The sequence below is a fragment of the Triturus cristatus genome, chromosome 3_2 (assembly GCF_964204655.1).
Source record: "Triturus cristatus chromosome 3_2, aTriCri1.1, whole genome shotgun sequence".
Lineage (NCBI taxonomy): Eukaryota > Metazoa > Chordata > Amphibia > Caudata > Salamandridae > Triturus > Triturus cristatus.
In genome coordinates, this window is record NC_140584.1 from 1163066037 (window position 1) to 1163354394 (window position 288358).

The 288358-nt window shown below is 46.8% G+C and overlaps 2 protein-coding genes and 1 long non-coding RNA gene across 4 annotated transcripts; 2 read left to right on the forward strand and 1 right to left on the reverse strand.

The window, feature by feature from the left end:
- Positions 1-24637: 24637 nt before the first annotated feature.
- LOC146859338 (keratin, type I cytoskeletal 18-like) lies at positions 24638-90322 on the reverse strand. Of its 2 annotated transcripts, XM_085650016.1 has the most exons (8): positions 89835-90247; positions 60069-60151; positions 57213-57369; positions 36837-36998; positions 33613-33738; positions 30187-30407; positions 28908-28936; positions 24638-24939 (listed from the first exon to the last, which is right to left on the reverse strand). In XM_085650016.1, exons 1-8 carry the CDS (start codon positions 90189-90191, stop codon positions 24842-24844), a joined length of 1233 nt encoding a protein of 410 aa, XP_085506142.1. In that variant the 5' UTR covers positions 90192-90247; the 3' UTR covers positions 24638-24841. The 2 variants fall into 2 exon arrangements, with proteins under 2 accessions (XP_085506142.1, XP_085506143.1); XM_085650017.1 differs by lacking the exon at positions 28908-28936 and having other exon boundaries at positions 89835-90322.
- A 1473-nt stretch (positions 90323-91795) lies between these two features.
- Positions 91796-161501, forward strand: LOC146859339 (keratin, type II cytoskeletal 8-like). The gene is made up of 9 exons (XM_085650015.1): positions 91796-92422; positions 119879-120087; positions 122764-122824; positions 130617-130712; positions 131663-131827; positions 134802-134927; positions 150031-150251; positions 151631-151686; positions 160834-161501. The coding sequence occupies exons 1-9, from the start codon at positions 92117-92119 to the stop codon at positions 161025-161027; spliced, it is 1434 nt and encodes a 477-aa protein (XP_085506141.1). The 5' UTR covers positions 91796-92116; the 3' UTR covers positions 161028-161501.
- Positions 161502-280476: 118975 nt separating this feature from the next.
- On the forward strand, positions 280477-281748 carry LOC146859340 (uncharacterized). Its single transcript, XR_014979762.1, has 3 exons — positions 280477-280563; positions 281398-281502; positions 281640-281748. It is a non-coding gene; the product is annotated as an uncharacterized LOC146859340 (long non-coding RNA).
- Positions 281749-288358: the final 6610 nt, after the last annotated feature.

Consider the following 288358-nt stretch of genomic DNA (forward strand, 5'->3'; position numbering starts at 1 on the left):
TAATTTGGGGAAATACCTCCGAAATGATCACCAATCTTTACTTGACAGTCCAAACATCGCTACTGTTTTTCAAGTTAATTTTATTCATGCTCAGCTATTAAAAGCCATTGCAAGTTTATAATAAAATCTGTTACAAAAATTCATAAAACATAAAACTGTGAAGGGGAGAGACCCACTTAGGTATGGTGCCCGGGCGGTTATAAAACATTCAGTAGAATGATAAATGCAGATTTCTAAATCATCTCGCAAAACAGAAATTGATAAATAAACCAGGTAGTAACATCAGCGCCCACCTTAGGTCCAGCAGTAAACTTGACGCTCCATTAGGAACTGACCAGGACATTTCCAGAACCAACTTTGTAAAATGCATATCCAGTGCCCTAACTGTTCACATACTGTACTTATTGAGCACACTGGGTGCTCTTAATGCAAATTGTAAAGTATTTCTCGCTGGCGCCCCCAGAGGTCAAAGCAAGGATTGTGAGAAGTTCCACTGTCAGAGCCCTGGTGCCTTCATTCTCAGAACACAACTTCTCCTTCAATCACTTATTGGTTGTTGCCTTGGATACTATAAAGAGCTCCAATGCCTTTAGGCTATGTTTGTAGTATACAAATACTACATACATACATAGTGTTAACTTTTCCAAGACCACAAAGTGTGTCATAATGGCCATCCCCATGGTGACAAACCTGGGCACAGGTGCCTCCAGATTGACCTAGCAAGCTGCAAATAGAGCTCAATGCAAGGCAGTTTGTCACTTTAACCAAGAGCATTAAAAAAAAAAAAAAAAAGCTTTTAAACAAGTTGACGACAGAGGAAAGCAAGCCAACAAACTCATCCAGAGCCGGAACAGGGTCTGGCTTGGTTCTAAAAGCCAAAGCACCTGCCAAGCTATTGAAAGACCTGGCATGTGTAATGAAACACTGAATGTCGTGTAAAAATGTGACGGAGACTCAAAGTAGACAAAAGTTTATTTCTTAAACACTTGTCTTCACTTTTAGAACATTATATCACTGCGTTAACATCTATTAAAAATACCTCTGATGCCCCGACAAAGCTGCCATAAGTGAACAAAGGGTTGTACCTTTATGTGCACTGCATAAGGTACTCTCAGAGTAGAAACGCAAATCAACATCAGGCACAGTAAAGTATAGTTATATGCCTGGGATCACATAATTTGTTCATGTGGAGAAGAAGCTGGGATTTGGGTCCCGGTTTTTCGCTTACGCATTGGGCAAGTCATCCACTGGATGCATTTCTTTTTCCCATTTAACATCAATTGACAAAAAAAAATGTGTTCAGTTACTTCATGAACACTATTCAATGAATATGTGTATTACATCATCATGTTGAATAAATCTGACACAATATACGTACAGGGGTGTAACTAGGATGCCGAGCACCCTAGGACAAGCAACGAAAATGGGCCAGTTTGCTGCCCAGGTAATGAAATACAGAGATACTAGGGTTCGGTTGGGCCCATCAGACTTTTGGGTCTCACCAGGCCCAGAAGCAAGAAGGCCCCCTGGTTCACCGACGAACTTAAGGACTCCAAGAAGGCCTGCCGCACCCTCGAGAAGGCCTGGCTCCTCAACAAGACCGCCGACAACATAACAGCACTCAAACTCGCCACTCGCAGACATCACCAGCTCATCCGCACCACCAAGAAGAAATCTCTGAGGGAACGACTGGACAAGAACGCCCATGACAGCAAGGAGCTCTTCAACATCGTCAAGGAGTTCTCCAACCCCAGCACCGGCAACAACGACATCACTCCCTCACAGGACCTCTGCGACTCCCTCGCCTCGTACTTCCACCGCAAGATCGCCGACATCCACAACAGCTTCGAAATTTCACCCCCGCAACCATCGGTCGAACCTTCACACCCCGCCGCCACCCTCCAGACATGGACCGAGGTGACCCCCGAAGACACGTCACGCATGATGAACACCATCCACTCCGGATCTCCGACCGACCCGTGCCCCCATCATGTCTTCAACAAGGCAGCCTCTACCATCGCACCCCACCTCCGAGACATCATCAACACCTCCTTCAACACAGCAACCTTCCCGGAGAGCTGGAAGCACGCCGAACTCAGAGCTCTGCTGAAGAAACCAACAGCGGACCCGACCGACCTCAAGAACTTCCGCCCCATCTCGCTCCTTCCTTTCCCTGCCAAAGTCATCGAGAAGGTCGTCAACAAGCAACTGGCAGCCTTCCTCGAGGCGAACGGATCCCTCGACCCATCGCAGTCCAGATTCAGAGCCAACCACAGCACCGAGACCGCCCTCATCACAGCCACCGACGACATCCGAGCCCTGCTCGACAACGGCGAAACAGCTGCACTCATCCTCCTAGACCTCTCCGCAGCATTTGACACTGTCTGCCACCGCACACTAGTCCAACGCCTCAACGACACCGGCATCCAAGGGAAGGCTCTGGAATGGATCATCTCATACCTCTCCGGCAGAACACAGAGAGTACGCCTCCCTCCGTTCCGCTCCGAGGCCACCGAAGTCATCTGCGGCGTCCCGCAAGGATCGTCGCTCAGCCCCACTCTCTTCAACATCTACATGAAACCCCTCGCTGCCATCGCACGCCAACACAACCTCAACATCATTTCCTACGCCGATGACACCCAGCTGATTCTCTCCCTCTCCAGAGACCCCGACACCGCCAAAGCCAGCCTGCACGAAGGGATGACAGACGTCGCTGAATGGATGAACATCAGCCGCCTGAAATTGAACACGGACAAGACAGAAGTCCTCATCCTGGGACCATCACCCTCCGCATGGGACGACTCCTGGTGGCCTCCGGCACTAGGCACCGCACCTGAACCGACGGACCACGCACGCAACTTGGGCGTCATACTGGACTCCTCCCTATCGATGACCAGACAAGTCAACGCCGTCTCCTCAGCTTGCTTCCACAACCTCCGCATGCTCCGGAAGATCTTCCGATGGATCCCGACCGAGACCAGGAAGACGGTCACCCAGGCTCTCGTCACCAGCAGACTAGACTACGGAAACACCCTCTACGCCGGTACTACATCCAAGCTTCAGAAAAGACTTCAGCGTATCCAGAACGCCTCCGCCCGACTCATCCTGGACGTCCCCTGACGCAGCCACATCTCGTGCCACCTGAGAGACCTGCACTGGCTCCCTGTCAACAAGAGGATCACGTTCAGACTCCTCACCCACGCACACAAATCCCTCCACGACCTAGGCCCAGGGTACCTCAACAACCGCCTCACCTTCTACACGCCCACCCGCCAGCTACGTTCTGCTAACCTCGCCCTCGCCGTCGTCCCTCGCATCCAGAGAGCCACCGCCCGCCGGAGGAAGATCATTCTCCTACCTGGCAGCTAAGACTTGGAACTCCCTACCCGTCCACCTGCGGATGACCCAGGACCACCTGGCCTTCAGGAAACAGCTCAAGACCTGGCTGTTCGAGCAGTAGCAGACCCCCTTCCCCAAGTGTCTTGAGACCCTTCCGGGTGAGTAGTGCGCGATATAAGTTCCATGATTGATTGATTGATTGATTGGTGTAAGCGCACCTGCTGCACACCTGATTGCTAGGCCCCTGCATACATACATATGAAACGTTGTTCTGTGAGAAGGTATGACGTTAAGCATAAGGAAAGCCAGGAGAATATGTATACGTTAACATCCATACCAATCCAATCCCAGACTTTACAACCTGTACCATTTCAAGAGTGGGCCAACTGTGAATGACGACATCTACATAACTAGCAAAACAGAAGGGGGTTCAGGCAACTCACAGAGGCTGCTCTCCAATAAATAACCTATTGTCAATGAAATGTGGATTGCAGCGCGGGTTCAGAGATTCACACAGAGCATTGAAGCAAACGTTCAAACTTCATGCCCTCAATTCACCCCACCTTTGGGAGTTTGTGTCTTTAAAAGTACATTAAGAATGAGATGCCAGGGTGAACGCCCAGAGCCTTCCTCACCGTATTTCCTGAGGTACCTTCGGTGTATTCCCGCGGAGCTCATGCCGACCTGCACCGTCCATCAGAGAGGAGGATGTAGTAACTGCTGCCAGAGCTGCAGGCGCGGGGGTCACCAGCAGCAGGAATTAATCCCTCGCAGGGAGGAATCACTCTGACGTCGACCAGTGAGAGTGGAGTCCACCAGCTGGACCCGCACGGAGACAGCGGATAATCCGTCTTCAGTCTTTAACTCTCCGTCCCTCTGATGCTCCCAAGCATGGCTTATGGTTTTTAAAGGCTGGCGTAAGGCTCACGAAAATAGAAAGCATAACTGTGTGAGCCCACAAGCATGCCCCTGCGTGCACGTCCCAGGCAAACTTAGAGCTGTACCTGGCAGCACTATTTGAAGCAGTGTTCTATGCGCTACATACGTTCAGTACATTTAATGACAATTGAAAGAGTGCGGTTTCACTTATTGGTATTGGACGGTCGTCTGTCCGATCAGGTCACACTTGCCAATCTAAAAAGGCCAGTGAAAGGGGCACCACACATACTTTAATCCAGTGCATTTAAAACAAGCGTTGAAAGACAAACGCAAGACAATGAGTAAGTGGCTGAGCCAGGAAGGTTTGGAGGGCGGGGCCAGCGGCAATGTGGAAATGAAGCACTGCACTCGTGCTTGTGGTGGCATCCACCTTACGGGAGCGAGCAGTGGCCATATGTTTGTAATTAACGCGGCTGCGCGGCTGCTCGCTCCCGCAAGGTGACATACCGCCACAAGCATGAGTGCAGTGCTTCAAAAGTGAAGACTGATTATTAAAGGCCTTCTCCTAGAGTAGCGCATGCGCGCTGCCTAGGCGATACCTAAAAAAGGTTCTAAATCTATGCCTACCAGTTTGCATGCAGCACTTTGATGCCAGTTCGTACATCAGACGCGCCTCCTCGCTGAACACCATCAGAAAGGCTTTCAAGACATGGCTGTTCGACTGAACAGAACTGCTACCCCCTTCCCCCAGCGCCATGAAATCCTCGCGGGTGAGTAGTGCGCTTATAATTCCCTGATTTATTGTTTGATTTTTCATAGCTGCCAGTGCTGTAGTAGATGGATGGTAATTTAAGAAGTACAAGTAAGAGGAAGCAGGAACCCACTGAGCTATCTAAAAAAAACAAAAAACCTGTGCTATGCATGCTACATGTTGTGCTTTGCATCAGGAACATTAACCCTCTATGCCACTTTAGCATGAGTCAAAACTATCACTAGACAATCACTGATCTCTCCATCAAGTGCATTAATCACCAGAGTTAGCGTGCTATTGTTATTATCCTATGCAAATACAGCGCACACAAAGAGCCCTGCAGGCTGCTCTTATCTCTACTCAGTCTATCATTCAAATAGCACCCCACGACATTGGTGCCCTAAAACTGGCACTTTATTCTGTAACAGACCATACCATACTATACAGTAACAGCCAATACCATAATATGCAATACCAAGCCTTATCATTCCATACAATGACAAGCCATGCCATAGTATACTATACAATACAAAGCCATACCAGCCTATTCCATACTATAAATTGACATGCAATACCATACAATGGCAGCCCATTACATACCTTAACATACTAAAATATACAGTGACAGGCCCACCATACCATACTACATAACTAAAATGCATGAAAAACGCCACTAGCTATCGCATCGGTGAGACCTAGTGGCTTTGCCAATGCTTGTTACGTCTGTAGATCACTGGTGCTGAAAAAACTAGAGGTAGATTAAATACCTGTCGAAAAAGTCCTTCCTCTTCCCTGAGCACCTGAGTGGCCTACATGGCTCTTGCTCCGGATCTCAGTGTAGATCTGTAGCTTCTATTCTATATAGGATGTGAGACGGTCATGCCTGCGGGACCTGGGCGGGTCATACTGCAGTTAGAATAGATGGGTCTTTAGGAGTTTCCTGAAGGAGATTTCCGGCTGCGTTTGTCCTAGTTTGGTAGGGAGTGCATCCCACAACTTAGCAGTCAGAAAGGCAAAGGAGCGGCCGCCACACCTGGCTCTCTCGACTTTGGGGATGGCCAGTAGAGAAGAGCTCTCAGAGCTCTCTGATTTCCTTGACAAGGATGGGCAAAGCAATCTACGGATCAAAGGGGGACCTCTTCCCTGGATAGATCTGTGGGCATGCACAAGATCTTAAAATGGATCTTTGTTTTGTATTGGGAGCCAATGAAGCGCAGCCAACGCTAGGGCTTTGACGGCGTTTGGGGGTCTTGAAGAACGAGAGGGCTGCTGCATTTTATATGACCCGTAAGCGACTTAAGACATCGAGGGCTTCCAGGAGACAAGGAGTTCCGTAATCAAGACGGGAATTGATCAGTCCCTGTATGACTATCCTCTTGGATAAGGAAAGTAGCCGCTGAATGGTTTTTCTCCGCGTGCGTAGTAGTCCGATGCAAGTTGTGGACAGTTTTTTGGCTTGAGTTTCCAGAGTGAGTTTGCTGTCCAGCAGAAGCCAAGGCTTGTTACTGTCGTAGAGGGTACTGACCGCTTTCCGAGGCACCGGGGCCAGAGCAGCTCTTTCCAACAGGATGTATTGGTGCCAACAACCAGCACTTCTGTCTTTCCACCGTTCAGTTGGAGGTTGCTGGCTGACATTGATTAAGGTACCTCCTTGCACCTCTTTGGGGGCTTCAGGCACCTTGTTTTCTTTTTCCTTCCCAGACCTGTCATGCCTTGCTCATACATGCTTGGGACTGGTGGGACTGGTAGGATTGGAGCCCCTAATTACAAAACGGTTAAATACCGGAGGGTCAAAGGGAACAAGTTTAAAGACCGCACAGGATTGGATCCCCAAACAAAGTACTAAAGACACTGAAAATCCTGAGGTCTAAAATGGCAAGGAGAAATAAGAGCTTTTGTTTTGCTGTTTGTGTTGTGCACCTAAAGGTGGAGTAAATCCACATATAAACTGGGTATGAGTGGGGGGTGCAGTGCTGATGAAATAGTAGTGCAATAGGAGTGTGTTTAAAACTAGTTACGGGACGGCCAGGAGGACTCTCTTGGACACTGCCGTGCCGATGCTAGCTCTTATCTCTCGTTGAGGGGCTTGCTGCCCCCTGAGAGTTCGAGATTTTTCTTTGGGATGAGAATCCCATGTGATGGGGTTCGTTACCCTGGGTGAGTGAACCACCACGTTTCCAAGGTTTTGGCATTACACCACGTACATTAGACTTTTGTTCCTCATTTCACACACCACCTTTTCTCCTTGCCATTTTAGACCTCAGGATTTTCAGTGTCTTTAGGATTGGAGCCCCGCCAGGTCCATGTCCCTAAATCACTTCATCAAATGCCCTCCTTCATCAAGTGTTTTTTCGGAGATTCAAGTGGCTGTGTATGTGGCTCTACAAGCACCTAAATATTTAAAGACTTTTAAATCGCCGAGCTGTATTTATTGTCCATAAGTGACAGTGACCTGATATTCTTTCTCCCAAGGGAGACATCTTGGATCAAGAATTACCTCACCCATGACCTGATCCGGCGGAAGTGATTCTCTGTGCAGACATGCAAGCGGTGGAAACACTCATCCTAGTTTGATCCGGAAATAATGTTTTCTGTGTTTAGTGCTCGGTGCAGACATGATAGGGCTGTTGTTGCTGGAGTGTAAACATTCTGATGCCTATGGGAGGGACAGACATCCATAGGTTGACATTTGAGGCCGTGTAACATGAAGCTGTGAGAGCATCCCATTGTTATCATACAGTGGTTTTCTTTTCCAAACTCCATTTTATGAGGTGTATAATTTACAGCTCTTTGTAAGTTTAGTTCACAGCATTGCCTGACAGGCCAGGGGGGGGCTGGCCTTCCGAGCATTGCTTCAGGGCCCTGGCGGGGTGGGGGGAGGGGGGCATTGAAGTGACTTCTCGTGCTTGACATGTTAGAGCAGAGACCCCCTGAGGCAGCCCCAGTCTGTGAACATGCTGACAAATGGCGAGTTTGCTCTGTGCAAATACTCATTGTGGAACATTTAAACCCTTCATGTCACCGAGGCTATTGTACGGTTCCCTCACGTGGACTCTTGTTGGGTTTATAGCGCTCCTGCGCCTGAAATACACCTCCAGGAGCTATTGTCAGCTGTGAAGAAGAGGTAATCGAGCCGGGGCCTTCCCGCCCATTCTGACTTCTCACATTAACGCAAGTGCAGGGAGTGTGCAGTTCACACAGAGCCGGCCATTAAGTGAAATCACATCCGCCTTGTAATCCCTGGTTTAAGCATATTGTGATCATCTGTTATTTTTTTGCCTCACACAGACATTTAACCTCGTTTTCCATGCTGTTAATTTGCCAGGCCATGGGGTTGAAGTTGCAGCCAGCTCGACAGGTCAACCCTGTAGGGGCAGTGGGCCCGCGGGCTCCTATTGGCAGGGAGCGACCGGATGGCAACTTTTATCAAACAATCTATTTCGAAGATATTCTTGATGATACATGGACCATAATCAATCAAAAAAAAGTTCCAAATTGCTCGAGGGGAGGTCCATGGACCATCTCCAAAGGGGCGCTGCAAAACGCCAATTTAAAAACCATAGGCCATCTCAAGGAAACGTGCATTTCGCCGTCGCATCGTCGCCAATAGGAGCCCACGGGCCCACTACCATCGTTTAACCACCCCAGTCCCAGGTGGACCACGGTGACCCCGCCCACTCCACACCTACCCCTTTTTCAGTCCCGAGGAAGACCCCCCTGCCTTTTCGGGGCACTACTATGCGTAAATGCTTCCAGATGTTTTCTGAATTCTGAACATTCCTTGGGAATAAACAATCTTGAGTAGAACCGTTTAGTGTAAGCAATTGAATACGTTTGCATTAGTAATTGCTTTCCCCACCCAATTCAGACACTGCTCTCATGAGAGCAGAGCTGGAATTGGTCTACCGCCCAGACAGTGCGTGGGAGCCTGCAGCTTTTCTCCAACACCGCTGTGCAGCACAGCTGGGTTGGAGAAATAGAAATGCGCATGTCTGTTTGGCCGGTCTAAGATGGCTGGTCAAACTGACATGCGCACTTCTAAGTGCCCACCACTCCTCCCTGTCACGGCCCGGCCCGGCCCCGCATCGCACGCACACCTCAGCCACAGAAAAATAAAAGTATATTATTGTCTTAATATTTTATTTTTCTGTGACTGACTGACCAGTGGAGCGACGCTCCTCCACGATTACAGCCCCTGCGAGAGTGACTGTCAGAAATACTTGAAGACCATGGTGAGCTGGTTCCCTGTAGTGAGTAACCACATAGATGGGACACTGGACTCTCTAAATGAGAGAGAACTCAGGCTCTGTAGCGCCCAGCTCTCGAGGCGCGTAGTCTGCACCAGGAAGCAGGGGTCCCTCAGACATTGTTGAATCTGTGGCAGACCGTGGGAGAGCCGTGCATGGTGAGCTCAAGCCAGTGTGTGCGGTGAGTGCATCCCATGGGCTATAAAATATCAGTGTGCAGCCCAGGGTTCTGTGCAAACAAGACCTTTAATAATACCATATATTAAATATGTGTACATTATAGCACAGTCATCTCACTCTGAGAATCCCAATGTCAGGTGAGATTACTTGACAAAAGTTGCAGCAGACGTAAACAGTCGTGAAGCAAAGGCCACAGCTAAACACTGTGCAATGCTTATGAACAGAGTTAACCATCACCAACTTCTATTGTCTTCAAAGCCTCGACTTTCTCAGAATAGTGAATGCACAGACCCAGAGCTGCGGTGAGGACATGGGGTTATAATGCTCCTGATAAGCGCATGTTTAGGAGAATTATGGACAGGCACCATGGGATTCAAGATGGCGGCTCATGAATTTTCATAAGCAGTATTCTTTCTATCCCTTTACTTATATTAACATTGAACAGCAGAAAGCGAACACAACTATGTCAGATGTACGGACAGAGCAATGGGACAGGGCCTTAGAGTTCGGGGTGCACAGTTGGGGTACAGTCGAGTTACGCCGGGTTCCATAGACACACTGGGACAACATGGGCCGAGTTGGAGCATTCCAAGTCCATAGTTCCAGCCAGCAGGCTCGTCAACCCTGTCCTTGCCCTCTGCCCACAGAAGGTCTAAGGAACCAACAAAGGAGAAGGATAAAAACAGAACAGGCAGTGCAACGAGGGGTGTTGTCGCGAGGCTGAGTCACCGATATCTGAAATACCCGTACAGTTGGTATCCTCTCAAGTGGCCCATCTCAAACACAGGTGCAGAGTATGAGGCGCTCAGCAGATGTTTGCCAATATTTATGTCCAATGAGGTTGAATCTTTGGCTACAAGCCTCCACCTACTGGGCAGCGGTATGGGGGGATGGGGGAAGCTGACTATGAAATGTGGCTCATGAGTCCTCGGCCTGGCTCTGGGGTAGGCAAGCAGAGGTTCAGGAGCGCCTTGGATTGGTTCTAAGCAGGAGTTAGCGGGCAGTGCACCAGATCTATACTTTGGATACAGCTCAGCAACGAGAGGTCATAGTTCAGCAGGGGTCACTGAACTTTTATACAACTTCAGGTTATATTCACGATGGTGGGCAGTCGCAAGTTACCTTAGTCCTATCAATGTCCAATGCATTGCACACATTCTGTTGTCCAGCTAGTCACACTGGGGACTAGTTTAGCCTCTGAGAGAGAAGTCTTGTACAGCAGCAGCCTCTGCCTAGCTACAAGGCCTCCAGGTGGACCCTTCAGTGGTTTCTCTGTGAACATTTTTTACATGTGGGTCACAGAATAGACCTAGTAATGTGCGGCCACCTGCTTGAGAATGCGTGAAAACCCCTGGTGGCTAGGAATCAACATGGATGACCATAATCCAATCGTATTTTGTAGTAGAACAGTCAGAAGAGTTTGTAACGAAAGTCATACGAGTTTGAAAATATGTTTTGTACCATTAACCTTTACCGTGTGCAGCTTATGAAAGGTGTTTGAATTTGGACATCACAAATCCTTGATACACAATGCCAAGCAAAAGCAAGCAGAGGTTGGTTTTGATGAACTTTCTACTTAACAGCTGTCAGAAAAGGATAGAGCTAAGAAAGGAGAGGCTATTTTTTTACTCGAATGGGCCTTTGCCAGGGAAGGGACCCTTAAAACATTATTACTGATAAATGAAATGGAAAGCCTGAGGAGAGAGTGCTTTCATCTTCTCGCTATCACACACAAGCGAATTGCCAGCTTGAAAGATTCAATTGTGTCATTACGGAGGGGGCGCGTCTTCCCAATTGTGTTTCCATGCAATAGAGGAAAGACATTGAGAGATGCTTTTGGTGTGTCATTGTGTACCTTATGACACAATGCCTCATGACTCAACAGGAGCGTCTACTTGTGAACTGTTAAGAGGAAGAAAGGTGAGGAAAGAAGTGGAGGAAGATTCTTTCAACTGTGAATGTATCTGCAGTTATGATTAGAATAGATGAAGTGTAGCTCACAAGTAAAGAAAGTAATGTTCTAAGTTTGAAGCATGAAGGGTATTTTCAAAACTGGTGAAATAATCTTGAAGATATCCTCTTACAAGGAAGGATGACTATTGTTGGAATGTGATGCTTGTGGCTAAATATTGTTTTGAAGGAGTAGACTTACATGTCAGAAACCTGACTTTGCTCCACAAGGTTCAGATGATCAGTTTGCTCTTGAAAGGTCAAGTTCATTTACATGGTGACGGGGATATTCAGTAAGAGAAGACAAATGTCAGTGGTGGATTTGGAGCCAATGTCAACATAACGTTTCTAGTGTTTCTGCAAGAATACCTTAAGTTGCCTCCACTGTAAACTTTTTGAAACTAATGCAACCTGTGTTTCTTCTGATAGTCCATTCCCGTCACAGTTCTTTTTTAGGTCTCGGCCTGGCGAAAGCAGCGCATGCGCTGCTCTGCCACGAGAGGCATTTTGAAATCGATACGATTCCAGCGTGCACGTGGGGAGACAAACGAGACAGAAGATGTGCATGCGGGGATTGGATGCTTTACTGGCGGCATGATACACTGGGGACTTTTTTTTTTCGCCGCCAGTAAAGGCAGTCCCCGCATGCACATCTTCTGTCCTTCCCATGACGGGCCGCGCGTGTTATTTTTCGTCTCCTTTCAAGTTGGAACTTCTTATTTCAAGTGGCATTACCTCATACTGCAGCATGCATGACTCACCTCGTTGCAAAATGATAAGGTCTGATATTTTTAGAAGTGCTCGTGAATGTGCGCGTCTTCGTACCAGAGCTTATGTGCGTGTCAGCGCGCGCCGCATGTAACATGTCACTCGTGTGCTCACCTTCCCTAGGATTTGTGTATTGCCCTCTTATCTCGCGAAAGTGCAGGATGCCTCGAGCTCAGCACTTGTTCATCCAGCACCTTTCGTTGCCTGTTTGCTTCGCCCACCGGCTCGAGCGCGCGCTAAGTAAAACCACAAACATGTTCATTGTGCTCTGTATGGCGTATTAGCAGTGGTCGAAGTGGGGAAAAAAAAGTAGGGGAACTGTGGGCGGAGACTCAGGGTGCGGGACTCACCCAAGGTTTGGATTAGTGGGCGGAGTCGGAGGTGTGGCTAGAAATAGCAAAACATACCAATTTTTGAACGTTTGGCATTTCACTGACCAGTTACAGCTTACAACGTTATTTAATTCAAAGAATCAATAAACATGTTTTTTTGAGGTTTAATATATATGTTGTTTATATTTAATTCATTTACAATGTGGGACATGTTTCCAATCACAGAATATTCCAAATACGCTTATAAGTGGAATCATAAGCCATTTGTCTCCGAGCCATGCAGTTTCTTTCATCTGTACTTCTCCTCCCTTTTTCTAACCATTTCTGAACATAAAATTCAGGTTTAAATTCTATGACAGGTGGCCCCACGATATTTATGAACATTGTAGAAGACAGACGATTGATTGATATTCTGTTCCGCAGTGGTGTGAGCACATCATTCATTACACTAAAGCCCCGTTCACATTCAGCAGTTGAGATACAAAAGGTGTTTATAATGTGCATTAATGGTTTCAGGCTTTCAGAGATGCAATTTTTAATTTGTTTGTACTCTCTGAAACCAAGGATGTACTGCCTGGTCTCAAATACATGCAACCTGCTACAAAGGTTTTGTAATTCTCCCTCACCGTATAAGATGTCTACTGGATCTGCCCAATAAACTGGTTGTAGGAGTTTCATTCTATGTACTAACTCTTTGTATTCTATTTCATCATTGTTTGTGGTTGTGCATCTAGAAACATTTGATGCATTAGACATTGTCATCCTTTTTCGCAGGTTATTTGCTAAGCTCCTAAAGAACTGTGCCCTATTGAAGCTAACACAGCCTTTGTTCTGTTGCAGTCCTACACCAGCAAACTGCATCCGTTCAGCAGCATCTAATGCAGTTGTAGCAAACAAAGGGCCCAGGTGCATCAGCCATTGATTCAAATACTAAAATCTGCATCTGTATTGAACGATCGGCCTCATATATGGTCATATCACGCCGCTGCAGCCTTCTGGATAGGTCACCCAATTCTGTGAGAGCATCATATAAAATGCCCATATTTTCAACAAACACCAGGGACGTTAATAAACGGTTTAAACCAGCATATTTCCTCTGCTCAATGTCACTCCTCGTTGAGTCTTCGGAAGATTCCATGAAATGTTTAATAAGTCCTTTGTAGTTATTCCAAACAGCTCTCACCGATCTTTCACTTGAGGACACCCAACGTACATCTAGCACCTTTCCAATTGCCAGAAGTCTTACTTCTACTACCAGAGCACATTCCCCAAGCTCTCTCTGATTTTTCGGAGAGGCATGGTAGGTGGTATATAGTTTATCAAAAAAAAATTTGAGCTGATTAATGCCTGCGACTTCTTTACAAACATCACCCACAGCAAGCTCCAGCTTGTGGTTAGCACAGTGCCATACACTCAACTGTGGATATTTCAGTTTCAGAAGAGTTGCCACACCGGATTTCCTACCTATCATATTGGAAGCACCATCTGTTACAAGTAGAAGCAAATGACTTTTTAAATACTCATCAGTAAAACCGTGTCTCTCTAAGCATGCAAGTAAAGCATCTAAGATTAGATCTGCTGCTGTGCTTGGCAACTCAACAAGGTCCAAGAAAAAGGTCAGTGGCTCATTGTGTTTATCAATACATGCTCTTACACAGATAATTAGTGTGGTCAATTTACTATTTGTGAGCTTAGGGACATATTTATGGGAATGGTGGCGCAGGGCAGCACAGCAAGTTACTTTGCTGCGCTGCCCTGCGTCACAGGGAAAGGGCGGGAATGTGCCGTATTTATCCAATATGGTGCATTCCGGTCTTTTCCCCCTGCACTGGCGCCATTTCGACAGCCTAGCTTCAACGCAGGCACACTTGCCCCATGGTGCAAGGGTGCCTCCTTTGCATGCAGGATTGTTTTTGTGCAGGAAGGGGCCCCTTCCTGTACAAAAACAATCTTGAGAGGCTTTTTCATCTTTCTATGTGGGCTGCTGAATAAAGCACAGTTTGAAAGAGGAAAAAGCAAGGAGAAATAAAGATATTTCTCCTAGTTATGCCTCCTCTGGGGCAGCGCAAGATTTTGCCGCATTCCCAGGATTACAAGTCCTTGTCAATCTATGAATGCGTCAAAAACCGTGGGGGTTGTGTGGGAGACTTTTATTATTGCAGGAAAACTACTGCGAGACAAAGCCACTGCTGCTCTAGGGTGTGCTGCTTTGTAGACCTGCCCGCAAGACTGGTGGTGAACCTGGGTATGAATTGTGGTGGACAGGGCTTCAAGTTTACCCAACTGGCCACCGGTAGGGTTCACCTGCTGGTGCTAAGAGACCAGGGCTTCTAAGGTCTAGTGGGGCCTTCTAAAGTCTATCATGGGTGCTCCCTCAGGAGTGGTCCGATGGACAAGGCATGAAGGCTGAACCAGGTTCCCCAGTTCCAAATTTGGTAGCTCTGGCCATAATGCCACATCCTATCCCCACCGAACACCCTTCTGCCCCACTGAGTGAAACTCGCACTGTCTTCACCTACAACCCAATTCTGCCCCATTATAAGCACCTGGATGTGACTCATTTCAAATTATGCAGTGCCTGAAAAAAAGTAACAACATTCTGGGAAAAGCAAATACTCATAGGGAATGCAGGATTATGTAAAGCATGCAAAATATAAGCAGGAACGACATGTTACCTTAACGCTTTTACTCTCGTTCAGAAATCAGAGTATTTTTTGTCTCAAACATTGAGGACATGAATATAGGGCTCCTCCTGTACACATGTGTTAAGCAGGGCTCAGAGACAAAGGAACTCTTCAAGAGAATCTGATCTGACTCACGGAAAACCACAAGGGCTCCTTCTTATCCACAAATTGTGCACTCTTGATTGTCAGCGCCAGGATGCCTGTTAGGTGAGAGTGCGCTTTACAAGTGAGATAAATAAATAATTCTTATTCATGTCAGCCAGCTAGCTGCTCAAACATAGTATAGCACATATGTATTAAAGTGTCCTGCAAAGAAGAGTAAGTAAATGTGGGTGTGAATGATTGAGTGCCTGAATGTAACTGAGCATGAGTGAAAGAGTGTATGTCGATGAAAGTGAGAGAAAGTGAGTGAGAAGGAGTCACGTAGATTAAGTGAAACTGAAAGTTAGAATGAGGTAATCAGAGTAGGAAAAAGTGGTGAGACTGAGTGAGTGAGAATGTGATACCGAATGTTGAAGAGTGAGTGCAGGTGAGCAATTTTGAGTAAAAGGGAAAGTGAATGAGAATGAATAATGGGGGTAGTGAGCCTGAGTGAGATAACATGTGAGCAAGCAGGACAAAACACAGGCCTTGGCAAAGTGGAGGTAAATATTTACTTATGGGAGGAACATATTGTGCATCTAGAACAAAAATGTGGTCAACTCCTGGGGATGTTGTCTTGGCACAGTAATGGCTTTGGAGAGAATTTGTGTAAAAATGGGGTGTTGAAAATAAAATGCAGTATTTGACCCTATAGTTTTTTTTTCAAAATTATCTTGGGAGTAGCAACACCCAGACTGCAAATCCTCCGGGCCCTCCTTTATCTCTTCTTAGTCTTACAAGGCCCAGTAAATCGCACTCTTTTCCAAATCTCTTTCTAAATATTATCACTCTCAAAAACTGTTTTTTCTATGTAATTTTCCTTTGATGGGAAGAGGAGGTTTCTGAGGTGGTAGTATCAGGCAAGTGACACTACTTGGGCTCCCTCTGTTTGAGCCTTCATGGAGGATCCCTCTTCATTGCTACCTCCACCTGACCCCAGACTCCGCAACGCACTCCCTTACAGGCTTGATTATCCACTACTCCTCTCCAGTGCACCTTATCTCACAGCTGACCTTGGGCCCCAGCCCCATATCAGGCTCCATCGGGCTCCACTTTCATTTTTCCCGGTAAAAACATTAGTAAAATCACCTTCAAACTTAAAACATTGAATATAGCAGTAAATATAATTAGCACACACTTTAAAGTATGTTCCACAGTAGCCCTTATGACCCGACTGCTAATTAAATAAACAAAAACAGAAAGGCCATGACAAGGCCGGCTTTAGCGCTGATGCGAAAGTCTTTTTTGGCGCCACACCAATAATCACTGCCATACGCCACAAGTGCTCCTCATCTCCCCATAGCCCCTCCCCCTCATGACCTCCTCCTCGGATTCCCTCACTGCCACCCTCCACCAGTGCCCCTCATTTCGCTGTAGCCCCTCCCCCTCATGACCTTCTCCTCAGAATCCCTCACTACCATCCTACAGCAGTGCCCCTCATCTCTCCCTAGCTCCCCCCTCCCCCCCATGACCTCTTCCTCGGATTCCCTCACTGCCACCCTCCAACAGTGCCCCTCATCGCTCCATAGCCACTCCCACTACCTCCTCCTCGGATTCCCTCACTGCCACCCTCCAACAGTGCCCCTCATCTTTATGTAGCCCCTCTCTCATATGCATTTCATTTGTTGTGTAGCGCTACTCATATCAGTGTAGTGTGTGTCAGTACTTTACACCACGCACACATTATACAGAGACAACGAATCATACAAGTATGTAAATCAGCCTACAGGGAATGTCACATAAGCCAATGAGGATTACAAGGTGTATGAATCACATGTCATCCATACTGGTGGGCAGTTATTTTAAGAGGGTTTGGTCTGGAGAAGCACAAACTCAGGATTTAAAGAGTACTCCAGTGGTTAGGGGTTGGCTTTACTGATAAAAATGTATATCTGCCCAAAGATACTCATTTTAGCAACATTAGAATAATGAAAGACTGGGGAAGTTCTAACTATATCACAAAACAAAAAACGCGAAGTTCTAACTATATCATTCAGGTTTGCATACAGCTCTTTGATGACAGTTCATTGGTCACTGTCCTATGTTAGGATTGTAACTTCTGAACTGCAAGCACCACAAGGATCTCTGTCACAATGACAGTAACCCACTGAGCTACCCACATAAAATACAGTTCATCTGCACTTAACTACTAACAGAGAAATGATTGCTCTCCAGCAGGATCATTAATCCCCAGCGTTATCTGGGCATCTTTTTATTGTCCTATTGTTGTCCTGCATCAGCCATGAAAATGATAAAAACGGATTAAATGAAGCACACACGAAGTACATGTCCTGCTGCGCCTGTGCAGAATTTAAAAAGAAAAACAAATAGTGACACATTCTCCTACCTACTCCATTAGTCAATCTTAGTGTCGCAGCCTGAAGTGATAAGCAGCAGCAAGGGTTGGGAAAGGTGAATCAAAATAAACAAACTTCTTTTCTCCTGCGCTGCATAGAAAAAGAATATCCCCGCAGCAGGACAGTAGGCAAAGGTTACCGCGGCCAAAGAAAGGATTTGTCGCCTTTCGCCATGCCCCTGTTGGAGATGAAGGGGTGAAAAAATAAACAAAGCCTCGTTAACATGTAAATGGTCTTTTTAAAGACCTGTGAAGTACTCAGGTACGGCTGCGATAATCTCTGAAACTGTCTGTGTGCGCTCACACACGACGGGGGAGGGGGGGGGGGGGGCTTTGAAGCACTTTGAGCCCCATGGCGTTTCGCGCCTGCCTTCAAGCCCTTACTAGAACCGGGCCTGAATTAGGGCTGTCCCGGGACGCTTTTTTTAAATCAAGAAGTAGGGGAACGGACTAGCATAATTTTTGAAAGTAGGGGCACGCCGTGCCCTTCCGTTCCCCCCCACTTCTAACACTGCGTATTAGGCCTCCTACATGCACTCAGTGGTTTTCAAACTATGTTTCGCTGCTGGCATAACTGCTCTGACAATCATGAGCATGTGGTAAACAGTGTGTGGGCACATAGGTAAAGTTTTGCATTGGTGAATAGGTGAAACATCCATTGTGCGTCATTCCTGCTGCTTTTCTAATACGCAACGTTAAACAACATATATGTTCAACTTATTTGCACTGTAGCAGAACTTAATATGAACATATTTGACCTCGTTTTGATCATTATCTAACAACAAATTCAGGAATCTGCCACCGGTGCAAATTTACAGCTATAGCATTTGAGAATTGGTGTAAAACTTTAAGAAAGCAGCGAAAACAGACATAAAAGCTTCTCATTCTTTTGGCCTGCGAAAAAGTTACATGTAGCATGATCCAAATTTGGAGCAAACTTTCTTTTTTATTTTCTCTTCCTTACTACTCACACAGCAGCAGTTGTGCACAATGCATCGACTCTATTCGATGCACTGGTGCAAATCTGAGTGGCACATAGCCGATTGGTATCTTACATCTAGTCAGTATAATGATTAAATTGCCTATGTATAGTAAGTTATACAGGACTAACAATCAATTGGTGACTTTTTACACATTTTTTATTCATTGCTGCCAATGATGTTGCTATGTTCATAATTTCTTTTGGTTTGTATTAAACGGGGAAACCAGTAGAATATCGCAAACTGATCCCTCCCCCTCCTGCAGAATGTAATAAGGGGCCCCTGAGTCACTCATATTTCGTGGCTATTCGTTGGCTTTGGGATGATTGGGGGCCCCCTAAAATGGCTCGCCCCGCCCCCCCAGAATTAATTTACCACAATAAACAGAACACCCGTCCACTTAATACCTAACCCTAGTTGCTCACATTACTTCGGTCTGGTTTGAGTTGAGAACCAACCAATATATAAACTAAAATATATAAAAGATTCAAATTATGTTTTACTTCAATTTACAACACACGAAAAGCAAGCTGAAACAATTCAATGTGTGTAAAAAATGGTGTACTTTCAAAATCAAAATCACCAAAATCAAATGCAATTTTGAAACTCCTCTGTATGCAGAGGGGAGCCACATCATATTCCTATGTTTGAAGGTAAATTAAGGCACTTAAGGTAATTTTAATGATTCAACTACAATATGTAGCAATATATACGAGCATCTTTGACATTGGTCCTTAGGTTCACATTTCTTGTGGTTAGTTCTGCTGATGGTTGATTGCTTTTTCTGTGTTTTTTTGTAATGGTTTATGTACAATGTATGATGTCTTCTCACTTAATGTTCTGTAAAACTGTCTTTATGGTTCTTTCTTTGTAGATTTTGATCCCTTCATGTTTTCTTCATCCTCCACTTTGTAATTACGCGTTGTGCTGGGTTAGGATGTATTGTATTTTACCTTTTGTCACCTATTTTGTATTATATTTTTTTTTAAAAGAAAAAGATAAAAATTGAACCCTATGAAAATGAGACTATTTGAAAGAAATCAATCTAGTTTTTAGTATACTCTTGGTCTGTGGTTTGAGTAATATTTTGGACTTATTGCCTAATATTGAATTATACATGTGAAGGAAGTCTTGTTGTTTCTTGATAGTTATCATTTCCCTGGCTACTTCCTCACTGAATTAATTTCATCAGGGTCCCTCTTCTGTATATTTTTGATTGCTGATTGTATGCATACTATAACCCATAATTTGCAGCTACATTCATATCTAAAGTTTGAAATAACATTTTAGGGTGTGTTAGACAACTTTTCGACTCTGGCAGTGCTTCATGCTCCCATTTCTATAAGAAGCACTTTGCAAGAACACATTTCATGCTGTAAGGATGAAAGCACATTTCCAATTCCTCTTTTGCTCAGCCTGAAGCTATGCAAAAGTATTACTGAATGCTTAAAATAAGTATAGTTCTGGGGTGCCTAGCAATGGAATATGATACATTTAAACTGGGAAAATAATGTTGCAGAAGAACCGGGCTAAATGTAACAAAAAACAAAGTTAATTTGGATGTTCTTCAAACAAATATTTTAGGCATATATAAAAATGGACAAGTATAGATGGATTTACTTATTGCATATTTGTATTTTGAACATACACTCGAGAGTTCTGTCATCTACCATACATGGTCAAATTACTTGGGACAAAGTAGTTCGAAAATATTATTTAATGATTCTTAAGCAGTAAAACATACTACAACACTGCAGACAGAGGAAGTGAATGCAGAATCTTCTGTTTTAGGTAGGACAATGTAACAGGAAATGCAGGGATACAGAAACGGTACACAAAGAAATATGAAGTAGGTCTTGACTTTTATTAAGTTAAAGCCATTTGCTTTGCTAATGGTATTGGATAGCAAAGCAAATGGCTTTAACTTAATAAAAGTCAAGACCTATTGCATTTTCAATGCTTGTTTTCCTAGAGCTCGAGTTACTTGAGAGAGAAAAGGACTGTTGCATCCATTTGTACTTTGTCACTTGTAAATACTTTGGTATTGTCTGATACGGAATGTTCTGAGTCCACCGGTTCTCTGACTGCATGGTCAGTTGCACCTGATCCAAGTCCACTGAAGCATAGTCTGATGCGATGAAATAAAGCTTCTTACATATATACTATGCGTAATATTTTTGCTACAATTTTTATTTTCTAAATATAGGCAGACATTTTTTCAACATGAAGCGTGCAGGTGAGAGCGCTTTGATGCTTTATGGAACCACCATGAAAAAACTGTTGCGGCTGTCACCGGAAGGAACCGTGGCATCACAGTTTGCGATTTGCTCTGGCGATCGTCCCGCAATGGCACAGAACAGATGTTTTCTCTATTCTCATGAGTGTGACACCGGAATAATGGCGACTAAATACAGCTTGACAAAAATTGTGTCCTAAATGTCATTTATCCCCCCTTTGGAGTTGATATTAGACATTTTTCACCCAATGGGATAATATTTTTGTGCATGATATTTAGGACACAATATTTATGTCCGATGATGTATCTGTCGATGATATTCTGACATACAATGCTCTCTGGGTCAGATAAAAGTAAAAACATGCAAAGAGGTAGCTTTAAAAGCAAACTCTGGGCTTCCAAAAAAACAAGCTTTTCATTAGCAACAAAGATCTTGCCATGCGAGTAGACAGTGTGGTGGATAGATCAACCCAGTGCCTAACTTGTGCCAGGAGATGCAGGTGGTGGGCTCTATTTTTCATTATCAGAATTGAAAGCAGGACAAGAGACACTGGCAGAAATAGGAAAAAGCTGGAGAAGAGGAAAGATAGTATCAGAGTGATGATGAGAGAAATGAGGTGTGAACAAGAGACACAGAGACAAAAGGTATAGTGTGGTGGTAGAAAGAAGTTAGAGGTGGAATTAAGACTAGGTACACTTGGTATTCACAGCACCTGTAACCGTCGTCTTTAGAAAACCTTTTGCCCTTGAACTTATTTTGTTACTAGTTAAGCACTGAGGGGCATATTAACAACGGCCAGCGATAATCATCGCTGGCCGTGCTTAGCGATAATTATATTATCGCAGGCTATCTCTGGTATTTATCGCCCTGGTAGCACGTTATTAACAACGCGTTACTCCAGGGCGATAAAAATTCCAGAGATAGAGAGGTTATTGCCCTTTTGCAGGGAACATCGCTGGTTTTCCAGCGATGTTCCCTGCAAAAGGGCGATAACCTTGCTGATACGACCCACAGGGTCGTATCTGCATAATCCACCCCCTATGTTAGGGATGGCTAAGTCAGGATTTTAGCAAACGTTAGGTTTTCGCCAAAATCGAATGTGTGCTAAAATCATGTGGGCTACCTTGTAAATATCGCGATGTAAACATCAGCGATATTTGCAAGGGAGTCCATCTTGGGTACGCCCAGTAACGCCCACTTTGCATCTCATTGGAGATTCAAAGTGAGGCGTTGGGAAAAAGGGTGCTAACATGCGATTATGCATGTTAGCACCTCCTTGTAAGTAGGGCGCTGGTTTTATCACCGCTTTTTTGGCTTTGGCAGCCAAAAAAGCAGAGAGGAAGCCCTTGTAAATATGCCCCTGAGTTTTTTGTCATCAGACCTTGACCCAGGCTAGAGAAACAATGGCAGAAAAGTTAAAAAGAAGGACGAGAAAGAAAGGAAATCCACCGCCGGGGAAGGAAGCAGGGATCAGAAAGCCTGAAAGGATGAAATAAAGGAACATGAAGTGTAGGGTGGTGGAGGGAGAGATATGAGGTGACACAGGACTAGGCAGCCTTCGTATGCGGTGACATCATCATTCGAAGCCTGGAAGGATGAGATAAAGGAGCAGGAAGTGTAGGGTGGTGGAGGAAGAGATATGAGGTGACTCTAGACTAGGCGGCCCTGGCATTCGGTGACATCATCATTAGAAGCCTGGAAGGATGAGATAAAGGAGCAGGAAGTGTAGGGTGGTGGAGGAAGTGATATGAGGTGACCCCAGCCTAGGCAGCCTTTGTATGTTGTGACATCATCATTCGAAGGCTGGAAGGATTAGATAAAGGGGCAGGAAGTGTAGGGTGGTGGAGGAAGAGATACGAGGTGACTCAAGCCTAGGCAGCCTACGTATTCAGTGACATCATCATTCGAAGCCTGGAAGGATGAGATAAAGGGGCAGGAAGTGTAGGGTGGTGGAGGAAGAGATACGAGGTGACTCAAGCCTAGGCAGCCTACGTATTCGGTGACATCATCATTCGAAGCCTGGAAGGATGAGATAAAGGGACAGGAAGTGTAGGGTGGTGGAGGAAGAGGTACGAGGTGACGCAAGCCTAGGCAGCCTTCGTATTCGGTGACATCATCATTCGAAGCCAGGAAGGATGAGATAAAGGGGCAGGAGGTGTAGGGTGGTGGAGGAAGAGATATGAGGTGACTCAGGACTAGGCAGCCTTCGCATTCTGTGACATCATCATTCGAAGCCTGGAAGGATGAGATAAAGGAGCAGGAAGTGTAGGGTGGTGGAGGAAGAGATATGAGGTGACTCAAGACTAGGCGGCCCTGGCATTCGGTGACATCATCATTAGAAGCCTGGAAGGATGAGATAAAGGAGCAGGAAGTGTAGGGTGGTGGAGGAAGTGATATGAGGTGACCCCAGCCTAGGCAGCCTTTGTATGTTGTGACATCATCATTCGAAGGCTGGAAGGATTAGATAAAGGGGCAGGAAGTGTAGGGTGGTGGAGGAAGAGATACGAGGTGACTCAAGCCTAGGCAGCCTACGTATTCAGTGACTTCATCATTCGAAGCCTGGAAGGATGAGATAAAGGGGCAGGAAGTGTAGGGTGGTGGAGGAAGAGATACGAGGTGACTCAAGCCTAGGCAGCCTACGTATTCGGTGACATCATCATTCGAAGCCTGGAAGGATGAGATAAAGGGACAGGAAGTGTAGGGTGGTGGAGGAAGAGGTACGAGGTGACGCAAGCCTAGGCAGCCTTCGTATTCGGTGACATCATCATTCGAAGCCAGGAAGGATGAGATAAAGGGGCAGGAGGTGTAGGGTGGTGGCGGAAGAGATATGAGGTGACTCAGGACTAGGCAGCCTTTGTATGCGGTGACATAATCATTCGAAGCCTGGAAGCATGAGATAAAGGGGCAGGAAGTGTAGGGTGGTGGAGGAAGAGATACGAGGTGACTCAAGCCTAGGCAGCCTACGTATTCGATGACATCATCATTCGAAGCCAGGAAGGATGAGATAAAGGGGCAGGAGGTGTAGGGTGGTGGAGGAAGAGATACGAGGTGACTCAAGCCTAGGCGGCCTTTCTTATTCGGTGACATCATCATACGAACCCAGGAAGGATGAGATAAAGGGACAGGAAGTGTAGGGTGGTGGAGGAAGAGATACGAGGTGACTCAGGCCTAGGCAGCCTACGTATTCGGTGACATCATCGTTTGAAGCCTGGAAGGATGAGATAAAGGGACAGGAAGTGTAGGGTGGTGGAGGAAGAGATATGAGGTGACTCAGTCCTAGGCAGCCTTCGCATTTTGTGACATCATCATTCGAAGCCTGGAAGGATGAGATAAAGGGACAGGAAGTGTAGGGCGGTGGAGGAAGAGATACGAGGTGACTCAGGCCTAGGCAGCCTTCATATGCGGTGACATCATCATTCGAAGCCTGGAAGGATGAGATAAAGGGGCAGGAAGTGTAGGGCGGTGCAGGAAGAGCTACGAGGTGACTCAAGACTAGGCAGCCTTCGAATTCAGTGACATCATCATTCGAAGCCTAGAAGGATGAGATAAAGGGGCAGGAGGTGTAGGGTGGTGGAGTAAGAGATACGAGGTGACTCAGGACTAGGCAGCCATTCGTATTCGGTATTCGTATTCGGTGACATCATTATTCGGCTGCGCTTATGATAGACTTCTAGGAAAAGCTTTGGGATCCTATGGTTACTTTTTTACAATTTAAGCACTGGATTAACCAACATGGATTCTTTTTTACAGGAAGTCTGAAATGTTTTCTTCAATGAACAACTCAGAAGACATGTTATCAAATTTCAGCTTTATTGCGCAACAAAAGCAAAAGTTTAAGCAAAACACAGCAGTGTATTAAAGTTACAGTGCAAAAACAATCTTTTGATGCAACAGGACTAGGCAATAGGGTAATGTATAGGATGATGAACGCTCAACAGACGCAGCAGGTCTGGCCATCAGGTCACATCTGTAAGATGCAACGTGGACTGTAGTATCTTCAGTTGATATACTCCTCCGACCTGGTTGACACTACTTGGCCATTCACAATCTCCTGGACAGTCACCACCTTCTTTCTAATGGTCTTTCTCGTCGGGGCTGGAAAACACGAGAAGGTTTACTAAGACATGGGATGTAGCTGGTGACCTTCCTGTTTGCCAATGCCCCAATGTTCAACCCTCTTTCTACAGGGATTACAGTGCCCTTAGCCCCTTAGAAGTCTTTACTCTTTCCTCCCACTCCACTGCACAATCCAGGGGGTTCTCAAATCAGTTTTTACAACTTTGTTCCACACAACAGACCCCTGTTAACAAATACTTATAGTGAACTCTCTACAGTGGGAGTCAACAGGTCAATGGATGGAGTCTGCTCAAGTGGAGGTTTGCTGAATGTCTTCCATCTTGGATGAAGAAGAACCTCTCGCCCTGTCCTTGCTAGAGCTGCCGACAGCCTTTAAACCAGTTGAACATAAGATTCTCTTTTTTTGGGTCATTCACGAGAGGGATATTCATGTCTCGGTTTAGCGAGCAGGGGCAAATGAGGGTTTAATTAGAGAGTAGAAAAGCATGTGGAGATCAAGGGGGTCTGCACCAAAGAGACTATTTAGCTAGTTCAAGGGGCCACGTGTCCTTCGATAATAGAACGCACATTTCAAAATGTATCTGAAGCAGTGAAAAGACGGCAAATACCAGGGCAATTTTATCAAACCAACTTCTGGTCACAGGAGAATTGCAACCGTGCAAAAAAGTAACATTCTGATATTGCATTCTGTTACATCTGAACTATGTCTCTTTAAGTGCATGCACCTCTCAATCTTGTTATGGTAGCATGCGCTGTGTTATGATTCACAATACATTCTATATTCTGTAATGGAGCGTGGTATGTTGGTTCCAGTGAAAGCTCAGTTGTACTGGAGGCTTTCATCTGGAAGCAACATACTGCGGTGCTGTGTTAAAATAAACACATTGAAGATTTCTTGGATTTACTGCGTTTTAATACACTCTTTTTGATCTCTTTGCAAGATAAGGATCTATTTTTAAGATGTATGCTGGAAAATAGTGCAAAATTAGTTTACCTTCTTTAAATTAGGAATACATATGTTCTAGGTTTTCTTTGCTAATAAATAGACTCCTTTTATGTAAATTCTTTCTGTAACATGGACTGGAGCAAAGTCGGTTTTCTCCACGCTTTAAGAGCGTAGAGCAAATCTTACAGAAGGTGTCCCAAAACAATGTTGTTACTTATCACCCGCACAATGAAGAATCGTTTTGGGGGGTTGTAGTTCAAGCATTTACCATTGGGCACTACTACCCCAAAGGGGGGGCAATGTACATTTTAAAAAAAAATGTATGGATACTTTTATATATTTCTTTTTAACATTTCCCTCTGTCTCCTTTTGTGTTAGTACAAACCCAGAGCAGAAAACATCCAGACAGCCCTTACATCATGGAACTACTTTGACATGTTGAGGACATCAGCTAAGTCACCTATAAGTAGTGCCTTGAAGCCCACAAGACCGGGTGCATAATGTACAAAAGGGAGACGTTACATAATTTATCATTGCACCATTGTAATAGCAAACATCTAAATTAGTGGCAGACATGGAATTTTAATAATTAATGCTGCAACTATAACTTTATTAAAATGTGCTTTCCTCTTAAAAACCTGGACAGGAATCAATTAAGTTTTGCTCGACTCATTTTAGTCCACGGTCATTAATTAACCCCTTAACCTCTTCAGTGCCCCGCCCTTTCCACGCCCTGTGCCGGGCGTTTCATTAGCGGGCGGGGTTCATGACGAGATAGTCTCGTCATGGGCACAGCGCAACCGCGCTCCATGACGAGACTATCTCGTCATGGGCACTGAAGGGGTTAATTAGGTATGAAATACCTCCCCGGGGAGATAACATCAGGGTTGTCCTGCTGACAGGAGGTGATCTACTGCCAATTATCTTGGAATGTAGGTGGGTAGAGGAGTGGACAGGAACAGCAGAAGGTTTATAAAAAATATGCAAGAGTCTGAACATATGTAATATTGATAGTAAAAAAATTCTTAATGAGAGGAAACCTTTCACAGTGGTCTGTTCCCAGATAAGAATTCTCCACTCCTCCACTGGAGGCGACCTGGCTTAGGATCACCCAGCAATGGTTTTCTAAGGGCATGCTCTTATTTTAATGAGAAAAACCCTGAATGGAAATTTTAAGTCACTCATAAAGGAAATATTATATTCAACAAGTCTGCTGAAAACAAATCTGAAATAATAAATTATTTCCAGTTCAAGTATCATAGGCTGCATGCGCGCTGGAAGAACATGACGTTACTACGCCTAGTGAGGGTGGTTAGCTGAACAGTAATCATCGCCATCTATCGATTGCTGGTATTTAGGAAAAGGAATGTAGACTTAGCCTTAGAGGTGGGCAGTGTTCACTGCCAACCTATAAGGCAGTGGTGGAATATCAAATGTTAATGAATTTACAACATATGTTTGAAATAAAAGAAATAATATATTTGAGTTGAAGAAGACAGAAAAAAGCCTCTGCTCGGCTGATGGGGAGTATGCACCATGGAAGCGGGGCCTGCCACAAACCAGTGTACTAGTTTCCAGAGAGCCTTGTTTGGAAAATAAAATAAAAATAAGATGTTGTATATAATTGCAATACTATGGAATCATCAACACTATGGAGCAAATAGTTAATTGTTCCTTACCAATGTTCTACATGTTGCATGCTAAAATAACTTTTACTAGACCAACAATCAGACATAGCAGGTCGGTTACGTTTCTTAGCTTCTGAAACCACTGCTGTGTAGAAGTTGTCAGATGTAATGTATGCAGTCAGTTGTCTTGAAGGTGAAAGTTCCATACATTCCTTGTCCTGTTCTAGTTTTACAAACAAGGCACACAAGGTACAACATGCTTACTCTTTCTTGGAATGCACCAGCTTTCACTGCCTAGTCACTTGGCTTGGCCGTGGACATCAGCCGCACCTTCAAGGAACACATTGCCAGAAAACAAAGACAGCCTGACACCAGCTCCCGCGGCTGAAGAAAGTGACACCATTTCTTCCAGAAAGTGCTTTCCGAGCTGCTGTGAAGCCCTTGTGCCCTTCCATTGGATGGTGGTAATGCCCTGCTCCATGACCTCACAGACTCCATACTGGTCCTTCCTCAAGAACAACCTACACACCGCACCATGTCTTATCCAAAGCCTGAAGAAATATGATCACATCACCCCGATTCTGATGGACCTACATAGGTTCCACTCTTTAAAACCAGCGATATCAATAACAAAGCCGCCACGACCAGCAACCCTGCTTTTCTCGCAGACATTCTCACTATTTCTGGTGGTTCTTGGCACAACCTGCAGAAAGGACACCACCAGACTGCAGACTAAGAAGCCTAAAAGTCCTAGGCTTTTTCCATATCTATGCACCCAAGATCTAGAACAACATCCCGGTACCCATCAGGACCGCAGCGACGCTGCGACAATTTACTAAAGAGTTGAAGATGCGCCTCTTTAAAGAACACTAAATCCCAGTCCACAAACAAGCTACTTTTAATATCACGCGTTGATATTACACTTGACTCTAACCCTCTAGAGTGCTCTCCTGCCTTTTGGCTAGGTTTACATGACTGACATACCATATACATATATAGGTCCAGAAGAAAATACATTTTTTTTATTCTAATGTTGTTGAACGGTTAAAAGGTTTGGACATTTAGTGTTTAGGACCTACCTGTAATGGTGGTAGCTATCTAAAGCATGTGAATCTAAACAACATCCCGTACCAGAGGAAAGAGATCTGTGCTGCTTCCAGCATTGCGAGTCGTTTACATACTCACCAGTGGAACAACATAGCAATAACAGTGGCGCTGGCTGATCACCGTCGGTAACATGTGGGCGATACACAAGGAGGTAAAAGCGGAGCACAGGCGGCGGCCATCTTGGGCCAGAAGAAGAATTAGGTTATGATTGGTTACAGCATAATCACGTGATTGAAGACAGACCATACAGCACACCACGCTAAGCTACAGCCTACACTAGTCTACAATAACACACTTATACTTACCCGTGTGTACCACAGCCTTTGATTCCTCCCTGAAACACAAAATATGGCAATGCATTTGTGCTTTTTTTAACCCCTGCTCCTGTACATCATGAGCCGCTGGCTTGGATTGGATTTGGGTACGTAAACTTGCAATGGCCTGGTATCAGCTGAATGTGCATGAAAGGGATGTGCATGAAGACTTATCCCACAAAATCGACCCTGCTTCATCCACATTTCAAAATAACACACTTGTGTGTGCCCTTCTGTTTGGTCAGGGTTGAAGTGTCCTGCGATGGTACCTAAGAATGGTGTTGGGTGGCCAGACAGATGGACCCCAATCACCGCGCACCTCTGAGTTCTGCGTCCCATAGGTGCCTGTCATAGGGGATGCCAAGAGTCGTGTTCAAAGCCCCGCGCAGTACAGAGCCCTGCACCGAGCCACCACGAGTTATATACATACATCATACATCCATTGCCCTTCACGCAGACTCTGTAGTCCACCACTCAACTTGGGGCCTCAGCTTCTTAGAGCGCACTGCTAAGGCCACTGTTTACCAATCAACTTGAGCTGGCCTCTCCCCGGAAGTAGGGGGTCAGAATTGATTTAAGGTGCATGCAATTACTAGACCAATATTAAGGGCAGATGACGAGAAAAGCCATGCGCTTCACTCTTTGAGTACCCCGCACTCAGAACTGTCTAAGTGGCATATTGGAAACTCAAAGCTGTGTTTCAAAGCCAGTGGAACTGCCACATGGTGGACAAGGTCCTAACTCGGTAATGGCACATTCACTTCTGAAAATAGATATCATTAAGGGTAATTAATTTAGGACAAGTTGCATTGTTAGAGCCGGGGAGAACCTCCTTGACTACTCTGTCTAGTCCACACCATGTACAATTTATTAAAATGTCAAACGTGTCACATCGTCTCCTATGTGATGCACCCAGGTAAACTCTCACAAAACAGAAACACCACAAACGCAACACAAACCACAAAACAAAAATATAACAAACAAAGTAAACAAACATAAAATGCATGCAGAAGCAATATTAAAAAATATATGAGCATGCAGGAGTGATTTTTGATCAATTAAGCAATCAGGTGAGCAATAGGCAATTGATAGCTGTACTGTTCGTCGATACATTCAACTAACCCAGAGGTGATAGTATTCCAATATAAGCAAAGAGGACAGTGGTCTGCATTGGTCGAATGTTAAGACTGAGGTTTGGAGCAGGACACGTGATGATGGAGCCAGGAGCCAGAAAGCTTGGAAGAGTCCAGGGCTCATTCTAGGCGCTTACCTGTCGATAGCCCCCTCCAGAAGTTGCCGGTAGTTGTTGATCTCATTCTCCAGCTTGGTTTTCAGGTCGAGCAAGATCTCGTATTCCCGCACCTGGCGCGCAATGTCCGCCCGGCACGCCCCCAGCTCATCTTGAAGCCGGTGGAGCACCTGGTTGAGCTGAGCCATGTTGCGACCGTACTGGTCCTCGGTGTCCCTCAAGCTGTGCTCCAGGGAATCGACCTAGGGTAGTCGGAGTGAAGTGCAAACATTAATCAAATAGCACAGGACGTGTTCTCATATGGTTGAATACTGGGTTTAGTTCACTGCAAACATTCTAGGGGGTCACTCAATTTGTTTAAGTGGGAAATCTGACATTACAATGGCCAGCAAGATAAGGGCACATTTAGATGCTGCTGGGAGGCCTGTCAGTCCCATGAGTCTTTAGCCTCTGCTCCCCTGGCAGAGGGCCAAGGGAGCCGCTAGCTCTAAGGCCCCATTGAAAGCATCGGTCCTTTTCCGAGCAGGCACCATGTTGATCACTCCACCAGAAAAGATTTTATTTCCTGTAAGCAAGTTCCCAAATCTGAAGTTTGTTTTTAAAAAAACAAAAAATAATGGCCCTCATAAGCATGGAAGTTTTCATACTGCCCATGGTGACATATTTTTACCACCGGGGACTGTTATGCAATGCGTGGTGGTCCCACGTGGGGAAAATGAGTGATGGTCTAAATAGGTTGGGCAGGTCGTCACATGACCTGGTGTCCTAAGGACAGACTTCCTGCCAGATCATCAGTTTATGCTAGCCGAGCCAGTGTGACCCCAGTGCTTCTCCCTACTCTAAATCGAGCGTGTGAACCTCTAGGAGCGGCACCCGGCCAATTTAGGGAGGCTGCCCCCCCCCCTCTAGCAAATTCTAAATGATCCTCTTAGTTAATAGACCTCTTGTCCTTCCATAATGGTATAACTTGGTTTGACGGGGTGATGACAATGATAGGGTTTCATCACAGATGTGTCTGTTAATGCGGTGTGGTGCTATGTTCGTAGTTCCATGTTGTGGAGGTACCTTGTTTTAAAGGTGTGCAAAATTGTACCAGGTAGGTCGCTCCCCCTCTGCACAGCACCGCCTGTGTGTCCCTGACCCAGCTGCCGCTGCTGCTGAGGGAGTTCGAGGCCCTCCACCACCCGCAGGCTATCACCTGCGCCTCATCCCTGGCGGGTTCATCTTCCGCTCTATTGTTTTATTGTATTGCCTGTATTTCATTGTTGTGTCTGTGACTGCTGTTGTTCTGTCTTCCCCAACTGCCTGTTCGTGGTCCGTGCCCGTTTTCCTCCCTCTGTTCCCCTCGCTATCCCCGTGTCTCTGCCCGGTTTTTCCTTCTGTACCCCTCGCTGCCCCCGTGTCTCTGTCCGGTTTTTCCTTCTGTACCCCTCCCTTCCCCCCGTGTCTCTTCCCAGTTTTTCCTTCTGTACCCCTCGATGCCCCCGTGCCGCTCTGCCCATTTTTGCCTTCAGTTTCTCAGCTGCCCCTGTATTTCTGTCCCCTCTTGCCTTCTGTGCAACTTGTTTTTCCTGTATTTCTCTGCCCTTTTTGCCTTCTGTGCCACTCGTTATTCCTGTATTTCTGTGCCCTCTTGCCCTCTGTGACACTCGTTTTCCCTAGTTTCTTGTGCCCTTTTGCCTTCTGTTCACTTCATCGTCCCTCACCGCCCCCGCCGCTGCGTCCCCTGCAGCCCGCCCCCCTGGCTGCCCACTGCCCATTCACTCCTCCCTCCCACCTCCCCATATATGCCGGCCGCTGCGCGGACACGTGCAGTGGGCGCGCCGCTGGCTCGCCGAAGGGCCGCCTAAGGCAAGCCCATGTGCACCCGTCCGCGCCTGGACTGCACCCAGCGCCAGAACCCCTGGCCCCCGCACCCGCCACGACGACCACCGCCACTACGACGCCAGTACTCTGCACGCTCTCAACCCCAGACGGACCCACACCTGCTTCAAGGCCGCCCCGAAATGCACACACGGTCCCTTCACCTGCCGGAACTGCAGCTACACCAGCCTCAGAGCCGACGAACCACCCGCCAAGAAAGACCCCAACCACCTCCGATGCATACTACTGAACACCCGCTCCGCACGCAAACACGCCATCGAGCTCTGGGACCTGCTCAACACGACATCCCCGGATGTCGCCTTCCTGACAGAGACCTGGCTGAACGACTCTTCCGCACTTGACATCGCCATAGCCATCCCAGACAGCTACAAGATCACCCACAAAGACCACACCAACGTAGTCGGAGGAGGAATCGCCATCGTCCACAAGGACAGCATCAGGGTCTCGACTAGGACCGACGACGCGCTCAGCACCGCCTAACACATGCACTTCCAGATCAACACAGACCCTAACCCACCCTCAGAGGCACCCTCGTCTACCGACCACCCGGACCCCGTCCCCAGTTCAGCGACTCCATCGCCGACTTCATCAGCACGCACATCCTGACCTCCACCGACTACATCCTCCTCGGAGACCTGAACTTTCACCTTGAGAACAACAACGACAACAACTCCACAACCCTGATCGATAACCTTGCCAACCTTGGACTGAAGCAACTCGTCACAACGCCCACCCACTCCACCAGCCACACGCTCGACCCTGTCTTCTCCTCAAGCCCACACGTCTCCGTCAGCCACACCACCAAACTCTCCTGGACCGACCATCGCTGCATCCACTTCACCTTCCAGAAACCCACCACACACCACCGCACCCAACAGATCCCCCGCCGCTGCTGGAGCAAAATCACAGAAGACCAACTACATGCAAACCTCGCTCTCAGCCCACCCACCGAACGCTCCAACGCCGACGACGCTGCCCGCAGCCTCAGACGCTGGATCGAGGACTGCGCCAACAACCTCGCCCTGCTGAAGAAACCCCCCAACAGAGACACCAGCAAGAGGGCCAGCTGGTTCACCCCAGAAGTCCTTGCCTCCAAGCAAGCCTGCCGGAAACTAGAGAAGGAATGGCACAGTGAACAAACTCCGGACAGCCACGCAGCACACAAGGACGCCATCCGTAACCACCACCACCTCATCAGGGCGGCCAAGAGGACCTCCTTCAAAGACCGCCTCGCCCTCGAGCATCTCTTAATGCCTTCTACCTCATGTGTACATGTCGCCTCTGGCCCTTGGGTGTCTCTTGCCACCTTCTACCTTCTCTGCATGTGTCGCCTGTGGCCCTCAGGAGTCTATTACCACCTTCTACCTCCTGTGTACATGTTGCCTCTGGCCCTCGAGAGTCTTTTCCCACCTTCTACCTTCTGTATACATGTCACTTATGACCCGTGAACATCTCTTACAGTCTTCTACCTCATGTGTACATGTCGCCTCTGGCCCTCGGGTGTATCTTACCTCCTTCTACCTCCTGTGTACATGCTACCTGTGGCCCTCGAGCACATCTTACCGTCTTCTGGAGGGTCTGGCGATCCACCTGCAGACCCTGGAGCTGCCGGCGGAGTTCGGTCACCTCGCTCTTGGCCTGCTCTAGCGCCTGCGTGTTCCTGTTCACATCCTGCGACATGCTGTCGAACTGAGAAGAGAAAGAAAACAGCTTTTTTACTTCATTTTATTTTTTACTTTTTTTTTTGTTTGTCAACAGAGCCAAATGCTCGCATCCATTATTGTGGTATAAAAAACACACAATGTGATCTAGAAGAATGTCAGTGCAAGACACCACACAGCACTGCCCGAGGGGAGCAGTGCAAAGTTCATAAAGTGAACAGCTTCAGTCTGTTGTCAGTTTCCAGCCAAATAGTAAGATAACGTTCTTAAAGTTCTTGGGGAATCCGGATAAGTGTCTAAATACCATTTGCCCCCTCCTTGCTTGGATGAACATCCTCTCTGGTGTGCACAAAGATCTCGGGGTCTTGACAGGACCCCCACCAGTGAGGTTTCATGCCTCTGAGACTCAGAGTGGAGAAGTGTGGCTCACTGGTTAGAGTTGCAGACCTGGAAGCAGAGTTCAGCCCGGGACCAGGGTTCAATTCCCGGCTCGGCTGGGTCTTGAGTCCATAAATTGTCCATGGACTCGATAATTCTCGCTCTAGTGCATACTTGATTCATGGGTTCACACTCTGCGACTCTGGGCAATAGCTTGCTTAATCTCCACAATGGCCCCTCGCGGCGGGATGCCTGGCTTTCACCTTGTGGATGCCCTGCTGGGTTATCTCACAGGGGACTACCAGGACGGGTTCCCTAAGCAAGCGCTTAGAGACCGGTTGGTGATTTGCGCTATATAAATATCTGCACATTTACATTTACATGTATGATCCAGGGCCGCCCCTGCTGTGTGCTCTAGGAGTCTGGAAGGGGCGGGCTGAGCAGAGACAGATGGGGGAATGTCTTACTCTCTCCAGTGTGCACAGAGATCTCGGGGTTTTGGCAGGACCCATCAGTGAGGTTTCATGCCTCTGAGACTCAGGGCCGCCCCTGCTGTGTGCTCCTAGGAGTCTGGAAGGGGCGGGCTGAGCAGTGACAGATGGGGGAATGTCTTACTCTCTCCAGGATAAGAGCGAGTAAGGAACTCATTTAGGGGCATATTATCAAGCAGGGCGTTAAAATTATCGTCGGTTTAGAGGCAGAAAACTGCAGCTAAAGCGGTGATAATGGGCTTGATAATATGCCCTTGAGAATTCCCATAGAAGCCCATGTGCTGGTGTGAACATGGGCTTCTATTGGAATTCTCTGCGGCATATTATCAAGCCCATTATCGCCGCTTTAGAGGCAGTTTTCTGTCTCTAAAGCGGCGATAGTTTTACCGTCCTGCTTGATAATATGCCCCTTAGTCTTTGGGAGAAGGGCCATCAACCAGCCGAGGCGTACGAGGCCCTGCCTCGACCAGCCCAGCTGCGGTGGCCCACCGTACTTAAATCCTACCACACTTTCACTGAGGGAAAACAACTGCCCTGGGGCGTAGCTTATATTTGGGCAGAAGGTGCACTTGCACCAGGGCCCGAGGCCTGAGCAGCCCACTGAGCCTGGTTATTGTACTATTTCATAGTTCAAACAATGGCCAGGGACCCCATATCCTTCCTTGCATTAGGGCCCATGACTCAATGACTATGCCACTGAAACTGTGACTGCATCTCGGCTATGGACATGGCCTGCTGCAGCGGCAATCTGTCAACACTTGTTTTCAGAAGAAAAAAAAACAAAGTGGGAGTTTTCTTCAGCAAATATCAGACTTAATAGGGAGGATCTTTCACCAGCTTCCCCACAGAAAGGGTTTTTTACAGACATACTTCACCACTAAATGAGTCAAGACGGCCAAGCATCCCATCTGCTAACCAGTTGTTTCAAACACAATTGTCTAACCAGACTACTCGAGTAGCCACTATTAGCTCCCCACCGACCGGAAGTAGATCATTTCTGTGCAGCCCAGCCATCTAAATTAGAAGCTTAGTTTGGTTGCATTAATATATGTATTCCAAAATCAAAAAGCATGCATTCGAGACACAAATGTGTGTATTTTCAGATTTCAAGAGAAAACAGATTTCCAAAATATATTTAAACCTGATTTGAGTGAAAAAACATGCAAAATGAGTAGAATTATTACCTTTGTGCCGGGGCATTTCAGCTATGACTGTCTATTACCCGTGTAGAGGCATTTCAAATTGGAAAAGCCTATTTACATTACTGCTAGAAACCTACCTGATGCACTGAGGCCATCTTGAATGCAGTGAGCACTAATGTAATCTTATCTGATGTGGACACTATTAGAACACTGATATCATCAGTAGCATGGGACCACCTTCGTTGATCATAAGTTGCTCTTATTACAGAAAAGTTGGAGACCTTTGATCTAACAAAACCCAGATCAAGCTGGTAGGTGCCCTAAGACCAGGACCATTATCGTTTCTTTTGATCTTGATTATAATGTACCAGTATCGCTGACAAGACATCACCTCTTAACAACTTGATCGCGGCGCGAATTCCGCCAAGGTGCTGGTGATTTATTGAGCGGGCAGGGTTCGGACGGCCCCCCGGACATCCTCCACACACGCCCACTGTGACGTCGGACAGCCTGGGGCCGTCCGACGCATGGAAGGGGTTAAAGATGTTTTACACTTCCTGGAGAAGGCTCATCAGAAGCAGCTACCTCAATGGGCCAACACAATCATTGGCACTATTTTAAACTAAAGTTGTGTTTCAATGACAAAGCTGCTAAATAACTCTGTTGTACAATACTGTACCAAGAGACTCATGTAGAGGGTGGCTGGTGCGTAGTTCTGTATCTGCAGTTCATCGACCAGTGAGGCAGATACATTGCAGGCATGGCTGAATGCCAGGTCGGTGTCAGAGTTTTTTTGCCTGGTCAATTCTCATTTTTTAGGTTGCATTATCGAGACCTTTAGTGTATCCTTTGTATACATTTCTTTATGGGCTTACAGCCCGCCCACTGCTTTTTATTTGTTTGTTTCAGTATCCTTTAAGAATCCTTGCTTCTTAGTGACCAATCCTTCCTCTTTGTCCCTCTTTTTTCTCTTTTGTTTCCTCCTACAGAGCAGAGACCAAGTACTGTATCTTTATGCTTTGGTTATTAATCTTTTCATTTGGGGGACTATTTTTCATATCTTTTCCCCACCCACCCTCACAAATGCACAATACACAACTGTGCACTTTCCTCACCTTGTCTTTGTAAATGTTCTCTGCCTTTGCCTTGTTCTCCTCGGCCAGCTTCTCATATTGTATGCGGACCTCCGCGATGGCCGTGTTCAGGTCTGCTTTCTTGGGAGCATCCACCACGGTTACGTTGCTCTTTGAAATCAATTCCCTGAGGGCCTCCACTTCCTGCAGTAAGAAATGGGAGAAAATGGACACACTATATATGTTAATCGTATGAGCTAAGCTCTAACCCACAAACATCTACTGGTGCAAAACTGGCTCCTTATAGGCTCAAGCACCCAGTTACGCTCATTCCCCAACTCTGGAATGAGTAACCTCAGAAGAGAATCAAATGTCAATTTAATCTCATCTACCAACTCTACAATAAGTAACTTCTGAACAACCCAACCCTCCGGTTGTTTACGTGTACCTCCTCGAAAATGAGTAACCTCAGAACTGCTCAAACGTCCAGTTGTGCTCATCTACCAACTCAGCAATGAGTATCCTCTGACCAACTGAGTTCCCTGTGTGCTCATGCGCCTACTCTGCAATACTTAACTTCAGAACAACTCATATTTCCGCTTCCGGTCATTTACCAGCTCTGAACTGAGTAATCCTCGAATAGCTCAAAGGTCCAGTTGCGCTCTGCTACCAATTCAGAAATGAGCACTCGTGGGCTTCTGGACTATGGGAGATTTCTAGTCAGACTAGTAACTCTCAAAAGTGGTGGGGCTGGGATAGAGGTAGTCTCGCATCAGGGAATGCTAATATGAAAGCCCATGGCTCGAAACAATCAGAATCATCAACCTGTCAAGTTATAGCCTTCATTTGAATATATAATACACACCTAACTCAGCACACTCTTGGGTATCTTCACCTGGGTATGCCCATCTTGCTTTCTTAATATCAATACTGTATGTGTTTCATATTGTGCGAACATGCCATCTATCACCACTTGGTAGTGCCATGCATTCACTCGAGAGGTGGTTGTAGATGCATATTGGGTGGATGCACACATAATGTGCGATGGTACTTCTTTGGGGTAAAGATCAGCGATCAACAATACGCTTGATAACAAATTTTCCAATTTTGAAGACTGAAGGTTGTAAGTTGTGCCAGTTTAGCCCATGATATTTTGAGAATGGTTAACTAATCTGTTCACTGTGGTCTTGTCCAAAGGCAGCCTACACCACATGTGGTTGCACACTTGCTATTTTATGTTTACATTATGGGACTTTTTCAGGTCCATCCTTAGAGGTTGAAATGGCTTCTCCGATCGATAATTACTGAAAGACAGTGATTTGAGGGGAACATTGTCACATAGGGTTGCACCCCCTAGGAAGCAGGGGCATGGAATAGCTTCGATGTTGGGCATCAGGACAGACTACCAGCGCAAATGGTCTTTGATGAGGAGATGGCTTTTGACACTGTGGACCAGGGGATCTACTGGACCACCTGAGCCAGCTTCGGTGAAATGTTTTTGATCTGCACAGCATCATTTGGGAGTGGAGAGGCCCACAGTTCAAATATAGAATGTGCCTTTCTCTTCACAACCCTCTGTAACCATTTATTGGGTGGGGTTCAGCAAGGGTCAGCTCTCTGTCCAGCCCTTCTCAGTACTTTCTTCATCCCACCGTCTGCCTCAAAGTGCCCAGGAGAACGTGACCAGGGGTGTCTTGCTGAAGGTTGGAAGGGAGACTTTGAATAGGGTCAGGAGGAGGTTCCATCTATGAGGCCCTTTCAGCTGTTCTCTCAGTGTGCGCACTGGTGTAATCGATAAGAGGTTTAGGAAGATAAGATCCCCGCTGCCGCACTGGAGGCCGCTGCTTTTACTGATCAAATCACAAGTGACGTATCCACACTCCACTGACATGTTCACATTGTAAGGAACTGGGTGTGTTGTACTCTGCGTCACAACCTCCTATGTGTTTGTCTGAATTTGAGGAACTATTTGTGCCAGGATATCAATCGTGTGAAACACACGCAAAGGCCATGGGAAGCGAACCATTTACATATTTTGATAAACAAGTGGTACTCCTGCACAATATGGTGGTGGAGTGACTGAGGATTCAAGACTGGCAGAATGAAGAGAACCTAGATGACAGGAAGTGGGGGGGAGGATATGTACATAATGTCTCTCTACATGCATCAAGATCATTATGTGACGTTATGGAGTCATCAGGTTATTTTTTTCACATATATGACTGCATAGATCACTATTCAGGTTTGTGCATTAAATTGAGTGTCAAGCAAGTGCAGGTCCTGGATGTTCAAAAACTGCTCTTTCAAATGCAAGGTAAAAATGTGGGGCTGCTGCCCCGTGGAGTGTTTTAGATGGTTATGGTGTTGAGTTTTTAGTTGACTCAAGTTCTCTATACTCCCGCAAGGGTGCAGACAGGTTTGAAGCAAATGTCAACGGTTGTGTATTAACTTTAGGAAGAGCCTCACATCCACTAGGGAGTGTGTAACAAAATTCACCTACTGATCTGTTTGATATGATCCTAATAATAATCAGGTATTAAAGTTCTTCTACAATTGGAAGGGGTATATAGCCAAGACAAAATGCAAACTCGTTGGGTTAGAAATACCATATGAAGTGGGATGGTGCTCGACAAATTTTGATCAGGAAATTGTTTAATGTGGATGATGCATATGAAAAGATTTCTGAAGTTGTTATACCGCAGTTGGGAAGGACAGTGAAAAAATTGTACTAAAGGATTGGTCGATCTGGTTACATCCAAAGAGACACCGGAGACACACTTGAAGGAGACACTGAAATAGGATTGCATAGGCTGGTTAAAGGTGAAGTGATAGACTATACACAGTCCTCTCAATGGTTTACACCAGTTGAATTGGTGGCCAAGTGGGAGTAGAACTTTGTATGTGTGTGAACCTAAGGGAAATTAAACAGGATACGTGGGTGATGGGTATCTCAGTCAAAATATTAAAGAAAGGTTGGCGAGCTTGGGAGACACCATTGTCTATGACGCCTTTTCATGTAATGCCAGGTGAGCCTCATCTGGAGTTTAGGCCACTTACATCTTTTATAACATCTATGTCATGCTACTCCTGTCATAGGGTGTTCGAGATAGCCCCTGTGAATGCTGAGGTTCAGTTGTTGATGCACAAACATTTTGAAGGGATAACATGTGTATTGTATTTTGATGTTGACATTTTGGTACATGCAGGGAGTACTGAAGATGCTCAGCAGAGATTGAGGAGAGTGTAGTGGGGTGGCAGCATGCAGAGAGCAGTGCCATCTTATGGCTTCTGCATTGTCATGATATCATCAGTCCCACCATGGATGTCCCCCAAAAGGATTGGTGCAACCTCAGAGCAGGGAGATGACGGAGAAGAAAGAGCAGTATCTTTTGCTTCATGGGATTTGAATGGAGCTGATATTAATTAATCTGTAGTGAAAGATGAGGCATTGTCTATTGCTGGGCCCTTCAGCATTTCATATTCCAGAGGTTAGTTGTCTGGGATGTGCACCGACTCCAGAACTGTGGTGTTTATGTGTATGTGCTAGTGATAAGATAGGGTCACTTGCTTAATAATTGTGTGGACTTTAAGATATACTATATTTGTGTGTAATATTTACTTGACATCACATAGGTCGACAGTGAAATTCCTGTTCTCTTGTCAATGTCATAAACATCTGTTATTCAGCTCCCAGATCACCTCTGGGTGAACATGCGCTTTACAAAGACATGTTATGGTATGTCATGTTACTGCTATTATTCGCTGGCGGTAGTTTTCCTTGTTTAATGATTCTTAGGGTTTGGGATGGCCTCTTCACTGACCTCATTGCAGTTCGGACACATTCTGACTTGCCCAACAGAGGGGCATATTATCAAGACAAGCGATACAATTATTGCCGCTTTAACGGCGATAATGGGCTTGATAATATGCTCTATGGAATTCCAATGAAGCTCAGGTTAGATGTCCTTCACATAATAATAATTGTATCGCCTGTCTTGATAATATGCCCCAGAAGGCTTTTTCTGGATCCTTATTGGCTGCTCAATTAGGATGGACATAATAATGAGGTCTGATATATTTGCTGGAAATGTGGTGTTATTTTGTACCACGTGAATGCTCTGGTTGTGTGTGTCCCTTGCAGATCAACAGAGATGGGGATTGTGTTGTATAATGAGTAGAGAGCGGTCAAGATGTGTTCTAAAGAGGATTAGGCACACAGGTCTCCGTGGTATTGGGCCGACAGTTATGTGGTGCACAGGGCAGCGCTGGGTTCGGAGGAAAGCTGCGCTGATATTTCCTTTCCAATCAATATCCGTGGACGTCCCTTTAAATCTGAATGGCCATAACGTGAAAATCCATACAGCAGGGTTCGACCTTTTTGACTGGGATATGCGGATATGATTTGTGGCAACACTGAAGTGTTGTTAAGTTCCAGGTGCATTCAGTATACTGCCATGGTGTTTAACATCTACTTTTATGAGGTGCAAGGAGTGGAGGACAAAGGGCCTGGCCAGATTAACTAAACCATGGGGCATATTTACAAGTCACTATCACCACCAGAACGTCACTTTTAGTGACGTTGTGGTGGTGGTGGTGATACAGGGTTCGCCTTATTTACAAGGCAGCGTTAAGCCACTTTATGTGGCTTCACGCTGCCTTGTAAATAAGGACCCTTTTCACGCTATATTTAGCATGAAAGGGGACGGCAATGGGTGTTGCGGTGGGCGTTCCACCACAACATTCATTGATTTTGACACTGCCCTATATTTTCAAGGATGGCATAAATATGAGACAGCGCCAATATTAAGACCAAAAAAACTGGTCTTACTCTGGCGAAATGAGGAGAAATGCTTTATTTTTCCTCGTTTTTGCTGTTTCTTATGTGTGTTGCACACACAGAAACAGAAAAACGCCATTGATTGTTTATTTGCAGAAAGGTGTCCCTCCCTGCACATAAACAATATATATTTTTTTAATGACCCGTTGCCATTTCTATGTGTGCTGCATTTTTTTCTGAAGTGGCAGAGCACAGCGTTAAGCCAACAAGGCTAACGCTGCGCTCCGACACTTCATTGTGAATATGCCCCAATGTGTAGAGCCGCTATTAGGGCAGTGGGCTAATGACCAGGTGGTTGCTGAACAGGAATGTCCTACCAGTTTACTGAAATCACCTTTGGATATCCAGTCTGCAGAATGACTACACTGCCCACAAAGCCAACACTCAAGCACCCATTTTGACAAACAAATACACTGCTGGTATCTTCTATAGATAATACATACCACATTCAATTTACAAATGTTCCATGATCTTGCAGCATACAATTCATGTATACATAAAAGAAAAGTTAAAAACCTTGGAGTTGGTCATGACTCCCATCAAACTTTAGATGCCAAAATTAAATCATTAATCTCTCTAGGCAAATTCCCATTTTGATAAATCTGAGAGAAGCTGCATCCTTGCTGATGCAACCTCAGGACCATCACCGTAACCCCGACAATACAAAACTGGGCTGCCGCTATCACAATAACCAATAAATAAATGGAGGCCTAAAGTACAGCACTCAAATTCAGCAGCAAGATGGATTCAAAATGCAGTCAAGCACCACATGAAATCAAGCCCTGCCACTGGCTCAAGGTTAAAGAGTAAGGACTTATGGAAGCGCTAAGATCCCTAAATCGACTGAGCTCTTCTCATTGCAGCGGGACTTCCCAGCGCCTCCCATGTGATGTAGTTGAACTTCTGCGTACAGCGTCCACAGTCAGCAGCCAGAGATTGCGATCCACAGAACATTATGGTGACCATGTGGCCAAGCCGCACATCGTGGAACTTGGAGAAGTATGTTCTAATCCCAGCATTGGCGCCTGACAATTATATAGATCTCAGGAAATCTGTTTATTCCTGTGTCTCTAATTGGAAATATACGTAATCTGATAAATAACTGCGTAGTACAATAATGTCCCAATTACATGGTTTCCTGAACTGTACATTCAGTACACTACTCGGTGTAATGGTCAATATACAATACCCCATGTTCGAGATGTCGCTCCTGCTCTAATGCATCGTCCTCATTGAAACAATGCATGAGCTATATCATATTCCTAAATAGGATAAGGCGTCTCTGGTGTATTGCCTTTTATGCAAATGTTCCAAATCTGCCTCCTTGAAAACGTTTTTACTTAACTCAACTTGTCCAGTTTTTTTGCAGTTTTTAAGATGCCTCGAGGAGTACCTAATAATTACGGTTCAACATTAGGCAGATGATTCAAACGTCCTGTTATGTTTATTGTTTTACTCATTTACACATACACACATTTATCTGCACGCCCTTGGCCCCAAGGATCCACTTCTGTGTCTCTCTGCACTTTCTCTGAATCTGCTTTTGTGACCTCCTATCACATGAGCAGGGTGCTGTCCCTTTAAATTTTAAACAAGGATGTCCTGAAGCTGAAGAAGGCGGGGCCTCTTTGGCATACACCGCAGTGGTTCCCAAACAACAAAAATGCCACCTTCTCTGGCTGTTCCTCAAGTCACACTTTGAGCAAACAGCAGGATGGGGTGGGTTCTCACTGTAAAACATGGCCAAACTGGTCCAGTGAGGTTCTTCCAGCTCACACGGAACTCAACTTTCTGCCCTCTGTAACCACTGCGCTGAGATCCCACGCCTCCTAGGCAAACATTGGGCAAACTTGAATGGGAACATAATCTCTGTGGCATGTGGATTTCTAAATCACGTCTTTTCAAGAGGCAAACAGTACATTTCCTCTTTGGAATGTAGGATCCAGGCGCTTGGATGTGAAAGATGTTGTGTGGAATGTGCTGGAAGCACAGTCCCTCTCGCGACAAGAAGTTCGGCATCAAAGCAAGCTTCACCCACGGTACCCATCATGCCTTCGCCTGCTTTGGGGAGTCTTAAAGTAGTTGTTTTTTAAAGAGGAAGAGACCTCAATCCTACGCATCCTGTGTGAGTCACACACATCAAAGCAGGGTTCAGCTCTTACACCCAGTAGACTGCACCATGTGCGGTGTGGGGCTGACCCTCACATGGGTCTCTGATCACAGCTGCACTCTGCACAGAACTTCACTTGACAGGTGAGGAGAGGCTGTGGGCAGCCCTACAACCACTGTGGAGCCATGGGCAACCAAAACAGGTGGCCAATCTGAAGATGGGGGGATTGTAGTATCCGGCTGGATACATTCTAGTGTTCCACTGCTGATGTAAGACACTCTACACCAGACTTCTTCAATCTGTGGGGCGCGTCCCCCTGGGGGGGTGCGACACCATCCTAGGGGGGGCGCGCACTCCACACTAATTTTGCCTTTGTTCCCTGAGCCGCAAGTCTTTTTAGAGAACTCCGGGGAGGGAGGAGTAATCGACGGGGCACGAAGTGCCCATGCTTTTATTATGTTCACCATCCCAGGAGGGGGTTAATTCATTCAGCTTCAGCTGCAGTGAGAAGGCAGGAAGTCTCCTCTGCTAAAACCGAAGGTAAACGGACAGACAGCCTTCACATTCCATATTATAGTAGATGAGACCCCTAGCCTCCCACTGCAGCTGAAATGCCTGTCTGTTCCTTTGCTTTCAGTTTAAGCAGTGGAGACATCCTGCCTCCCACTGCAGCTGAGGCGTTTCAGCTCTTTGAATTAACCCCCTCCTGGGAGGGTTAGCACTTCCCAGAAAAGAGACAAAGTTTATTTTAAAACTACACAGGCAGGCGCGCAAAATGCCAGCCAGCCATGTGTTCTTTTAAACAGACTGCAAATTGCTTGTCTGTAAATAAAGAAGCATGTTCCCTTTTATTGTCAGCCATAGATTATTCAGGCAGCCCTAGAACACAAGTAAAAGTTATTTCTATTTATATTTGCTGTTCAAAGTATGCATGGAAAAGTACTGACAAAACAGCTTTATGTGACTGCTTATTTTTGTACCACCTGGGACATCAAAATAATGAGCTGACAACCCTAATCACAAGACTGGGAGTTTGTTGCAGTATCACCACATTATTTATTTTCTCCACCCTGATCCCTGGTTACTGCCATATTAGCAATAGTTTAACACTTTTGAAACCCTACGCTGCCGTCAATAACATTCTGAGTTACTTCAAATGTCGGGGAATGCACCATGCATTCAGACAACTCACTCCTCCTTCTCGCCCTTCACTTTCACGCTCACCATGCACTCACACTGATCCCCATGCACTCGCACTATTCACCCACTTACCCTGCACTCACAGTGATCACTCTGCACTCACAATTCACTTGCACTGTTCACCCTGTACCTCACCCTGCAATCACACGAGCACACTACTCAACCTGCACTCATGTGACACTTCACTCACCTGTCCCCGTCACTGCTCAATCTGCAATCTCACTCAAATAAGCCCACCCCTAACCATACATTCATTCGTCCCGCTCTACACTTGTATCTGCACCCAAATTCATATGGTCACCTCGCTCACCCTGCAGTCACTCCTCTTACTCTACTCGCAAACTGTCGCATGGCTCCATGTGCACTCACTTGAGCACTCCTGCCACCCACACAGCTCAGAGGGTTAATGTGCCTGCTCCATAGAATGTGTACCATGCAGATCACAGAACTGAGTGTGAGTAAACAATGAGTAGCGCTATAACAAAATGAAGAGAGATGAGGTGCATCGTTGGTGAGTGGTAGTGAGGAAATTCATGGAGAAGGAGGAAATGTGGGAGGGGGCACCAAAAAAAGTCTGTTGCTCTGTGTGCAACAAGTGCTTGGGCAGCCCTGGCTGGGAGTGTTAGCCCCCACCTGAAGTTCTGGTCTAGTTGCGCCCCAGTACACGAGTATGGGCATGTCGTGCCCCATCAAGATTTTCGTCCTAAAGTACAAAAGGACACATTTACATGCACTGCAATCCAGCTTTCCAGGGGGCCCCTTGATAGATAGCTCTGTTTTTTCCCTGATGGCCTGGAATAATTGCTAAACAGATTTTTGTAAATACCGTTTTGTGTTATTTCTTTTTAATGTGATTGATGTAAGGAGTCTATTACTATTTGCAGAGAAATGTTTATTTCAAGCAACAACCATAAAAAAGTTTATTTTAGATCCAAGCGGTTCCTCACATATGAGAAATTGAAGGATGTCACAGATATTATTGCTGTAAAATTAGTGGGTTGCTGCTTTGTTACAACAGTGAAAACACACATCACTATCTATGAACATTAGATGTAAACGCTTTTAGAATTTCAACCATAGTGCCTGTGCATTGTTAGTAGTGTGGCTAAAGAGGGTAAGGCAGAGCTGAAAGTAAATCATTTAGTCTCAAAGCTGTACTAAACAGGGGCCTCCAAAATAGTTTTGGCCCAGGGCACCCAAAATCCTTAACATCTCCCTGTCACCACAAAGTTTGTCAGACAACATTGCTATGCAGTAAAATAGACATCATTCATTTATTATTAGTTCTATTTTTTTTAAACATAAGCCAGACGTGTCCTTAACCCCAACTGCTTCAGGCAAGCAACTTTTCGTACTACTTAGGAATTCTCAATTAGGTGTTCGTTCAACGCCCTCTCTGTGGACTTTCAACTTTGTCTTCGGGTCCATAACAGGTTGGTGGGCAATTATCCCATTATAATGCTGCCTAAAACGTTTGTTAATGATTTCTAGAGAAGATTTGTTTCTCGTGTACCAGCTTTGAGCTAGGGAGTGCTAAAAAAATCTGACAACACTGTCTCCCTTACAGTCCCTGTCTTGGCTGAAAATGTCTGCAGAATATTCAGCTTTGAGAGAAAATGCTTTAAAAACTCTCTTGCATTTCAACTCGTCCTATTTATGTGAGATTGGGTTCTCAGCACTTGCGGTATTAAAGACTAGGGGGCAGATTTACAAGCGCCCTGCGCCACCAGTACTTCACTTTTCGTGACGTACTGGTGGCGCAGGGGTCTCCTCCATATTTACAAGGACGGGAAAAGCCACCCTGAGTGACGTTTCCTCTCCTTGTAAATACGGCCCCTTCACACGCAGCACTTTGTGTTGAAGGGTTGTTCCATGGGTATTGCTGTGGGTGTTCCCACGCAACACCCATGGAACAAGACATCTCCAGATTTACGAGGAATCGTAAATCTGGAAATGCGTCTGAATGCTACGCCACCCTAAATGTGGCTTAGTGAGGCGTAACGAGGAGAAATGTTTTCATTTCCCCTCGTTTTTCCCTCTTTCAATGCGTGCTGCATTCTACAGCATGCATTGAAAGAGGGAAATGCCTGTAGTGATTGTTTATGTGCAGGAAGGTGCCCCTTCCTGCACAAAAACAATCTCCCCACGACGTAGGCATCCTTGCACCATGGTGCAAGGATGCCTACGCTAGCGCATGGTTGCAGTTTGTGCACCAGCGCAAGGGGAAGCACAGAGGTGCGTCATATTCTTGTAAATATGTCGCATCCCCGTGCTTCGGAAATGCCTTGTAGATCTGCCCCTAGATGTGGAGCACAACCTGAGGATGGCAGTAGCAAAAATCCATCCGCAGATTGACCGTCTGTGGCGAAAAACAGGCACACCCGTCACATCTATGTTGGTGGTGTTATCAATCAATGTCATGTGTAAAACAAAGCATCCTAGTAAAAACAATTTGCACATATTTTATCTAGGAAATGGTGGTTTGAGCTGTGTAATAATCTGTCATTTCAGCACACCCACTCACAAACCTGCACTTTACTAAACACTCTTATTGTGTTGAACATTATTTGCTGGATATGGCCCAGGATATGCGCGCGGCGGTCGATTATGTAATGTACCAGATTCCAGAAATTTCTGTCAGGTGTTGGGGGGGGGGGGGCCCCAACAGCTAAAAAAATTGAGCTGGGGGGGGCTCAACCTACAAAAGTTTGAAGACCTCTGCTCTACACCCACCCACCACAGGCGTCACCAGTCAGGTGACCCTGTTAAAAAAAGGGGCCGGGCGCACGTGCCCTGGGCCAGTTACTGCACCATAGTAGCCTGTGTCTCTATGTTCACAGAATGTGAGCCTGAGGCCCAACACTACATTGGCGACGAGCGGGACTGACCCGCGTGCTCCTCAGGAAGAAGGAGGAGGAAGACACATAATAGGTGGCATCCGACTACAGGCTGCCGGCGTGACAGAGTCTGAAGCTGCACGAGGCAAGGAGCAGTCACCCCAGGTGCTCACCTGCGCTGACCGGTAGGGCCATGCTGCTGCCCTCATGCCACGGCAACCCCGCCTGCTGTGACAAGCTGCCAGGCACAGGACGAGCCGCCTGGCACATGAAGTAGTAGTGAGTGGCGAAAACAAACAGGGGGTGAAGCACCGCCGCCATCATAAAGTGCCCGCACGGCTTGAAGAGCGATATTACAGCTCCGGCACATTAGAGTTTTATGTCGATCCTACCGCCATAAGTCTCTGGGGTGATGTGCGCCCGCTCAATTAAGAGAGAGCCACGCAGGCATACCCGCCAGTGAGGCCCGCGAACATGAGCGGCTACCTCTCGCTGTGGTGATCGGCTCTGGGAAGGAGAGCGCAGTGAAGGGTGTAGCCCACAAGAAACAGTCCCCCGGCCACGCAAAAGCACCCCCTGCAGCAGAAGAAAGCAAGACCACAAGCCCGTGGGTCAAGGCCCTCGCAACTGCAGCGAGCAACCTGCATTCCCTTGTGCTGCCGGCCCTACGGCCATAACATCCCCAGTGGCGACTGCAGTGGGTGTTCGCAGTACCACCCAGCTGCGGCTGGGTATTTGGCACCCAGACTCTCCAGATATGAGTGCAGAAAAGGGGGGAAAGCACTTCTGCAAATAAAGTCTGCCTCCAATGTCCGGCACGCAGACACAGTTTAAATATGCCCACAAGCGCAAGAAAAGCAAAAGACAGCCGCACCCAGCGTTTTCCCCGCAAGAGCTCCCAGCTTCAGGGCAGGAAGGGAAGTCTGCCTTAACTTGCCTCGTATTCCTCACACTGCAAGCTGTGTCCCGACCAGAGGCGCAACTAGAGCCAAATTTCGGGGGGGGCTGAGCAAACATTTCGGGGGGGGGCTGAACTTTAAGCAATAGGCAGAGTGGAGCTGCAGGGGCTCTTAGAAGGGGTGAAACAACAGCAAGACCTCATTAACATGCAAATGGTATTTTAAAGACCTGTGAAGTGCTCGGAGGCGGCTGCTTTTTTGCCCGGGAAGGTGTCTCATCCCGGGCTGCCACACACGACAGGGGGGACTGAAGCCCTTTGAGTCCAATGGGTGTTGCGCGCCTGGTCCCGACACATGCCTCCGCGATGCCCCGGGGAAAGCACCGCCAGCTAGCGAGTCTCCAGTCAGAGTAGAAGCCTGCAATCTCCAGGAAAGTCTGCCGGCACCGAAGCGCTACACTGCCACCCAGCGGCCACAAGTGGTACTGCAGCCACTGAACCAAGCACACGAGGAATAATAAACAGCCTGCACTGCGAAAGTCAGCACACTGGTAAAATCATCATGGCAGGAAGATCTAGGCCCATACATCCATAGAGGCACCAAAACCAATGGACCCCAGGCCCAGAAACAAGGCTGAGTCGCGAGGACTGCATAAGACCCCACTCGAGCATAGGGTGCAGCCCATTTCACCCTATCCCAAAGTAAACCACGCAGAGTTCCCAGCTTCCACAGGGTGGCCAATGACAGACAGTAACTGCAAGCACTCCGCTCCACCCGCTACCAGCCAACTAAACTGACACTACCTCAGTGAAGAGGAAAACAGGCATCCAGGTGGCAGTCCCAATCACTAAAAGGAAGAGCCAGACAGTGGAGATCATCCTGCAAGGACTGGGGCCCACCAACACTGCACACGGCCCCACACCAGCATCATCACCCCAGCATGGGTTCGCAATGGCAGCAAACCGACCCAGCACCTGAACAGTAGCCAGAGTGCCCCTAGGGGTAGTGCCCAACACAGCGCCTCCACGCAACGTGCACGACGCTTGCAGCAAGAGGAAAACCTACCAGGGATCAGCGGAATGCCCTGCACAGCCACAGGAACCACAGCGACACTGGAGAAGAGACCAGAGAGTCAGCCCTCCCACATAAGCTACAGGTAAAGCTCTTAGGTGTCAGAGGGGCACGCACTGGAAGGAAAGGAGCCAGCAGTGCCCTACACATGGAGGATCGACAACCACCAAGAAGCATGGATTGCAGCCTGTGACACGGCACTAAAGCAAGGTGCAGCTACCGAGAGTCCAGTGGAGAGGACGCGACGCAGCCCCCTGAGACTGCAACCCAGAAGCTGCTGGCCATCAGAAGTGTGCACAGCACGCACCCTGTTGACTGTCTAACAGGCTGAAGTGGAGAAACTGAACCCCTGCCAAGAACCAAGACACCCCAAACCTACCTCCGCTTTGAGAACTGCCCAGAGCCCTCAGAAGATGCAGTACAGAGAGCAACCACATCTCTACTGCACCGAGATTGAAGAGGAGCACACAGCATCAAGTGAGTGCACAGCAGCACAGGGACAGCTACCACCGTTCCTGGAAGTGACAGACCAAAGAGGATGCGCAGCCAGCGCGTCCAGTGAAGCAAATGAAGGGTGCAGTCGGATGCGTGCCAAAAGTGAAGCCGACCGGCCAAACAGTCGCAACGAAGATGCCGACCCACATACGGCCACAAAGAAGAAACACTGCTGAACACAGGAACGAGAACATCCACATCTCCATCACTTCCGAGAAGCCCCGCAGTGGGCCGAAGGCAACACAGTGTCCTCCCTCACACTGCCTCAAGACAGAGTCGGCAGAGATACAAGACAGGCAAGAGAGGAGCTGCACACTCCATGTGGCAGGCTGCCACAGCGACAGGTGATCCGACAGCATAGCGACACGTGACCGGACGTCACAGCGCATGGCAACAAAGGAGCTTGTAACGCAGAGTGGTCAGTCCAGACGAGTGCACCGGGAGAAAGGAAGAAGCCGGCACCACGATGGCGCAGTCTCGGGGCACAAGCAAGACGCCCTCGAGCAAAGAGAAGTGGGACACCGCGAGATCCCTGAGGAGGGGATGGTGCCAATGGAAGTCCCCAAGAAGCACATGCAAGTCCGACGGACAGGACAGGCCTGCAACAGGCCTGCAACAGGCCCGCAAAAGGAAGGGAAAGACCGTCCCAGGTGCGACGTGACCAGTGAGATGTCCATGTGGCGCCAACATAAAACAGGTGGCAGGACGCCACATCCAAAGAAAAACTTGGTCAGAAGAAGGAGAAGAGCGTGGCACGACGCCACTCCGCAAAGGAGGGAGGAACAGTGGCGTGACGCCACAGGGCAGACAACCACAACTGGCGTGCAAGATGGAACAGAGAAGAGCGACAGGACCAAGGACTCGCACCAGCACTGAGGAAGGTGTTCATCCCCACGAGCCAGCCACCGGGGTGCAGAGACGTCACTGGAAACAGCTCCGCAGGAGGACCTACCGTAAGCCGCTAGCAGTGCAATCTGCGTCCTGGCCCCATGCTTTGCAGTTCGACCGTCCTCTCACCTGTCACCGGCTGCTTGGTATCGATAACACCATACCTTGCAGTGCACCTGCCTGCAGACAATGGAGCAGTGCCACAGAGTCCCTCAAGTCCTCCTCACTCCCTAAGGTCACCCTGACAGAAGATCACCGCCTGTCTGCCCACTGAAGAAAACTAACATCCTGATACCACCTCCCAGGTGCATCATCACCAAGGAGCATCGCACCACCCGAGTGAATCCACACACCCCGAACAACCGGAGCTCAAGGAGGCGAATCACCCAGGAACAGTCTGTGCACCCCAGTCAATCTACAGCCTGCCGAAATCAAGCACACCCGGCCATAGGAGGATCCGCCCTTGGGGACTACACAAGACTTGGCCTTGGCCCTGTTGGGAGTTCTGCAGCGACCCCTAAGCGTGGCCTACGAGATGGCCCGCACAGCCCACGCGGTCACATGGCAGTCCAGGGGACAAGGGCCTCGACGGAGTTCCTGTGCGAAGGAAGTCCGAGTAGGAGAGCTCTGTCGGCCGCAGCTCCATGCCAGGCGCAGGAAACACGAAGGTCACGGCGGAAGACTGGTCACCCACAAGATCGCCAGAGGAAGACGCAGAACCTGAGTCCAGACAGCGACGACGCCCAGACGTTGACACCACCCTCAGAGGCTACATGAGCGACTTGGCTGTGAATCCGTTGGCAGTTCCTCAGCGACGCCTTTGCGCGGCTCACGCGAAGTCCCGTACGGTCCACACTGTCCCATGACAGCCAGCAAAGAAAGCCATCCAAGAGGCTCCAGTGGCACAGGAGTCCATGCGAGAGAGGCTAGTCGAACGTCGCTCAGCAGTCAGGAGTAAGGAAGGTCACCGAGCACGTCACCCCCACAGGAAGGCCTCCCTCACAGAGATCGTCTCCGAATCCAACGTGGATTTCACCACAGCTCCGGATGCATCGACACTGAACTTTAATACATAGACTTTCTACACCGAGAGACCAGGCCGGTCTAAAGAATATCTATTCAAAAAAGAGAAGTTTAAGAGGGAAACTATACCAGGCCACCCTCCACTCAGTCAATAATGCAAAACAAAAGACCTGGTAGTAATAAAGCACTTGTATGAATACATGGGATAAATAGGAGGGCAATGTAAGCAACTATTACACCATCCAAGGTAGTTCTAATCATCAACTATCAATAACTCCCTTGTGCCATGATACTTAGTATTTTAAAATTCCAAAGAGTGAAAAAACCACCAACCATGTGAAAAATTATTCCACCAACTTCTGTGAAAAACCAGAACAGAAAAAAAGGTGTGAAAAATGAGAAAGCACCTCACGTGCGTAACACCAGGGGAGCTGCTGGCAGGTTCTCACCAGTTTGCTCACGAGTTTCTCATCATCGGTGTCTTTCTCATGTGAAAAACAGGGAGGTTTTATTAGGCAGCCCAAAACCCAAAAAGAGGGGAGAACAAAAATATTGTTGAAAAAGAAAAGACCCGTGAAGTCTTAAAAGTAAAATTAGGTCTGGCTCACGTGTATAATTCCAATTATTTTATTCCATTCTGTGAGTCATCCCAAGGTTAAAAGCACGGTCATGTTATGTAACTACATTTAAAAATGGCCAACATGTTTCATTGCCTACTTATCTTTGTGGCAAATTCATCAGGGCGTCAAGGAACTGCAGTCACTTCCCTGGATTTTATCTATTCAAAAAATAAATAAACTAATGAGAGCCAAGGGCCCGCATACCAGCTCTCAAATGGTTTTAGAATGACAGTGCGATTCGCACTCCTTGTTCCAGTACAAAGCACATCCGTTGCTTACACCTTCATCGTAAGGTTCCTTGGACCGCGTCTTCACTCATTACAGGATCTAAAGAATATCGCCAAAGCGACTGAAGGCATCCCGACCATGCGGTCCGAGGCTCCAGCGCTGCCTGGCTGATGGCCTGTATAGACTCATTTGGTGCTTTGTGTCATTTATGTGTTTTTATTACAGGTTGGACTCTCGTTTGTGTTTCATTAAAATTTGGGAGGGATGTAGTATCCGGCTGGATACATTCTAGTGTTCCACTGCTGATGTAAGACACTCTACACCCACCCACCACAGGCGTCACCAGTCAGGTGACCCTGTTAATAAAAGGGGCCGGGCGCACGTGCCCTGGGCCAGTTACTGCACCATAGTAGCTTGTGTCTCTATGTTCAAGGAATGTGGGCCTGAGGCACCAACACCACAGGGATGTCAGCGGCTTCTGCTGCAGCCCTGACTGACTCTGTCCTCTTCTGGGAGCGAACATGAGTCAGTGTTTGGTGGATCTATTCCTTACCAAGACCCAGTGCCTGACTTCTAGCTCCAGTGTTGTCCAGTTACACCGGAGGCAGTGAAGAGACCACCCTCTGATCTGTGATACCTCCCCGTCCACTGAGCACCGGGAGATCAACAGCATGGCTGTTGAGCTGCCTGTCTCCCAGTGACCACTCTTCCAGGCAGTGTAGGTGGATATGATGAAAGGGAGGCGGTGTGGACAACCTCTGAGCAGCAGTGTCTGGCTGCAATGTTTGGGTGAGCCCCACCCTCTAACCTCTCACGGTCCAGGGTGCCCTGTTTCACGCATGCTGGGCAGCCAGAAGACAGGCTCATGGTGGGTCACTGGATCCTCAGATAAGATCTGTTTGGAACATGAGGTTTACATTTTCTGGATGACTCTTAAATGTATTACCTGATATAGTCATTGTGTTTTTTTAAAAGTATGAGCAATATTTAATATGCTACCTACTTCGCGACAGACATTACCCAATCAGTGAGATACTACTTAGTGATGTTTTGTAATATTTTGTTCAAACTTTTTCTATTTGCTATGGACTTTCATTGCACAAATATCTTACGCCATCTTCTGAGACATCATATCCTCTGATGTCACTTCCTGTGATGTAATTGGTGATGAAGGGGGTTAGAATAGTTCTGGTTCCCCTTCTGCATCAGAATGCCGCTGTGATGTGCATTTGCGCTGGTCCAGCTGTAGTGTAGGCATGTTTCCAAACCCAGAGCCACAGCCAGTGATGAACACATACCTCTCCAGGAGGTCCACCCTGTCTGCGTCTCCCAGTACCACCGGAACAGAGTACAGGTCTGCAGGACAATCAGAGCCTTGTGTGATACTGGAAAAGTCGGACCAGCCTTCTCCAGATGTGCTAGGCAATTTAGAAATTGAAGGAATCCGCGGATTTTTCTCTTCCTCTGATTGAATTTATGGCACTAGATTGGAAGGATGCAGCTGTTTGCTTTTGTTCCCTATTTTTGTATTTAAATTTTAACTGGTCCTACAGAGAAAACAAGCCCCTTCGGTATTCAAGAATGTATGCATTGTCTAACCATGTCAAGATATCCCTTTGAAGGTTGACACCGGGTTAATAAATACGTACTTTGGCACTTGCAAGATCTGTGTCAGACTCTCAAGCAATCCTACTGATTATATATGCTTTTATATAATTCAGTAAAAAAAAAATCATGAAATTGAAATGATACATCTGATGATGTCCTAACACTTGCTAGTAAGTGCTCGCAGCTTGGAACTTTAAAATCCTGAGAGTTCGAGAAGTGGCTTGAACTCTCATGGGCTAGAAATATCAGCTATGGAAACTCCCTGCTACTAAACTATTATGGCCCCAAAAAAATGTAAGGACCCAAAATATGAAGAAGGTAATGTCTACAAGTCAGTATAGGTTTACTGTTCGTAGTTCCACATGCACGTACCTTGAAGATATATTGTCTCGGCACATCTATGTGGTGTTAATTAAAGTACACTTATACTTTCAGATGTACACTCAGCTTGTCGGTATGTTGTCCATGGTATTCCGAAACTGAGGTGGAATACTGGAGAACAGCTGGGGGAGGGACATCATTTAGGGATGTAGTTGGGAAAAGACCAATTATCATCCCATTCTAATCTCCAGCCAGCTTCCCTCCATGATCTTGTTTACACTTCCAAAGATCCCATTAAGCGTGCCTTCATCACACTACTTTGTTAAACGCACACTCTTGTCTTTGACCAATAGCTTTACAAGGGTGTCCTGTGCCATAATGCAAGCAAGGAAAATGGAGGTTCCTTGCCTCTTCCAGAGAGAGTGCGAGCTGCTGATTCCCGTCTCATGCAAAGTCCTTTCTTCTCTGTACACCTCTAGGACCAATGAAGTGCACCATCCAGGTCTCGGGACATAGGGAGACTTCTGGTATGTCCATGTGTGAACTTCATGGAGGTCAGACCTCGACTTAACAATGAAGGATTGTTTCTGATGCGACCAGAAGAGGTCAGTGACGATTCAGAAATCTCCTCTTTCCATCATTGTGTTTGGATCTGGCTGGAGTCTGCTATAACTGTCTAGCAAAAGGGTAAATGCTCTATTCAGAAAAAGAAAGTATTCAAAGGTCACCCCCACTCAGGCAGTCTTTGTTTTAAGTGTAATATACATAATGACCAGTCTATATTTGTCAACCATTGGGTGATTGCACCTGCCATTTACGCCCTTTGGGGTTTGGCTTAATCACCGTATGGTCTTGTCACTGGTGCAATTGATGCTTGAGTCTGCCCTTTTTTGCACTCACGGTGCAGGTACAGCTGAAGGTTGTGATGGCTCTGGTCCCTCTCTCTGCTTCTTGCCCGTTTCCTATTTTACTCCCTATATCCGCCCTCCCTCCCTCGGGGTCCTTCGCAGAGGCGGGTCCTGGACTGTGGTTGAACTGCACGTGCACCGGTCCATGAGGTTACACATGTAACTCAGTGAGTTGTGATATTTCAGTTGAAAGGTGGGTGGTCGTGGTGGGGCACTGGGAATAGATGGCGCGTTACTGATTTCATTGACTTGGTTTCATTGTGTTTTCTGCCTCAGAGGTCGATAGTAGTGTTTTCATGCAGATAAAGTGTTAAAGCCAGTCAGCCCTGCGGACTGCCAGTGATGCTGACTGAGCCGGGTGATTTTCAGCTTCTATAGACTAAGAGGAGCCCCCCACCTCTTAGTGAAATGGGGGTCCCGAGAGCTGGGCCGACTGGAAACCCACTGTTTGTAGCAGATACTGCCTCAGGTGATCTTAATAGCAGTGTTTTGCTGACACAGCACTTCCGAGTCACCGTCGGTTTGTCGCCCCATCTGTCTAGTTTTAGTGCTCTGTCCCATATGTCCTACAAGGCCATCTTGGCCGACCGTCTGGTCAATGCCATCTTGTCGGGATGTTAGGAGAAGCTCACAGCATGCCAGCACCCCCAAAACTGGGCCGGTTTATGACTAACATTTCTGGGCCGTACTTCCAGAGCCACAGATGTGGCCAGATGTGACCACCCAATGCCAGACCTTACGGGTCTCAACCTAACCTCTTCATCACACAATATCTGTGAGGGAGCCACAAGGGCTATGAAGACAACATGCACACTGTGCCCCACTGACAACGTCTGCGGCACAACACGCATCCTTCTTTCCGCATACTCCGGTGAGTTGGTAGGAGACCAGGCGCGCTCACAGCAAGACTTTGTGATGATAACACACAACTTCAAGCTTGCAGTCAAGAGATGAAGGAGCCCCAGAGCCTGTGAGAAAGAACTCACGAACAACGATAAGTCACCAAACAATGGGAGCAAGTAAAACACACCAAACAAACATGGGTTATGCACTTTAGATCAAACAGCACAATGAAATATGGCACACAAACTCAACTGCAGGTGAAGGCTGATGGTCAAGGGACCTAACCATCAGCAGAAATACTCGTTTTTGGCCAACTCGTCAGCAACACAATAAACTCCAAATAGCACCAAGGGGCAGTTGTAAATGGGGGGCCTTGTGTCAAACATAAACCACTGAGTCACCACCATTGAGGAAGAGCGCTGGAGGCCATGTTTATCATGTGGTGTGTGGGAGGAGCGACCCAACATAAAAGAGGCAGACGTCGTCTGCACTGGTCACTCCTTCCCTCACCATGGCTCGGCTTCCCTTACCTCCTTGTGGGATTTGCGCAGGTGCGCCAGTTCCTCCTTCAGCAACTCCAGCTCCGACTCCAGCTTCATCCGCAGGTGGTTGGTGTCGTCGATCATCTTGCGCAGACCCTGGGTGTCCTTCTGCACCCCATCGCAGATCGCCTGCTCCGTCTCCAGCCTAGAGGGGCAAAGCATGAGGTCCCCATCAACAAATGCACAACGGTATCCTCCTACCTAGTGTCAGCGAATCAGAAGTCAGCAACTGTAGGAGTCACACACCAGCACTGCACATGGCTTCCAGGCAGTACTGCTCAACCAATCAACATCTACAGAGTCGGATGGCCAAGTTGTCTATTGTGGAATCAACCAATCTCGGCTTCTCAAATTGACCACACAGTGGGGCATATCAACAATAACCGGCGATAATTATCGCTAAGCGCACTTAGCGCTAGGATAATTATCGCCGGCTAGCGTTGATTTTTATCACTGAGATAGCGTGCTATTAGCAACGCTTATCTCAATAGCGATAAAAATCCTCACGCTAAGTGGCTAACGTGAGATTATCGCTGGAAACCCAGTGATAATCTCACGTTAGCTTGTTGATAGGGACAGACAAACTTAGCCATGATATCCTCCTTTCATAGGATATCATGGCTAAGTCAGAAAAATACCAGACGTAAAAAAGCAGCGTTAACCGCGGTTAGCGCTGTTTTTTTGTCTCTAACAGGGTAAGCGACATTCTTGATAATAGGAGAAATGTCGCTTAGCGACATTTCTCCTATTATTTTACTCTGGAACGCCCCCTTTGCATCTCATTAGAGATGCAAGGGGAAGCGTAGAGTAAAAGGGTGCTAACATGCGAATTTGCATGTTAGCACCCTGTTGTTGATAGGGTGCTAGTTTTATCTCTGCTTTTTTGGCTTTTAAAGCCAAAAAAGCAGAGATAACGCCCTTGTTGATATGCCCCTCTGTGATCCTGGGAAAGTGACTTTAGCTCCCTGTGCCCAAGTTCCCTTGTCTCCCTATGGCCTAATAGGCCCTGAACCCTAAATGGATGTTTGAAAACTGGACAATTACTTCTGCATTTGTAGAGACTGCAACACACCTCGAATATTGGCCCTACTTTAGATATAGCTTAACCCTTTCTTAACGAGTTCTATCGCTCTGTTCGCATTTTAAAGCCAATTTTGAATCATTTATTGTGTTTAAGTGCCTGTACTTTTGTCATCACTTTCACAGAAACATATGTTTTATTGTTGCTGCTGATTGCCTGTCTGCCCGGTCTTATAATGTGACTTCTGATTCTAGGCGTTCCCTGATGCTGACAATGCAGCCTCAGCACCGCCTTTCCTGCCATTGGAAATGTCGCATTTATCCTATCATTGGCCCCTCACACTGACACTGAGCCGTCACAGCCTGGCTTTGTCCGTCCATGGTGCAGCTTCCTATGCTGGGCAATGGCTCATAGGAGTCCAGGACTGGCCCCGGAAGAAGTAAAAGTACCTTGCATTACACCCCCAGAATTCAGCACGGTAGTGTGCGTAAAACTCCTGACGTGGCCTCCTGAGCTAGTCCAATTACCCCGATGAGTCCTTCTGGAATGGACTCAGGAGTCCAGGTGCTATTCAGGACTGGACACAGAGCCGCATGTGTGCCTTCCAGAAGCAGCAGCAATACATCAAATGGGACTTTGAGAACTGAGCACAGAAGCCTCCAACAATGACCTCTGTAACCTACTCTAAATGTGCCCCCATCACCCCAGAAATGCACACAGTGCACCAGATGTGGCCTCCAGGACTAGATACGCACCTTCAAAGGTGGCCTCCATAAACACTTCAGATACCCCTCCGCCTTCAGAAATGGGCGCAGCTTTCTAGGTGAGTCCTTCATATATGCCTATAATGTTCCAAATAACGCCTCACGACTAGAGGCAGCTCTCCAGGTGGGACTTCCAGATAGCCTCGAGATATTCATGTGGCAGTCAGAACTGAACATGGTTCTCTCAATGTGTCCTTCAGAATTGTACTCAACACTTCAGGTGTGGCCTCCAGGGCCAGATAAATGATTCAAGAAGAAACCTCTAAATCTGGACACGTTACTCCAGAAGAGGCCTCCAAATCTAATCAAAATGCTAATGTGGGGGCCCCTGGAATTGGAAACAGTCCTACAGCTGTAGGCTTCAGAACTGCACAGAATATTCGCGACGCGACCTTCAGAGGTGGATACAACGCTCCCTGATAAATTAACAACCCAACACTCCCTGTATCCTAGGAAAGGCTTCCGCCGTCTTTCACATCCTGATAAAATGTGGAGACTAGGAGTAGAGATATAAAAATATATATTTGCTTCTATGCCCTTCTTTTTGCATGTAACAGGAGCAAAGGTGTCTGGTTTGGGTTTTTAAAAAAAACATCATGCCTCTTCAAATTCAGTGACAGATTTTTAAACGAAAACCTGACGGTTTCTTTGTTAAATACTGCGGAGTATTGTGGTGAACACGTGTGACCTTACGCTAGAAAGAAATGGATGCCCATTTTCTGCAGATAAATATACTTTCTGATTTTTGTTCCACCTTTGCTTTTTCAAGAACCTTGCTTATTGTTCTCTGTTTACGGCGCCATTTTGAATTAGACAGGTCTGCATGAATTTCCATTGAGAAAGAAGGCAATGACCCTGGGGAGGCACACACAAAATGTCCAGTAGAGCATACCCTCTCTCCTAAAATTGTCTGGAAAAGAATTCCTGTTAGTGACTGTCCTGCCCTTTCACGCCCCCCCTTGCTCCATTCATGATTATCCATTATAAGTGGGGCCCACACAAGCATTCGATGCCCATCTGTGGGTGCTCATCGCTTCTACCAACATTTCAAGCACCTACTTGACTTTGATGTCGTCAGCGGCCAGGCGGGCGTTATCGATGTGCAGCAGGAGCTTAGCGTTGTCCATGTTCAGGCCCTCGACCTGTGAGACCGAAAAGAAGAGTTAGAAAGCGCCCAATGATGCTTATAAGCACTTTACAACACAATGCCCTATGAGCGGCACCAGACAGCCCTTTAGGTGGGATATTCTGCCCAAAGAGGGGATCTGGTTCTATAAATTAGAACATAACTGCAATGTTTGGTTTGTTAAATGTGTTCAGAGCTGCCACTTGTCTGGAATAATTGTGAGAAATGTGTTTGCCATGGCAGCTGAATTTCTTTTTCACTGGGGATGTGCGGCATTGAAAAGTCTGAAAACCACTGCGTTAAAACATATATCAGAAACATAACGCATGTGCTCATCCCCTTCTATAGTGTGTTTCTGACCACAGCCCCACTACGAGTATACATTTTACAGTGTGCGTGTGTGTGCACTCATGCGAGTTCAAAGCAAAAAAGCTCTTGTCCTGTATGTTTTTTATAGAACATAGTCTAGTGTGTCTTCCAGTATTTCATCCTCTTTGTACTCTTTAGGTCTCGCCTGGCGTTGCAGCGCAAAGCGCTGCTCGCTATGCGAGGGCTTCTTGTAATCGATACAATTTCAGAAGTGGACTTGAAGCCCCACACCTCTTTTCCATTGGCTGGCGTCATCATTTAGGGTAAACGCTGGTATGTGATTGGGAATTGGGCTTCTTTGTAACCTCCCTGTCCATTTTTCGGATGGCCCATTTGGACAGGCCGACGCCATCTTGGTTTTCTGTGACGAGGTTGTAAACTGTACCAATAGCATCTAGGCGTGGTGAGCTATCTCTTCACTACACAGATAGTCCACATTCCCAGTTCTCCACTCCATTATTTCAGTTTAAGGAGCTGCATACGGTGCATCGCTCCTATCCAGCTTGTTCCTTTGTTTTCAGCACGGTGCTGCTTCACTTCACAGGTGAGCTGAGATGCTTAGACGAGCTTTGTTTCAAGCACGGTGCCACTTCATTGCCGCCATGCTTCATGTTTATTACTTCCTACATGAAATGCATCCCGGACACCGTCTCGGTGAGATTAAAAACTGGCACCGTTTGAGAGATACAAACTGCTAAAAGGAGATGGTAGCGTACCTGCTCGCTCGTGCATGCGAGCTTCTAACTGGTCACCGACAGGCGGGTGCACGGCAGCTGCACAAATGCCACTTCACAGGTGAGCGGAGACGCTTAGACGAGCTAACTTCTGTTCAGGCAGGAACACCAGGTACACGGTTAGTAAAGCGAATTCTAGGATTGAGCAGTGCTTTAAATGGGCAGGCACTCTCCGGTACTGAGAACAAGCTCTTCTCAGCATTACTGTAATACATTTAATTGGAGAGCACAGGCACTTCTAAGGAGCAAACAGGTACTCTAAAGAGAGAGTACCTGCACTTCTATATTTTCATTTAAAGCACTGGGGTTGAGACTCACCAGAGACACCCCGAAGAGCTGAGGCCGTGAAGGTGGCCTCAAGAGCATCTCTCAAAGTAGGCAGTCTGTGACGTAATTGAAAAGTGGCAGGCACATCCCAGTTTCCACTGTGGCATGGGATACCACTTGCCTACACGTCAGGCAAGGTGGTAATGCTCTGGCTTGCAAGGGCTTTCAGGTACTGTGGGTGGACAAGGCCAAACAGACTCTAAATGATGCCCAAAGGCAGAGTTCTCCAACATATATCCATAAAAGCTGGACCCATAGCAGATTTTAAGGATAACCACTTAGTAAATTAGCTTAACTCAGACATATTCCATGTAAATTCATCTTCTATGTTATCCAGAAATTCTGGCATCAGCCTGGCCCTGCTAAATGTGGAGCTGAAATCAGAAGTGAATGCCACGTTGTTAGAATTAAATGTCAAAAATACTGATTTTACATACCTAAAGTCAAACTTGTGTGACCTAAAAGTTATGTTCCGGAATTATTTTGTGATAAATGTCTTGTAGGTACATCTAATTCAATGCAGTTTCCCTCAAGATATATGCCTGTATCACAGTATCTACTCAAAGTCATGGCATTTGTGTCTTTAAAAAACAAGCATTGAAAATGCAATAGGTCTCGCCTTTGATTAAGTTAAAACCATTTGCTTTGCTAATGGTATTGTATTCTAGCTTTGCATTATTTAGTGTATATTTGTGATATGTGCATATATTTGCATAAATTTGCTCTCCCCTCGCCCCTTTCGTCTGCCTCATGCTATTGTAGTACTCACTATACAAAATTAACACACATACTATTCTTCTATATATTCACCTCCGAAATCTGAAACACTGCTCTTTTCCTACTAATGCTATACTTTAAAATACTACACAGCTAACAAAACATATCACAAATATACACTAAATAATGCAAAGCTAGAATACAATACCATTAGCAAAGCAAATGGCTTTAACTTAATCGAAGGCGAGACCTATTGCATTTTCAATGCTTGTTTTGAGGTTGTGTTGGATGGGTTGTGTCCTTTGCTCATCTCTGAGGAGCGGACAAAGCTAAGAAGAATGTTTACTGCTGATGCAAATTACCAGGTGCGCTGCAGCACGCAGGGAAATGAGGCGCCGACACTATGGAAAGCGTTTTGGCAGTCAATGAATTTCGAAAATGGAAAATAGGGAAAAACATGCCAGGTATACGTCATCCATGTTAAAAAGTGCCCGAAACCAGAGAATTATGGAATGGTACTAATGGGCCCTTTACAATCATGCTTAGAAGACCCTAGTCATACGTTTAAGCACCTTTCATACATGAAAAGTAGATCCCAGATCCATTCTGACAGAAAGGAAGCAGTTTGGGATCAGAGTAGATTGAAAATATCAGAAGATGGGCTGAAATCCAAATGTGCATTATACTCCAGCTTTTATGGTATTTATTTATTTTTGCATTTCCATCTGTATTTATCCATATTTATTTTTTCGCTCATTTTATCTGCATTTATCCATATTTATTGTGCGCTTAGTGTAAAAAATATAGCTGCATTGGGTATATTTCCACATTTATTTAACCGACAAATGTTAACTCTTGTTTGAATGTCCAATGAGTGTTAGCCTGTTACGGTATAATACAGTCAGTCGAAATCATGTGCATCGCACGGCAGCTTAAACCGCTGCACTGCTGCAGTTGTTTAAGCTTCACTAAGAAATCTTTTTAATGTTTTAACTCCCCTGCCAGTCAATCTGCACAGCTATTACCCTAGCACCCATGATTGACAGTAGCAATTATTATCCAAAATAAAACCTATTCTCCTTATTTATCCATATTTAAAAGTAAATACAGACAGAAAAATAGAAGCTTTTCTGTCTGTATGTATCTGTAAAAATCAGTAAAAATTGAAAACTGGGAGCCTTAATTATACTTACCATCTTGAGTGGACAGGGGAAAATGACATGTAAGCCTGAATCTACGTAACCTAGTCAATCAGTTGACTAGTATGCTTCTAATTTACCCCACCCCGTCTGCCCCACTCCCTGTTTCATTGTTTCACTCCCACAAATTAGCATCTTCCTGCAACATGGCCATTGTACCCACACACTGCCTTTAATCCCTTGTACTCATTAATGCAGTCAATCTGCAGTGTTTCCCCTTCTTTCTGCTCTGTTCAACAGCCCTTGCACCAGCCTGTCTGAGTCTGTCCTTTTCCCCCAGCCTCCTGCAGTCTTACCCTGCATTTCTCGCCTGGTGCCCAGTCTGTCTACCATCTTACTCATCTGTACTGCCTTAAGCCACAATGTAAATCATTTGTCGGTGGTGGAATAGTAATTTTATAAACTGTGGTGAATTCTAAGGTGATTTCACCATGGTAAAAATCCTGAACCTCTACTAAAATTAGATGAACCATGTTTGAGAGATCATGTTTTTTTCGCATGACTTTTTCATGGTAATTATGGTAACTGCTCCAGGAGCTAACATAAGGGTACATTTTCTATAAATTCACAAATATCTTCCAAAGGAATGTGAGGGAAAAGTCAGATACGCTGACTAAAACGTACTTCCCACAGAAGCAGTGGACTATCAGCTAATTCCTTAGTATTCTAGTGCAGTTTCACCACAAAGTAAGCAACTAGAGCGCTAACATTATATATATTCATGACAGAAGTGGGACGCATCTGAACGCCATTTTGGTGGAATAGGAATTGTGAAACTGAATATTTTTCCTACAGAGGAGATTACAGTAAATGAACAAAATAAAGGGTTTAATTTTGCCAAAGAAATTATAGTAAATGCACTAGAACGCTAGAATAATGACATATTTCTCAAATGTCTTCATCATCCATGTCAGAAATAAGTCTGGAAGGCTGAGGGACATCCCCTTTTTCTACCAGTTAACTCCCCTGATGGCCACTTAAGCTTCACCACAAATTTCAAATGAACAATGAGAAAAAATGTACTTCAGTGTTCACAAATCGGATAGACTGTGTATATTTAGTTGCTATATAAGGCCGTGCTCATGCACAGAAGTCTTAGAGTACTAATAGGGAATATGACCCGTCGCTGTACCAAGTGTTACTCATTTATGCACCATGGAAGAAGGATGAAAGGCCAAGTTGGCTGCATCTTTCGAGCTTGTGTCCAGCAGATTGTACAGGAAGCTCATTAGCATTAAGGGGCTGAGGGGATAAGTGTCTGTTGTAAGGGTCTCTACAGCTACGGCGAGATCGAGTCCTGGGAGGGCCACCTGAACCATTCATGTATCCAAGGTAGATGAAAAGTGTGCCAATATTACTGCTGGGTACATCTAATATTGTATAATATAAAAGATCAAAATACTTTTTATTACTTAGGTTGCTAACTATGTCAGGTTTACTTCTTAACCAGTAGTGGGTTTTGACCTAAAGACTAACCCAAGGGCCACGCCACCACCCTACTCCCAAAAAGTACCAATATAATTTACGCAGAATACAAAAGTATCCCAAAAACATATAAAAAATGTTTTAAAATATGTATTTTGGGTAGAATAGCTGTATGTTCTGAACCAGATATACTCCGCACTGTAAGATAGTTTTGTATATATATATACACACATTTCCTAAAGCCTTGTGTTCAAGCTACTGGTCATAAGCACCTGGATACCCTCACAGGAGATTACCACGCTCTACAAATCAACATAACATAAGTTCTGATCACAACAGGCAGAATGCGAGGACAGTAAAATCTACCTTTGAGAAAGTTATCTTCTCTAACGTTAGCTGTATTTGGTGGTTTCTTGGTATGTCATTTATGAGTTAAATTAAGATGATGCATTTTTCTGCAATAACAGTGGCGTGACTGTTTTCTTCTTTTTTCTCCCCTTCTCCTAGTATGTATGTACATTTTTATAGTGTCATATAGTGCTTAGTCTGCGCCAGTTCTTGCTAGTGGAGGGCTTGTTGGAAGGTGCACAATTAGTTGGGTTAAGTATGCACCTACCACTAGCTATAAGGCCACTCCAACAACATATGGTCCAGACAAGATCTCAATAAATTATTCCCTTGCTCAACCCTTGGTAGCTGGCAACAAGCAGGCAGGCTTGATTTAGCAGACAGGTGTGTGACGCATTTAAAAACACCAGCACACTAAATAAGTAAGACACAACACACAGTAAAAATCCAATTTATAAAAGTAGGAAATAGTTGTATCGTTAAAATGATACAAAAATGACAAAAATCCAATGTAGGGAACCGTGGATATGATTTTTTAAAGAATAAACACTTTCCAGGGCTTAAAAAACAATCCTGCCAAATTGGGACATCTGGTTGCCCTTGACCGGAACAAAGTCACAGTTTGAGTGTGGTCAAAATTTTCCCTTTGCACTTAGAAATTATTCTGGAGGATTTTCTCTCAATGTCGAGTAGGCCTCTCCAACTAGCTGGATTCACAGAAGCTTTGTCGGCTTCGTTCAGTGGGAGCCCCTGGTCAACTCCTGGAAGTCTTGAGCTCGAGAGATTCCAGCGGGACGAACCTGAAATCCAGGTCGGGTCGCGGTTGAACGTAGTTGACTTGATTCTCAAAATCGGGTCTGTCACCTTATAGAGCTTTTTCACAAAAGTTCTCCAAACTTCAGTAGTTTTCTTCCTGAAGTTCCTTTTGGGGGTACAAAGAGTCAACAAACAAAATCCAAAGTTCCAGGGTGTCTGAATTACCACAATGCACCTGGCCAAATCCTTAAAAGTAGAGCTGAAGGTGGTCAGCTGGGTTATTCTCACTGGAGATAATGCAGGTGGAGCTCTTGTTACCTGTTGCTTTCAGGGAGTCCCCTCCTTCTCTTATTGAAGCAAGGCAAAGTCCATAGGGTTGTATTTCCTTAGTGTGCAGCAGGTGCAGTCATTTATAGTGCAGTCCTCTTGGTGCAAGCCAGGGTTCCAGCAGAGCAGGCCTTCTTCTTCTTGTAGTTTCAGGCAGCAGATCTGAGTTGCTATGCAGTTCTCACATATTTATCCAGAGTTCTGGGGAGACAAGTGGAGGGCATCCCTGAACAATGGGATACAGGGCACCTCCCAAAAGTATGACAGCGTCATGCAAAGTATGGAATATCCTTGTCCCACAAAAGCACTGTACTTCAAAATTCAAGACAAAGACACATTCGCCTTGGGATTAAGATCTGGCTCAGCCAACCTACTGGTGTGGCTCATTTCCCTTAACACTCCCCTTCCAGACCTCTTATAAATTCTATTCCTGGGAATCCCATCTGGCTGGGGGTACAGGAAGAGGCGGCATGCCTGGCTTGCAGTATTACTGTCCTTTCCTCTTTGAATATCAGTTTGTTTACGCAGCCCCCTTCCTGGCCTGTTCTCTGCAGCTGCAGACCTCCCCCCACCAGAAAACCTCCATCTCTCTGCAGGCCACGTATCACGTAATCAAAGCAGTTTGTCTCGGCCTGGCAAGACCGGCCAATCAGGAGAGGCTGCTAGTAGGCTGGATTTTGGCTCACAGAAAATAAATTTCTATCACTTCTTTTCTATACTATTTATGATAAATTCAACTGTGGCAAGTTGTTGGAGTTATTATCACCTAACGTTTGAGTCCTTGAAATATTATTTTTGCTCACTCCTGTCAATAGCTCTACTTTATTAAAGTATTCCCATGTTGCCTTCCCAGGGCATATAAAACATATTTTAAAATGTCCCTGCTTATTTTTACATGGCACCCTTCCCTGGGAATACTTAGAGTAGACATTAGGAGTGACGTATATTTGAAAAAAGGTAGTTTCATACTTTGGGAGTACCTTTAAATCCATAGTTGTATTTGCAAATAATTTCAATTTAAAAGCAGCGTGCAAAGCAGGACTGACTTTTAAAATGACAATAGGCAACACAGCAGTGCACACTGAAGGGCATTAAATCTGCTAGGCTTCTAAACCTACCTACACTACCATATACAAGAGACTTACAGGTAGGTTGTTAGTATCAATTGTTATCACATATGATTTCCCTTTACCATTTAATCAGAGTGCTGGCCTCGGGCCTGGTTAGCAGGGCCAGGGCACATTATGGGTCTGTTACCACCAGTATCAGTCAAAAAATGGGGGTGATCGGGGCAAATAGGATGGCTTTCTCACAGGGCTTATTTTTTATCTCAGACTTTGCTCCAGAGCATAACATGTGTATTTGTAAAGTGCATGTTCCCCCAAGGGTATCTTGGTACTGAATAACAAATGTTTATTGTTACCCAACGGTACTCGTTTCATCGATCTCAGAAGGATGAAAGGCTGACTGCATCCCCCAAGATTTGAGCCAGTGACTATGAGGTCAGACACAGCTCCTACAGTGGACACATTAGTCCACTAAGCCATCAGGCCCAGCCGGAGTGTAAAGGGAAGAAAGGAAAGACAAAAGAAAAAGATTGGTAACCTGTGACATGGGGGTAAGAATCGATGAAGAAGAACTTGTAAAAGTGGAATAATAAAATCAGGTATTGTCGGGTGGAGGAAGAAAGAGGCAAGGGCTGGATTGAAGACCAGGTAGTCTTGATATTTGGAAACTCTGGCGTTTGGTGGAGACACTGGAAGACTCCTGAAACAAAGGTTGGACCACTGCAACGAGCTTTCAGCTCTGGCAGGACAGCACAGCCACTGACTGCATAGGCGATTGTATCCAATGCTTTAAAATATACACAGGGTTTGCAAGGAGTGTTTCCCTCTCACCTCATGCTATTAAAGGTTGGTGTATCATTCCTCCTCCTATGGGGTGCTTGCATTGAATGAGAGACTGGATTCATCACAGAGATGCATTCTATACAGACAGCGAGGCTTTGAATGTTCAATCCAGTCTCAAAATCTGAGCCAGCCTTTCTGTCTCCTTTCAGTGATTGCAAAACTCACGTCAGTGAAAAGCCCATAGCCCCCATGTAAGGCCCACGCAGTGAATAAAGAAATAGAAGCCACATCGGCTCTTGGTGATGGGCAACCTATGTCACAGATCAGTTCCTGCTCCGGACTTTAGATATCAGATAATACAAGATGTGCTGGTCGTCCTGACACTGAAGGCCTCTCTTCCAGACTCCCCGGCTGCACAGCAGCCTTCCCCCAGTTACACGTCAGTTACACGTCATGCTCGAGTTGAGCACAAGTAAGGCAAAGTTCCAGTAAAGTTCCAGCTGATCACGGAACCCCCTCCAGGTACCCACCCACCTATGACACTCACCTATGACTCATCAAGTGGACGCCCACATGGACGCCCACCTTCACGCCTACTTACACGCCCACATGCTCTTATCTCATTCTCTTTTGCTCTGCCTGAAGCGCTCCTGCTTTCTTACATGGTCCAACATTTGATTACGTTGTATGAGAGTCAATATTCTGATCCCGGTCCATTGTATAAGTTGCTGGACGACATAGTACTAGACAGGTGGACGAACATGGGTACTGAATTGATTAATGTCATCCTAGATCAGCGACACAAATATATAGAATTCGTGACTAGGTCCCTGCTTCCCGCTCCACCCCAAGATAGGCGACAGTTATACGACAAGCTGAACCCCCTACGAGAGGTTCATCCTGTAAAGGATACAAACAATGTGCTACAACGGGTGTATGTCTACACCCCCTTGTCAAAATTAGAGATACTGGAAATGAAAAAGATGTTGCCCTCCCATGATAAAGACCCGGGGGGTTTTCACCGAGAACTAAAAGACATTCTCCGCTTAGGAGAGTATACATATGCTGACATTCTAAAATTATTGAAAGTACTATTGCCTGCTGGTATTTACAAAAAGCTTAAAGAAAAGGACTGGGAGGTGGGAGAGAAAAAGATTAGCTGGGATGTGTTGGAAGCAGAGGATGCAGCCAGAGCCCCGGGGGTTGGTCTGGGTCCCCGAGCTAAAGAATTACCTGAACTCCTTGTACAAGTTTTGCCTAGATTATTAGTTACTAAAAAGGAAGACTGGGATGCTATTTCAGCCTGTAAGCAGAAACCAGACGAGGACACAAGCGATTTTTACTCTAGGTATGAGAAATGTTTTACTATCAATAGTGGCCTTAAGCCCGGTAGCGAATCATATCCCCATCTTTTCGTGAGCAAACTAGTAGAAAATTCCCTACCCGAGATTAAGTATAAGGTACTGAAGGTTGAGAGTACTTGGCAAGCAAACAGCCCTTCACAAATGTTACAAATGTTACAATATCACCAGAACAGAATTAGAGAAGAACACGAGCAGGAAAAGAGACGCATGAAAGACACAAAGATGAAGATGCTGGTGGCCCAATCGGCACCGGCAAACACAAACACGAACAAAAGTAGCGCGACACCAGTTAAAGGGAACTGTAATTATTGCAAGAAGCCAGGCCACTACGTAAATGAATGTGCAGTCCTGAAACACAATATAGCTACAGGTAAAACAAAGCCACGTCCATCTCCTCCCAAGGGAAATAACACGCATCAGACATCAGATACGTTTCCACCGCCGCCACCGCCAGTCCATGCACTTGCACCCACTCACGCTACAGCACAAATGTATCAGCACGCTCAACATAACTATCCAGAATACCAAGCATATTCATGAAGCAGCCTAGAGAGGGAATTCGACTTGCCCCTTATTCCAGTTCCTGTGGACCAAGAGGGTCCCTATGTACATGCACGTTTACTGGGACAGGATAAAAAGTTTTTGATTGACACTGGGGCGAGTAGAACTACCATCAGTCATTCCGAGGTTCCAGGGGCACCCCTCTCGGGCTCAAAGAGCATATCCCTGGGTTTTTCAGGAAAGCCAATTATTAATGAGGTTTCGGAACCAGTCTCTTTAGGAGTTGGTCCACTGATACATACAACAGACTTACTGCTTACTAAATCATGTCCAGAAAACTTACTTAGTATAAAGACATTAAAGGAACTGGGAGCAATTATCTGTTGCTCGCCAGAAGGAGTGCGACTGTATTTACGTGATTTCAAGGGACATTTTGTAATAAAAGATTTTGACATCAGGCTCCAAAATGTACCACAGCACCTATGTGCACAAGGTCCGACTGACGTAGGTTTCATGAACATTACACCACACCAGGTCACCCTCAAAGCAGGAGTAGTGCTGCCACGGATACGGCAATAAAAGATCCCACCTGAGGCTGAAGTAGGGTTACTGAAATTAATATACAAACTCATTGCACAAGGGGTGGTGGTGGAGACTGATTCAAACGTATGCAACTCACCTGTTCTTCCTATTCTTAAGCGAACTGATCCCAAAGCACCACCTGTCTATAGATTAGTTGTGGACCTGCGAGAATTAAACAAATGTGTAGTCCCACAGTACCCGGTGGTCCCGGACATTTCTTCATTATTGACTGCTATTGATGCAGAGGCTACGTTCTTTACAGTTATCGATCTGAAGAACGCATTTTTCAGTATCCCAATACATCCAGACAGCCAATATCTTTTTGGTTTCAGTTTAAAAGGCCGCAGCTTCAGATTCACAAGAGCACCACAGGGCTTCACAGAGAGTCCTAGCATCTACAGTCAGGCACTCAAACGACAACTAGACAGTATTCATATGCCTACCACTACAGCACTGATACAGTACGTAGATGACATCCTCATCACAGCAAGATCAGAAACTGACTGCGAAGATGCATCACTCACGGTTTTACACTTTCTGGCTGACAAGGGGCACAAAGTCTCCCCTTCGAAGTTACAATTCTGTGAACAGCAAGTGGCGTACCTTGGGCACTTGCTATCCAAGGAGGGTAGGCGACTGACACCGGAACGTATTCAATTGATTTCTGGCCTTTCACAGCCCAAGACACAAAAGGAGGTACGTGCATTCATTGGCCTCACTTCATATTGCAGGCAGTGGATTCCCCAGTATGCTTACATAGCCAAGCCCCTAATATAGTTGACGACACAGGAGGCAGCTTCTACTAATGTCCTCCCTTGGACACAAGAACACACTGTGGCATTTGAAGAATTAAAAAGAGCTTTATGTCAAGCACCAGTTTTAGCGACCCCTGATTACAACAAATCTTTTATGCTTTTTGTGACAGAGCGGGATGGAACAGCACTATCTGTCCTCACACAAGATCATGCAGGAAAACACAAGCCCTGCGCTTATTTTTCTAGTACATTGGACCCAGTAGCCCAGGCTTTGCCTGCGTGCCTAAAATCTGTTGCAGCAACGGCCTTAGCCATAAGACAAAGTGACTCGATAGTGCTGGGCCACCCCCTGACAGTACAAGTACCGCACGCAGTGGAGGTTCTTTTGAACCGGACACAAACCCAACACCTGACTATAGCAAGACTGACAGGTTATGAGCTGACGTTATTTCAACAACACATAGAGATCAGACGATGCAACATACTGAACCCTGCTACTCTTTTGCACTCTAGTATAGAAAACGTTCCACCACATGACTGTGTTGAAGTGATACATACCGTGACTAAACCAAGACAAGACTTGACAGATGTTGCACTCCCAGACCCTGACCTAACACTCTATGTTGATGGCTCATGCATGAGGACGGGGGCGGGAGAATTAGTGGCAGCGTATGCAGTGACCACTGCTACTGAAATCATAGAGACTAAAAGAATAGACATACTGTCAGCACAAGCAGCAGAGCTCATCGCTCTGACACAAGCATGCATAAGAGCTAAGCACTTGAGAGTAAACATTTACACCGATTCACAATACGCATTCGGGGTAGTTCACGATTTTGGAGTACTATGGAAAGAAAGAGGTTTCTTGACCTCTCACGGGGCCAAGATACAGCATGGCCCCCTTATACAAGCCCTTCTGGAAGCGATACATTTACCGACAGCCATAGCTATCCTGAAATGCAAAGCACATACTAAAGCCACAGATACCATTTCTCAAGGCAATGATCTGGCAGACCGAACAGCTAAACAGACAGCTCAGACCCCACTAGACATGACGAACTCACAGGTACCATCAATGACCAAAGCCATGACAGTCAGGGATCCTTCCAGGGATATACAAGACATACAGACACATGCTACTCTGGACGAATTTAAGAAATGGTCGGAACAAGGAGGGGTACTGACTGATCAGGGTTGGATGACTAAGGGCAAGGCAACATGGTTTCTTCCTGATTCGATGGTACAAGTGATCATAAATACCGCACATAGTCCTGCACTCTTAGGAGAGAAAGCAATGCTAGACAGCTTACAGAATATATGGTTCAACAAGCACCTGCGTGCAGCAGCGAAACAAAAAGTCAGAACATGTATGATCTGTTGCCAATTCAATCCAGGTAAAGGCATACCGATGGAACAAGGTGGATTCTCTCCACCTGACCATCCTTTTGAAGTCCTCCAAATGGATTATATCCAAATGAACAGATGTAGAGGTTACAAATATGTCCTGGTAGTTGTATGTGCACTCACAAGATGGACAGAAGCTTATCCGGTCCCTGATTATACTGCTGTAACTACCGCCAGACAATTGGTGCGAGAGTTTTTCCCACGCTATGGATTACCGCGTGTCGTATATTCCGACAACGGTCAGCCTTTCTCCTCTGAACTCATGAAGCAGGTGTCCCTTCTGTTAGGGTATACCTGGAAGTTTCATTGTGTGCGACATCCTGAAGCAGCAGGCCTTGTAGAAAGGCACAATCAGACCCTAAAGACAAAACTAGCAAAGATTTGTGCAGAAAAAGGTGTAGATTTGACGGTAGCCCTGCCGGTTGCCCTCTTTTACATGCGAATGGTAGCCCATTCTAGAACTGGCTTATCCCCCTACGAAGTGGTCTTTGGTAGACCACCGAATATGTGGGGCACTCCGATGCCTAAAAAGAATACTGATGTTGATAGTAACATGCTGACAGATTACCTGGCTTCCTTGATGTCTGCACTACTCTCTTGTCGTTCGCAGGTTGCCGCCGCCTTCCCTGACAACACCAAGGTCAAGGAACACTCCATCGCTGCTGGGGATTATATTTTAATAAGGAACTTTGACAGGACGAGTCCTCTTGAGCCGAGGTGGAAGGCGCCGAAGTTAGTGCTATTGACCACAAGGACAGCCGTTAAAGTCGAAGGACGGAAAGGATGGCTGCATATACATCACTGCAAGCGCTACTTCGGGAATAACGACTCTTTTAAAAAGGAAACGAACTTTTGAGACTTTGAGCCCCCTTTACTAGAGGAGACTCCTCAGCAGGAGTACAAAGCTAAACTGAGATCTAGAAAGCCAGACCCCGTTTGATCAATTAAGTCCACTAGGTGGTGAATCGGTTGAACATGTATTCTGACTTGCATAAGATCTCGGACAATGATAATCATAAAAAGAGCAAGATGAAAAGCAAATACTGTAAAATATTACGTGGTAGATGTATAGTGACTTTGATTTTTCTATCTCTTCTGTGCATCACGATAATATGTATCAGCTTAATACTGCATGCTATTTTTCCTCCTATTGCCTCACTCTTACACTCCTCCACTAATGATACCATAAAGCACACATTTAGTGATCTGCCATCCTATGAGCTATCCTATCGACTTGCCCTGCGCAACAATACCTTTATTCAGATGCTGCACCATTCACATCAGACTAGCAATGCTACAGACTGCTGGGTCTGTGGCCGACTTCCCCCGTATCAGAAGGTGAAGGGGGTGTTGCCTCTTTTCCCTTTTCCGTTCTCCCATAATGGTTCTTGCGGAGCATGGTTTGCCTTAATGACATCCATCAACGGAGATGCCAAAGAATGTCAAGACAAGGAGTGTAGGGGTGACTGGGTATGGGGTAACTTGAATAAAGTCATGAATGAAGCATGTTTCCCAGACGAAGAAGGTCTTCCCCAAAGAAAAGGTACAGATCTAGAAAATGAAGAGTATCTGCAAGGAAATGCGACCCTCGACTTTATAATGTTGAATGTCAAGCCCATACACAATGTAGGTCCATCCTCAATCACAGTCCTGCCAGTGAGAGGGGACTTGTGTGTCAGAAAAGAAGGCTCAGTACATTTGGGGCACAGCGAGTGTAATACTATAATAGAGTTTACAGACAAAGGAAAGTCCTATTTCAGAGCATCACGACACACCTACTTTATTTGTGGCCAGACAGCCTATGTACAGCTGCCCTTAGACTGGGGTGGGACGTGCTACATATCATTTCTTTTACCACCCGTTTTCTTGGCCCCATCGAACTATCATCAATATCCCCAACTAGCACTTATCAGACACAGACGAGGGCTCGATGCCTCCGGCATTGACCAGACCGAGACAGCTTGGGAGCAATATACAGATTTCAACAAAGGATTCTTTTTCTTCATAGGTCCCGTCCAGAATAGTAAACTTATCCGCAGGCTAACAAGGATTCTAGAAACAGTTGTAAAAGAGACTGCATCAGCCCTGGGGAACTTGACCCAGGAACAGTCTGCTATGAGAATGGTCGTTCTTCAGAACCGCCTTGTTCATGACGTCATCCTGGCGGATAGGGGCGGGGCTTGTAGAATCATCGGCTCCAGCTGTTGCGTTTTTATTCCTAATAACGCACCATCTGTATACAAAGTAATAACAAGGCTCCACAAGATTGCCCAAAGGATACATCAAGACCCAGGCACGTGGACTTGGTCCAGTTGGCTCTGGGGAGTAATATCGGCATGGGGATGGAAAGTGTTGACCGTCTGTGGGTTAATACTACTAATGGTATTCAGTTGTTGTCTATGTCTGCAGTGTGGCCCGGCCATTTGCGGCCTGTGTGCTACTGCATGTGTTCCACGTCCCCATATACAAAGCATTGAAAATGGAAAAATAATGCTGCAAGAACAGATCGACTGTCTCATGAGAATAGATGTGACATGAAGGGTCCACTAGGGGACAAGGAGGGAATGAGAAAAATAGAGATTATGACAAAGCCTATGTGTCCCCTATGTGTTCCCCAACGTTTTTGTGCACATGCATGTACGCCATGCATTTTCCCTCCATGGCCTGTCAACCATGATGCCTATGCTATAACGTGGCCTGCCATCAAGTCTCCCATGAGAGAAACGACAAATCTGCACTGAGGCCTACACGTTTTGCATCATGTTTTCCTGCACTCGTGCCATTTTCATGAAAGCCCATCTTGTGGCTCAGCCGGAGCCCGAAAAGAGGTTTCAGGCCTCAGACGCTCTGAGAGCTGCAGCTGCGTATCCTTGGCCTCGCACACTTGGGCCTCAGCCAAAGGGGCCCAGTCCGGAGTGCCGAGATAGTATTGAGCATGGTTATCTGCTTACTCCTACTGAATCACATTCCTGCCTGGAAAAGGAGGAATAAACAAAACCCGCCTGCAAAGGATAGAGCCTAACCTTTCTGTCTCCTTTCAGTGATTGCAAAGCTCACGTCAGTGAAAAGCCCATAGCCCCCATGTAAGGCCCACGAAGTGAATAAAGAAATAGAAGCCACATCGGCTCTTGGTGATGGGCAACCTATGTCACAGATCAGTTCCTGCTCCGGACTTTAGATATCAGATAATACAAGATGTGCTGGTCGTCCTGACACTGAAGGCCTCTCTTCCAGACTCCCCGGCTGCACAGCAGCCTTCCCCCAGTTACACGTCAGTTACACGTCATGCTCGAGTTGAGCACAAGTAAGGCAAAGTTCCAGTAAAGTTCCAGCTGATCACGCAACCCCCTCCAGGTACCCACCCACCTATGACACTCACCTATGACTCATCAAGTGGACGCCCACATGGACGCCCACCTTCACGCCTACTTACACGCCCACATGCTCTTATCTCATTCTCTTTTGCTCTGCCTGAAGCGCTCCTGCTTACGTATAATAGTGAATGTATATATACTGTACTCTGTGAATAAAGTTGCAGAAGACCCTTCCTGATCCCTTGTGGTGATGGAACCATTCTCCCTATAACTCGAGTTATTGGAATAAAGCCCTTTTGAACCTGATACCACGGACTCAGCCTCTTGCTTTATGCATGATCCTATTGATACCTATAGAAATTATGAGTGCGTAATACTTTATTTACGACAGTAGACATTAGGAGTGACGTATATTTGAAAAAAGGTAGTTTCATACTTTGGGAGTACCTTTAAATCCATAGTTGTATTTGCAAATAATTTCAATTTAAAAACAGCGTGCAAAGCAGGACTGACTTTTAAAATGACAATAGGCAACACAGCAGTGCACACTGAAGGGCATTAAATCTGCTAGGCTTCTAAACCTACCTACACTACCATATACAAGAGACTTACAGGTAGGTTGTTAGTATCAATTGTTATCACATATGATTTCCCTTTACCATTTAATCAGAGTGCTGGCCTCGGGCCTGGATAGCAGGGCCAGGGCACATTAAGGGTCTGTTACCACCAGTATCAGTCAAAAAATGGGGGTGATCGGGGCAAATAGGATGGCTTTCTCACAGGGCTTATTTTTTATCTCAGACTTTGCACCAGAGCATAACATGTGTATTTGTAAAGTGCATGTTCCCCCAAGGGTATCTTGGTACTGAATAACAAATGTTTATTGTTACCCAACGGTACTCGTTTCATCGATCTCAGAAGGATGAAAGGCTGACTGCATCCCCCAAGATTTGAGCCAGTGACTATGAGGTCAGACACAGGCTCCTACAGTGGACACATTAGTCCACTAAGCCATCAGGCCCAGCCGGAGTGTAAAGGGAAGAAAGGAAAGACAAAAGAAAAAGATTGGTAACCTGTGACATGGGGGTAAGAATCGATGAAGAAGAACTTGTAAAAGTGTAATAATAAAATCAGGTATTGTCGGGTGGAGGAAGAAAGAGGCAAGGGCTGGATTGAAGACCAGGTAGTCGTGATATTTGGTAACTCTGGCGTTTGGTGGAGACACTGGAAGACTCCTGAAACAAACGCTGGACCTCTGCAACGAGCTTTCAGCTCTGGCAGGACAGCACAGCCACTCCATAGGCGATTGTATCCAATGCTTTAAAATATACACAGGGTTTGCAAGGAGTGTTTCCCTTTCACCTCATGCTATTAAAGGTTGGTGTATCATTCCTCCTCCTATGGGGTGCTTGCATTGAATGAGAGACTGGATTCATCACAGAGATGCATTCTATACAGACAGCGAGGCTTTGAATGTTCAATCCAGTCTCAAAATCTGAGCCAGACTTCTGGCTTTCACAATCATTATTTTACAAGTTAGGCACTGGAGTCATAAATAGGATTAAAATCCGTTATGATTGATAAAGTTTAAATAATTTAATAGAATTTCAGATTATTTACGACTTTACATATTTTGATGCTCTACGTGCATATACATTAATACAAACCGTGCATCATAATTCCTTAGCTTTTGTTATGTAAATCCTATTATTTCTAATGTGTCAAGAAATGGTTATACAATTTTTTTTTATTACTACTGGGAATTTTCTAGAGCTGCACTAGAAAATATATAATAAACCCCTTCATAGGATGCGCATCCGTCCTCTCTATGGCGTGGGAGAGGAGCGCCCATGGGCTCAACCCTTAAGTTTCCCTCGGTGTTTACCTGCAACAGACATTCACAATGAACCTACAGTGCAGCACCGACACCTGCTGGCTGGTGTAGGAACAGCAGGATCAAGTTTCCTATCCCGGCATCTACGCTAAAGCTAGCACTTGGAACAAATGACGCGGGGAATAAAAGCGAATAAATAAATAAAAACCATCATGGGGAGGCATGGTGAGCAAAAGAATGATGGATTTAACCCAGATCTCTTCACTGGGGGTGACTGTTTTGATTTGTTCAGCATTCCGTCGATCAATTGTGTGTCTTTTGCTGGGAATTTTCTTTATTAATAAGAATCGATTTCTACACAAATGAACCCTTTGTGTAACATTAATCTATGCTCTAATCTATACTTTGCAGTTTGCATGCAGGTGTTTGCCGACAGTTAATAATTCACTGTTCAATATAAGGAGTTTAACTTATAAACTGCAAGTAACAAAACAATGTCTCTTAGAAAAGCAGTACCACACTGACCTATTTACATTATATGTACATTGTGATCTGCATGGGGCATGTGATTTGCAGCAGGCATATTAACCCTCTGTGCTATTTTATGATCAGTCAAAACATCAACTAGACAAACCTCTAATCTCTCTCCAGGAAGAACATTATTATCTTGACATTTTTATTGTTGCCTGGAAATTGCTGGAGGCAAGGAACGCAACAGCAGGTGCTTTCAAAAACCATCATAAACTTGAAAACACAGTGCCCCTGAAGTAATTACCCTGTGCAGTGGCACCAGTCGCTCCGCCCTAGAGCCGGCCCTGAGTGAACTGTATTCAATGAGGCCTTTGCTTCAATCAGGCAGGGGCGGTCTAGCCTCAAGGCGATCAGGCATTGCCTGAATAATGGGCTGATCTGACAGGTCAGAGTGTGGGCTAGTTTTTAGCTGTTTGTGTGCTGGTTTATACTGTTGATTTCCCTGATACCACCACAAACATTGCCTGAAGCAAGATCAAATGCAGGCGGTGTCTAGTACTTTGCAAAATGCCCAAACCGCGTGTCTTTACAAGTTCAAAACTGGCCTGATTTACAAATGTGGGCCACACTTTTAGCTCGCTCGTTTTTTAATGAGAATCACTTTTTTGGGGGAGCCCGGGCCTATTTTTTGTCCCTGCCCGCCCCTGCTACCAGGGTTAATATCTAGGAGCTATATTTACATACAATTTATCGAAATGAGGATTATTTGCATATTGATGGGGTGTATTTAAAACTTGTACTGATTCAGCCCTGCAGGTCTGCCAGTGAGCACCAGTCAGCTGGGGGATGTAAAGCAGGCTGTGACGTCATTATTTACACACTGGAAATAGTCCAAGCAAGCAGCGCTATTAACACTAACCTGTGACCTGGTGGTTCCATACTTGTTTCTGCATTAACCTACTGAGCTATCATATTACCTCGCTGAGCATACTTGTGGATGGTATTGTTGGCCAAGAATATTACACATTTGTAATATTCACTTTCACACGTGAGCAGGTGGATAGTTGTACATTGAAGGTAGTTACAGTTTATCCAAAAAAGCTGCGGCTGATGTTGTGAGTCAAGGGTCCCCTGTGTTGTCGGGGGCACCCTGGCTGCGTCCGCAGGCTGAGGTATCCCAGACTTCCTGCAGTGCGGACGGGGTTACTCCTCAGTGGTGAGTAACAGAGTCCACTCTCCTCCTTCAAGGGACATGAGTGCCACTGACATTAAGGGTTTCATTTAGAGGCGGACACCAGTGGAAACTCAGATGGGGAGAAAAATGTGTATACTTTTGTGCTTTAGCAGCAGCGCCTGACAGGCCTATGTGGCAATCTGGCAGGTGGTATGACAGGTTGTTGTGGAGCTGTTTTTTGGGGCTGTTTGTGGGCCTGTTGTATGGTCTGGTGTGCTGGTTAGGTAAACCCTACTCTACAGCACATGTACTGTCGCACTTTTGCAAATCATATTGTGGCTTACCAAGAACATAGAGGAGCTCAGAGCCTACCCATTGCTTACCATTGGTTGTTTTTCCTTGTCACTCTCGTTTGCCTGCTTCTTATTCATGTCACAGCTTGTCAATCCTGTGTTTATCCCTCCCATGGAGCTCTGCCTCTTTACAATCTCCTTCTGGCTGCATCACTGCTTCCACTAATGCTTTCCAAGCACTACTTTTTTCTTTTGTATGACGAACTCCATTCGAGTGCATGTGTTTTTGATCCAGCGTCCTTGTGTACATTTTTCCCACCTGTGCTCCATGTTGCTCTCTGTTGCGTGACTGCTTCTCCCTGCCCCCTCCCTCTTACGTCAGCGCACGTGCTTCTCCCCATTGCTCCCCCCACCTGCACCATCCATGTTACTTTCACCATCCCGTGTTGTTTTCACTCCCGTTGCATTCACATCCCTTCCAGACTCAGCTCACCCCGTTGCTTGTGCTTCCTTTCCTGTGTTGCTTCGGCATTCCTTGGCACCCTACTCGTGTCGCTTCCCTGTTCACCCCCCACTGTCCCGTTTGTTGCTTCGCCATTCCACCCACCATCTCTCCCTGTGTTGTTTCCACAGCTCAACCCGCTCACATTAAAACGCTTTCCTGTGCAACTAAATAAAAAAGTGCCCATGTCATTTTGTAGGTGCACACATGTGTAGCGTATGCATCTACAGAATGCTGCAGGCAACCACGTAAAAGTTTTTTTTTTACTTAAGCCAAGCTGTGAAGCATCGCAGACGCTGTGCTGTGTGTCTAAAAACTATTGGCACAGGCAACAGGTCACAAAGGTGAGACCTATTCGCTTTGCCACTGCTTGTTTTGTGTGCTTGTAGATGGGGAAGACCCTGTTTTACATTGGATGCTGTATTCAAGGCCGCACTGGCTGGTATGGGCACCCACTTCCTTGTATCTTAATTCGTTTTCAGGAAACAATAAAAGTATCAAGATAACTCTGGTGAATAATGTACCTGCTGGAGAGAGATGAGAGTTTTGTTCAGTGGCAGTTTTGACTCATCTAAGGTAGCGCAGAGGGTTAATATACTTGCTGCAAAGGACATGTCCCATGAAGATCACAGAACAGTATTTTATGTGCTTTCACTTAATGGGTTACTACTTTTGTCATAGAGACCCTTTTGTTACTGCGCAGTTCCTAAGTTATAATCAGAATCTAGCACAGTGAGCTATGACGTGTCATCAAAGATCTGCATGCAAACTACATGGTACAGGTTAGAAAGTTATGTTTTGATGTCCGAGTCTTTCATTATCCTAATATTGCTAAAAAAAGGGTTTGTTTGGGTAGAAATAAATTCTTAATAGTATAGCCAACACTAACCACTGTGTTAGGTTCTGAATCTTGAGTTTGTGCATCTCCAGACCAAGCACTCTTAAAAATGCCTACCAGTATGGATGACGTGTGAATCCTGCACCTTGTACTCCCCTGTGTTTTATGTAATATTTTCTATACACTGATTTACGCATGTATGATTCATTGTCTCTGCATTATGCGTGATGTAAAGTGCTCCAACACCCTACACTGGTATGAGAGGTGCTATAAAGGAAATGACTACATGTGAAAGGGAAGCTATGGAGAGATGAGGGGCTCTGTTGGAGGGTGATAGTGAGGGAATCCTTGGAGAGCCAAAGCAAAGATTTTTGTATCCCAGTGCACCCTAAGGTCATCATTTACTATGCTTTAAAAGCTAATACATTTAAATATATAATGAAAACTGTGTTGTAGAAAGTGCAATTTTTGCCAAACTTTTCTTCCGGGGAAAAACTTCCAAACCCGTTTTTGTAGTAGTCAGGTACGCTCGCTGCGCTCACTATGCACAGTACGGGGGTTGGTCTAACAAAATTTGCCAGGGCTGCTTTAGGTTCCCAATCCGGTCCTGGCTGTTTTCATATTTAATGGGGTATTTTTCATGTGTGGTATACTTAGGGTGACCAGGTGTCCCGGATTTGCCCGTACGGTCCCGGTTTTCACCAGCTGTCCCGGCAGATTTCGGTCTAAGTGTCTCATGTCCCGGTTTTTTTAGCGAGTAGACTGAAAACAGTGAGGCTCTTTTTTAGGTGTTCCAAAGCAGGGCTAGTAAGCAGCTGTTATGAGCAAGCAATTAAATTAACAGGTATGATGCTGGTTTTAAAAATGACATTTTATTTAGTTTCTTAGTGTCTTTTCTGTGTTTCTGTGGGGATGAGGGTTGTCATTCTGTGCCACTTTATTGTTGTACATTTGTAGTCCTTTCTCTATTTTTGCGAATCATCCTAGTTTTTGGGTCGCACGATCTGGTCACCCTAGGTATACTAGCCGTGCCCGCAGATTAAAGTTATATTTTCTTTTGATGTGAAAGCATTGGCTCGTCATTGACTTACGAAGTATTATTGTGTGCTCCAGTTATCTCTGAATTTCTAGCCCACACCACTTGAAGTTTCCTAAATAAATGAAATTTCCAGGATGTTAAATCCATCCTACTGAATGTCTTTCCAGTTGAAAAAATCCCCATTGCCCTTTTTTCAGCATTACATGGATCGATTGCTTCCATTGTAGCAGGAGAAACCCCAATAACGCCTTACTTCCGGTAGTAGATCTACTCCTGCCCTCACATGAGTATCTTCCGCTATCTGTACCCTAGTACTGCTACTGCTGGCTATTCCCTACCACCACTACTGCAAGCAGTGGCGGCCGCCACATACAAACGGTAGTGGGGCGGGGGCTCACGAGAGCGCAGGGGGTATGGGGGAAGTATAATAAAAAAAGATAAAACTTACCTTAAGTTGCCAGCTGCATCCGCATGGGATGTTTCCCCCTCTGTGTCCCAGAAGGCACTGGGGCTGGATCAGACTCCCTCTCCAATCCCTGCTCTGCATAGCAGCGTGGGGATCTGCCTGAGCGGGCTGAAAAGACGCTCTGCTTGAGTCTGTGGGGTTTCTCCAGTCCGGCTGCGCAATGCAGGTGGGTTGAAGAAAATCTAAGTGCGCAATTGTGTTTTGGTCGGCCTGAGACGGCCGGCCAAACACATATGCACACTTAGAGAGTGCGCCTACCCCTTCACCTCCCTGGCCCCGCCCCTCACTGCCCACGCTGGTTGAGCCAGCTGCTTAAGAATAAAAAGATAATGAAATTTCGTTTTATTTTTTGCTGCTGGCTCTGCCAGTGGGGCGACGCCCCTCCGCCATTGCGGAGGAGCCATGCTTGACTGCTAGTGTCTCTAACCCAATCAAGATATGAGTACAGCATCCCTTCCTAGACCCTGGCCCATCTACTCCTTCTTATGACCTGGTACCTCTGGCGCCAGCATGAGATTGTCTCGACCACAGTACTTCTACCCCTAGCTGAACCCAGTGCTTAATTTGAGCCGGTGCTGTCCGGTGCTCAGCACCGGCACTTATTTGACAGGGCCGGTGCTATACATTTCTTTCACGTGACAGCGATGATGAACGTACTTTTTCAAAAAGGCACCACAGGTCTAGGCAACTGTACTTTTTCCACGTTGTGTGTGCTGCTCTCTCACGCTCACCGATTCATCAAGGCATGCACCCCTATCTGGCACACTGGTAACTGGATTTCAACCATTACTAAAAATAAAAGAGCCAGTGGGGTCTCCAAGAAGCGTCTTTATTTCTGCAGTTAACACGCCTTCCCCCTGCCTCGGGCCTTTAAGGGAATAAGAAACGGACGAAGGATGGCGTGGACACGTCTGTTACATGGCACGTAGGCCTTCAGCAGCTCCCTATTGGTTACGCAAAACCGAAGGGACTGACGGGGAGGAAGTTTATATTTGCTCCATTTGTACTCCATCGGTTGCAGAAGGAGGACAATTATACAAATGACACAATGCTTCACATCTAAAGCCCCAAGCGTGTCATTTTTAAGTGGGAACCAGATTTGCAGCGAGTCGGCATTGAAACCATGCATCTATCGGTAAGTACTACAGTAAAAGATGAGTTGATATTACTCAAGGGTCGTCACCATGGCGAAGGAGCTGGGGTTAAAGGCCTGGGGCTGTGCATTAGACAAAATGCAGAAAAAATTTAAAACGCTAATTTTTTTTATAAAAAGGAGCCTCTTTGGGCTCCAAATAATCCTGGCGCTCCAAGGTAAATGAATCGTCATCACGTGGCTTGTGAATATACTACGTTTTTGCTGTACAGTGTACTGGGCCCTGTAGAATGGAGGGCGAGGAGAATTCTTTCAGTATTCTCCAGATTTTCGGCACACGAAATGATGCGAGACCCAGATATTTTACTTGGTAACGCACACCGCAAGGTAGTATAAACGGGAAACCATGGGTCATATGTGTATTCTTGGGAGACAAAACTCACGGGTGCTGTGAGTTCTGCTCGAAAAGGCTCCCTACAACTCACTTCTGAATATTCCACAGGTACAGGGCCTAGCCTGCACAGTGTCTGTGGAACAATGTTGCTTATGCTGGTGGACTGATACGTTTAATTTTGTCTTACCCAATTACATTTCAAAAGAACATGCAAGCAGAGTAATCATTTATATTTGCTTATTATGCATCTATGTGAGTTTTCATCTTCCAGCTACACAGATTAGCAACTGCATCATGGGAAAAAAGCGTACATGCTTTTTTGTAATCCGAGAATTACTGAAAATATAAATTTGAAGCACTTTACTGCTATTATTTATACACTTATGGGTTGAAAGCAGAAACTTGTGGGATGAACTATCTTATACTCCGGGTGGACAGCGAGCCAGTCCTGTTCAGAAGCCTTGGTGTTGTTCCCTGTTTGTGTGTTGAGGGAAGCCTTCATTGCGGCTGCTCTTGCGATGCTCTGTTTGGGATCCGAAAGGTGTGCAATGAGACCGGCTATATTATTACTAATGTGTGCCTGAGGGACTCTTTCAATTGTATTTGGGCTGGGGCATGTGGCTGGCATTTGAAGCTGTTGTTAGGCTTAGCATGACTGCCACATGGTTGGTTGCCCCTTGGATCTATTATGTTATGTTATGTTATTATAACTTATAGAGCGCACGATTATCTTACGGTATCCTGGCGCTAAGCACTGATAACCTAACGATAACAAGGAACTAGAACTGAGAAAAGAACCATGTTTTAAGATTCTTCCTAAAAAAATTGATATCCGAGGAGTTTCTTAACATAAAAGGGAGTTTGTTCCAGATTTTAGACGCACTGTTTACAAAACTTCTGCCTCCCCAATTTACTTTTTTAAAGCAAGGTGTTTTCACTAGCTTAGCCTCAGTAGATCTAAGAGTTCTACAAGGAATGTACCAGAAAAACTTATTTTTTAGGAACTCAGGACCTGTCCCATTCAAGGCTCTAAACACTATACACAAGGCCTTAAATTGTGCTCTCAAATGAATAAGGAGCCAATGCAGCTCTTTAGTTCTCCTTTGAGTGACACAGTCCTGGGGGTCCGCGTCAACAGTCTGGCAGCAGCATTTTGAATAACCTGCAGCCTATTTTGATGTTGTAAATGCATATTAACATAAAGACTGTTGCAGTAGTCAGTCTGTGACTGATGTATCGCTGACATATCATGGCAGCGACCTAATTAGTGCACGCTTGGTGTTTGTAATAGGCATATTTAGTTTAGCAATCTTTTTAGTACGGGTATCACATTTAATTTTGCACTTTTTGCATTTTAGTTTTTTTTGCTTCAGTAGTGTTACTTTCTGGGTATCATCAAAATAAAGGGGTGTATAACATCAGTTCCTGTAGTGCACCGGGCCTGATGTTCTGTAATGTCATTTCTTCTAATATCATTGTGGGCGGGTCATAGCTCATAGAGCACGTGATGTCACTTCTGCTGCTCCTAACATTTTGGGGAATTGACGTCTATGGATTGTAGATGCTGAATCAGAAGTCTATGCATTGGGGTTGTTAATCTGAGCATTGCAGGGTGAGGCCTACTACATAACTCAACGTTGTGTAAAAACACCAGAAAAGGCAGCCTTGTTGTACAAGTTCTGTACCCTGAATCGCTGTCTCCAAATTCTCGCAGCTCTTACTCTGTTTCTTACCCTGCAGGCTCCCTCCTTCCAGACGACCTATAACCAAAAACATCACCCAGTCATGATTTAAACAGCACTGTCTTTCTCTAAGTAATGTCCAGTTTAGCTCTAGTAACAAATTAACAATACGTGGGCGCTTTCATTGCATAAATGGTGATTGTGGTTATACCGAGGGCGGCTTCCTTTTGAAAAAGCAGCAAAGCAGGAAGAGACAGAGTAAAGGCCCACACTGTCCTCTGGACTCTCATTTCCCCGAGCTTAATTTGAGACGGTTGTTGCAGGTGGTCGCCACCAGCATTCATTTTTGGGGACTGGGACAGAATGATAGAGACAGGCTTAAAAGGTGTAAAGAAGGGGATAGAGAAAGACTGGTAAACAGGGACGAATGAAGAAAGCAGGGGTGAAACTGATCCTGCAAGAGTAAAATAAAGTGACAGGGAACCTTTGCTGACATAAATGTCAGCCCCACGTTCGACAGCGCTGGTAACGCGATTTTGCCCCGGCACATACTATTTTACAAATTAAGCACTGGCTGAACCCTACTTATTCTTGCTTACACTCCAGTGTCACTAGTCCTACCTCTACCCCAGGACCTCTAAGCTTACCTAAACCTTAGAACTTCCGCCCCTGCCTATTACCCCAGCCCCTACATATGCCTACGGGCCTCTTCGTTCATGTATACCCAGCTACCCCAGTAAAGGGCGATAAGCCTGAAGCAGGGAGACTGCGGGCCCCGGGGGCCCCGGGCGCTGGCAGCTGCAGGGCTAGGCGGCCCTGGTGACGGGGGGGGGGGGGGGGAGCTGTTACATGTGTAACTGGATGGATGAACAGTGGAGGTAGCCGTTCTAACTAAAATAAATAACTTCCACATTCAGCTGCCAGGGTCATGGCTACCGAGGGCGTCACGAGGCACAGTCCTCCTGTGTACAGAGGGGGGTGTCCCTTCCTTCTCAGAGGCGCCCCCTCTCGGCAGCTTCCAATGGGCACACAGATTTGTCATTTACTGTGCCCCTGCTTCGCATCATGGGCCTACGCCCCCCTTTCATGGGGGCTTTACCTCTATATCCCTTCCACGACCGAGAGATGGCGCCCTAGTTCCTGTTTCCTTCTAACTCCTTTGTATTTAAATGGCTCCTGCGCTGCCGCGTCGATCTCAAGGAAGCCACTGTCTGGAAGCCGGGATGAACCTGAACAAAAACCGCGCCAAGCAAACATCATCAACAGCTGCCACGCCAAGCACGAGCCTGGAACCAGACAGCAGCAGGCGCATGCCCCGCTGGGCTGCAGCCAGAGAGACGTCAGGTGCAAGGCTGCCTGTGAAACCCCTGCAAAGACACCAACCCGCCCAGGGCAGAAATCACGCGAAACCTCGGCCTTTCTTTCAGCTCGGCTGTGTGCACAAGGTGGGGCGGGCACGGCGCTGGCTGTGCAGGTGCCTGTGACATGAGGCCTGGATTCACAGAAAACAGACGTGGGCGTGGTGGGGAGGTGTAAAATAGGAGTTTCCACCGGTATCGGAAATTAACAAGGTGTTGCGTACTTGATATTGACACGTTGTTTGATCTTGCTATCAACGCAGCTGATGGCAGCTGCGTTTGTTTATTGCACTGTACCCAGGGCTTTAAGTGGGCCGGGATTCACCGGTGCTGAGCACCGGTAGTTTGTTTTTTAAGGGGGCCTCGAAACGGGCCTCTATCGGGCTCTGTTTTGTGCCCTGCCACAGGCGGTCCGTTTTTTTTTCCAGGCTGTAGTGACAGCAGGCACCTCGATGTGCGCGTGGTGAGCGTTGTAGGGGAAGGGAAATCCTTTAGAGAGTAATTTTCTCTCTGTATTTCCATTCTCTTTTTGAAACTCAGGAGCAGCAACATTGTCGTTGTGTCACCAGGGCCTTAAGTGGAAGCTTTTTCAATAGTATATACAAGCCATAGTTGCTGCTTATTTATCTTATACAACTAACAACCATTGACAAAGCCAATAATCCTGACTTGTATGTATGATGTGACTTGTTGTATCATATTTCTGGACGCAATGACAGGAACTGCAAAATCCAAGTCGGGCGACACACTGTGCTAAACACAGATTTTTAGCTTTCGTGTTTTTAAGCCACGGCCTTAATTACATTGACCACACCCCTTTGAGAGACCCCACAGTTTTGTCATCCCACTTAAAGCCCTGACTGTACCCATGAGTCCTGGAAGTCGGGGTGCAAGTAAGTGTGCTGCGACACCCCCAAAATAACCTTGCAGGACGAGACTGAGCAATACATGTGCCCTTACATTTCGATTGTTACGTGTTGCGTGTACTTTTGTAATCTGAACCAAGTGAAAATCTTGGTGGGGTGCAGGGGGTGAAAGGGGAAAGACTGCGGGTGGGAAATGTTTTCTACCATGCAACAACATTTGTAAATTTAAAATGAAATCTATACAGGTTTCAAAATATAGCAGCAGCAATGAAAGTACAAATAAGGGATTTTTGTAATTCTGGGTTGATGGAAACAAAGCGTGTAATAAGATCAAACAATCCAGGCTCTTTGGTTGTGCGAGGAGCAAAGGAAAAATATGTGCTGAGCCCCGATCTCCAGACGTTATCGTTTGCTCGCCTTTGTAGATGGCAGCGCCCCTCCCGCGCCACGCGGCACTTGTATATTCGGGATAGAATGCTCCACATCGGGCCCCCCACGGGGCACGCGCCGCTCCCACCACGCTGAACTGCTTCACTCGCTCTTTGTCCATCACACGTTTCACAATCGCTAACCTTAACGGCAGCACCCCCTCCCCCCTCGCCCCCTCACCCTCTCTGGAGGTTGTCGCAGCACAATTGACTGTGGATGACCCTATGCGTGATCTTGGTGTCTGTGGCTCTGACACTGTGTGATCTTCGTCTGACAGTGTATGATCTTGGATGAACACGGGACCTCTCCCCAGCCCAGTCCAGCGCTAAGCGCTGCGTGGGTCTCCTCCAGCAATGACCCAGGGTGAGCCTAGTTTTACTCAGTGGTGTAACAGATACTATATGAGACTCTGACACCATGTGTGATCCTGGTCTGGTGTCTGTGAATCCGCCACCATGTCTAATCTTTAACAGTGTGCTCAGTCCCTGTGTGATCTTGGTGTAAATTGTTTCTGTTTGTTTGTGGTATGCATGCGCGTTATACGTGCCTGATCTTGAATTCTGTGCAGCTGACGCTATGAGCCTATGCTGATGACAGTATGTGTGATCTTGGTATCTGTACGTGGTCTTCGTCTGGCAGTGGGTGATCTAGGCGTTTGTGACCCTCAGTCTGAGTGCCCTTGTGTTTTCTATGTAGCTGACGCCAAGTGTGATATTCGTCAGTTTTGCTCCAACACTCTGTGATGTTGGTGTTTGTACCTCTGTTTCTTGGAATATGTACAGCTGGGACTCTGATATGAGCTCTCTGCAGCAGCAGCTTATAGATAGTATCAGTGAAGCTGACAAAGCTGTGACCTTAGTGTCTGTGCAGCTAACACACTACATTTGATCTTGGTCTGGCAGTGTGCGACCTTGAGTGTCTGTGACTCCCACCGTGTAGACTCATTTCTATCTTAACTGCACTCCGTGTGATCTTGGGCTGAGATCTGCCTCTAGCAGCCTGTGATCTTGGATGAACCCAACACATCTCCCCGCCTGGTACCGCAGCGCTATGACAGCACACAGATCTGAACTGCTTGTGGCATCGCGGCGCTATGACAGCACACAGATCTGACCTGCTTGCTGCACCGAGGCGCTATGACAGCACCACAGGTGTGACCTGCTTGCGGCACCGAGGCGCTATGACAGCACCACAGGTCTGACCTGCTTGCGGCACCGAGGCGCTATGACAGCACACAGGTCTGACCTGCTTGCGGCACCGAGGCGCTATGACAGCACACAGATCTGACCTGTTTGCGTAGCTCCCCCAGCGGGCTCTCGTACGGCTCCCAGTCCCGCTGGGCGGGGCTGCTCCGGTTGGCTGAGATGTCCTGGATCTCTTCCTCCAGACGGCGGTTGGCCGCCTCCAAGCCCCTCACCCTCTCCACATATCCGGCCAGCCGCTCGTTCAGACCCTGCATGGCCTCCTGGTGATTATTGGCAGACAGCAGCGAGTCCATCCCCACCCGGAGCCCGGGCAGGGCGGCGTCCATGTTGGCCCGGAGAGAACTTAAGCGGGAGGTGGAGATGCGTAGCTCCCCGGGAGCGCCATACAGACTCGAGGAGCTGGAGCGCGGCTTCTGCCGCACGGACACCTGGTAAGACATCTCCGGGGCGTCTGTAAGACTCTGAGCAGATCTGTCTCCTCTGGTACCTCCAGCGCTATATGAGGGGAGGCGGCACCCAGGTGAGCTACCATCGCCATGAGTGAGAGCCACCGCCCAATCAGGAGCCGGGCATTTCTGTCTCCACCCTCATGCACCTGTACGGCTTCACCCATGCCACTGAATAATGCATATTGGTTGGGCTTGACCACCCCATGCACGTCACATACCGAGCACCGGTACAGACTGCCCAGAGACTTCGAGGCGCTACCCTGAGCTAAAAACGCTCCCATGCACATGCACTGCATCTCACGAGCCTTCGACCCGCTCCTTTACATCCCGCACAACCTCCCCTAGCGTTCAAGCCGCTAACCTGAGCCACGATCCCTCCCGTGCATCCGTCCAGCCTAGCACAAGCCCCTGTGTGAGTAGAACACGTGAAGTGCATGTTATACATGGATCACCCCAGCAGGCGCATTAGCCAGCAGCATGTTCACCGACAAAGAGCCTCTTGTTGGGAAAGCGGATACATGTGAGGTGTTGGCGCTAGCCGTGGGCGCTAGCCTAGTAAAAGGCACTTTCCGGGGCTCTGGTTTCCGGGAGGGGACGTCCAGGCATTGTCCGTGGAACACAATACCTTTGTTTTCCAGGAGAGGGAACCTCCTGTCGGGCGGGTTCTTGCTGTGCACTTGAGCTGAGGCGAGTGTGTGTGTTGGTGTGGGGTAGGGGGGTGGGTGGAGGGCTCCGGGGCAACGGTAACCACTGGCATGGCTCTCAGGGAGGCGCTGACCCTTGTCGCTTCCTTCGCCCTTTCTGATTTTTTCTCGATCGCTTTTCACTTTCTATATTGTGTCCCTATCTCTCTGGCGTCTTGACTCTCTTTCGCTAATACTTTTCTCTTCTCTGCCCAGCAGTCCTTCTCTCTTCCCCCACTTCTCGTTTTCATCATTCTCTCCTTAGCTACCTCCTTTCTTCATTCCCCCACGTTTCATCTTCTGCCCCGCTTCTTCCATTTCCTTCCTCTGTCCCTTTTCCTTCCGTTCCTTCGTGTCCCCCTCTTCCTTCCCTTTCCCCTTCTTTCTCTCCCTTCCTTCTACTATATTGTATTTCTCTTCCTTCCTCCCTCTCTTTGAATACTTCTGTTCTTTCTGTTAGCTTCACCAGACATCCCTCCACTCACCCTCTTTCTTTTGCTCCATTTCTCCTTCCTCCACTCCTCTCCTCCCCCACCTCCAGTGCCTCTTTCCTTCCTCGTTCGCCCTTCCACACCCTCCCTTCCCGTCACCTCTCGTTCCTGTCTTCCGCCCCTCACAAATCCCCTCCAATCCATCATGGTATCCTTGTTCATGCCTGAGGTGAGGACCCCTTCAGAGGTGCGCGAGCACGGGCCTGACTCACAGAGGGGGGGGGGGGGGGGGGGGCGGGTGCCACAAGATGAGTATTCCATACACTCCTCCAGGGGCGCGGCCTATGCAGATCTGCCCAGGTGAGCCTGTCCTGGTACTACCTGACTGGACGGGTGCTGGCTGCAGGTGTACCCTGGCACGCCCCGAGGATCCAGGGCTGGCCCCCCTCTCTTATTACGCCCCCACCTGCAGCAGTCCAGCAGTTGGAGCTGCTCTGCCATCTCTACTCCTGAGAGACGTCTTGTCTGAGGAGCTTCACCCGCACCTGGCAGGTTCCCCCACCCCGCAGCCCTGCTACCACCCTTGGCAGAGGCCCCCACTCTGAGGACGTTCTACCACACCTGGCAGGTGCCCCCCACTGAGGAGCTTTTAGCTGGTACCCGCACCCCCAGGTGGTACTCCGAGCAGTTCGCCCCACAGCGCCCAGTGCTCCACTTCTAGGAGCCCCACGACTCCCTGTGCCCCTCACTTTGAAGAGCTCCCAGCCCGCCTGACAGGGCCCCGGCCCACCCCGCGCCTGCGATGAGTCTGTACGGCAGCCGCTATGGGGACGGGCGCGGCTTCAGCAGCAGCTCCCAGGGGTCGCTGTCCCTGTCCAGCCGCCCCTGGTCCAGCGGCGGGGGGATGGGCTACCAGCCCGGGCTCCAGAGGTCCACCAGCGCCTTGACCCTGGCCAGGAACGGGCCGGGGCTCACCCGGGCCACCCCCGGCTTCCTGCTCTCCTCCATGCCCACCCTGGAGATCGACCCCCAGCTGCACCAGATCCGCTCCATGGAGAAGGAGCAGATTAAAGGCCTCAACAACCAGTTCGTCTCCTTCATCAACAAGGTAAACCCTGGCTGCGGGCCTGTGGGGTTGGGGTAGAGTCAGTCATATGTAATTCCAGCGCCTCGTTAAGGCCAGTGGGACTGGGGTCGATCAGGCCACATTTAAATCTGGGGACACAGAAAGGCCGGTAAGGCTGGGGTTGGGTCTGTCACGTATGAACTTCCTGCATCAGGAGGGACAGTAGGGCTGGGTAGTCAGTAACGTGTACGTCTGGCGTCTCTACAAGGCAAGCAGGGCTGCGCATTATTAGTCACTTATAACCAGGGCCACTGGCAATATGTGGTAGGGGAGAGGCAAAAATTATGCAGCAGATGTTCGTAAATTATGCGGCTGAATGCGGCAGATTTTGTGAAAGTATTACTTCATTATTTTGTCATTTTTACACTGCCTTGGTATTGTTTGCACCTCATTAGTACCAGTTTGACATGACACTCCGATGCAGCAAGAACCAACAGAAAGGTGACAGTCAACCTTTGCATCGGGCCTTCCATTTTGCGGCAACAGTGTGACGTGTCGCTGCATTTACAGTAACTTTTGGATTGTTTGTGATAGATTTTGTTGTTGTTGAAATCTGCAGATTATGCAGCAGCCGATGGATTGTGTGGCAAATGCAGCAAATCTACAAACACGCCACAGCCGCACAATCCCATATTTTCAGTGGCCCTGCTTACTAACTGGGGCATATGACATCCGAGACCTTGGCACAGCGGGGGCACAAGCAGTCCTGTGCCTTGCTGGATTCAGCCATTCATCCTTCTGAGGCCAATCGAATCAGCACACTGGGCTGGTTGCCAGAGTGGCACATTGCCCACCCAGCGTTCCTTGTCAGGGTACTCACGAAGTGCAGTATGGGGGGTGGGGGGGAATCGGATAGTGAAGCATTTCTAGGCAGACGTCTGCTGCTGGCGCCACCCCTGGGGTGGCCGGCTCAGCCGTTCATCCTGCTGAATACTATAAAACGAGCACTACTGGCGTGGGTGATAACACAGATGTGACACTTCTGCGGGCCAGTGTGCCCGGACGGCCCGCAGTGCTGGGAGAGAGCTGCGCCATGGCAGGCCAGTGCGCCCGAAAGGTGTCTGGGCTACAGATGTGTCAGCGCCATTTCAGGCCGGTGCCTCTGAAAGGGGTTCGGTGTGGGGTACAGTCAGTCTCGTATCAGTCTGGCGGAGGGCTGGTAAAGCTCGCGAAGATCCGTTCATTCCGAAAGGTCGGGAGAACTGGGTTGGAGTCAGTCTCATGTTAGGCCGGGGACTCCCAAAGGTTCCGATCGACGCACAGTGCTCTGCCAGTCCCATGCCAGGCAGGCGGCTCGGAAAGGATATGTAGCGCTGAGAAGTCGGCGCCACGTCGGGCTGCTGCCCTGAAAGGTCTGTGGCAGGTAGCGCCACGTCAGGCTGGGCCCCCTGAAAGGCCCGCAGAGCCAGGGCAGGTAGCGCCCCGTCAGGCTGGGGCTCCTGAAAGGTCCGTAGAGCCGGGGCAGGTAGCGCCACGTCAGGCTGGGGCCTCTGAAAGGCCCGCAGAGCCGGGGCAGGTAGCGCCACGTCAGGCTGGCGCCTCTGAAAGGCCCGCAGAGCCGGGGCAGCCAGCGCCACGCCAGGCTGGGGCCCCTGAAAGGTCCGTAGAGCCGGGGCAGGTAGCCCCACGTCAGGCTGGGGCCCCTGAAAGGTCCGTAGAGCCGGGGCAGGTAGCGCCACGTCAGGCTGGGGCCCCTGAAAGGTCCGTAGAGCCGCGGCAGCCAGCGCCACGTCAGGCTGGGGCCCCTGAAAGGTCCGTAGAGCCGGGGCAGGTAGTGCAATGTCAGGATGTCCAATGAAATGCCAGGTCAGGCTGTAGCGTCTTGGTGAAACATCTGCATGCCAGGCTGATGCCTCCGAAAGAACTTTTCTTGCTGCAGAATTTGTCTTTTCTAGCCTCATAATCTCGTCCTCTCTTGCCGCACATCCCCAGTGGTCCTACTGCAGCAAAGGCCATTACACATCCGGTGGACAGCAAACTAACTGTAGAAACGTGTCTGCACCCGCAGGTCAGAGGGTTAAGAGTTTACTCAGCCCTTCATCCGCCTGAGGTCGATAAAAGAAGTGACACTGAGTCACTCAATCAATCAATTAATCTTCATTCGGTTTCTTGCACGAAAACCATAAAAGCACACATTGAATACAAATGAGAAATTGCTCGATTAAAACACGCCTCTTAAAATAGTAACCTAGGCTATGTGTGAAGTGAGTCGTTACCAGTGTTTAGTGCTACATTCCCCCCTTCATCTTTACTGCCTGACGTATCATGTTATGATATTTTCTTGACGCTTTTCTGGGGATCTGTTTTGAGAAACCCGTGTTTGTGCTTTTTCCCATGTTGCCGTTTTGGGGTTCCTGATTGATCTCCCCACCCTAAATCTATAGCTGGACGGCTTCATGCCCGGTTCGTTTTAGGGTCACAGCGGGGGGTGCTTGGAAATGAAGCCTGTATAGTAATGGGGGAGGGGGAGGGGCGGAGAGAGAGAGAGGAGGGAGGGAGAGGGGATGGGTAAATGTGTGCGTGAGAGAGGGGATGGGAGGAGTGAAGAGAAAAGCAAGAGAGAGAGAGAGAGAGAGAGAGGACGGCAGAGGCGGGGGGGGGGAGAGTGAGATGGAAGGGAGGGGGGGGGAGAGAGTGAGATGGAAGGGAGGGGGGGGGGCTGCTAGGACGGATGTCCCGAATATGAGGAGGGAAGGTTAATCATGAGACGTCAAAAAGACATAATAAAACATGCATATTAATAAAAACGTGTTACTGTTGACTAACTAAATTACGTTTTGGTAAATTAAATGCACTATAATACATATTTTGATATATAATCGCACAAACATGTTTCACAGAAAACAGGGAAATATTTCACGATTTCCTGTGAAAGATGGGTTTCTTCATCATAATGATCGCCCCAAACCTGTCGCAGAGCTTGACCACTGTCAGGGCCAATAGGATTATGGAGCAAGGTTATCTAAATGATGTAAAAAAATAAATAAAAAAAAAGGCACATTATGGGCCATATATTTTAGTGGCATAATTTTAATACATTTGAGTTACAAACACATTTTTTTCGTGCCAAATGATGTCGCAAATGTGATAAATACATAGTTCTGCGGTAAATGCTACAGAATCACATACATTCACTGGCTCTCACCATTGTCCATTGTTTTATCAAGTTATTTTTAAAAGGTAAACCTAACCAGTCATAGTCCAAGCAGTGTCCATTGTTAGTTGCCCTTTTATGAAAACAGCGTTCTCAAGTCAACTACTGCGAAAATGTAAAGTGCAATGTGGTCTTAAATGCCATCTCGGGGTGCTGATGGCACCAATTACAAAGAAATTGGACTTGTGGTTTATGAAGTTACCAGACCCCCATGATGTCAATATTGGACCATATTACACAGTTGCCTTATATATATGTGTGATCAAGAGAGTTCACTCTCGAAACACGTAACGGACTCGGAATAAAGATCGTACATATACCCTAACTGAGAGCGCGCTTTACTTTGAAAACTGGAACCAATATATATATATATATATATATATATATATATATATATATATATATATATATATATATATATATATATATTATATATATATATACACACAGATATTCCCCTCCCCTCTTTCTCTGTCGCTCTCTTCTCAGTCAAAACAAAATACAGTATTTGTGTAAAATACATATGTAATATTTTGGTTAAAAACTGTGCACGGGTCGAATGATCTATCTCAATGACTCTGTGCAGAGCCATGCCACTCAGCATGCTATGAAAAGGTAGCGTGCCAGCCACTCTCTGCAACTCACAGGTCTGACTCCTGCCAGTTCCAACCATCCTTTCACCTCTACGAAGTCAGTAACATTGTAAGCTGCTCTTATTAGATCTGGTTATTTATAGCAACACCATCCATGCCTGTTAAGAAGTGCTACAGACAGAAACAAATTATAGATAGATAGATAGACAGATAGATAGATAGATAGATAGATAGATAGATAGACAGACAGATAGACAGATAGACAGATAGACAGATAGACAGATAGATAGATAGATAGATAGATAGATAGACAGACAGATAGACAGATAGACAGATAGACAGATAGATAGATAGATAGATAGATAGATAGATAGACAGATAGACAGATAGACAGATAGACAGATAGAAAGATAGATAGACAGATAGACAGACAGATAGATGATAGATAGATGATAGATAGACAGATAGACGGATAGACGGATAGACGGATAGACGGATAGACGGATGGACGGATGGACGGATGGATGGATAGATAGATAGACGGATAGACGGATAGACGGATAGACGGATGGACGGATGGACGGATGGCTGGATGGATAGATGGATAGATGGATAGATGGATAGATGGATAGATAGATATGTATTAAGAACTATCTTTGTCTCCAGAAGGGAAGGTATTTTCAGCTGCTCTCTGTAGAGTTCAGCTAATAATCTGCCCTGAGTGCAATGGAAAGTTCGGTTTAGCTCTCACGTCTACCCTGCCAAGAGGTTGGACCCCACAGAAATATTGTAAACCTGTCCCGGTGTAATTTTCAAATACCGAGACACATTCAGCAGGGCCTGCACGTTGTCTGCTTCTGTTCCGAGCAGTGACGTGCAAGCGCGGGGAGGGGCTTACGAGAGTCCAGCTGGGCCATTACAAGGACCCAAGTTGAGGGGCCATCAGGACTCCTTCCATTGGAATATCTTGGCTGGGAGCTATCGGGAGCCCACACTTAAATGCAATGGAAGGAAACAAAGGCTTGTTATGACTTCACAAGTTCTTCAGAGAGGCGTGCTTTAGACGTTGTTCAGTCCCTGTATATGAGAGCTACGCGTGCGCTGTAAGAATGTCACATGCGTTCCACTGTCCCAGTATTTGCACAAAGAACAATTTAAACACCACTATTTTGTTTCATTTTCTTTATAGCGCTATAGTGCTATTCATCCCAATGCAGGGCTTCAGAGCCCTTTACATCACACGTACACATTATACAACAACAATAATTCATAAGTGTGTAAATCAATGTACAAGATGTGTTACATATGACAGTGTGGATTACAAGGTGTAGGAGTCAGATGTCCTTCATAGCTCACTGTGATATCTTAGAAGGATTACAATTTATGGACTGCAAGTAACAAAATAAACTGTGCTAAAAGCAGTAACCCACTCCCCCATTTATATAAAGTAACAATCTCTTAAATGTGTATTACATAATGTGCTTTGCAGGAGACATAGTAACTCTTAATGCTACTTTGCTTCAAAACAGGGACGAGACAAAACCCAGATCTCCCCAGCAAATATGTTAACCTCCAGAGTGATCTTACCATTATTATTTTTCCCTAAGATTTATTTCATACACAAAGATCTCTGCAGCAGGTGCCTTAACCCCAGAAGATATTTCAAAATGCAGACTTTTTAAACGATTAAGCAGAACAGATTGAATGCCACGTTTCTCCCTGTTGCCAATTTCTTTATGGCAGAGTTAAAAAAAAAATAATGTATAAGTTGAGGACCAGATTTTGCGCCACTTTTTTGGCACATCCCCGCCGCAAGATCTCACTTGTTAAATCTCCTAACGCACTCAAATGGGCTCATTATAGACCTACTAAACATATGTGTCAGGTCTTCAGATCTGATGTCATTTCTTGTTATGTCACTTTCTGTGAGGTCATGGGTTGTGATGCCACTGCCTGTGATGCCACGTGCGATGTCACATGCAGTGATGTCACACACTGTGATGTCACGCCCCATGACTTCACTTGCATACTGCCTAACTTGGTTTGTCCCCAAACTTCTCTCTATAGGACTTATGTCCTGCATACCAAGTTGATATCTGTCAATATTGTTAGGAAATCTGGGCGTTTACAGGTTTGTAACATGAGGTTAGGAGTAAATGGTGGCCAATTATGGCCAATGAAATGATGTACCTCCAAGACCGTGTCATGTGAGAGTCTCTTTTTAATATTCATATGTGTTGGGGAAAAAAAACATATCTCTGACCTCTTTCACGCTCACTGCATGGGCAAGCCACTCTGATTGCCGCAAGTACAGAATCATAGTTCATTCCAATGGCGCCCTCGTGTGTCCAAAAGCCTGCACTGCAGTAGCAAATACAAAATTGTGCTTACAAAAGCTTCCAAACATGCTGCAAACTGGAGGTGACCTGAATAGCCGATGGAGTATGCAGACAAAGCTGGATATATTTTTATTACTTTATTATTAAAGTTCCAAAACTAGTAAACACCTTCTACAAAAGAATAGCAAAATGCTCCTTTGTGTTCCGGTGTTTCTGTTTGTTAATTCATGTCATCCGCACAAAGAAGAGTTAGCGTCATCAATCATCATGCCACAGGGGATAAACAGAAGCAAATATGCACTAAAGTAGGAGGCCGCGAGCCCAGGAGTCGCAAACCTTGATCAAAGCCCAGACCGGAAGTCAGCAGAGGAAGAGACACAGAGATGGGTCGAAGGCAGTAGAAGTTCAGCAGATAAGATGGGAGCAGAAGGTGCAGCGCGGGTGTGCATGATAGAGAGGAGAAAGAAAACAAGCAATGGCAAAACCAATAGGTCTGTTTGCTGGGTGCAAACCTTTTAGTTTTGTCAATACTCGTTTTGCTTTGTCGTGTGTCTTCAACATTTTTTTGCCGATGAGATGTTAGACACGTGTAAAAACAACAGGCAAAAGGATGCTTTTTGTCTCAGACGGTGTACATTGACATAGTAGTCCTAGACACTGAAGGGAAGAGTGTGAAAGAGCTGAATGCCATCACTCACAGTGAAAGTAGCACTAGCTGACGTGAGTGGACCCGTTGCCCCATTCTGTATACTGTAGTCGGCAAAAGAAAAACATGTGAATGACACAAAAACAGACAAATGGATAGAGAGTTGTCTGAAAGTCCCCACAAGTATATATTTAATTTATGTTTTTTGATCACATGAGGTGGGTGAGATTTATTTATTTATGTTTATTTATGTTATCCATTTGTAGAGTGCTCTAAAACTAGAAACGTGTCCTGGCGCTGGTTAGACAGGTAAGAAAAGAAATAGGCATTTAGGAGGCCAGCCAGGGTATCAAGAATTTCCGTAAAGTAAGCAGGGAGTCATGCGCGCTGAGATGTAGGTGCAGTGAATGACGCGAGTCTCTGTGGCATACCGAAAATGCAATCTAGGACAGCAGCATGCCAGGAGTGGCAATGAGGCGGCAGCTCGCACAGCACATTAGTCGCCAGGCTGCACACACGGGTACCGGAGCCTCTGAGGAGAAGCAGAACCAGAGGGAGTGGGAGGTCACCAGGGATAGCATGAGCTAGCTATAAACAAACTGCACAACCCTTGCCTTCTGATAACGCCTCTGATAACGCCTTACTCTTTCATTCTGAACTTTACCGCTTTGATACGCACATTACTACTGCCAGTACAACAGTGGAATGACTACTATATGAGGACTTGTGGAGCGCGGTTGCTTCACACGTGAGGGTCTCGAGGCGCTGTCGGATCATACTGCTGCTTCTATTGGTTGCAGCTAGGGCGAGGTATCCGGATCTGAGTTTCCTGGTGGGCTGGTGAAAAGTCACTCGTTGGTTGAGGTATGCAGGTCCTTCGTTGTGTAGTGCCTTGTACATCAGCTGGGTGTATTATCCATGATGGGTTACATCTATTGACGCATCAGAATAAAGGCGCAGGAACAGCACTGGGGCAAAATGTATTGTAAGGGCATCATTGCTAGCTCCCAACAAGGGGTCTAGTCCCGCAGTTAACCACTCTTTTCTCTGGGGGAACAGAATAAATACTAAGCCCGGGCGGAGTTGGCAGAGTGCCACTACGCAGAGTTCCTAGGAGTTGGAAAAAACTCCACTCCCCTCCACCCTCCCTAATATAAAAGCAATAAAAGTCACCTACCAGCTGTGGCGTCTCTGGGCTGCCCTCCACCTCGCCATGGTCTCTCTCTCCTCCTCGTCCTTGCCGCCCTCGTCCTCACAAACCCCTACGTTGTACGTTTTGCGAGAACTGTGCATGCACGCACACGCGCGCATGCGTAGGCCTCCCAAGACGTACATTGCAGGGGTTTGCATCAGCAACGACTAGGAGGAGAGAGACCACGGAGAGGAGGAGGGCAGCCCGGAGACACCACAGCAGGTAAGTGCTTTTCTTTAACTGCTTTGGGCATGGGCAGGGGTCGGCTAACTACGCTCCGCTGCGGAGTCAGAGCTTTTCCTGAACTACGTGTTCGCAACAGAGCACGGAGTTGGCAAAACCCCGCAAACTCGGCTGGCGGATCGGAGTTCTCTGCCTGGGGTTAATAAATACAATCAAAGCTAGCAGGCAAATATTTCTTTACAAATTCACCAAATATGCATAGATAAAGGAATGGCATTTAACATGTTTCATCGAGCCGTGTCCCTGCTGCAAGTTACACCATGAATTCATTAATTCGTTTCTCACTGAGTGCACACTGTAAACTTAATGGCCTACATGCACTCCTAATCTTTAGTAGATTAGGGAACTGTGATGTAGGGCTGGGCGTGGAGTGGTGGGGTCCGCGTGAGTGAGGAGACAGTGGAAGGGTTAAAGCAGGGGTCTTCAAAGTGTGGGGCGCGACCCCCAGGGGGGCCGTGAAGTGATGGAAAGGGGGTCGCGCATTCCCGGTCACACTTCTGCCCAGACACAACAAGGGATTCCGCCCCCCTCATCCCCCGTAGTGTGTCTCAGCTCGAGCTGCTGTGGGCTCCGCTGAGCTGTCTGCAGTCTTATCTCCTGAGTTTTTCACAGGTCGTTAAGGACCATTTGCAGATTTACATACCTTTTGTAAAGTGGTTACTGAGGCTTCGTTTTTTTTTCTAGTTCCAGTACCCCCTAGGCCCCAACTCTGCCTTTTCCTTACATTTGTATTTTACAGTTACTGCAGTAGTGTGAGAATGCATTTCATGAAAATAAATATAAAGTAGGGTTGCAAGAAGAAAAATACCAGCCATTTGATGTTTAAAGAGCCTGCAAAGGCCTCGTCTTGACACTAAATGGGATTGTAAATAAAACCATATGCATTCATTCGTAATGTGACTTTTCTGTCTTTGTTCCCTTTAATTATCAGTCATGGATCATTGAGGCAGCCCTAGAACACAATTAAAAGTGCTTTCTATTTATATTTGCTGTTCCAAGTACGCACAGATGAGTGCTGAAATATACAGCTTTAGGTGACTGCTTATTTTTGTACCGTCTGGGACATCAAAATAATGAGCAGGCAACCCTAACCATTGGACTGGAAGTGTGTTGCAGGATCAGCATATTATTTATTTCCTCCACCCTCGATCCCTGATTAATGTCATAATAGCAATAGTTTAACTTAGATCTTAAACCCTACGCTGCCGTCAATAATATGCTGAGTTACTTCAAGTGTTTGGGAATGCACCCTGCATTCAGAGAACTCACTTCTCATTCTTGCACTTCACTTTCACGCTCACCCTGCACTCACAGTGATCACAATGCACTCACACTGATCACCATGCACTCACATCATTCACCCTCTCACACTGCACTCACAGTGATCACTCTGCAATCACAATGCACTTGCGTTGTTCACCCTGTACCTCAACCTGCAGTCACACCACTCATTTGCACTCATGTGACACCTCATTCACCTGCCCCCTCACTGCTCAATTTGCAACTCACTTACACAAGCCCATAATTAACCATGGATTCATTTGTCCCACTCTGCACTTATATCCGCACCCAAATTCATGGTCACCTCACTCACCCTTCAGTCACTCCTCTTTCCCTACTCTCACACTGTTGCATCGCTCACCGTGCACTCACGTGGGCACTCTTCTTATCCACAGAGTGCAGAGGGTTAATGTGCCTGCTACAAAGAACATGTACTATGCAGATCACAGAACTGTGAGTAAACTGATAGCACTATAAAAAAAAAAATAATTGTCAGAAAGGTGCTACAGAGAGATGAGGTGCTTTGTTGGTGAGTGGTAGTGAGGGAATTTATGGAGAAGGAGGATGGGGCACCAAAAAAGACTGTTGCGCCGTGTGTGGCCAGTGCTATGGCCAGCCCTGCCTGGGAGTGTAGGCCCCCTCGCGAAGTTTGGGTCTAGTCGCTCCCATGCTTCTGCCTACTACTATTATTATTTACATTTGTAGTGTGCTGCTATTACCAAAAGGTGTCCTGGGGCTAATAGCCATCTGCTGCCTGATGAGAAACATACAGAAGGGGAAGGAGAACCAGCCAAATGGGGTGACCTACAGAGCATAGAGACAGGTTTTTATATCTTCCTAAAGGATAATAGAGTCTTGGTGGAGCGAAGCAAAGGAGGGTGGACGTTCCATAACTGTGTGGCCTGCACCAAAACAGCAAGACAGACAATTCGTGACTTCCTGAATTGGGGAACAATAAACAGAGTGGCACAGGCCAAGAGGAGCATACAGGTCCAACCCGTGTGCTTGGTGAGGAGAGATGAGAGGATGAGAAAGGACAGCAAGGGAGTGAGGGAATTTGATTGAAGAGGTCAGGGATGAGGAGAGATGTGAAGTGCCGAAGGGAAGTGCGGACACGCAAGAAGTGAGTGTGAGGGAAAGTTGAGGGCACAGAGGAGGGCTACTGTCAAACTGTGAGAGAAGATAGCTGAGAGATGATCTGTGACCTAAAAAGTAATTTGATGCAACATTGGTGAGGGACAGCAGCGATAGGGGAAGAGAGGGAGTACTGGGGTGGGTGCTGAGCAGTGATTAATTTGTAATTAAACATGTGCCAGGGACCTCACCAGTAGGCCACTGTAACTTTAACCACCCACCCATTGCCTTGCATGTGCGGCCAATGTCGATACCTATGCAACTACCAACCATAACACTGTACAACTGTGACTATTTCAAGCCCCCAAAGCTATAAGAATGGCGTGGATGTCAGGAGTTTATCGTTTTTAATGTGTATTGAATTAATAAACAGCTGTTCTGCTCATCTCTAAATTACACAGACAGAGCCATCAAGTGGCATGTGGCAGACGGTCATATTGCCAGTGTGCACAATTAGGTGCCAGTGCGGAGCAACAGAAACCACCTGCTCAAATTAAGCACTGGTGCTGAAGTAACAGGGTAGAGGGACATTGGTTCAAGAAGGTGTGAAAAAACAAAGGATAGATGTGAAAGATGAATGGGGAACTGGAGAGGTGTAAGATACAAATAGACAACAATTTGAACGGAGAGACTTGAGATGAATGAGAAGTGCAGATGGGCACGGGAGGTGACAGGGCCAGAGAGGCCATGAGATAAATGCGAGAAACTGTTAGAGATGAGGGCAGTGAAAAGGCAGAATGGCAAGAGGTGACTAAGGGTGAAGTGAGAAGTTGAATGGGGAGAGTTTAGAAGTTGTAAGAAGGGGTGAAAGAAAATGGCCTGCAAAGTGAGAGAGGGATCCGGGATTGGGAGAGGAGAGGAGAGAGGGATGGAAGGGAGGGGTGAGAGGAAAGTGGCATGGGTAAATTGCTTAACTCTGCACAAGACCACCAGGGTTTTAAGGGACCCCTGCTGCTCCCGGCCAGGGCCAGGTGAGCTTCTAATGTGGCAGTACGTATTCCTGCGGAGTGGAAGGCCCATCACAAAGGTTGACTAGACATCTTTCTGATGTTAATTGCTGTATTTTGGTTATAAACTGGTACTGATGGGGTGAAATCTTTCCTCAGTGTTACTGTGGTGCAAAATAATGAAGCAATTCTATCCCAAAATAACGCTGCATCACATAACATTATTTAAATGTTCTTCCCACACAATTTAGTCAAGCCTGTCGTGTAATTTGGTCCTCACCTGCCTCGTAATTCCAGAAGCCCTGCCTACAGGTTTAGAAATGTTAATCAGGAGGGGGTCCTTACGACTGAAAATGTTGACTGGGGGGTCTCGGCACCCAAAAGTTTGAAGACCTCTGGGTTAAAGTGACTTCAGTCAGATAATGTAATTTAACAAAATAGGAAAAGTGAGATTAATTTACACTCCTAGCCTGGGGTCTATTTCTGCCACCAGCTCATTACCTTCCACAATTTTTATTTTCTTTTTTTTTACATGAACACTAAATAGACCATCTTTCTAATTTTCACGGTTTTTAAACCCAGAAAGATAGCAAAGTTAATTCATGCTCCTGATATAGCTCTACCTGGAAGCGCCAAGCCACATAACAAATAAGCAAACTCGGGCTTTCGTATTTTTTGAGGCTGATAAAGTGAGTTTGATACTTTAATGAAGTCAGCAGTGTGTAAGACATTGTTCATAAATCATGCCAGGAAGGAATGGTACTGCCAGTCATTTATGCTATGCCAACAAAAATGCATGTTTTAATGTACTGCATAATTTATTGAACAAATACCCAGGTCAACGTGAATTTATTGAAACATACCCAGGTCAACGTGAAGTTCAATATTGTAATCCACAAGACCTGAAATTAAGTTAGATTAATAAACACTTACACTTTTGTAAGGAAATTTGCTACACAATGGTTTGGGTTTCATTTATTTTAAAAATTAAGACTTTTTTTAAGTCAGTGGGGCCATATTGTGAGCCTTGGGTTGATTTTTGTTCTGAGCAATTTAGATAGCAGAGGTGGGAGTTATCTATAAATATTCCAAAAGTTCAAATTCTACAAGAGAAAGAAAGTCGAGGAAACAACCTGAGTGGATCCAAAACTTGAATCTTCGAACATCGGCTGGTGTAATTACAATGATGCAGGCTTCTATCGTGATGCGGCATCACTTATTCATGCCTGTGTCATGTTCTCCTTCTTGTATGGGCAGTGCTGTGACTTCATCATGATCTTATCTCCTTACAAGACACATGTCCACGCCCTGTCCAGTGTCATCAATGCCAGCTACCCCTAATATAGCCGGTTTCTTAGTGCGGACACTTTTCGAGGAGTCACTGGCAGAGTAGTAGTGGCAGAGAAATGACATGGTTAATGAACCACTTAGCCACTGATAACTTTCATTACTATGAGGCTTTTGAAACAAGCTGCATGTTGTAGTACGTACAATAGTACTACGGCAGCATTACTAACATACTACAAAACGCTATTCACAAACCTTCGGCTGAAGACCTCTGCCGAGCCTCCCTTCTCCCGACAGTCTCCACCAAATGTGAGTTCTCCGCGTGCACAGGTATATGTTTTTGTAGTAAATATGGGAGAGGCAAGAGGAAGTAGCTGGGAAATTACTAGTAAATCAGAGGGGTTTAGGGAAATGTGAGGAGGGGTTTGTGAACCGGCCCTAAGTCTTCACCAGCACTGTCCATAATTTCCGAAAACAAGAATCCATCCTCATAGGGTAAGGATTGCGATGTGAAAAATGGACGTGGTGGTAATTTGAGATGCGCAAATTTGCAAAGAGTTCCTTTCACTGTTGTGCAATTCTTACAAAATTAACAAAAACTCAATGGTTTAGGATGTGTAACTTGAGCAAATAGCATGCAAGGTATGCCCTCATGTAGAAAATGCTTGTGGTTGCTGGTCGGACAAGGTTTTACAGTACTTGTGAGACCGTCAGTTTCTGCACCATCGAGCACTCTTTATAGAAAAACTCTGCTTGGTGTAGGTGAAAGAAAGGTGGGTAACTGAGAGCTTTATGGTGGCAATCAAGAACCACACAAAACTTCACACGCTTACCAAACTTTCCACACTCCTAGGGAAAATGAACTCTAGTGAATTGAACTGAGCACCCTAATTCTAAACTATTCACAGGGTGGCTACAAGCTCTCATGTGAACACCTGACTCTCCTTTTGAGTGGCTTCGCTGAACATTTGGTTTAATCCTGCAAGGGTTGTGGGAAGATCAATTAATCAATCAGGGAACTGTGAAGCACGCTACTCACCCATGAGGGTCTCAAGGCGCACGGGGTAAGGAGGCTGCTCTGGTCAGTCAAAGAGCCGGGTCTTGAGGGTCTTCCTGAAGATGTGCAGAGTGGGGGCGGGTCTGATGTCGATCAGGAGATCGTTCCAGGTCTTAGCCACAATGTAGGAGAAGGTTCTTCCACCCGTTCTTGCTCTGCGGATGCACAGGGGTTTGGCGAGGGCAATGTCAGCAGGTAAGAGACTTCTCTTGGGTACCTGGAAGGAGATTCTTTCTTTGAGATATTGCGGTCCGGTGTTGTGGAAGCATTTGTAGGCATGGGTGAGTATCTTGAAAGCTACTCTCTTCTCAACGGGGAGCCAGTGGAGGTTTTGCAGGTGTTGGCTGATGTGTTCGTGTCGGGGGATGCCGAGGACCAGTTAAAGTCCAACGGGTCAAGACAAAGATCATTATGACAATTATAAAAATGTATTAGTTAGGGATCACTGAAAGTTTAGTTATAGAAATAGAAGGGATCTGGCTAAAAACCGTCTTAGGCACTCACCAGGTTTAGAGTATTGGGCATTCATTATGGGGTCTTATGAAAAGTCTATAGAAGGTGTAAAGAAAGTCTATTTTTATGGGACCACGATTTTGAGGTGGACCTGATCCCTCTGCCATTGGAGGTTTGCCCCTGTGGAAACAGTTGGGATTTAGAAGATAGTATTGTTCTAACATCACTCAAGCAGAAGCAGGTTGGATGTGGTACCCAAAGCGTAGTCCTTGGTCTCATACCACATCGAATGGATATTTTGTTGAACATCAAGGCGTGAAATAGCATCTTTAGATGCCAAGTCCGGTTTCATGGCTATCCGATGATCCTTATGTCCGGTTGCCCCCAAGTTGGTTCTTTTTCAACTTTTTGTGAACATATACGGATCAAAATTCTCTGCTGTGGGAGTTCATTATGTTCTGCAGCCAAAGAAGACGCTATATGACTTTATTCACTTGGTAGCAGTCCTTTGAAAACATGAAGGATTTTTTAGTTGAGGAAAAGTCACTTAAAGATCCACATTGCATTCCTAGCCTTTCGCAAGGTCCCTGACCAGGACCCAAAGGGGAGTCTGTGGCGACAATGCTTTTTGTGAATTGCACCCACTTGAGTGAGATGATCATATGATGCATAATTTACACACCTTTTACGCCAAAATATACAATTTAGCAAAATTGTTTAGATTTCAGCATGGAGTTGGTAGCGGAAATTTCCATGACTTTCTGTGAATCTTTATTTATCTTGCCAACCCTCTACCAGTGAGGGCGTAAGACATATTCATAGCATTGCCTTCGGAGCATGAAATCATTTATAATGAAAAGCTCTGTGTCACTAAGAGCCGGATGTACTATTCATTTTTGAGACACTTTAAAAGTCCATCTTTTATTTCCTTGTCTGAAAGGTCTCTGTAAGAGTTCAGACATACACAGTAAGGTTTAGTCAGACATTATTCCGCCTTCGAGCTCTCCTTAACTGAGGAGGAACTATCAACATTCAAAGCGGTCAGAAGTGGGAGGAAACAAGGTTAAGGAAGGGAAGGGGTTAATTACAAGGTATGTGGTAGCATGGAAAGATTGGTATAACCTTATATTACTGTGTCATATCTGCCAACTCATATGGTGCTAACCTCTGACACATGATGTTGGCTCCCATCACACTCGTTCTCCCGGTGAGGAGCCAATATCACACGGTGTCAACGTCTGACACATGATGTTGCTCTCATCACACACAGTCGCTTGATGGCAGGTCTATTGATTATCTCCAAATCACCCTCTGGCCCCATATGTTTTTTAGTACCAAGTTTAAAATCATAAAATGTGTGGGAAATTGGGTTCCTGGTTGAGGGGGGTGAAACCCTACTCAAGCAGCAACCACAATCTCTGTCAGGATGAAGCCACAAGCTAACTCCAAAAGCAGTTAGGTTTAACTTAGAGGCAATGTGTAAAGTACTTATGAAGCACTTCTGGCAGTAATAAAGTGAAAAAACAACACAAGAAAAATCCCACACCAATTTAGAAAAAATAGAGTAACATTTAATAAATTATTCGAGACCAAAACAACAAAAATCTAATCTGTAGAAACAGAGATAAGGAAGTTCAAAGTTTTAAGTAAAAATAGTGGTTATCTGGTCGCGCCGGACCGAGACAAAGTCACAAGTTCAGCCCGACCACGATGGAGCGCGTGCGGGCTGCAGGGACCAAGTTAAGCCACTGAACAGAAGAACCTTAAATCCTGCTTGCGGAGCTATGCAAAGCCCCCTGTTGAGGATGCGTCAATCAACCGAGGCGATGTGAGGTCCTTGCATGGAGATGCATCGAGCAGCAATGATTTCTAGGGAGCTCCACTGGCTAAGCGAGGTCCATGCGTGGAGATACATCATGCAGTGACTGTTCCGAAGAGCTACGGTGGCGATATGAGGACCGTGTGTGGAGATACATTGAACAGTCCTGGTTCTGAGGGGCTGCAGTGGCAATACGATGTCATGCATTGAATATGCATCACGCAGTGGTTCTGATGCGGAGTCTTGCAAGGCGATGCGTTGTGCTGTGTCAGTTCTACTGAGACCACAGATGGGCTGTCAGAGAACCTTCAGACCCACTTCCAAGGGTCCAGGACTGGAGTTGCACCACCTGGGGGGTGGGACTCATAGCTGGCAGAGTCCAGGTGCTGGGTTCAAGGTGTTGGACCTGTTCTGTTCCTGAGGCTCTGATCAAGAGGCCAGTCAAGTAGACCTTAGAGTCCCTCTGGCGGTCCTGGGTTGACGATGCAGGTTCAGTGCTTCTTACTCAGGCAGGAGGGCAGCAGTGGTAGCATTCCCTCTTGCAGAGTATCATTGCAGTCCTTCTGAGTCTTCCACAGGCCCTAAGTGTACTGAAGAGTTGGGTCTGAGGGCCCAGTCTTTATACCTGGTTTACACTCTGAAGTTGGAAAAGGTTCTAGAGGCTTCCAACCCTCACACTCCCCCGAGGTGACAGGCACCTCCTGTTATCTGCCCTGGCCCCAGTTTGTCTGGGGACACAGCTTGTCTGGGGACAGAAAAGACTTGTGACAAACCTTTTGTGAGTGTGTTCATGGAGGGACTTTGTGATCTGTTCAGGGTATGCCCTACACAGTGCAGAGCCTTTGAAGAAGGGCTGCTGTGCTGCTTTGTTGCAAGAAGGACTGCCACGCTGCTGCCCTGCTGTGTTGCCCTCCTGCCTGAGTGAGAAAGACTGGGCCTGCATCTTGGACCCAGGGCCCCCAGAGTGGTGCCACCTCAGTCCTGGACCCTTGGAAGTGGGCCTGAAGGTTCTCTGCCAGCCCAGCTGTGCCCCCAGCAGAACTAATGCAGTGCAAAGCATTGCCTTGCAAGACTCCACATTGGAATCGCTGCACGTCGCATCACCCACCAGCTCCTCGGAAACACCGATGCGTAACACATCACCATACATGGACCTCTCATAACCAACACAGCTTCTTGGAGCCACTGCTGCGCCACGCCTCTCCACGTAAGAACCTCATATTGTCTCTGTTTTGCGACGCCACCTCAACGCGTGACTCCGCATTACTCTGCAACCAAGATTCATGGTACTTTGTTCAGCGGGCCTAACTGGGTCTCTGTAGAGGGCCCCACCCTCTCATCATTAGCCTATACTTGTGACTACATCCCGGTCCGGTGCGACCAGATAACCAAAGTTGGTGCTTTGTGCTTCCAGGCACTGTTTAGAGTTACTAACTTTGAAATTTTAAATCTCCTGTTCTTCTGATTGAATATTTGTCATTTGGTCATAACGTATTCTTTAAATTGTATTCTATTTTTCTAAATTGATGTGGAATTTTCTTGTGTTGTGTTTCACTTTATATTGCTGTTTAAATTGCTTCATAAACACCTTACACATTGCCGTTAAGTGCCCTGTGCCAAGTCAGCAGATGGTTGAGCACAGGTTAATTTGGGGTTTGTTTGTGACTTCACCCTGACAAGGATTCTGGTTGTTGCTTGAGTAGGGTTGCACCGCTCTCATCCAGTAGCCCAACCTCTTACAATCAATGTAAATGCAGATATACCGACTGGAAGATTTTAACGGAGCTCATTCTGTATTATAAGTGTAATGTGCTTTATTACTTGTGGAAACCAGTTTCCAGTCCTTACAAGAATGTGAGGAAATCTGTGTTCTACACTCTGTGTTCTGCTCTTGTCGTGTTTTCCATTAAGTGTCTGGACTTCGGTTACACCAGTTTTGGTGGTCTTATTACTTAATAACGATACATCTACAGTGCATTAATAAGAGTACAGGCGCTTCATCACAAAGCATGTTTGTTCATGGCCAGTCTCTCAAAACTTGCTTTACTAGTTGTTAAACTTCTAAAACCTTTTGATAAATGTGAGTGTTTTCCAAGTGTGCCCTTCTCCTATTTTACTGTGTAAAGTGGCTAATGAGAGTTTGCCAGGCCTACACGTCTATGAGTCATGGCTCTGATGGGTGTTTGGCTTCAGAGTTTCACAAGTTAAGAATGGGCCACCGTGTTAACACATTAATGTTTAATAGCGCTAGCTAAAATTAGATCCTTCATACGAGGGGATTCGTTTACATCTGCTTTCAACAGAATGCTGCAGGGGTGTGACACAGTCGCGGCTGGCAATTCTCGTGGGTGGGGGGGAGATGGGTCAAGCGGGGGTTATCGCGCGGGTGTTACCAGGTGGGGGGGTAAAATCTAAATAAAAATAAAACTGACCTGATCCCGGTCCTGCGCTGCCTCTGCTCCTGGGCCGGTCCTGAACAGGAACAGGCATGCTCCCTCCCCTCCTGTAGCCAATCACAATGCTACAATGGCAACGTTGTGATTAGTGCGGAGTCCCGTACAGCGCCCCAGCCAGGCACCTGTTGGGTGGCCATTTTCTCTATGTAGGCTGCATGCAGCCTACATAGAGAAAATGTAGAGTGTGCATGACTGCTTTGGTCGGCCCCAGGGCCAACCAAGCAGTCAGGGCACTCAGAGTGGTGCAAGCCACTCCTCCCCAACCCGTCCAACCAGGCATATCCTCCCGCCTGCCCCCAACCAGGCATACCTCTGCCTTCTGCTTTCTCGCAGTGCATGAAGCAAAAAATAAAATGGTATTTAAAATACCATTTTAATTTCTGCTTCTCGCACTGCGAGAAAGCAGTGGGGCAGCTCTCCTCCGCCCTAATGGAGGAGCTGCCACTGGTTTCACATACAACCCTGTGACATCACAGAGCTATGACACTCAAGTGTTATTCCTCTGTGTCTCTGATGGGGGTTTGCATTTGTGTCTGTTTCCAAATTTGTGGCTCATGATTCCATTGAGGCCCCTTTGCCTCAATTACGTCTTCAGGTGCAGTCACGCGTACCGAAGAGGGGATTCACCATCAGGGTCCTGCCAGATGACTTCTCTGGCTAGGTGTATGCTGTGTCTTTAATTTCTTCCCTAGGGGATTTCAATGAGGACACCATATGTTTTATACTTTCTTTCCGAGTGAGGTTGGACTGGCTGTACCGGGCATCGGGTGTTTCCCCGGGAGGCTGGAAGGGTGGGGGGTAGGTTTGGTACTGGCGGGTGGTTTTGTCACTGGGGGGCGGTTTTGCAGGAGTGCTGGACTTCGGGCCCCAGTTACAAAATCATCAGGCCAAGATATTCCACTCACTCTCATTACAGCCTCCTGGGCCAGCCAGTGCTCCACATGTGCACTCGGTGTTTACCTCGTGACCACCCCTGGTGCTGTGTTTGCTCACAGCGCCGTCAATCTGTAGTAGTGTGTAAAAGCGCTACTAATGACATCTCTGGTATAATAATTTTGTCCTGCCCCTGCATGCTCTTCCCTCTCATTTCTCCCTCACCTCATCACACACACCAACATCCTCGCACCTCGTGGTGGTGGTGCTCCGCACTCAGCTCTGAGTGAGTGGAGACCGCTAACCAGGCCCAGGCCAGCAACTAAGACGGGGCCCAGCTAGAATCAGCAACCAACAGCTCGTGGTAACTGCTGGCCCTGGCTTAATATTTTGTCGTGGCCGGCGCCCGCCCTCTCAGCCCTCTCTCTCATACCCTAAGACCTCCGGCTCTCAGTAGATCAAGGGCGCTCAGCATCTCTGATTTTACTCATCCTGTCGGCAGCTTTCAATAGGGTAGCAAACAACATTGTGTTATGACGTCTACACCACGCCAGAATTCAAAATAAGAGATTGACCTGGATTACGGACTCTTTTGATGACTGCTGGTTGCCCATCCGTCTAACACTTTTCCACTCTGTTTTTTGGAAACTCTAATACGGTGTCCCTCGAGGCCCATCTCTCAGCTCTAGACTCTTCCATGTTTATGATTCTCCCCTTACCATGCTAATTTATTCTTTTTAGTTCCTCCTTTGTGTCTTATGCTGGCCGCACACAAATCTTGCTGCGGTTGGAGAGTCAAGATTCAAACAATGCTTCAGAACTGTTCTATTTCAGTGGTCTCCTGGACGGGTCAAAACTGTTTTAGAAATAAACAGGAACAACATTTAAACACTTGTCAGCAGTAACACTTCAGAGTTGTCCAAGGACTGGTGTCCTGCCAAGCTAGGAGCTCCTCCTGTCCTCCTATTCCAGTCCCTAATTTATGTTTTTTAATTCGGTCCTCCTCAGATTGGCAAGATTCCTACTTATATCGAGATCACTCCTTTTCTGGCCTTCCATGCCCCGCAAATGGTGTCCAAGTGGTGGTTATAACACACATGAACTACAGAAACACTCTCTACCTCGGTCTCCCTGCATATCCTCCTGCCCAGTATCAGGATCCTGCCCACAACCGCCTCATCTTTCATCTTCCTCAGCGTGGTCACATCGCTCTGCGTTTGCTCACTTTTGCCTGCCCGCTCCCGAATGGAGTATTTTCCAATCTCTTTAGCTTCATCATCATGTTTTCTAAGGCCGGACCCAAGCGTCTTCAGGTCAGATTCATTCACTACCGGCCCCTCAGCTCCCTGTGCCCAGCCTGGTCAGGCCTTCTACGGTGCCCAGGGTTCTCGATGCTCATCTTGAAGTTTTATCATGTTTAGAATTTATAACCGTTGTCCATCAGGCTAACGTAAGAAATTCTTACCTTCTACAAATCTCTAACAAGCCGGGATACTCTTCGGGGGGCGTGGGGGAGGTCAGAGCTGTGACTTCTGGGTCAGCGGTCTAGTTGTTATCAGGAGACCTCTGTAATTCCAAGCTTGTGTAATGGCTCTGTGCTGGGTAGTTTATGTGAAGTCCAGCTGGCTGGTGGATGGAGCCTCATTACGTACACAATAAAGACATTCTGCAGAGCACAGTAGAGCAGAGTAGAGCAGAGTAGAGCAGGGCACAGCACAGCAGAGTAGAGCAGAGCACAGCAGAGTAGAGTAGAGTAGAGTAGAGTAGAGTAGAGTAGAGTAGAGTAGAGTAGAGTAGAGTAGAGTAGAGTAGAGTAGAGTAGAGTAGAGTAGAGTAGAGTAGAGTAGAGTAGAGCAAATGGCCCCTCTTAGTTTGTGTGGACACAGAGATAGACATGGGTACACTGACATATGTATGTTCTATTCTGATTTATATAGCACAATCCAAGCTGCAAAGCGCTGCCCAAGGCAGGTCATAGAAAGCAACGGGCAGTCATCGTTACCTGAAGGGGGATGAGCGTGGCTTATATGGGCGCTCCAGGAGGTTCTGCTGAGGGAAGAGGTGCAATAACTACTTCGCCCTCCTCATAGCGCGCATTGCAGAATCCAGTCCATGGTGCTGTTGGCGACATACTGTTACATCAGAAGTAGGCCCTGTTATGGGCAGTAGGAGGCTACGGGTCAGGCCCCAACAGTCTGTGGGGAAAACATACTTGTATATATTAAGGTACTTTTCTGTAGGGTTTGTGAAACCTGGCAAATAACCCCATGCTTCTCTGCAGCAATGCCAGGTGTAAGTCACACACCACTCACAAAGAAATAAGTATTAGTGTCTGTGTACATGTGTGCGACGGCTGTACATGTAAATGCAAGTTTCGGGTGAAGGGCTAGATGAATTGAGGTATAGGGGTTAGGTGCTTAGGGTTTAAGGCCAATGAGTTATAGGGGACAAGCCTGTAGTATTAGGAGTTAAGAGTAAAGTGTGAAAGACATAGGATTACGAGTAAGCAGAGTTAAGGTTTGCATTAGGATAGTTGTTTGGGGTTTAGGGGTTAGGGTTAAGGTTTTTGGGGTCAAGTATGGTGTTAGTGGTTAAGGATATATGATGAGGGGTTCTGGAAATAGGAGGAAGATTTAAGGATTTGGGGTAGAGGGATGAAAGGTTTAAGTATTGGGGAAATAGCTAAGCCTGTAGGGGCTAATAATCTGGGATTAGTGCTACAGGATAAAAGGTTAGGGGTTGAGGGTTTAAGGTTTGGGGATAGGATTAAGGATTGTAGTTAATATAATCTAATTTATTTTAGAAAGTAATTACCTGGTTCTTACGTTCTTTACCCCTTGCATTGTGCTCAATGTAATTTTTCATTCTCAGCATCTCTTGCGGAATTTAAGGGGATCATTATGATGGCGGTCGAATGAGCATCCGATTGTCATGAATGTAGGCAGGGGACCGTCTGACAAGACATCAGTGGTCCCATCGCCCAATTACAATGTGCCCGCTGGGCTCAATAACACTGCAGCTTGTGATGCGGCCCTGGAAAACAGCTGCAGCCTAAGCCGAAGTGTTATTGAGCACTCTGTGCCATGTGGTGCATGCCATGTGGTGCCTGGCACATGGTGCATGAATGTTCGTGGGGGCACCAGTGCCCCCAGGGGCAAATTTCAATGGCCCACAGGGGACGGGGGCCCTGCTTGGTACCCCCAAAGGCACTTTCCGGCTAACTCTTCATGGTGGCAGGGCCGCCATGAATAGGCATTCGGAAAGGGACATCATGATCCTGACGGCGGTGCCCGAGCAGGCACCGCCTCCATTCAGGATCACACCCCGTCTGGAACAGTAGATCCTGTTGGAGGTGGCAGTCCGTCCCCTGACAGTCAGGGGTCCGACCGCCTGCATCATAATGCAGTGGTAGGCCCAAAGGGCTGTCTGTTGAGGCCCTAAGTCGCGTTTTCAGCAAAGGTACCAAGACGTCAGTCAAGGCATACTTCGTAAAGTCTGTGGCTCACCTTGTATTGTAAATGGCTCTGTTTCGTATTTAGCGTCTGGTTCACTTTGCACCACTGTGGGAATATGTACCTTTGTGTTAACACCCGTATGTCGAGCACGAGTTATTGTTTCGATTACAATATACAACGTATCACAGAAAATCATGAAATTGCCACATGTATTAATTTATTGCTAGAGTTTTATACAGCGCTGGCTAGACCCGGAGGAATCAGAGCGCTTTACATGAGGAGAGTTACATAGGTTACAAGTTACACATTGTTACAGAAAGTACGTCAATTACAAGTTACATCCGTTGGTTCAATGCGTGCAGAGGGTAATGTATGAGTATGGTATTTTGCACCTTACGTTGTGCACGTATATCAGCAGGTCCAAATGTTTCTGAGAGTTCTACTGTGCAGTGTCCAAAAAACAGAATGAAAACCTAGCGTGGTGATGATGTGCACGCGCTTGTGTCGTCATGCAATGATGGCCCATATGGCGGACGCCACTCGGAGCGTGGGTGAAAAGTCAGCAAGGAGAGATGCAGGAGGGAAGACGGAGGGGTTGGGGGATGGAGAGAATGAGAAAAAGAAAAAACAGCAGGGAAAATGGAGGGAATGGACGGGATAAAAGCATCACAGGGCACATGGGGTGGGTATTTAGAGGGGAAACAGAAAACGAGGAAGAAAGCACGAAAATAGATGCACTCTCACGGAGCGTTGAATGATAATGCGGAACTTCTGTGAACGTGAACAGCTGAAGGATAGAAGTCATCCAGCGAACATGATGGTGAAGAAGACTCCCCCAGGGACCGACTGACAATAGAAGAGCAAGGAACGCGACTGAATAACAAACAAGCAAAAGAAAGACAAGAAAGCGAACCGATCCTAAGAAATGGGCCGGCTCTAAGCTCACTGCGAGTGTCTGACACGGTTCACAAGAGGTATTTCGTTAACAGAGACCTAAAAGTTGTCTGAAAGAAAGACCTGACAATGCCCTGTTGAAGAATCTATTTAAGATAGAGGGTTATTGCATTAGAACGGCTCATAATTGTGAGTTTCTATATGCACCTGCCGGGATTCAGCTGTGGGTACAAATTTAGAGGCCGCTAAAAAAAAGACATTATGTCCAGCACTGGCACAGACGGACAATTCTGGTGTGTCACACTTTGTGGGATGTTGGTATACAGAGCAGAGATGGAGCAAGGAATGCAGGTTTTCACACTTTAGGCAAAATGTATTACCGGTTTTGAGGCAAAAAACGTAATTTGATCTGAAAGTGGAGGACATTTTTCACACTTTTCTGTGTTATTACTCGAGTAAATTATTTATAAATGTTAATATTACTTAGAATACTTATTACAGTTATTTCGTTAACTTTACAGAAAAGTTAACTATGTGATCTAAAACTGCCTCCCAGAGGCAATCTGGATACATGGTACGACAATTGAACTGTTTAACCATGACCTATTGTTGGGTAATTGTGTAAAGTTGTCATCCCACCCTTTATAATGTGTCCACATTTTTCCCAAGCGGAGTTAGTTTTAAGGCATGGATTTTTCATGGCTTTGATTTCACTGCTTAATTCACTTGGAAAATACCAATATAATTTATTGTGCTAAGAATCATTATGATGAAGTATTTAATTGTTTACTTTAGATGTAGGGTGTAATGGAAATAGTGCTGTTAATAAGATGTCTTCACTGCAATTGCATTAAGCAGCTGGTGGCTGGTTAAATTAAAGTTAATTAGAGAACAAACTTGTGGAAAGCCAGCATGTGCGAAGGAGCCGAGACACTCAGGGGATTCGGGTGTAAATTGGGCTCCAGACATCTTATGCTCATCAGAACCAGTATCTCGTGGGGTTGGAGGGATTGGAGCTGGGTCAGGCGTCTGGGGAAGGCTTCCCTCGCCCTTTCAGGGCCTCTTTATCTCTTACAGTTCCTCTTTCATCCTTTACTTTTGCTTGTTGAGCATTACATGAAACTTTACCACTCCTGGACATGTTTTTTTTCAAATTCAGCCCCAGCTACGCCCTCGGTGCCCTCACCACAGACAGGTGCACCAATCGCCACTTATAAATGACTGAGTCACATCATTTTGTTTTTTTCGCTATGCTTTGTGGGACCTGTAGTTTTGTATTGCCGTGTGCCACTATTAGTTTACAAACCTCATCATACAGTCTCTTGATGGCCAGGAATGGCTGCTTGTGTCACACATGGCCTGGGGTACTTGCTTGGTAATGCCCTGCCACAAGGCAGCTGCCATAATGACGAAACTGCGCTCTGCATATTGAATGAGTTTACTTAAAATACGTAATTATAGTTACACCACTAGTACGGATCACATATTATGTCAGCTGTAAAGCAAGCCTACATTAGCACGTGCCAACTTCTGTTCATTTTTATTTTGCACCTAACTCAAAACAGGTTTAAAAAATCCTTGAAGCTTACATGTTGGAATTTCACGTGGGCATTAAAATGCTTCCCTTGGTACACACCCATGGCAGATGAGACTCTTTCCTGTGCCAGTGTACCATGGGGGTACCAGAAGCATTTTCTGAATGAAGTACAAAATGATCCGGTATGCGTTTGAGAGTGACTGCCGTCATGGGTGCAAATTGTGCCAGTCTCTTGCTGGAATGGGACTGATGTGTGCACCCTGGACACTCAGAACCCAAGCGCATCCGTCCTTTTGGCACCATACCTGGGGCTGTATTACACGTAGGACGCACTTTCCCTGTTTGAGCCATGGCACACCTTTAAACAGGCATCCCGGATGCAAACAGGGACAGTGCACCCTGTTATGATGAATGTGCTGCCCTCAGGGTATTTTTCCTGTAATGCTCCAAGTGGAAATCCACCAGGCTCCTTCCATCCTGCACTTCAGAAAACAGCTCCAGACCCTTCTTTTCTAGAAATACCACATCACAGTGTAACACTGTTCACCCTTCGCCAACACATTTCACTCATTTTCCCTTCCCTCGTCCACCCAGGAGCCCCTGCCTTCCTTCTCCACTTCCCCATTGCATCCCCTTTCTACCTCTTCCCTCCTGTGCTTCAAACGTCCACAGCTACTTGTATAGTACCAGCATCACAATCCCCTGAATCAGTTTGGCCTACGTTAACCCCTTCGCCGCGGCAGGAATTCCGCCGCGGCGCTGGGGGGGGGGTTTGGGGGCAGCGCGGTGGCGCTGTGCTCGTGACGGAACCGCTCCGTCACGAGCCACGGTTGAGCTGTGCTCATGACGGAGTGGTACCGTCACATCTCCGCCCACTGCGCTAATCGCCCGCACAGGCGGGGAATTAGCGCCGCGTGGGCGGAGCGACCGCCAACGGCCGTAGCATGACGGAACCACTCCGTCATGAGCACAGCGCAACCGTGGCTCATGACGGAGTGGTTCCGTCATGAGCGGGGAAGGGGTTAAGAAGGGATGTTGATGTGAGTGTTGCTAAGGGCATGGGCATGGAAGGGGAGTAAACGCAGCTGCCTGGGTGTCAATGGCATCCAGTGGTCACCTTTTCCACCCTGCATATGTTTGTTCGGCACCGACTTGCGCGGCTGGATCGGATGCTTCACTCATACGTTTCCTTGACAAATACTATAATCAAATCGGGAACCTTATTCAAAGTCTATATATTTTTTTGACTTGGACTACGGACACTACGGCTCATCACGGCTGTCCTACCCCTTACACAGACTATTCACTCGGTTGCCTTGACCTACATGTATTGTCCTTGATAACTGATACAGCGAAGACATTAGATGCCCCAAGCTGCGTCAGACTCAACTACTCACCTTCAATTCGAGTTTTGAATACTATTAGTCCCCAGATAATTGTCCTGAAGAGACCCCTTACCCAGAGTGGGTTGAAACGTCGTCGACACCAACAAAGGGAGAGCAAAAAAGATTTGTTACATCCTTACATGCCCCTCATTGTTTTTTAAGACCTCTTAAACACTATGTTCACCTTGTAGGCTATGATCACCTCACTGGGCTCTATTTTATCTTGTTTCACTTCTTTTCACTATCTTTCTTATGTGCCTGAAAAATATAATATGTTTGTGATACAATTGTGATTTATGCAATAAATTGTTTTGACTTCGGCTGAAGTAAATACGCTCTCCAGGCTAACTAAGTAAGTGTTTTCTTTGGCAAAGTGAAATAATCTTTTGTAAAAATAATATTTTTTTGTTTTTTGATTAAATCAGCTGGGAGTATATTTTTACTCCATATTGTAAATGGATTATTTTGAATAAGTTCCTTGTGAACATTTTTCTTACTTAACAGTAATACCCAGTTCACAGGGACATATGGGTGGCTCTTGTTTGTTATAAATATATGTTCGACACTATATGGCAGTTTCTCTGATAGGTGGCTACTCATCCCATCAAATTCGTTTCATATATGATTGGAGCCAGTATATTGTTATTGATTTATTGATGAGGATAGATTTTGATTTTTTTTTCTATTTTTTAGGTGCGTGATCTGGAGCGTCAGAATAAAATACTGGAAGCTCAGTTGAGCCTGTTGAAGGACAGGGACTCCTACAAGGGGAACATCGACCAGATCATGTACGTGTCCAGCAATAACCTGAAGCAACAGATCGACACGCTGCTGCACGAGAAGGAGAAGCTGGAGACGGAGCTCGCCAACATGGAGGCCCTCCTCAAAGACCTGAAAAACAGGTGTGTGGACCAGCATCTTCTGCCCTCATGCTCCTCCCATCTCTGAATGCACGCTGCATCCCACCGCCAATCATGCAAACAACCGCCACAAACTCGCAATGCAACATGTCGCTTCCGTAAATTTAACCCATCATAACATTAACGGCGCCATCACTACAGCCAGAGATACTGTCCCATAAAAGAATTAAGCTTCAAGACTAGAAACAAGAGTTCTGCAGAACTTCAAGATTTGGCTACAGTGGCTTCTGTGAAATGCTAAGGAAATCTAAGCAAATCTCACAAAACCTCCTGAGTCTTTCCCTGTTTCATTTTTGAAGAGTTATTGTGGGGGATGGTGTCCCGAATCGATCTTTTTTCAACAGACTGAATGAAATACCCAGACAAAACGTTTCCTTCGTTTTACTGAATATAATCTTACAAACTGATTTCTCTGGTAGAAATGGAAGACATTTAGTCCAGGCATAATTACAAAAGAACAATTTCCTAAGTCTAGAAATAACAAAATAGTGCATTTTTTCTTCCAATTAAACTGGTTGAACTATATCTCAAACTCCTACTACACTCTAAGCCACAGACACAGAAATGTTACAATAATACTAGGGGTGGGCGGAACTCACGGAGTTTCACTCGGCAGAATTCCGCGGAGTTACATCAAACCTCTGCGAGTTTCTGCAGAGTTCTGCGAGCGGGCGGAATCAGCAAGCAGATTTTTACCAAGTAGAGCTTGTTCTGCACTGCAACATCTAGCACGAACCGCACCATGCGGCGCACCAGAGAGCGATGCTTCTTTGCTGCTGCTCAAGTACATTTTCTACTCAAGCAGCAGAATTATCACCGCAAACTGTTGCGACCGCCCGCGCTGATACAATCTCTCCAGGTGCCGTCATCAACTCCCGAAAATGGCGCTAAGGGACACCAATTCTCACTCGCTTTCACCAATATACCATAGGCGAGCCGCGCGCGAGACATAACTTCACCAGGCGGCAGTTCGTGGAGCTTTGCAGTAACTCTGCATTACAATGATATCGCGGAGTGGGTAAAACTACGCAAACTCCAATGGGAAGCAGAGCCTATCATCCTCCCGTCAATAATACACTAACCCATCACAAACAGTGCTTATCATTATCATGATATAAAGTGATATTATACTAGGAAGACACAACAGAACGAATGAGGTATAAACAGGAAGTAAAGAAGAGTCAGGGCTTATGCTTAAAGCAAACATTGATTAGATCCAGCGATTCACAAGGTCTCATCGTCTGTGTGAAGTGGTTGCCACAAGGTCTAGACCTGCTGGCTATTGGAAGGCGGAAACCGCTTTATGCATCAAAAATCCTAAAGTACACACAGGGATCAGTGTTCACCTCAGGCAGGAGCCTTTAGTCCTCCACAAAAAATGATATTCTGAATGTGTGTAGTTTTGCCTGAACCACATACATTTGAAGACAGTTTACATATTTCCTCTTTTTACTTTTAGTAATATGTGATGTGTGACATTTTATATTTATAGTTTGCCTGAAAAGGCCCCTGGAAGGTTACATCTGCCAGAAGCTGCTCTCTCAGTGAGGAAGTACATTGTGCGTTTTGGAAGGTGGGAGTAGAGACTGTGGGAACCAGATTTGGGCTCAAAACCCTCTCACTGACCCCGGGACACCGCTGCCTTGATCAACTCCTGCTCAGCAAACTCTCGCAGGGAAGCAAAACATGAAAAGAGGAAGCTGACCCTGTCTGCAGGATGGAGGCAGACGCTCAGCTCATAACAGGAAATAGTGTCACAGAAAGCTCGACTTCCTGTTCCAAGACCTACAATTCAAACTATGTGAGAAAGGACAGGGTGGTCTGTGGTAGCTTAGATCTGTTGATTGCTGCTGTGGATCTTGGTCACTGGAAGCCTTGCTACTTGTGAAAGATCTTGTGCCAGAGAAAGCTGGCAGATGAAAGAGCAATTAATTGGTATTAGAACATTGGGATGTTGAGCACTCCATTGAAAACAATTGAGTGCTCCGGGCGTCTAATGGCTGGTAGAAGCCCAGAGCATCAACATTCCAATGTTTAAAAAAAGCCTTGAAGAGCCCAAGGGGATTTCAACCCCCTCGTGCTTCGTAAGACAAATTAGAACATTCTGCCTTCTAGGGGTGGAATGTTCTAATAACCTTACAACCCTCCGTAGCGGGCTCTACCGGCCATTAAAGGCCCACTCTATTGTTAAAGGCATGAGCTGAAGCGTGCCATTAATCTCTGGTAGAGCCCCTTACAGCAGGCTCTAAGGCTATAGTGGGTTACTGAGAAAACCTAGGAGGCACATACTAGGCTGCGTTGAACTAGCAGCAACTGATAGACAAACAGCCAGACGTGAGCTCTGCCGTCCAATAAAGGGATGTTTGGAAGGCACAGGTCCCGGAGCTTCCATGTTGGGTACAGATCAGCAGTCTAAGGGGTCAGTCCATTCAGGCCATTTCACATCCCCCGTCCCCCCCAACTATGCCCACCCTGCTGCAGCGCTCTGCTCTGTGCCCTGAGGACTTGATGTCCTCTTGCGCTCTCCTATTCTGTAGCCTCAAGTGATGTGCCACGAACAATGGCAATGAGCAGGTAGACTTCAGTGGAAGATTGTATTTCAGGTCCTTTGCATCCATATGACAAAGAGATTCAAGCACCCTCCTCTGTCCCCAACAGGTACGAAGATGAAATCAACCGGCGCAACCAGCTGGAGAATGACTTCGTCCTTACAAAAAAGGTAGGACAAGTTAATAACTCTATTCTCTCTCGTCACGACAGCTTGTGTCTCTGTGCCAATATTCTTCTATTTCCAGAGAGCTGTGGAGAGCAGGTTCAAGTCAGGCCTCCTGCAGCACTTGTCTCTAGAGCTAGGAATCTGTAATGTTACAGGTGAGACCAGACTCTTGTTCTTCTCAACATGGCATCCGACACCAGCCTCTGCACAGTGTGATGAGGAGCCTGGCTTGGAAGATGTCCTGTAGTGCAAAGGACACAATGGTATGGGTTTAATGATAGCACAGGCCTTATAGATGTGAATAACATGAACATCTCTTGATACTATGTGTAGACACTGACATTCCTTCTTTAAATCATGAACGCAAACCTTCCTGCATGCAAGAAACATATGCTTTTCTAGATACCAAGAGAACATTAGCCTTTCTAGGAATCCTCACCATTTTGGCAGACATACCTGGCTCTCACCTGGCTGCACAGGAGACACAAGGGGAGGGATGTGCTCTAGTGCCTAAGATGTTGATATTTGAGCCTGGGGACTTGAGCTCTTATCCAAAATCTGGCATCTGTGATTTTGTGTAAATCATGTTATCTCTCTGTCCTTAAAAAAAATGTAAAATGTAGTAGCAAATACGTGAAATGTAATTGTGTAATTTCAAGATGTGGCACTACACTGCATATATATAGGAATTATTAGAACATTGAATGTTGAGCTCTCCATTGAATACAGTGGAGTGCTCTGGGCTTCTAATGTCCGGCAAAAGCCTGCAGTACAACATTCTAATGTTTTTCATTTACAGCTGTTGCTGTGAACAAGGCCTCTCGGGGCCCAGGGGAATTTAAAGCCCCTCGGGCTCCGAGAAGCATTTGTTTTTTTCCCAATTAAAACATTCTGCCCTCAACGGCAGAATGTCCTAATAGCCTTAGAGCCATCCTAGCGGGCTCTACCGGCCATTAAAGGCCCGCTCCCTTGTTAAAGGTCCTTGCCTTCAGCTCGGGCCTTTAACAAAGCTGGAGCAAACTTTAATTGCCGGAAGAGCCCGCTAGGTCAGGCTCTAAGGCTAAAGTATTGTCCCCTATGGTTAACATTAGGTTTGCTAAATATACATAAAGATAGATACAGTTTCTATATGAGAACCACAAGCCTTTGAAAATGGAGGGAATGTTTGCTGCACAAAACCAGTCCCGCCAATCTGTAAATGCTATCAGTGCCAGGCATATCTTGGCAATGCCCTGCTTTAAACACAGGTGGAAATTAAACTAGCATTTAATTCCTTTTATAACAGTTGTCTCTGTTCATCAACCTTCCACATATCGAACGGGTATTAACGGCAGTGATGTCACAACCTGTGACGTCATCAGAGGAACAGATAATTTGACATAACATCCTAGGAAGGCACGAGGAGGAAACTCAAGACAAGTCTCTTCCCGTATTGGAATCAGTGTCAAAGAATGTGTGTGTTACTTCTGTTACCCCTTACATTAGTGAATCGACGCCACAAGTAATTAGTTCTGCCTGCACCTGTTCTTCAGATGAAAATGTCTGACCTGGGGATCGTGCTTTACGGCCAAAGGGATGAACTTCTGGAACAGTTTACCAGACAACCAAGACAGGGAAATAGATTATGCACAACCTTATCCATATAGCTTATCCATAACCTCACAAATAGATACTCTGTTCTAGAAAGTGCCAGACCGTTAACACCAAATGCTGTCACGGGAAAAAGAACTCTGAGAACAGGCAAAAAATTCAAAAAGTGAGTGAGTGAATACGTTTATTGTATTAGAAGTAATGAAACAAGTTACCACAATAAATAATGCGGGCCTCATTTATGTAAAGTGACGCATCGCAGTGTGAAAACAGCGATGCGTCACTTTTCATTGCGCCCTCCTTGCGACATGATGGATGCGTCATATTTACTGTATGACGCATAATGTCGCAAGGAATGACAGATACGTCAGTTTTACTGACATATCTGTCGGCGCAAAAATGACTCATTGCTGGAGTTGTGTTGGAAGTGAGGTGCAATTCCAGCAATGCAGGGGGGAGGGCTATGGATATGCGTCACCCTTACGCCTGCCATGAGGCAGGCGTAAGGTTTTGACGCAGTTATGTCCTAGAAGTGGCGCAGTGAAATCTCAGATTTCACTGCGTCACTTCTACGAGGCCTACTTGCGTGGGAATGCCCCTCCTGCATACATTATACCTGACGCAGGTATAATGTAGCGCGGGGTTTTCAAAGTGACGCATCTGGTTAGATCCGTCACTTTGTAAATAGGGAGTAACAAGGGGCATGTTTGCCATGTTTTACACCGCTGATGCGTCACAGAAAGTGACGCAACAGCAGCGCAAACCTGACGCAAGACTTCGTAAATAAGGCCCTCCATTTCAACAACATGCAAACAAAGGAGATACAATACCAGTACAGTAAAATAACGCTACTAGACAACATGAAAGATAAAAATTCCAAGGTTTAGCATCGACACTTATTTTTGCAGACATTCTGGCGTGAAAGACAAGAAGTCGAGTCAAAAATGTTGTTACCCTGTGTATCGCTTGACAATTTTGTGTCCCAAAACAGAACATTTTTGCTTCCTTAATTGATCAATTCTTTTTAGCGATAAACAGAGGCTTCAAATACTTTTCTTTAGATCAAGAAACGTAGAGCATATTTATACATTATGGTGCTCAATGGTTTCGACCATGAAGTTACAGAGTTGGCAGACTTTTGTAGCTAGCTAGACAATCAGTGTTCCACATGCCCTCAAATTAAGCAAGAGGTGAACACGGAAATATTTGAGTTTGTAAAAGGATGCCAATGCCAAAGAAAGATACCCCTGAGTTGCAGAAAAGTAAGAATCCATGGTATAATCTGAACGTTTGTATGATTTTACTGGGACCAAATTGGCGACACTGCTATTAGTTTTCAAAGTTTTTTGTTCCAAGTTCTTTCGATGCTGCTGAGGACTTTTTTGCTAGGATCTGTAAAGGCGGTAGATTATTTCTTCTTATGGATTTTAGCTGAGACCAAACTCAAAGTAGGATTGGGATTCTCTGTGTATCTTAGATTGTTGGTAATAAACAGTTTTTATTGACCCCTATGTTGATGCTGAGCAATCACAGATGTAATTTAACCTGGCCATGTGGTGCTGATTTATCTTCGAGGGTAAGGTAAGTTCACGTAGCCTCTGGGTTTGAACAAGGCAAACTTAACAAGAATGTTATATCATTATTTTTGAGGGTGTTCACTCTGGTGTCATTAAAAGTGACAGTGCTGTATTATAAGGTTTCAAATCAATTTCACGTCGGTTATTTTAAGTGTTTGCAAGATTGCTTGTCCACCATAGCTGTTGGAAAGTCTTTTCGCTGACGTGGTGATCATGAGTCTTTCTTCCATGTCTTTTCGATATGTGCGGACCAAGTAGTATTATCGACAGCGGTGACCCCCAAGTACTTGCAGGAGTTTACTTCTTCAATACACGTCGCTAAACCATTTCAGGCCTTTTATGAGCTTTTCAAAACTCATTATTTTTGCTTCATCAAGAATTACCGTTGGTTCATTTATATGGTTAAATTCTTCCAATTTAGTTAGGAGATTGTCTAGGCCGAAGGGTGTTAATGAGAGTAGTATGATGCCATTGGCATAGGCTAAATATGAAATAGGCTGATTTCCCAGTTTTGGGGCAAGACCACTAGAGTGGTCCAGATATGATGTTAAGTTAGATATATATAAGGAAAAAAGAAGCCTTTCTTTAAGCAATTATTCGGAGCCATTCTGGTGGAAAGAGAGTTGCCGTGCTCTCCTCAAGACTTATCACTTCCTTCAGAAATCAGACGACTTTTGTTTATCACTGAATTTGAAATTAGGCCACAGCGTTTATGGCTCTTGGTGGGTTATTTGCTAAGATGTTGTGTGGACACTGCAAAGATGCACATAGCATTGAGTTGATTTTACGTAGCTCATATGTTCCACGGAAAAACCCTATGGACATAGAGCAAATTTGCCCAACACCACCTGAGCACACACTCAGCCCTTAGTAAATGTGGACTTAGGTTAGAGATGCAAGCCATATCTTATCATTAGGCCTGTTTCATTTTAATGAATTAACCCCTTCCATGCGGGGCGGATTCCCCCGCTGTGCTGACCGTTACCTGCGCGGGCGTGGTCATGACGGAACGGTTCCGTCATGAGCACAGCTCAACCGACGCTCATGACGGAACCGTTCCGTCATGAGCGTCGAAGGGGTTAATATTGGCTCGTTACATCCAATTTTCCCACGTTCCATAGATATCTGCGTCTTCTAAAGTAAAAAGGCAGATCTAAAACAATTCTTTCTAATCCATGCAAGCGCAATGATTACTTCTCCTTACTGCCAGGATCTGCTTGATAGATAAATGTACCATGTTCAGAGTAAGGCCTATTCCCACCTGCAGAAGCATTTTTAGGCCATCTCCGTGGAACATATGAGCTACGTAAAATTAAAATCTGCAAAAGGAAATAATGACCACTCCTTCCTGAGTAGAGTTTAGGTGCTTTGTATTCTGAAAAGTACTACAATGATTAAGAATCCTGCAGTACTATGGTCGGGCATCTACTCCGTTTCAGCTTGGTAGGGGTACTCGGCAGGGCTGCCCCCTGTCGCCTCTGTTGTTCGCCCTCGCCCTTGAACCGTTGGCTGCGTGGATACGTTGGCACCCGGATATACGGGGCCTTCGGTGGTCGCCTGATCACGAGGACCGTATTTCGCTTTATGCCGATGATATCCTACTGTATCTTGCCTCACCCAAGAAGTCACTTATAGTGGTCTGCGACGTACTCGCATCGTTCGGTAGGAACTCGGGACTTGTGATTAATTGGGGCAAATCGTACTTGTACGTTCTTAGTGGCGAAGTCCCACCGATCCCTAGAACATGTTCGATACAGGTTGCCCAGCAGGGTTTTGTGTATTTGGGGATTTTTATATCCTTGGATCCTGCTGTGCGCTATGAGAGGAATCTGCTCCCCCCCTTGGCACGCTTGAGGCGAGATGTGGAAGGTTGGCGGAGGCTGCCGCTCTCCCTCGTTGGGCGTGCGGCCCTGTTTAAAATGATGTCTCTTCCCCACTTCCTCTACGCTCTCCAGAACACCCTGGACTGGGTACCGGCCAAATACTTTCGGGAGGTCGAAGGCCTCCAAAGGACGTTGCTTTGGGATGGGCGGCCGCGAATAGCTATTTCAAAGTTGGCGCTCCCGTGGTACGATGGGGGCATTGCGCTCCCAGACATCCGACGGTACTATTGGGCCACGCAGCTGAGCGCGATCAACCATGGGTTTTATGGCCCTGCCCTTAGCCCCGGGTATGCCATGGATAGGTGGCTGCTGCGTGGCGGCAACTACTTCAGGGCGTTGTATTCGCGGTCCTTAGACTCGTCCCTCACGGGGCCCACAGGTGTGGCGGTGCGCGTATGGAAGATGGCGACTGACTCGTTGGGCTGGAAGGATAGGCTAACCCTCGCTACCCCATTGTTTGAATCGGAAAGATTGGGAAGACTCTGGCATACGAAGGGCTTTGATAAGTGGGATCTGATAGGGATATCCAAGGTGGGGGATGTACTGCATAAGGGGAGAGTGAAGTCTTTCGAGGAGTTGCAGACCGAGTTTGAGCTAGGGCCCTCAGAGTACTTCAGGTATATCCAGCTGCGTCACGCCCTCCGATCAGTCCTTGTTGAGGGTGAGAAGGTGCCGGAGTCCTCTCCCCTTGAGGACCGAGTTCTTGATGGTCATATGCCAGAGAGCACGATCTCGCTCATATATAAGAAGTTGATAAACGTCCGGGCAGACTTGCTATTGGGGCTGAGAGAACAGTGGACCAGGGATGGCCTCGAGTTGGATAATGAGGACTGGCAGTCAGCGGTTTCTTCGCCTAAGGAGGTTGCGATCCCGTCGCGTCTGAGGCTGGTGCAGCTTAAAATACTGCACCGGGTGTATGTGACGGGGCCAAGGCTGGTCCACATGGGATTCTCGGAGGACGGCCTGTGCAGAAGGGGATGTGGTATGGTGGGTACTTTCTTGCACATCATCTGGGAATGTGGTGTCATTGTGGAGTTCTGGAGGAGAGTCCATGCAGTTATGGGGGAGGTGACGGGCACTGAGGTGCAGCCGGAGGCGCGGTGTTGCCTCCTGAACGTTTGGGGGCCCACTGACCTAGATGAGGCGCAGACCCAATGGGTGACTCTGGGTAACATGGTAGCAAAAAGGGATATCGCGCGGCTATGGGGCTCCTCGGGACCCCCTACACTGACCGCGTGGAAGGAAAACATGGATTGGAGCATGTTTAGGGAGAAGACGGTCTACTGCTCTAGAGGTCGTCCCCGGAAGTGGCATGCCATCTGGGGGCGGTGGAACCAATACAGGGGGGGAATATGTCTTGCCCCGGACCTGGAACCTCCCGAGGAACAGCTTTCCCCCTGACCTACTTTCCAGCACAGCTTGGTTTTAGGAACTGTTCTGGGCCTCTGCTGTTCCCCTTCTTCCTCCGTACACAGTCTTGTACTTAGTAGACGAGTGGGGTCCGGTCTCCCCTGGGGGCCCCGCCATGGGCTCACAATGTCCTTGCCTTGCTGGGGTTTGTTGTTAGTTTTTTCTGTGTTTATTTAAAATTGAACCTTTTGCATTATTCTTTGAACTGCATTGGGGACACATCACTGTATCTAATTTGCAATGCTGCCGAACCTTCGGGCTGTCGACTGAATAGCTGTGTCCTGAATTTTGAAATAAAGGTTTTCAAAAAAAAAAAGAAAAAAAAAGAATCCTGCAGTACTGCAGATGCACACAATTGCATGACAGACACAGAATCGTAGTCATTCTTTCACACTGCGGAAATCCTGCCCAGACCTTGGACTAGGCTGGTGGATTGGGTTCTCAGATTAATACTAAGATTAAGGTTAACAAGAGGATTAGGTCTATAGTTAAGGTTGCAACCAGAGTTAGGAATATTTTGGGTTTGTGTTAAGCACTTTCATTTTATAATTTTTTTCCCTGAGATTCTTTGATTCCAAGTGTAATGTTTTGGCTTATTATGTAAAAGGCCAAAATGCTCCACATCTATCTGGCCAGCAAATTATTAAAAGATGTGCTATTCAAAGGGAGTGGTCCCACTGCCTTTTACAGGTAGTCCTTTCATGATAATGCAAGCAAAAATAATTAAGGTGTCTCGGCTTGGGTCAGCGAGGTTATGGAAGGACTCCTGAAGAGCCCGCGATGTTCCTTATCAATGGCGGTGAAGATGCCCCTTTGAGGATAAGCAATTTCAGCTCTTTTATAAAGTGGACGAGACAAGTCATGAGTTTGATTTGTGGTGGGATAGTATTCCAGAGCCTAAATCCTCGGTGCATAGGTTTGTCTTCTGCTCCTTTCCCCTTTGCAGCCCGTAATTTCTATTTTGGCGATGTTGAAGGCCCGTTTATTGCGTTGGCCTCTTCAGATGAAATTTGATTGAGCAAGGTAAGATGGTGTGTTGGGTGTCACTGTATTATAGAAGTCACATCACCTCTTGATGGTCAAGCAGGCATGTTGTAGATGCCTGTGTAGTTCTATCATGTGAGTGATACTTACTTCTTTAGAACTTTGAGTCAGACGGTGGTGGCCACAAAGCTCTACAGTGAAGTAATGTGGGAGCCAGGAGTATTGCCTAGCATCGTGGTGACAAGATAGAGGACTGAAAGGAACTGGGCATGTAGTATTGTGTTTTAAAGTCCACCAAAGAAAGGAAAACAGAAATGTACCGCCTTTCTATAATCACGTTTTGTTGTTCAGGATCTTGACGACACTTACCTGCACAAGGTGGACATGGAGTCGAAGCTCGACAGCACAAGTGACGAGATCGAATACCTGAAACAGCTCTTCCAAGAGGTCAGTAGCGAAAGTGATTGGTGTTTCACGTTGCTCATTTGTACAGCGTGGAAACTGTGAATCGGTGAATAACATGATTTCTGAGATTTATGTCAGTGGGAGGACACCAGTGGTTTGGCTCATGCCCTCTGTTTTGCAATCAGCATGTCAAAGGGGATAAGCCTCAAAGGTGTCCTATGGGGTTTCTCCGCTTGGATGTGCATCTAAAGAGGTTTCATTTAGGTGAAACAGAGGTTGAAAGACATGGTCTGTGACATGGGAAGAAATGATGATTTGTAATTTATTTAACTGAATTATGAGTGGATCATAAACATTGTCTCTCTGCACGTGCAGCATATGGTCAGAAGCAGCAGGATCTGCTCACCTTCATTCCAGATCCTGATTCACTAAGTGAAAAAGTGTCGTCAAATTGTAGTTTTCCATTTTCTAAAGTAAGGGGCTTTGAGAATTTGGTAAATCATAGGGATAGACATATACATACATCTGTGAAGATTTCTGACTTTAAGATTCAAAAACAGAGAAAATCCCTTTTAATCCCTCCCCCCTCTGTAATTTACTGAGAGACTGAGTCTGTCTTATCAATGAATGGTGTCTAACAATCATTCTGGGAGCTTAGAGTTCTATCTCATTTTAGAATGAATCTTCTTGATGTCAGAGACTGTAAAATATGTTTTAAGATTGTGTATTTATTTTGAAATGTGCATCTTTTTTTACTTAAATAAACTATTCCACAGGTAAGGGCATATTATAGCACAGCCAGCAGCTGATTTCTGGAAGATCTTCAAAGAATGTCAAAGTTACATGGCTGCTTTTGAGTTGAGTGATAATGAAAAATTGTCTAATGTCCGAAGATTATTCTTAGGAACATATGCATGTCCATTTTAAGATCGCTGATGGTCTACTCTCATCTGATCTCTTGCACTTTGCTCTGTTCTCTTCCTCTTCACTAGGAGATTCAAGAGCTCCAGTCTCAGATTCACAACACCGAGATCACGGTGGAGGTGGACAACAACCGCGAGCTGGAGATGAAGCACATCATGGCGGACGTGAAGATCCAGTACCAGGCCATGGCCGACCGGAGCCAGCAGGAGGCAGAGCATTGGTACAAAAGCAAGGTGTGTGTCACTGGCATGCGACAACTAAAAGTTTGCAAATTAAAAGTTATAATCCTGCAGAAAAAGAATTGGTCATTGTGCAACTGCAGCGCGCTGCAAAGTTTTGAAATTGTTTAACACCTGAACAAAGCCTGCAGCCATGAGTTAGCAAACAATTTGCTGCTTTCCAAAAGGTGCTGAGTCAAATAATGCTGACTCAGCATCTAACAGCTAGAGACTAAGGGGCATATCAGCAAGGCGAGGCGATAGAATTATCGCCGCTTTTGCGGCCGTTTCGGCCGAAAAGCGGCGATAATTGTATCGCCTAATTAGCAAGCTCACGCTAACGCGTGAAAACTTGCGTTAGCGTAGGCTTTTACTTTAAGCCTTCTCCGTAATCATCTTTTCCCAATTTCTCTCTCTCTTTTTTTTCTGTTGCTCACTGTGCTTTTGCTGTTTTGTCCTCTCGTTCTCTGACTTTGGGCCACATTCTCTGCTCCTTCATTATCTCACCCAATCACTCTTTTCCTCTGCGTCTCTTTCCTTAACTCATTTCTCTCCCTAACCTCCTAATCCTTTTTCACCTACTTCTACATTATTTCCTCATGCTCTTCCTTCACTTCATCTTTTCGCCTTTTGAATCTAATTTGCAGTGAGTTACAGTCACTCGATTTTCAATGTTTTCACATACTCATCAAATCTCTTAAATACTCCACGAACACCTACAATAGGTCTAATAGCCGTCTTAAGCAAACACGATCTAAAGCCAACGCGTCCGACACATAAGAACGCATCACTGTTCCTTGAAACCCCACTCACCGAAAAGGAGAACCATGATCTCTGTTCTGGTCAATGTTAGAATTTGGTGACTCTCCCACCCCCCAAAATCAGTCCCACCCATTCTTTCTTGCACTGAAAGCTCCAAACCCTGGATTTCAGGATATATCCAAACACCTCTTATGCCCTGTAGCTCGGGTAACAGCAGCCAACCTCACTCATTCAATAGTGGCCCAGCTCATGTCCTTCCGCCTCTAAGACCCACCCTCTGAACTTAACATTTCTTGTACTGTCATTCCAGTATTTGTAACCAACCTAGGGCCAGTTTGCGATCACGTAGCCTGCGATTCGCAAAACCACTGGGTTTGCAACAGCAAAATGGCTCTTTGCTTTGTACTATATTTTGCAATTCGGTAAGAGTTAACTGAATCACAAAATATGTTAAAAACCCTTGGGGTGTGTTTGGGGCATCCCTTCCAAATAGTGATAGTTTTTGTTATGCATCAATGCTTTGAGGCTGAAATCCGGTCTGACACCAATTGGCAAATGGGAAGGGTTTCTTTAGGGACCCCACCCACTTTGTGAATGTTAAAAGAACAGTTTGTTGGGAATAGGCAGCGGTACAAAAGGGCCACTGCCAACTCTCAAACCCCAAAAAATGTTTAAAATTGCCGCCCAATCATTTAAAGGGAAAACGAGTTGCATTTTTAAAAAAAGGTTAACTGTATTTAAAATGCGATCACAAACAAGGTGGTCTGCTGACCCCAGCAGGCCACCAGCCCTGTGATGGCATCCAATCATAGTGAGTTGCAATTTGTGACCTCATGAATATTGATGTGGTAGGTCAGATTACGAACCACTACAATTCTGGATTTTGTAAACAAACCTAGCAGTACATAGGAAAGTTTGCAAAATTCCAATCTAGTTGCAAAAAAATCGATGCATAATTTGGAACCACGTTTTGAGAATGTAAATTGTGTTTATCAGGTCCCATGTTCCTAAGATTTGCAATGTTTGCCGTTCATTTTCTGACTCATCCAGTCAGACCTGCCTTAGAAGAAATATTTCCCTTGATCTTCTACTTTCACACTGTGCAGTACAGCACTTTAACACAGAGCTTTGCCTAGAGTAGAATCTGTGGACTTGCAGGTGTAGTCTACAGAGCACAAACTGTTTAGCTTCAACAACTCTTAGGAAAGACTCAGCATAAGGTGTAATTTAGAGATGGGGATTAACAGGAAATCCTCAGATTTCAGGAGGAAGTGCTGAATCCTCTGGTGTTCTACCATAGTACCCTTGTGGTGGAGAAAATTCAGATTCAACACTTCCTCCAGAAATCTGGAGACTTCGCGTTACCACCACATCTAAACCAAGCCCATTGAGTCACAGTCCAGAGAGACATCCTGTAAATGTAACTTTGTGGACCAAAGACACCCATCTGTCAAAGATCTTCAAGAGTTCGGAGATTCAAAGACATTTGCCAATGTGATGTCTTTGACCTTCTTTCAGATTTTGAACATTAACGTTGTTTGGAAGCGCAGAGCTGCCAACCAGCCCATGTCATGAGGATCAGTGACTTTCGGACAGTCGTAGGGGATCCTTGGGGTTCACCCCATTTAGGGGTGGAGAAGCTGCAGACTGACAGCTGATGGAGCCCGCTCCTGCTAAGCATTGAGTAATCGTTGGCAGAGGCCCATCTGTCAGTAGATGGAATTTCGTCAGGAATGATATACCAATGTGCCCGAAAACTTTAGCTAGGGTTGACAGTCAGTGGCAGGGTGGGCAAAGACACGCCTCCAACGCCCTGGCAGCTTAAGCGAACCGCCCACCGGAATCTAAACAACCCCATGAGTTTTGAGCTAATTCCACTCTGGATTGTGGAACTTGTAATTCCAGCTTTCCAAATATAAGTGCAAGTCTACACGCTGTTGTCTGGAAAACAAGCACTATGTACATAGCAAACAAAATATTTACCAAAAATGCACCCACTCTCACGAACTCCCAATATTATATAACACCACGTGTAAAAAAGGGACTCTTGAGGGCATTTTTATTGTCTATCTCTTTCTCAAGTATACCATCTTCCCCTACATACAGAGGCCAATTTAGGAAAGTTTGTACCAAAGGCCTCCAGTGGGTCTCTTCCAGATAGACACATTCGGTTCAGTACTATATACGGACACAGTTACAAAATATTCTTGCCTTCTATGTTTTCCAGCTTGATGACTTGGCCAACCAGACCAAAAGGCACAACGATGACCTTAAAAATGTCAAGAATGAGATTTCAGACCTCACCCGTCAGATGCAGAGGGTGAACGGAGACATTGAAGTCTTGAAAAATCAGGTAAGGACAAGAGGTGGTAACAGGAAGTAAAAGAGAGCGGAGGTCTTTTGCTGGTTGGACACAGTGGAGGGCATCTATCTACTGGGGTTCAGTAGGTAGTTAAGGGGTACAGGTGTGTGGATGATGCCACATCCAAGGAGACACATTGTGAGATGACAGGAGCTGATGGGTAGACACTCATTTAGGATGGCAGAAGGGTGGAAGGGCAGAGGCACGCTCAGTATACGAGATAAAATGAGGGCAGAAATGCAATGGCGATGGTGATAGGTGAGGAGATACATGTGGGCTAGTGGAGGAGAAGGGGGGTAGAAATATATTGGCGATAGAGAAACAGACGAAGGGTAGTGATGCATGTATTTAATTTGCTTTTTAATGTGCCAGCATATTGGGTTATTACCGATTTATATTAACAGTACATTGGGTATGAAAGAGCGGAGGTGGGCACAGAGAAGAAGGCAAGTGATTGCTACAGCAACGTGTCATTTCTTTAGCACATCTCTAGTACTGACGTGGCCTTGTGGCGCTGTTGCTCTGTCTGATTAGTTAGAGCTGACGCAAGCATGCCTTAGCCCTGTCTGACTGGGTACAGCTGAAGCGAGCATGTCTTAGCCCTGTCTGATTGGGTGCAGCTGAAGCTAGCATGTCTAAGCCCTGTCTGATTGGGTACAGCTGAAGCGAGCATGCTTTAGCCTTGTCTGTTTAGTTGCAACTCAAGCGAGCCTGCCTTACTTCTGTCTGATTGGGTGCAGCTGTAGCCAGCATGCTTTAGCTCTGTCTGATTAGGTGCAGCTGAAGTGAGCATGACGTAGCCATGCCTGATTAGTTGCAGCTGAAGCACGCATGCCTCAGACCTGCTTGATTGGGTGCAGCTGAAGCTAGCATGCCTTAGCCTAGCTTGATTCTGTGCAGCTGAAGAAAACATGCCTTACCTCATTGAAGCCAGTGGCAGCTACCACAACAGGAAGCTGGGGGCGGTGGATGGGGAGCGGTGGAGGGGGAAGAGAAAATTAAAAAAAATTAAAACGTACCTTTCTCGCAGCCTCCGACGGCCACCTCGGAGCTCTCCCAGCAGTCTCTGCGAAGGCAGAGGCTGCTCAGGCAATCCTGTCGCTGCTCTCCTGCTGGGACAGCAGCACCAGGATTGGTCTGAGCGGCCTGCTCTGCCGCTCAGACACTGCCTCGGAACCTGCAGCTTTTCTCCAACCCAGCTGTGAATACAGCTGGGTTGGAGAAATAGAAGTGCGCATGTATGTTTGGCCAACCTAGGACGGCCGGCCAAACATACATGCGCACTTCTAAGTGCCCACCACCTGCCTGTCATGGCCGGGCCCGCCCTGCACTGATGTAAGAACCAATTACAGAATTTATTTTTAATAATGTTTCATTATCATTTTATTTTTCTGTTACTGACTCTGACGAGTGGGGCGACACTGGTTGGGTGTAGGTTGTATGGGCAAGGTGAAGGAAACAGTAGGTGGCCGGGTTATTGTAGTGGGGGCCACCTTACACATTGGGCCCTGATCTTTCATTACACCGCTGAACACATCATACTTCTGCCCTCATGCAAAGTCATAGACCTGCAGGTGCAGACATATGATTTTTTTTTAATAATGCCCAAAGTGTTTTAAATGTACCCCTTTCGGGCGCTAGACTACTAGATGCAGGGCTAACATGAAGAACGACTTTCACATCTGCCATAACAAACAAGTGATTCTTAATTAAGGGTCCCTGTTTTCCGTTTTCACTGGCTTTTGCAGATAAATACAGACAGAAAACAATGTGTATTCTATCTGCATTTATTTTTAAAAGTGGATAAATACAGAAAATTGTGCTGCTTTTAAGTGACTCTCTGTGCTGTCTTTCCTGAATTATTGCCCAATATCTGAATAAATGGACAGCATGGGTAATTAAAAAACAGGATGAAATTTCTTTAAATAATGGCGTGTGTCAATATACATTTGTGGTATAATGCTGGTGTTCACCAGTGGATGAATTGTTATGTAATATTTGGCATCTTAAATAGCTAAAACACGACAGGCATCAAAGTACGGGTGCGCGTCTATCAGTTAAATAAATATGGAAATGTACAGTGTTACAACTTCATATATACGCAAAACACAAAATAAATATGGATAAATACAGAGAAAATGGCCAGAAAATAAATATGGATAAATACAGACGGAAATGTTAAAAAAAAAAAAATACTATAAAACAGGGTGCCCTATTCTTAATTAGGTTAGATTGCCCCTGTCTTTGCTATCAGACAAGCAACTGAAAAACCAAGCATTGAAAATGCAATAGGTCTTGCCTTTGATTAAGTCAAAGCCATTTGCTTTGCTAATGGTATTGTATAGCAAAGCAAATGGTTTTAACTTAATGAAAGGCGAGACCTGCATTTGTAATATATATATATATTTTTTTTTTGCGAGTTGTGCCGACTGCATGCATGCTACCTGCCAAACCCAGCCGTATTCCTCAGAGAGTTGGTGAAGCGGCTGCCGTCATTCCTTCTCATGAGGACGAAAGTGGCTTGCTGGTGACCACAGTGCACCAACGGGAGTATGGTAGTAAGAAGGGGAAAATAATCTGTCAAATTATGTGCCCTGTTGTGAAAGATTTTTACCCCAGAGATATTATTTTTACAAGAATGCCATTACAGTGCAGCGCCAAGCACTGATGGAACGCACACAGGTACAGCGCCAAGCACTCATGGTAATCACACACTTTCGTGTTAATTGCAAAGTGAAGCAAAGTTTTATATTACCAGTTTTCAGTCAATCCTTATCTTGGATATTTTGCGATAATGAAACGCCGAGCTTAGCAGTTCCTTGGCCTGCATCTGTGTTACTCAAGATAAAACGTATAGAACGCAGGCTTTGAAAACAGTTTATCTCTCCATATGTACTCTCGAGAAAAGCCGCAATCTCTCCAACTTTTATCTCTTCAATACAGAACTAATGCTGTAGTCTGATTGTACCAAGCTTCAATGTGCTCATGCAGGTAAACGCCGTCATGCACAAAGGTGTGCTGGCTATATGTGTAGTGTGAATGTTTAACCTGCTGTATTGCACTGCAAGCATGGGGAATAAATGAGGGCTTATATCTAGGCAATAGAAGAAACCTACAAAGAGAACTTAATTTCCTATCAACAATCTGCACAGAAAGGGACGTCACTGGATTTCCGATCATCCATCGTACAGGAAGTGACATAACTGGTTTCTGTTTCCCGCCCACGGCACCCTGCACTCCTCCTCTTTCCCACAAACTACTTAATGGCAGCTGCAAAACAGATGATGAAAGGATGAGGCCAGCAGGCACAGCTGCGCCTATCTGCACCTGCACTGTGTCCAACACCAGGGACCCTGGTTCTGTCCCAAACCCCACTACCGTGCTTCACTTTTCTGTGCTTTCAGGCCTGGCTGCCGCTCATCGCACTGCTGCCACACTGCACAACACAACGTTGAACGAGATTTCACATGTGTCTCCTGCAAGATCTTATGATCAACCACTCCTACGCCAACAGCATCCAGCAGCCCACTTGCCGATAGCTCAAACTCGCGAAATGCAAGACCTATTGCATTGCAAATTCTTGTTTTTTCAACTGTGGGAATTACAGGAAATTAAAGAGAAGACTTTTTTAATTAAAAAGTTGTTAAGAAAAATACAATTTACTCTTCATCACCAAATTTGTTTGTAGAGTCCCAAGAGATCTGCCACAAAGTACAATAACACAATCATTTGCAATGCAATTGGTCTCCCATTAGTGAAAATGACAACATATTTTGTTTATGGGTTGGATGTATGTAGTGTGGAGTTTAATTATATGGATTGGATTGAACTTGTTAGTTGTGGAGTTGTGTGGGGTGGAATAGTGTGTGTGTGTGTATTTGTGTAGTGGAATTATGTGGATAGTAATTATGTGGTATTAAATTAGCTGGAATTATGTAGAATGGGATTGAGTATTATGGAGTGTAAATATGTGTATTGGTATGTTGTCTTGTGGCGTGGTATGTAGTGGAATTTAATTATGTGTTGAGCTGTTGAATTGTGTGACATGATGTTGAATTTTGAGGTGTGGATTGGATGCATTTGTTGTGTAAGTGTGTTGATTTGAATTATGTGGTTTGTTGTTGAATTATGTGGTGCAGAATGGAAATGTGTGGAGCTGAATTGCGTGGCGTGGCACTGTGTGGTATTTTGAAAGAAATTATGTTGATGGGAATCATGTGGCATGGTGTGGAGTGTATTTGTATGGATGGTTGCTATGTGGAATAGTGGTTTTATGTGGGAGGTATTTATCTGGTATTTAGTAGTGTAATTAGGTGGCAATGATTAATGTGCACGTATGTGCAAAGGCTATATTGAATGTACTTTATTATCCTTTATGAATAACTGTAAAAACAGCTGCAGGAGGACTGTCAATATTATATGTGTTTGCAGGGTCTGTTTTAGCCTTAGTAAGTTGTTAGATGCAAAGTTACCAGACAGAAACCGCCACAACATTTCCCAAAAATAAATAAACACAGATCCTGGAGATGCTGCCAGAAAAAGGACTTAAATGAAGTGTTTCAGGTGATGTTACAATTTGGATGCAGCACTTTAAACCATCCCTTGAGCATGACTCGGAAAAGAAATAACTTTTTAAACATAATTTAGGTGGCGAATGTAGATTTAATTATTAAAGCTTCAGCAGCATTTCAAATGTTTAAAAATGCAAACGCTTGATGAGGGGGGCGTGGCTTGCGCGCCGCTGCGAGATGGCGGATCGCGCTTGAGCTCCGTAAAGAGAGAGGGCCGACGGAGACATTGCGGACGCTGAATATTGCCCCGCTCTGCGCAGAAGATGTTATCTGGCATGGGAAGCTGCCGTGCACGCTACGAAGGAGGTTTCTGGTGGTGAAGAGTGGCCGGAGTCCATTTATCGGCATTTTTAAGTTGCGCCTCAGGCTCTTACGAGCGGCCGCCATTTTGTTTCTTCTGTGAGGGAGTTTTTTTATCGCTTCTACAAGACGACGCTACTGGTCTATCCTGTCAGGAATGGAGGCATTCAGGAGCTGGTGACGTTTTTTCACTTTTATTGAGCTTATTTTGTTTTTTTTTCTATCGCCTATTGCTGAGAGTCCCACTGCGTGAACCTTTTGAGGTTTTTTGTTTTTCCTTGTCATCAAACGCACTGCCACTTCTTTATGTGAGACTTTTTTGTTCTTGGCTTGATCCTGGGGGTTTTCGTAGTCGGTGCTTGACTACTGGCGCCTGTAGCACATGCTTCTTTTCGTGAGGTGTTTTTTCTGACTGGGATCGCCTGCGATATTTTCTGCCCGGCTCTGTCTGATGCAAGTGCATGATTCCTTCCTGCCCATTTTTTCTCTCACACATTGAGGGTTTTACAACCCCTGGCATTCCTTGTTCTCACTCTATCTGAGGAGGTGTATTTCGTTTCCACTGAGGTGGTCTGCCCTATGGCTGAAAATATGGCCCCTTCACCGAATGCCAAAGACGTTAAGGAATCTAAAGCATCTCTTAAGAGGTCCAAACAGGTATCCCCAACACCTGAGTCTGCTCCTAAAGACACTAATTCGACTCTTGAGTCCATTCTGACGCGCCTTAATGAGGTTTATGAGATTGCACAGTCTACTAAGACTAATACAGATTTATTGCAAGTGGAGGTGTTAGCCATCAGGAATGATTTCAAGGCCCTTTCCCTTCGTGTCTCAGGTACAGAAGCACGGATTAGTGGCGCAGAGGACACCATGCAAAAGCACTCTAGATCTCTCACGCAGATAGAGCGTTCTATGGCAGCATTGAGGAAAGACCTCACTGAACAAGAGGATCGTAATCGTAGATCCAACCTGCGTATTTTTGGTCTTCCTGAAGATGCTGAGAAAGAGGCATCTTCCATGATTGAGTTTCTTTATCAATGGATTCCATCTACACTACAAATTTCTTTCCACAAAGATTTTGAACTGGAACGGGCACACCGGGTCCCCTCCTTTCGCCCCAAGTCTGCTACGCAACCAAGAGCGATAATTTTTAAGCCGCTGCGTCACCAACATACAGAGCAGATTTTGGCGCATATGCGAAAGGTTAGAGCTGTCTCTTGGAATGGCCATCGTATCTCAATTTCGCAAGACTTTGCCAGAGACACGGTGTTGAGGAGGAAGGGCTTTCTTAATCTCCGGAAGCGTTTGTCTGAAATGAATATTCCCTTCTCCTTTGCTGGTCCCTCAAAATTCCGCATTACTTTCAAGGGTCGTGTCAGAATTTTTGACGAACCTGCGGATTTGGCCTCGTTTCTGGATAATCAAATGGAGCTACAGATGGATCTTCAAACGGGGGCTTCAAATGCTCCTGGTTCTTCTGGCACCTGAGGCGGCTATACATAATGCATTGTCTTTAGTCTTTGTCAGATCTATTAGGTCTAGCTGCTTTTAGATCTGCGCAGTGGTCTCTATGTCCATTGTTCTTGACGTATTTCTGTCGTCTCTTGGTGCTCCCTTAGTATCGTTATGGTGTTTTGATCTTTAGTGTTGTTAGTTTTAGTGTATAAACCTTTCAATTTTTTGTGGTAACTTCTCTTGTTGGCGTGACTTCACTTTTGTCCGCGTAGCGTCCTGTTATTCATTGCCTCCCCAGTGTGTCTTCCGACATATTAGGCTACGGTCCTTTTCCTTCCAAGGGTGTGTCTTCGGTATGTGCGTCGTTTTTTGTGGTGAAATCTGGTTCATCTGGTTCTGTCGTGGTCGTTTCTTTTGCTTCATGTTTGTTTTTTGTTATTTCGTACTTTATGGAGTAGGTCATTGTTTGTTCCTTTGCTTTCTCATCGTGTTGTTGCTTGGTCTGTCTGGGTGTTTTATTCATATATGTTTATTAAGTGTTTATTTATGCCTATACTTAGAGGCAATATAGGTCGTTCATATAGTTGCTAGTTATACCTACTTTATTGTCTTTTTCATTGAGTGATTTGTTTACATTGTGTTACTATTTGTTTTTTTCGAGTAAGTTAGTTTTTTATAGATGCTTTGTACTTGGCAGACATATGCCCATCTTATCTACATGTTCACTTTCTTAGGCATGCATATTTATCTTGCCAGTTTGTGTGTATATGACTTTATTTATTCATGGATAGTTATCTTTAAGTTTGTATATAGATTTTACATATTTATATATAGTATTAGGTCTCTTATCTAGCTGCCATAAGTGTTTCTCTGACTGTTATATGATAGGATGCTACCTACCGTTTTTTATTATGTTTCACTTATTTTTCCCATATTGTTTCATATAGATACCTATTTTATTGACTTTCTCATTGCGTGATTTGCTTACATTGTGTCATCTGTTTTTTTTTTCGAGTAGGTTAGTTTGTCTTAGAGATGCCTTGTTCTTGATAGATTTATGCCTCTCTTATCTACATGTTTACTTACTTAGCCAAGCATATTTATTCTACCAGTTTTGCGTGTATATGGCCTTATCTATCCATGCCAAGTCATCTATGAGTTTGTATATAGACTTTACATATTTATATATAGTATTAGGCCTCTTATTTAACTGCCATAGGGACTCACTGATTGATATATTGATAAGATGCTATATACCGTTTTTTATTATATTTCACGTATTTTTCCCACATTATATCATACAGTATGCTTTAGAGTGTATTTCTTCTTTTCTCTTCATTATGGTCCTTTTTCTTTTGTTGGAGTCCGCTTTGGTCTGGTTCTACCTATTACTAGTGTTTTTTCTTAGTTCTCTTTCCACCAGCTCTTAATGCCTGATCGTGCTTTCTTTTTCGTTCTTTCTGCTCCTACCGTTCTCTATGATTTATTTTAGTTGGTATATATACATTAATTTAGTCAAACGTGTTGCCTTTACAGTTTCTCATTTCGCTCTGTCTGCTAATAAGTGAGAATTATCCCCGGTTCTTAGCTTTTAGATAGTGCTCTCCTTTTAAATGTATAACCGGTTATGTTCTGCTCTGGGGCTTTTTATGCTGGTGTTGTTATTTCTCCTGTTGGCCCCTCGCTCTTTCTTCCATGTCCCCCCTTGTATGAATTTGGTCTTTTTCAGACCTGCCGGATTGGCTCTTCTTTCTCTCTCTCTCTGTACTCTCCTGCTTTCTTTTTCCTCTTCTTTCCTTTCTTTTCTTCGGATTTCCTCTTTGGTCTCACCCTGTGTTGTGCTGGCTGTTGATGTCTGCTGGTTAGCCCTCCTGGTTGTTGCGCTTCATATGCCACATATGGATTATCTTTTTTTCCTGATATTGGTTCTATGTCTGGACTAAATATACTCTCCCTTAATGTTAAAGGGTTGAATCATCCAGTCAAAAGGTCAAAGATTTTGGATTATTGTAAATCTCTTTCTTCGGATCTCGTCCTTTTTCAGGAGACAAAGCTCTCTGCCAAGGAGGCGTTGTTTCTGAGGAAGGAGTGGGTCTTTGATGTTGCTTGTTCAGATGCTTGTGGTAAAAGGAATGGAGTAATTACCTTAGTTTCTAAACATTCTGGCTTATCTATCGTTTCCTCTGAACAGGATACGGAGGGGCGTTGGTTACTATCTAAGTTGTCCGATGGTAATGCTGACTTATTTGTCATGAATATTTATGCCCCCAATAAGGATGATCCGACCTTTTGGACTGCGATTACCAAAAAGCTCGAGGATACTCCTCACTCTGGTAATCTTATTGTAGGTGGTGACTTTAACTTGCCAATGGACCCTATCTTGGATAGGAATTCTGCCTTTAACTTTCGTCCCCCTAAAGCACACAAATGATTAATATGTGCTCTCTTACCCATCTTCAGGATGTTTGGCGTCTTCATAATCCCACTGGTAGTGACTTTTCCTTTTTTTCTTCCCCTCATTCGTCCTTTTCACGCATTGACTATCTTTTGGTTCATTCTTCTCTGGTTCAATTTTCTTCTTCTCCGCTTATTCACCCTATTTTAGTCTCTGACCACGCCGCAGTCACATTTACTCTTACCTCCTTTGTCCCTAGGGCACGAGCTCGCTCGTGGAGACTCAACACAGAAATTTTACATGATGAGTCCTTGGTGCGAGAGTTTTCCAATGACATTGAGACTTTTTTTATTGAGAATGTTGGGTCAGTCAGTTCCCCTGTTGTTCTCTGGGACTCTTTCAAATGTACTTTTCGTGGTCAGGTCATTAAATGTATGTCTAAGAGAAACGCAGCCATTAAAAAGGAACTCACGGACTTAGCAGATGAGATCAAACGTCAGGAAGCCCTTTTCCGCCACTCTCAGAACAAGTCCTGCCTCCAATCTATTAAAAATCTAAAATATTCATACAATACTATAGTTACTAAGAGAGCTCATATTGGCCTGCAGGCTCAGAAATCTAAGAGACTGCTGTTAAAAAATCGTGCGGGCAAGATTCTTGCTGCCACTTTAAAGTTCCAGGAATCTTCTTGTAACACTTTCCAAATTCCTTCCATTACTGACCAGCTTGGTAGGAAAAAATTTCAAACTACAGAAATCCTTGAGGTGTTCCGCGATTTTTATAACAATTTATATACCCCGTCGGCTCAAGCTTCTTTTGAACAATGTCAGGAGTTCTTGAAGTCGGTTCCTTTGAAAGTTGTTTCGGAGGAAGATAATCAATCATTAAATGGCCCGATTGCTGCTGATGAAATCATTTCCGCGATTAAAGCTACTCGGTCTGGTAAAGCTCCTGGTCCTGATGGATATCCTATTGCGTTTTATAAAACCTTTATTCCCGTGATTGTCCCGAAACTCCAAGCCGTTTTTGATGCGTTTATTAAGGATGGCTCTGTGTCTGGTTCTGCGGCGGATGCTACTATTGTAGTTATCCCCAAAGAAGGAAAGGATCACGCTGATCCCAAAAATTTTCGCCCCATATCCCTCCTTAACATGGAAGCCAAGATCTTTGCTAAAATTTTAGCTAAACGATTAGAGTCCTTTATTCCTCATTTGGTTCATCCCTCCCAAACAGGTTTCGTAAAGGGACGTCTTGCACGGGATAATATACGTACTTTTTGTCATATTCTTGGCGCCGCTAAACGATCTAAGCTTCCAGCGGCAGCCTTGGCCCTTGACGCTGAAAAGGCCTTTGATAAGGTTTCTTGGCCTTTTCTACGAGCGGTCCTATGTGCCCACAATCTTGGTGAGTCCTTTATTCGTATGGTTATGTCTCTTTACTCCCGACCTAGAGCTAACATACGGGTGAATGGTGCTACGTCTTCCTTTTTTAACCTTTGTCAGGGCACTAGACAAGGATGCCCTCTGTCCCCTCTCCTATTTTTATTGTCCATTGATCCTCTCCTCAGAATGATTGACTCGCATCAAGATATTAAAGGTTTCTCTTTTGGGTCTCATCAGATAAAAACTGCGGCATATGCAGATGATGTTCTCATTTTTTCTGATGATATTGCGCTGGCCATCCCTGCGATTTCGGACATGATTGCTCTTTTTTCAAAAGTTTCAGGATACACTCTGAACAAAGATAAGACAGAGATGTTTCCTTTAAATGCTTACTGCTTCTCCTCTCATATGGGCTCGGCGGGCTTTAAATGGCAATCCCAACACTTAAAATATCTGGGTATCTATTTTTGTTCCACCCTATATGATACGGCTTCTTATAATGAATCCCAAACTATTCTTAAGGTGAGACGTCTTTTGGAAAATTGGTCTCCGAAGCATATTTCTTGGTGGGGCCGTATGCAGACTCTAAAAATGATGATCACTCCTATTATTAATTTTGTTTCCTCTATGCTTCCAGTAAGGCTTTCTGATTCCTTCTTCCATGAACTTGATATGCTCACTTCTAAATTTTTATGGAATGATAGAAGGGCTAGGATTGCTTATAAATTTTTACGGAAATCTTATGATATGGGGGGCTGTAATTTTCCTGATTGGGGAAAGTATCAAACTGCTTTTCTGGCGTCCCAGGGTGCCCTTTGGTTTTCTTCCCCATCTATTCATGCTCCAGCTTGGCTGACAATAGAACAGGAACTGGCCTCCCCTCTTCCGACTGCATCTTTTTTGACCACAAACACCCTTTCTATTCCATTTTCTCGTTCTATTATTTTAGACACTATTGCTGCGGTTCGTGAGGTTGATAAGAGGGTAGCAGTTCCAATACATAAAACTAGATGGTCGTCTATTTGGCGCAATTCTAAAATGAAAATTAATATTGACCCTGAGTTGATGTCTTACTGGGTTGGGAAAGGTGTCTCACTTGTTAAACATCTCTATGAGTCCAACAATGATCCTTCCCCTTTCTCATCTCTTGCTCAACATTTTTCTTTATCTAATTTAGATTTTTATACTTTTCTTAAGATTAAGGTTGCACTTGCTAAAGTACACCTTCATCCTTCTTCCCCGCTGATTACGCTCTTTCAGCTTTGGATCAGGACTGGTCATGTTGCGTCTCGGATTTATAAATTTTTATCGTCCTCTACACTCTCTTCCCATACTGTCACACAGCAAAAATGGTTACATCATTTTGATCATACTGTTACTGCCCATATTTCTTCTGATACCTGGCAAGATATTGGCAAATTTTCTCTTCGTAACAAAATTGCCCCCTCTCTAACGCAGTCTAAGTTTTTCTCTATTAATCTTCTTCACTGGACTCCCAGTCGTCTGTATTCACTTAATCTCAAAGATGACAACTTATGTTGGAGTTGTGGGCTTCTACCTGGCGACTTTCAACATATGTTCCTTGATTGTTCCCTTCTCCAACCCTTTTGGGATTTAGTTCACAAACACCTTATGCTCATCTTTAACATCAAATTCCAACTGTCTCTTCCATTAATTCTCTTAGGTCCGTTGGCGGCCCCAGTCCCTCCGCCTTTAGATCCCATGGAGCTCCAGTTGCTGGACCTCTTGTTAACTATTGCAGTCAAGGTAATTCTCATGGAGTGGAAATCCTTTTCGTCTGTCTCTTACCATACCTGGTGGGCTTGGGTTTCCTTTCTACGAAGTGCTCATACGTCAGTGGATCAGGCTCATCTTTCTCCTTCTATTTCCTCTGGTGTATGGGAAGCCCTAGATTCATACATGAAGTTGGCCTCTGACGGGGTGGTGGAACAATATCCCTTTGATTTGTCTGGTTAGTGTTGTCTTGTGTGTTGGGTGATTCCTCTGGAAATCCTCTCCTCTTCCTTTCCTTCTTTCTGTCTCTCTTTTTCTTTTCTCTTCTCTTTCCTACTCTTTCCGTCTTTTCTTTCTTCCTTTCTTCTCTTTCCTCTTCTCCCTAATTTGCCATCTGTAGGTGATACTTTTGATATATATCTTTGCCAGACATCATTTTGGGTCTTCCCTCCTTAAGTATTTATTTATCTGATGTCTGCAGATTAATGAATGACAATGAATTGTTCTTCTACCAATTAATTTTATATTAATGTATTTATTATCTTATTGTCTGATATCAATTGTATCACTTTGGTTTTATATCATATGTGTCATATTTGCGCTTTTAAAATAATAAAATTCTTTTGAAATGAAAAAAATGCAAACGCTAAACATGTTTCTTGAAATAGGATTAGAACTCAGACATACAAAGTGCACAGTGATCTAAATGCAAAGTCTTGATCTGCTAGTGTGCTGGGTTTACGGCACTGCCCTGGTGACATTACATGTGAAGTCTAATGGCTCACTGTAGGAGGGTGGAGTAGCAGATGCAGCCATAAATCTCGGCAGGGAGCTCATTTATGGAAAAGAGCCACCTAGAAGCAAAGAGGCCCAGCTCGGCAGGCGCTCATGTGAGAGAATAAATAGCTGCTGTGTGTGAAAAGTGTGGCAGAGCAGAAAGAATACAGAGGCGCAGGACAGCATGCCAGGTCCGTCATGTGGAGGAAGTGCACGGAGCAGAGAGACACACTGGCGAGAGAGCCATAAAAGCACAGATGAGGGGGAAGAGCAACAGAAGGGAGACCTCTGAAACAGCCCTGCCGCTGCGCATCGGGGTTGAACTAACACCAATTAAGTCATTTTCCACTCATTCCAGCACAAAAATGAGAAACATTGAGCAATAAATCTTACAGGCTATAAATAAAGGAATAGTGCGTTAATCACAAAACATGTACAACAAAAAGCACCCGTAAATGGCACCTGAAAATAAAGTGACCGCTGCGTTTCAAAATCAGAATGTTTTTATTTATGTAGCTAAAAGAAAGCACTGCTATGTAAATTTGCACAAGCACAGTGGCACACAATAATGGGTGCAGACTGCAAATAAACAGCGTGCTGCGTGGTGAAATTTTGAACAATGCTTCACGTTTACAGTTAACCTCGAGGCAAACGCTTTCGAGGAATACAAACCGCTGCAGTGCTGGGGCGAAGGTGCCCTCCGTTAGCCTCGGTCGGGTGCACACATGAGTGCACCATTAAAGACCCCGGCAGTGGGGTAGCAGGGGGGGCAGCATGCAGCTGAAGTGCTCCCTGGAGTCAAAGTGCAGCAGCAGTAACCTTGAAGTTACCTCAAAAGCAGTGACGAGTGGCACTGCTGCAGAGGTAAGATTTTTTTTTTCACCCCAAGGGCAAAAATGGAGAGCCCGATAGAGGCCCGGATTGGCAACTGCTTTATAGAACAGCCAGCGCAGAGCACCGGCAGGACCCGGCCCACTTAAAGCCCTGGCTCTCACCTGTACGAGGATGGAACCGAGCAGGGACCACAGCTCCTGATGCACTTGTGATCACGCATCACACACAACACTGACTGTAAAAGCATGCCCTAGCCGGCTGTGCCCCTGCATCTGTGGGGGACTAGGACAACTAACGGCGACACTGAGTCAGTTTTGGTGCAGGTCAGTTCACACGGAGGCCCAGAGCTCTGTGCACGCTACTACAAAAAAGATTAGCCAGGACGGAAGGCAACCCCAGCAGGCCAACCAACAAGATGAAAACAAATGTAAAACCATGATGGAGTAGCGTTTATTGCAGTTTTATATAGTGCAAACTCCACACAAAGATATTAGATCACTGTGCATGAGCACCGGTTAAATTACACAAGATCACATTCATGTTTTGAGGCACGGGGAGAAGTGATGTGTCCAGAATCACAGGACAGACATGGAGATTAAAATGCACAGTGCCTTTAAACGGAGCCTTGCTGGGGATCGTGTACAACAACTTGTATTTTGCTGCTTCTGTCTTTGCATAGAGATATATAATACTGATAAAGCAAGTAATATTACACTTACAACAAGCCAGGGCTATTGGCTTTGCCAATGGTTGGTGTTTGTGTAAGATAAATCAGCAACAACTACGGCTTCCTTGTATATAACATTGAAAATGCTTCCGTTCTTAAATGATGAGACTGCAAAGAGGTCCGCGTTGCAGCCGTAACATGGGGATCACTTGTCTTTATGGGGCCATGTGTTTCTAACTAGAATCACATGGCCCCATAAAGATAAGAAAGACACAGCTTTTCCATTGACTTTAGTGATAATGCGGTGATTGCACTGATTGTTCAAGTGTCTAAGAGATAAATCCAAACAGTAAAGGATTTTTTTCATATGAAAATAAGATACCAGGGACTTCCTCTGATCTCAAGAAGGATTAAGGAGTTAATGCTCGTGCAGGCGATTAAACAGGGTGACTCTATCAAAGTTTCTGTTCGGATTGGGAGCCGTGAAATTTACCTCTTCAATTGCCACGTTTGGGCTAGTGAAAATAACCTCTTACAATAGTTTTAATATTACTTCTGTTTATTTTTTATTTTGCATGAAAGGGAATGCACTTATTATAAAAGTAATGATCCATTTCTTAGATGAGGAAATCACATTTTGGTAGTTAGAAATAAAGCAAAACAAAATCTAAATTCAGGGGATCTTGGTTATGAGAGGGTGTATTTTTGTATTACGTGTAGTATCTCTTCTTATCCAAATTCCTCAATATTAAGGGCCTGATTTAGAGTTCCGCGGACAGTTTACTCTGTCACAAATGTGATCGATATCCTGTCCACTGTATTACGAGTGCCATTGGATATAATACACTTGTAAAATGGCGACGGTGATATCTGTCACATTTGTGATGGAGTAATCCATTCGCCGAGCTCGAATGCCGGCATTGCCAAGCAAAACAAAGCAAGGTGCATGATTAAAGTATTGTCTTTTATCCATTCCCAGCGAACCAACCTGGAGAACGCCATTGGAACGGCAGAGGAACAAGGGGAGCAGGCGATCCGTAACGCCAAGAATAACATCCAGGAGCTGGAGGAGGCCCTCAAGAGAGCCAAGCAGGACATGGCCGGCAAAGTGCGCGAGTACCAGGACCTGATGAACACCAAGCTGGCCTTGGACATTGAGATTGCCACCTACCGGAAACTGCTGGAAGGGGAGGAGACCCGGTGAGTGGGTTTGCCAAGAAATAACCACCACAATGTTAAACACACCAGGAGGATACCTTTTACCTATGTACGTAGGTGTAATGACGTTGCCCCTCAATGTCTATTCCTATGCATTCCTCTTAGGCAAATACATCTGTGTGCCCACAAACAGTAGGTGTTGTGCATACTCGCCCATTGATGGATTTTTTTAGTATGAAAGACATTCACAACAAACATATTTACGCAGAATGAGGAGTGCTAATTTCAGATATCGCGATATATTTTACCCATGCACAGTCTCAGAACGAAGATATGGAACGCCAATCCTGAGTTATTACGAGGGTTGAGATCAGCTCAGGCATTCGGTCATTTGTTCTTTTTTGTTCAGTGGCATGGCCTGACCCTGCATTGCCTCTCTGCTTTGGTATAGGGTCTGCTTTAGTCCTTTATCTGAACTTACATCTCTTAGGCAGGCAATTTCTGGAAGATCGAATTAACCCCTGAAACACAGCAGGCCAAATCCACTCATGCACACCTAGTTTTATTGTTGGTCCCAGGCAAGGGATTGGCAAGTACCTTGAAGCAGCCTCGTTCAAGGAGCTGAGCTATTCACGTTCCTTACTCAATCAGTAAGGCGGGGGAGCGTCGCACCTCTGCTTATTTGAGCAGTGCAAAAAAGAAAAAGAAATTGTATTTTTCAGTGAGGGATTGGAGCCAGGTCGGGGATGCGTGGGCCTAAGCACAGTGAGGAGTGGTGTTTGCACTCCCAGAGGGCGCAGGATTGTCATGCACACTTAGCATCTTCTCCATGGAGAACATGCCCATGCTCCCAGGTACTGCCTGATAGGCCAAACAGGCCGCTCAGACCAATTACGACGCTGCCTGTGCAAAGTTGTGATTGGCTGGGAGAGGCTGGAATCCTGGGTGCTTCTGTGCTGCAGAGTGAGGACGGAGGAGAGGCGTGCGGCGGTGAAGAAGGTATGTTTAAAAAAAAAAAAAAAATTATCCAGATTTCCTCCCCACCCACAGCTCCTCTCCCCTTGTTCCGAAGCAGCTGCCACTGCCTTCCTGATGTATCTGTTAGCTGTTAAATATTTTGGCATTTGACTCTCAAATCACACTATCAATGCATGCTCTGATCCTCAGCAACACCACAGAACATTACAACCGTTTACCCTTATTTATAAAGCAAAGCCTGGTGTGTTTTCTTGGGGGTGTTCTGTTCTCCTGCTGTAACACCTCATTCATCTGCAGTATTGTGTGATGTTTGGAAAGTGGCCTTCTATCACTGCCACTCGGTTGCAGTCCTGCACATTCAGACTGCATGCCCTCCACTCAGCCTGGCCTCTGACCTATGGAAAAGTCCTCCCTTATTTCTGATCCTCTTATTTCTTTCCTAGTTTGAACGCTCCAAATCCAGTGCAAACCCAGATGTACAGCGCCATCGACAGGCTGGGTGAGTCTCTGTGCTGTGGTGCTGAATGGAAGTGCAGGCTGGACGTCCTTCTGGTTTTGGCCTGCAGGTGGTGCTAGAAATGGTGTGAGACAGAGAGCCTCCATGGGACTGAGTGGATCAAAAATGGCAGCAGCCGCTCTTGTTTGTGCGCGTGTCCGCTTTCAAATATTGTTATGTAGGTCATAGTGCATGAAACCAATTAACATATTATAGCAAGATAATACAAAATGAAGTTAAAAATATAAATAAAAAAATATAAATAAAGATAAAAAAACATCCCTCTCTTCTAGTATATGGGTAGCCCACCCCACAGTTAAGATATATTGTCTTATTAATTGATGTTTCATATTTGTTTCTTGATGTTCAAGTATAATTGCAGCTCAGTGAGCCAACCAGGCTAATTCACAGTACAAATCTGCAGTTTCTCACATAAAAATACAAGTTTACTAGGCCACATGCAAAGGCTGGGCCTCATCCTATCCCTTTAAACAATCATCCGGGTCTCTGAGATGCTAGCACAGGATACCTAAATACAACTAAACTAGATGGATCATTACTGCTCAATACAGCCTCTTTTACTTAAGGTTAATGTACACCATATAAAGTGGCTGTTCATTTACATAAACATATTTTATTAATATCAGCATAACTCTAAATACTTGATTCACAGTTTTCATCCTTTGTTAGAATTAGGTTCTAAATGGGAGCAAATATTATTTTCCTTCACCCAGTCTTCAAATGGTGGGTGGTTTCCTACCCTCCAAAATGTAATTTGACAGCGCGTGAAAATAAGGTCCCCAAAATGTTGTATTTTCTTGAAAGAAGTCAATCAGCGACCCATCCATCACGGGAGCTTTCCCAGGTTTTTAAGATACATGGCTCGAGGCGCTTCTTTTAGGGCAAGTTGCACCAGGCCCTGAATTCAACAGCATCGATCACCAGAATGGAGGGTGAGCGTACAGCCTCCCATGGGTGACAATACAGCGCCCCTAAATGTGAGCGTCCTTGTTCTATGCTGATAAGCATCTCAGGCCTGTATTTGACGTCATGACTCACTTGCACCAGCGCAGTTCATTCTGACGCAAATATTGCCTTATTTGATGATCTCGAAGACGGACTCTTCCCAGTTCCCATGAATGCTTTTTCTCTTGCGCATTTCCGTTATGATTTTTCTTGGCTAATACAATCATCTCTTGGTCATATTCACCTTTACTTTTGAATTTCTTGAGAGGCGAAGATTCAAAGCCTTGCCATTCTTTCTCATATTAGGAAGTCATCTTCTTGCTCACATTAAGATGCTATTTGTGTGATCTTACGATGGACAACGAGGGACTTTAAAGAAGTGTAGGGTGGACTGCACTTGTGGTTCCCACGGGGCGTCGAGAGCTGCGGATTGAGCCCGGTGGAGCCAGCTCAGACTCTGACTTGGGTGAACCAATGGCTGCTGCCCATCTGCCTCAGGGCTGCCATCTCTGCAGCATCAAGAGGCCAGGGCAGGCCACCAAGGACAGATGTTTCCTGCCCATGGCAGGCAAGGCAGGATGGATATTGCGTTGGAAAACCATCAATGATCCCCAAGCACAGGAAGGAAACTTCCTCAGCATCAGGACCAGAACCAAACAAAATACTACTTTGGGTGCCTGTTCCTAAGAAACAACAAAAAAGGGTGACCCGGGTGGTGCTGAAACTGTGGAACCACGTTTGGCAGAACAGTTTGTACCAACATAAAAGGTATCTTTATCTGCAGTGGGTGCAGAATAACACAACAGTGCCTCTACTGACCCCACAAACCAAGGCTTTAACAAAGGACCCAGGTATTTTAAATAGCTTTCAAATAGAATATAGAATATGGCATAACACATAGAGGCAGGAAGCTTTCCTGAGCCAAGCTCTTGATGGAGATATGCACATTGTGGCAAGGGATAAACCTCATGTTTGTTATATAGTTACCTTTGAGAAATTAAATGGGCTTTTTATTTCCAGCGTTGGATCTTGGCCGGTTGCAGAAGTAGCAACCCACTAATGACCAAAATGAACACAGACAACTCATGTGTATCCAGAATTACTAAGTGACAAGTTTTAAAAAGTAGCTGCAAATTTCACACTGACTTTTTGCAACTTCTCTCTGATTTTGCTGCGCGATCTACATACTGAAAGGTTGCTTCACAAAATGCCAAGTCATGATGATAATTAATTAGGTAGATTGCAATTTGTGGGCTCCTGTGACGGGCTACAAACACATGGATGGTGTCCCGGACCAGCCGGCCACCAACCCCAGTGTTCGCATTTTCAAAGAGTAAACTTTTTTATTAAAGCAGCGATAATTTTAACGCCGCGCTTGATCATATGCCCCAAGCTTTTTATTAAAGCAGCGCATGCTCTTTAGCCATCCTGCTTCAAAAACAATATGCTATTTGGGAAAACTTCCCCCGAGGTTACCAGCCAACCTTCACCAAGCGGAACGAGTCCTTCTCCTTTTCAAATCAGTTGCCACCACTGATCAATAGTTTGTGACCGCAATTGCGGTTACAAAGCATTGATACATGCCACACTGAATCGCTATTACAAGGGGACACTCCCAGCGGCGGCTCCTCCGCTAGGGAGGAGGAGCATAGCCCCCCCCCTTCCCCGCCAGCACTTCCAAAAATTTGAAAAATAATACGATAATAAAACGGGTTTAAGGGCCTCCGGCCGGCCAACCCCACACAATGAAGCTCTCACCCACCCAGCTGCATTGCTGGGGTTGGAGAGAGCAGGCACAGACCCCCAGTATCTTCTGGGGCGCAAAACCTTGGTGTTCAAGCCAATCCAGAAGCTTCTCTCGCATGAGAGCAGCTTCAGGATTGGCCACAGGGCAGGCTGGAAGCCTGTGCCTGCCTGCAGTGAAGAGGAGCACAAGAGCGCGACGCGATGCTGGAGGGCAGCAGGGCAGCAGGAATGTTTTGTTTTATTCTTTTTCTGCTTGTCTCAGTCGTCCCCCATCCCCACCCAACCTCCCTGCCTATTTTCCCTGATATGAGCCTCTCCTGGACACTCTGTTTACACCCCTTCCTTATTACGATTTAGTGTGGATCACTTACCCCATTTTGCAAGTCGGAAAGGCTTTTATGTCTTGTAAAATGGGTTTAATACAACTTAAAAAAAAAATTATGTCACAAACTCAATGATTTTTGCAAATCGCAGGGTTTGTGTTTCCAAAATGGCTTTGTACGTCTGGCCCTTCGTTCCAAAAAGAGGGAAGGATGTGTAAAAAATGTACCCCACCTTATCATTTCGCACGATGGATGCCTGGTAAAGTAGCCTTGCTTACAAAACATATGTCCAAGGCCGGACTGACCGTAGAGGCACAGCAAGGACTAGTGTCAATTTTGTACCGATGAGGGCCGTTTTTGTGTCTGGTGGCCAGTTTTCCAGCGGTCCTGCAAAATTGCTCCATTGTAACAAAAGCACAGCAGTGTTCCTGCCAACTCCCCCCCCTCCAAACTCCGGAGGCCGGTCGGACGTAATTGCCAAGGCTGGTTTGCGATCCCAGTCCGGCCCTGCAAATGTCAAACTCATCTGAGAGCTGTTCCTGAGTTTGAATGCTCTCTTCATCACAGAACATCAGTGCGCAGTAATGAGGCTGTTGGCCATGCAGGATTCAGTCACCGGTCACTTCTGTAACTGTGCATCACACAGAGTGAAACATACTGTTGAATCCTCTTTATATGCAAAGTTTACATGAGTTGCTATGCTCGGTGCCAGGATAACATGACAGTCTACCAAATAACACACTAATACTGTGTATCAAAGGATATTGGCAGCTCTAAAGATGAGTGATCTAGTGACCTCCCAGGTGTGCTGGTTACCCTTACAGAGAGTAGGTCTACAGCCTTGAAGTGTGAGTGTGGCCTTGGACATAGAACTTCACTGGCCAATGACAGCTCCAAACCCAAATCTCTTTCCATGGTCTCACCCCCTCAGTGACATCTCCTCTTCATCAGTCGCAGGATCACACAGCGGAAATGATTCCAAGGTTGTCGGGTGTGTAATGGAGAATTCCTCACACTCAGCAAAAGGGATAACAGTCCACCCTGCAGATCATAACATACTTAATGCCCAAGGTTTTTTAAAATTAATTTACTATTCATTTGTACATTAATTTCTGGTGGTTTTAAGGTTTCTAACAGTGAAATTGAGTCAATTAATCATTTTGTAAATGGTGTGTAAAGCTCAGTACATTCCAAAAATAAATAGTAATTTATTTGTCATTTGAATTGCACATATTTATATCTGTGTTATCTTAAAGGAATCCATGAGGAACATGATGAGTGAAAAAGTTTCCAAAGCAAAGCACCAAAGAAGCCTAGAACCGAGAGCATAAATATATCTACAGAAATAGCTGTCTGTTTGCCAACATACAGTAGAAATTGAATCATCAAGATTATCATTACAATGCCTAATCTTTGTGAATATTGGGCCGGCAATCTCACATAGACGTTTCGATCCGCTTAACAGCTTATTACTGGGGCCATCCTCAGGACAGACATGGGAAATGAACTTAATCAAGCTCTTAGTTATCTAAAATCAATAGTGGGCACTGGGATTTCACACCCAAACTTAATATGGGCAGCAAAGCATCAAAACGGGCTTACCCAGTCCACAGAAGCAAGAATCCAGTCCATATATGAGCTTTAAATTGATTGAGGAGCAAAGTGTCCACTCCTCCATTGTGATCTCTACAACTATAAAGTAATGAATACGAAGACAACGGCTCACATAGTGTAAAAAAGAACCTCAATGCGTCGGCACCAATTCTTACCAAACCTTTCATTAACCGTGGAGGAAGCTGGTGCCTGGGTGTCTGAAATATCAAAGATGTTCTCTATAGTCAGTGCTTTAAATGAGCAGGTACTGTCCGGTACTACACTTTTTAATATGAAACAGAGAGTACCTGCACTTTCCTGCACTTCTACAATATGTGTAATCGGAGAGTACCAGCCCTTTTTTAAGAGCAAACCAGTAATCTGGATAGTAAATACCAGGACTTCCTGATTTTCACATTAAAGCGCTGTCTATAGCTGAATAGTATGTTTAGTTATTTATTTAAGAATTTGTAAACTTGTGTCTGTTGCCTGTCATTAACTTCAAAGCACTTGTATCTAGCAGGTAGAGCTGATAAGTTAGCATCCTTCCTCCCAGGTGTACAATCGTGTCCACCATCCACCATAATGTACAGTCATCCACAGCTCACACCCATGATGCCTTTGCCGGATCTGTGCTGGTCATGTACGAGATGGTGCGCTCTTTGTGCGTGTCATGAGCACGTCTCGTTACTGGTTAGTGCTGCTTATGTGTATGGATGTAGTTAGTATTCTAAGTAGTGGCCGGTACTACAAGTGATGGGTAAATACAACATTTGGCGGTAGCTCCCTCCCCACACTGACATTTCACCAGCTCAGAGGTGGTGAAGTCCCTCGTGGGCTGCGAGTGAATAATGAAGAATTACTGTTGAAATAGGGAACGGCAACTCTGATTTTCATGGTAATCTCCCATTTCTTAAGGCACCCATTGGGCACAAGTCAAAATATTGTGGTATTCTTGCATAGCAGAAGTACCGGGGCCTGGGATATTGGTTCTGTCTACATTCACTAAAGAAAGTCCACAACTATAAACTTTGCCAATGCTTGTTTGTGTTGTCCTGTATAGCACTCGTTTGGTATGTTCATGAGCTCTGTGAATGGCCCATGTTTGCCCCATTTCTGATCTACAGGACAATATTATCTTCTTAAAAGGACCGCCACATTGGATGGTTAGTCATGAAACCAAAAGTTGAAAACATGTATTTTTGAATTACATTAAAAACAGAGCTACACTTCATTGCTTCTCTTTTTTCTAAGGACATTAACAACAAAAAGTATATCATAGAATAAAACATGCTCCAGACTCAAAAGAGTATAAACCAAGCAGAATGTACATCTGCCGCCTGGCCCTGAATATTCCCTCTCATGATGATAATTTAAAGATAATGATTTTGTCTTCAATTTTTCAACCAAAAATGACCACCTTTGCCACGGAAATCAACAAATAGATTTGGGATCTGCAAGGACTAGACACAGAAAGACCAGGCATGAAACGATTTCAGACTCCAGCAGGAAAACCCTCTCTGTAGGACCCTGGGCGAATCGAAAGAGCCCCATGACACTGGCAGGAACCTGGCCGCAGGAGTCATTCATGCATTTGATGGTAAAGTGGACTGTCACCATCCGAGTGCTTTTTCGTGTACCTAAGAGGCGGAAATATGTTCCCACATAATAATATAATATCTTCCTTCATTAGAGTTTGAAAAATCAAATAATTCAATTACTCAAGCATGGGCTTTCATTGACCTACTATCAGTTGTAATATAAAACATTAAGGCAATTTGCCATATCTTTAAATTTTCTGTTTTCTGCCCCATAGACAAGTCTACCCTGATTAAATCCACGTGTGGGAATGTGCCCGTCCTCTGCGCTTCCCTACTTTATTTATGTAGCAATAGCAGAGGAAAAATAAGGTGGACACGCTTTGTGGCCTTTCTAAATTATTAAGCAGTCTGGGACATTCTAAGGTCTGCCGTCATGGATACGTAAGCGTGGACTTAGATGCCCACTGGACTCCCATCGAGGAGATGCTGAAATATGGATGAGGTGTTAGCTCTCCGGGTACTATGAAAGCAGACTCCTTGCGAAGTTAAGATTGTTTTTATATTTTGAAGAGCTCTGACATTTGAAACTCTCTGGTAGGGACATCAAACATAAAAGCATCGCTAATTCACCGGAGCATTATCTGTGTCTTGAGGCCACAACAAAAGCAAACTGGAATTGAGACCGAAGTCTCCTCATTTTGAATTTGGGGTCCAGCAGAACCTTGAACCTTTATATCTCTGCAATGCTTGGGGGAAGTTCTCAAAAGTAGTAACTGTGTGGAGCTCGCTGAGTGAACCGACTTTGTCCAGCTTCATTGCAGAACAAGATTTCTACACAAGAAAATATTTTCTGGGAGAATTTCTTATAAATCTGTTAACCTCTTGCTAAAAGTACTGCTGTGGCAGAGTTTTCTCTCTACAAACCTACTTTCAGCTGGTAATTTGTGCTGCTGTGTTTAGCCACTTCGTGCATGGGTAGTGTCTGCAAGTGTAGAGAATAACCGTTCCATAGCTACTAACTCACACTCGCCTCTTTGATCTCCAGCTCCCCATCCACCCCCTTCTGCTCCCTCCCCTGTCTAGGGTATGACTGTGGCCCCTTGTTTCTTGGTTCTCGCCTCGTTACAGTCTCTGTACTACTGTTGCCACTTCCCTGTGTCCGACCAGCTCTTGCAATCTATTTAATTCCCATAGTCACCAGATTTCCCTATTCATCTTGAAGACTTATTGATGGACATTTGCTGAGCCTTTTGCTTTGTGTCTATTTGTGAGTGTAATTGTTGGCATCCCTCATTTGTATGAGCAGACAACACCGTTCAGAGGAGACATCACAAGACTTATTTCCTTATACTCTCCCTTAGAATACAACATATACAAAGGTTTGCCTGTTGGCACAGATCTATTGCTCGGTACTGTACGATGCCACCAACAGGCCTGTAAATGTTGTCGCAGTCGCAATCATCGCCCGCTCTGTCACACATCACTCAGAATTGTAGAGAAAGTTAGAGATCTAACCCTTCCTGGGGCTGGCACTCAGGGAGGTGAGGCTGTGACATGGTGGACACATGGATGGAGTTGTGGGTCTTCTGTGAACTTTCAAGAAGAGAAGGGAGGCATTGGAGGGTTTGTCTCTGAGGGGTTTCAGTAAGAGATTCATTCCAATGTCTACGATGGAGAAGTCAAAAACAGAGAGTAGGGAATGAGAGGTGCCTTTTCCGCATAATAGAGCATAAAAGCCACAGATTCTCTCACAACTGCTATTATGCCAGAAAACAACAGAAGGCCTAGGTTCTTCACCGGCCGGAGCAGATGAGTGGTTGGTGCAATGAGACCTACATAAGAGCCCAAGCAGAATGTGTTGTAACAATGACACGTTCTTCCACCACAGAGACTGCCTGATTCCATTCCTGGGTGGGGTCTTGTGTTTGCCAAGTCGGTCTGTTAATGTAAAGAAACATGGGGGCATATTATCAAGACAGGCGATAAAATTAATTGAAGCCCATGTTATATGTCCTTCACATCTAACCTGAGCTTCTATTGGAATTCCATAGAGCATATTATCAAGCCCATTATCGCCGTTTTAGTGGCAGTTTTCTGCCGCTAAAGCGGCAATAATTTTATCGCATGTCTTGATAATATGCCCCAGGGTCTGGAAGTGGAGTAATGAACGTGCAGGGTTGAGCAGAGCAAGTGTTTGTTGTTGAGTTGTGCAACCGTAGACGTCGCGTCACCAAATTTGCCAGAGGTAGTGGAACTGACATCACATATTTTTTTACCTCAATCACATCATGGGAAGTGACATCATATGACCTTTGACCCTGGGTCCCAAGAAGTGATATCACAAGATCTTAATCATGATAACCTCACACTAATTCATGTCACTGAAGCCTAATGTATACTTCAAAGAGAAAATGTATTGCTAAATTGTAGGGCGATCCATAAACAATATTTTAGAAACACAAGAGCGGTCAGGCTTAGCTGTACTAATTCGTGTGGACCATATATTGCACATGTACCATGTTATTGGCTTGATTTACTACTTATCATTGTTAATACTTTTTGATTTCTGATTACTTTTAATGAACTACCACACTGGCAGAGCTCAGAGCTGACAGTTCATATAGTCACAATAGTGGGATGTGGCAGCAAGTTTTAATAATATGCACTTTTTAAAAATTTGTTAACTTTTATCTTGTATTCTAAAGAGTGTGCTTGGACTTATACATCTATTTATTTTACTTAACTGAGAGTGTCATCCAGTGGGAGCTGGAAAGACAGTGCCTATCAGAACACTCTTTACCTTCTGTTCTTCGCACTGCTTTCACCACTTCTACGGGTATGGGTCACACGGGGCCAGCTCTCCTAAATGGCATTCATGTGTGCAACCCTTTAATGAGTGGTGCCTGTTGTGTTTGCTATATTTGACTTTCTTACACTTTCCTCTAATTGAACGTTGAATATATTTGCCCTTGCTTTCACAGCGGGATCACTGCAGGACGCTCCGCCCATCACCCCGACGGCGAGCACCAAGGTCTCCTCCAGCTATTCAGCCCCATCCAACACCAGTGCCTCTTCGGGCTACTCGGCCCCAACGAAGAAACCCGTCCTGATCAAGACCATTGAGACCATGAATGGCCAGAGACTCTCCGAGTCCAGCCACTACTCCATGGACTAGCCGCACTGAGTAGGAGCAACTCTAAGGAGCCCCACCGAGTAGGAGCAACTCTAAGGGGCCGCGACAAGTAGGAGCAACTCTAAGGGTCACGACGAGTAGGAGCAACTCTAAGGAGTCGCGACGAGTAGGAGCAACTCTAAGGGGTGCTACATCAGACCGGAGGAAGCACCTGGGTGTCCACAGCTTAGGCTTCACCTCCTCCACCACCTACAATTGGATCCCAGCTTTGATTAGATCTATGTGGATGAAGGCTGAGCAGGTTATGTGTAGTATGCAGTACAATAAATCTGTAATTTACTCATTTTAGGCTCTTCAGCATGCAATGTCCTTTTGAGAACTTTTTTTTTTTATAAACAAGGTGTCATCTCTTTTGGCTCCAAGTCAAGTGATGAATTCTGGAAGGTTTTCTGCAGTCTGACAGAGTTTATGTTAGTCTCGTATTTCCATGAAACCAATAAAGACGGCAGTGCATATTCAGTGTTTGTAGCCTCACTCTGGCATTTATCCAAACCCACTGCTGCAACAATCAGAAAAGCAATCAATTCAGAAACAAATCAAAACCTGGCTTTCACTGAATAGTTATATGTTCCTCTCTTGCTGTGGGCCCTGAATATCGAATACGGGATATTGTTATCGCTCTGCTGCTCTTTGCCTAGGTTTACGCTATAGAAATACCATACACATGCATACATTTCTTAACACTGTAGCCAAAATATTGAGAACACATACATGGACAGGCAAGTTTGTAATGATGGTCTATGCTTAAATCCACATTCATGTATCAATCTTTTTGTCCTCAATATTTTGGTTCCCATATTAAGGTTTAATAACAGTCCCTATTTAATATTCCAGGCCAAAAACCCTCTGGTTAAAATTCTCGTGACCCTGGTACTGTGAAGCCTGTTGAACAGCATTGGGACTAAGCCTGGGCAAAGCACTACGCTACGCTCACGTAGTTTGCGAAGTTTGCGCTACTTCGCACTACGCGAATTGCATGTAGCACAGTGCAAACACGCGGAGCGTAGCATTGCTTAGTGCAGCAGTCATTTTTTGCTTGCTCGCGGTCCTCAACGTCAAGTTGGCGACCGCGAGCAAGCAAAATGACATCCCGGCGAGACTTTTTCCTCGTTCGCGATCAGCAACATCAAGTTGGGGATCGTGGAAAATAAACCTCCTGGCGAGATTCTCAACGCGGGGAGGTCAGGTTTCTCTTTGCGAGTGGTCGCATATGCTCGCGACCGCTCGCGATGAGAAACTACCAGTCCGCGTTGAGAAAGCTGCCGCTCGAGTAAAAATGTACTCGAGCAGCAGAAAACCACAGCTTGCACTGTGCAAGATGCCGTTTTCAATGATTGCACAGTGCCGGATGCTTGTCCGCACTGTGCAATCATTGAAAACGACATCTTGCACAGTGTGAACAGGGTACTACGCAGTTCGCGAAGTGCTACGCGTAGCTCGCGTAGTGCGAAGTGCACTTTGCCTAGCTACGCGTAGCGCTACTCCGCGAACTACGCCCAGGGTTAATTGGGACATCTTACAAAAGGACGTAAGATACTAGCTAACATGTCGCTCAAAGTACGCATGCTAAGTTGGTGCCTCCAAATATCTCCATCTTTGGACACCTTCTACCAGTGTCTCTACTGGATATTCCAGATATCATCAATAATGCGCCTACTTCTAGTTACTTTCCTGCTCCACTCATCTCCTTTACCTTCCTTGACATTCTTCCATTTCTCATCCTGCTATCATTTGTTTCCACTACAGCCTTACTATAGTAGTTTAATCCACCATCGTTTTGGTTCTACTGTGTTTTTATTTTGTCCCTCAAGGACTCCACTAATAAGTCACATGCTTGGCTACGGTGTTTCTACATCATTTTGGACATCTTTGTTCTTGAGCCCAAGCAAGCTATAAGGCATGTTATACATAAGGGTTTTGTGTGAGGTTTCAACATATAGATATTTATCTCACTTCATGTTCTACTCCTCTGTTACGGTCAGGTGTAGACCCCTCTAAAATACCTAATACGATTATGCTTTATAGCTCATTAAAGACTATTCAACTATCTTGTGATTTAAAGGTTTTGCTCTATGATTGAAAATACGACATTATGTATGAAGGTAATTGCAACACATTAATTCATGTAAAAATCAATCTACTGTACAAACAAATGAATTTGAAAATATACTTTTATTAATTTGAAGTCCCGGGTGTGTTCTTTAATAGAAGAAAGATTTTGTATTATTTTGGAAGATCCTTGAATAAATGTATGTTTTTAATAAAAATGTGTATGTATCACACAAGAAAGAAGGAAGTTAAGAATTAAAAAATGAGGCAGCAACCACATTTTTATTGGCAGGTGGAAGAAAAAGACCGAAAGTAGGAAAGAAGAATGAAATAATGCAAAGAAGAAAAATAATATATAAAACAGAAGGAAGGGAGGCAGGAAGAAAGAAAGGAAGGGAGGATGATTTTTCCCATCCGGCATCTGCACAGGAAGTGACTCACTGGATTTCCCATCATCCATCTGCAGAGGAAGTGATATCACCAAATTTTACATCATCCAACTGAGCAGGAAGTGACATACCTGGTTTCCCACCAAAACCATCTTTAAAAGTAGACACCAAGCAGGAGTACTTCATTTCCTATTACCCATCTGGAGAGGAAGTGACATCACTGGATTTCCCATCATCCATTTGCACAGGAGTGACATCATTGATTTCCCACACATGGCACCCTGCACTCCTACAACATCCCAGGAAATTTCCACTAGCATCTGCAACTTTGATTCATGACGGGAGCATGCCATAGACAAGCATGTCTGCACACATTCTTCTCAAGTGCCAGGAACCCTGATTCCACCCCTACCCACCCACCACTCCCACACCCAGCCCCCCTTGCTCACACTCACACAAACCAACCACCTGACCATGCTCGCACAAACAAAACACCACCCACACAACACACCACACTCAATACCTGCTCACTCAACAAACATGCCACAGAGCTATTGGACCTACTGCACAGCCCCACTCTGGACCTGCTCTTCATCACGGAAACATGGCTAAACCCAAACTCCGCGCCAGACATCGCTAAAGCTCTCCATGCTGGCGACAAGATCGCCAGGCAAGACCGTCAGCAAAAGCACAGAGGTGGAGTCAACATCATTTTAAAGATACCATCAGCTGCACCACCCATACAGACACTACTACTACATGGAACAAATCACGTTCAAGATATGCATCACAGGCAACTTGTCCGACAGGAAACCTCATCTAGACACCACCAGGACCCTGCACTAATTTCACCAGCGACATCATGGACTTCATCGCACCGCTCATCATGAATGCCAGCACCTTCATCCTCCATGGAGACCTCCACTTACACCCAGAAGACTGCACCAATCCAAACTGTAAGACCCTTCCTGAAAACTTTGCCAATCTTGGCATCACCCAGCACGTTACCGAACCCACCCACACCTCCGAACACCTAATGGACCCGATTTTCTCCTCAATCAGCAACGTCACAGTCGACAAGCCAGCAAACATTACCTAGACAGGCCATGCCTTTGTTTGTTTTAGCATGCCCATCCCACACCACCACAAATCTACCACCACCATAACCAGCCAACGCAGCTACTAAAACATCACAGAAGAGGAGTGGGCTTTCGTCATCTCCGTGCATCAGACTGAGCACACCAGCAACTTGCAGAAAGCCAACAAGAAACTCAACGGTTGGATGACCGCAAACGCCACCATCTTGGCTCTCCTCAATGGCAAGAGCCCAAACACAGGCCAGCTGGTACAGAGAGCAACTCAGGCGGACGAAACGACACTGCAAGCAACTAGATTGCAAATGGAGAACAAGTCAAGACACCACAAAGAAAGATTTCTTCGAATCAGCTATAAGACGCTACCCCCAGCAGATACAGGACACTAAGCTCACAGCTCTTGCAGATCACATTGATGCTGGCACTAATACAAGCAAGGAAATCTTCACCATCATCAAAGGTTTCACTGCACCTCCTGCCGCGTCCAGCAACATCACCCCTACACAAGACTTTTGGAACAAGCTCTCAGAATTCTTTTATAAAAAAATCAGCTCATTATACAACAATTTCGACCATTGCTTCTTGGCCCACCATCACCACTGTTGAAATTGCTGCTACAATGAAGACCATTCACTCAGGGGCCCCATCTGATCCATGCCCCCACCACACCTTCACCAAAGGACTTATACCAATCAGCAAAGCATTAACACCCATTCTCAATGTCTCCATCGACTCAGCCACATTTCCTCACACCTGTAAACATGCCACAATCATACCCTTGCTCAAGAAACCATCCACTGACCCAGCCACGGTTTTCCAATTACAGACCTATCTCCCTCCTACCACACACAGCAAAGGTCTTAGAGAAACTAATCAACCAACACCCCACCAACCACCTCAGCAACCACCAGCTCCTCGACACCACGCAATCTGGATTCAGGTCCAACCATTGTACAGAAACAGCACTCCTCACCGCCACAGATGACATCTGCATGATCATTGACAGAGGAGACAAGCAGCCCTAATTTTACAGTACCTTTCTGCAGCATTTGACATGGTCTTACAACCCCTCCCCATTAGGCACCTGCAGGAGATTGGCATCCGAGGACCCGCTCTCCACTAGATCTGATCCTTCTTAACAGATAGAACACAAGCTGTCAGCCTGGCACCACAACCTCATGTGTGGATTGCCTCAAGCCCCACCCTCTTCCATGCATACATGATCCCCTCTGGCCAATGTCATCCACACACACATCAGCATCGTCTTCTGCGCTTATGATATGCAACTCATGCTCTCCCTCTTAGACAAAACACTAGAACTAAGGGGTCCATTAGGATGGCAGGCGGACATCAGTCTGCCCGCCACCCTAGTGGTGCTGGGACCAGCCACCAGGGGTGCAGGGTCCCATACCGCCAATTAGGATGAAACTGCCACCGTGACGGTCGCATCCCGCATATACAACATTGTGGCAGGCGGTGCTGTGAGCAGCACCCGCCACAATGTTGTAAATGCATGTTGTGCATTGGCATGTACAACGTGACAGGCACTGCGCGGTGCCTGCCACCTTGTGTATGCCAATGTAGGGGGGTACTATGTGCACTCCCCACCTCCCTGGGATCCAACAACGGGATTCCCGCATGCCTTTCCATGGCGGAGTCTCCACCATGGAAAGGCATGAAACCGCCAACATCATAATATGGATGGCGGTGCCTGCACCATATTGTGGGCCTTTTCTGCCCGGTAGGCAATCGTGATGACTGCCTACCCGCGGAAAAGCGGCAGACGGTCTTTCCACCTGCCGCGGGGTGTTTTGGCGGGCTGATCGCCACCCGCCATGGTATTGACCCCCTAAGTTCCCCCTTCTGCAGTCTCTAACTGGATAAAAGCCAACTGTCTCAATTTTAACACTGACAAGACAGAAGTAGTGATTTATGGCAAAACACCTCTACATGGTAGTCCAACTGTTGGCTAGTTGAATCTGGACCTACACCCTGAATCCACGCCAGGAACCTCGGAATATTCATCAACAGCAGACTGAACATGACCGCTCGAGTCAATACTGTCCCTGCATCCCGCTTCTACTCCCTGAAGATGCTGAGGAAGATCATCAAATGGCTAAGATGCAACACAAGACAAGCATTTACAATGCAATGGTCTCGGCATTGGTAAAGTTAGAGCTATTGGCATTGCTCATGACATTATTTTTGTTTAGGTTTTTTGTTTTTAAAACATTTAAAGAAACGGCATTGTCATGAGCAATGCCAATAGCTCTAACTTTAACAATGCCGAGACCGTTGCATTGTAAATGCTTGTTTTTAGACTGTACACAAACTCCCTGAAGGGGTCTAACACACTGAGCTACCCTACGCGTAGTGCAATGTGTAATATGCGAGCGTCTCATGGATTTCCGCAGCAGGCACACGACCCACTGATCTGCCTTACTGAGTAGCCTATGGCGTTCAGCAGCATAGAAGACGGAGATCTGTACAGTAGGCACCTACAACACCCTGCTGGAAGTACTGAAACACGTGGTGTGCATGTGATAGGCTGATCTCATCGGCAGGCTCAGTCCGAGTTTGGAGCGCGAGAGTTACAGCAGATTAGACACAGAAAACGGAAGCAGGCGCCTAACCCGCGGAACTATAGCACCAGCTGATCGTGAACTCGGGTTGCAGTTTGAATAGTTATTTCCTCCTCTCTTTCAAGGGATTACATCGGTGATCCAGTCTGATGGGTCGGACAGCTCTAGTATTAGAAGCCAGAATTGTAAGAGTTCTGAAATGGATATGAAGCTAAATCCCACAACAATGTCAGGGAGTCTCTGACAGGGAGTTAGCCTACATTATTAAAATCGCCCATTGAGACCGTATATGACCCGTGTCACGGCCGTTAAAAGAACATAGGGTTGGTTACAGACAGAGATAAACCTTCTAGAAATGGAGGCTAGAAAATAAAGAGTCCGTCCTTTCGCGCCTACAGTTCTACAGGCTATTTTTGAACCGGTGGCAGATCTGAGGCTTAACTCACCCGCAGCCAGGAAACATGGTATATCCCGCTGATCTATCCACATCCAGAAATAGTGCTAGTTCTCACTGCACATACCTCCCTGTCCCCTCTATCCCGCCTGGAGAGGTGTGAGGATAAACAAACATCACAGGGGAGAGGCCCGCTGCTCCGGCTCCCGGGCCGGGGCCCCCCGCAGCGCTTCTCCTCGCCTCCCATGGCTTTCCCCTACTCATCTTGACTTTATCTCCTGTCGACTGCGGGAGGGGGTGTGGTGGTGGAAGTGGGAGGCCATGAGGCAGCAAGGGGCGTGGCGCATCTGCGTGTGACACAATGACGGGGCACTGGAGCAGGAACCATTTTCGAGGGGGAGGTGTGAGGGGAAGGGCAAGGAAGGGGTGAAGGTACCGAAGATATCGATTTAACCACTGACCGACTTTCTTGTATAAAACGCGCATGCATTGGGAATGTGAAATACAGGTAAATTCTCGTACAGTTAAACAGCTGTGCATATTGAAATCGCCAACGGCTGGAAATCGTGCACTCCTCCTCCAGCTAAATGTTATGTTATGTTATGTTATGTTATGCAGGTTTTTGTATAGCGTACGGCTACTCGAAAGAGTGTCCCGACGCTTTGGATTGCACACTAATCGCAGAAACACAACAGGGAAAATGAACAGAAACATAAAAAGAGGAAACCTGATAGGACCTGAAACTAAGAAGTGAAAAGCCAAGTTTTAAGCCCCTTCCTAAAGGCCAACAAGTTTGGGGTGCTACGCAGGGACACAGGCAATTTATTCCACAGCTGAGGCGCTAAACATTTAAAGGAGCGGCCACCGATGCGAGCTCTCTTCGCGCGGGGCACTACAGCAAAAAACAAGGCTTCAGACCTGAGCGATCTGGCCGGACGGTAAAAGGACAACCTTTCCTGGAGGTATTTTGCTCCAGATCTGTACAAGGCTTTGTGTGCCAGGGTGAGAGATTTAAAAACTATCCGCTTCCGGACAGGAAGCCAATGCAGAGCTTCCAAAAGGCCCGAGGCTCTGGCACGGCGAGGTAGTCCAAAAATAGCACGTGCTGCCGAATTCTGAACGACCTGTAGTCGTTGAAGCAGGTATTCTGGCAGGCCGAGATAGAGAACGTTGGAATAATCTATTCTCGAGCCTATCATCGCCTGCACCGTGATCTTCCTATGTTCCTCCGATAGCAAAGGAAGGAACTTGCGAAGCATCCGGAGTAAGCCGAAGCAGGTCCCTGTGAGACCGATTACCTGCGAACGTAGTGTGAGGCCATTGTCGATCTTAATCCCAAGGTTTTTCGCTACCTGGGACGAACTTGCTGGTGGAAACATGTTCTCAGGCCACCACACTTTCCAGTCCGGGTCCGAGCTGCACCCAAAGAAGAGGACCTCGGATTTATCCGAGTTGCACTTGAGGCTGTTATGATGGAACCACTGAAACACAGCCTCAAGGCAACCCTGGATCCTACCTCCATCGAAGTCCGCACCCCTCTCACAGGTGAAGAGGAGCTGGGTGTCATCGGCGTAAGAAACGATCTGGGCCCCGAAAGACTCCGCCAGGGCCGCCAGAGGGGTCATGAAGATATTAAATAGAGTCGGGCTCAGGACAGAGCCCTGAGGAACTCCGACACCCAATGGCGACATCTCGGCGGAGCAAGCAGAAGCCCAGACCGATTGTCGACGACCTGCCAGGAAAGATCGAAACCACTGGAGCACCGTCCCACAAAGACCAATCTCTGAGAGTCTAGCAAGCAGACCCTCATGGGGGACGGTGTCAAAGGCCGCCGACAGGTCTAACATCACCAGCATCGCTCTCCCACCCGAATCCAGCACCTCCTTTATCGCCTCCGAGACTTCCAAGAGGGCTGTTTCGGTGCTAAGATTGGCGCGAAAACCCGACTGGGTAGGGTGCAGTAGGTCGTGGGCCTCCAAGTAATCGGCAAGCACCCTATGCACGTGCTTTTCAATGACCTTCGCCAAAGCCGGCAGGAGCGAGATAGGTCTATAATTCGCTAACACCTCCACATCCAGACCAGGCTTTTTAAGCAGGGGGATAATCATTGCCTGCTTCCAGGACTGGGGAACCACACCCTGTGCAAGAGAACAGTTCAACAGGGGGTTCACGAGTGGATTAATGACAGCTGCCATTTTAGCCAGGAATTTTGCGGGGCAGGCATCCCGAGGGGAACCTGACTTTAGTCCCCCCATCAGGTCAAATGAAGCTGACAGCGAGAGAGGAGGGAAAACTGCCAAGGCCACACCGGCGCTCAGTCGGGTAGCAGCGACATTCTCCACCCGACCTGGTACCTCAGGATCCAACACAAGGAAGGAATCCTGGATCCGCTGGATCTTAGAGGTGAAAAAGTCCGCAATCAAGATTCAGTGGACTAGCCGTAGCAGAGCTAAAATTAGCAGGAGTACACGCCCATGGGCTCTGCCCGAGGAAACAATGGGAAGGAGCTCTCCTCAGACAGTTATACTGTCTCAGGCGGCAGACACAAGCACTGTATCACACAGACTGTCACCGTCTCTGAAACAGTCACAAAGGCATTAGCCACTTCAGATACGATAAATATGAATTGTGCGTCAGACTTACCAAACATAGTCAGTGCCATGGTAAGGCTTTAGGTTCAGCGCGTGAAGACCAGCTGCCAATGCGCAAAAAGCGGTCTTCGCAGGAAATGCTGCACCAACACAAAGTTAGGGGCAAGTCAGCACACAAAGGCGTGCTCGTGACTGTAAGCACAGCACGCTCAGCTGTGCCACGGGAAGCCGGTTCTCATGACGGCAGCGTCAGGGGCAGACTCGGGATACGGTAAGCGCCTGGAGCGGTGCGGTCACGGTGGCCGGGGTCAGGCAATCACACTCGGGTTGAGGCTTGCACATGCGCTCAGACAGCATCCTCCGGACTCTGGGCAGCCATCTTGCGGAACCATAAGATTCCGGTGCGAACGAAAACATAAAAATCTTTCTGTAGAACTTTTTCGAAACATACAGAGACGCTGCCCATGATGACGCGGGTCCGTCAACTCAGCGGCCAAGCACAGCGCTCCTGCCGTACAGTAGGAGATCAGGTGAGGGAGCAACGCCGGGACACCACCGCCTTTCTCCGAGGCACAGCAGAAAATGCCTCGGAGAAAGGGAGTGTCCTTTTCGGATTGGGGGGCGTGTTTTGCTGTTGTCTCCTCCCTGAGACTTCTTGCAAAAAACACGCCCCCCGATCCGAAAAGGACGGGGCCTAATCGGAGTGACTGGACCTCTTCTCCAGTGGCTGGCCAGCATTTACGAGGCCAGCCAATGGAGAACAGGAGAGAAGAGGGGCGGGTGCAAGCCCCTCTTCTCAAAGTCACTCCAACTCATTAAATCTCGGAGCGAGACTGCGCAAGCGCAGCCTTTCGCAGCCGAGACCTAAAAACTGTCACTCACGCCCCAGTTACCAGCAAGTTGGCCTACGGGAACAACCTCTACGCGTAGACTACCAAGTAACTCACTAGAAGACTACAAACTATCAAGAGCTCATCATCCTGACTCATCTGCAACCTCCCACACAGAACTAACATGACACCACATCTAAGGGAGCTCTACTATCTCCCTATACACAAATGTGTACACAAATGCGCTCATTTTTAACCCCTTGAGTGCCCATGACGAGATAGTCTCGTCATGGGCCGCGGTTGCGCTGTGCCCATGACGAGACTATCTCGTCATGAACCCCGCCCGCTAATTCAACGCCCGGCACAGGGCGGGGAAAGGGTGGGCCACACAAGGGGTTAATGCCTCACACACATTCAAGGGACTACACAATACACAACTTATGCTTCACCTACATGAACAGTCCTATCACCTTCCACCAACACCCAGACACCTCTGTTACGCAGGCCTCCTTCTCACACACATCTCAGGCATGCACAGTACCGGATCAGAAGGATGGGCATTCTATTACATTTCTCCTAATGCATAGAACATCCTCCCACTCCACATCAGAGTCTCCTCCTCTCAAAAATGTTACAAGTAGCTGAAGATCAGGCTTTTCAATTAACCAATTTATCATATGCAGGGCTAGGCTCACACCTGCTAAGCACCAGGAAAGCACTCAGGTGATAGAATGCTTCACATAATAAATGCACATACCAAATGACATAAATACCTGAAAGATAGAAATAACGAAAAAAAATAATAGTAAATTAAAAAAGAATGAAAGGAAGGGTACACAGAAAGACAGGAGCAATATAAGAAGAAAGACAAACGAACAGAAGTAAAATAGGAAGAAGAAAGGAATTGTGGACAGAATTAAACTATTATTAATGAGACTATAAAAGACAGAGAAATAGAAGGAAGAAGAAATTGAATTAGAGAAAAAATAGACAGAATGAAAAAGAAGGAATATAAGTAAAATATAAAGTAAGAAAGAAAGATGAAAAGAAAGAAGGAGAGAATGAATGATGGACAGAAGAAAAGAAAGAAGGAAAGAATGAATGAACAAAAATAAATAAATCTTGAAAAAAGAAAGGAAGGAATTATAGCAAAAGGAAGAAAGTAGGAAAGACTGATAAGCATGATACTTTTGGTCAAATTCTTGTAAAATCATGCTGTAAAATGCCACATTTTTCACCATTTCTTTTCAAACTTTGCTAGGGTGAATGATTTCTGCAGGCCTTAGTACAAAGGGTTGTGATTGCTTATTTTGCTCACTCACGCTCTGTCCAATGGTTTAATGTTAGGGTAGGGTATTTCATTTTTCTGGCTACACACAATGGGGCATATTTACAAGCAGGCGATAAAAAATTATCGCCGCTTTTGCGGCCGTTTTCGGCCGAAAAGCGGCGATAATTTTATCGTCTAATTAGCAAGGTCACGCTAACGCGTGAAACCTTGCATTAGCGTGGGGATTCCTAACGCCCAGCTTTGCATCTCTAATGAGATGCAAAGTGGGCGTTCCTGACCTAACATGACAGGAGAAATGTCGCTAAGCGACATTTCTCCTATCATCAAGCCCCAGGCTATGAAGCATAGCGTCAGGAAAAGTAGTGATAACCCCTGTTATCGCTACTTTCCTTACGCCTGCTTCAGGACTGACTTAGCCATGATATCCTATGGAAGGTGGATATCATGGCTAGGTTTGTGAGTCACTATCAGCAAGCTAACGCTACATTGCGAGAGATTATCGCTGGGTTTCCAGCGATAATCTCACGTTAGGCAGTTAGCGTGAGGATTTTTATCGCTGAGGAGATAAGCGTTGCTAATAGCACGCTATTTCAGCGATAAAAATCCACGTTACCCGGCGATAATTATCCTCACCCTAAGAGCGCTGAGCGATAATTATCGCCGGGTGTTGCTGATATGCCCCTATATTTTCAAACAGTCTTAACCTAGGACAAAACCCTTCATAAGTCATAGCCATCAATCCTCTTTTACTAATAGCCCAAAGAGATTGCTGTGACGTAGTCTTGTATTGATCCTGACTTGTTCCTGGAGTCTAAGGGGTTAAGTAGAAGTGCACCCTGAGTACTCCTGGCTTACTAGTGGAAATGTAGGGCCCAGTTCATAATGATTTAGGTGAATTACATTTGTAGCATTCCTGGCTTACTCATATAATTCAGAAGTAAGTCAGGAGTACTACATGAGTAACTCACACCTACTCATTACAAAATCGTTGTGAACCGCACAATAGAGTGCATATTTGCAAGCCCCATGCCACCACAATGTCACTTTCAGTGACGTTGTGGTGGCGATAGGGACTTCACCTTATTTACAAGGCAGCGTTAAGCCACCTAATGTGGCTTAACGCTGCCTTGTAAAGAAGGCACCCTTTCACGCGTAAAAGGGGGGGCAATGGGTGTTGCGGTGGACATTACACCGCAACACCCATTGATTTTGATGCTATTTACAAGGGTGGCATAAATAGGAGGCAGCACCAAAATTAAGACCAGGGAAAACCTGGTCTTAAACAGGCGCCACGAGGAGAAATGCTTCTTTCCTCCTATTTTTTGCTGTTTCCATGTATACTGCGTTGTGCAGCACACATGGTAACAGCAAAACGCCTTTGTTTGTTTATGTGCAGGAAAGTGTCACTTCCTGCACAGAAACAATCAAAAAGAAAATGGCGTTTTGCAACTTCTATGAATGCTGCATTAGCAGCACACATAGATGTTTAAAAACTCTATGAATGACTGTTTATGTGCAGGAAAGTGTCCCTTCCTGCACATAAACAATCATTTCCCCCAACACAGACACCCATGCACTATGGTTTCAGGGTGCCTGTGTTGCCGCTAGGCAGCTGAACTCAGCGCCAGCGCTAGGGGAAACTCAGTGGTGCGCGACATTCTTGTGAATGTTTGCTTAGTGCCACGCTTCTCCATTCTGTTGTAAATATGCCCTTAAGTCACTTATTTATAAAAAGGTTTTGTTCTGGTTTAAAGCAATATTTGCACAATCCTAAAACTGTCCTTCATAGTTTATGGGACCCTGAAGACTGTCTTACAGAAGGGGAAATCTTTAGTAAAACATTTATGTTTTCACATGTTAGAAACATATCAGATTGAGGTAACTTATTTTACAGAGCTCAAAAGACAAATTGGCTTAGCAAGGATTCTGGGCCTCACTTCACAATGACATCCCATGCAAAAGTGGGATGAGCAGGGAAAAATGACGCTTGGATGGATTAGAAAAGAGTCTGAAATTGACTCCCAGTGTTAAGACTTTCGTCATATACACAACAGATCCCAAGAGTAAATTTACTTTGCACATATGAAATTTGACCAATCCTGAGTCTGTGAATCAAGATTAGACATTTGTATTCACAAAGTACACCTATTGCTCAACTAAATTCAACTCAATTGTGTAAAATACTTTGTGAATCAGGCAAGTGTACACAACTATAAACTATGCAAAATCCTCAATATTGTGAATACTCTTGCTATAAACTGTGCACATAGGTGTGCTGTGTGCGTAAGTATGTAATGAATGCAGCACAAACATTTTGTAAACGTAATATTTGAATGACTATGTAAAAGTATCTGAGGAATGATAATGAGCATATAAAAGTCTACTCACAAAAGTAAGTATACCGTTGAGTAAATCAACACACGTAAATATACTCTTCAACTTACTATTAAATATACATCTCCACAATACTCCTCCTGTAGGCTCGCAAGGCCTGGAACTCCGATTATGACTCTCCTCTATCAGATGGACAACGGGCTTTCTGCTAGTAATGTTATCTCCTAACTGTCGGCTATGTCTCATACACTTTAAAGGCACACATCGCCCATCTCTCATACACTTTAAATGCACACATCGCCCATACCGTACACAAACACAACTATTCAAAATGGGAATATCGCCCAATCCCCACTGTTTAAGATGCCATGCACCACAGGCCACCTTTATCCATCTCGCATGGAATTGCCCTAAAGTTGCGGCTTTTTGGAGTGAGATTTTCAATACATTACATGATATTACCAGTATGTCACTTCCCCTTAATAACGTGATTGGCTTACTTGGAGATGTAAAAGAGATACCTAATATCTATTGCAGACTCACAGCTATGTTACTTTTTTTTAGCTAAACGAAGGCTCGCAATGCACTGGGGCAGGAGGCAGGCCCCGACTGTGCAAGCCAGGCTTGAGGATGAGGTTTTTGTCGTGAACAACTCTCTATAGTTTTGGGAACTCATGCCATTATTTATTTTTTATTTACTAGAGTTTTATATAGCGCTGAGGTATCAGAGCGCTTTACATGAGGAGAGGTACATAGGTTACAAATTACACATTGTTACAGAAAGGTACAACAGTTACAAGTTACATTCTTAGGTTAATGGCGAGTAGAGGGGTAATGGGGTAATGTAAAAGGGAGAGGGGAGGGAGAATTAAGCGGAGCATAGGCATAAGGATAGACGGTAAGATTCATAGCCATCCGGATAAAATTTTAGAGGTATTCCGGCAATTTTACTCTCATCTTTATAAGGATGATGGCTTGATATATTCTTCAGATTTATTCATAAATTTTCTTGGAGAAAATAATTTCTCAAAGTTGTCTGACCAACAAATCTCGTTTTTGGAAGCAGATATTACATGGGAGGAAATAGAAGCAGCACTGCTTTCTTTGGCTATGAGAAAAGCTATGGGACCTGATGGCCTGCTGTTGCAATTAAAGAAAGCCAGGTAGTCCAGGGATGTGGTCCAAGATCTTAGCTTTATTTCTCAAGCAGGATCCACAACAAGCTCAGATTAGGCCTTGATTAATATCCATAAATGCCCCACCAGGAGCAGCCTCCCTGCTGCTCAGCCCATCTCACCAACTGATCTTTGCTTCCACTCAAACCCACTCAACATTCCGATGACATCACACAGACTGAGCAGCAAGGCAAAGACAGCAACAGAGAGTAGATGCATTATATACTTCCTAGATTACAACACATCCCCCCCTCATCAAATTAGTGAAAATATGAACATGCAAAAACAATGTACTTATGTGCAAATTGTGAAGATAGTAAAATGCAAAAACAAAGTACATTATGCAACAAGGCCAAATAAATAAACTGTGCGAAGATAGAAAAACACACATCCCAAAAACCAATGATCTTCAAGTAAAAACTTGAAAAGATTAACATTGCTAACAAACAAATCAAGATGATAAAAAGATAAACAATATCTACGCGTGCGCTCCCATGACGCACAGACCAACCATTCACACCTTGTAACCTATTAAGGGTACAACCAGACATACGTCTGAGAAGGCTCACATTAGGAGTCTTCTAACGTGCATACTGATAACACGCAGACCAACACCTCACACGAGGTACCACTAACCCAAAGGTAAAACCAGACAGTAAAGTCTGAGAAGCCTTAACAAAGGTCTTCTAATGTGCGCATCCACCACACACAGGCCATCACTTCACACAAGTAACCAACACTCATGGGTAAAACCAGACAGGTAAGTCCGAGAAGCCTTAGTAAGGATCTTCTTACGTGCGCACCCATAACACACAGACCGACACCTCACACGAGGCAACCACCAACTCATGGGTAATACCTGACAGGCAAGTCTGAGAAGACTTAAAACAAAGGTCTTCTTACGTGCGCACCCATAACACACAGACCGAGACCTCACTCGAGGTAACCACTAACAAATGGTAAAACCAGACAGGTAAGTCTGAGAAGACTCACATTAAGAATCTTCTGACGTGCGTACTCAAACACACAGACCAACACCACATGGCAAAGTTAACAAAACATACACTAACACAACCAAAGACACTATACTCACTTTCTCCCTCTTATTCAACATACTAAAAACAAGGACAACCCTCATAATCACCAACTCACAGGACTGGAAACACATAACGCTTCCCCTACCTCACCCATTTACGCACTACTGTGCAGTAACATTCGCAGGACTTGGAAGGTAACACAAACACCCTCCTCTTCTGCAAAAAGCACTGGACTTAGGACATGCGTAATGCCTTACCTACACACACCTAACACCATATACTGGAGACAACATATACTAAACAATGTTCACTCATCACCACAAATCCTAAAAAGAGCATGGAAATCAACACAAAAGAATAAGGAAGGTCTTAAACAATATAGCACAGGCTCAGATAACACATTGAAGAAAAATAACAAAACAGTCACGTGACCGGTGAGCGACCTCTCACCCGAGGCTTCAAACAGCAATACCAGAAGAAATTCCTCTTAGCGACGTTTGCGTTCTCGCTGCCACTCAAACAAAAAAAAACTTCCCAATTGGCTGCCTTCTTACTGGACTGGACTTGTAACATTCTTCCTTTAAGTCTAAGTCAGAAATTCAGAACTGATCAGAGTTCAACAACAGAAGTTTACCAAGGAAATCTTCTATACTGCTCTGTGTCTCGCCGCTCCATTTCGTGCGATGCTACGTTACCCCGCTTCACTGAATGCGCCTCTGCTTTGCTCCTAGTAACCACGGAAATCTTTCAAACTGCTCCGTGTCTCGCCGCTCCATTTCGTGCGATGCTACGTTCGAGGCAAGCAGGCGATGATGCATCGGGTGGCTCGCGGCACGTCGTCGCATGCAGACAGACATCGACAGCGCTCATGGAAGAGGAACCATGGCAACCTCGCCGTTAACAGCAAACAGGTACTTCTGCGCGCGCTACAGGACTCGAGCGTCGTTTTTAAGGCTTCATTGTAGAAATGCCTCTCCTCTGTCCAGTCACCAAAAGCAGCGGTAGTGTTCAAACACACGCCGGTTCGTTGTATACATACAACGCTTCTCTAGTCACCAACCCAAACGCTAGTAATTCAATATTCCTCCATTTAAACACAAACCAGATGTTTCTTCAAAGCGCGATGTGACCCAAACACCGGGGTTCTTTCATGTATTACACACAGTATACAGCTGGAACAGTTCATGTCTTCAAGTCCACAAAACCGAGTAGAGCTCTTCAAACTGACACCCTCACGTCGTGGGCGACCGTTGACAAGGTCACTGGTGGGGCATTTCGAGTGTCAGGTTTGTCCACAAGTTGTAGTTTCTTCAGTTTCACCAATTTAAACAGTCCAAGCTTCATTAAAGTTGCACGCAGGTTCGTAAAAAATTGATTCCTTCACTTTTAAAAGTCCAATCAGCACGCAGGTTCTTCTAACTCGTCGCCAGTGTTGCAATTAAAGAAAGCCAGGTAGTCCAGGGATGTGGTCCAAGATCTTAGCTTTATTTCTCAAGCAGGATCCACAACAAGCTCAGATTAGGCCTTGATTAATATCCATAAATGCCCCACCAGGAGCAGCCTCCCTGCTGCTCAGCCCATCTCACCAACTGATCTTTGCTTCCACTCAAACCCACTCAACATTCCGATGACATCACACAGACTGAGCAGCAAGGCAAAGACAGCAACAGAGAGTAGATGCATTATATACTTCCTAGATTACAACACCTGCCTCTCGAGTTTTTTAGGATTTTTAGAAATATCCTACAGGAATATTTGTTGACCACATTTCAGGAAGCTCAGAGGGGGCATCCACCATCTTCCAGGAACCAATCTATTTTGATGGCATTTCTTAAAAAGGATAAACCACCCCTGAACCCAACGTCATTCAGACCAATATCCCTGATAAATGCCGACAGTAAAGTTTTCTCTAAAATATTGGCCACCCGCATGTCAACAGTGATACCATCTATTGTGTCACAATGGCAACATGGGTTTATCCCTAATAGGGATACGGCGGACCATGTCCGAAGAGTCATCGCTATGATGGATTGGGCACAAGCAACTAACACGCCATTGGGAGTCACCCTGTTGGATGCCGAAAAGGCATTCGACAGGGTGGCCTGGCCGTATCTTTGGGATATTTTGGCTTTGAAAGGCTTTGGGCCAAAAATGATAGATGCATTAAAATCTCTATATCAATCACCAACATCATCCGTAAAACTTGGATCTAACATCTCTAGGCCGTTCGGTATTTTTCGGGGCACCCGTCAAGGTTGTCCATCATCTCCATTACTGTTTTCTATATATATTGATATTTATCTCAATAAGTTAAATCAAGAGAGGGCAATAAAACCAGTGGATGTAGCAGGTATTTCATATAGAGCATTGGCTTATGCTGACGATGTAGTGGTCCTTACTACAGATATTACAAGCGCAATGCCCAAAGTTGAAGAGATAGCAGTTGAGTTCGGAACTTTTTCGGGTTATAGGCTAAATTCTTCAAAGACTCAGATCTTATTTGTTGGCCAGAACCCACCTACACATCTCAACATAGTCCCAATTGCAACCTATCTCTGATATTCCTAAACTTAACTTTACCCCTATTCTTAAAAAAGCAACTACAACACTGGAACGCATTGATCATTTACATCTTTCTTTGCATGGCAGAAACAATGTATTAAAAATGTTGATTCTTCCTCGGTTTTTGTATCTTTTTCGAACAATACCTTTGGAGTTTCCTATAGAATTTTTCAAACAAATGGATAGCATGGCTGGGAGATTTTTATGGGGATATAGACGTCATCGAAGAGCCTTTAAAAAACTGATTCTCCCAAAGGCCAGAGGAGGCTGGAATACTCCACATTTTTTATTTTATTATTTAGCTTCTATACTTCAATTTATTAATCCTCTAATTATTGGCTCTAAAGCTCCACTTAATGATGCACACTCCCCTTCTATATATGAATTTTTTTTGGGGGGTCGAAGCTCGTGGCTGTCTTTTGAAGAATATTGAACCTAGTTACTTTAAGAAAATTTAATTTAAGACTATAACTGCTGCATATCGGGCATGGAGAATTATAAAAAGATATGTGGAGATCCCAAAAATTATGATATATACTCCGCTCATATCTAAGCATATTTTTCCATTTATTTTTAGGGATCATGTCATGAAAAAATGGAGTAACTTAGGAATTAACTATTTAGGTGATCTTTGGGATAATCATGATATGATTTCTTTTCAAGATCTTCAAATTAAATTTAATGTTCCAAAATCTGATTATTTTAAATATTTTCAGTTACATAGTTATTTTAAAACTCTATCACCTGATGAGTGCTCAGGGCTAAAGAAAATATCTTTGATTGAATCTCTATATACTAAACGAAGGATTGGCTTCTTCTATAATCAATTAATTGAATTCTGTAAGGATGATATCCCTTTAATACTGGACCGCTGGGCACATAAATTGGGTATGACAAATGTGTTGGTGGAAGATGCTATTCATATGGCCAATGCCATCCTATTGACAGGCAGATCACGCACCCAGCACTATATGGTCATATTTGATCTATATCATACTCCGGAAAAACTTTTTAAATGGGGTGCTACATCTGGGACGGCCTGTAAGAGATGCTCATTTGAAGCAGCTGACGCATGTCATATGTTTTTTCATTGTCCATGTCTTTCGTTAATAATTACTGAAATACAAACATTCATGTCTAAAATCTTTGACAGTAATATTATATTGACTGCAGAATTGGTACTTATAGGGACCTCATCTGACAATATGGATGTTGACAGGAAAAAGCTGATCTTTATTTGCATGTCTGTTTTTCGTGCCTGTATTACTCAGGATTGGATAAACCCAGACCCTCCGTTATTTTATACATGGAGGGCACGTCTTCTGGCAATGTACAATTTGGAACATGCTATTTATGCGGCAAAAAGTTGTAAAAAATGATTGCAGGGTGAAAAAATATGGGCCCCGGTATTGCATTGGATTCAGGCAGAATTGGCTGTCTAAGGGGGAGGGAGAGAGAAGAAAAGGGGGGTGGAAGGAAGGAAGGAAAGGGGAGAAAAGAGAGAATTGTTTTTTTTTGTGGGGTTTTTTTTCCCCCTTTTTTTTGTTTCTTTTTCTTGGTGATTGATATGATCTTTTTTCCATGTTCCTCTGGATAATGCATTACATTGATATATGCCCTGATTATGATTTTATATTCATATTAACTGTATTTTTGTTTCTGATTTGCTTGCAATAAAACTAATAAAATTATAAAAAAAAAAAAAAAAAAAGGATAGACAAAGCAGGCAGGTGGATAGGAATTCAGGGGAGAGAGGAAGGGAATAGGGGATGTAGCCAAAGAATGAAGGAGGGAAGTGGAGGTGGAGGGGGTAGGGAACAACAGCGTGGAGACGGGGAAGTAACTGTGTCTGAAGTCCGGCTGGGTGGGACAGGGATCCTTCTCAGTCCTCAGTTTTGTGTGATTCCCATTTTCACGGTGGACTCTCTCAGCGGGGTTGGTGAGTCTCCATGCAAAAAGATGCTGGATCCCTCCCCAAAAAGGGGAGAGGAGTGTTTTGGTCACAGGCACACTCTAAGGAATGAAGGAGGGAAGAGGTGGGGGAGGGGGGAGGAAACCCAGCAGGAACACAGTGTCCGACATCCGGCAGGGTAGGAGACAGCTCCCAGTGGTAAGGGGATCAGTCTCGGTCCTCCACTATGTTTGACACCCTTGTCACGGTGGACTCTCTCAGAGGGGTCTCTGAGACTCCAGGGCAAAGATGCTAGATCCATCCCCAACAAGGGGATTAGGAGTGCTTTGGACAAGGGCATAGTTATGGGGGCCATTTAAGGGTGTCAAGCTGGTAGAGAAAGGCACTCCCTGTAAAAGGGTCTAATGGCATTGCCACACCTCAACGAGCAAAAGCCTTTAGCCGGGCGCCCCTTCACAAGGCTGCAATGCAGGTGCCTGACCGCCGCCATTTTACGGTCAGGCACTGCTTGATCGGGATTGATTCTGCTGGCTCCACTGCTGTACGAGGTGCCCCCCCTTCTCCGCACCTGGAGCATCTTCACCCTAGCCGATCAAGCAGCGCGCACCAAACACGCTACACAAACTATAGGCAAGGCGGCAATGGCTAGGGCGGACACTCGATGAAGCAGCTGGAGCACGAAAGTCACAGAGCGTGTCCATAACCACAGGTCCAGGCAACATTATGATCTCACCCTAAAGATATGTGGGAATCCTTCATTGCATTTCTTCGGCAGAGACATACAGATTAATCTGGCCCTGAAGACCCCTTGATGAGGATTGGAGCTGCTAACTCTGAACAGTGCCCTTACAACTATGGGGCCGATTACAATATGCCCGTAAAGACTCAAACCACCAGTCAAGGCCTTTAGGGCAGTATCGTAATGGCCTGGTCGGTTTACTTTCCAACCACTTAATTAAGATGGAGGCGGTTAGAAAGGAAACCGGATGGTCATTCTGGCTGGCTTCCGACAGGCTTGGAGAGCCCGTCCGCCAGTTTGAATCTGGTCTGTAATCTCAAGGGTGGGTCATTCTGCCCTTGAGATTACGATCACGGTTTCCGACATGGTTTCCATGCCGGTCTATTTAACATGGAAACCATGTCGGAAAGCGGTGCCTGTCACGGGGTGCAGAGTTGAACTGCACCCCCTATTTAGCTATGGGAGCTTGCATTACGGCTGGTTTAAGGCCATAATGCATGCTCCCATAGTGAAATATAGGAATGCAACCGAACAGTGGAGACAGAGAAGCCATCGTAGCAGGAGAACATGCAGCTCAGCAGGAGAGCTCTAACATTGGAATAGCAAGACATAGGGGCATATTCTCAAGAACGTGTGATAACCATCGGATAAGTAACTTAACACAACCTTCAACAACGCAGTCTATGGCGGGAAATTTCCGTGGTGTTAACCAAGTATTCACAACACGGCGGTACCATGCGATAATCCCCAGATAACGCGTCAACTGACCACGTTAAAATCAACGCCACGCCGCAAAAATGCGAAACACGATCGCAAAAAAGCTGCGATGAGGCCAATCACGATACAAAAATCAGCGAAAACCAGCTACAGGCCTGCAATTCACACACGTCAGGGGGGAACAATCACCATAAAAGTAGAAAAAAAACGGACAAACAAATATCAAACAACAGCAAAGCACAATGGACGTTGCCGGAGCAAGTACGGGGGAGAACCAGAACCCCACAAAGCCCCCCGGAGGATCAGCCTGGGACTTCGGGGTCAGGGAAGGGCAAGAACAAGAAGAGTAGGAAGAAGCAGTTCAGTCCGCAGGAAAAAAGGATCCTGATAACGGAGGTGGTAGAACACCATCAACAACGGTTCATCACCTCCACTGTGTCATTGGTAACCCTGGGCTGACAACTACGCTTCGCCCACGTAGTGTACGTAGCGCTGCCTGCTTCGCAGTTTTCGAAGTAGGCGAAGCAGGCAGCGCCTACGCACACGCCAGGGCGAAGCGTAGCTGCCTTGCGCATTTCTCGCAAGAAATGCGCATGCGCGGGCGTCCGCGCATGCGCATTTGTCAGAAAAGTTGAAAACCAGGAAGAGGGAGCCCCGGAGACGCCGCGCTTCAGGTAAGTGGCTTTTAATTTTCTTTATTATAAATTAATGTTATCTTTTAAAAGGAGGGCGGGCGGGAGGCGGGTGGCGCGTAGTGGGGCTACGCGAAGCGCATAGTGTGCGTAGATTTGGGCACACTAAGTGCTGCTTCACGTAGCCCCACTACGCCCACTACGCCCACCCTTAGTCATTGGCAACAAAAAATGGACTATGGCAGTCTATCGTGGATAAGGTGAATGCAATCGGAGTGTTGAAGTGGTCAATGTACGAGGTCAAGAGGCGCTGGAATGATGTCAAGCACAAAACCAAGCTGAAACTCACCAACAACCGGAAGGCAGCAATGCAGACTGGAGGTGGGAGCCCAGCGCCACAGGAGGAGCTGGACAACATGGAGGAAATGGTGTCCACAGTCATCAGTGGAGAGACGGTAGCAGGAGTTGGGGGCCCAGACACTGCTCAACAGGACCGGACACAAGAGCAACAGGGTGAGTAACGACCAGGGCCTGGGAGATGGGGGAGATGGGCACAATGGCACACATGCACAATTAAGTAGAGCACATCTGCGGACAAACCATGCCCCAGACCACCAACTCCCACCTTGAGACCAATGTACCCAAGTATGCAACATGTCAGCACTGTACAAGCACAGAAGTCAAAGGCACACCCCATGAAAGGGATAAGGGGCAGAAAAATCAGAGCTGCAGGGGCGACTCAAAAAGCAGCACACACACATAAAAAGCACACCAACACAGACAACAATGTTGTACAAACAGCAAAACACCTACAACAGAACATAGGACACAACTGGTGCCACGTGGGTGCAGACACTGGCCAATCACATTTGGCATTGCAGGGAAATGAGAGTTGATAATGTACAAACACACACACGTCTGTTGTTGAAATGTCCACTGTACCGAATCAAATAGGCAGCTCCTCCCAAACAGCCACAATGTACCCAGTCATGCTGCCTGTATGAAAACATGTACAAAGCGACAACATACACGTGGACACATTGTCAAACTGCATCTCCCCTTCACATTGCAGAGGGAGAATCAACACCTCCTGCAGAGCAGCCCGACCCTCTTTTCACTGATGACGAATAGGACCACCACAGCTTCGACTCATGTAGAGCCTCCGCAGCCCACTTCCAGGAGTTAGGCAGGGCAGCTGCTACGAGGAGATCCCACCCCCGGCACAGACCACACAGCAGGCAGCACCCACCACCACGGCTGCCTCCCAGGACCCCCACGAAGAACACATGGCCTTCCAACGCCGTGTCTTGGGGTGCCAGGAGAATCTGGCTGAACAGGTGCGGGTGGGCTTCGACCGCATGGCAGACCAACTAGATGCCAAACGTGGGTGTTTAAGTCCCATCCGGGACCACTCACAGTCCCTAACGGACACCCACAGTCTGCTCCATGCTCTCCAACGGACCAGGGATGACATCGTTGGAGCCCTGACTCAGAGAATAGAACAACTGTCCAGTCAGAGTGGCTCTAGCGATGTCACGCGGCAGTTGGGAAACATGTGGAGGTTAATGGAGACCATGGAGTGGGCGAATGCGGAACGAGCGGCTGCCACGGCTGCACACCAGCGAGAGGTAGCTGGGTTCCACAATGACCTCAGGACCATCCTCATGGCATTGCTGCCACAAGGTCTGGCACAGATGGATGCTGCTGCTACCACTCCATTCACATCCCCGCACCCTGAAGTGTCAGTGCCACACACTGTGGCAGAGCTTCCACCTCCGGTCACTGATATGTCACTGCCACAGTGCTGGAGACAGAAACACCACCACCCACACGTGAGGCACATGAAACAGCAGAGGACGAAGATGCAGATGATTATGCCCTCGTGGTAAGAAGGACGCAGCAGCATGCATCTCAGCCATAGGTCCGGCTTCAGCTTGGTACTGCCCTCTGCATCGTCACCTTCCACTGTCCCCCGATGCACTCTGAGACACTCACCGTGGACCTCAACATGGACTGCCATATGCTGTTTGATCGCCAATGACACAGCAACCAGACTGGACTGAACTCTTCCTCTTCCTTTGGACTTGACATTCCCTGAAGGACCCTGGCTGGCCCTCCACGGGCCAACATCGTCATGTGGGGTTTGCATGGCCCTGTACTGCTCCAGATGCAACACTCCACTGAATGTGCATTAAACATTCATATTCACACAGATGTGTCATGTCTATGGTCTTTCAAGTGTGGAAGTATGGATGAATGTAGGCTCACTGAACTTCTCTTACATCCATGTGTCTCATGTCATAGAACAGGGGTCACAGGGTGACACATGTCCGAATGCGGTCTGGGACAGGGACACACGCATGAGTTACTTCCTTGTCCAGCCCAGTACGGAACCACGCCCAGGACGCCAGGGTCATTCACAAACCCTTACGCTGGACTGGCATACGCCAGGCCAGCCCACTCCGCTTATGCTCACATGGGGGGGCGGCAACGCTACATGTCCCAGGTCTTTCCTGTAGAGATCTGCTGCTCACAGGTCTAGTTGTCAGCATGCCACAGCCACTCCCTCATGGCTGGTTTACACCCACACCAAAGCCATCCAGCACACGAGTCTCAGGACATGTGACCCTATCAATAAAAAGGACCGGCCGCACATGCTCAACACCATTTCCACTCTCTGTCTGGGTGCATCCGTGTGGTGTTAATGTAGGCATGAGGGCCTCGGGCCCTGCAACATCATATTCCCCAGGACCGAAGGTGACATGATGGTGTCCGCAACACAATACCCACTCATACAGGGTCCATGACTGTGGGGCACAGACTTGGTGGCACCGGATACATTGCAGCCAGCACAGGCACACCGCCACGGGACGGTAACTTTGGGTGCACTGAGGTAAGGGCACCTTAAGTGCTGAGTGGGTGTGCAGCCTGCGATGATGCCCCGTCACGGCGGTCCAGACTGCTCAGGATCTGTGTGCCCTGCTGGACCACAGTGTAGGCCAGAGCCAGTGGGCAGCGTGGGCCTACCGCCAAGTGGCGCTGCATCCCAGATCACAGAGTTAGTGGCACTTCAAGGGCTGAGGAGGTGTGCAGCCTGCGATGATGCTGAGTGCACTGGTATGTCCTCTGACATGGGGAAATCAAAACCCAGAATCAAATGTGAGACTTGGTGGCCTGCGGAGCAGGGCTGCATGATGTGGAGGGTGCCATGTCCGCGGGCACCGGGCATGTGGCTTGCAGCAGCACGTGGTGGGCCCTCTTTGCTACACACCGAGGGCGGAAGGTGAGCAGTGAGTCCTGGGTGCGCAAGGGCGGGCATGCACCGCTGGGTGGCGGGAGGGGCTGGGGGAATCTGCCTGGGTGCGCAGGGGTGGGCATGCACCGCTGGGTGGTGGAAGGGGCTGGCGTGCCTCTGCCTGGGTGCACATGGGTGGGCATGCACCGCTGGGTGGTGGGAGGTAGCCTTGGTGCGCAGGGGCGGACAGGTGATGATGTCTTGTGCAATGGTATGTACTTTGCCATTCATGTATCTGGACTCTGTTTCAGATGACATATCTGTTTCAGATGTGTGACCTGGTGAGCTGCACTACATAGCGGCACGTGATTGGAGACACACCGGTGGCAGCAGGTGAGCAGTGTGGCCTGGGTACGCATTGTCGGCACTCTCTCTCCCTGTACATCTCTTCTGTATGCGTCTCGCTCCCCCTCTCTGTCCATCTTTCTTTCGCTCCCCATCTCTGTCCGTCTTTCTTTCGCTTCCCCTCTCTGTCCGTCTTTCTTTCGCTCCTCCTCTCTGTCTGTCTTTCTCTCGCTCCCCCTCTCTGTCCGTCTTTCTTTCGCTCCCCCTCTCTGCCCATCTTTCTTTTGCTCCCCTCTCTGTCCGTCTTTCTTTCGCTCCCCCTCTCTGTCCGTTTTTCTCTCGCTCCCTCTTTTTCTCTCTCTCTCCTTCGCTCGCTCGATGTCCTTTGATGTGCGCATGACACACCTTCTCATCATGATTACTTGCACCCACTGGGGTGAACCACTCAAGAACTTCATGTACCAGCTTCCCTTGGGGCGACCCGGAGGAGGAGCTAGCGGAGTGCGGTCCATTGCGGTTGTTTATAAAAAATGGCTCCCTCGAGCTTTGAGCTGACGAGCTCCTGGACGACGCACCTGCGTGCCTGTGCGGGCACTGAGGCCCTTGACGGTTGCTTGGCGGCCCTCTCTTCCACCCCTAACTATTTTCTCTACTGAGGAGGGAAGTTATCCCGAAACCCGAGCCATGTCTCGGGCGATATTTTAAAACCCGGGACATGTATCGGGTCTAGAGATCATCAGTTCAACAAGTACATACTTGCACCCACTGGGGTGAACTACTCAAGAACTCCATCAGAGATCATCAGTTCAACAAGTACTTACTTGCACCCACTGGGGTGAACCACTCAAGAACTTCATGTACCAGCTTCCCTTGGGGCGACCCGGAGGAGGAGCTAGCGGAGTGCGGTCCATTGCGGTTGTTTATAAAAAATGGCTCCCTCGAGCTTTGAGCTGACGAGCTCCTGGACGACGTACCTGCGTGCCTGTGCGGGCACTGAGGCCCTTGACGGTTGCTTGGCGGCCCTCTCTTCCACCCCTAACTATTTTCTCTACTGAGGAGGGAAGTTATCCCGAAACCCGAGCCATGTCTCGGGCGATATTTTAAAACCCGGGACATGTATCGGGTCTAGAGATCATCAGTTCAACAAGTACATACTTGCACCCACTGGGGTGAACCACTCAAGAACTCCATCAGAGATCATCAGTTCAACAAGTACTTACTTGCACCCACTGGGGTGAACCACTCAAGAACTTCATGTACCAGCTTTCCTTGGGGCGACCCGGAGGAGGAGCTAGCGGAGTGCGGTCCATTGCGGTTGTTTATAAAAAATGGCTCCCTCGAGCTTTGAGCTGACGAGCTCCTGGACGACGCACCTGCGTGCCTGTGCGGGCACTGAGGCCCTTGACGGTTGCTTGGCGGCCCTCTCTTCCACCCCTAACTATTTTCTCTACTGAGGAGGGAAGTTATCCCGAAACCCGAGCCATGTCTCGGGCGATATTTTAAAACCCGGGACATGTATCGGGTCTAGAGATCATCAGTTCAACAAGTACATACTTGCACCCACTGGGGTGAACCACTCAAGAACTCCATCAGAGATCATCAGTTCAACAAGTACTTACTTGCACCCACTGGGGTGAACCACTCAAGAACTTCATGTACCAGCTTCCCTTGGGGCGACCCGGAGGAGGAGCTAGCGGAGTGCGGTCCATTGCGGTTGTTTATAAGCAGAATGCGATTGTGTGAAGAACCGCAGGCTCCAGTGATTCTCTCTGCGCTTAAAAATTCCTTTGACTTGCCGAGACCCTGACTCCAGAGCGTTTCCACACAGAGATGGTATGTGAAGCACGTGAATATCTCCAGACACACTGCTGCTCCTCAGGAGATGGACGCGAGATGCAGCCTTTCAAATAATGCATCACTGGGCACTCGAGACAGCTCTTGGAATGATACTCAAATTACTGAAGCGCTGGCAACAATGCACGTTGAGTGCACAGTCCAATTCAAATAATGCACCTGGCAGGCACTTTCAATGTACAGAATAATCCAAATTTCAGAAGCACAGCCGCAATATGAAAGTATATTCATTCACAAGTGCATCAACAACGATAAGTAAGCCCATACTGCCCTCTACTGCCCACCTTTAAAATGGGTTTTGCCAATAATTCCATCCACTCGCAAACTAGCAAATCGGAAATCTGGATTAATTAATTACTCTGCAGTCTGAGCATTCAGTTAATACTGAATATTCTTCCAGATCGGCTGCAGAGCGCATAGTGAGACACAATTCCTACAGCTGTCACCTTGATTTGATAACTGTCATCCATGCACAGAGTTATTGTTCAAAGTACTTTTAGTTAGTTTCAATAAAGCAAGGCTGATAACAAGGTTGTTAGCAAAGCTGTCTCCTTTTAGCAGGGCTGGTCTTTCTTCACGTTTGCATCCAGCTTAAGCTCTTAGACAAAACATTGGCTACTCACGTGAATGTGAAGTAATCCCTTGTTTATGATCCGGGGGTGAAGGTTCCTCAATGTCTATCCCCTGGACAGATGTCAACTCATCCCCAGTTATGTAAAGATGCACCAAAGATATAGTGGATAAATATACAAGTTTACTCAGTCCATTAGGTCACCTCTAGCTTACAGCTTTCCAATCCACTCCTACTTCAATCCACCAGAGAATCCATTTCCCCCCACAGTATTAATTCCATATTACATGTGCAAAGTTCTACCAACTCTAGAGTTTCACTTCATTAGTACTAGTTTTAAACCCCAATAAAGCTATAAGTAACAAAGGTAACCAGTCCTTTGAGAAGGTCCTTCCACCGTGCGGCAGCATGTGTTGCAGCCTTTTCAGTAACTTTTGATCTGATTGAGTTTTAAACGATTTTTTTGTTAAATTCTGATGATTGTGCAGCAAGTTATGGGTTATGTGTCAAATTCATAATTATGCGGCAAATGCCACAGCCCCAGAATCACATAGTTCTAGTGACCTTGCGTATAGGGAGTGCAGAGAGAAAGACTGTAGGTTGTCCATTTGTTTCTAATACAAAAAAATGGAAATACCTGTAAATTAACTGTGCAATTATTTCAATATATATCAGCAGTTATGAATGCACAAATCAAGCACATTTGGGTCTGTAATTGTGAAGTATGATAGAAACAAAGTTTTTCACAGGATCAAAACAAATCTTAATAATGCACAAAATATATATGTTGATTTATATTGCAGCATCTGTATAGCACTTACTGCCCCTATGTGTGGAACCGAAGTGGGCAGCAAGCTACGACAACATGGGTGGTGTGCGTTTGGAAGGGTGCTGTCTTTCTTTTTATGATCCTATGGGGGAAGTGCTTTCTTGTTGTTTACAGTTTGCTTCAAACTGCTGAGTGTTATGGTGTCAATATTAGTGTGGGTCAGAATGTTATATATGGAATTCTATAACTATTTAATACCCACGCAGGTCTTAGGTCAGCCCTCTTTAACTTACCTGACTATTGAAAGTAGTTTGATGATTGATTGTTTCAATCTGTGGACTTTTAAGCTGAAGATTGAGCTTGAGAGTGTGCCTGTCTGTCCGGGTTGTGTAGCCGGAATGTTTGGTTGTGTAGTTTTCTTGGGAATAGCCATATTTACAACTGTCTTCTGTAGTGTATATGCTCCTGGATGCTTCAAACACTGGCTGGTAGTGAGGTCCAGAGCTTGGTGGTTTGTACTGAGAAAGAAGTACCTCCCACGGATTTCTGAGGGTAATGTGGTATAATGGTAAGTGGTGCAAGCCTGGGACACAGTGTCCTGTTTTGTTTATATTGCTTGAATTTATCTTGTCGGTATAGCGGTCCTCTGCCTTGGAGGCTCTGTGGACCATGCAAAGTTCGTTGAACATTGCCCTTTTTGCTATAGGCAGCCGATGTAGTGATTAAAGGGCAGAAGTCATGTGTTCTCCTGGATGAAAGTGAAGAGGTGTTCCAGCAGCATTTTGGATGGGTTGTATTATGCATAGGATGAATGTGGATAACCAAGGTATAGGCTGTTGGCATACCCAAGCTTGGAGATTACGAGTGTGAGAATGGCTTACAGTTTTGTTGGTATCCAAGGTATGGGTAGATGCAATGTAGTGTTTTCACTGTGTAGAAGTCACTCTTTTTTACGTTGTTAACGGGGGATACCAAATATAGGTCTGAATCCATGGATGCCATTAGGTTTCCAGACGCTCTTGATACTGCTGGGGGGGGGGGGGGGGGGGGGGCTCATGGTCCTTCAGCCATCTCGTGGAAGGCTGGGATTTTTGCCATTGTCCACAGGTCATAATCTCTGTCTTTGCAGTATGTAGCTTTAGATGGTTATTCAGCGTTCAGGTGTTTATGACCAAGGGCAATCATCAAGTTTACAAGGTCATCCAAACCCTCCATTTTTAAATGATTTTTGTGTCATCTGAATAGTGGTAACAGGTGAGTTGAATTATTTAATCAGGTTTGGTAAGGAGGTTATGTAGACTTTAAATAGTAGGAGGGATACTATGGACACCTGCGGCACGCCACAGTGTAGTGTGTGAGGAGCTGATGTTAACGGTGATACCAACACTAGTTCACTGTGATTGCCAAATCTCTTATCATTAAAAAAACATTTTAATGGGTTTACATCCCACCCATTACTTACCATTCATGGACTTTGTGGTCACTCTCATTTTCTTGCTTCCCACTGGTCAGCAAAATCATGGTCACATCATCTGGTTTCACTTCCTCTTTCCTCTTCCTGACGTTCGGCTGTTGCCTGGAGTTTGGACCAAGTACAATTTCTGGTTGGTGGACAGTTTCTTCTACTGGCCACATACTTCTTGAGGTATTTTTTGTTGTTATGTTCTAGCACATGTTTTGTGACAGTCTCCCTCCTCCCTTGCATTCCTTCTGCGTTGTTACTTGCAACCAGAGCTCCTACCCCCACATTGTTGTTTGCACCAGTCCCCACGCACGCTCGCCTTTGTATACTAGACTGACTTCGATTTCAAGGCTGTTTCTGTGTTTTGGAGGGACTGCAAATGTGTATAGAAGAAAACTGTGAAACAGACTATTGGCATCTGCTGTACAAGGAAGGGTTTTCTTCATAACTTAAGGCAGGTGTTGCTCTCTGTTCATTTTTAGGTCCCTGCAAGACATGTTGTATAGACTTTGTGCGCTGCAGCTCACCCATAGACTTCCGTTTTTAGGCTCCATCGTTGCTCTCAGATTCTTTCTCCCCATTTGTCCATGGCATTCATGTGTCATACCTCTTCCTGTATTTAGCCCTTCACTGAGAGCATAGACCAAGTACTACTATCATTCCACTGCTCTCATTTTAGCAAACGTTTGAGGAACTACTTTTTTCTTTGTTGAAGAGCAGTTCACATGAGCGCTTGTGTTTTTACTCGCTCAGGGGCATATCAGCAATGAGGCAATATAAAATTATCGCCGCTTTTGCGTCCATTTTCGGGCGAAAAGCAGCGATAATTTTATCGCCTAATTAGCAAGGTCACGCTATTGTGTGAAACCTTGCATTAGCGCCCAGATTCTTAACGCCCAGCTTTGCATCTCTAATGAGATGAAAAGTGGGCGTTCCTGACCTGACATGACTGGAGAAATGTCGCTAAGCGACATTTCTCCTATCATCAAGTTATCGCTACTTTCCTTACGCCTGCTTCAGGACTGACTTAGCCATGATATCCTATGGAAGGTGGATATCATGGCTAAGTATGTGAGGCCCTATCATCAAGCTAACGCCAAACTTCATGAGATTATCTCTGGGTTTCCAGCGATAATCTCACGTTTGTCAGTTAGCGCTAGGATTTTTATCACTTTTGAGATAAGCGTTGCTAATAGCACCCTATCTCAGCGATAAAAATCCACGTTAGCCGGCGATAATTATCCTAGCGCTAAGTGCTCTTAGCGATAAGTATCGCCGGTTGTTGCTGATATGCCCCTCAGTTTCTGGTGCCAGGCCTGTAAATCTTGATCTTAGCTCGTCACATTGATCCACATTCAAAGACGGAGGTCCAATGTCAGAGGCTGTTTTCTGAGGGCACCTGTTTACTTTTCTTCCTCTGACTCCAAAGTAGGCGGATTTATTTTGACCCTTTATGGCTAATTTTTGAAACAACCTTTTCGGCATGTTGCCCTAAACGTGAAGCAACCTCATGCTTGACAATACAATGCCTGTCATAAAATAAACCATGGGAAGTCAGCAGACATGTCACACACAGAATAGACAGACCCTTATCAGCTGGGAGGGTTGTGTAATGATTCAGACACAACATCTCTCTTTGTAGAATGCCTGCGCATTTTACGTTAGTATCGTGTGTATAGAAAATGCCCTCTTTTTGACACAGGTCCCACTATTCTGGAGACACACGTCTGTATGTTCAGTGTGTGGTCATTTGTTTCAGCCGGTGCATGTCTGTATGGCACTGACGCAGTCTGTGCCAACCTGCATGGCTGCTTACGGCATTCTTTAAAATAAAGCACATCAAAGGACCCACGCAGGCGCCAGCTCTGCAAACAGCAACTTGAAAATAAAAGGGCCTGCTATAAAATAAACCACGGGCAGTTCGCAGACAAATCACAGACACAGCGGACAGCCCCTTATCAGCTTGGAGGACAGCGTGATGATGCAGAAGCAATAGCTCTCTTTGTAAAATGGCTGCCCATTTTACATTCGTATCGTATGTATAGAAAATGCCCTCTTTTTACCACCGGCCCTTCTGTCCCCGAGTCACATGTATGTATGTTCCGTGTGTGGTGATTTTCTTTTCAGCCGGTGCGTGTCTGTAAGGAGCTGACGCAGTCTGTGCCGACCTGCATGGTTTCTTCCCGCATTCTTTAAAGTAAAGCACATGAAAGGACCCACACAGGCGCCAGCTCTGCAAACAGCAGTTTAGGTTTAATGTAACGTTTTCAAGCATTGTAGGCACAGTGTGTTTGTCTGTTGTGGTGCTTTTTTGAAACACAGCAACACCTGAGCAGGAGCAAGTGGATACGTTTGCATTCTCATTTCGATACAGTACTTAACCCGCGTGGTGAACTTTGAAACCTATGACAGGCCAAAATCAAAGTGAAGGCTAACATAGTGCTATCCCTCCGCTACACAACCCCTGCAGTAGTTGCTTTAGACATGTGTGCTTCTGTCCCCTCTACCCCCACCCATACTGCTCTCTCACACCCAGTTGTGTTTCTTTATCCTCCACCTCTCTCCATATTGCTGTGTCTCATCGAGGAGCTACAGGAGCTCAAATTTAATGCGCAAAAACACGCTCTTGCAGCGCTCAGTGGTGGCATAATGGCCCAAAACCAGCTATAGCACTGTTCTTCTGCCAACAAACCACATGTGACTTACCAGTGACATATACAAACGCAGGAGTGATGGCATAACCCAAAGCTAAAACACAATTAAATTGACAACAGCTATAGCTCTCCAATTGCCAAGACCCATTGGCTTGCCAATGCTTGTTGCTATTGGGGCATTGGCATCTCATGCTGTTTAATCAACTTGTTAAGCGTGTTCCATGAAGTAAGGAGTACTTAAAAATGAAACATACAAATACTCTTCAGGCTAATTTCTATGAACTGTACTGTGTGACTAGGTATAATACAAGAAAATAGCTCACGTCTGCCATCTGCTGGTCAGATTTAATTACAGCTACTTTGACAATTTGTTTACCAAATCAATTCTTTCACCCCTTTCTGTGCGGCAGAGGGCCGGGAGCCGTTCGATTCACCAGTGCTCATGTGCGTCGGACGGCTCCTGGCCATCCAATCCCATAGCACTGGAAATCCCTCTGGGGCTGGCCCCAGAGGGATTTCCTTTTCCCCTCAACAGCCTCAGGAGCTGGGGATGGGCATCCCCAGCTCCCGCGGCTATGTGTTTGGTTTCTGTGAAATGAAGATCAGATCGTCGGTCGCGCTAACCCTATCTATAGGCTCATTTCAGTTTCACTTTCTACGTGTTCAGGGGCTATCTCAGCCCCCTGAACACATAGAAAGTCAGGAGAGGTATTGTTGGAAAGGGTAGAATCGTCCCTTTCCACTGGTACCCCTCCCTAGTGGGGTAGCAGGGATTCACCCACTAGACACCAGGGAGGGGGAAGCAGCGCCTTGGGCAAGGGCCTTTGCTCCCCCAATGACTTCTGGCATAATCAATCTTTCTGCCCAGGGATATTTTTAAATTTGATTTAAAGGTGGGGGCTGCCTGAGATGGGCATGCCAATGCCCCCACCGCATCCCAGCAAAATACCAGTCTTTGTGCGCCCACATAGGGGGCAGAAAGCCCTCTAGAAGCCAAGGAATTGTTATTTAAATTTGATTTAAGGGTGACGGTTGCCCAAGGTGGTAATGCCAATGCCCCCCAGCAAAATTCCAGTCTTTCAGCCCCCCTGGTGGGAAGATGGGGGCAATAGCCTCCAATCTGCTCCCCCGGGGGGCAGAAAACCCACTGGAAGCCAGGGATTATTTCTAATTTGATGTAGGGGTGGGGGCTGCACAAGATGGGCATGCCAATGCCCCCTTGCCCCCCCACAAATTTTTTTTTATTGCATTTAGGCGTGAGGGCTGCCCGAAATGGGCATGCCAATGCCCCAACTGCCAACAATATTCCACAGTCTTTCTGCACCCCTTGGAGGCAGATATGGGCAATAGCCCCTGATCTGCCCCCCAGGGGGGCAGAGAGCATATAAGGTACCAGGGATTGTTTTTTATACATAGGGGTGGGGGCTGCCCAAAATGGGAATGCGAATGCCCCCACCCCCCAAAAACAAATTCCACAGCCTGTGATTTTTTGAAGTTTGCAGGGGATTCTGGGTAGGAAAACGTTGGGGGATCAATGCAATCCATACCTCCCTGGACTCCCCAGGGTGTCTAGTTTTCAGAAATATGTGGGTTTGGTAGATTTCCCAAGATGGCCACTGAGCTCGGGGCCAAACACCCAGGTGACCCCCCTTGCAAAACCAGGTCGTTATGTGATAGGTAATTTTTATGTCTCCGCAGTAAGTTTTGGGCTCTTGCCTGCCGCGTGTACTTGGCCCACCCACACAAGTGAGGTACCATTTATATCGGAAGACTCTCGAGAATTCGGAGTGGGTGGAAGTTTGTGGATCCATGCAGATCTCAAACCGTTCCATCTAAGAAATGTGAGGAAAATGTGTTTTGTTTTACAACAACAACAAATTGGCTTTATTTCGATATAAAACATATCTTTAAAAGCAAGACATTACATCATTCTTTAAAAAACTAAAATGCCAATTCATAAGAAAACAGTTATACAGGATCAAGATACGAATGGCAAGAATAAATTACATAAAAATCCAATTTTAAAACCATGATTAAACAACACACAAAAGCCTTTTTGTTCTGATCAACCATGCCCAGTTTAAAAACTTCGCCAAACCACAGACAAATAGAGGGCGAGTGTCAGATTTTAAAATACGATAGGCCTCACTACATTGTCTTGTGCCTAGCTCTTTACAGAGGGATTTCAACCACTTAAGGCGAGGGGCTTTATATGCAGGGCATTCGAATAAAAGGTGAGTCACCGACTCAATCCTGGTCTCGCAGAAAGGGCAAAAAGGAGTAGTCTGAACTGGTACCTTCCATCCAGCGGTCAGCTCACACACGGGCAGTGTACCTATCCTGAATTTAAAATATAAGGCCCTATCTCTAGATTTTGAAATAATATCGAGATAGGGCTCGAGTAGTGCCACCTCCTTTACTAATACGAAATCAGCAGCACATCTACATAGATTAGGATTAGTATTTCTGGAATCCATTACCCATTTCCAGTACAGTTTTTTTAGGACAGACTTGGGCGGTGCGGTCCTGGACTGCCAGGCCTCTCCAAGACCCAACTCGCCCAGCAGTCGTTTAACATCCCTCAACCATCCTATTTTGTACCAGCCAGGCATTGATAAAACCTCATTTAGCCCCTCCGCATAACTAACAAGCTCCGGAACTCTCCATAAGCGACCCCAAAGAAGTAGAGGGCGCAACCTTGCCTGGTCTTTAATAGGGCAACAGCCCATGTCAAGGAATAGGGGAAGGGTGGGGGTACTATAGGGAAGGCCCATTATATCTTTCAAAAATGTATTTTCTGAACGGGTCAACTGATCCACATTCTGCGCCCCCCAAAGCTCTGCTCCATAAAGCGCCGCACTCACCCCTCTTGCCTTATAGATGTCAAGTACTGGGGCAATTGGTTTGAGGGTGGAGGACCGTTGTTCTTTTAGCAGTACCCCCACCATCCTTCTGTGGTTTAACAGCATTTTATGGAGGTGACAATTCCACCTCATGGTGTCAGAGAGGCGAATTCCTAGATAGTCAAACTCCTTGACCCTTTCTAGGGACACTGAGTTCAGTACAGGTGGCCTGCCCTTTTTCTTCGGGGGATTCAGGACCAAATATTTGGTCTTTCCCATGTTAATTTCTAATCCCCTCAGATTGCAAAACATTTGGAACCTATCAAGGAGGCTCTGCAGCCCCACTGGGGTCTTGGAGATCAAGAGAGTGTCGTCTGCAAATAATAGAGTAGGTATTCTCCTGCACGCCAGGGATGGAGCATCAGAAGGATTTTGTAAGAGATGCTCCACCACTCCATTGACGTATAATGAGAACAGAGTGGGGGATAAAACACAGCCCTGGCGGACACCTCTATTTACAGTTATTCGGGCAGTCTTTTGACCCTGGTTACCCCACCGAACCTGGGCAAAATTATCCGCATGAAACTTAATTATCAAAGATAATAGGTACGGTGGCATACCCAGATCTGCCAACACCCTCCATAGGCGGCTGCGGGGCACTAGGTCAAAGGCAGTCCGTAAATCTATGAAAGCAAGGTACAGACTACCTTTGCCCAGCACAACCACCTTCCAATATAACAACAGCAGACGAAATGACTGCTCAATGGTCCCAGTACCTGACCGAAAGCCCGCCTGAAAATCAGAAAGTATCCTATTCTCCTCTGCCCACTGGAGTATCCTCCCTAAGACCACCTTTTCTGACACCTTTTGCGATGAATCCAATAAGCTTATAGGGCGATAGTTAGCTGGATTGTCCCGACTCCCTTTTTTAAAAATCGGGACGACCTCAGCGCCCATCCAGGAATCTGGGAGAGGGGCATCATAGAAGCTTGCGTTGAGCAATGCTGCTATGAGCTTTCCCCATTCTAATGAATTCATACGAATCAAATCCCCGGGTAGGCCATCCGGCCCCGCAGCTTTATTTGGGATAAGGCACGAAATCGCATCCTCTACTTCCTTCCCTGTAAACAGGAGATCCTCACTCAACCCTGAAGAATCAACCAAAACATTTTCAAACTGGATCTATTCCAACCCCCGTTGTCACAGTATAAAGGTTGGAAAAATGGTCAAACCATGACGCCTCAGGGATATTACATGTTATAAGGGAATCCATGGGTTTGTCCCTGGTTCTTATTAAATCCCCAAAACCCTTCGAATCCCTCCCAGCACTTGCCAATTTTAGGTCACTCCAGAACTGGTTCTCCCATTCTTTCTTCGCCTTGCTAATAGCACCCTTGTACAACTTCCTGGCTATACTAATCAATACGGTATCCTTGAGTTTAACTGCGATAATTAAATCCCTTTTCGCACTTCTGCAGGGAGCAGAATACCAGCCAGGGTTACCCTTGGGGCGCTCTGTCTTGTTGGTCCTATGGCCTGGGTTTCGCATAGTGAAGAGATCACCTAGTGCATTGGTAGTATGGTTAAAAAGAGTGGAGATCTCATGGTCATTTGGCATAAAGGAATCTAGTCTGAACAAGGCATTGGTCATGATTGATCTTATTTCCACAATCTTGCCTTCGTCAAGAGCCACATTTTTCCATTTAAGGCGCCTCCCGCAATTCGAGGGGCAAACGTCACTTGTTGACTTCCACACATGATGGGCTTGCAGTTTCTCCACATCTGTCCACATAGGGAACAGTGTCAAAGACAGTGGATTGTGATCGCTGTCAGATGAGGGGAGGACTGCCATATCCAACAGATGACCCCAGAGCTTGAAATTCAACAGGATGTAGTCAATTCGAGATGAATGTCCTACCCTGTTGAAGGTATGGGCCCCACAAGAGTCCGACTTTGACCGTCCATTTACTGCCCTCAAGCCATATTCCAGGGTTAGGGCATTTAAATGGATAGCAGTTTGGGTCCAGCTCTTGATGGGTGGAATTGACAGGGATGGAATCCCTCTCCTAACATCTTCTTCTTGGGTGCCTAGTATGTCATCCTCAGCTAGGGGTTCAAAAGTGCAATTGAAGTCCCCTGCTAACATGACATACGAATCAGTCCTACAAGATCTGAGTGCATCCTCTAAGCCCAGTAGGGTCAATGAGGGCGTGCCCCCTTTCGGGGATCTAACATAAATATTAAAGATCTCTAAAGTCCGCCCCCCGGAAGACCCTCTAACCACTAGTCTCTGCAAGTCTGGGGACTTAATTCCTATGCACCTTATGTGATACCCTAATAAGATGCTTACCCAGATTAATAGACCGCCTGAAGGTCGACCTCTCCCGGCGGACGAAGGAATTGCAGGTACAAAGTAGGTAGTATAGCCAACCTTGTAACGGGGTTTCAGACACCAGGTTTCCTGGAATAAACATATCCCAAATGACTCGATAAAAGAGTTCCATTCCGGTATGTCCAAATTACGAGAAATGCCCGCTATGTTCCAGCTGACAATCTTCAAAACCTCGACATCAACTGCAGCCTGTGCAGGGGGTAGCCTCTGCACAGGTAGACTATCCTGAAATGCAGAGATGGTTGGTACATCGCTCGCCAGTTCCACCTGGTTTGGGGCATCAGAGGCAAACTCATCGGGATTTGTATAACCTGTTAACTCCACGATAAGGGACGGAGCACTACCCTCAAAAAGAAATGGGTTATGACAGGGTGGGTCCAAAACTACCCCTTTACAATCTATAACAACACTCTCTTTTTCAACATATACGGCAGGTGACTTCGTGAGGGGTCGGTCACTCTTTTGTCAACAATTCTGCCAGGGCCAAGTGAGGTATGGGCATGAATTTTGACAAAGCAGGCTGGAGTGGTGGGGATAATAAGAGGTATGCCTGCCATTCCATCCCTCCCAACTAGCCGCTCTAGCACACCGTACAGGGGCTGCATGGTGATTAAAAAAACTAAGGTCACGTGTACCAATTCCTATATTGGAGCCCTCACTATTATTAAAGCTGCAAACATAGGTGGCTACCCTGGGGTCTTCAAAATTGACTATAATGCAGTCCCCCATTATGTCTTTGGGCCGGGTGCCTAACCAGCTAACCCTCCTCACATGGATAACCCGACCACCCAGTGAACTAGGGAGAGGTCTATTTTCTTTCAGCCAAAATAAGATTTTATTCTTGAGTTCGGCATAAGACTCCTGTTTGCCTGGTTTTAGCACAGGGACCCCAGTAAGTACTGCCACAAATGGTTGGCAGTCAGGGGGTAAATTAGGAATGGGGACAGGCACGATGCTTGGGGCATTTCTTGGTTGAGAAGTGTGAATTGAAGTTATTTTGCCAGATTTAGTATTACTAGTATCAGTACAGTTATTATCGCTAAGTTTATTTATCATAGCGGTACCGCTTGTACTTGGGCCCACAAACCCCGCAGTCATCACTGGATGGGCAATGTTACCCAGTGCTGCGTTAGATTTCGCTGAGACCCCCACTGTGGCCGCCCCAACCTTTGGGATAGCCCCAGAGGAGGCCGCAGTTTGTACAACAGGGCTATTTTCCTCAACCACCTCCTTGGCTGCCCCACAGGTATTAGATAGACTTATTGGGGCAGTAGGTAGTTCACGCGGAGCAGGATTCCCAGTTAAGCCATCCTCCCTAATCCTAGAATGAAGTTTAATGAGAGATTTTAGGGAGAAGAAATTGTCAAGGGTGACTTGCTCAAATCTGTCCAGTCGTTCTGTAAGCCCCTTCACTCTCTCTAGTACCGGGATCAACAATGATTTCACGATTTTTTCAAGCTGGGTGATTAATGGAATTTCGGTAGTGGGGCCTTCAGTAAATACAGGGGGGTCAGACGTCAAGTCCACACATGTCTTCTCTACAATAATACCAGTGGCTACTCCCCCTTTTTGCCCCTGGGGATGACCGGGACCCATCCCTGTACCCTTATGAGACCAACCCACCCTACTTCCAACTCTCCTAGGTTTCTTAAAGGGTTTTAGATAACTGCCCTTACGCGGACTAGCTGGACGTTTCCTTTTACTAGCAGCTAGGCCTTTTGCTGCCAGTGGTAAGGGCACAGAAGGGGCGCAAGAATTCACCTGGCTAGCTAAGGTAGCAACAGGAAGCAAGAGTGCAGAAGTCTCAATCAGCCGTGGCTCTAGCGGGACGCTCTCACTTCCCATCGGAGCCGCAGCAGACAAGCTCGCTAGCCGGTCCAGGCTAGCCCTGATCGAGACAACCCGTGGATGGTTAGGGTCTAATAAGTCGTTAACTAAAGGGTCAGGTGCATGAGCAGGTGAGACATTAACTAGAGGGACAGTTGGGCGTACTGGGGAGGGGGCTAGTGCTAGAGAGCCCAACGATGAGCGTTTGCCAATCAAGGATTCCCGAGAAAGACGCCGTTCTGTCATGGCAATTTCTTTTTCAATTACCGTGACAACCCAGGTAATAAATTGGTCCATAGTCCCGGAAACACAACCAGCACCAGCCCCAACTACCTCCCTCGAGCCCCTACCAGATCGTGTACACATTGGCATAAACGCCTCAGCAAATATAATTAATTGAACCTCTAGCTGTGCCTAGTAAAGGAATTCTTCCAGTTGACAGTCACATACAATACAATACTTGCTACCCGTGCACCTCCTAGAACACTTTTCAGAGGGGAGGCCCAGCCCAGCCTTGTCCAGCCCCGGACTGCCACAGACGGCCCGCCCTTTGCCCGGGCTTCGCCCGGCTCGTCCCGCGCGCGTCCCGCGATGCGCGGTTCAGGGTTTGAATTTATCCCACCTGTAGAGGGCGGGACAGGGAGGCGGCTTCAGGCCCAGATGGATTGTGGGTGATGTAGTGAGCCTTCCTCTGGTCCGCGGTCCCCCCAGCTGCGAGCGGTTCCCGCGAAGCGGGAAACGCAAGTGGGAACAGCAACAACAAGATGATTGCAGGACAGCAGCAAAAAGGGAAATGCAGGAGCGTGGTTCTCCTCTCCTCGTGGCCCCCACTGTTCAAACAAACAATCCTCTCAGGAACAGTGGACAGAGTTGCTGCATCCTACTTGTCCCTTCGCCTAAGTTGGTGGTTAAGTAATTAGCCAAGATTTCAAAGTAGGCCTTCTTCAAGTTTTCTTAACAGTCAAGTTTTGAGAGTCGCGGCAACACACGAGGACGAGGAGTCGTTGGAGTGAGTGCTGAGTCGGGTCTGGAGCGGCCGTTTGAGGTTTGCAAGGGATTTTGTGTAACAGAACCTGGTGAGAGCCACACATCACCCTGTAGGAAGGTGGATATCTGACTATGGTTACCCCCAACTTTTTGCCTAGTGTCTAGCTGGTTTTTCGACTTAGTTGGCCTGAGATCCTGCCATTCAGGGTCTCAGGCTGTCTGCTCTCTCTGTAAAATGGACTCCATGTACCCTAGGTACATACCCAATTGGTAAGGATCACCTTATTGGACCCTGTACAGTGTACCCTAGGTACCCAGGGCATAGGTGTACCCTAGGCCTACCAGGGGCTGCAGCATGTATTATGCCACCCCTGGCCTGGCCTTCCATTTTGACACAACTGGCTGATCACTCAGCTGGGGCAAGGTCGTGTAATCACCCCTTGCTTAGGTGTAGTATTCCTATACCTAACTTACATATAGACACATGTGTGCCTATCAGTCACTCCTATGGCAGGCCTTAACAATCCTGGAGGCAGAGTGCTTGGTAACATGTGAGATGGTGCTCTAGCATGAGCTGAGCCTGTCTGCAGCTTTCGGAACCTTGTCCTTATAGCTGTTCTATGATATAGCCTACCATATACTCTTAAAGTGCCTTATAATCTTAAACGGTTATGGTAACTATGGTTTGGCTTTATCGAAACATGTCGTGTAAGGTGTCTAACACTGTGGAATAATACCCCCATGCCATTTCTGGTGATGAGGATATTATTCCTCCCTTCTAGAGGGAGAGACATGTTAAAATCCTACTTTGCTGTTTAACTCTAACCAAAGCCTCAGCATCACAAAATGGATGCTGCTGCCACAGACACAAGTCTGACCTCCTGCTGCTGGGAGTGATCCCAGTCAGGGAGGCCTGGACAATAGGTTTCCTGCTTGGGGAGGTGCTAGCACCTCCCCAGACAGCCTTTAGTGTATTGGGGCAGGGTGGGCTGAAAGGAATGAGACATGCCTGGGGCACACAAGGTGTTCCTTGCATAGTCCAGTTCAAACCGGCGCTGGGGCACTCCAGCCCCAGCTCTGGCGCGAAACTGGACAAAGGGAAGTGGGTGTAACCACCCCCTCCCAGGTCCCACCCATAAGGCGTGACCTAGCAGGTATCCCAGCCCCCCAGATTAGTATAAGAGTGGGAGTTGGGCCTCAAGACTTTAGATTATCCTGAACCTGCAAAACTGAACAGAAACTCTGGACCTTCGACATTCGACGAAAGAAGAAGACTGAAGAATCTCCCTTGTAGCCAAGGAGTGGCTACCCTGTGCAAACAGGCACCATCAAGAGACTACCCTTGTTGTAAATTGAAACAACGATGTGATTAAGCATTTACTAAAGACATTAATTCCCTTACTTTAGATCATGTTTTCTCTGTTATGTTGACCGAAGTTCGGACTCCATTTTGTATTGTCATGCTTCCACGTGTTCCCCACGAGAAGAGTCTAACCTCTGTGTTAGTTGCTCTTGTAATCTGCCTAGTAACAGTCTATAAATAGCTCCTTTGTCCATCTAGCGCATGCCCAGACTTGACCACATCTGTTATCAGTTAGCCTTGCTTGACCATGTTTTCGCGGGCTCAAGGAGTGTGTTAGCTCCGCCCACATATTGATTCAGTATCGAAAATGACCATAAATGGTAATGTTCTTCTGCCTCATGTTGTATCCACCCACTTATGAGCCCCTCTATTGTGTATAAAAGGGGACCATGTACGTAAGTTCTGTGTGCTACTCTATGCAATACTGAAGAGTGTTGTGTGGATTGTAGGACCACCCTTAAGGGTTAATAAATGCTGTCTTTGTACTTTGCAGTTTCCGTGCCAACTTCCTTATAGATTCCATTACAGGAGAGCGAACCCTTGTGTCCTGCGGGCCTAGCTGGGGCCTCTATTCATCAATTGGCGCCCGTCACGTGGGGCTCATCGGCGACTCGGATGCTCGAAGGACTGGTCGCGACGAAGGTGAGGAATTTGGCCAGGGACGTGATCACTGCCGGTGGCGTCTTAGCCCTGGCATCCCGAGGTTTTTTCTTCCTTCCCTTCCGAGCTGAGGCGTCTGGGTGGCGCCGGTCCTCGACTGAGACCTCTTCTGTCGGTCCTGCCGTGAAAGCCGTTTGGGCGATTTTGGAGCTTGGCAGTTGGAATCTGGACTCTTGATTGGTAAGAACCGTTGTACGGTACTTGCTCCGAGTTTTTGAAGCCTGGTCTGGCTATTTGAGTTTGATTTGTGATGACTAGTCATATTTTGTATTTGTCTTTGTGAAAATATATGCGTTGCAACACATATAGGCAGGTAATGTGGAGAGATTTCTCCGGAGCTGTGTAACCTTGAACGGCGCAACGATTAAGTGCCATTTTCTTTATAATATTGCATATTTTGCATTATTTCTGAGCATGCCTGCTTTTAGCGCACTCCGTAAGTGGTGTTGCTGCTTTGGAAACCGGTTGAACCTCGAGGAATCTGCTCCGGCTCCCCCAGAGGGGACTCCTAATAGGGATATGTATGTGAAGCATGGTCTTTCTTCCATAATGTACAGCACAGTATGGAGGAAATATACTAAAAAAGATCCTGAGTTGCGATGGCCTTTGTATGGATCGTTTGATATGCATAAGATTGAGTATGTGGAACAGTGTATGTGTAAACGGCGTGCTCGGCAGGATATGTTTGAGTGTGTGCGGTTGTGGGTGAAGGAAGTGCGTGAGCGAGAGAAGCGTGAGAAAGCGCTGTTTGATAAAGAACAACGGAAGAATGATCATGTGCGAGCACAGGAAGCGAGGCGTCGGGAGGACAAAGAACAAACGGAGAGACAAGAGAAAGAGCGTAGGCTGCAAGTCTCGGGTCAATATGCTGTTCGGCAGCCACTTTATCCTGTCCTTAATAATCCTGATGATGATTTTTATTTACTAGATCGCTCTCCGCCCCCTTATGTGGGCGCATCTGCTCCGAGGCCACAAGATTCTGACCCGGTTCCGGGTAAGGTAGACACGCGGTCCATGCTGTCGGCTGAGCATATGGCTGAGCTTCGGCAAGTTTCCTTCCGTGCATCTAAGGGCAAGGTGTCCCTGGATGAATTGTTCCATACTTGGGGGCCGTGGCAGGAGAGAGAGAAATTGTATTTTTTGGGTCACTTTGCTGATGAAGTGACTGCTGCTTACCGGAAATATTCCAGTGTTTTTGAGCCTGATGATGTGACATTGGATGCTAAAGCATTGCATAATGGTGTTTTCTCTCCCTCTAAGGCTCCTGACACGGCTCGGCGGCTGTTCGCTTTGCGGGACGCGGTGCTGGCCCTTAAAGGAAAAGCGCGCCAACAAGCAGGGGAGGTGAAGCAGTCGGATCCGTGTACAGTAGAAGGCCACTCATCCACCTCCCAGTCAGATAAGGATGGCATAGTGCATGTTAAACCAATGCGAGAGGCGGCGCCTTTGTATGTTCCTCCTAAAGGAGCGGGGACTAGCTCGGACATTACCTCCGCCGATGCTAAGGGATATTTTGTGTATAATTGGGTTTATACTCCTTGGCATAGAGCTGATGTTATGGCCTTAAAGAATGCGTTGCCTGATCCCCGCAAGAATCCAGCGGCCTTCTACGAAGAAGTCGAGGGGGCCTTGAATTCTTGCGTTATGACCTTAGCAGATATAGACCTGTTCTTTGGCCTTATTCTACCGCCGGATATGTGGCGATCTGTCCGAAAGGTAGATGATATAGTTGCCTTTAGGGCTCGGTGGTCTGACCTTGAGGATGAGGATAGGGAACGGAAGCCCGCGCAGAAACCACCCCAGAGTATCTTAGACCTCCCTGCTGCTATTCTGACTAAGTTGAAGACAATTATCCCCCCCAAAAAGATTGACTGGAATATGTTAGCTTCATGTAAACAGAAAGTTGATGAGTCAGTTGCGGACTTCTTTACGCGTTTTGAGGAGACGTTTCATGATTTTAGTGGCCAGTCGCTTACTGATGATACGGGTCGCCACCTCTTTGCGGATAAATATGTGGCTAATCTGCTGCCGGCAGTTGCGGCCCGTTTAAAAGCGAGTGAAAGTTCTTGGTCTTCCGCAACACCGACGGCCCTCCTGACTATCGCCCAGTATTATGAGCGTCAGGAGCAAGAAGCAAAGGGCCAGGAGGAAAAGAAATCGAAAGATTTAAAAACAAAGGTGATGTTGGCACAAGTATATGGCCCGCCCCGACGGGGTAGTAATAGAGGTAGGGGAGGATCTTATGGTCCTCCCTCGGGCCGATCTGATTTGAATAGGAACCAATGTGCGTATTGTAAGCAATCGGGTCATTGGGCTAGGGACTGCCCGGTGTTGCATGCTTCACGTCAGGGGCATACTCAGGGTGGCCCGCGAGGTAGAGGGGGTTTCTCGAACTTTAGAGGGAATTCTAACGAACAGGCTCGTTTTGACTCTGCTGGGCAGCACCGAGATAGATCGAATGTTTTCGATCGCCAGCATCAGTATCAAGTGTCGGGGATTGACCGATCGGGGTACCATGATTCTCAGCATGCATAGGAATGCGTTGGATGGGGGTTAGAATCAGTTGAGGTGCCGGTCGATCAGAAGGGTCCTTATGTATCGGCTGAGGTTTTGGGCTCTACTGATCAGTTCCTAGTGGATACAGGAGCGACACGTAGTGCGCTGTCTAAGCAATTGGTCCCGGGGGCTCCCCCATCCGGCTTAATGGTCACATCGGTAGGGTTTGACGGTACACTCTCCCGAAGCCCTCTTTCGCAGCCCCTCATGTTTAAGGTTGATTCTTTTTCTGCACCCTGTCCGTTTCTGCTTGCCCCGTACACACCGGACAACATTATGGGCCTTGATATGTTAAAGCATTTTAGGGCTACGATCCGCTGCTCCCCTGCTGGTGTGCGGGTAATATTGAATGACAATTACCCCCGGTCTGAACGGATGTGTGCGATGTCAGAGGATGCGCTGTTAGCTACCCTCCCTCGTGCTTTGTGGGCAACGTCGGATACTGATGTGGGACAAATGGTGATTCCACCGGTCCACATTAGTGTCCAGGAGGGGGCGGTGTTACCACGCCTCCCACAGTACCGTATTTCCCAGGAGGGCGAGGAGGCTCTCATACAGATAGTGCAGGATTTGATGGCGGTAGGGATAGTGGAGGAAGTCCCCTACAACATTTGTAACAGTCCGATTCTTCCCATACTGAAAAAGGATACGGATGCCAGAGTTTATCGGTTTATAATTGATTTGAGAGAAGTAAACAAGATCGTGATACCTCAGTACCCAGTGGTTTCCGATATCACGACGTTGCTTACTTTGGTCCCGCCTACGGCGACTATGTTCTCAGTGATCGATTTGAAGAATGCCTTCTTTTCCATTCCCATTCACCCTGATAGCCGATATCTTTTTGGGTTTACATTAAATAATAGATCTTATCGTTTTTGTAGGATCCCCCAGGGCTACACAGAAAGCCCTAGCATTTACAGTCAGGCTTTGAAAAGACAATTGGATTCCTTTGTTCTGCTCGAGGGGGTCGCCCTCATTCAATATGTCGATGACATCTTGCTGGCGGCTGACACCCTGGAGTTGTGTGAAAAAAGTACGTTATCCTTACTTTCTTTTTTAGCATCCCACAATCATAAGGTATCTAGGAAGAAATTGCAATTCTGTAGACCAAAGGTGACTTATTTGGGTCACCTTTTGTCTAAGGAGGGACGTGCACTCACACCGGATCGTATCCAAGTAATTTTGGACACACCGAGACCGTCCACGCAGAAGGATGTGCATGCATTTTTGGGTCTTGTTTCTTTTTGTAGACAGTGGATATTGGGGTTTTCACACATAGCTAAGCCATTGTTAGCCCTCTTGACAAAGGACACGCCTATCCCAATCCCTTGGTCAGATGAGTGGGATACTGCTTTTCAGCAACTACGACAGGCCCTTTGTTCAGCACCAGTGTTAGGGACCCCTGATTATGCAAAACCCTTTTCGTTGTATGTGCATGAGAAAGATGGATGTGCATTGTCAGTTTTAGTGCAGATGCACGGCGACAAGCAGCGCCCTTGTGCATACTTTTCGGCTGTACTTGATCCTGTCGCCCGAGCATTACCAGGGTGTTTTCGCTCGGTTGCGGCGACAGCTGTGTCAATACGCCAAAGTGAGGGAATTGTGTTATCTCATAAGCTGTTGGTATTAGTCCCCCATGCTGTCGATGCCCTGCTTAATCAAACGAAGACGCAGCATTTGACCAGTGCCCGCTTAACGGGATATGAGTTGACGCTTTTGGCTCCTCATATTACGTTGAAAAGGTGCGTAACGTTAAACCCGGCAACATTGTTGCCATACCCCGAAACCCAGCCTGAGGCGCGAAGAACACATGATTGTATTCTCGTGACTGAGGAACAAACAAAGGGTCGTATTGATCTCCAGGATACGCCCTTTCCAGATGTAGATGGAGAACTGTGGGTGGACGGATCATGTCTGAAGCTACCAGATGGTACGACTTCAGCAGCGTATGCAATTACCACGTTGCAAACGATAGTGGAGACTGCACGCATACCACAGAAATCAGCTCAAGCAGCGGAACTGATAGCATTAACACGAGCATGTGAGCTCAGTACAGGATTATGTGTGAATGTTTATACAGATAGCCGCTATGCCTTCGGAGTAGCGCATGACTTCGGCCTACTCTGGAAGGAGAGAGGGTTTTTAACGTCACATGGAGTACAGATAATACATGGAGAGTTAGTTCACAATCTTTTAACTGCATTGACATACCCAAAGAAAATTGCCATCGTTAAGTGTAGCGCCCATAGGAAAGTAGTTGACAAAGTTGGAGAAGGGAATGCGTTAGCAGATCGAGTAGCACGAGAGACTGCGATGCAGCCCGGTGCTACTGCCATGTATGTAGTAAAGTCACAGGTGGAAAGATGGCATGATGCGAAGGAGGAAGTGCGGGAAATGCAAAGGACCGCTTCTGACAAAGAGCGGGAACAATGGGCTAGTGAGGGAGAGCTGGATGATGAGGGCTGCTGGAGAAATAAGCGGATGGATAGATGGAAATTACCCACGGCTTTTGTACAACCTATGGTTCAGATGGCACATGGGCTAGCACATGTTGGAGCTTCCGCAATTGTAAAATTGCTTACCCAAGTCTGGGAGCATCCAGAGATTGCTAGCACGGCAAAGAGGGTGGTGCAGACTTGTATGATCTGCTTGAGGTATAACCCAGGAAAGGGTACTCGAACTCCAGCAGGAGGATTCGTGACATCCACTGCACCCTTCGAGGTTTTGCAGATGGATTACATCCAGCTTGAGCGCTGTAACAATTTGAAGTATGTTCTAGTAGTGGTTTGCGCCTTCAGTAAATGGGTTGAAGCGTACCCTACGAAAGACAATACTGCAATGACTACTGCGAAGCTGCTGCTGAAAGAGTTCTTCCCTCGATATGGCGTCTGTAGACTTCTGTGGAGTGATAATGGGCCTCACTTTGTAGCGGATGTTATAAAGTATGTCTTGAAGGGCCTGGGCATCACCCAGAAGTTTCACGCGGTATTCCACCCTCAGTCTGCGGGACTAGTCGAGAAGTATAATGGTACACTGAAGCTCAAGATCGCTAAAATTCAAGCTTCGACGTCTTTGACTTGGCCAGATGCTCTACCACTGGCGTTATTGTCAATTAGATCGGTACCACCCTCTCGAACTGGCCTTACACCGTACGAAATTGTCTTTGGACGCCCAATGAATATTTGGGGTCCACCGAAACCTAAAGCTGTGTATGATGTACCTTGTGTAATGATGAACGATTATCTGGCACAGTTAACGGATAACTTGGTTTCTATTCATCAACAGGTCCGAGAGGCGCTCCCTGATCGGTCCACCGGTGAAGGACATGGTCTCCGACCTGGTGACCACGTGATGTTAAAAATCTTTGACAGAACAAACAGCTTGGAACCGAGATGGGTGGGTCCTGAGCAGGTCCTCCTCGCAACGAGGACGGCTGTGCGAGTCTCCAACAGAAAGAATTGGATCCATTCCCTGCACTGTAGGAAGGTGCCGGCCGGATTGGTGGAACCTGCCGTGCTGACCGATCAACGAGAAATCTTGGCTGCAGAGACAGGCCGTGCTGCGGAGCCAAACGCTACTGAGGAGCTCTTTCCGGACCACGCGACTCCTGGAGGAAGGCGATATCATCTTCGACCAAGGAAGTGAGTTCTCCAGTACCGGGACATACTGTCAGAACGGCCCTTGGGTTAGTGAAACGGAGAGCCGATGAGGCAAGGGGGGGGGATCAGCCCTGCATTAGTGTAGCGACACCCGTCTTGGCCCGCTGGTGAAGAAATCGACCGCTGCCCAAGGGGAAGAGTTCTGACAGACTTTTAGTTTCAGGAAGATATTGGGTTTTTATTTTTTTTGACATGGAGAAAAAGAAAATCCTTTATGCATTAGGGTTTATGTTGACAGTAGCTATTGTTGGGATAACCACGTGGTTTGTGGAGGATGTAACTCCTGCTCGGAAAATTCTTGTGTTGACAACTCCGGTGCCTGAGGAGCACTACTTTTATACATTACCGTATCAAGAGTTGAAGCATCGACAGTCTTACTTGAACAACACTTTCATCCAGATGCTGCATCATACCCATGTTGCTACGAATGCTACGAACTGTTGGATATGTGGGATGATGCCAGCCCATCAGAAGAAAGGAGGAACGCCATTTATACCACTTCCTTTCTCTCATAATGGCTCTTGTAGAGCATGGTATACTTTGCTTTTTGCCACTCGGAAACCGACAGTGGGACGATTGCTCTGCAGACTCAATAAAGAATGCCACCAAGATAAAAATGGGTATCCGCAAGCGAATGGGACAATTTGGGAGTGGGAAGAGTACCGACCAGACAATGAATCCATTCCCTACATCTTCACGAACACAAGAGACACTGTGGGAAAGGACAAATTTGTGATTCAAGTAGCACAAGCTCAAGCGGACCTGTGTGTCCAGAGTGTGGGTTTTATTCCTGTTGGTGTTAGTGATTGTATTACTGTTCTGAACATTGATGGGTTGAACAATAGTACCTTTTTAGCCTCCCATAATACGTACTTTGTGTGTGGAAATAAAGGTTATTACCGTCTGCCGGCTGGGTGGTCTGGGGTATGCTATGTATCATTTCTATTACCTCCTGTATTCCTAGCACCCGCATCTTATCATAAGGATCTGAAATTATTGAATAATGTGACTGTAAATAGGTATAAACGTACTTTATCAATTGATGATGTAGATCAGACTGATACCAGTCTGCAACAGTATATTGATTTTAACTTAGGACTGTTTTTCTTTGTTGGAGCTGCCCTGAACAGTAGGAAGATCCGAAGATTAACAAGAGTGGTAGAGGCTGTGACAAATCAGACTGCTGCTGCTCTTGGGAATCTTACGGAGGAATTGCAAATTACTAGAATTGTTGCATTGCAGAATCGTATGGTATTAGACGTTATGCTAGCTGACAGAGGAGGAGCATGTAAAATTATTGGAAGTAGCTGTTGTGTGTTTATCCCTGATCATACGCCATCAGTTTATAATGCCATCAACAAACTACATAAAATTGCAGCTGAAATCCATACAGAAAACGGCACTTGGTCCTTTTCTGGATGGTTTTGGGCATTAATTACTGCCTAGGGATGGAAGGTTTTAACTGGTCTCTGTATTATTGTAGCAGTTCTGTTTTCGTGCTGTATCTGTGTTCAATGTGGTCCCTTGCTCTGCTCCTTATGCGTATCATTCTGTATCCCTGATAAGAAAGCTATTGTCGATGTTGCTCACCAGAAACGTCTAGCTAAAGAAGTTGAAAAAATGATGACAATTGACATATATGATGATTATCCTAACAAACCAGATGTCTTCAGTAAATGCTGAAAGGGTCGTCTGTTGTAAATTGAAACAACGATGTGATTAAGCATTTACTAAAGACATTAATTCCCTTACTTTAGATCATGTTTTCTCTGTTATGTTGACCGAAGTTCGGACTCCATTTTGTATTGTCATGCTTCCACGTGTTCCCCACGAGAAGAGTCCAACCTCTGTGTTAGTTGCTCTTGTAATCTGCCTAGTAACAGTCTATAAATAGCTCCTTTGTCCATCTGGCGCATGCCCAGACTTGACCACATCTGTTATCAGTTAGCCTTGCTTGACCATGTTTTCGCGGGCTCAAGGAGTGTGTTAGCTCCGCCCACATATTGATTCAGTATCGAAAATGACCATAAATGGTAATGTTCTTCGGCCTCATGTTGTATCCACCCACTTATGAGCCCCTCTATTGTGTATAAAAGGGGACCATGTACGTAAGTTCTGTGTGCTACTCTATGCAATACTGAAGAGTGTTGTGTGGATTGTAGGACCACCCTTAAGGGTTAATAAATGTTGTCTTTGTACTTTGCAGTTTCCGTGCCAACTTCCTTATAGATTCCATTACAGGAGAGCGAACCCTTGTGTCCTGCGGGCCTAGCTGGGGCCTCTATTCATCACCCTTTGCTTTGCGACCGTTCTACGAGGAACCGACTGCAGAGCCCGACCAGAGCCTTGACTTCCAGACTTCTCCGACCCTCATCCACATCTGCAGCAGAGCTGAGATCCGTGGAGGCGACGAGCAACGTGGGACCGGCTACCTGGGAAAAGTGGCTAGTAACTTACAGCGCAGCTTCTGAGGTACCCTCGAAGTTGTGCACCGGGGATTGAGAAGCCCCAACCCCAAGCACCATCTGCACCGAAGATCAGCCCCCCCACACTCCACGAGTCCTGCGTGGGGCCCTTCAGCATTTTCCTGCTTGCCGCGTCTGTCCGGTTGCTTGCCCGCTGGCTAGTGGCCTCTGTGACGACGCACCCTGAAATCTTCTGCGCTGGTTTGGCTCCTCCAGACTGGCTCCCGCTTCTCTGCAAAGAAGAAGCACCCCAGACCTTCCTGGTCTGCACCAGAAGCAAGTCCTTTGTTCTTCGTGGGTTCCGCTTGCCAAGGCTTGGTGAGTCCTAGTCCAACTTCGACGCCGCCGACAGCAAGAGCCTTCGTGGGACAGCTCGCCTCCTGGTCCTGGTCGCCCTCGACGCTTCCTGGTCCTCCTGGCTGCAGCGACAAGCTTCACCTTCACCTGCAACTCTTCACGACATCGCCTGGTTCCTTCCTGGTTCCACGTGGTCACTGGCTAGTGACCTTGACTCTGTCCCTTCTGCTTGCAGGTTTCTTCCCTTCTTGATCCCAGCCTTGGGATCCACCGGACACTCTCCCCTGACTGCCTGTCAGCATCTTTCTTCAGGCATCCATAGGAGTCGACGACGAAAACGACGCATCTTCACCCCTATGCACCCGCAGCCTGTGGGCTAGGTAACTTGGGTACTCCGGTGCTCATCAGGATAGTGACTATCCTAGTGTCTAGTTTTCAAGTCTCAACTTCCTAGCTACTCCGGAAGTGTCCTAAATCTATCTATTTCTAAACTGTAATATTGCTATTGACTTTTACGCATTACGCGTGAGTGTTTCCACTCTGCACACGAATCCCGTGGGCCTCTCACTTCCTACCTAACGCTAGTGTAGTGTAGCCCCAGCGATTCCCTAGGCCTAGGCCTATTCTATTTCCGTGACAGTGGTTCTTATACCACTTACTTAGTATATGGTTTGCGTGGCCCCTAGGGCCTAACTGTATTACTTACCTGTGTGACTTAATGTATGCATAAATAAGACTGTGTTGTACTTACCTCTAATCTCATAAAGAGTGCTGAGGGTTTGCTTAGAATAAATACACTTTATTTTATATATATCTGTTGTGGTGTCCTTTCATTTGGTATTCAAGGGATTATATATGGTATCACAGCTGGCTTCACATGCCATTCAGAGTTTAGCCTAAGACTGCTCTTGTCCATGCTACCACTAGGATAGCTGGTCTATAAGGTTGACTTTACAACCAATCACCATAAGGGTATTTGGACTGATATAAGGTGTACACTATAACTAGTGACATCATACATCAGGCCAACTTCTCACATTGGTGAGCAGCGGTTGGGATCTGAGCTTGCTGTTGTAATACCATTGTAATCTTGAGATACTAAATTGAAAGATCACACAGATATTGTCTAGGTACATATAACATAGATTATTATACTTAAGTCCTACTGGACTTTGTAGTTGTAGGTTGAAGGGAGTAACACACCCTGACTACAACTACTAGAAAGGTTTAGTAGATACAACTAGTGTAGGTAGGTGCACACACCACACCCTCACTAGATCATGTCTCTGAGAGTAGATCAAGTAGATGCTCTCTCAGGAGGATCAGGTCTGCAAAAGATCCCCTCTAGATATGATACCTTAACATTCCAGGAGATGAGACATTTGTGTACCTCCAGAGGAATAAAACAGGGTTCCAACCCTACCCTTAGACAGCTAGTGGAGCTTCTGGAGGCCTATGATGCTGAAAGAGCTGCCAGGGATGGTGCCATAGCTGTAGATAAGGGTCTACCCACCACAGATGAGTCAGATGGGACTTCAGATGGGGAGGTAGACAGCCAGAGCCAAGTAGGAAGACTTAGCCAGGCTAACCTAAGTTTACATGGGAGTTTGCATGGGGTCCCCCCATACAGACCCACAAGTAGGCTTTCACAGAGAAGCAGGAGGGACAGATCCCCTTCAAGGGAATCCATCCACTCCCATGTTTCTAGCATCTCTAATGCTTCCTCTCACAGGGGAATGACTTCACCTGAGAGAAAGGAGCATAAAGCCAGAATGAGGGAAGCTAATCTGAGGATTCAGAGGGAAGAAATTGCCCTTGCCAAAGAGAAGCTTGCTCTGGCTAGAGAGCAAAAATTGTGTGGGTCAGAACCCACTGGTGGCAGCAACATTCCTAGAGATAGGGATAGGTCTTATGACCATAGAAACCTTAGCAAGATAGTCCCCCCATATCAGAATGGGGATGACATCCACAAGTGGATGACTGCTTTGGAGAGGGCCTGCAAAGTACAGCAGGTTCCCCAGAGTCAGTGGACAGCTATCTTGTGGCTCTCCTTTTCTGACAAAGGTAGAGACAAGCTCCTCACAGTCAGTGATGAGGATGCAAACAATTACAAAGTCCTGAAGAGTGCTCTGATAGGTGGGTTTGGCTTAACCACTGAGCAATATAGGTTGTTGTTCAGAGACACCCAGAAGACACAGACACAGGACTGGTCTGATTTTGTGGATTGTGCCACTAAGGCTTTGGAAGGTTGGTTAAATGGCAGCAAGGTGCAGGACTATACAGGATTGTACAACTTGATTATGAGGGAGCAGATCCTTAATAATTGTCAGAACCAGCTTCTCCATCAACACCTGGTAGACTCAGATTTGACCTCTCCCCAAGAATTGGGAAAGAGGGCAGATAAATGGGTCAGGACCAGGATTAGGCCTAAAAATCAGGGTGGTGACCAAAAGAAAGATACCACCAAGCCTCAAGAGAAGGGTGGGGATAAAGCAAAAGAGAAATCTTCCTCAGGGCCCCAAAACTCCACACAGGGTGGTGGGTCCCAAGCTCCCTCCTCTACCACAGTTAAAAAGCCTTACTGCCATGTGTGTAAAACACCTGGGCATTGGAACACTGACAGCAGTTGTCCACAGGCTAAAAACAAAACTGTTCCTCCAACTACTCCTGTCACACCACCTATTACTGTCAGCAGTAATCCCCCAGGTGGTGGCAGTGCCCCCAAAAATTTGGTTGGGTTTTCTTGGGGAACACAGGGGGATCCTGGCTTAGCCAATTCCCCTGCAGCAGCTACTCTTGTCTGTGATGGTGGCATGGGGTTTGCCAACTTCACTGCCTGTCCCAACACTTTGGGTAGGTACAGACAGGAACCCTACATCAATGGTAGAAAAGCTGAGGCCTACAGAGACACTGGAGCTAGCATCACCATGGTGGCCCATAGGCTAGTTCCCTCTGAGCAGCTTTTGCCTGGTTTCTCATACCAGGTAACTAACATTGATGGCAAACAGAACAGTCATCCCATGGCAGAGGTATGTCTCAGCTGGGGAGGTGTCACTGGCCCTAAAAGGGTGGCAGTGTCTCCAACCTTGCCTGTGGACTGCTTGCTGGGGAATGACTTAGAACTCTCAGCATGGGCTGGAGTTGAACAAGACACCCATTCTAAAATGGTAGGCCTTTCCAAAAAGGGTAGTGGGGTTGTGCCAGTCACAACCCCTGTCCAAGTAGCTTTTCTCCCTGAAAAGGTTGGAAGGGCAGTGGTAGCCACAGCCCAGGCACAGACAGACTTCCCTGTAGAAATTGGCAGAGCTGTGACAGTCACAGCTCAAACACAAACTGAGTGCCTTCCTGAAAAGGTTGGCAAGGCTGTAATGGTCTCAGCCCACACTCAGACTGATATAGGTGTAGTGAAGCCTGAAACTATGGATCACTCCACACAAACAGAGAGTAGTGGGGAGGAAGAAAAGTCTCCCTCTCCCCAGACATTAGGAAAAGTTCAGCCTCCTCAGGGATCTGACCTCACCCCTTGTGAAGGAACTGCCCCAGAGGTAGCCAGGCCTGGCCTGGCAGAGCCTCTGATGTCAGTGGCCCCTTCCAAGGTGGGACCCAGTCTGGTGCAGGTAGCCTGCCTCTCTCTACCCTGCCTCAGTCAGCCCAGGGCTGCAGAGGACAGGGAGGCCAGTGGACCCCAAGAGGGCCCCTGTCCACAAGAACCCCCCCATCAAAAGAATGAGGATTGCCTGGCTAGTAGCCCTAGCCAGGTGATGGGTAAAAACATTCCTGAGGGATCCCCTTTACAGGTAGTTAGGGACCTCCCCCAGAGGGATTCTGTTGGGCACAGGCAAACATGGGACCTTAGGGCCCCAAACCTGACCTGTCCCTCCAGTAAGCCCACAAAAGGGACCCAGCCTCCAGCTTTAGGTAGCCAGAGGCTGACCCTGAGAGCACAGTGCAACTCAGTTAGAGAAAGAAAGGCATCCATGGTGGAGGATGATTGGAGGAAACTGAGGCCTCACTTTGAGGACACTCACTTCAGTACTCCATCTCAACACCAGCCTTTTACTTTGCAAAGACACACCAAAGGTAGAGATTCCCTATGGTGGAGACCCTATGATATCTTTAGGATGAAGGATTGCTTAGTGGACCATGAGACAGGGGGTAACCATGCCAGTGCTGGTTCTTCCTTATATGGCCACTCAGGCAATAGAGGCTTACCTTGTAAAGGCCAGCCTTATCTCCTTTCGTTTGGGGGGGGTTGTGTAGGAAGGTGGATATCTGACTATGGTTACCCCCAACTTTTTGCCTAGTGTCTAGCTGGTTTTTCGACTTAGTTGGCCTGAGATCCTGCCATTCAGGGTCTCAGGCTGTCTGCTCTCTCTGTAAAATGGACTCCATGTACCCTAGGTACATACCCAATTGGTAAGGATCACCTTATTGGACCCTGTACAGTGTACCCTAGGTACCCAGGGCATAGGTGTACCCTAGGCCTACCAGGGGCTGCAGCATGTATTATGCCACCCCTGGCCTGGCCTTCCATTTTGACACAACTGGCTGATCACTCAGCTGGGGCAAGGTCGTGTAATCACCCCTTGCTTAGGTGTAGTATTCCTATACCTAACTTACATATAGACACATGTGTGCCTATCAGTCACTCCTAGGGCAGGCCTTAACAATCCTGGAGGCAGAGTGCTTGGTAACATGTGAGATGGTGCTCTAGCATGAGCTGAGCCTGTCTGCAGCTTTCGGAACCTTGTCCTTATAGCTGTTCTATGATATAGCCTACCATATACTTTTAAAGTGCCTTATAATCTTAAACGGTTATGGTAACTATGGTTTGGCTTTATCGAAACATGTCGTGTAAGGTGTCTAACACTGTGGAATAATACCCCCATGCCATTTCTGGTGATGAGGATATTATTCCTCCCTTCTAGAGGGAGAGACATGTTAAAATCCTACTTTGCTGTTTAACTCTAACCAAAGCCTCAGCATCACAAAATGGATGCTGCTGCCACAGACACAAGTCTGACCTCCTGCTGCTGGGAGTGATCCCAGCCAGGGAGGCCTGGACAATAGGTTTCCTGCTTGGGGAGGTGCTAGCACCTCCCCAGACAGCCTTTAGTGTATTGGGGCAGGGTGGGCTGAAAGGAATGAGACATGCCTGGGGCACACAAGGTGTTCCTTGCATAGTCCAGTTCAAACCGGCGCTGGGGCACTCCAGCCCCAGCTCTGGCGCGAAACTGGACAAAGGGAAGTGGGTGTAACCACCCCCTCCCAGGTCCCACCCATAAGGCGTGACCTAGCAGGTATCCCAGCCCCCCAGATTAGTATAAGAGTGGGAGTTGGGCCTCAAGACTTTAGATTATCCTGAACCTGCAAATCTGAACAGAAACTCTGGACCTTCGACATTCGACGAAAGAAGAAGACTGAAGAATCTCCCTTGTAGCCAAGGAGTGGCTACCCTGTGCAAACAGGCACCATCAAGAGACTACCCTTTGCTTTGCGACCGTTCTACGAGGAACCGACTGCAGAGCCCGACCAGAGCCTTGACTTCCAGACTTCTCCGACCCTCATCCACATCTGCAGCAGAGCTGAGATCCGTGGAGGCGACGAGCGACGTGGGACCGGCTACCTGGGAAAAGTGGCTAGTAACTTACAGCGCAGCTTCTGAGGTACCCTCGAAGTTGTGCACCGGGGATTGAGAAGCCCCAACCCCAAGCACCATCTGCACCGAAGATCAGCCCCCCCACACTCCACGAGTCCTGCGTGGGGCCCTTCAGCATTTTCCTGCTTGCCGCGTCTGTCCGGTTGCTTGCCCGCTGGCTAGTGGCCTCTGTGACGACGCACCCTGAAATCTTCTGCGCTGGTTTGGCTCCTCCAGACTGGCTCCCGCTTCTCTGCAAAGAAGAAGCACCCCAGACCTTCCTGGTCTGCACCAGAAGCAAGTCCTTTGTTCTTCGTGGGTTCCGCTTGCCAAGGCTTGGTGAGTCCTAGTCCAACTTCGACGCCGCCGACAGCAAGAGCCTTCGTGGGACAGCTCGCCTCCTGGTCCTGGTCACCCTCGACGCTTCCTGGTCCTCCTGGCTGCAGCGACAAGCTTCACCTTCACCTGCAACTCTTCACAACATCGCCTGGTTCCTTCCTGGTTCCACGTGGTCACTGGCTAGTGACCTTGACTCTGTCCCTTCTGCTTGCAGGTTTCTTCCCTTCTTGATCCCAGCCTTGGGATCCACCGGACACTCTCCCCTGACTGCCTGTCAGCATCTTTCTTCAGGCATCCATAGGAGTCGACGACGAAAACGACGCACCTTCACCCCTATGCACCCGCAGCCTGTGGGCTAGGTAACTTGGGTACTCCGGTGCTCATCAGGATAGTGACTATCCTAGTGTCTAGTTTTCAAGTCTCAACTTCCTAGCTACTCCGGAAGTGTCCTAAATCTATCTATTTCTAAACTGTAATATTGCTATTGACTTTTACGCATTACGCGTGAGTGTTTCCACTCTGCACATGAATCCCGTGGGCCTCCCACTTCCTACCTAACGCTAGTGTAGTGTAGCCCCAGCGATTCCCTAGGCCTAGGCCTATTCTATTTCCGTGACAGTGGTTCTTATACCACTTACTTAGTATATGGTTTGCGTGGCCCCTAGGGCCTAACTGTATTACTTACCTGTGTGACTTAATGTATGCATAAATAAGACTGTGTTGTACTTACCTCTAATCTCATAAAGAGTGCTGAGGGTTTGCTTAGAATAAATACACTTTATTTTATATATATCTGTTGTGGTGTCCTTTCATTTGGTATTCAAGGGATTATATATGGTATCACAGCTGGCTTCACATGCCATTCAGAGTTTAGCCTAAGACTGCTCTTGTCCATGCTACCACTAGGATAGCTGGTCTATAAGGTTGACTTTACAACCAATCACCATAAGGGTATTTGGACTGATATAAGGTGTACACTATAACTAGTGACATCATACATCAGGCCAACTTCTCACACACCCCATCCTGGATTCCCTTGGGTGTCTACTTTTGAAAAATGTATAGGTTTGCTAGGTTTCCTTAGATGCCGGCAGAGCCTGGGTTCAAAATCTACAGCTAGGCACTGTGCACAAAAGGGTCAGTTTTCACTGTAAAAATGTGGTGTGTCCACATTGCGTTTTGGCCTGTTTCCTGTCACAGGCACAAGGCCTACCCACACAAGTGAGGTTCCATTTGTATTGGGAGACTTTGGGGAATGCGGGGTGGCGGGAATTTTGTGGATCCACGCATATTCCAGAACTTTCTATCACAGAAATGTGAGTGGAATGTGTTTTTTTGGACAAAGTTTGAGGTGTGCAAGGGATTCTTGGTAACAGAACCTGGTGAGAGCCACACAAGTCACCCCATCCTAGATTCCCCTTGGTGTCTACTTTTCAAAAATGTATAGGTGTGCTAGGTTTTCCTAGGTGCCAGCAGAGCTAGGGTCCAAAATCCACAGCTTGGTACTTTGCCAAAAAAGGGTCAGTTTTCACTGTAAAAATGTGGTGTGTCCACGTTGCCTTTTGGCCCGTTTCCTGTTGCGGGCACTAGGCCTACCCACACAAGTGAGGTTCCATTTTTATCGGGAGACTTCAGGGAATGTGGGGTGGGTGGAATGTTGTGGATCCATGCAGATTCCAGAACTTTTTATCACAGAAATATGAGTGAAATGTGTTTTGTTTTACAAAGTTTGAGGTGTGCAAGGGATTCTGGCTAACAGAACCTGGTGAGAGCCACAGATGTCACCTGTTAGACTTGGGGGTCTCTAGTTGGCACAGGTATGCACTTGTGACAAGTAGGGACCTCCTACTCTAGTCAGGGTAAGGGGGTACACTCCTAAAATAACTCCTTCTCACCCCCTTGGTAGCTTGGCACGAGCAGACAGGCTTATCTCAGAGGCAGTGTGTAAAGCATTTGTGAACACATACAGTAACCAAGTGGCAACACTACAGATGGACACCACACAGGTTGTATATCAAAAATAAGTAGTTTTTATATAGATTTACCACAAGACCATTAAACAACAAAAATACACAATACTGTTACTTTAGATGGTAGAATTTTGCTTAGTTCTCTTAAGTTCTTAAATGCGACACTTTAAGTCAATGTACCTTTTAGATGCGACACGCAGGGCAACGAAAGTGTTACAACGATGTTGATGTGATGACGTTTTTCGTGCAAAGAAATAAAGACGTGAAGATCTTCCAGATGCGTTAGGCTTCTCCGATGTTGCGAGAAGACTCGACTCGATGCTTCAGCTGCAGTGGCAACACCCTTTACGCGATGCGACGACTGCGGCCTTGGCAGCGACACTGTTCTCCGACGTTTGTGAGACGCTTCCACTCGATGCGATGTTGCAGCGGTGACACCCCTTTACGCGATGCGATGACAGCAGCTCCGACGGCGGCACGCTTCTCCGTGGATGCGAGGCGCTTTTCTTGATGCGGGGCAAAGTGACAACTATGATGGCTGCGATGGCGACACGCTTCTTCCTCAATGCGAAACTCTTCTCTTGATGCGGGGCAATGCGTCAGCAACGATGGCTGCGATGGCGACACGCTTCTTCGGCGTTGCGAGACACTTCCTGGATGATGCGAGATGCTTCCGCTCGATGCGATGCTGCAGCGGCGACACACTTTACGAGATGCGACGACAACAGCTCGGACGGCGGCACGCTTCTCCTTCTTGAGTCGCGCTTCCAGCTCCTTGCGACACGCAGTCCTTCAGAAGGCCCAAAAAGAGCAGCAGGCACTTCCAAAGAACTCTGGGGAGCTGGGGGTGAAGTCTGTTGTTCCTGAGACTTCAGCAGGAGGCAAGCTCTTTCCAAGCCCTTGGAGATCCTTCACAAGTTGAGCAAAGGTACACACAAAGTTCCTTTCTCCTCTCTTTGGCAGTAAGGCAGCCACTGCAGGCCAATCCCCCAGGTTCAGGGATAGTTTCCTCCTCAGCTTCTTCTGGTTCCTCCCTCAGCAGAGGTTCTTCTTGTTTTCCCAAAGTGATCTAAATTCTTGGGATCAGGGTCCCAATATTTAAACCCAGAAATCCTTTGTCCTCTGAGGGCAGAGGGGCCTTTGCCCAGTCCAAACCAGTTCCTGAGCACTCTGTTTACCAGACTTCTCCTTTCCTTTCACAGTGCAGGGCAGAAACATTAGACACCCCACAGGAGGTGGAGCCAGCATTGTGGAAGGCAAGTACAGCTCTGGAGCACTTTGTTGACTGGATTCCTTCTCTTCATTCACTGTGCAGGGCAGAGACATCAGCCCCTCCCCAGGGGATGGAGCCAGCATTGTGGAAGGCAGGCACAGCCCTATTCAGGTCCCAGTTGCAACTCCTCCCACCCATTTGGATGCAGATCTCTCTATTCACCACTGGGACACCTCACCCGATTCTGGCCTATGGAGAACAGGTAGCCTTGCAATAGTGAAAAACAAAAATGGCTGTAATTCACTATTAGGACATGCCACACACACCAGGGCATGTCCTACCTTATACTTACAATGCACCCTGCCCTTGGGCCTACCATAGGGGTGTCTGATATGAAGAAAAGGGAAGGTTTAGGGACTGGCTAATGGGTGCACTTGCCCAGTCAGCATGACAGTACCAGACTGCATGCAGGCTCTGCAATGGCAGACCTTAGACACATGTTTATAGGCTGCTTCTGTGGGTGGCGCAACCAGTGCTGCAAGCCCACCAGCAGGGCTTGTAATCCAAATACTCTGGGGGTCTAGTTTTAAAAAATGTATAGGTTTGCTAGGTTTCCCTAGGTGCCGGCAGAGCTGGGTTCAAAATCCAGAGCTAGGCACTTTGCAAAAAAAGGGTCAGTTTTCACTGTAAAAATGTGGTGTGTTCACATGGCATTTTGGCCTATTTCCTGTCACAGGGACTAGGCCTACCCACACATCTGAGGTACCATTTTTATCGGGAGACTTTGGGAAATGCGGGGCAGGAGGAAGTTTGTGGTGCCACGCAGATTCCAGAACCTCCCATCACATAAATGTGAGGAAAATGTGTTTTTTTTCTTTACAAAGTTTGATGTTCGAAAGCTATTCAGGATAACAGAACCTGGTGGGAGCCACACAAGTGATCCCATCCTGGATTTCCCTATGTGTCTAGTCTTCAAAATTGTATCTGTGTGTTAGGTTTCCCTAAGTGCCGGCTGAGCTGGAGTTAAAAATCCGTAGCTAGGCACTTTGCAAAAAAAGGTCAGTTTTAACTGGAAAAATGTGGAGTGTCCACATTGCGTTTTGGCCCGGTTCCTGTCATGGGCACAAGGCCTACCCAAACTAGTGAGGTACCATTCTTATCAGGAGACTTTGGGGAATGTGGCGTAGGTGGAAGTTTGTGGATCCACGCAGATTCCAGAACTTTCCATCATAGAAATATGAGGAAAATGAGTTTTATTTTACAACATTTGAGGTTTGCAAGGGATTCTGGGTAACAGAACCTGGTGAGCGCCACACAAGTCACCCCATCCTGGATTTCCCTAGGTGTCTAGTCTTTAAAAATGTATAGGTTTGCTAGGTTTTTCTAGGTGCCGGCAGAGCTAGGGTTAAAAATCCACAGCTTGGCACTTTGCAAAAAAAGGGTCAGTTTTCACTGTAAAATTGTGGTGTGTCCATGTTGCGTTTTGGCCCGTTTCCAGTCGCGGGCACTAAGTCTACCCACACAAGTGAGGTTCCATTTTTATCGGGAGACTTTGGGGAATGCGGGGTAGGTGGAATTTTGTGGATCCATGGAGATTCCAGAACTTTCCATCACAGGAGTGAAATGTGTTTTGTTTTACAAAGTTTGAGGTGTGCGAGGGATTCTGGGCAACAAAACCTGGTGTGAGCCACACAGGTCACCCCATCCAGGATTCCGCCTGGTGTCTGGTTTTCAAAAATGTATAGGTTTGCTAGGTTTCCATAAGTGCCACTAGAGCTAGGGTTCAAAATCCACAGCTAGGCATTTTGCAAGAAAGGGGTCAGTTTTCAATGAAAAATGTGTTGTATCCTACTTGCGTTTTGGCCCGTTTCCTGTCGCGGGCACTAGGCCGACCCAGACAACTGTGTTACCATTTTTATCAGGAGACTTTGGGGAATGCGAGGTGGGTGCAATTTTGTGAATCCATGGAGATTCCAGAACTTTCCATCACAGAAATGTGTGGAAAATGTGTTTTCTTTTACAGTGTTACGTTTGCAAGGGATTCTGGGTAACAGAACCTGGTGAGAGCCACACAAGTCACCAAAGGTTTGCTAGGTTTCTCTAGGTGCCAGCAGAGCTAGGGTTCAAAATCCACAGCTAGGCACTATGCAAAAAAGGGTCAGTTTTCACTGTACAAATGTGGTGTGTCCACATTGTGTTTTGGCCACTTTCCTGTCACAGGCACTAGGCCTACCCACACAACTGAGGTACCATTTTTATCAGGAGACGTTGGGGATTGCGGGCGGGTGGAAGTTTGTGGATCCATGCAGATTCCAGAACTTTCCATCACATAAATGTGAGGAAAATGTATTTTTTTATTTACAAACTTTGAGGTTTGAAAGGTATTCTGGGTAACAGAACCTGGTGGGAGCTACACAGGTGACCCCATTCTGGATTTCCCTGGATGTCTAGTTTTAAAAATTTATAGGTTTGCTACGTTTCCCTAGGTGCCAGCTGAGCTAGAGTTCCAAATATACAGCTAGCCACTTTAAAAAAAGGGTCAGTTTGCACTGTAAAAATGCGGAGTGTCCACCTTGTGTTTTGGCCCGTTTCCTATCACGGGTACTAGGCCTACCCACACAAGACACAAGTGATGTGCCATTGTTATCAGGAGACTTTGGGGAATGCCGGGTGGATGGAAATTCGTGGATTCACACAATTTCCAGAACTTTTCATCACAGAAATATGAGGAAAATGTGTTTTTTTTACACAGTTTGAGGTTCGCAAGAGATTCTGGGTAACAGAACCTAGTGAGAGCCAGTGGCGGCTGGTGACATTTTAAAGTCGTGTGGCGTAAACGTTTGTGATGAATGGCAAGTGGTGAGTGAGCACTGTGAGCCCGACCGTCATAAGGGAGGTCCCCCCCCCTCCGAGAAAAAATTGAAAAAATAGTGTGCAAATGGTGCATTTTCAAGCATCTTTGAGAAAGCAGGAAGGTTAATAAAGCAATTGCGAAAGTGCAGTTACAGAATCAATAAAGAGATTACATGTGCTAATGATGTCGGCAGCTGCTTATTCATTATAACCACTGAACTTCAGAACTGACTTTGAGATAACAATGATGAGTACCTTGCATATTTCTTTATTTGTTGATGTACCTTTAAAAATGAAATCTACTGATGCTTGGTGCTCGCTTGGAATAAAATTGAGTGCAAAGTGGCCAGAATAATGCTAAGTAATTAGAAGTGAAACAATTGGGTTGCAAATTTTTACACCAGCTCACAAAACCCGTTTTGATGTCAGATAGGTGAAGCCTGCTAACTATCTTCCGAAGATAACGTACAGTGTACTAATAGCCACGTTTTAATGTTTGGTATTGCAGTTTGTTTTCCTCTTCATCATCAATCGATTCCTTAAGCAAAAGCATCACATGTGCAATCTAATTAGTCAACAAGTAACCTGCTCCATTCTGAAAAGATATTATCGATTTTTTTAAAGTGCCATGTTTATACATAAAATACAATCAAAACTTTGAATAATCGTAGCTATATTAATAAAATGGGTCACCCTGCATTCCCTCTGCCAAGAGTAAAAGTATGAGGTAAACTGAACTGCATGGAAACTTGAAACATTATAATTGAATGTTCCGGAAATAGTTCCTCTCTGAGCGACCACTTGGGTTTGATTTAAATCCAGGTGCCAACAGCTTTGTGCAGCAGGTACGGAGCCCATTTCGGCTGAATGTGCTCCGCTGCAGTAATCTGTTCACAATCAGATTCAAATAAAAGCAAATTGGTCCCACGGAAAGAACCTATTTCCGTAACAATTAAGTATATTGATCAGAATGACATTCTTTGGGGTGACGAGAGCACGGGTTCTGAAGACCCACTCACGAAGATCAGTATTTTAATTTTAAAATGCCACCACAGGTCGGAGATAAATTCTAGTAGTCAAGCAAGCAGCAAGATGGGGAATTCGAACTCCAGCTTGTGTGACGTATATACTATATTCCTGCAGCGGCGGCCGGCATGCTCGAGGGGGGGGGGTGGGGGGGGATCGCAGCCCGCGGGTGGGGAACGATTAACGAATAAAACTAAATTAATTAAACTCAGTGAAGATAGTTGTCGTTTTATTGGCATTACTTAATCAGCTTCCATTTCAATACACTGAGCATGCAGTTCAAAAGATCTCTTCAATTTCAAAGCAGCCTCTGTCTGACAAATTAAGTTCTGGTACCTGTGGGAACAGAAACGCAAGTCATAGGTACCTGCTCTGCCTATGGCGGAGCTTAAAAGTTAGTGTTGTGTAATAAACGCATCAATGGCGGCCGGCATGCTCGAGGGGAGGATCGCGGCCCGTGGGTGGGGAACGAATAAAACCAGTCGCGGCTCGCGAGGGGAGAAGAGGGGATGTCGTGTCGCGCGGGGGAGGGAGTTTTAAAATAATTAAAACCGTGTCGTGCGGGGGAGGGAGTTTTATTAAAATAATAAAAATCAATCCTACCTGACCAGGTCTGCGCCGCCGGCCTCGGGTCCGTTCTGGCGCCAACAGTCAGTGGAACAGCCGCATCACTGCTGGGAAGTTGGAACTAAGTAGCAAACCCTTCTAAGCCAATCAGAGCAGGCGTAGGGCAATGTTACGCTTTGCCCGCCTGCCCATTAGGAGACCGAGGTTCGCTCTCCTAATGGGCATGCGCCAGCCTGAGCAGGCACCAGTGCGCATGACTGGGCACGGTGCAAAAATTCGTCACCATCCCCACTCATGCGCACTTGTGCTTGTGCTTGCCTGCTGCCTGCCCCTGACAATCATGACTGTCAGTCAACATGACGCCAGACCGGAGACCGCCCACCCCCTTCAGACTCTGAAGGAGGTGGGCGGTCCGACGTCTGACTCATGCTGACTGACAGTCATGATTGTCAATGTCAGTTCTAACTTCTCCCTCGGAGCCGCTGCGGGCTGCGGCTGAACTTCAATAAATCAGTTAAAACTAAGAGTTACGGTGCGGGCGCGGGCGGGGGGGCAACGCCCCAACGCCCACAATGGACGAACCGCCACTGGTGAGAGCCACACAAGTCACCCCATCCTAGATTCCCCTCGGTGTTTAGTTTAAAAAAATTTACAGATTTGCTAGGTTTCCTCGGTTGCCGGCTGAGCTAGGGCCCAAAATCCACAGCTAGGCACATTACGAAAAAGTGTCCGTTTTCACTGGAATAATGTGATATGTCCATGTTGCGTTGTTCTGCTTGGGTTTTCGGATCAGATAGAACCCGCTCATCAGAGCCTCACTAACCCAGCCAGAACGTTACCCCCTCCCTAGAACCTATTTACAATCCTGCAACCACATATATCTATCACCTAAGGACAGGGGATTCCTACTATGCATACCAAGACCTCACAATCGGCGGCCTCGCGATCCCATACGGATCCAGACCTTTCTGCCCATACGACAGTATCACAAGTGGCGGCCTCGCGGTCCCATACGAACCCAGACCTCTCTGCCCATACGACAGTATCAGCACAATTGGCGGCCTCGCGATCCCCTACGAATCCAGACCTCTCTACCTAGACGGCAGTCTCATACGACAGTTCATCCTATGATCACCATAACATACAAAAAGGGAATCAGTCTCACTATTCATCAGATCACACAAGGATTGCCAGTTCGGGCATAGCCTGTTCTCAGGTTCGAGGGGCTCCTCTTTCCTTTATTCAGTTACCACTTACCTGATCAGGGTTAACATCTGTTCATGTAGCCGCAGCTGACTAGAAGAATAGGCTACCCTCTTATACAAGAACACGCATCACATGTTGGTTCACTACAAACTGGATACTTTATTACTCATTACATACACAATCACATAACATTACGATATAACACATAACCTGCAAAGAAAAGTGAAAGATTAAGTTGTACACTCTAATAAGAAAGGGTCGACATCACCTTAGTAGTATGTAGCCTGCACTCAGTGGTCATCTAGGCTCCCTTCTCGTCTGTGCCTCGGCTCGCCTGGAATCACCCTTCTCCGAGTCACTGGGACCTCTTCCTTATCGGCTACTCTCTCCTCTCTGGCTATTCTGTTAGGAAAGCATCTGTCTCTCGGTTCTTCTCCGCCTTCAAGATGGCGTCTGTCTTCCCTGGAATAAGTAGTAGCTTTACTGCTAACGGCTAGATGCAACCTACGGACTGAACATGTAACTGCCTCAGACTTTCACTAATATAGAGGTGCATTTCCTCATGGAAAATTCCGGCCCGTAACCTGCCGCCCACCAAATTCTTGTACCTCCCCGTACCAAGGACACGTTCCCAGCCGGCCGGCCTGATGTAGTGTCTTCGGCATGAAGAAAAATACAATCCTTCGATAAGGGCCGGCCTGAACCGGTTCTCTCCAAGCGAATAACACCTCATAACTAAAACATTACTTTTGACCTAGAAGCATCCCAAGCTGCCGGAGCAGAAAGAAAGATGGAGTCTCTCCCGTTTGAGGCCTACCAGGCCTGAATTCAGCACAGCTCCATGAAATACCCTCACTACAGGACAGGTTATCCCTAATACTAACGAATCTATCCCCTAGGCTATGTGTGCAAGCCCTGATCTATGGGGAAGAGCACAGAATCATGTCGAAGTGCCTAGTAAATAGGCTCCATTCACTACTCTAACCCTTAGGCTTGAATGGTAAGAGACTGAAGTCACATTCAATCACTTGTTAACACAAGAAGGCCGGGAAAATCGAGCAGAACATTTCACCCTTGACTTCAGTCTATTATACATTCATTAAACAGAACTAACATCTGTGGAAGAATAATATGAAACAAGACTAACTGATCTATGTCTAGTACCAGGTGTGCAGAATTGAAGTAGTGAAGGAATACACTGAATAAAGCAACAGATAGAAATCAAAATGCCGATAGCAATCAGAATACCTCCTAATATTTGACGTTACAAATGCAAATCAGGTAACCAATTAAAGAGCCAGTCAAACCAGCCCTGGTCAATGTGTTTTCTAACTTCTTCTGTCAAGTCATGTAATTTATCAATGTGAACCTGAATGGATTTTGTATGATCCGACAAGTTAAAACAACAAAGACCCTCAAAATCAGAACAATCGTGTCCATGTTTAAGCAAAAGATAATCAATGGCCGCTCTATTTTGTAAGATAGCCCTTCGTTCACCCTGGGCGTCTAATAGCATGTCAGACAGGATTGTAGAAGTATGATTGATGGATTTTACCATCCAGCAGGCCATTTTCCCAATAGATTTGGCATTATAAACTGCCAAAGCAGGAACACCAACAATTGAAACAGCCAGGCTAAGGTATTCAGACTTGGAATATAAATGCAAAGATGAGTCACAATCCTCCTGTAACCTCACTGTATCTCGGATCACACGAGAGTTGGCATTTGGATGTGACGAGAACATTAGCAAGCTCAGTCTAGTAATGGCACAAGGGTCTCCAGAAATATTTGCGGGGATATATGGCCAGGAAGTATTACCACATGAGAAAAGCCATCCGGCAGGTAGTAACATCGTGCGATAGTGACTGGGGGTAACTACCATACTCTTGCAAGTCATGTTATTCTGAACAGAAGTACATGTTTTCGGTGTCCTTTGAAAGCACAAAGTTCGTTCATGAACGGTGAATGAAGTGGCACCTTTCAATTTTAAACGCATACATTCAGAAATCGCACTAGGATCACAAGTAAGGAAAAAACATAAATCACCTTGTGTGATATTATAGGTAACTATTTGGGACTGGACAGGCGGTATCGGGTCTGACAGTACAGTACACAAGGGGCAATACTCATGGGCAGCGAAATCGCCCAGAAGAACATTGGGGCGAGCATTTGTTATATTAAAAATATGAGTCAGAGTCTCCAATGAAGCAGGGACAGCAACCAAACAAGTTGCCAGTATATCCGTCACCGATCTCATCGGTGTCAAGCAGAAATGAGGGGTCTTCGTCACTTGCTTGGCCAATGTAACCCAAAAGTTCGGCGACGAATCCCACGCAGCGAAGGAACGCGACACTCGGGTTCTCAACTCAGCCCGGGTTGATGGGATCCCTCCTCTCTCATCGTACCATCCCAAAAGGAGTCCAACGCCGACACATCCTGCAGCAACAGTCCAAAGAATGATCTGAAAAAGAATCAAATACAGGCATTATTCATTCTCGTAAGTAACATTTGTCAGCCGGGACTGCTTCCCAGCTATCTTTCCCTGGTCTCATAACTAAAATGGTGTTGTCTTGACCAGTTGCAATCACTTCTGCTTGTTCAGGGGGATTCTTAGGCGACTGCACCCAAACTCTGGCCCCAGGATTATCTGTGGAGCCAAAACCTTTCTGGCCTCGTACAGTTAGCAACGTTGGGGCAGTGCCTTTTGTCATCTCACCACTGAAGACAGGCATTATTAGCAATTGAGCCACTCGGTCAGTTTTATGTATCAGTAAGTCAACCTCACTGCTATTCAGCAGGAGCACCTTAATCTCTCTCTGATAATCACTATCAATGATTCCTCCAAGCACCTGAATGCCTTTTACAGCCAGCCCCGATCTAGGGGCAATTAATCCGAAATTTCCAGGTGGTATCTGAACACCAACACCTGTTTCAATGATGACTCGATCTTTACTTTTTATAATGGTGTCATCCATGGCATGCAAGTCTAAACCTGCCGACCCTGGGGTCGCTCTGCATGGAGCCAAAGCTCCGGGAGTAATCTCCCAGTACATCACAGTCTCTCTGATCTCATTGGGCTTAGCATCAACATTCGGAGGAAACAAACGCATAAGTGGGGATTCAGCATTTAGAAAAGGACGGTTATTCAAAATCAATAGCGCTTGAGGCAAAAAATCTCGCCAATTCTTATACTTGTCATCTGTTAATTTGCGCAATTGGTCTTTTAGCAGGCCATTCAACCTCTCCACAAGACCCGAGGCCTGTGGATAATATGGTATATGAAACACCCATTCAATATTGTTTTCCACACAGAATTCCTGTACCAATCTTCCACGAAAACGGGATGCATTATCAGATTGAATTTGGAATGGCACACCATAATACATCATAATCAATTCCAATGTTTTAATAGTATTCAATTGGGTAGCTTGCTTACAGGGAAGGGCCACCAACAGGCCACTGTATGTATCAACAATGGTGCAAACATATTGACAATTCCTACTCATAGGAAGTGGACCAATGTAATCAATCTGCCAAATTTGAGCGGGCAATTTCCCGCGATGTAAATGAATCTTGGGTGTCCACCACTGCCTCAGCAATTTTAGATTTCTCATCTGCAATGTTATGAAAGAATTTGTCAAGAGAGTCTATCGGGGTATGAGCATCCACATGGAAGATTGTAACAGTACTCTGTGGGAGCATTTCCCAAATCTCCTGCCATAATTCTTTTCCCCACAATTCTTTGGAATGGATTTTCCAACTATGGGAATGCCAAGTCGGTAACCAAACTGCCAGTCCATTGGCAGTAGACCAAGAATCGGTAAAAATATGACATGTGCCAGGTAACTCTTGTTTCAGAACTTGATAAACAGCATAGAGTTCAGCAAATTGACTGCTCTTACCCTCACCAGTTGTACTCAGCAATTTTTGTGTGATCGGATTATAGGACACTGCCTTCCAATGCCGTTTCGTCCCTATGAACCTTGCTGAACCATCCGTAAACCAGACATGGTTTCTGTCCTCTGCGGACAAATCATCAAAAGGTTTACCCCATTTAACAGGAGATTCCTGTACTAAAGGTACGGAACATTCACTCTCAGTTTCAGTTGATGGCGCCCGTGCCACCTGCTCATGCAAAGATGCAACTCCTTTTTGTCCCACACGTGCCCTGTCTTGTATATACCATTTCCATTTAATCACACTCGCCTCTTGAGCGTGTCCAATTCGGTGAGTTTTCGGCGAACTCATAACCCACTGCATGATAGGAATTTCAGGTCGCAAAACTATATCATGTCCCAAAGTCAATTGCTCGGTATCCACCAGAGCCCAATAACATGCAAGTAACTGTTTCTCAAAAGGTGTATAACGCTCACCAGCATCAGGTAACTTTTTGGTCCAGAAACCTAACGGTACTCTACTCTTGCCTTGTTTCTGCCACAAACTCCAATTCGCATAAAGGCCTTGTACAGACACATTCAAATCCACATCACCATCACATACAGGCCATAAATCCAGAGCATGCTGAATTGCTTCTTTTGCCAGACTGAACGCATCTTGCTGTGGTTTACCCCATTCAAATGCATTCTTTTTACGAGTGACCTGGTACAAAGGGGCCAATATTTGACTCAAATGAGGAATATGCTGACGCCAAAATCCAAACAAACCAATGAAGCTTTGGGCTTCTTTCCTATTTCTCGGAACTGCAAAATCAAGAATTTTCTGTTTAACCTGAGGGATCACTTCTCGGTGCCCTTCATGCCAATTAATACCCAAAAATTTCACAGCCTGGGACGGACCTTGTAATTTATCCGGGTTGATTTCCCAACCTTTCTCACGCAAGCACTCAATGACTCTATCCAATTGGGTCTGAACTTCCTCTTGTGATTCACCTTGGATCAAAATATCATCAATATAGTGACACATCTGAATTTGTGGATGAACTGGTACCTCAGCCAGATGCTCTGCCACCAGCCGGTGACATATCGTAGGACTATGCACATAGCCCTGAGGAAGACTTCTAAACGTCATCTGACGCCCGTTCCACGTAAAACTGAATTGTTCCTGACACTCAGGGGCAATCGGAATCGAAAAGAAAGCATTAGCAATATCAATGGACGCATACCATGTACCTGGATGTTTCTGGATTCTTTCAATTAGGGTAATAACATCCGGTACTGCAACAGTCAAAGAGGGTGTGTGTCTATTCAATTCTCGATAATCAACAGTCATGCGCCAAGAATTATCACTCTTACGTACAGGCCAAACAGGATTATTCCAAGCAGAAGTAACTGGGGTTATAACTCCTGCATCCACCAACTCCTGAATAGTGGTACTAATCTCTTCATGACCACCTGGGATACGATACTGCTTCTGACGAACCACTTTTGTCGCCTGGGGAACTTTTATGGGGGGCATTCTTAAACGACCAACCCGTACAGGCCTGGACGATATATAATGTTTAGTTCCAAATTGGTAACATCCATCATCTAAGTGCAAAGTCATTCCTTTCAAAATATCAATTCCAATTATGAATTCTAAGAGTGGCACCACTAATACAGAGTATTCTTTTCTAGGAATTCTACCTATTCTCATTTCAAGTAAGGTTTGAACTGCGGGAGTTTCCTTTCCACCTAATCCGGTAATTGTAAAAGGCTGACCTTTAAACTTCTTTGATTTTCCATGAATAAGAGTGGCCTCCGCTCCTGTATCTACCAATGCTCGGGCCCTTTGGATATTACGATGTCTCCAATAAATATCAATATCTACATAGGGTCTATTATCTCTGTGAGCCCATCTGTGTACTGGAGCTTGACCTATTTCCTAGTCCTTTTTATTGTGTTCTGTGTACCAGGATAAATCAGGATAAAGACTCTCACGGTTCCTAGGTATCGATACCTCCTGTTCATATCCATCTCCATTACGAAATGGATTACTGTTCCCTGCATTGTACTGCGGGTTTCGATCGGCCAATATGTGTCGATCCTCTCTCCTTCTCAACTCAGGGGATTGATCCCTATCATCTCTACGTCTGCTGGTAACATAATCATCTCTCCCCCTCTCTCTTTCCCCCTCTCTCTCCCTGTCTCTCTCACGACGGGGGGACAAATCACGCGCATAACGTCGATCATCACGACGATCAGAGCGCCCACGGCGGTCGTCATCACCGCTACCGTCAGAAAAACCACGATCACACTCAGTTGTCCGAACACGCCGGGCACCCTCCTTTCGATCCAAGCCACGTTTGCGAAACATTTCCCACAAACGAGAAGTAGTCTCACCATCAATGTCCTCCTTCCGCACACCATCAGCCATAAGAGCAAAAAACATATCACGTCTAGTAAATTTATTGTCACCAGGAGTACGAGTGTCAGGCCGGGACTGCCGTTCAGGTTTAAACCACTCACCCAACTCACCGAGTTGGCGTACCGATTCCAGCACCACAGATAACATGTTACCAGTCTGATTAATCAATAAAGTCATCATGACCTGCTTATAAGCAACAGGGGAAGAACGAATAATACGATTCCGCACAGAAGATGTCAAGAAACCATCAAGCAACCGGTCAGCAGTATTCAGAAAAATTGCCGTTTTCATCACCTCCTCTTTGAGACGTTGCGCAGCATCGCGCAAAGTATACCACGGTTTGTCATTCAGAGGCCAGTCAGACTCAGTAGGATATTTTTGATTACAACCCTCAGTCGCCAATTGAAGCAAAGAAATTTGACCACCACCATTAAAGTTACGAAAATGATCCTGTACAGTAGAATCCGAACTCAAGGAACAAAACTTCAAACAATCGCCAGCATCCAACATAATGCCAGCAGCGCCCAGTTCATAAAGGCGCACCATCCATGTGAGCAAGGGCTCACCAACTCGCTGCCGAAATCGCTGCAAAATATCACTAATTTCTTGTTGAGTAAAATCCTCCAAAGAGTCTAAAGCAATACCATTCGGAGCACCGGGAGCCTGCTGCACCTTCCGTCGAAAAACTGGATGCGCCGAGACCGCGGGATGAGCATCACAAGGAGCTCGACCAGTACACGTAGAGGAACAATCAGTGGAAGAAGCATCGACCCCGCTCGAAGGACGAGCGCAATCACGGGGTGCACCATCAGAGGCGCAAGAAGCAGATTTACAAGCACGGCCGGAGCGAGAGGACTAGCGCTTGGCAGACTCCTCACCCGAGGAAGGAGAATCACTCGAGTTCCAGATATTACCATCCCATTCATCAGGATTCCAATCCAGTCCGGCTTTCGCCACGACCAGACGCACCTTTCGCGTCGAGACCCGACCACGCCGATTCTTGTATTTATAACGAGCAATTCGCACAGCCGCCCTCTCGGCAATAGTTTGGTACGTCTCAAGTTTATCAGCAAGCAACTTATTTTGACACCGCAACAAAGTATGAGCATTCTGAATCTCAACAAAGTTCGCTTCCAAATCCTTATGCAAGTTCTGCAACTTCAACAACCTCTCATGCAGAATCCTGTACGCAGACAGAACAATCCAACCTCTGCGCCCCAAAACGGGAAGCTCATCACCCTTAGATACCGGCGCCTTCTGTAAACAAGTAATCAAATTAGCCGGCTCCGCCAGCTCCAAAAAAGAATTCCAATTCTCACTCAAACCAGTAGAATCAGCCCACTCACGGGCTAAGGCTTCATAAGGCGTTGAATCCCAGCCGGGAATTTCAACGGGCAACTTAAAAGTAGATTTCGACTTTCTAGAAAACATCTTTGAAAAGAAAGAAAAAGAGAAAAAGAGAAAGAAGAAAGAAGAAAAAGAAAAAAAAACTACACTCACAATTATATAGAAATAATATACAAACGAAACCACGCACGCACCGAAAGCAAACACGATACAACCACAACGCACACAGGTTTCGTAAACGGTTCGTGACGCCAAATGTTCTGCTTGGGTTTTCGGATCAGATAGAACCCGCTCATCAGAGCCTCACTAACCCAGCCAGAACGTTACCCCCTCCCTAGAACCTATTTACAATCCTGCAACCACATATATCTATCACCTAAGGACAGGGGATTCCTACTATGCATACCAAGACCTCACAATCGGCGGCCTCGCGATCCCATACGGATCCAGACCTTTCTGCCCATACGACAGTATCACAAGTGGCGGCCTCGCGGTCCCATACGAACCCAGACCTCTCTGCCCATACGACAGTATCAGCACAATCGGCGGCCTCGCGATCCCCTACGAATCCAGACCTCTCTACCTAGACGGCAGTCTCATACGACAGTTCATCCTATGATCACCATAACATACAAAAAGGGAATCAGTCTCACTATTCATCAGATCACACAAGGATTGCCAGTTCGGGCATAGCCTGTTCTCAGGTTCGAGGGGCTCCTCTTTCCTTTATTCAGTTACCACTTACCTGATCAGGGTTAACATCTGTTCATGTAGCCGCAGCTGACTAGAAGAATAGGCTACCCTCTTATGCAAGAACACGCATCACATGTTGGTTCACTACAAACTGGATACTTTATTACTCATTACATACACAATCACATAACATTACGATATAACACATAACCTGCAAAGAAAAGTGAAAGATTAAGTTGTACACTCTAATAAGAAAGGGTCGACATCACCTTAGTAGTATGTAGCCTGCACTCAGTGGTCATCTAGGCTCCCTTCTCGTCTGTGCCTCGGCTCGCCTGGAATCACCCTTCTCCGAGTCACTGGGACCTCTTCCTTATCGGCTACTCTCTCCTCTCTGGCTATTCTGTTAGGAAAGCATCTGTCTCTCGGTTCTTCTCCGCCTTCAAGATGGCGTCTGTCTTCCCTGGAATAAGTAGTAGCTTTACTGCTAACGGCTAGATGCCTCCTACGGACTGAACATGTAACTGCCTCAGACTTTCACTAATATAGAGGTGCATTTCCTCATGGAAAATTCCGGCCCGTAACCTGCCGCCCACCAAATTCTTGTACCTCCCCGTACCAAGGACACGTTCCCAGCCGGCCGGCCTGATGTAGTGTCTTCGGCATGAAGAAAAATACAATCCTTCGATAAGGGCCGGCCTGAACCGGTTCTCTCCAAGCGAATAACACCTCATAACTAAAACATTACTTTTGACCTAGAAGCATCCCAAGCTGCCGGAGCAGAAAGAAAGATGGAGTCTCTCCCGTTTGAGGCCTACCAGGCCTGAATTCAGCACAGCTCCATGAAATACCCTCACTACAGGACAGGTTATCCCTAATACTAACGAATCTATCCCCTAGGCTATGTGTGCAAGCCCTGATCTATGGGGAAGAGCACAGAATCATGTCGAAGTGCCTAGTAAATAGGCTCCATTCACTACTCTAATCCTTAGGCTTGAATGGTAAGAGACTGAAGTCACATTCAATCACTTGTTAACACAAGAAGGCCGGGAAAATCGAGCAGAACATGCGTGTTGGGCCATTTCCTGTTACAGGTACTCGGCCTACCCACACAAGTGGGGTACCATTTTTATCAGGAGAGTTAGGGGAACACAGAATTTTAGAGCAACTGTTATTACCTATTGACATTCTATGCATTTCTGCCTTCAAAATGTAAGACGATGTGTATAAAAGAAGTAACTTTGAAAAATTTCCTATAATTCACATGCTAGTATGGGTAAATACTTCTTATAAACTCTTTCTTATAAACGGAAATACATAGGTGTTGTTGATACCTATTTTTTACTCTTTATATTTTACCAAATTAATTTCCATATACCCGGTGCACAATGCAACACCATTGCAAGACGCAGCTCAGTTATTGGCTCTGGGCTCCTCACGTCCTTAATGAACCTACAAGTCCTACACATCCACAAAACCAGTGGCTGTAAAAGAATATTGCTTTAAAAAATCTGTCATACTTAGAAGAAGTTACATGTGAAAAAGTTGGCACAAATTGCTGTATTTTTTATATATAATAGGAAAAGGCTGGGCTGCGCCTCACCTGGGTGGCAGCTGCCTCTGAGAGGATAGCGGCTACCACGGCCCAGTACGTTTGAATATCTGTGCATGTCCATACCATGTGTGTAAATGTGGCCCCTCAGTCTCGGCACCTGGGGCATCTGTCTACTGTTGTGAAGAAAATGTGTGCTAGCCTATGAGGTGTGAGGTATGTGTGATGCAAGTAATTAAATTGTGTATACTTCAACCTGGTGTTGGTCGAAATAAATTTCGGGTGGCTGGTGCATTTCGCCCATTGTTTGTCAGTAATAGTGGTGGCCAGCTCAGCAGGGCCGGCTCTAGGGTGGTGCGATCGGTGCCACCGCACCGGGCGCTGCCTTGGGGTGGTGGCACCATGTTAATTGTTTTAAAAGCACCTGAGGTCACCTTCCTTGTCCCAGCAATTTTAAAGCATCAATAAAAATGTCAAGTTGATTAATGTTCTTCCTGGAGAGAGCTTTGTCTGGTAGTGGAAGTTTTGACTCATGGTAATACGCCTACTGCAATTAATGTGTTGCATTCTGATCACAAAGGGCATATACTATGAATAGGTCAATAGGTTATCGCTTTTGTCAGAGAGATTCTTTTGTTGCTTCCAGTTTATAAACGAAAATCTTAATACAGAGCAGTAAGCTATTTACTGTCATCAAAGAGCTGCATGCAAACTGCAAGGAAAATATTAAAGCTACAGTTTTTTTGCCTAGTTGTCCTTATTCTGATATTGCAAAAACATTTGGGTAGAAATCAATTCTTAAATATTAAAGAAAACACCTAACAATGATGTTACATTTTAAATTCTGAATTTGTGCTTTTCTAGACCAAGGGCCCTGAAACTATACTACATACCTGTATGGGTGACATGTGACTCCTACACCTTGCTGTCCTCTGTCTTATGTAACATTTCCTGTACAGTGATTTACACACGTATGACTGTCTCCATGCACTGTATGTGTGATGTAAAGTGTTCTGACACCTTAACCTATTTATGAGTGGCGCTACAAAACTAAACGAATCTAAGAGACAGTGTTGGAGACTTGGGGGACGTTGTCAAATGATGGTAGTGAGGGAATCCGTGGTGGAGGTGGTCATTGGGGGGGCGCCAGTAAACATTGTCGCACAGGGCGCCACCAATGCTAAAGCCGGCCCTGCAGCTCAGCATCTCAGTACGCACGTAATGTTGTCAGTGTGGGTGGATCGTCCAATATGAGAGAGGTATAAATGGCTTTCACAGCGTGCCTACCCCGTCCATGCATCAGCAGTGTTTGCAAGAGATGTGATCAATGTGGGATATGTTTGTAGGAAATGGCGAGTAAGCAGTGCATGTAACAAGAATGAGCCCAGCGACAGCTCATAAGTGTCCACCAATATCCTCAAATGTTTGTAGTTGTGAGTCCGCATACATGTGCCCCTCGTGTCCAATCCCCTCTTCCTCCAAGGCCCAAGCTCCATGCGTCCGTGACTAGCGAACGTGCCCCGGAGTACCTTGATCGGCAGACCAGGGTCAGTGGAGTGGTGTGGCTCACTGGTTAGAGGCAGCAGACCCGGAAGCAGAAGTCGGCCCGGGACCAGGGTTCGATTCCCGACGCGGCAGGGTCTTGGACCAAGGTCAGCGGACACGATAATTCTCGCCTCGGTGCCCACTCTAACCATGGATCCCACTCAGCAACTCTGGGCAATAGGTTGCTTAATCTCCACTTACGGCTCCTTCAGCGCCGGAGATGCTTGTCTTCACCTTGGAGATTCCCAGTAGGGACCATCTCACAGGGAACGCCAGGATGGGTTCCCCAGAAGCACTCAGTGCCGGGACACTCTTGGGAGTTGCAGCGCGCTCAACAAATACCCAGTAACATAACATAACATATGGAGTGGTTCGACCCTTGTGTAGCACGTATCTGGACCAGGGGCGCCTGGCCGCCACCGTTAGGATGTTACCACGATGCTTCTAGGTCAGAGTGGGGTGGTCCCAAGATATGGCCGCCATGACCAACTCAGTGAGGTTGCTTTCAGCCAACCATCGCATTGGCCATTGCAGTTGCGCTGCGGCGTAGTAGCGCTCATAATTCAGGGCACCGAGGCCGCCGTCCGACAGTGGCAGGTATAACTTATAAAGAGCCACCCTGGCCATAGAATTCCCCCATATTAGAGAAACCAAAAAGGATTCCAGATTCTTAACGAGTTTCTGTGGCAGGCGGTCGGGAAGTGTATGTAAGAGGTACAGAAGGAGTGGGAGGACCAGCATCTTGGAGATGGCCACCCGCCCCCTGGGCGACAAGGGAAGGCCCAGCCAGAATGGGGGAGTTGATCGGGCCCTGGCAATGGCCTGCCCCAGGTTGCCGTCCATGGTGTACGTCTCTGAATGGTAGACCTGGACCCCCAGATACTTAAAAGTGTCAACCGCCCATACCAACAGCGTGTTCAGTGCAGATTGTCTCTGGTCTGGGGACATATACCTATACTGAATGTGTTGACATAGATCAACACATACAGTATAGGTCTTTCTTATTCTTACATTAGAAGATTATGCACAGAAAAGTAATTTGTGTCTACCATTTGAATAAAACATTATGGTGCCGATCACGATCCTGTAAAAACCGGGTACAAACCGTCGGACGGAGCAAAATCTCCGTCCGACGCGTATCCGGTCGTCAAAATGTACAAACATGGAATTACGATTCGCACGGAAACACCATTTCCGTACGAATCGTACAAACCTCGACCGACGAAAATAAACATACAAATGCGATCCGGGAAAGCGCCGACGTGACGTCGGGACGCACGCAGCCTGCCATTCACGAACCAGGAATTACGATTCGCACCGACGTCATCCCGCACGGTGAATATTTTCCGGCTGCCAAAAACTGCCGGGAAATCAGGACGACGCGAACAAGGAGGACCTGTACGCGACGGACAGACATGGACCCGAACCTACGTGTCATCCCGGCCCTCATAGCAGTCGACCTCCTCTACAGGTTACGACGCAGACGCCGCAGAAGGTCAGAACAACTAAGGGAGGGTGGGAAAGGGGGGGAAAGGGGGGGGGGCAGGGCCAGGGGCAGGCCACAAAACCACCACCAATGTCACACAGCACACATGCCCTGGACATACCTGACCCCCATGCCCTGGTCACCACGAGGGGGTGGGGGTGGGGACGTGTCCAGCAAAGCCAGCGTCCGCCACAAAGGAAGTGCCTCACGACACGAACCGGCAACACAACTATACAGGTACGTCCCGTACCCATGCCTTAAGAGCGTGGGTACGAGTCGTACCACGCCCACACCTACGTCACCCCAACAATGGCGGGACGGCTGTACCCACGTGGCAAAGGCCTGGGTATGGGTCGCACAAGCATCACATAGCGTGGTTACGGATATGTACGTACCGTACCCCCACCACCGTATGCATGGAGCGTACCCCCAACCCCAACAGTGTAAGTACGACCCGTACCTTCACCCGCGTACGTATACGTCCCACCCCAACAGTGTAAGTACAACCCATACCCTCACCCGCGTATGTTTGGAGCGTACCCCCCACCCCAACAGTGTAAGTACGACCCATACCCTCACCCGCGTACGTATGGAGAGTACCCCCACCCCAACAGTGTAAGTACGACCCGTACCCTCACCCGCATACGTATGGAGCGTACCCCCACCCCAACAGTGTAAGTACAACCCGTACCCTCACCCGCGTACGTTTGGAGCGTACCCCCACCCCAACAGTGTAAGTACGACCTGTACCCTCACCCGCGTACGTATGGAGCGTACCCCCACCCCAACAGTGTAAGTACGACCCATACCCTCACCCGCGTACGTATGGAGCGTACCCCCAACCCAACAGTGTAAGTACGACCTGTACCCTCACCCGCGTACGTTTGGAGCGTACCCCCCACCCCAACAGTGTAAGTACGACCCGTACCCTCACCCGCGTACGTATGGAGCGTACCCCCACCCCAACAGTGTAAGTACGACCCGTACCCTCACCCGCGTACGTTTGGAGCGTACCCCCCACCCCAACAGTGTAAGTACGACCCGTACCCTCACCCGCGTACGTATGGAGCGTACCCCCCACCCCAACAGTGTAAGTACGCCCCGTACCCTCACCCACGTACGTTTGGAGCGTACCCCCACCCCAACAGTGTAAGTACGACCCGTACCCTCACCCGCGTACGTATGGAGCGTACCCCCACCCCAACAGTGTAAGTACGACCCGTACCCTCACCCGCGTACGTTTGGAGCGTACCCCCCACCCCAACAGTGTAAGTATGACCCGTACCCCCACCCGCGTACGTATGGAGCGTACCTCCACCCCAACAGTGTAAGTACGACCCGTACCCTCACCCGCATACGTATGGAGCGTACCTCCCACCCGAACAGTGTAAGTACGACCCATACCCCCATGGAGCGAACCCACACACGTGTATGGACTAAGCGTACAAATTGTTAAATAGGAGGGGTGTGTGCCTATCACTCCCAGCAGTGCCCAGACACAGGAGGGGTGTGTGCCTATCACTCCCAGCAGTGCCCAGAGTCAGGAGGGGTGTGTGCCTATCACTCCCAGCAGTGCCCAGACACAGGAGGGGTGTGTGCAGAGTCCTCCCAGCAGTGCCCAGAGACAGGAGGGGTGTGTGCAGAGTCCTCCCAGCAGTGCCCAGACACAGGAGGGGTGGGTGCCTATCACTCCCAGCAGTGCCCAGAGACAGGAGGGGTGTGTTCAGAGTCCTCCCAGCAGTGCCCAGAGACAGGAGGGGTGGGCGCCTATCACTCCCAGCAGTGCCCAGAGACAGGAGGGGTGGGTGCCCAGTCCTCCCAGCAGTGCCCAGAGACAGGAGGGGTGTGTGCAGAGTCCTCCCAGCAGTGCCCAGAGACAGGAGGGGTGTGTGCAGAGTCCTCCCAGCAGTGCCCAGACACAGGAGGGGTGTGTGCAGAGTCCTCCCAGCAGTGCCCAGAGACAGGAGGGATGTGTGCAGAGTCCTCCCAGCATTGCCCAGAGACAGGAGGGGTGGGTACCTATCACTCCCAGCAGTGCCCAGAGACAGGAGAGGTGTGTGCAGAGTCCTCCCAGCAGTGCCCAGAGACAGGAGGGGTGTGTGCAGAGTCCTCCCAGCAGTGCCCAGAGGCAGGAGGGGTGGGTGCAGAGTCCTCCCAGCAGTGCCCAGACGCAGGAGGGGTGTGTGCAGAGTCCTCCCAGCAGTGCCCAGAGACAGGAGGGGTGTGTGCAGAGTCCTCCCAGCAGTGCCCAGCCACAGGAGTGGTGTGTGCAGAGTCCTCCCAGCAGTGCCCAGAGACAGGAGGGGTGGGTGCCTATCACTCCCAGCAGTGCCCAGACGCAGGAGGGGTGGGTGCCTATCACTCCCAGCAGTGCCCAGAGACAGGAGGGGTGGGTGCAGAGTCCTCCCAGCAGTGCCCAGAGACAGGAGGGGTGTGTGCAGAGTCCTCCCAGCAGTGCCCAGACACAGGAGGGGTGTGTGCAGAGTCCTCCCAGCAGTGCCCAGAGACAGGAGGGGTGTGTGCAGAGTCCTCAGACAGGAGGGGTGGGTGACAGGCACCCACCCCTCCTGTCTCTGGGCACTGCTGGGAGGACTCTGCACACACCCCTCCTGCGTCTGGGCACTGCTGGGAGGACTCTGCACCCACCCCTCCTGCCTCTGGGCACTGCTGGGAGGACTCTGCACACACCCCTCCTGTCTCTGGGCACTGCTGGGAGGACTCTGCACACACCCCTCCTGTCTCTGGGCACTGTGTCCCCCATCCAGCTGTGACTTCTGGAGGCAGGAGGGGTGTGTGCAGAGTCCTCCCAGCAGTGCCCAGAGACAGGAGGGGTGTGTGCAGAGTCCTCCCAGCAGTGCCCAGACACAGGAGGGGTGTGTGCAGAGTCCTCCCAGCAGTGCCCAGACACAGGAGGGGTGTGTGCAGAGTCCTCCCAGCAGTGCCCAGACACAGGAGGGGTGTGTGCCTAACACTTACAGCAGTTCCCATGTAACGCAAAGGGTGGAGTAGCCACAGATACCATGCCCACAAATTTCAGTCAGGTGCACAAAGACCCTGCAGTACATGTACCACATGTGTGCGAGGCTGGGAGTATACGCATGCATAGCACAGAAAAGAAAACATGTCCACATGAAGTCATGTCAATAGTCCACATACACAAGTACAATGACTATCAAGAATGCCACGAATGATGCAGGTGGAGACATCGCTCAGCATGCATGTGCAAAGTAGAAGGAGTCCGTCACACACCCAGCTAATGTACACACAGCTCTGCGCTAAATATTGGGAACACCCTGCAGGGAAGATGTCAGGGTACACAGAGGAAGGAATACACCTTTGGACAATTTCACCATGCAGCAACTGCTTACATGAACACAGAAACCTAGCTAACACCGTGTGATGGCACACAGATCCCAGGGTCCCCCCTATGACCAGCACACTACTACATTTCCCACACAACCAACACATGATCACCACCCAAAATCATGTAGCAGCCCCACCAACAGCAATATCAGAAAAGCAGTAGTGTTCAAAGGAAACAAAAATGGCTTTAATCAGCATGATCAAAAATTGTATGTTCGTATAAAGTTCTATATTTACAAAGCCCATTGGGCAGTCCAGAAGTCACAGCTGGATGGGGGACACAGTGCCCAGAGACAGGAGGGGTGTGTGCAGAGTCCTCCCAGCAGTGCCCAGAGACAGGAGGGGTGTGTGCAGAGTCCTCCCAGCAGTGCCCAGAGGCAGGAGGGGTGGGTGCAGAGTCCTCCCAGCAGTGCCCAGACGCAGGACGGGTGTGTGCAGAGTCCTCCCAGCAGTGCCCAGAGACAGGAGGGGTGTGTGCAGAGTCCTCCCAGCAGTGCCCAGAGACAGGAGGGGTGTGTGCAGAGTCCTCCCAGCAGTGCCCAGACACAGGAGGGGTGTGTGCAGAGTCCTCCCAGCAGTGCCCAGAGACAGGAGGGATGTGTGCAGAGTCCTCCCAGCAGTGCCCAGAGACAGGAGGGGTGGGTGCCTATCACTCCCAGCAGTGCCCAGAGACAGGAGGGGTGTGTGCAGAGTCCTCCCAGCAGTGCCCAGAGACAGGAGGGGTGTGTGCAGAGTCCTCCCAGCAGTGCCCAGAGGCAGGAGGGGTGGGTGCCTATCACTCCCAGCAGTGCCCAGAGACAGGAGAGGTGGGTGCAGAGTCCTCCCAGCAGTGCCCAGACACAGGAGGGGTGTGTGCAGAGTCCTCCCAGCAGTGCCCAGAGACAGGAGGGGTGTGTGCAGAGTCCTCCCAGCAGTGCCCAGACACAGGAGGGGTGGGTGCCTATCACTCCCGGCAGTGCCCAGACATAGGAGGGGTGGGTGCAGAGTCCTCCCAGCAGTGCCCAGACACAGGAGGGGTGTGTGGAGAGTCCTCCCAGCAGTGCCCAGACACAGGAGGGGTGTGTGCAGAGTCCTCCCAGCAGTGCCCAGAGGCAGGAGGGGTGGGTGCAGAGTCCTCCCAGCAGTGCCCAGAGGCAGGAGGGGTGTGTGCAGAGTCCTCCCAGCAGTGCCCAGAGACAGGAGGGGTGTGTGCAGAGTCCTCCCAGCAGTGCCCAGACACAGGAGGGGTGTGTGCAGAGTCCTCCCAGCAGTGCCCAGACACAGGAGGGGTGTGTGCAGAGTCCTCCCAGCAGTGCCCAGAGACAGGAGGGGTGTGTGCCTAACACTTACAGCAGTTCCCATGTAACGCAAAGGGTGGAGTAGCCACAGATACCATGCCCACAAATTTCAGTCAGGTGCACAAAGACCCTGCAGTACATGTACCACATGTGTGCGAGGCTGGGAGTATACGCATGCATAGCACAGAAAAGAAAACATGTCCACATGAAGTCATGTCAATAGTCCACATACACAAGTACAATGACTATCAAGAATGCCACGAATGATGCAGGTGGAGACATCGCTCAGCATGCATGTGCAAAGTAGAAGGAGTCCGTCACACACCCAGCTAATGTACACACAGCTCTGCGCTAAATATTGGGAACACCCTGCAGGGAAGATGTCAGGGTACACAGAGGAAGGAATACACCTTTGGACAATTTCACCATGCAGCAACTGCTTACATGAACACAGAAACCTAGCTAACACCGTGTGATGGCACACAGATCCCAGGGTCCCCCCTATGACCAGCACACTACTACATTTCCCACACAACCAACACATGATCACCACCCAAAATCATGTAGAAGCCCCACCAACAGCAATATCAGAAAAGCAGTAGTGTTCAAAGGAAACAAAAATGGCTTTAATCAGCATGATCAAAAATTGTATGTTCGTATAAAGTTCTATATTTACAAAGCCCATTGGGCAGTCCAGAAGTCACAGCTGGATGGGGGACACAGTGGGATGCGTGTCCCCTAGCTTGCCTGCACAGTTACATTCCGTCGTCTTCCACAGGGGTGAGGGCATCATGTGGGGGGGAAGAAACAGGCACCGCAGGGACAGGAGGGTGAAGGGTAGGCGTCGTGGGTGCAGGGATGGAGGACTCCACCACAGGGGGTTTGGCAGGGCCAAAGGTGGAGGCCAGGAGCTCGCTGCACACCTTAGCAAGGTCCTCCAGGGAATCCCCTGCACCCGAAGGAACCACAGGCCCCAAGGAGGGGGGGTCAGAGGGATGGGTCGCAGTGCCACTGGGGGAGGGTGTAGACAGGGTGGGGGATCAACCACCCTGACCGAGGACTTCCTTGACCGCTTGCGTGGTGGCGTCACTGTGGGGCTCAGGGACAGAGCGGCCATGAAGGAGTCTTTGGGGGAGATGTGGCCAGGAGAGCTGAGGGGAGGGGATTTGGAGGGAGTGGATTGGGTGGAATGCGGACTCCCACTCTGGCTGCGTGTCACACGTTTGCCCCCTGACCCAGTGGGTGTGCCTACTTCACCCTGTGTGTGCGTGTCAGGAGGTGTGTGGTGGACCTTCCCTGCTCGTGTGGTGCCTGTGTGTGTTGTGGTGCGTGCATGCTGACGTCTGGGTGTACGTGGGACAGGCATGGGAGTGGGAAGTGTGGATGGGGCAGGGGTAGGGGGTGGGACGTAGCGCTGCAGGAGACCCACTGCTGCAGTCAGTGTCGAGTCTATCGACCTCAGCAAGCTGCGTTGGTCAGCCTGCGATGAATGAATGCCCTCCAAGTATGCCTCCATGTTGTGCAGCACTTGGCTGTGGCCATGGAGGACATTAAGGATCGCAGCCTGACCAACCTGCAACTGCCGCTGGATGTCCACAGACTCGGCATTGGCGGCAGCAGTGGAGACAGGGGCAGGGGGTGCGGTGCCTGGCAGGAAGGAGACATGTGGTGACCGGGCACGTTGGGAAGGGACACGAGCAAGTGGGAGGCGGCTGATGGCAATGGAGGGGTCGGGGCGAGATGTAGTGCCGCTGTCAGCTGCCGGTGCAGCCGCCGCCCACTCGGAGAGATCATCCTCGGACCCGTCAGCTTCATACTATGTTGTGCCAGTCGACAGGTCCCCGGCTTCACTCTCCTCCACCTCAGTCCCACTTGATGTGCCAGCCCCGATGTCACCGCTGGCACTGGTGCTCGGTCCCTCTGCTCCGTCTGTGCCCATGTCTCCCTCCGTGTCCCCCGACGATGCTGTGGGCAGGGTGAAGAGACAGAAATTAATCATACACCTGTATACATATGTCACATGAGTCCAATCTACATAGGTCACAGTGCATAGCCTGAAACAAAAGAAGGGTTACGTCTACAAAACAAGGTACATATGTAGGGCATGCAAGACACAGTTGTTTGACCCACCATGCCACCTAAAAACTATGGAGAGCATGACACAATAGCAAATGAGATGGAATGGAATTTTGACTGAGGAGCAAGGCCCTGGGGACAATCCAGCACTGCATCTGCACCACACAGCGTGGCAGGAAATAGGGATGAGCAGGGACCATATCCAGGAACAAGAGGCACATGCAGCATAGGTTATACTGAAAACATGCCCACCATGACTGGCCCACTGCACCTTGAGTGCATGTCCAGACAAACATCACACACTTGCCAGTCCTAGCAAGGAGATATCAGGTTGTGACATGAAGGCCATGCCCGCACCACCCACCCCCTACATGAGACTATTATTTGGAGACACAGGAAGCACTTACATCCCTTAGTCTGGGTGAAATACACATGGGATGCAACAAATCAAGGTTGCACACAAAATACCCAAGGTGCGCCTGTCCAAATAATCATGTACAAATGGGCATCATCAGATGATTGTAACAAGACACCCAGGCAATGTCCACCGTGAGTATGAACAAGGAAAATCAGGTCAGGCTGTACAGTGGACACTTGTACCACATTTCACGTCAATATAAATTTGGCCAGGGGACAATGGCACAGAGCACAACCTATGCTGTAGACACAGAGATTGTCAACATATTCGGATTACACACATGATACCTAGGAAAATATGCCCCTGGGGACAGTAGTGGCCACACAACTCCATGCTCCTGAATGGGAATGACTGCAACACACGCTACCATCCCCGCACTATGCGTACCGCACACTCATGCACATCATGTCTCAGGCCACCACATAGGACATGCGTGCTGTAAGGCCTCACACTTGAGAGACTAACTCCCATGTCTGGACTCATCATTAGTGCCAACTGACATGGAACCCACAAGACCAGAACTGGACAGGGCACAGGCAAGGTCCCAAAACCTGTTACACACCACCCCCACACACGATGCTGCAGGCATTGTACACGTGGAGAAGGTACCAGGCTACATAACCTTGTGACGGAGTGACTTCACACAGACCAGGGAACACATTGCAAGGAGGGGAAGGGAGGCAGGAGAGCACTGCAATACTGTGGGTAACAGGATCTGCACAGCACCATTAAACCCTGGCAGTGCATCCATGGAACAGTGCACTTACAAATGCTGGTGAAACACAACAAACACACATGTACCTACCCCCTTCCTGCTGCTGCATCTCCTGTAAGCGCCTCTCCAAGTCTGGAAAGACCACGGGCAGCACACGCTTGTGGATGTGGCTCAGTCGGCGGCGCCCGCGGTTCTTATGGCTCTCAGGTGAGTCCCCCAGCAGGACCCGTGCGATCCTCCGCGTCCAGCACCGGATATCCTGCCAGCGTTTCCTCACCTGGGACAGGTGCCGCTTGCGACCATCCTTACTCCTCACGGCACTGACGGTGGTCAGCCAGATCTGCTCCTTGGCAGAGGCGTCTACCTGTGAGGATGAACAAGTGACACTACATCAATACACCTGCAACATGTCACAGAGACACATATGAGAACAAATAAGCTGGTTACAACGAGGCATGTCATGCAGCCAACGCATTGCACCTTTGCCATAGGGACATACTCCTCTGGGGAAGGGCAAAAGCAGTACGTGCCAGTGAAAGTACACAGGTGGAATGAGGGCAAAGACACAATCAATTATCAAGGCTCACACTGTGCATCACACCCACCCCTCCTGCGTCTGGGCACTGCTGAGAGGACTCTGCACCCACCCCTCCTGCGTCTGGGCACTGCTGGGAGGACTCTGCACCCACCCCTCCTGTCTCTGGGCACTGCTGGGAGGACTCTGCACCCACCCCTCCTGTCTCTGGGCACTGCTGGGAGGACTCTGCACCCACCCCTCCTGCGTCTGGGCACTGCTGGGAGGACTCTGCACCCACCCCTCCTGTCTCTGGGCACTGCTGGGAGGACTCTGCACCCACCTCTCCTGACTCTGGGCACTGCTGGGAGGACTCTGCACCCACCCCTCCTGTCTCTGGGCACTGCTGGGAGGACTCTGCAACCACCCCTCCTGCGTCTGGGCACTGCTGGGAGGACTCTGCACCCACCCCACCTGTCTCTGGGCACTGCTGGGATGACTCTGCACCCACCCCTCCTGCGTCTGGGCACTGCTGGGAGGACTCTGCACCCACCCTCCTGTCTCTGGGCACTGCTGGGAGTGATAGGCACCCACCCCTCCTGTCTCTGGGCACTGCTGGGAGGACTCTGCACCCACCCTTCCTGTGTTTGGGCACTGCTGGGAGGCCTCTGCACACACCCCTCCTGTGTCTGGGCACTGCTGGGAGGACTCTGCACCCACCCCTCCTGTGTCTGGGCACTGCTGGGAGTGATAGGCACACACCCCTCCTGCGTCTGGGCACTGCTGGGAGAGATAGGCACCCACCCCTCCTGTCTCTGGGCACTGCTGGGAGGACTCTGCACCCACCCCTCCTGTCTCTGGGCACTGCTGGGAGTGATAGGCACCCACCCCTCCTGTGTCTGGGCACTGCTGGGAGTGATAGGCACCCACCCCTCCTGTCTCTGGGCACTGCTGGGAGGACTCTGCACCCACCCCTCCTGTCTCTGGGCACTGCTGGGAGTGATAGGCACCCACCCCTCCTGTCTCTGGGCACTGCTGGGAGTGATAGGCACCCACCCCTCCTGTCTCTGGGCACTGCTGGGATTGATAGGCACCCACCCCTCCTGTCTCTGGGCACTGCTGGGAGGACTCTGCACCCACCCCTCCTGTCTCTGGGCACTGCTGGGAGTGATAGGCACCCACCCTACCTGTCTCTGGGCACTGCTGGGAGGACTCTGCACCCACCCCTCCTGTCTCTGGGCACTGCTGGGAGTGATAGGCACCCACCCCTCCTGTCTCTGGGCACTGCTGGGAGTGATAGGCACCCACCCCTCCTGTCTCTGGGCACTGCTGGGAGGACTCTGCACCCACCCCTCCTGTCTCTGGGCACTGCTGGGAGACATCAGGCATTCCCCCCCCCCCCCCGGGACCCCACCTACAGTACATACAATGTGTGTCACACCTGGACACAATGGCAGAAGTCACAGTCACAAAAAAAGGGACACAGTCTGTGCTAGTAGCTCTGCACTCACCTGATACCCTGGTCGCCCATACAGCATGGGGTACTGTGGGAGGATCACATCCAGCAGATCCATGTTCTCCTCCAGGGTGAAGGGGCTGTGACCTCTCCACAGACCTTGACATGGTTCCAGGGAATCAGTAGCAGCAGCTGGGTCGTGGAATACAGAGATGTGCAGGCAAGTGCTCCCTCATGGGACCTGGCTGCCTTATATCTGCCTTGCTGGCCTGTTTCATGCACAGGAGTACAGAGTGATTGGTCACTCACCTTTGCATCCTATGTTTCCTCCAATCCCTTCAAACCTAGCACAGTCAGTGGGTTCTTATTGTGTTTTTTTCTTCAGCATGATGTCAACCCCACAAACACATTGCAACAAAGTAGATTCATTCCAACTGACTTCTGCTGTGCACCTTCCAGAACGAATTCAAACTTAAAACTTGGTCTCCATGACAACCAGCATGCATGTAGGCCTTAATACTTGTCCCTCATGTGTCCCCTATGTAATTTTGAGCTCCACACACAGGTACGGTGCGTTCCGGGGCCCTAGGGCACCCCAAATGCATAGCAACGGCCCGTACAGGCGTGCGTACTTTCACTATCACCATGGGTGTCCTCGCGTATGCGTACTCGCAGTGGTACGGCCCGTTCACACGCCTGTACGCTCACTATCACTATGGGTGTCGTCGCGTATGCGTACTCGTGGTGGTACGGCCCGTACACACGCCTGTACGCTCACTATCACTATGGGTGTCCTCGCGTATGCGTACTCGTATTGGTACGGCCCGTACACACGTGCGTACGTTCACTATCACCATGGGTGTCCTCGCGTATGCGTACTCGTAGTGGTACGGCCCGTACACGCGTGCATACGTTCACTATCACTATGGGTGTCCTCGCGTATGAGTACTCGTACTGGTACGGACCGTACACACGCCTGTACGTTCACTATCACTACGAGTACGCATACGCGAGAACACCCATGGTGATAGTGAGCGTACAGGCATGTGTACGGGCCGTACCAGTACGAGTACGCATACGCGAGGACACCCATAGTGATAGTGAGCGTACAGGCGTGTGTACGGGCCGTACCACTACGAGTACGCATACGCGAGGACACCCATAGTGATAGTGAGCATACAGGCGTGTGTAGGGGCCGTACCAGTATGAGTACGCATACGCGAGGACACCCATAGTGATAGTGAGTGTACAGGCGTGTGTACGGGCCGTACCACTACGAGTACGCATACGCGAGGACACCCATAGTGATAGTGAGCGTACAGGCGTGTGTACGGGCCGTACCACTACGAGTACGCATACGCGAGGACACCCATAGTGATAGTGAACGTACGCACGCGTGTACGGGCCGTACCACTATGGGTGTTCTTGCGTATGCGTACTTACTGACCGTACACATGCCTGTACGCTCACCATCACTATGGGTACACATACGGCAGCACTCCCATAGTGATATGGGAACGTACACAGGCCCTCTTAGCAGCAGTACGGTGGTATTCACACATCACAGTGGTGACAGGCAGCACACAGGAAGGAATAGGGCTGACATACTTGTCCATGGATGGACATCAAGGCATTGTCTGGGCAGTACTACATGTGTGGGGCACAGGTGTGACAGGCTGTGATGTGGCACATTACTCTTGAGTCGAGAAGGCACCAGATGTATGATGAGATGTGTACAGATGTAATGTGTGACGGTGCAATGTGTGCCAGGCATGCCCTTGACTCCTTTGACATGTGTGCATGTCGTACTGCACACTTGGGATGAGCGTCACTGGCATGGCACGGACACCAACACACGGAAGTGTCCCCTGATGCCCGGTACAGGGGTTACCACACCTGACATGTCACTACCCACGGTGCACGATGTGACTATGTCATGTATGTGTGGGGGGTTCCCATGAGGTTGATGTTGGAGCACCCTCAAAAGCTGCAGCTGTTGCAGCAACCAACATGTGTCTGTGTGTAGATTGACATTGCACACTGTCCCGCACACCATGCCACATGTGGTATCGGATGTGAGGTGCATATGTATGCATGGGACATGGAGTAGCGTAACAAGGACATGTCTGCATCCTCTCTATGAATGTGTGGTGAGTCATGACATGTACACCCTCATGGCAAGGTGTGTGGGCTGTCCTAGTGTAATGTCATGTGACCTGTGGCGCTAGTGTTCCGCTTCCAGTCTCTGCAATCGACATCCTACTTCTGCTGATGTGTGGATGTATGTCACTCCTGTGTTGCGTCTGGCTGTTCACTTGCACTGGGACACAGCTAATCCCATGCCATGGCATGTGGAGGTTCACAATCTCCGTGTGTAGCTGGGTCTTGGTAGGAGTGTCACCTGCCAGCCATACGTTTCCAGGGCATGTGGCACATACCTGACTCCGTATGTAGCATATGTGTATAGACAGATTAACATGTGCTCAGTACATATAAATTGTTGTTGTGGTGCACTGACTCTTCCTTGTCACTTCCAAATTACTGCAGAGCGCCGCCTCTTCCCCGAGCAATTCCAGACTTGGCTGCCATGCGGGAGAATGACTGTATCCGGTGCTACCGCTTCCCCCAACGGTTGATTCTGGATTTGACGGCGAGACTGGCACCACACCTGCAACCGCTGCACAGGTATCCTACGGCACTGAGACCCAAGCTGAAGGTAATGGCAGCCCTACATTTTCTAGCCACGGGTACCTTTCAAAATACCATAGCTCATGTTGGTGGCATGTCCCAGAGCATGTTCTGCCGTGTGCTGCATGATTACTTAGAGGCCATGTTGAATCACCTGGATGACTTCATCCATTTTCCTACCCCTGAACAGTTGACTGTGGTCAAGCGTGGATTCTATGCCCTGGGAGGGATGCCCCATGTCATTGGGTCCATAGATGGGACACATGTTGCTTTGGTACCACCACAGGCACAGGAGGTAGCGTACCGGAATCGCAAGCACTACCACTCCATCAATGCCCTTGTGGTGTGTCTGTCCAACATGGTGATTTCACATGTCTGTGCTCATTTTCCAGGATCAGCACACGATGCCTACATCATGAGGTGTAGCAGGGTGCCTGAAATGATGACGCAGCTGCGCAACGAACGAGCATGTGTTGTTGGTGGGTACACTCTGGCAGTCCTGTATTTTGCGTAGACTTCCAGCACGACCGCTTCTCCTGTCCTGCTTATGTCCATGTGCTTTCCATGTAGGGGACGCTGGCTATCCCAACATGCCATGGCTGATCACACCTCTCCGCAACCCCATCACGCCGGCCCAGCTCCGCTACAACACCGCCCATGGCAGGACAAGGCGAGTGATAGAGAGGACGTTTGGCCTCCTGAAGAGCCGATTCAGGTGCCTACACAAGACCGGCGGCGCCCTCCCATATGCCCCGGCGAAGGTCTGCAAAATCTTCATGGTCTGCTGCATGCTGCACAACATGGCAGTTGAGAAAGCTGTGCCACTCATCCTGGATCAAGATGACGAGGACCATCCACCCGTGGAGGACGAAGGTCTTGGCAATGGGGCTAGTGATGTGGAGGATGTGGAGCCGCAAGAGGACATCCGGACTCGGCTCATACACGACTTCTTTGCTTAGTGGTGAGTACCAGTGTCTGAGTGTGCACGCATTGGTCCCCGTGTGGCATGTGTTGTGATGTGTGTCTCCACATGCATGTATGGCACGTGAGTCAGAGGTGTGTGTGGGTGTGTCACTGGAGTGATGGTGCCAGTGATGGTTGTATTTCCCCAGTCATAATTGTGACCTAGCATGTTGTCATCCATACATGTGTCGAGTAAATGCACATGCAAGTGGCTGTGCTTTTTGTGGCTGACTTCTTGTGTGTCTCTCTTCCCCAGGTACTTGCGCATGCCGTCTGCTGCTTGCATTGTTGTGGCACTGCTATTCCTCATGGACACGTCATCGTGTGCTGACTCAGCGTTACAGACACGGACACGTTTGGAAGTCTCCTTAGGGTAAGGGATGCATCAGGGGTGTATTGGGTGTGGCAGTTGTTCACGATGTATGCACACTGCCCCTGTCGATGTTTGGTTCCTCTGCAGACATGTTGCATCCCCATGGTACACATGACATGCAGCTGGGTACACCTGAATAGATGGTCAGACTAGTTGACAGTCACCTGTGATGGGATAGTGGATTGTGATGATGGCATCAATGTGTGTAACACTGCCCTCGGACACATACAGTTTGCATTGGCTTGACATGGTGTGGGACTTCCACATCAGAGGATCAATGGTGTATGGCAGCCTCTCCGTGAGCAGCAGGGGGTGTTTAGCTGTTAGCCGACATTTGTGTGCCAGTTCCATGGCTATCACGCATTTGTGCTGCAGAAGGGGGGTGCCAGTGTTGGACCCACATGTTACTCCACATGACCTGTGTATGTGTACTCCGAGTTGCCTCTGCATTCCCGAATACATGACTAATAAAGGTGTCCCTATGCCTCCAAGGTGCCTCTTCTCAGTCAATGCTGGTGTGTTGCCACGGTGCATCCGGCATGTCTGGCATGGTTTTCCCTGATAGTGGCTATGTGTCTATGTGTCGAGTAGCAAGATGCAAGCTGTGTGTGTGGGATGAGACTGTGTATTGTGCATGATGTCCATGACTGTGTGGGTATTGTGACATGTGCCATCCCCATGCATCCAACGTTGGCCAGGCCCCCATTATCTGCATCCACCGGACTCAAGCTTGCAGGACATGGTTCTGCCACCTGTCTACACATACCTGGGTGCCCCCAAGGACACTGGACATGATCCCTGACCTCTGCGCATGACTGTTGCTGTACTCAATATGTCTGTGGCACGGTTGTGCGGCCACCCCCTCAGCTGGTTGGGCCCATCACGGGTGTGTATGGTGCTCCATGTCTGTCTTGCCTAATACACTGTGACCCGTGTGTCCTGTGCCAGACTCAGGCCCCAGGGTGTGGATGGTTGAAGTCAAAAGAGAACTCAGGCATGTTTAGACTTTACAAGACACATGTAAGGTAATAATGCAACCAGCAGGCATCTTCTCTTCATGGTGTGACTTTTTATTTTTGTGGGGGGGGGGGGGGTGGGGTGGGTATGACGTGAGGGGCTTTCCGGGAGTTTGGAATCCAAAGTTCAGTAGGGGAGTTGGTGTCCTTGCCATTGGAAATCCTCAGAGTCCATGCCACAGTCTTTGTCAACATTGGTCAGACAGTGACCAGCAAGGCCATGTGGCAGAGAATGTCTTTTTATGCTGTGATGCTGTTGCTCCAGTGGGCCAGGTGCCAGGCCAGGTGTCCTGGGAGATGGTGATGTAGCGCCGACCCTCACGGTCTTTTCCGTGGACGACCCGCCCTCCTGCGGGGACCCTCAGAAGCAGGCCGTGACGATGTTTGGGATGCTCCATCGGATGTTTCCTCCTCCTCCTCCTGATCCCTCCCTGTGGGTGGTGATGTTCTAGGCCTTCTGGCACAGGGAGGGTTGGCCATGTTGTCGGCCATCCGACGGAGTGTAGTGTGAATTCCCGTGAACACCGTCACGAGCTCAGCCTGTCTGTCCTCCATCCTCCGTTGGTGTTGCAGTAGACAGGCATGTAGCTCCGCATGTTGCTGGGCCTGCTGGGTCTTGATCCCCTCGAGGACGGACACAACCTGGGCCATGCCTGTGGTGTCCTGCCGGTATGTGTCCAGGATGTTACGGACATGGGAATATACCGGATCCCCAGCCAACTGGTCAGGCTGGCGCCTCCGCCGTCCTCCACTCCCACCACCCCTGCCCACTTGCACCTGGCCTGCCCTTGTGGGCACATCGGGTCTCCGGGACCCCTGAGGGGTGGCATTGGCATTGTCGCCTGCCTCCTCCTGGGTGCCCGGGACACCGTGTCCCTCCTGGCCAGCCTGGCTGCTTTGTGGTGGTGGGGCAGGGATCCTGGGTGTCTCCTGGGATGTGGCAGGAGTGGGGGTGGTGGTTGGCCCCGTTGTACCTGACGCAGGTGCTGCAGGTCGTTGGACACCAGAGGGGCCAGGTTGGTCGGGGTCGTCCACAGAGTGGTGAGAGTCGTCGCTGCCGGTGGGATCGGCCTCCCGTAGAGCCGGGTCCTGTGAGTCTTCCCCCCCAGTGTTGGGGGGTGAACCACGAGGTTGACCTGTGTGTGAGAGAGACAATGTTAAATTTTGTTCCATGCAACATCCATGTTTCATTAGTTTCAAAGTTGGAACATTTCCTCTGGGAATTTGGATCTGTCTTGCATTCCACTCACAGTGCACTTGTGCATGGGTGTGTCACTTGGGCACAGCTTTGGCGACTTTAACTATGTGTGGCACAGTCTTACTTGCTGCGTCAAGTGTGACTGCAGTCAGCAGTGGAGTGGGCAGGTGTGGCGAGCCGTGCATTGGCGCCTTCCGTGTTGCACTGTACGTGGGCACATGAAGTTGTTCCACACACTTCAATGATGCAGGTAGCTGTCGTTGTGCTCGTGCACAGGTTGTGACATGGCCCTGTGTTTTGCCATGGAGGAGAGGGGGGGTTCTGGCACTGGCCACCCTTGTCTACATGCACGCAGTCCACCTGCTGACGAGCAGACATTCCCACACACCACAAGGCTGATTTGCTCTCCCTGTGTCTCCCTCCCTCTCTGTCCCCCTCTCCCTCCCTCTCTGTCCCCCTCTCCCTCCCTCTGTGTGTCAGCCTCCTCCCTCTGTCCGTCTCCCTGTGTCTCCCTCCCTCTCTGTCCCCCTCTCCCTCCCTCTGTGTGTCGGCCTCCTCCCTCGGTCCGTCTCCCTGTGTCTCCCTCCCTCTCTGTCCCCCTCTCCCTCCCTCTCTGTCCCCCTCTCCCTCCCTCTGTGTGTCGGCCTCCTCCCTCTGTCCGTCTCCCTGTGTCTCCCTCCCTCTCTGTCCCCCTCTCCCTCCCTCTGTGTGTCAGCCTCCTCCCTCTGTCCGTCTCCCTGTGTCTCCCTCCCTCTCTGTCCCCCTCTCCCTCCCTCTCTGTCCCCCTCTCCCTCCCTCTGTGTGTCAGCCTCCTCCCTCTGTCCGTCTCCCTGTGTCTCCCTCCCTCTCTGTCCCCCTCTCCCTCCCTCTCTGTCCCCCTCTCCCTCCCTCTGTGTGTCAGCCTCCTCCCTCTGTCCGTCACCCTGTGTCTCCCTCCCTCTCTGTCCCCCTCTCCCTCCCTCTGTGTGTCGGCCTCCTCCCTCTGTCCGTCTCCCTGTGTCTCCCTCCCTCTCTGTCCCCCACTCCCTCCCTCTGTGTGTCAGCCTCCTCCCTCTGTCCGTCTCCCTGTGTCTCCCTCCCTCTCTGTCCCCCTCTCCCTCCCTCTCTGTCCCACTCTCCCTCACTCTGTGTGTCAGCCTCCTCCCTCTGTCCGTCTCCCTGTGTCTCCCTCCCTCTCTGTCCCCCTCTCCCTCCCTCTCTGTCCCCCTCTCCCTCCCTCTGTGTGTCAGCCTCCTCCCTCTGTCCGTCTCCCTGTGTCTCCCTCCCTCTCTGTCCCCCTCTCCCTCCCTCTCTGTCCCCCTTTCCCTCCCTCTGTGTGTCAGCCTCCTCCCTCTGTCCGTCTCCCTGTGTCTCCCTCCCTCTCTGTCCCCCTCTCCCTCCCTCTCTGTCCCCCTCTCCCTCCCTCTGTGTGTCAGCCTCCTCACTCTGTCCATCTCCCTGTGTCTCCCTCCCTCTCTGTCCCCCTCTCCCTCCCTCTGTGTGTCGCCCTCTGTCACCTCAGCCCAGCTTCCTGGGCACACACTGTTAGCAGATCTTTGAATGGCCCTTGGCTTGTTGATGTGAGTTTGTTTCTGATCTACAGGCACCCATTGGGTGTAGTGTCTGTGTGTGCGCTGCTGCTGTGGTGGTGTGTGCTGCCACTCTTTCACAGTGTTGGCTGTTCATTAGCTGCTGTCATGTGCAAAACAGTGCCTTCACCCCCATGTGTTAATGCAAGGCGTCCGTCATGTGCTGGCGAGTCTTTCCTGTGTGGGGACACACTGTTTGTCTGGCTGTGACCTAGGCCATATGGGCAGAGGGCATTGTTGTCTGCTTCTGAGTTGCACTATGTGATTTTTGGGGCCCACCCTCCCGCCATCCGGGTTACCGTGTCATGTGTTGGTGTCTTCTGTGGCCTGTGACTTGACATTGTCCAGCTGGGTGCATGGGGCATGGTGGCGCCAGTGGCATGTGCGTGTTCATGGAGTGTGGTTGAGTCATGCGATAGCTTGGGGTGGTTGCGTGCCTGTTTGTGAGTTTGGTTGTGTATGACGTTCCCCCCATGTGAGGTGCGTTGTTTGTGTACTCACCCGGGTCTCGGAGTCCTCCTAATCCTTCGACTGCCTCCACCGGCAGTATGGCCATCACCCTCTCCTCCCAGGGATGGGGGAGGGGGGTGTGTGGATGGTTGTGGGTGTGTGGGTGTGGTTGTGCAGGTGTGTGTGTGTGTGAATGTAATGAGGGGGTGTTTGTGAAGGTGGTTGTGTGAAGGTGTGCAAGTGTAAGGTGTGGTAAAGCTTGTAGTATGGTGCTGTAGGTTGTCTGTGGGGTCTGGCAGCAGTGAGTCTGTTGCAAAGGCTCATGGTTTGTGTGTGTGGGACCTTTTTATTGGTCCATTGGTGGGTGTGGCTGTGTTTGAAGTTTGGGTGGGTGTGTTATAAGGAGTGGTGGTGTTTTGGGCCTCTGTTTGTTTTTGCCAGTTGCAGGTCAGTGAATGTGTTGTTTTAGTGGTTGTTGGACATGTTTAGTGGCTTTGTGCCATTCGAATGGTGTATTCTTGTGTTGTTTTGGTTTGTCCTGGTTGTGTACGTGTGTTTTTAGCGTGTGTATGGGGTGTACATGGGCCATTTTGTTGTACAGTGCTGTCCTTGTGTGTGGCTTGGTACGACTCGTACATGCGGTTGTGATGTTGGGGCCTGGGGTGCGCTCCGTACTTAGGATGTCGTGGTGGGGGTACGACTCTGACGTACACGGGTGTACATACACGGGTGGGGGTACGACTCTAATGTACATGGGTGTACATACACGGGGGGTACGACACGTACACGGGTGTACATACAGGGGGGGGTAGGACACGTACACAGGTGTACATACACGGGGGGTTCGACACGTACACGGGTGTACATACACGGAGGGGTACGACACGTACACGGGTGTACATACACGGGGTACGACACGTACACGGGTGTACATACAGGGGGGTACGACACGTATAGGGGTGTACATACACGGGGGGTTCAACACGTACACGGGTGTACATACACGGGGGGTACGACACGTACATGGGTGTACATACACGGGGGGTAGGACACGTACACGGGTGTACATACAGGGGGGGTAGGACACATACACAGGTGTACATACACGGAGGGGTGCGACACGTACACGGGTGTACATACACGGGGGGTATGACACGTACAGGGGTGTACATACACGGGGGGTACGACACGTACAGGGGTGTACATACACGGAGGGGTACGACACGTACACGGGTGTACATACACGGGGTGAGACACGTACACGGGTGTACATACACGGGGGTACGACACGTACAGGGGTGTACATACATGGGGGTACGACACGTACAGGGGTGTACATACACGGGGGGTAGGACACGTACACGGGTGTACATACACGGGGGGCACGACACATACAGGGGTGTACATACACAGGGGGTACGACACGTACAGGGGTGTACATACAGGGGGGGGGGTAGGACACGTACACGGGTGTACATACACGGGGGTTCGACACGTACACTGGTGTACATACAGGGGGGGGTAGGACACGTACACGGGTGTACATACACGGGGGGTTTGACACGTACAGGGGTGTACACACACGGGGGGTAGGACACGTACAGGGGTGTACATACACGGAGGGTACGACACGTACAGGGGTGTACATACAGGGGGGGGTAGGACACGTACACGGGTGTACATACACGGAGGGGTACGACACGTACACGGGTGTACATACATGGGGGTACGACACGTACAGGGGTGTACATACACGGGGGTACGACACGTACAGGGGTGTACATACACGGAGGGGTACGACACGTACACGGGTGTACATACACGGGGGGTACGACACGTACACGGGTGTACATACACGGGGGGTACGACACGTACAGGGGTGTACATACACGGGGGTACGACATGTACAGGGGTGTACATACACGGGGGGTAGGACACGTACACGGGTGTACATACACGGGGGGTACGACACGTACAGGGGTGTACATACACGGGGGGTACGACACGTACAGGGGTGTACATACAGGGGGGTAGGACACGTACACGGGTGTACATACACGGGGGTTCGACACGTACACGGGTGTACATACAGGGGGGGTAGGACATGTACATGGGTGTACATACACGGGGGGTTCGACACGTACACGGGTGTACATACACGGAGGGGTACGACACGTACACGGGTGTACATACACGGAGGGGTACGACACGTACACAGGTGTACATACACGGGGGGTACGACACGTACAGGGGTGTACATACACGGGGGTAGGACACGTACACCGATGTACGTACACGGGGGTACGACACGTACAGGGGTGTACATACACGGGGGTACGACACGTACAGGGGTGTACATACAGGGGGAGGTAGGACACGTACATGGGTGTACATACACTCGGGGTACGACACGTACACGGGTGTACATACCCGGGGGGTACGACACGTACAGGGATGTACATACACGGGGGTACGACACGTACACGGGTGTACATACACGGGTGGGGGTATGATTCTAATGTACACGGGTGTATATACACGGGGGGTAGGACACGTGCACGGGTGTACATACACGGGGGGTTCGACACGTACGTACGGGGGCTGGGGGAGGGTCGGCGCGTACGTACGGGGGCTGGGGGGGTCGGCGCATACGTACGGGGGCGGGGGGGGTCGGCGCGTACGTACGGGGGCTGGAGGGGGGTCGGCGCGTATGCGTATGCATGTCTCCATGGTTGCTATGGGTGTTCGGTGCGGATGGTGTTTTTTCCATACGGTTGTAACATCGGACGCACGGGATAGATCGTGATTCCGCGGTCGGACTTCACTTCTCACATTTGTACGGTAAATCGTCCGAGGACGTGTCGGACACATTTTCCGACCCGAGGACGTGTGGGGAATAATTCCCAATGCGATTCGTATGGTCTTTTTCCCATGCGAATCGTAATTGGCAGTTTGTACGGCACTTGTATGATTCGTACGGTAAAAAGACCGGATACGAGTCGTACGGGGAATTTTTTTGCCGGATCGTAATTGGCACCTAAATATGGCACTTGCCCAGATACTTCCCGACTAATTACGATTCATCATCTGAGTGCGTAGTGAAAATATAGTGACACACATTGACGTTCTGAGCAGCAGCTGGACCTTTTCTACACACAAGACTACTGGATATATGGCACGGCCTGGATTTGATATTTCCGTTGGAGTGGGGCTAGTTATCCAGGGCAGGCATATTCTCAAAGTATCTAATACAGAGGCACTGGAACCTCTGTTCATGTACTGTTCTGTTGCATTTTGGAACATGTATACATATCATAGGAATCTCACAGTAACGGCAGGCAATTAAGACTATACATGAAGTGTATATATATTTCATTTCTAATGTACAGATATGGAACTGTATTACTTGTTTACTTATCAATGGAGATGCAGTGATGCATTTATATATATTTATATGTTTACGGTTATCTGTTTTCAATATTCACATGTAGCACTATATGGTTTCCCTAGCCAGTTGGGCTTGCAGTTGAGAAAGGCTGTTCTAGCAGAAACACATTGTAGTTGACACAATGAATAAACACTTTTTTATATTTCATTTGAAGTGTGGATATATGTGTGTGTGTATGTGTTTGTTTAAAATTATAATTATTAATTAATTGTTATTTTAAAGTTTAATAATCAACTAATGTAAAAACAATTACACTTTTCAGCATTTAAAATGTAAGTATATTCTTTTAATTTATAAACAATAATTGGAAAAACAAATCCCACTCTCCGTAACTTTGTTATTTTATTTAATATGCAGTAAAGTTTCTTAAAAGTTGTGTTCTATTAATATATATATATATATATATATATATATATATATATATATATATATATATACATACATATATATATTTATATTTATTAAAAATCATGTAATTTAATTCATCTCATAACTTTTATCAAAGTTTACTACATATAAAGTAACATAGTTTTAATTATTGTTTTTAAATGATTTATAAATGAATACATTTGAATTCATTCATTATTTATTACACATTGAATTTATATATTAATGTGCTGTAACATTTTATTTTCATTAGTTCTAGATTAAAGGTAAAAATGACCAATCGATTTACATTTATATTATACGTTTTTTAAAGAATAATCAACTTTAATCTCTTTTTTCTGTACTTTCCCACAGGGAGCTCTCCACCACGATGGCAGAGCTCTCCACCTACATGTGCAAAGATACTGCAAGTAACTTTACAGTTATAAATCCTGTTGGAGGAATCGCCAGACCCTGATTGTAATGGATGGAGACATGCAAGTCTACACCTACAAGTGAATGAATTGGTGAATAGCAAAAAAGAGTCACATTGCAACTAGATGTTGTCAATATTCCTGTGTATATATTTACTTTTGTGAATAAGCCTTAGTGAGTTAAATGCTCACCACTTTCACAAAAAGTGATCTGCATAAATCAGGTGTGACTCACACCCAGCCCAGCTGCACTCTAGATCCTTCTGAGAGGGGTAAATTGAGCACCATTAAACAGAGTAAGAGTAGCACCTCTTATTTGCAGCAGCAGAAATGCAGTATGAAGCGCTACATAAAAACAAATTAATATTAAAGTTGTGTCCTTTTTGCAGCTTTTCTGAAACACAGTGAGAAATTTAAAGATGCGTTTTTTTGTTACCATCTAAAACTCTCCAAAAGTAGGGGGTCGTATCTTCAGGACAGGAGTGAAAATGGATATTATGATGATAACTTGTGTGTCTGTGGCTCTTCTGTGCAGGCCTAATCGCTGCTGAGCTTGATTCCCCTGTATTTGCTGATTGATGTTGATAAAAATACAATAGCAGTGATTTGCCACTCAATGAACCTTAAACTATTGAATTAAACCCTGGCCCAGCCAAAGATAACCACATCACAGTGTTTTAATAATGTCTTCTGTGCAGTGCTCCCATATTGCAGCTGACTGAGGTCAGCCTGTTCTTTGTTATTGACAGTGGGTGAGGAACAGGAAGGCTCAGCAAGACAATTGGCATCCGACTGACTGATAAAGAAAGCAATCTGTGGAAAATAGGATTATAGATAATATTAAAGGAAGCAACTACAACATGAACCGGCAAAGATTCAAAGCACACTAGCTTGAAATCTTAGCACACAACCAGCACAACTGAGTTCAGTAAATAAACACACACACAGACGCACATGACCATACACAACATAATATACCTCATATTACGAGGACCAGCCATTAAATGTAATGAAGTGTGCATTACTACTCTAACTCCACACACACTTTAATAGTAGGGTAGGCTATAAAGCGCGCCGAGGCAAATATAACTGCAATTTTACTTTTTTGATACACTCACTCAAAAGTCCCTAAACACACTACTGGGGCTGGTCCTGGTAACCCACCAGTCCTCACAGAGAAAGTGTTTGTCTGCTTCTGTCAGGGTTTACCCACGTCATGAGGACCGATCTGGTCCTCACAGCATGGGTTATACACACACAGACACACACACACCCACACACACTTCAGCATTGTAATGATACCTCACACACAAAGGACCTAAAGTAGCTCACCTTCCCATAGTTACAGAACAATAGTACAACACAGGCAACAACAGTGCAAAAATTGTTCTCATGCACAACAGTTACCATGGCCTTGATTCTGAGTGCCATGGTGAATTCAAACAACCGTGCAAAACTCTGCTTGCACGGGAGTCAGAATTACGAGTTTGTCAGATTGGATCGCACCTGGTGATTATCACGTGTAATAAAATCTGGCAGGTTGTAGTGTCCGGCGTGCGCGAGGCGTTCTAGCCTTCTGCGCTGCCGGGACGCGCTAGCGCTGACGCGTGACGTCAGACGCTAGTGAGGTTAAATAAAGGGGCGTGGCCTCGACGGAGTTAGTCGGAGCCGCGTGCATACGAACCACAAGTCGGCTCCGGTGTATTATTAAGCGCCTATGCGCTGCTATGCCAATTAGGCCTCTAAAGGCATTACACTGGCGACGAGGGTCTTTTGAGCCCTGATGTGCTATTTGTGCCCCACAATACCCATTCTGGCCACCCAGTTGTCCTGAGCCTGTGTGTGCAGGCCCCCTCCTGGTGTCCTGGTGGAGCCTGCTATGAGGCCTGGTGAGGATCACTGCAAGTGCCCTGGAGGCCCACCGAGCCGTCGACGGTGACGCTGTGTGTGCCCTGGTGCCTCAATCCACGGCCGGTGAGGGGTATGTCTCGCCCAGGTGGTGCCACACCTGCCCCACGAGGTGCCTGACGACGACCGCGCCCTCCTACGGTTCGGGCCCATGCCGGGTGTGCTCGCCCCAACCCAGAAGCGCCGAAGGGGTCCCACGGATGACGTCTGGAGGTAGGCGCGCCCACCATTGGGTACAGACGCGCGAGGGAAGTCTACGCGCCGCGGCTGGAGAGGGTGCACGCCTGGTGGCGTCGACGCAGAGGAGCGGAAGCCAGTTCCACCACGTGCTGCGCACGTGCCAAGATGGCGTCCATTCCCGCCATTGAGCTGTTTGCCGTTGACGGTGCCCCGTCATTCCTGGCCCCGCGCTGGAGGGATTGGACAGACCGTCTACAGATCTACTTCGAAGGGGCTGGCATCGCGAGGGAACGGCGCAGAGCGTTGCTGCTCCACCTCGGAGGAAAAGACATCCACCGCATCTACAAGACTCTCGTGGAAGCCACGCCGAAAACATACCACACACTGCTGAACGCGCTCAACGCCCACTTCGAGCCCATGGCGAACAGAGACTATAAACGGTTCATCTTCCGTCAGGCCAAACAAGAGGCGGATGAGTCCCTGGATGCGTTCCATGGCAGGCTGAAGGAGTTAGCCAGCACGTGTGGGTTCCGCGACGAACAGGAGGAGATCCGAGGGCAGATCATACAGGGTTGTTACTCGTCTAAGCTCCGTGTCATGGTCCTCCAGGAAGAAGGAAAGCCCCTGGCGGACATCCTCACCCTCGGACGGTCGAAGGAGCTATCTCAAGCGAGAGCCTCGCATATGGAGGCGGCCCTACATCGCCCTATCAAGACGGAGCAAGTGCAGGTGGCGTAAGCGGTGAATGTAGTGCGGCCAAAAGGAAGGCAAGCCGGAGGGAAACGGCAGCCGGCGGCAAAGAAGAAAGACTGTGGGTACTGTGGCGGGCAACCCCACCGCATGCAAGACTGCCCGGCCAGAGGGAAAAAGTGCGGCGCCTGCGGGTGGATGAACAACTTTGCGGCGGTGTGCCGGTCCACCAGAGCCAAGAAGGAGGCAGCCCATGCGGTACGAGAAGAAGCAGACAGTGAGGACATGGACGATGACACCGAAGAGTTCCCAGTCCATTATGTGTTCGCAATCCATCAACCACAGAAGAAGAAGCGCAGACTTCCGAAATGTCGCATCCTAGTACAAAGTCAAGAGGTAAAGGCGACAATTGACACTGGGGCCTCCATCGAGCTGATGGCCGCCAATGTCTACCACCAACTGCGGGTCAAACCCCCGCTGAGAGAGGCGAAGATTCGGGTGTTCGCATACGGCCAGAAGACGCCCATTCCCCTAATCGGGTGCTTCAAAACAGAGCTACAACATGGTGAGAGGAGCATCAACACCACCGTCTATGTCACGGAAGAGGGCAGCGGGATGCTGCTGAGCGGGCAGTCGGCCGAAGAATTGAGACTGATCTCGTTCGCCATGGCAGTCCTGGAGGAAGAATTGGATACAATCATGGTAGAATTTGGAGAAGTCTTTAACGGCATCGGGTGCCTGAAAGGAAAGGAAGTATCCTTACACATCGACCCATCGGTCCAACCAGTGGCGTTGAGACACCGGAGGATCGCTTTCCACCTGCGGCAGAAGGTCGAGGAGGAGCTGGAGGCCCTGGAGAGACACGGCATCATCGAGAAGGTCAGTGGGCCAACCCCATGGGTATCCCCGATCGTCATCGCCAGGAAGCCGAAGCAGCCAGGACAAGTCCGCATCTGTGTGGACATGCGCCTCCCTAACGCCGCGGTCAAAAGAGAGTGACACCTGACGCCCACCATTGACGACATCTTGGGGGAGCTGAACGGGGCCAGGTGGTTTTCAAAGATGGACCTACGGTCAGGCTACCACCAGTTACCACTTCATCCGGACTCGAGGTACATCACCACGTTTTCCACCCATGTGGGCCTCAGACGGTATCGGTGCCTGAACTTCGGCATCTCGATTGCCGCCGAGGTATTCCAAAATACCATCAGAGAAGTGCTCAGTGGGCTCCCCGGCGTGCTCAATGTGAGCGACGACCTGCTCATATACACGTCAACCATAGAGGAACACCACCAGCGGTTGAGAGGGGTCCTCAAGAGGATCCAGGAGTCAGGTTTGACCCTGCACCGGGAGAAGTGTCAGTTCCTGCAGAAAAAGATCAGCTTCTTTGGGTACACCTTCTCGGACCAAGGGGTGGCCCCGGACCCGGACAAGGTGAAGGATGTCCAAGATGCCCCAGCTCCGCCGAACATCTCGGAGGCCCGGAGTTTCCTGGGCATGGTCAACTTCTGCGGCCGCTTCATCCCGGACCTCTCCAACCTCACTAAACCCCTCAGAGAGTTGACCAAATCATCCATCACGTGGCAGTGGGGCCAGGAACAGGAACAGGCGTTTCAAGCAACAAAGGCGGCCCTGTCCGCGGACACTACCCTCTCATACTTCGACCCGGTGAAGCCCACCAACGTGGCGGTCGACGCGAGCCCGTTTGGGCTGGGAGCAGTCCTGACACAGCTCCAGGACAACGAGGAGTGGGCACCCATTGCTTACGCCAGCCGGTTCCTGACCGAAACAGAGCAGCGGTACTCGCAAATCGAGCGAGAAGCCATCGCCATCCACTGGGCATGCCGACATTTTCACGTGTACGTGTATGGACACCACTTCACGGTAACAACCGATCACAAGCCACTCATTCCTCTGTTCCAAGGGTCGTCCTCAAAGCCGCCACCCCGGATTGAAAAGTGGATACTCCAACTACAAGGGTACGACTACCGAGTGGAGTACAAAACCCGGAGCCACGAACCCGGCGGACTACCTGTCACGGCACCCGCGGAAAGCCACAACAGAAGAGAAGGAGGAGGCCGAGGACACAGAGGAGTACGTCCGGTATGTGACAGAGCGGTCACGACCCCTCCCAATGAGCATAGCCGTGATCATAGAAGCCTCAGAAGGTGATGAATGCGTGAGAGCAGCGGCGGAGGCTGTCAGGTCGGGAGATTGGAGGGCAATCCAAGCCTCGCTCAACAGAAAGACGCCCCAAGCCAAGCTGACACTGGAGTCATTCCTGAAAGTGCAGAGTGAGCTGTCCGTCGACGCCCAAGGATGTTTTCTGCAAGGCCCGAGACTAGTCATGCCAGCCAGCCTCGCCCAACAGGCGGTGGACCTCGCCCACAGGGGACATCAAGGAATGGTCAAGACAAAGGGCAGGCTCCGAGCCAAAGTCTGGTTCCCAGGCATGGATGCGATGGTTGAGCAGACGGTGAGAGCCTGCACGTGGTGCCAAGCCGCAGGACAGCCGGAACGCCCTCACCCCGTGGCGACCGAAGATAACCCCCTGAGACCGTGGGAGTGTGTGAGTGCCGACTTCGGACACCTCCCCGATGGACGGTATGCGTTGGTCATCATCGATGATTTCACCAAGTACCCGGAGGTTGAAATTGTGGGGAGCCAGACAGCCACGGAAGTCATAGCGAAATTCGAGAAAATCATCGCCACTCATGGCATCTTCGGGGTGGTCAAGACCGACAATGGACCGCCTTTTTAGGGGCAGGAGTTTGCCGAGTATCTCAAGAGCTGGGGGATCCACCACCGCAAAATAACACCAAGGTGGCCCCAAGCCAATGGAGAGGTGGAGAGGTTTATGAGGACACTCAACAAAACCATTCGCATCGCAATGGCCGATGGATCTCCACTGGAGAGAGTGATATACAGTTTCCTGCGGGAATACCGGATGACCCCATATGTCACAACCGAGGCAGCACCAGGAACAGCCACCATGGGACGAATTGTAAGTGACACGATCCCACACCACCCCACTTGGGTTCCGGCACAAGCCTCAAATGAGAAGACCCTAGCCAATCGAATGCGCTCGAATGACCACGCCAGCCAGCGAAGGGGTGCTAAAGAGTCCACGATACAACGACAGGACCGAGTGTATGTAAAGGACCGCTACCCAGGCAGCAAGTTCAGACTCCCATTTGAACCACAACCATGGGTTGTCACCCGCCGGACAGGCACGATGGTGACCGCTCAAAGAGGAGCTGATACGGTCACGCGAGATGTGTCGTTCTTCAAAAAGGTCCACCCCGGAACACCTTCACGTCCCGGGGCCGAGCCAGAGGGGCCGGACCCCGACCAGCCGAGCGGAGATCAGGAGGGGGAGGACGGTCGGAGTGAGGATGGCGGTTCCCAGTCCATCCCAGCCACCCCGGGGGGTAGTCTGCCTGGCGGTTGCCCAGCCTGGGCAGAGCCTAACACCCCAAGGCGCAGAGCCCCCGAGGTGGCCCTTTCCAGAGGCGGTCCGTCCCGCTACAACCTGAGGAAGAACCCGGCACCGTCATCCCAGCTGGCGGACTATATGGTGTAACCTGTAAGGACTGGCAGACTGGTAACAGACTCATCGTTGAATTTTTGGTCCTATGTTTTGTTTAATATTTATAAAGGTTGGAAGAAGTGTAGTGTCCGGCGTGCGCGAGGCGTTCTAGCCTCCCGCGCTGCCGGGACGCGCTAGCGCTGACGCGTGACGTCAGACGCTAGCGAGGTTAAATAAAGGGGCGTGGCCTCGACGGAGTTAGTCGGAGCCGCTTGCATACGAACCACAAGTCGGCTCCGGTGTATTATTAAGCGCCTATGCGCTGCTATGCAAATTAGGCCTCTAAAGGGATTACAAAGGTGTCATTTTGTCCAGGGTGACATTGGATTGTAGTAAGGAATTTTTAATCCTGAATATTTACAGGACAGAATATTGTTACAACATAATCGAGGGACAAAATAGTAAGTGCACGGAGGGAGGCGAGGATTCACTATTCTGATCTCCGCATCTACGTACCTTGAAGATATCCAACCAAGTCCTCACATATGTGACGTTTGTTATAGAAAATGTATAGAAACGTACCTTTCGATATTTGTTCTCTTGATATTGTTCTAACAATATTCTGTCCCATCAATATTCCATAATATATAATCCCAGCCTGCACCGGACATCAGGAAGTCAAACTGTGCAGTGTCCAAAAAACATGTCAATGTCCACATGCCACACCTGTTGTATTGGGGAAACTTGCAATCACCGATATTTAATAAATGAGATATATACTCATGTCCAGTGTACTATTATTTATCTGGTGTAATAATTATCATACACACACCCTGATACTTGCAATAGAGGCCAGCAATGGCAGCAGCAAGACAAGCTTCTTTCAGGCACACAGATGGAATGCAGCTCCAGTAGCAGGAGTGCAAGCTTCCATCATACAAAGGACACATGCAGATAAAGCACCAGAGACTAACACTGAACAGGGACAGACCTCGCAGTCGCCATATCACCTTTTCGCAGTCAGAATGGGAGCAAGATGGACTGCATCAGTGCAGGAATCCCTCACACAGAATGTACAAGACCTTCACCAGCTCCTGGTCAATATGCATGGCTAACACCTTGCAAGATGCACACGCACTTGTGAAAGACCTTCCAGCTTAACGCTTAACCCAGAACTCATACACCTACTGCTGGGTGAGCAAGACTGAGCCATCTAACCAAGTATGTGGGAGAATACAATACCTTAAATCAAAGGGGGGACGGAAGAGTGTATCTTTAAAGAGGTCCTACTCCTGTGCTCCTCCAGGGAACAATACCATGATTATCAGAAAGGAGGAGTGGTTCCTCTGCCAGACAGATGCACGTAGTTGCACTATTTGGCCAGAGTATGTGTCGCTGGGAGATCTGTAGTTCAGATCCTAATGCCCTCACACATCTGTTGGGGTGTCATGCTTCATCATTGGGCGCTCCTCGTCAGGCCGGCGCTCCTGGTGGCTGCTTTAGCGGAGATCTTTTGATCTGAGGATGCCGTAAGTGATTAGTGCAAGTAGGTAGTTTGAGTGGTGAGTTCTAGTGTGTAAAAAAGTGACTTAAAGTAGGTTCTGGAACCCTCAATGTAATCAGATATGGGCCCCTGGACTAGGTAAAAACAGTGGTGCTATCTTATGGTCCTTCGGTACCAGGATAGCGCTAGTGTCATGCGGTCAACATGTTTTGTGCCATCTAAGCCCAACTGTCGGGCAGCACTTCTTCAGGACCTTAACAATCAGTGAAGCCCCCTGATGTGGCTGGTAGTCTCCCCGCTACTTGAGGAAGACTTAGTTATGTATGCCGGAATCCCCTGCTTGGGAGCCGGGGAAGTGCTCCACCTAAGAAAGTAGGAGACAAAGACGGTAGAAAAACAAATAAACAAGCGACATAAGCACTCCATGTATCACAGTGAGTGCAAAAGCCAATACAAGAGCAATCGTGTTAAAAAAGTACTTCTGGACAGGGTGTCAGAGCTGCCAGTGATGTCGGACAGGACAACACCCCTTATCAACAGGGGTACTATCAGTGTCACAAGTGTGACTGAATTTTCTTGATGAGGTATAGGATAACTGTCAAGGGTTAAGTAAGAACTATAATAATCATGGGACTAATTAAAATATTGTTAGACAAGCGTTCACCTTGTCCATGGCATCAAGGCAAAAGAGTGTCATGTACCCCTACGTGACTTACCTCAAATTGAGGTGTCTGATTCTTCATAGGTGGACTGGAGGGTCCAGATCACACTGGTGGACACCTTCGAAAAGACGCAACATGGGTGGAGCCGGTTGAGGTTATCGGTAAGTATACAGCCTACGGGTTCTAATTGGTCTAGGAGAACCCATGCTCATCACTCTTCCACATGCCAAATGGTCTGCTTCCCTATAGTGCTACTGCTGCTACTCAACAGGCGAGCACCCGGTGTGGCAAAACTATAGACGTGGGTAGTCTAGAAACCCCACTATGCACGGACTCTAGCGCGCGCTAGTAGGTGCGTGAATGGGCAAAAATCATGTGTAAAGGTTAAAATAACGTTTAGAGATTAAATAATGAATGTTAATGGATAAGTGAATGTGTGTATAAACAAGGATATCACAAGTGGTTTACGCTGTCAGGCATAAACTAAAATGCGCATGATTGCGGTCTTGAAAGCACGATAAGGGACCCCTGTCGGTTACGTGTGTGGTGATCAGTGGGCCAGTAGTACACATCTAGTTAAAGAAAATCACTTTCAGTGACTGTTTTATATCCCGCAGTGGGCGCGCATGACGCTCTGCCTTAGAGTCTCGTGTTACGGGGACATCAGTTGAAGCGTAAAGAGACTAAATCCTTTTCCCTATTCCACTTACCTAAGGGCATATTATCAAGCACGGCGTTAACATTATCGCCGCTTTAGCGGCTGAAAACTGCCGCTAAAGCGGCGATAATGGGCTTGATAATATGCACTAGAGAATTCCAATAGAAGCCCATGTTGACACCAGAACATGGGCTTCTATTGGAATTCTTTGCGGCATATTATCAAGCCCATTATCGCCGATTTAGCGGCAGTTTTCTGCCGCTAAAGCAGCGATAATTTTAACGCCCTTTCTTGATAATTTGCCCCTTGGTTATTTGATCGGACACTGCCGTCTCACCTACTCTGCTCAATCCAGCCTTAATTGTGGCAGCGGTGCGACCATCATGGTGACTAAGTAGCCGGGGTCACATGGGCCAGTCCAACGCCCACCAATGATTGGCAGCATGCGACAGAGCGACGAACATAGGGGCCATCTTGGAGTGGAGAAATCTTCAAGGTTTTTTGGTTTGGTGTATCTGGCGCAGTGGAACACTACTCAATAAAGTTTAAATCTTAGACATATTGTCTCAATTAATAAAATAGAGACTTCTAAATTATTATTATCAATTGCAATACCACTCATGTTATCTACGTAATAGGCTGTAATTGTGACATCATTTACGTAGGGAGTACAATTTGTCACTTAAAAATTCGAATACAGGAGCATCGTAGGGCTATTGTAAACAAAGATCGGAGATATCCCTTGAGTGAACACTACAGACTTACACATGTAAATAATGATACATTCTGGTTCCATGGAATAGACCATGTCCCTATTAACAACAGAGGTGGCAATAGGGAACTTCTGGACAGACAAAAGGAGGCAAAGTGGATCTGCAGATTGAGGGCGACTGACGTAGGTCACAATACTGATAAGGAATTGCATTACTTCCTGGGTTAGTGTTGTTCCCCTAACTGATTATGAAGCAATTTGTTTGCTTTATATTTAAAAGATATTGTCTGAATGGAATTAATAAGGCCTTTTATGTATTGCACAACCTGTTATTATCTTCGATGCATACTTTCCATAACCTCATGTTTATGTATTACAGACAAATGTTTAGTACACATACTGATAAATGAAATATGGTTGTTTGTTCGTTTTCTCTTATGTCCTTCTCTTTTGCCCCATTTCTATCTTCATTTTGTCATTTTTTCATTCATTCATTTCTTCTATTTTTATTTTCTGTTTTTCTCTTTTTTTATATTTATTTTTATATATGGTCCTTCTTACATTTTTCTTGTGGTTCATATTTGTGTCAACGGATAATTCCTTGCTTTATGCAAATACCACTCCAAGATGGCCGCATGGTTTACTATGATATATTTTTTGTTGCATTAATTGCGCTATTATAATTATTATGTTTTTCATTTACAATTCACAATGGATAATTCCTTGCTTTATGCAAATCCACTCCAAGATGGCCGCATGGTTTACTATGATATATTTTTTGTTGCATTAATTGCGCTATTATAATCATTATGTTCTTCCTTTACAATTGTATTAGAGTTTTTGATTATTATGCCTCTTATTTCCCCCACATGACACCGATGTGTTTTCATTGTGAGGGATTATGTTAGAGTGCTATAGGATTTCTGATAATGAATTTATATTCAAAGATGGCGGCATCATTAGCTATACTCGCTTTGTCCTTCTACCATGTTTATATCACTTCAGCAGGATGACGCAGGGCTACGTCTGGCCAGTATATTTAAACCGACCTCAATATGTGGGTCCGTTTGCTGTGTTGTTCTGTTGCCGGTTATCATGCCGTCGGATCTCTTCTGAATACCAGGGTGAGTGCTTTCGCACGGGTCCATTTTGTGGTAACGGGGGGGGCTTTGAATTATATGCTTTTTACTTTTGCTTAGGACATGTCGGGGTCCGTTTTTTTTCGCTTTCATTTGTAAATATTAACGCTGTTCTTTTTTAAAATTTTGGTTGATGGGAAAATAGCGGTCTCTATTACTTTTGTTTGTTATATGTGCTCTCGATGTGCCTTTCAATGATACTTGCGCCGTATTATATCGTCATGCCTGTCACACCATGCTAATGTGACTGCCTTTGATTTAAGGGCTATGTGGATTGCGCTTTTTTTATTCTCCTTACGTAACGGTCTTCTTATATTGTGGAGGTTGCCTATATATATGCACGGGTGTGTTCGCTACATACGGCCCCCCCGCTTGGCACCAACTCATGTAGTGGCTCTCACTTGGGATATGGTTAGGGCTTACTCGCATGAGGACCTGTCTCATTTTTACAATTTGACATGGCCAATTAGCATGCAATTTTTATACGCTTCTCAAACGTTTAACGGGTACTTCCTGCCTCTTATTGACTAAGTTCTTTATCTACAATGCCTCTTAGGTGTATTTATGTGTTAATATGCACATTTTTTTCACCGTTTGAATCGCTAAATGTGGTGTTTTACTTCATGAATTTTAATATGTATTACATTGATAAAGTCTCTTAACTACAATGCCTCTCAGGTGTTTTTATGTGTTAATATGCACATTTACTTTCACTTTTTGAATTGATAAATATGGTGGTTTACTTCATGTATTTCAATATGTATTACACTGATATATAATATGTGGTGAGACTATTTTTTCTTTGGTCATTTTTTTAGATTAATTGGTCCAACAATGGATCCCTTATCACTTTGAGTGAATATTGTGTACAACACGCGACCTAATATTAACAAGAGTTTTTGCCTTCACTTTTAAGTTTGTAGTTGAGTGTACCCTTTGGTGACTTCAGACTTTTAATCATATACTTTGGTCATGCATGTTATATATATTTTTTATTTATGATGCAATTGGTGTCTTGTGTGCCCATGATACTATTGGGCTTTTTATATTTGTGTTTCAGACGTGCTATTATACACCAAATGTGCGATACGTCATTATGATCTGGGTATTCCCTGACTCAACGAATATGGAATATGATTTTTCTCGTGTTACCTACTCCTTGGTGAGCTCAACCCCTCTTTCTTCCTCTCTTCCTTTCTTTGACTCTCTTGCTTGTACTTAGTCACAGCTTTTGGATTAGATTGTTATTTTCTGATATATATAAAATGTATCTGTTCTTTGTTTCTTTAGTACTTTGTGTTTTTTTCATTATATTCTATTTCATTAAGACTTGCCTCTGTTATTTTGAGGCCTTTTTCCTTTTTCTGGTTCTTTCCTGTTTTGTTTCTGTCTTTCCCTTTCTACGTTTGTTATTTTTCTTGATATATAGAGTTGGTATACACATTTTTTGCTCTTCAATCTGTGAGACAGAAGAATACAGATTAAAAAACCCTATATTTACAGAATTTTAACATATTGATATGTACGTATATACATGTTGTATTTTAGGTTGTTTTTGTGTTTCTTTTTGATTTATGGTTATTGTGGTATTTTTAGTCATCTTTAAATGTTGTGATGTAAATGTATTGTATATATACATGTTTTTGTTTATATATGTTGTTCTATGTATTGATTACAGCCCTGAAGAAGTTCCTGTGTTTTAGGAACGAAACGCGTTGGCTGTCTATTCTCTATAATAAACAAGAAGATCACGAAAAATTCTTTGGATTATATATCAATTTGGACTTTGTTATTTGAGTGCACCTTCCTTTTTGTTAAAAATTTTTGGTTCTGCTCCGCATCTAACAACGACGGATGTTGGAAGTTGTTGCACCACGTACACAGACATAGTGTACTCTATTAAGAAGGAAAACAGTTGGAATTCAAGTGCTTGACCTTGGTCCGTCGTTGGGTTTGCTTTGTTTATATAAGGTTCTGTTGGACTGTTTTGCACTGGTTCCTTTTCTTCAATTCAATTATTACAATGCAGAAATTTCAGGATGGGAGGGAGGAAATGGCCCTCAACCTATTTGGTACCGACAATACGAAATCTACATCACAACTTAATACTCCCACCAGCACTAGTCTCAAAACATTATTTCTTAGATTGGAGCGCTTGAAAAAACAAGAATTATCCCGTTGGTGGGATGGGGTCACGCTCCAACAATATTTAGAGAACAAAAAAGTTCCAAGAGGTCTTAGAATATTAATCTTCCTGACCTTTGAGGATCTCAGCAGTGAGCTTTTAAAAGATTGGGAGGGTAATCTTGAAAGTGCATCGGTTACTATGATGCAGATATTAATCAAACATGCTAAGGAGAAAGGTGAGAAGCTTCAGTCCGAGATAGAGAACTTGGAAAGGGAGATTAATGAAATTGAACAAAAGGATTTAATTGAAAAAAAAATTGCCATCTTGAAAAAGGTTATGGAGGACCATCAACTATACCTAAAGGATAAAAAATTGAAAAAAATAAAGAGAGATGATCAAGACTACAAAGATGGGCGAGTTTATACATTTGCAAGAAAATTTGATAACATACTAGGCTCAGATGACAAAAAAAGAATAATGGAAAGTAGGGAGGAAAGTGATGACACCCGTTCCATCAGTGGTGTCTCCTCTTCCTCCATAGAGAGTACTACATCAGACTTATCTCGTGAGGTCCCATTAGGAGAAGCAACTTCCTCATTTCAAAAGGAAATGGCGAAATTGCGAATCAGCAGCAGATTGCAACAAAAGAGAGAAATGCCAAAACCCGGCGGGGAGGTCGGAGGGGCAAAGGCAGGTTCAAAGGGAAAAGGGAATAGGGTGGGACAGGTCAAGAAATAAATGCTACTCATGTTCAAAACTTTTCATGTAATTATGTACAATCTGGTGAAAAAAAATTGGAAATTGTTAATCTGTCTAATAAAATCTTTGACAAGGATGAAGTGGCGGTGTTACGGAGGGGTTTGAACTTTTATCCAACACAGAGTGGGGATATCACCAATGTACATATAGATCTATTTAAGTTTGTTAGGATCCTCAAATTAAAAGATCACTTCTCTCAAATCTTTCCCCAGAATCCTCAACTTTCTGTTTCTTCAAGACCTATGACCCACACGGTCGCAGATATAAGGGACATCCATTGTCTTATGACACTTGATGATAATGAGGAATGTGATATGCTGTCTTTAATTAATGACTTGGATATCACAGAACTATACATTAGATAGTGGTTTGAAACCTAAATCCAAATTTACACCAGTCATGAATTATCACCGCAATATAGATGTTTTTTATGAGAAAGTAAGTGAGGATCTGTACAGGATGGAGACCATTAAAAAATTCACACCTTGGTGTAATCACAACATTACTGCACAAGAGAGAAAAGCCCTCAATCGTTTAAAACAGGACAAGAGTATTGTTATCAGGGAGGCTGATAAGGGCGGTAATGTTGTGATTATGAACCACGATGACTACATGAATGAGATCTACCGCCAGGTTAACAACGATTCCTGTTACAAGAGAGTTGTGGGAAACCCGATTGAGAAACTGACCACCATGATTAACATCAAATTGAATGAATGGAAGGATGTTATGCTACTTACAGAAAATGAATTTCGATATCTTAGAGTGGATTGTCCCAACTTTCCATGCATATACATCCTTCCAAAAATACACAAACCCAATGCCTTTCCACCTGGCCGTCCCATCATCTCGGGGGTAGGTTCACCCACTGAGAGGCTATCAGAGTTTGTGGACCTGAGACTGCAAAAATATGTTGTAAACCTCCCGTCATATATCAGGGACAGTAAGGACATACTTGTCAAATTTAAAGATTTTGAATGGTCGGAAGAATTACTCTTCGTAACTTTTGATGTAGAAAGCCTATATACTTGTATTCGCAAGGATCTTGGGCTTTTGGCTATTCAGTCCTTTTTGGATAAAGAGAATGCTGATCAGTTCTCCTTCAATGAGATGATCATGGAGATGATTGATATTATTCTTTGCAACAATTTTTTCCTCTTTGACAGATGCTGGTTCCAGCAAATTCTTGGTACTGCGATGGGCTCCAGGTTTGCTCCCTCGTATGCCTGCCTCTTTATGGGGTGGTTCGAGAGGGAGCATGCCTGTGGCAGAGGTGCCTCCCCCTGGACTGACTATATTGTGTCCTGGGAGAGGTACATCGACGATGTGATCTGCCTCTGGTCGGGGTCTGTGGAAGAGTTGAATAAATATTTAACATATCTGAATGATAATCAATATAATGTTAAATTTACGATGGCATTTGGTAAAGACAGTATAAACTTCCTGGACATAAATTTTTTTGTGAAGGATGGGAAAATACACAGTACCCTTCACAGAAAAGACACAGCGTGTAACGGGATCCTTCATGCTGATAGTGCCCATGCTCGGTCTGTTGTTAACAACATCCCCTATGGGGAAATGATAAGAATACGTAGGAACTGTAGCGATGATGACACTTACCTTGATAACATCTCAGAATCTAGAACTAGATTCCTACAGAGGGGATATACTAGAGAAGTTGTGGATAAAGCCATCGAGAAAGTAAAATGTCGTAGTAGAGAAGACACTTTAAAACCATCTTACAAAAGGGATACGCCTAATGTAAACCCAGTTAGGTTTATTACACAGTATAATGCAAATAGCCCTAAGATCTTTAATATTTTAAAGAAAAACTGGAGCCTACTTGGAGAAGTACCATCCCTAAAGAGTTGCCTTACGAATTTTCCGTCCATAACATACAGAAGAGGTAGATCCTTGCGGAACTTCCTAAGTCCCAGCTATGTAACTAATCCAAGGGAAACGTGGTTGCCAATTAAACCCAAGGGTTTTTTTACCTGTGGAACGTGTAATATGTGCCCACATGGAAAAAATAAAACTCTTAATTTCTGCTATAATACCTGTGTTAAGTATGATATAATGCATTTTATCAATTGCAATACCACTCATGGTATCTACGTAATAGGCTGTAATTGTGACATCATTTACGTAGGGAGTACAATTCGTCCCTTAAAAATTTGAATACAGGAGCATCGTAGGGCTATTGTAAACAAAGATCGGAGATATCCCTTGAGTGAACACTACAGACTTACACATGTAAATAATGATACATTCTGGTTCCATGGAATAGACCATGTCCCTATTAACAACAGAGGTGGCAATAGGGAACTTCTGGACAGACAAAAGGAGGCAAAGTGGATCTGCAGATTGAGGGCGACTGACGTAGGTCACAATACTGATAAGGAATTGCACTACTTCCTGGGTTAGTGTTGTTCCCCTAACTGATTATGAAGCAATTTGTTTGCTTTATATTTAAAAGATATTGTCTGAATGGAATTAATAAGGCCTTTTATGTATTGCACAACCTGTTATTATCTTCGATGCATACTTTCCATAACCTCATGTTTATGTATTACAGACAAATGTTTGGTACACATACTGATAAATGAAATATGGTTGTTTGTTCGTTTTCTCTTATGTCCTTCTCTTTTGCCCCATTTCTATCTTCATTTTGTCATTTTTTCATTCATTCATTTCTTCTTTTTTTATTTTCTGTTTTTCTCTTTTTTTATATTTATTTTTATATATAGTCCTTCTTACATTTTTCTTGTGGTTCATATTTGTGTCAACGGATAATTCCTTGCTTTATGCAAATACCACTCCAAGATGGCCGCATGGTTTACTATGATATATTTTTTGTTGCATTAATTGCGCTATTATAATTATTATGTTTTTCATTTACAATTCACAACGGATAATTCCTTGCTTTATGCAAATTCCACTCCAAGATGGCCGCATGGTTTACTATGATATATTTTTTGTTGCATTAATTGCGCTATTATAATCATTATGTTCTTCCTTTACAATTGTATTAGAGTTTTTGATTATTATGCCTCTTATTTCCCCCACATGACACCGATGTGTTTTCATTGTGAGGGATTATGTTAGAGTGCTATAGGATTTCTGATAATGAATTTATATTCAAACATGGCGGCGTCATTAGCTATACTCGCTTTGTCCTTCTACCATGTTTATGTCACTTCAGCAGGACGACGCAGGGCTACGTATGGCCAGTATATTTAAACCGACCTCAATATGTGGGTCCGTTTGCTGTGTTGTTCTGTTGCCGGTTATCATGCCGTCGGATCTCTTCTGAATACCAGGGTGAGTCCTGTCGCACGGGTCCATTTTGTGGTAACGGGGGGGGGCTTTGAATTATATGCTTTTTACTTTTGCTTAGGACATGTCGGGTTCCGTTTTTTTTCGCTTTCATTTGTAAATATTAACGCTGTTCTTTTTTAAAATTTTGGTTGATGGGAAAATAGCGGTCTCTATTACTTTTGTTTGTTATATGTGCTCTCGATGTGCCTTTCAATGATACTTGCGCCGTATGATATCGTCATGCCTGTCATACCATGCTAATGTGACTGCCTTTGATTTAAGGGCTATGTGGATTGCGCTTTTTTTATTCTCCTTACGTAACGGTCTTCTTATATTGTGGAGGTTGCTAATATATATGCACGGGTGTGTTCGCTACATACGGACCCCCCGCTTGGCACCAACTCATGTAGTGGCTCTCACTTGGGATATGGTTAGGGCTTACTCGCATGAGGACCTGTCTCATTTTTACAATCTGACATGGCCAATTAGCATGCAATTTTTATACGCTTCTCAAACGTTTAACGGGTACTTCCTGCCTCTTATTGACTAAGTTCTTTATCCACAATGCCTCTTAGGTGTATTTATGTGTTAATATGCACATTTTTTTCACCTTTTGAATCGCTAAATGTGGTGTTTTACTTCATAAATTTTAATATGTATTACATTGATAAAGTCTCTTAACTACAATGCCTCTCAGGTGTTTTTATGTGTTAATATGCACATTTACTTTCACTTTTTGAATTGATAAATATGGTGGTTTACTTCATGTATTTCAATATGTATTACACTGATATATAATATGTGGTGAGACTATTTTTTCTTTGGTCATTTTTTTAGATTAATTGGTCCAACAATGGATCCCTTATCACTTTGAGTGAATATTGTGTACAACACGCGACCTAATATTAACAAGAGTTTTTGCCTTCACTTTTAAGTTTGTAGGTGAGTGTACCCTTTGGTGACTTCAGACTTTTAATCATATACTTTGGTCATGCATGTTATATATATTTTTTATTTATGATGCAATTGGTGTCTTATGTGCCCATGATACTATTGGGCTTTTTATATTTGTGTTTCAGACGTGCTATTATACACCAAATGTGTGATACGTCATTATGATCTGGGTATTCCCTGACTCAACGAATATGGAATATGATTTTTCTCATGTTACCTACTCCTTGGTGAGCTCAACCCCTCTTTCTTACTCTCTTCCTTTCTTTGACTCTCTTGCTTGTACTTAGTCACAGCTTTTGGATTAGATTGTTATTTTCTGATATATATAAAATGTATCTGTTCTTTGTTTCTTTAGTACTTTGTGTTTTTTTCATCATATTCTATTTTATTAAGACTTGCCTCTGTTATTTTGAGGCCTTTTTCCTTTTTCTGGTTCTTTCCTGTTTCGTTTCTGTCTTTCCCTTTCTCCGTTTGTTATTTTTCTTGATATATAGAGTTGGTATACACATTTTTTGCTCTTCAATTTGTGAGACAGAAGAATACAGATTAAAAAACCCTATATTTACAGAATTTTAACATATTGATATGTACGTATATACATGTTGTATTTTAGGTTGTTTTTGTGTTTCTTTTTGATTTATGGTTATTGTGGTATTTTTAGTCATCTTTAAATGTTGTGATGTAAATGTATTGTATATATACATGTTTTTGTTTATATATGTTGTTCTATGTATTGATTACAGCCCTGAAGAAGTTCCTGTGTTTTAGGAACGAAACGCGTTGGCTGTCTATTCTCTATAATAAACAAGAAGATCACGAAAAATTCTTTGGATTATATATCAATTTGGACTTTGTTATTTGAGTGCACCTTCCTTTTTGTTAAAATTTTTTGGTTCTGCTCCGCATCTAACAACGACGGATGTTGGAAGTTGTTGCACCACGTACACAGACATAGTGTACTCTATTAAGAAGGAAAACAGTTGGAATTCAAGTGCTTGACCTTGGTCCGTCGTTGGGTTTGCTTTGTTTATATAATATTCCACCACTGGTGCCTCGCACTTCCACCAAGCACTTCCATCACTGGTGCCATGGACTTCCACCACTGGCGCCACGCACTTCCACACCTGGCACCCCGCACTTCCACCACTAGAGCCACGCATTTCCACCACGCACTTGCACCACTGGCGTCACGCACTTCCACCACTGGTGCCACGCTCTTCCACCACACACTTCCACCACTGGCACCATGCACTTCCACCACTGGAGCCACGCACTTCCACCACGCACTTCCACCACTGGCATCACGCACTACCACCACTGGCGCCATGCACTTTCGCCACTGGCACCACGCACTTCCACCACTGGCACCACGCACTTCCACCACTGGCAACACGCACTTCCACCACAGCTGGGGGGTGGTAATTCAGAGGGTCGCCATGTTCTCTTGGCAGACGCGGTGCTTTGGTTGTTAGTAGGCCTGGGCTAAAATTCCGTTCCGCTCGCGGAAATTGCAATAATTTGACATTTTCACGTTCCGCGGAGAGCGTGAAAATGTCAAAATTTCCGCAATCCGCATCTTACGGAAATGTTTTTCTTGCTCGCGCTGTAAAAAAATACTTTCTCGCGTACGCGCGATCGCTTTACCTGAATCCCCGTGTTCGCCGACAAGTTTTCCCGATCCGGTCGCGTACTCCACGAGATGTTGTATCGTTGGTAACCATTTGCGCTGTCTCGCGTCAGTTCGTACCCACATTAATGTCATTTGTCGCGCGATCACGTCATTCGTCACGCGATCACGTCTTTCTTCTCGCGATCATGCACCGCGAGAGTATGAGATGATTGAGATCTCGCGCCCGTGAGCAACCGCATGGGTAAGTTGGCGAGCCGCGATCACGCAGAAAATACCGCTAACGGACGGGAAAAATACTTCTGCGTCTTCGCGATATTTCCGCGTGTTTGCAGATATTTTTAACATTTTCGCGATAGTTTGCGAAAGTGAATTTTGCAAATTCCACCCACCCCTAGTTGTTAGCTGACTTCAGGGCTCTTCACACAATCAGACACATCCAAAGCAATGTTTCGGTGGCAATGCATGGGGATTCCTTTTCATGCATAATGATTATCTCCTCCTACGTTTTACCCGTAAATAATTACATAATGAGGCCGCCGCACCTCAATGACACGCAGTTCTTTTCCAAAGTAGAAATGTCCCTCTCCCACCCCGCAAGCTCCTGTTATAGTTCACACAAGCCCCTGCATGATACAGTTGGCGGGATGTGGGGAACTTAATTAATTAGGGTCAGGGCCGGCTTTAGGGCAGTGCGACTGGTGACCTGGAGACGGGGCTCTAACCTCAGGGGGGCGCGCTGTGTTTTAGCATAATTTACATTTAAAAGCATCTGCTGCAGAGTTAATTATGCATCCAGCTTTCAGGCAGCAATAACAATGTCAATACAATATTTCTGCTAAAGAGGTAGTTCAGAGTTTTGTCTAATGACAGTTTTCACTTGCCATAAAGTAGCGCAGAGGGTTAAAATCCCCGCTGCAAAAAACTCATCATGAAGATCGCAGATCTTCACGATAATGTGGACAGCTGAGTGGATTACTGCTTTGCCACAGAGTTCCTTTTGTCACTGCAGTTCATAAGATACAACCCTAATATAGAACAGTGCATGTTACGAACTGTAATCAAAAAGCTGCATGCAAACTGTATAAAATAGGTTAGGACGTGGCTGTTTTTTCCCCTCAGTCTTTTATTATCTATGCCTTATGTTGCTGGAAAGGTTTTGTCTGGGTAGATATACATTCTTATTTGTAAAATCAGCCTTTACCAGTGCTTTAAAACAAATTACAATTATGCGAGGGAGTGTCTATGGAGAGATGAGGGGCACTTTTGCCCGCTGGACATGAGGTAATTCAAGGAGGAGGTCACTGTGGGGCACCAAAAATGATTGTCACACCGGACGCCAAGAGCACTAAAGCCGGCCCTGATTAGGGTGATAACGTCTCAGAGCAATGTTGGTAAGTAAGTAATTGAAGCATTAATGCTTCATGATAAGCTGCACTCCCTAATTCTGCCACAGGGTGGCGGAGTCTCTCAATTGTGGGGGGTTCAATATAGCTACTGGAATAGCAAGACCATATCACCAGCGGACCATGCGTCCAGGGTCGGTCTGAGACAGAAAATAGGTCAAGATACCAAATTTAAAGTTGCCCCCATTACCTACTCAAATAGCTTAACAAGTGGTCGACATTTGCAAATTGGGGCAGTTTTGAACTTGTAAAGACATGCTGTGTAGGTGCTTGACAAGGTCTGCAAGTCTGCATAGATTTGAACCTGCTGCAGGCAATGTTTGTGGTAATATCTGGTAAATCACAATAAAAACCGGCCCTGCCGACCATGGAATCGACCACCAAATATCCAAAAAACGGCCACGCGCTGACCTCCCAGACCAGCCCGACGGGCACTGCCTGATAGCCGTGAAGGCCAGTCTGACCCTGCATATACCTTGAAGGTTAACACCTTAACGCCGCCGCGTCATTACATTAGAACAGACTGGTCATGATAATCGAGGGAACATTCACCTGGAGCCAATAGGAGTGCAACAAGCCCTCCTTTTCGACAGAAGTACAAAGGTTCTGCGTAATCAAACACTGTAGCCGTGGTGCTGGAACAATGTTCAGAGCAGGGGCGCTGCCAGCCCTGTAAAGTTATCGGGATGGTGAAAATAAAATCCAAGCATCACACAAAACAGAAGTGTAGCAAACGAGCCACGCCCATTCAGCAGGAGTGGTAAGGGTGTGGTATGTAGCCGGGGGAGCAACTGCTGCAAATATATTAATATAGCACGGTGTGGTCATTTACAGACAGCACGTTTTCCATTGACATGGCCACAAAATGTTCACAGACTTGGAGTTTTACTTATAAAAGTGCGTACCGCACAAACGGCAAAGTGTGGAAATCGAGTTTCAGCGAATATCATGTACATATCAGTGAGCTAAGCATCACGATTTCTTTTGATCCTATTAAAAATCTTTGCTTCCATCACAACTTGATGATTAGAAAACCGGTGCTCCATTTGTGCTTTCTTAACTGTTGGTGTATTTTGAAATATTTGTATAATACATATACATGTATTTCAATTGCATTGTGGTAGAAACAAACTGACATATTACAGCCAATCCTGTAAAGATTATAAGTTTGCATAAGAAGGCAGTGAGTTTGTACATCTATGCCTTGGGCTCCAGCAAGACTGGCACATAGTTCAATAAAAAAAAAAATCTCTCAATTTGCAGTCAGAAAACAAAAAGTACACACCAATCCCCATGTTAAAGATATAAGCAGCCATTTCTCAAAAGGCATAGCCGATGTTCGACCTCTGGAAGCCTACTATGTTGTATAGTCAAAGTTGTCAACATATAGCGGAGCCGAAGCTTCCCTCAGTACTGTTTCTTAAAGCTCTTTTTCTGGTGATCACACAAGGCCGAGCAGCTGCGCTGTCAAGCCGGACCTAAAAACTAAAGAGTCGCAGTCCTTATATGAGAAGGGGAACTCTAGCCCTCCCTTTCTTTTGTGAGTTCCCTGGAATATTCATTTTAATTTCTGCGCCCGTAAACTATCAGTCTATGAAAACCATTGCAGGCGTTAGTGCAAGGCGACCGTAGGGGCATATCAGCAACAACCGGCGATAATTATCGCTAAGCGCACTTAGCGCTAAGATAATTATCGCCGGCTAGCGTGGATTTTTATCGCTGAGATAGCGTGCTATTATCAACGCTTATCTCAAAAGCGATAAGAATCCTAGCGCTAACTGCCTAATGTGAGATTATCGCAGGAAACCCAGCGATAATCTCACGAAATGTGGCATTAGCTTGTTGATAGGGCTCCACAAACTTAGCCATGATATCCACCTTCCATAGGATATTATGGCTAAATCAGTCCTGAAGCAGGCGTAAGGAAAGTAGCGATAACAGGGATTATCGCTACTTTTCTTGCCGCTATGCTTCATAGCGTGGGGCTTGATGATAGGAGAAATGTCGCTTAGCGACCTTTCTCCTGTCATATCAGGCGAGGAACGGCCACTTTGCATCTCATTAGAGATGCAAAGCTGGGCATTAAGAATTCGTGCGCTAATGCAAGGTTTCACGCGTTAGCGTGACCTTGCTAATTAGGCGATAAAATTATCGCCACTTTTCGGCCAAAAGCAGCGATAATTTTCTATCGCCGCCTTGTAAATATGCCCCCTAGTTTTAATGGACAGGCTGCACTTAAGCGCCTTGAATACCTGTGATGTGTTTATTAATCCTATAATATATAATATTGAAGTCCTGCAGGACTGTCGATATGTTTCTATATCACCACGTCTGCTACGGCTGACAATGTTTTCTGTACCACTGACATCTTGCAGCATTGTCGATGCTTTTATATCTTTTGCACATATATCAGTGCCTATATCATATATCAATGACTGTGGCCCTGATTTATATCAGCTCAGACATTCCGCCGTCCCGCCATGGGAACAGAGTAGATTACTCCATCTCCATGATGGAGGAGCTGACCACCTAATTTATAAATGACCTCCAAGCAGTCGGCGGTCATCAGGGGCGGCTCCTCTGCTATGGCGGAGGAGCGTCGCCCCACTGCTGAGATGTAGCAGTCAAAGGGAAATATTAAATGACAAAAAAATTATTTTATTGTCATTTCATTTTTTCTTCCAGTCTGCTGAGTCGAGGGTGAGGCCATGCTGTAGCGTCACACAGCAGGGAGGCCACACTGACATGCGCACTTGGATATCTCCAGGCTGTTCCTTGGAGATATCCTAGTGCTCAGGAGCACAGGCTCCCAGACCCTGCTGGAGCGCAAAACTGGCCCGCTCCATCAAATTCCAGAGCTTCTCTCATGCTGGGAGAAGCACTGGGATTGGGTGGGGTCTGGGAGCCTGTGCCCATGAGAATTGTAATGCCAGGACGGGAGCATAGGAGCAGCATGGCACGGGAGCAGCAGAATGTGGCGCCCTGCAGGAAAAAGACATGTGTGTATATCTTTTTATTCCTCCCGCCTCCCTCTGCCCCCCAAACCCGGATTGGCAGCAGCCGCCGCTGGCGGTCATTCATAAAAGCATTGCACGTCACGACGGTTCCTGTCAACGCATTTCACTCTGTGCTACGTGGCTGCGTCAGCAGGGTAAGCACTCTCGCACAGAGTATTTTTTTTTTCCTAATAAAAACAAAATCTCAAAACTGGATTTCTTTTTGTATGAAAAATAGTAATGCTGCCCTCGCCATGGTAGTCATCTCCCTTTGGGATGGGAGAATTATTATGATTTTACTGTCCCTTACTGCCAGGTGTTGCCAGGCGGTGAAAGACAGTAAAAAATGGCTTCATGACCGGCCATCTAAATTGGGTGGGTGGACATGCAGCCATTTCTCCAACCACCCTTACTCCCCAGGTTCATCGGAGAGTTTGACCACAGTGGGGACGGAGAAGTTTCTGTTGCGGCCATACTGAAAGTCCCCGGCATACAGATTGGGTTGGTGTGCCATTATGTTGGCATGGAACATACCTCCGTCGCCACTGCGACAGAGTTCCCTTCCCGCCAACATAAAATCGTGCCCTATGTCACCAAATTTTCAAAGCACTCGTTATGCATTTCTAAATCACTGAAGCTTGCAACTCTGCCAGTGAGCTCCAATCGCACTAAAGTAGCGCAGCGCTATACAAGTGTTTCTATATAACCGTTGTTAAGCAGCACTGTGATGTGATTTATGTCAGCAACTTCTTGCAGCAATGACAATATGTTTCAAAGGTGTTCCTTTATCGCCTACGTCCTGTAGGAATGTTCCT

Bases quoted from the DNA above. Each gene is read 5' to 3' on its own strand.
- LOC146859338 (XM_085650016.1), bottom strand. From the start codon at position 90,191: ATGTCTTACCAGGTGTCCGTGCGGCAGAAGCCGCGCTCCAGCTCCTCG. The intron at 33,739-36,836 runs GTGAGGAAAGTG...TTCTCTTCTCAG, and splicing joins AGAACATTTACAAAGACAAG to TTCGACAGCATGTCGCAGGA. The intron at 24,940-28,907 runs GTAAGTATAAGT...CGTGTTTTCCAG, and splicing joins AAAGGCTGTGGTACACACGG to CCCCGACGAGAAAGACCATT.
- LOC146859339 (XM_085650015.1), top strand. From the start codon at position 92,117: ATGAGTCTGTACGGCAGCCGCTATGGGGACGGGCGCGGCTTCAGCAGC. The intron at 92,423-119,878 runs GTAAACCCTGGC...TCTATTTTTTAG, and splicing joins TCGTCTCCTTCATCAACAAG to GTGCGTGATCTGGAGCGTCA. The intron at 150,252-151,630 runs GTGAGTGGGTTT...TTTCTTTCCTAG, and splicing joins CTGGAAGGGGAGGAGACCCG to TTTGAACGCTCCAAATCCAG.